Source organism: Ziziphus jujuba, chromosome 2, assembly GCF_031755915.1.
Source record: "Ziziphus jujuba cultivar Dongzao chromosome 2, ASM3175591v1".
Taxonomy (NCBI): domain Eukaryota; kingdom Viridiplantae; phylum Streptophyta; class Magnoliopsida; order Rosales; family Rhamnaceae; genus Ziziphus; species Ziziphus jujuba.
This window is the reverse complement of record NC_083380.1, coordinates 5,027,393-5,311,325: the sequence shown is the minus strand read 5'-3', so window position 1 is coordinate 5,311,325 and position 283,933 is coordinate 5,027,393. Positions and strand designations below refer to the sequence as shown.

At 35.0% G+C, this 283,933-nt stretch overlaps 31 protein-coding genes, 4 long non-coding RNA genes and 1 other non-coding gene across 73 annotated transcripts; 20 read left to right on the top strand and 16 right to left on the bottom strand.

Annotated features, from left to right (window-relative positions):
* Nucleotides 1-6,783: 6,783 nt before the first annotated feature.
* On the bottom strand, nt 6,784-7,814 carry LOC125418638 (uncharacterized). Its single transcript, XM_060814885.1, has 3 exons — nt 7,746-7,814; nt 7,383-7,598; nt 6,784-6,972 (listed from the first exon to the last, which is right to left on the bottom strand). The coding sequence occupies exons 1-3, from the start codon at nt 7,812-7,814 to the stop codon at nt 6,784-6,786; spliced, it is 474 nt and encodes a 157-aa protein (XP_060670868.1).
* A 702-nt stretch (nt 7,815-8,516) lies between these two features.
* Nucleotides 8,517-9,572, bottom strand: LOC132800670 (uncharacterized protein At2g29880-like). The gene is made up of 4 exons (XM_060814884.1): nt 9,312-9,572; nt 8,976-9,170; nt 8,729-8,807; nt 8,517-8,632 (listed from the first exon to the last, which is right to left on the bottom strand). Exons 1-4 carry the CDS (start codon nt 9,570-9,572, stop codon nt 8,517-8,519), a joined length of 651 nt encoding a protein of 216 aa, XP_060670867.1.
* Nucleotides 9,573-16,410: 6,838 nt separating this feature from the next.
* Nucleotides 16,411-25,736, bottom strand: LOC107408671 (putative disease resistance protein At3g14460). Its single transcript, XM_060814883.1, has 3 exons — nt 22,946-25,736; nt 17,042-17,263; nt 16,411-16,691 (listed from the first exon to the last, which is right to left on the bottom strand). Exons 1-3 carry the CDS (start codon nt 25,734-25,736, stop codon nt 16,411-16,413), a joined length of 3,294 nt encoding a protein of 1,097 aa, XP_060670866.1.
* A 31,121-nt stretch (nt 25,737-56,857) lies between these two features.
* LOC132800480 (putative disease resistance RPP13-like protein 1) lies at nt 56,858-60,062 on the bottom strand. The gene is made up of 3 exons (XM_060814240.1): nt 58,277-60,062; nt 57,947-58,005; nt 56,858-57,311 (listed from the first exon to the last, which is right to left on the bottom strand). Exons 1-2 carry the CDS (start codon nt 59,994-59,996, stop codon nt 57,995-57,997), a joined length of 1,731 nt encoding a protein of 576 aa, XP_060670223.1. The 5' UTR covers nt 59,997-60,062; the 3' UTR covers nt 56,858-57,311; nt 57,947-57,994.
* A 6-nt stretch (nt 60,063-60,068) lies between these two features.
* LOC132800669 (putative disease resistance RPP13-like protein 1) lies at nt 60,069-61,810 on the bottom strand (the record flags this gene model as incomplete). Its single annotated transcript, XM_060814882.1, has 1 exon — nt 60,069-61,810. A coding segment is annotated over exon 1 (1,662 nt), but the record flags the coding sequence as incomplete, so codon positions are not given.
* A 20,054-nt stretch (nt 61,811-81,864) lies between these two features.
* On the bottom strand, nt 81,865-83,851 carry LOC132800481 (uncharacterized). The gene is made up of 4 exons (XR_009635600.1): nt 83,656-83,851; nt 82,570-82,644; nt 82,194-82,290; nt 81,865-82,068 (listed from the first exon to the last, which is right to left on the bottom strand). It is a non-coding gene; the product is annotated as an uncharacterized LOC132800481 (long non-coding RNA).
* A 15,012-nt stretch (nt 83,852-98,863) lies between these two features.
* LOC112491719 (style cell-cycle inhibitor 1-B-like) lies at nt 98,864-103,532 on the top strand. 12 transcript variants are annotated; one of them, XR_009635831.1, is made up of 6 exons: nt 98,865-99,615; nt 99,941-100,522; nt 100,882-101,006; nt 101,765-101,806; nt 101,888-101,952; nt 102,408-103,532. XR_009635831.1 is itself a non-coding variant. In XM_060814772.1 (6 exons), exons 2-6 carry the CDS (start codon nt 100,507-100,509, stop codon nt 102,504-102,506), a joined length of 363 nt encoding a protein of 120 aa, XP_060670755.1. In that variant the 5' UTR covers nt 98,881-99,471; nt 99,941-100,506; the 3' UTR covers nt 102,507-102,835. The 12 variants fall into 12 exon arrangements, 2 of the variants coding, with proteins under 2 accessions (XP_060670755.1, XP_060670756.1); XM_060814772.1 differs by having other exon boundaries at nt 98,881-99,471; nt 101,872-101,952; nt 102,408-102,835; XR_009635832.1 differs by lacking the exon at nt 101,888-101,952 and having other exon boundaries at nt 98,864-99,615; nt 101,709-101,806.
* On the bottom strand, nt 102,795-108,577 carry LOC125422509 (putative disease resistance RPP13-like protein 1). 4 transcript variants are annotated; one of them, XM_048474437.2, is made up of 5 exons: nt 104,844-108,576; nt 104,436-104,522; nt 103,678-103,786; nt 103,137-103,297; nt 102,795-103,048 (listed from the first exon to the last, which is right to left on the bottom strand). In XM_048474437.2, exons 1-2 carry the CDS (start codon nt 108,310-108,312, stop codon nt 104,461-104,463), a joined length of 3,531 nt encoding a protein of 1,176 aa, XP_048330394.2. In that variant the 5' UTR covers nt 108,313-108,576; the 3' UTR covers nt 102,795-103,048; nt 103,137-103,297; nt 103,678-103,786; nt 104,436-104,460. The 4 variants fall into 4 exon arrangements, with proteins under 4 accessions (XP_048330394.2, XP_048330396.2, XP_060670753.1 ...); XM_048474439.2 differs by having other exon boundaries at nt 103,169-103,297; XM_060814770.1 differs by having other exon boundaries at nt 102,795-103,297; nt 103,678-103,841; nt 104,844-108,577.
* Nucleotides 108,578-111,547: 2,970 nt separating this feature from the next.
* Nucleotides 111,548-112,468, bottom strand: LOC132800626 (uncharacterized). The gene is made up of 3 exons (XM_060814774.1): nt 112,400-112,468; nt 112,038-112,263; nt 111,548-111,627 (listed from the first exon to the last, which is right to left on the bottom strand). The coding sequence occupies exons 1-3, from the start codon at nt 112,466-112,468 to the stop codon at nt 111,548-111,550; spliced, it is 375 nt and encodes a 124-aa protein (XP_060670757.1).
* A 701-nt stretch (nt 112,469-113,169) lies between these two features.
* Nucleotides 113,170-114,307, bottom strand: LOC107417821 (uncharacterized protein At2g29880-like). The gene is made up of 2 exons (XM_060814881.1): nt 113,969-114,307; nt 113,170-113,823 (listed from the first exon to the last, which is right to left on the bottom strand). Exons 1-2 carry the CDS (start codon nt 114,305-114,307, stop codon nt 113,170-113,172), a joined length of 993 nt encoding a protein of 330 aa, XP_060670864.1.
* A 4,057-nt stretch (nt 114,308-118,364) lies between these two features.
* On the bottom strand, nt 118,365-119,353 carry LOC132800820 (uncharacterized). Its single transcript, XR_009635919.1, has 2 exons — nt 118,951-119,353; nt 118,365-118,819 (listed from the first exon to the last, which is right to left on the bottom strand). It is a non-coding gene; the product is annotated as an uncharacterized LOC132800820 (long non-coding RNA).
* Nucleotides 119,354-124,889: 5,536 nt separating this feature from the next.
* LOC107417859 (pentatricopeptide repeat-containing protein At3g24000, mitochondrial) lies at nt 124,890-128,456 on the top strand. Its single transcript, XM_016026509.4, has one exon. It carries the CDS (start codon nt 125,101-125,103, stop codon nt 128,311-128,313), a length of 3,213 nt encoding a protein of 1,070 aa, XP_015881995.3. The 5' UTR covers nt 124,890-125,100; the 3' UTR covers nt 128,314-128,456.
* A 370-nt stretch (nt 128,457-128,826) lies between these two features.
* LOC107417862 (proteasome subunit alpha type-2-A) lies at nt 128,827-133,185 on the bottom strand. The gene is made up of 12 exons (XM_016026514.4): nt 133,045-133,185; nt 132,458-132,514; nt 132,261-132,337; nt 131,974-132,038; nt 131,835-131,881; nt 131,382-131,457; nt 131,101-131,168; nt 130,471-130,540; nt 130,272-130,357; nt 129,899-129,961; nt 129,422-129,487; nt 128,827-129,119 (listed from the first exon to the last, which is right to left on the bottom strand). Exons 2-12 carry the CDS (start codon nt 132,496-132,498, stop codon nt 129,071-129,073), a joined length of 708 nt encoding a protein of 235 aa, XP_015882000.1. The 5' UTR covers nt 132,499-132,514; nt 133,045-133,185; the 3' UTR covers nt 128,827-129,070.
* An 11,111-nt stretch (nt 133,186-144,296) lies between these two features.
* Nucleotides 144,297-149,401, top strand: LOC107417822 (DEAD-box ATP-dependent RNA helicase 10). 2 transcript variants are annotated; one of them, XM_060814131.1, is made up of 14 exons: nt 144,297-144,456; nt 144,610-144,769; nt 145,053-145,176; nt 145,270-145,339; nt 145,707-145,769; nt 145,859-145,933; nt 146,030-146,149; nt 146,799-146,840; nt 146,927-147,001; nt 147,651-147,797; nt 147,925-148,062; nt 148,322-148,433; nt 148,516-148,604; nt 149,010-149,401. In XM_060814131.1, exons 2-14 carry the CDS (start codon nt 144,625-144,627, stop codon nt 149,127-149,129), a joined length of 1,320 nt encoding a protein of 439 aa, XP_060670114.1. In that variant the 5' UTR covers nt 144,297-144,456; nt 144,610-144,624; the 3' UTR covers nt 149,130-149,401. The 2 variants fall into 2 exon arrangements, with proteins under 2 accessions (XP_060670114.1, XP_060670115.1); XM_060814132.1 differs by having other exon boundaries at nt 144,375-144,391.
* A 645-nt stretch (nt 149,402-150,046) lies between these two features.
* LOC107417840 (DEAD-box ATP-dependent RNA helicase 10) lies at nt 150,047-154,872 on the top strand. Its single transcript, XM_016026491.4, has 14 exons — nt 150,047-150,308; nt 150,478-150,641; nt 150,895-151,018; nt 151,110-151,179; nt 151,586-151,648; nt 151,735-151,809; nt 151,904-152,023; nt 152,532-152,573; nt 152,669-152,743; nt 153,396-153,542; nt 153,642-153,779; nt 154,073-154,184; nt 154,267-154,355; nt 154,453-154,872. The coding sequence occupies exons 2-14, from the start codon at nt 150,497-150,499 to the stop codon at nt 154,573-154,575; spliced, it is 1,323 nt and encodes a 440-aa protein (XP_015881977.1). The 5' UTR covers nt 150,047-150,308; nt 150,478-150,496; the 3' UTR covers nt 154,576-154,872.
* A 1,189-nt stretch (nt 154,873-156,061) lies between these two features.
* LOC107417823 (uncharacterized) lies at nt 156,062-158,583 on the top strand. Of its 3 annotated transcripts, none has more exons than XM_048474237.2 (4): nt 156,062-156,460; nt 156,620-156,736; nt 156,859-158,027; nt 158,351-158,583. In XM_048474237.2, the coding sequence occupies exons 1-3, from the start codon at nt 156,173-156,175 to the stop codon at nt 158,023-158,025; spliced, it is 1,572 nt and encodes a 523-aa protein (XP_048330194.2). In that variant the 5' UTR covers nt 156,062-156,172; the 3' UTR covers nt 158,026-158,027; nt 158,351-158,583. The 3 variants fall into 3 exon arrangements, with proteins under 3 accessions (XP_048330194.2, XP_048330193.2, XP_015881956.3); XM_048474236.2 differs by having other exon boundaries at nt 156,859-158,032; XM_016026470.4 differs by having other exon boundaries at nt 156,859-158,583.
* A 540-nt stretch (nt 158,584-159,123) lies between these two features.
* On the top strand, nt 159,124-163,193 carry LOC107417854 (uncharacterized). Of its 3 annotated transcripts, none has more exons than XM_025073434.3 (4): nt 159,124-159,257; nt 160,293-160,693; nt 160,896-161,012; nt 161,124-163,193. In XM_025073434.3, exons 2-4 carry the CDS (start codon nt 160,406-160,408, stop codon nt 162,930-162,932), a joined length of 2,214 nt encoding a protein of 737 aa, XP_024929202.3. In that variant the 5' UTR covers nt 159,124-159,257; nt 160,293-160,405; the 3' UTR covers nt 162,933-163,193. The 3 variants fall into 3 exon arrangements, with proteins under 3 accessions (XP_024929202.3, XP_060670604.1, XP_024929200.3); XM_060814621.1 differs by lacking the exon at nt 159,124-159,257 and adding an exon at nt 159,264-159,407 and having other exon boundaries at nt 161,127-163,193; XM_025073432.3 differs by lacking the exon at nt 159,124-159,257 and adding an exon at nt 159,264-159,407.
* Nucleotides 163,194-163,520: 327 nt separating this feature from the next.
* Nucleotides 163,521-165,274, top strand: LOC107417838 (transcription termination factor MTERF9, chloroplastic). Its single transcript, XM_016026487.4, has one exon. The coding sequence runs from the start codon at nt 163,839-163,841 to the stop codon at nt 164,985-164,987; it is 1,149 nt and encodes a 382-aa protein (XP_015881973.3). The 5' UTR covers nt 163,521-163,838; the 3' UTR covers nt 164,988-165,274.
* A 154-nt stretch (nt 165,275-165,428) lies between these two features.
* LOC107417839 (SEED MATURATION PROTEIN 1) lies at nt 165,429-165,986 on the bottom strand. The gene has a single exon (XM_016026488.4). It carries the CDS (start codon nt 165,928-165,930, stop codon nt 165,595-165,597), a length of 336 nt encoding a protein of 111 aa, XP_015881974.2. The 5' UTR covers nt 165,931-165,986; the 3' UTR covers nt 165,429-165,594.
* Nucleotides 165,987-167,148: 1,162 nt separating this feature from the next.
* On the top strand, nt 167,149-174,015 carry LOC107417867 (thiosulfate/3-mercaptopyruvate sulfurtransferase 1, mitochondrial). The gene is made up of 12 exons (XM_048474176.2): nt 167,149-167,398; nt 168,608-168,799; nt 169,167-169,226; nt 169,441-169,503; nt 169,790-169,914; nt 170,026-170,191; nt 170,912-170,971; nt 171,238-171,296; nt 172,041-172,122; nt 172,353-172,416; nt 173,132-173,199; nt 173,721-174,015. Exons 1-12 carry the CDS (start codon nt 167,297-167,299, stop codon nt 173,814-173,816), a joined length of 1,137 nt encoding a protein of 378 aa, XP_048330133.1. The 5' UTR covers nt 167,149-167,296; the 3' UTR covers nt 173,817-174,015.
* A 608-nt stretch (nt 174,016-174,623) lies between these two features.
* TRNAR-CCG (transfer RNA arginine (anticodon CCG)) lies at nt 174,624-174,696 on the top strand. The gene has a single exon. It is a non-coding gene; the product is annotated as a tRNA-Arg (tRNA).
* On the top strand, nt 174,657-176,484 carry LOC125422533 (uncharacterized). The gene is made up of 2 exons (XR_007241254.2): nt 174,657-176,162; nt 176,306-176,484. It is a non-coding gene; the product is annotated as an uncharacterized LOC125422533 (long non-coding RNA).
* Nucleotides 176,485-176,522: 38 nt separating this feature from the next.
* Nucleotides 176,523-179,344, bottom strand: LOC107417825 (tRNA (mnm(5)s(2)U34)-methyltransferase, chloroplastic). 2 transcript variants are annotated; one of them, XM_025074087.3, is made up of 6 exons: nt 178,887-179,344; nt 178,446-178,509; nt 177,647-177,839; nt 177,314-177,387; nt 176,933-177,088; nt 176,523-176,666 (listed from the first exon to the last, which is right to left on the bottom strand). In XM_025074087.3, exons 1-6 carry the CDS (start codon nt 179,128-179,130, stop codon nt 176,540-176,542), a joined length of 858 nt encoding a protein of 285 aa, XP_024929855.3. In that variant the 5' UTR covers nt 179,131-179,344; the 3' UTR covers nt 176,523-176,539. The 2 variants fall into 2 exon arrangements, with proteins under 2 accessions (XP_024929855.3, XP_048330507.2); XM_048474550.2 differs by having other exon boundaries at nt 178,446-178,526; nt 178,887-179,024.
* A 163-nt stretch (nt 179,345-179,507) lies between these two features.
* LOC132800634 (putative disease resistance RPP13-like protein 1) lies at nt 179,508-183,752 on the top strand. The gene is made up of 2 exons (XM_060814794.1): nt 179,508-182,944; nt 183,536-183,752. The coding sequence occupies exon 1, from the start codon at nt 179,952-179,954 to the stop codon at nt 182,682-182,684; it is 2,733 nt and encodes a 910-aa protein (XP_060670777.1). The 5' UTR covers nt 179,508-179,951; the 3' UTR covers nt 182,685-182,944; nt 183,536-183,752.
* A 1,530-nt stretch (nt 183,753-185,282) lies between these two features.
* On the top strand, nt 185,283-190,062 carry LOC107417828 (putative disease resistance protein At3g14460). The gene is made up of 2 exons (XM_025073363.3): nt 185,283-188,861; nt 189,244-190,062. Exon 1 carries the CDS (start codon nt 185,334-185,336, stop codon nt 188,835-188,837), a length of 3,504 nt encoding a protein of 1,167 aa, XP_024929131.3. The 5' UTR covers nt 185,283-185,333; the 3' UTR covers nt 188,838-188,861; nt 189,244-190,062.
* Nucleotides 190,063-192,071: 2,009 nt separating this feature from the next.
* LOC107417856 (putative disease resistance protein At3g14460) lies at nt 192,072-197,285 on the top strand. Of its 5 annotated transcripts, none has more exons than XM_048474494.2 (5): nt 192,072-195,859; nt 196,018-196,169; nt 196,366-196,532; nt 196,637-196,716; nt 196,887-197,285. In XM_048474494.2, the coding sequence occupies exon 1, from the start codon at nt 192,256-192,258 to the stop codon at nt 195,802-195,804; it is 3,549 nt and encodes a 1,182-aa protein (XP_048330451.1). In that variant the 5' UTR covers nt 192,072-192,255; the 3' UTR covers nt 195,805-195,859; nt 196,018-196,169; nt 196,366-196,532; nt 196,637-196,716; nt 196,887-197,285. The 5 variants fall into 5 exon arrangements, with proteins under 5 accessions (XP_048330451.1, XP_048330450.1, XP_048330452.1 ...); XM_048474493.2 differs by having other exon boundaries at nt 196,873-197,285; XM_048474495.2 differs by having other exon boundaries at nt 196,371-196,716; nt 196,873-197,285.
* Nucleotides 197,286-197,720: 435 nt separating this feature from the next.
* LOC107417810 (putative disease resistance protein At3g14460) lies at nt 197,721-202,612 on the top strand. Its single transcript, XM_016026462.4, has 2 exons — nt 197,721-201,549; nt 202,281-202,612. Exon 1 carries the CDS (start codon nt 198,018-198,020, stop codon nt 201,513-201,515), a length of 3,498 nt encoding a protein of 1,165 aa, XP_015881948.1. The 5' UTR covers nt 197,721-198,017; the 3' UTR covers nt 201,516-201,549; nt 202,281-202,612.
* A 1,451-nt stretch (nt 202,613-204,063) lies between these two features.
* LOC107417845 (putative disease resistance RPP13-like protein 1) lies at nt 204,064-211,461 on the top strand. Of its 3 annotated transcripts, none has more exons than XM_060814818.1 (2): nt 204,064-207,849; nt 209,223-211,461. In XM_060814818.1, the coding sequence occupies exon 1, from the start codon at nt 204,474-204,476 to the stop codon at nt 207,828-207,830; it is 3,357 nt and encodes a 1,118-aa protein (XP_060670801.1). In that variant the 5' UTR covers nt 204,064-204,473; the 3' UTR covers nt 207,831-207,849; nt 209,223-211,461. The 3 variants fall into 3 exon arrangements, 2 of the variants coding, with proteins under 2 accessions (XP_060670801.1, XP_060670800.1); XM_060814817.1 differs by having other exon boundaries at nt 209,177-211,461; XR_009635855.1 differs by having other exon boundaries at nt 204,067-207,983; nt 209,177-211,461.
* A 468-nt stretch (nt 211,462-211,929) lies between these two features.
* LOC132800668 (putative disease resistance RPP13-like protein 1) lies at nt 211,930-214,021 on the top strand. Its single transcript, XM_060814880.1, has 4 exons — nt 211,930-212,112; nt 212,540-212,599; nt 212,875-212,891; nt 213,277-214,021. Exons 1-4 carry the CDS (start codon nt 211,930-211,932, stop codon nt 214,019-214,021), a joined length of 1,005 nt encoding a protein of 334 aa, XP_060670863.1.
* A 2,646-nt stretch (nt 214,022-216,667) lies between these two features.
* LOC107417831 (putative disease resistance protein At3g14460) lies at nt 216,668-217,909 on the bottom strand. The gene has a single exon (XM_016026480.3). The coding sequence runs from the start codon at nt 217,907-217,909 to the stop codon at nt 216,668-216,670; it is 1,242 nt and encodes a 413-aa protein (XP_015881966.3).
* Nucleotides 217,910-233,750: 15,841 nt separating this feature from the next.
* Nucleotides 233,751-235,984, top strand: LOC125422556 (putative disease resistance RPP13-like protein 1). The gene is made up of 3 exons (XM_048474612.2): nt 233,751-234,071; nt 234,392-235,303; nt 235,550-235,984. Exons 1-3 carry the CDS (start codon nt 233,751-233,753, stop codon nt 235,982-235,984), a joined length of 1,668 nt encoding a protein of 555 aa, XP_048330569.2.
* Nucleotides 235,985-243,877: 7,893 nt separating this feature from the next.
* Nucleotides 243,878-249,896, top strand: LOC107417832 (putative disease resistance RPP13-like protein 1). Of its 7 annotated transcripts, none has more exons than XM_016026481.4 (4): nt 243,878-244,076; nt 244,246-244,313; nt 244,848-248,516; nt 249,351-249,896. In XM_016026481.4, the coding sequence occupies exon 3, from the start codon at nt 244,858-244,860 to the stop codon at nt 248,470-248,472; it is 3,615 nt and encodes a 1,204-aa protein (XP_015881967.3). In that variant the 5' UTR covers nt 243,878-244,076; nt 244,246-244,313; nt 244,848-244,857; the 3' UTR covers nt 248,473-248,516; nt 249,351-249,896. The 7 variants fall into 7 exon arrangements, with proteins under 7 accessions (XP_015881967.3, XP_048329038.2, XP_060670171.1 ...); XM_048473081.2 differs by having other exon boundaries at nt 244,806-248,516; XM_060814188.1 differs by having other exon boundaries at nt 244,214-244,313.
* A 912-nt stretch (nt 249,897-250,808) lies between these two features.
* On the bottom strand, nt 250,809-252,256 carry LOC112491563 (uncharacterized). Its single transcript, XR_009635474.1, has 2 exons — nt 252,117-252,256; nt 250,809-251,267 (listed from the first exon to the last, which is right to left on the bottom strand). It is a non-coding gene; the product is annotated as an uncharacterized LOC112491563 (long non-coding RNA).
* On the top strand, nt 252,165-256,999 carry LOC107417847 (putative disease resistance RPP13-like protein 1). 4 transcript variants are annotated; one of them, XM_060813984.1, is made up of 3 exons: nt 252,165-252,297; nt 252,611-256,221; nt 256,734-256,999. In XM_060813984.1, exon 2 carries the CDS (start codon nt 252,616-252,618, stop codon nt 255,433-255,435), a length of 2,820 nt encoding a protein of 939 aa, XP_060669967.1. In that variant the 5' UTR covers nt 252,165-252,297; nt 252,611-252,615; the 3' UTR covers nt 255,436-256,221; nt 256,734-256,999. The 4 variants fall into 4 exon arrangements, with proteins under 4 accessions (XP_060669967.1, XP_060669966.1, XP_060669965.1 ...); XM_060813985.1 differs by lacking the exon at nt 252,165-252,297 and having other exon boundaries at nt 252,760-252,930; nt 253,011-256,221; XM_060813983.1 differs by lacking the exon at nt 252,165-252,297 and having other exon boundaries at nt 252,604-256,221; nt 256,919-256,999.
* A 1,311-nt stretch (nt 257,000-258,310) lies between these two features.
* On the top strand, nt 258,311-260,509 carry LOC107417833 (putative disease resistance protein At3g14460). Its single transcript, XM_048474611.2, has 6 exons — nt 258,311-258,517; nt 258,630-258,733; nt 258,884-259,137; nt 259,239-259,362; nt 259,663-259,735; nt 259,886-260,509. Exons 1-6 carry the CDS (start codon nt 258,311-258,313, stop codon nt 260,507-260,509), a joined length of 1,386 nt encoding a protein of 461 aa, XP_048330568.2.
* Nucleotides 260,510-274,424: 13,915 nt separating this feature from the next.
* LOC107417842 (actin-related protein 4) lies at nt 274,425-282,841 on the bottom strand. 3 transcript variants are annotated; one of them, XM_048474261.2, is made up of 22 exons: nt 282,709-282,841; nt 282,234-282,321; nt 282,034-282,125; nt 281,037-281,222; nt 280,866-280,939; nt 279,998-280,078; nt 279,863-279,923; nt 279,734-279,783; nt 278,644-278,698; nt 278,173-278,250; nt 278,020-278,073; nt 277,316-277,369; nt 277,183-277,243; nt 276,997-277,048; nt 276,731-276,797; nt 276,522-276,584; nt 276,366-276,428; nt 276,108-276,170; nt 275,452-275,516; nt 275,020-275,088; nt 274,786-274,870; nt 274,425-274,657 (listed from the first exon to the last, which is right to left on the bottom strand). In XM_048474261.2, exons 2-21 carry the CDS (start codon nt 282,244-282,246, stop codon nt 274,825-274,827), a joined length of 1,347 nt encoding a protein of 448 aa, XP_048330218.1. In that variant the 5' UTR covers nt 282,247-282,321; nt 282,709-282,841; the 3' UTR covers nt 274,425-274,657; nt 274,786-274,824. The 3 variants fall into 3 exon arrangements, with proteins under 3 accessions (XP_048330218.1, XP_048330219.1, XP_060670689.1); XM_048474262.2 differs by having other exon boundaries at nt 282,234-282,337; nt 282,709-282,832; XM_060814706.1 differs by lacking the exon at nt 282,709-282,841 and adding an exon at nt 282,465-282,611.
* Nucleotides 282,842-283,933: the final 1,092 nt, after the last annotated feature.

Below are 283,933 nucleotides of genomic sequence, written 5' to 3'. Positions count from 1 at the left end.
GCTTCGTGCCCCTCTCCAACCGATGTGGGATGTTACACTTAAACCCATTTTAGCTTCAATATTGTACAAGTTAAGTTATTTTAAGTGCTTGATATATTATATCCTTATAACTATACTATTGGTTTCTTCTAGGAAGTTATGGAAAAAAATGGATATGGTGTCATGATAAGCTGTCAGATGAATACACAAATGGTGTTAAATCATTTATTGAATTGGCTAAACATCATTTAGATGAAGATAATAGGACTAGATGTCCTTGTCGATATTGTCGGAATGTGTATTTCCAAGATATAAGTGTAGTTGAACGACATTTATGGGTGAAAGGATTTTCACCAGATTATCACAATTGGATTTATCATGGAGAGGCATTGAATTTTCAAGGTATTGAAATGGGTTTTGAGGAAGATGATGAAGCTGTTGAACATGATAGGGAAGAAGATGATAATGACAATATCATGGTAGCATTGCAAGATGCTGCAGGTGACATGGATATTGATGTAGATGCATATGAAGGTCACATTGGAGATCAAGATCATAGAAATAAAGAATTTTCAGGATTATTTGCTGAAGTTGAAAGGGAGTTATATCCAGGGTGTACAAAGTTCTCTGCATTGACTTTTTTGGTCAGGTTAATGCATATAAAAGCTTTAAACCATTGGAGTAACAAGTCATTTAGTATGTTGCTTGAACTTCTAAAGGAAGCACTTCCAGAGGGTACTAAATTGCCAAAGTCTTACTACAAGGCAAAATGTACACTTCATGCACTTGGATTAGGATATGAAACGATTCATGCTTGTAAATGGGATTGTGCATTGTTTTGGAAAGAATCAGCTGAATTGGATAAATGTCCAATATGTGCTGAACCGAGATACAAATTTCAAGGTATTGAGGGGAAAAGGATCCCTCAAAAGGTGCTTCGATATTTTCCTATCATTCCAAGATTGCAAAGATTATTTACATCTCGCCATACTGCTATTGATATGAGATGGCACAAAGAGAAGCGTCCTAACACAAATGGAGTATTGAGGCATCCAGCAGATGGAGAAGCATGGAAGCACTTTGATGAACAATATCCGATATTTGCTATGGATCCTCGTAATGTCCGGCTAGGTGCTGCCACTGATGGATTTAATCCTTTTAGTAACATGAGTACTTCGTATAGCATGTGGCCAGTGATGTTAGTGCCTTATAACCTGCCACCTTGGAAGTGCATGAAAGAGACTTTTTCGATGATGTCACTATTAATACTAGGCCCAACGGTACCTGGAAAAGACATTGATGTGTACTTACGGCCTATGATTGATGAATTGAAAGATCTATGGACAAATGGTGTCACCACTTATAACATCTCTAAAAAGGAGAGGTTTACAATGCATGCAGCAGTGTTGTGGACAATACATGACTTTCCAGCATATGAAACACTTTCTAGATGGAGTACCAAAGGATACAAAGCATGTCCGACTTGTAATGAAGATACTTCTTCCCAAGCTTTAAGAAGTAAGATTTGTTACATGGGACATCATCGATATTTATCCATAAATCATGCACGGAGAAATAATCGACAATATGATGGAAAGCCTGAACGAAGGTTAGCTCCAAGGCAGTTTTCAGGAGCTGAAATATTACAACAATGTGGATAAAAAGAGAAAACGTGCTGCCTGTGAATTAAATTGGACAAGGAAAAGCATATTTTTTGAACTAGAATATTGGTCTAAATTAAAATTTCGGCACAATTTGGATGTGATGCATATTGAGAAAAACATTTGTGATAATATAGTTGGAACAATGTTGGACATCAAAGGTAAATTGAAGGATACTGACAAGGCACGTATGGATTTAAAGGATCTGAATATTCAAAAAGAATTGCATTTACAAGAAACTAGCGGTAAAGTTTTGAAACCTTTGGCATGTTTTTCATTAACAAGGGATGAAAAACATGAGTTTTGTAAGTTTTTGAAGTCTGTCAAATTTCTAGATGGCTATGCTACTAATATTTCAAAGAATGTGAACATTAAGGATGGTAAGATATCAGGTTTGAAAACTCATGATAGTCATGTTCTTTTGCAACAACTTTTTCCCGTGCGTATAAGACCTTACATTAAGAAAGAGGTTTGTGGAACAATTATTGAAATGTGCATGTTCTTCCAAAAACTTTGTGCACGAACTCTATCTGTTTCAGACTTGGATATGTTACAAGAGGGGATAATACTTACATTGTGTAAATTGGAAAGAATATTCCCTCCAGCCTTTTTTGATATCATGGTTCATCTAGTAGTTCACCTACCATATGAGGCAAAAATGGCAGGACCAGTACATACTCGTTGGATGTATCCTTTTGAAAGGTAAAGCCTTTGGTTATTAAAGTTGATCAATCAATTTACATTCTTTTAATTTTTAATTTTTTTTACTTTTTTTTTTATTTTTATGATATTTTTCATTCATTATTAGAGCTTTGGGAACATTGAAAAAATATGTGAGAAATAAAGCTCATCCAGAAGGTTCAATAGCAGAGGGTTATGTTGTCAATGAGGCATTAACTTATTGTTCAATGTACCTTCATGGTATTGAAACTGGATTCAATCGGCCAGAACGTAATAAAGATGGTGAGAATCAGATTGCTTCGACTTTATCAGTATTCACTCAACCTGTGAACTTGTTAGGGAAACCTCAATTTGTTGAACTAAAAGATGATGATTATAAAAAAGCTCATTGATACATCCTTTAAAATTGCTGTGAGTTGCAGCCATATTTTGAGTAAGAACCAAAACTTATATATTATTAGTTGAAGTTCAAAATAAGTAAATTATAAATCCATACTTCTAATTAAATTACATTTTTGCAGTGAGCACACCAAACTATTGCAAAACAGGGGTGTCACAAGTATTCTGTAGGTACAAGAAAAGGAATTTCCACAATGGTTTGAACAAAGGGTATGTATTTTTTAATTATAAAAGGTAAAATTCCAGCTTGATATGTAAGTATTGTTAATTAATTAAAATATTTCAGTAGATGTAAATATCCAATGGTAACTGATGAGTTGTACTCACTAGCATGTGGTCCTGATTATGGAATAAGATCATATAGTGGATGTGTAGTAAATGGAGTTCGATATCGCACAAAAGTTTGTGATGATAGGCGTGTCACTCAAAATTGTGGAATTTGGGTTGGAGGTGATCATGATGGTGAATCTTGTGACTTTTATGGGATAATAGAAGACATTCTTGTGTTAGACTATAGGTCCAAACACTCTGTTGTACTTTTTAGATGTGCATGGTTTGACACAAATGTGAAAAAGAAAAAGATGATCACATAGTTTCAAATCACAAGCATTAATGTCACTTCATATTGGTATAAGAATGACCCTTTTGTCCTTGCCTCACAAGCTAAACAAGTGTTTTACGTGGATGATTACAAGATGGGTCAACATTGGAAAGTGGTTCGAAACGTGCATCACCGTCATCTGTGGGATTTTCCAGACCGATTAGATGAAGGTGATGATCATGGTGATTCATTTGAAGTTTATGAGTTGGATGCTTATCAAGAAAATGATTCAATGGACATTCAAAATTTATTTGAATCAATTGATATTGAACGTCTTAATCGTGAAGATATTGACCCAATAGAAATTAATTTGAAGAGTGCAACAAACTATGAAGATGCAGATAGTGAGGCAGAGAGTGGAGATTTTGAAGATGCAGGTAGTGGTGCAGAGAGTGAAGATTATGAAGATGCAGATAGTGGCACAGAGAATGAAGATAATGGGGAGTACAATGAGGAAACCGACAATGATAGTGAAGATGAGTTGTTAAGTAATGGTGAAACCGGTGAGGATACTGACTCATTTGCATAAATAACTATATATTTTTTTTTTCCTTTTTTCAGTTTCCTATGTAATGATTTCTGTTCATGTTAAAGATGATTATGCTCCATTTCAAACTAATTTACTATAACTATATGTTGCTTTTTTAATATAGCTTACTAGCATATATATATATATATATATATTAAGTCCAGAATGTTCATATTGTCAGCTAATAATTCGTTTTTGTTTTTATTGTCATCACTTTGCATATACTCTTATTCTTTAAAGTTTTATCACAATATGATTATAATGCACCATGTTATCACCTTGGACATATTAGAAAGTTCCTTCACTTTGCATATACTAATTACTTGTACTGGTGTATTTATGTAATGATTTCTCTTCATCATACTGTTGTATTTGTGTAATTATTTATATTCATGTTTATGCTGATCATGCTCCTTTTTAACTATAGGTTAACCTATGCTGTCTTTTGAATGTGGTTTATTTGCATATATTAATTACTTATATTTATATTCTCACTTAATAATTTCTTTATTTTTATGTCATCATCAATTCCAATATGCTTTTATTTTTTAAAACAGGGGTGTCATCATAATAAAATATATTGCACCATCTTATCATCTTGGATAAGCACCTAATGACAAAAAAGAGTACTTTTTCTTTTTTTTTGTTGCAATTGATTACATCTACAGTGCCGAACATGATCCTAATAGGATATTTCTTAAAGTGAATTAGGAGGATTAGATATATAAAAATATAAATATATATATATATATATATACATATGTATATTTGTTTTTATTCCAATTCATGATAATATTTAGAGTAACAGTGATTCTATTTCCTTCAATGTTTTACCTTGTGCAAGTTATTTTTAGATTGAGAATTACTTGTATATTTGTGTAGAGTTTGTTTTGATTGAAAATTAATTATGTATTTTCATTTGTGAATTTATGCTCAATCATGAATGTTATTGGCTTAATAAAAAATGTTTTATTGGTGAAATTATTATTGCATTTTTTAGAGTTTGTCTTTTTTTTCCTAAATTTTATTATTGCCTCTATTTGTCAAATATTCACAAATGCATTTAGTGTTCTTGGAGAATTTCAATGGAATTGAAGGATATTTATTATAGAATACTATTGGAGCTGAATCAGTTATGCACATTTTTTTTCCCCAATATATCAATCAATTAGTAATTTGTTTCTATTTTGTTTCGTTTGTATTTTGTCTTCAATTTTTTTTAATGTTTTTTTATATTTAAGAATGAGATGGTATGATTACAACAAACATGCGTTGATACAGTTTATGGTACGATTACAATAACCATGGATATTGGTGCGTGCTTTTCAAATTACATTGTAGCATCTCACAAGTATAAATTATATTGTTTGCTTTATTTATGTTATCTACAGATGCTTTTTCTTCTTTAATATTTTGTGTTTGCAATGTAAATATAGTGTGATATCAATTTCATGTATGTAATGAAATTTATAATAATATAATCAGTTTTATACTTTTTGGTTAAACATATAATTGAAATTATACAATATTATTAATATTTATTAACATTCATAAGCATAATTCACTACCAATCTATTGGTAATTGATACCAAAATAAAGGTTTATAGAAACCCAATATTGGTAATTGATAATGCCCTTTATTTTGGTATACAGTGAAAAAGGGATATAATGACTAATATTTTTGTCATTAAAATGCATTTCAAATTGCCAATGATTATTATTATTAACCATAACATTCGTTAGTGAAAGGTTTCTCGACGACCAAATAATAGTTACAAAGTAATAAAATTTGCCACCAATTGTAACTAGCCACTATACCAACAATTTTAGTGACTACAAAAATGTGTCACTCAAACACTATTTAAGGACCAAATAATAAGTCGTTGAAACTAAATTCTTCGACCAAATCACATTGCTGCTAAAACCATATTTTTGCAACCAACTACATGGTCGTTTAAAACCTCTTTTGATGACTGGAACATTTTGTTATTGAATACAGTTTTTAGTGACCATAATTTTGGCCATGAATATTTTAATAATTGGTCCCATAACATTTTTTGGTTACGAAGTTATAAGTTTTTATGACTAAAATATATGCTTAAAGTGACCATAAATAGTCACCAACACAGCATTGAGTGACAAAATATTGGTTGCTCATATTTTATAATTGGTCGGTAAAAGCTTAAAATTGGTGTCCTTTTTACTATTCAAGGCGTTTTAAAGACTAATTTATGGTCACAAAATCCTTAAAAACTAGCCACTAAAACCTCAACTGATTTAGCAACCAACATATATTAGTTACTAAATAGAATCTGTTACTACGTTTAAGCGACCACGTGGTGACCACGGTTTTTTGGTCTCTAAAAGCCACTGGCGACCAAAATTGGATGATTTGCAGCCAAATTAATGGTTGTTAAAAGGCATTTTTTTAGTAGTGTAGGAATTTAATGGATTTTAAAAGAGTTAAAATGTTTGATGAAACTCATGGATTTACTTAGAATTCAACAAACTCCACATGGATTTTATCACAATTCTATATGGAATTTAATGGAGTTTATGAGACTTATATTATAGACTTTAATAGATTTTGATGGAATTCTAATGATTTTAAATATTTTTATATAATTTATTTTACTATTTTGGTGAATAATATCATTTATTCTATACCATAAGCATAGTTTTTTTTTTTTTTTAATCATACCATTAGCATTGTTGAACATTTATGATATCAAACAAATTAACAAATATTAACAAATAGGCAAGCAACATATACATGAATATTAAACTTTAATAATATTATCCTTAAAATATTTTAAAAAAAACATTGTCAGAATAAATTAAAATAAAAGTAGATAAATATATCAAATAGTCTTATATCATCTCTATTATTATTTTTATTGTATGCAAAATTTTATTTAAAAAAAAAAAAAAACTCATTGCTCATTAGTTTGATTTCTTGCATTTTGGGCATCCACCCACATATTTGAAGCCATTGTAGTTCTCCATTCATTAGCATTCTCTCGTTGTTGCTCTTGACTTTCAAGCAGCTCTTCAAAATTATTTTCTTCAGTTTCTTGTGTTAATAACGATGATGGAGATTCATCATTTGGCTCTATAGGAAACTCATCAGAGCGACATTCCTTGCGAAGAAAATTGTGCAATCCTGCACAAGCTAAAACTAGCTCTGCTTGTGTTTTAAATGGAAATGGAGGTGCAGACTTAAAAATTATGAATCTAGATTTGAATATACCAAATATCCTCTCAATTACGTTTCTTAAAGAAGAGTGACGGAGATTGAACAATTCAGCTGCAGTTTCGGGATGACGACCTGGACCAAAAAAATCTTGCAAATTGTATCGAACCCCTCTAAATGGAGCTAAAAATTGTCTACGATTTGGAAATCCACAATCCACAAAAAAATATGTACCTAAAAATATAAGATATTAATTATTAATTCATAAATATTATTTTGTAAAAATTAGTACATATTGAAAAATATATATAATAAAAAAATATATATACCTTGTGGCACTTTAAGTCCATTCCTCCTTGATAAAGCATCATGTAGTAATTTTGAATCATGAGCTGAACCCTCCCATCCACTAAGCACGTATATGAACTCCAAATCAAAGTTACAAGCTGCTAATACATTTTGTGAAATTTTTCCATGGCGATTACGATAGCTACTTACATCACGACCCTTTACTATTGCTGGTATATGTGTGCCATCAATAGCTCCAATACAATCCTAAAAGAAATAATAAATTTTATAACTAACATAAAATATAAGGTGTTCTGAATAATAATTACAACACTAATAATAACAAAACTATAACAATAATGACAATAATTATTATTACTAAAAAAATAAATAGGTAAAACATTCATTACTTACCTTGAAGTAAGGGTAAAATCTTGTATGTTCTCTTATTTTACTTGGCACTGTAGATTTTGGTTTAACCATCATATCTGGTGCTATTGTGTTCAAAGCCCTCAAAACATTGTTGAAGTTTTTGTTCATTGTGAAATGTGATCGACTAAATGTTTCACGAGTCATACGATAGCGAGAATTTTGACCTATAATAAGTAAAAATGTTGCAAGCATTTCTTCAATGCAAATGAATCTTGTATCCTGTAAATATGTTTTTTCTCTAATAATTTTACATAACTTCAAAAAACACATTAGGATACATCCTATAGAGTTGCCGAAAATGTTAAGGATCTTCTTTCAATACTTTATGAATATAATTATACCCTTTAGAAGTGATTGGTCATCGAGCCAGTGGACGTTCGATATATTCATCACATATGCTAATCATTAGTGCATCTAATACCTCAAGTATTGCTTGAATTGCCAACAACATTAATTTAATGGTTTCATAAAATTCTTCATCTTCTTATGTATCTCTTTCTCCCAGTTCTTCCCGTTCCATTTTCTCTATTAATCTAAGACATAACATCAAATATTATTAGAAAATATGAAATGTCATAAAAAATAATAATATCAAGAAGGGAAAAAAAAAATCTTTAATGAAAAATTCAATTCAATACAAATTGAACAATAAAGCAAATGAAAAAATTCACTTAAACAAACTAGAGAGAAAAATATATCAAAACAAAAAACCTATTTCATAAAATAGTTATAGCTAAATATATGTTTTAACACTCATTCCATATTAAATGATATCCATTCTGAGCGCTCTTCAGGTAACATCTTCAAGAATGCATCTTTAACTCCCATTTTCTGAATCAATGCAAGTGCTTTATAGCGACCAATGTTATCTAAATTTGGAGTTTCCTAAATAGCATTCCAAATATCATTCTTTTTCTCCTTTTCACTAATTGCCTTTTCCCTTTTCTCCATTAGGTTATACATACCCCGAATTTCAGTGGCAATTTTTCCAATCGAGTCCAAACCATGAGAAAGTTTTTCTAGAAGATCAACTCGAGTGGCATTCTGATCAAATGAACGAGTATTTGCTTCATATTCATTTCTAGTTCGCTTTCTTTGAACAACATTTTCCATGAGAACTTCTAAATTTGGATCGAACTCTAACATTGATGGTTCATTATGTCCAGGTGAAGGTGCTTAGCATGATGGATCGAGTTGAGTTGGAACATATACCTCGTTAATCTCATCATATACATAGTCATCTATCCTACCATGTGTACTTTCATCTTGTCCATAAATTTTTGCATCTGTATCGTCTCCCAATCCAATAGAGTTTTTTCCAATGGCAGTTCCATTTCCAACAGCAATTTTTAAATCCTCAAAGTCAGCAAAAGTGTCTGTTCGAAGGTGTTTCTGGTTTGGATGAGACTGTAAAAAAAAATAAAACAAAATAAAATAAATATAATATTTTGTTAACATATAAAAATACAAAAAAAAATATATCTATATATATATATATATAAGATATAATAATATAAAATACATTCTTATGAAAATTTATAACCTCACCTTAAAGTAATTATCCCATATTTCATCTGTGGCAGTGAATCTTTGTGTGGTTGCATCCCATCCAAAACCAGAGTTGAAACACATGAGTTGAGAAAATGTTTGATAATGCGTTTTAAACCATTTCAAGCGACTCTGATATTGAGAATAATTTTTATTACATCCAAGTGCTTCATTTAGCGTAGGAAGTATCTTACTTTCTACAGTTAGTTTGCTAAATACACTATTATTATCACGCCATCCACGATTAGCAGCATCAACCATCAGTTCCAACAACATATTACTCTCTTGTGAGGTCCATGTGTTATATGCAGTTTTACCTTTTCATTGTGAATCTCCCATTGTAACAATGAATATCTAAATATAAAGCCCATGAATAGTTGAATCACATATATATATATATATATATATATTATAAATTAAACATATAATAAACAAGATCAATATTCACATTCTAACTCATCAAAATATAAAATCAGATTAAAAATATTTAATAAATCATATTAGATTCATAATGCATTTTAAAAGACTATTAACTACAACCAAACAATAATGTATTTTTCTAATTTTTTCTGAAATTATATATATATATATATATATGCATGAACATGTAGTACTATAGCATAGTATATATTTTTTAAGTGCAAGTAGGCAGTAATATTTTCGTAACAAATAATAATAATGATGGAACACTAAACATGGTCAGCCATTCACAGTGAAACAGAAACCAAAACACAACTTTTTGGAGAAGTGTGTTAAATTAGTACAAGAAGTATATATATATATAACAATAATAATGATGGAACACCAAATCAGTCACTCATAGTGGAAACAGTAACCAAAGCACAAATTCTTGGGGAAGTGTGTTTAATTAAGTACAAGAAACTATATATATATATATATATATATATTATAATATAAATTTATTAATTGATAGAAAATTGTGTGGCTAGCTTTTGACGTGAACACTCATTGTGCCTAATCCACCAACTCTTTTTTTTTTTTTTTTCAAAGCTATATAAATTTATTAATTGATGGAAAATTGTGAGGCTAGCTTCTGACATACACATTCATTATGCCTAATCTACCAACCATTTTTTTCCTTTCTTCAGAGATGGTGATCATCACTATCCATCTGTTTCCTTTTTTTATTTTTTATTTTTTATTTTTTATTTTTGGGTACAAAGAAAATACATTGATCAGAGATGATCTTTACCCTCCTAAAAACTAACCCCTCAAAATTTTTATCATCTGGCAGTTGTTTCTATGCTCTTGCTTTCGTCTGTGTGTGTGTTGGGGGGGGGGGGGTGTTGGGGCTTTCGTCTATGTGTTTATGGCTCAAGGAAGAGGGGGGGCTGTGCTGGAAAAGATCGATGGAGATTATGTATAAAGATGGTGGACATGTACTGTTAATAATGCTTCAAAAGAACAAGTTAATTGGCACTAAAGTACGGCTTCACAACCTTCTATTTCTTTTTACACTAGGGCTAAACATATATACAACATATATGAATATATTTACAATAGCAGATAGCAGATAACAGATACGTTCTTTAGAAATTTTCTCACTCTCTTTTTTTTTTTTTTTAACTCAAAACTTCTCACTTGAAATTCAAAACTTTCACAACATTGATTTGGGTTTTTATCAAACAATAGAAGGATAATGCAAAAAAAGCAGAAAAATTGAATCATACCCAAAAAATCAGATCAACCAAGGAAGCACGGGGAGAGAACCCACAAGAAGGATCATTGTTTTGGTTACCGTCAATTCGCCAGTTTTGTTCGACTATTCATCCAGCGGGTTAGGTTTGTCCGTCTGTTCTTCGTTCTTTGTTCTATCTCAAAGCAGGGTCTCACTCAATGTTTTGTGTTTTACAATCCGATGAAATCTTTGGGGTGGAGACTGGATTTGTGAAAGGCTTGAGTATTTATATCTAATGTCTCAAAATCCAATCAAATCCATCAATTTATAAAATCCTTCTAAATTAATAACTTTTTAAATACCAACAGATTTTTATGAACTTTTAAAAAGTCATAATTGAATAACATCAGATTTATATAGATTCTATAAAATTCTGAATTGTGTCTTTGAGCTCATCCAGCCACTGCCTCACATCTGGGTCGGATATTTGCTTCTTCTCAGCATCATTCAGTAGTGCCCTAACAGACAGCAACATGGTCTTGAACTTCTTGAGCATCCCATCATTGAGTTTCTTTCCACTAACAAATTTGAGAATGTCTCCAGAAAGAATCATATTAAAGAACCGCTCAAAAGAAGCGGTGAAAAAGGCTCCAGCAATCAGTTCAGCCATGGATATGGAAAGCAAGCTCTTGAATTGCAAACAGAAAGATGTAAAGCAACTGATCAGCAAGAGTGAGTTTGGGCTGTGTTGTGTTGTATGGAAGTAGAATCAGGAAGAGCTTTATGCTTGTTAAATCTTAAAGTTGTTTCTTTGGTCAATGTTGGCTTTGCTAAGTGCTCTTCCTTTTTATTATTACCTTTATTCCTTAAATTGTGATTAGTGCATAATGAATAAGCACGCGTAATTCAGCAGCAAGAAAAGAAGATGCTTATCTTACTTTTTTTGGTCGTTTTTTCTTTTCCCGTCTCTACTTTTGGGTCCCATTCTCATGAAGTTGGGTTGGCATTCCTAAGATGCCTTAATTTACTAACAGGGGCAAATTTTTTATATATATTTTGCGGAAGCTTTTTCACAATTTATGTAGCATCTTGATAACTCCAAAGCAGTTGTCACACAAACGGATCAACTCAATGAACCAATTTTAAAAAAGCAACTTATACATTATAATATCGAATGTGCGTTCGGTAAGAAAAATGATTAAACGCAATTGTCACACCTGATTTTTTTAATATTAATAATCTAACTCACTATTTTGTCAATTAACTGCAAATTTATTTTTTTTCAGATTAATAACGGCAAACATAATATATAGGTTTTAAAATACGCAATTTAATGGATATAATTTAATATATCATGTTAGACCATTAAATTATATCAAATATATTTTCGGCATCCTATTCAATTGGATCTTTGTATCAAATCTATAAATAAAAGGCTTAATATGGTAGATTTTAAAACAAAAAAACCAAAATCGCAATACCATGAAACTAGAGGGTATCAAGTATAAAGTGTTAAAATTTGAGGGGGCAAAAAACCAAAAAAAAAAAAGGAAGGGGAATTTAACTAATGAAGCCAGCTTGATTTCTGAGTAATGTTGAGTAGCCAGTGGTTGGACATTAGAAAACCCAGACCTAACAACAACAATTACAAAGCTCACTTAGAGCAATGGGTCCACACCGCCATGTGGCAACTCTTGAATGGTACCAGCCCAACCGTGAATTGTGCTAGCTGAGTAACATTTTCCATCGTTATTATTTATTTTTTCTTTCTTCTTGCTTAAAGTGAGATACTGATTTCGTATCGGGAATCCCAACCACCATCAAGCTCGTTGCACTTCAATATTACAAAGAAGATACAGAGCTGGCTAGGCACTGCAAAATAGCTCTGTCTCTGTCTCTGTCTCTCTCTCTCTCTCTTTCTCTCTCTCTCTCCCCCCAAATGCTCTCTTCCAAAACCCACTGCTTGTTTTGAGTTAGCTAGACATGAAACTTGCGCTTCCATGAGAATATCGCCCTGCATAATTATGGAAACCAAGCCTGAACTGAAGCTTTGGCAAATGGCAAGGATTAGAGATGTCAAAGAAGATTCTTTTGCAACGAAACTGTTCTATTTCTTACATCTCAGTTCCATGCAACTTATGATAGATGACTTCATATATTATACTTCAACGGTCATATTTTAGTGCAGAAACATATAAGGTAAATACATACCCTTACTTCAAGGTTAGACATTGCCGTACGAGCAGCATGATCGAGCATCATGTCATCGGTATACCTTTAAAAGTATCAAGTTGAACCGTGAAAACCATCTGAAGCGGGACCATAACAATCGTATAAAGAACTTAGAATGAACAAAATAGAATCAAATATATGACTTTGTTACATAACTACAAGACAATCAAAAAGCAACATATTCAAAATACTTCATTGAAAAACATGTAGACTTAATAAGGAAGTGAAACGAAAATACATAACTTAATCTACCATCTACAACATACTCTTGAGCAATTTACTACGATATCATATACTTTACTCTTAACTCACCTCTTCCCAAGAAATGTCTTTGCATTCGAGACATATTTCCCCATTACTGAAGCTTTCCAGAAAAAGTATGAACCAGGTGGGTCCACCTACAGCAAAATATGAATTGTAGGAGATTCTGGAATTTTTTGTTTTTTTCATATTTTAAAAAAACGCACATGCAACCACAGTATATGCAAATGAGCCACTACATTACAGAAAAGGAGAAATCAGAATCCTGGAAACAGAGGGGGAAAAAAAATAAAAGAATAAAAAAAGAATAACAAAACATTAAAGGAGAGATTATCTGACAGGGGATTGTACTGGCCAAATCAAAGCCCGCATCAGAGATGGGTAAAACTACTAACTAGTGCGGCCAATTCAATTTGACCTACTTATCCAACACACCAAACAAGACACAAGTCACCAAATAGCCTCCAACTCAAATCCTGTCAACTTCGTTTATCTTTTATTATTATTATTTTTTTACACCATTATATTCCTTTTCTACCTTTTTCCTTTTTAATTTGAATAGTATTTCTTTTATAATTTCCCTTTAGAAGATTGACTATATGGGTTGTCGCAGAAACCAAACATAAGCATACTTAGAAAGACTTAGGTCTATAAAAACCCAACATAAAACAGATAAATCTCCTATGCATACAAACAACTGATAGAAATAAGGGAAAACATGAAAGGATCGAAAATTACCCTAACTAAGTAAACTCCTGGATAACAGCAGCAGTTTCCCTCACAAGTTGAGTAACAGGGATTGGTTCCTGCGTAATACAATCATCAAGTCAAATTGCTAGTTCCAATGATCTATTATACAAACATTATTAGTTTACAGACCAACTGAACAAAGTACCAAAAAGTAAACCAGGAAGTTTGTACAAACAATACTTTGTCGAATCCCTTTTGCGTCACAGTTTCTTGGAGTAAATCCATGGCTCAGTCAATGAAAATGACGAGCATAAAGGAAGTTGATTTATACTTTGTACAACCTATATAATGCTCCGCCTGCTTCCTACTCTTTGGGACAAGAACTCGAAAATCAGGATCCATGCCATTGTATGAGAGATGATAGTAAATTTCAAATGTCAAAGAAGTCATAACAATTAAAAATTTAAGTAAAAAGTTAGTGATTAAATTTTAGCTCTCTTCCAAGTGCCATTGTATATTATCAGCTTATGATATCTACCTAAATTTTCGATGCAGAAAAACATGACATAAGTACTAAATCTTAAGCATATGGTAGAGTGCCTTGTTACTTCTTTTCATACACAGTGCAACAATATAGTTATTGCCGTAAACAACTCACTAGCACGGTACCATGACATAACAGAACATTGAATGGCCCTATATTTGCATCAAATATCTAAACCTCAAACAAATCCATACTTGTTTTACAAAACAAATCTGTAAACAACTCCAATGTTTACTTTAATTAGTATACTATCTTTTGGTATCTTCAATTCATAAGAGAAAATCAAAATCTCAGACAATGAAAGATGGTTCTTGACAAGCATATTCAAAGAATTCTTGTCTTACAACTTAATATAAATTTATCAGAGCTTCCAAATGGCAAGAGTGGAAGATCAAGGCAAGGGAAAGTTGGCAACTTCTAGATCAGCTTCACCTTCTTGGCACATGGTAGATATATGAGAATCCATAAGACAGATTGAAAGGAGAAGTCAACGCAGTGGAAGAATCTAGAGAAAAGAAGCAGTTATATATACTGAAGGTTAGAGGTGCCTAGTGTATCTGCAAGAGATCAAAATTTCATTTTGAGTATGTGTAAGCAAAAATTTTCCCTGAATATAATAAATCAAATACAATGCTTTGAATTCTACTTATTTTTCACATTTAAAGAAGTTTGGAGCTATATAAAATATCTATCTTCACATAAAAGGTTTCCAATTTCCAAATGCTTTTTATTTCTACCTGAGACTTTTTGGAGAGGAGAGAATTTCTTCAATAGAGGCTACAATTTCAGGGTCACCAGATTCGCTGGTCTAAATTAACATAAGATATTCTCTGCATCTTTTTCAACTAATTGGGATTTATTTTAGTTTAATTATAGGATCCAAGAGCTACTATGCTAGGCATGAGTGTACTAAAATTATATAAACCATTTTAAACCCTTCATTCAAAAAGAGCATGTTTTGAAGAAAATTTTGAGCTAGAACTGAACATTCAAATGCACGAAGAGCTAGAACTGAATATAAAAACCAAAAAGCTTGGCAGTACTGAATCAGCAGCTATGGTGAATGACAGCACTTATGCTTCCAACATTGTAACTGCTATAGAGAACTTGGAATCCAAGGAAAATAATCATTAGGTTGTGCGAGATGGACAAAATGAAATGCTGTTGAATGGTTTGAATTTTAACCTCATATAAATTCATTAAGGGTCTTTAAATGGCAGAAGGAATTATTATTTATAGAAATTCACATGATCAGATAGAATTCATCTAAAAAGTAGAATTTTGTAAAGAAAAAGAAAAGCTAACAGCAATATGTAAATGATTGTATTAGAAAAGAATAGTAATACCTAAGGAGAGACGTTTTCATTATATCTCGTAGTCCGATTTGGCTGAAAAGCATTAAAATTCAAGGAATCATGCTCGAAAACAAATTGGATGAGACTGTAATTGCGATTGCATTCCATCATGTAAAGAAATAAATTTATTATGTTAATTACACTAATGATACGTATATAACATATAGAATGGCATGAATATTACAGAAAAAGGGGGAAAAAAAATAAAAAATATATTTATCAAACAAGGACAAGTGGAAACAACCAACAACGTACAAAGACTAAAGTGATACATACATGACATATACAGGAATTGGATATGTTTATGTTTGGAACAAACAGAACATAAGTAGTGTACGTATATAAAATCAAATCAGGAAAAAGGAACTAATATTGAAATTACTTACAAGGCCAAATGTTGACGTGAGCGATGTGTGCAATTTCCTCCCCTGTATCTCTCTTGCACCGGTCAGCAACCGAACTATGACACCCTTGCTTATTCAATTCAGAAAGAGAATCTGGCAGCCCTTCTTCTGGCAAGCATTGCACCCCACCGCTAAAATCAATGGTCCTTTGTTGAAGGAAGACAAGGTCTCGCAGAGCCTTTCCATTCAAGGACTTAAGCTTTGGAAGATCATTAAGGTCAAGACAAGTCAGAGTTGTGGGAAGTTGCCCGTCCTCTGTAAATGAATCCATGTCCCCCAAACAGGTTTTGGCAATGGGAAATATGAAGCGATTTTAAATTTGAAGGCCATCCCTGTTTTGCAAGTGACTCCAGTTTACCAGAAAACCTGATATGAAGTGTATATGGATTCTGGAAGGCAATCCAGCTTGTGGTGGAAATGACACCAGCGCTGAACAAAATTGCAGGTGCAATTCACCCAGCCATGGAAGTTGATGACTTCAGAGTGAAGCCACCAGTTGTTGGCATCCCTTCTTGATTATAAGAGTTGTAGAGGTATGCAGTCCTCATTTATCTTCGGACATCCTTTTAAATAAAGGCGTTTGATTTGTGGGAAAGCTCCAGTACCATCTCCTTTTCCAACATCACCTCCCATCATTTTCATTATTGACCACTTCTTCCACTCTCTTAATTCTCTTAAAATACCAAAGTATAAAGATTCCAAGTACTTGAATGGTACAGGTTCTGGTTCATTAATCATAGAAGAAGAACCACTAATAGTGCTGCTGCAGGAACAGTAAAATTCATCACGTATTCTCTCCACCATATCTAATCCACTAATGCAAAGATCTTCCAAGGTTACATAATTACATAGTTATAAACAAATAGAACAATTATATGAATTTCGTATAAACAAATAGAACAATTATATGAATTTCGTATTTTTAACTTTACAGAATTATTGGCAGAGCCAGGATGTGGTAGTTAGGGAGCAAAAAGTTAAAATGGAAAAAAAAAAAAAAATCACAACTTTTTTTTTTTTTAATGTATATGGATGCCACCATTGTTTGTATGTAATTCCAGATTTAATGCTGTTAACCAAGATTTTAATTGATTATTAACCATGTATATATATTTATAACATATGCCTACATATGGGCCTATACATAGCAAAGAAGTGATACGCATGATAAGATGAAATCCTATCCATTATAGATTTCACTTTAGTGTTTTTTTTTTTTTAATTTGAAAAAATTGCATTTTCAATTTTTTAAAATTTAAACAATTCAATTTTAAATTTTTAAATTTTAATACGTTGCATTTTTTCAATTACAATTTTCTTGTAATAGTGATTAATAGTTACCTTATATTAGTTACGTTATATTTAATCAATATGCAATTACAATTTATTGCAACTTAAACCATTTGGTTAGAATTTGTTGCAATTTAAATCTTTTAGTTTTAACAAAATTGCATTTTAATATTTTCAAACTCTTAACCATTGTCAGTTAACAATTAGTTTGATCAAATTGAAATTGGAGGCCTAAGTGGAAAAGTGTAAATTTAAAAACTGAAATTGCAACATTTTCAAATTAGAAAGTATTAAAATGCAATAAACACTCCTTTTAAAATAAATTTAAAAAAAAAAAACAAAAAAAAACAAACAATCATGTTTTGGAGAAGATTTTGAGATGCTATGAAGGTTTCGTTGGACTTAGAACGATTGAGCATGACTGTTTATATCCTAAAATTTTATTTTCATTTTGGCAACATTGTAAATTACTTTCACGAAATTAGTCGTGCACGCCCAAAACGCGCAATAGAAGCTTCATGGATTCTTGGACGAAGACAAATTTCAAAAGCTGTTGAAACGTTTAGAGACACGTGCTGCTATACCCTAAAGAATATTTCAGAGGAGGCCCAGAAAATGAGGCCCAAAATCATGATACAAAGGCTGATCCAATAATATTGAAGCTGCAAGTGAATGCAAAGCCCAAATCAATAACACTGTGACATACCAAACATATCACTTGTTTGTATCGATGGCCATGACCTTAATGAGTCAGCTTGGCCACCAAACCGCTCTTGTAAATGGCAAACCATAAGGTACGCATCGGCATACTAAGATCAAAAACTAGAGTTGAAGATGCCCAACAGGCAACCTGGTTTGGGGTCTTTTTGCAGGTCTTAGTAGAACCACCCCTCGTAGCTAGGCAAGGAGGGAGGACTTTCACTGTTAACACATGCATAAGGCGGCAGGTCTGAAGAAGAGGTGTGATTTTAAAATTTTTGAAAAAATTAGTTTTATGTAATTTTTTAAATACAGTTTTCATTTTTAATTTTAATATATAAATTTATTTAATTATTTATAAATTTTATTTTTTTTATAATTAACTAAATACTTAAAAAAAAAAAACTAAAAAAATTTATTTTAAGGAAATTAAATCCTATGAAATTAATTCTTGAATATTAGTTTTTCTTCAATATTTTCTCTTTTACCAAATAAGCCATCAGATGGGATAAATTTGTAAGTTTTTAAATGGCAGGAGTAAAAGAGAAAGAAATCTTAATTGGTGTTTTTTTTTTTTTTTTTTAATTAGAAAATTTGTGCCTCCTGCAATGACAAGGAAAAGGAGATCAGATTGTATTATATGTCACTTTCAAAAATAAATTCTGAAACTGATTTTTTTTTTTTTTTAAAATACTGCAAAGTGTAAATTGAGGATTTCCCTTAATGACTAAAAGAATACATTGATGAGAATTTGAAAGTGTTTTCTGAGTAGTTTTACCTTAAATATCAAGCCTATGAATACAACAAGAAATAAAAATTGAAAGCACAATAAATTATATCATGCATTCAGAGGAATCTTTTTAGGACAAAAATTATAATTAAAGAGTTTCCTTTAAAAATGCAGAATTAAACTGGATTATACCTTAAATATCTGTTGGGTGTTAATATATTCCAAAAAAAATTATGTTTTCTTTTTCTACGGGAGTTGAGTTGGATTTAGTCACATGAAAGTTTGATTGTCAAAACAAACTCAACAGGAATAAAGTATTACAATTGAGAAGACCAAAAAAGGGGCCAAAAAAAAAAAAAAAAAAGGGGGAAATTTAGCAAATGAAGCCAGCTTGATTTCTAAAGTAACGTTGACTAATATGCTTGGGCCAACCTTTTATGTACATCATAAAAACCCAGAACCAGCAAGAATTACAAAACGAGGTCAGCATAGTGGGTCCCACTGCCATGTGGCGGCAGCACTCGAAATGACTTAAAAAGTTCCAATCTGAAAGTCCAAGTTGCAGTATTCAATATGATTGCTATTTTGTCTCGGAACAAAAGAAGTGCTTCGGCATTGGAAGTGGTCTTGTGGTGGGGATTGCGTGTGGTGGTGTTGTGGGGCTTCGAGATGCATCCATCAATGCCCTTCATGGACTTGGTTGTGTCTAGCTGATGTTTATTGCTCTATGAAGAAGAAGGACAAATCCTTCTACCACCCTCACCGTTGTCTAAGAAAGAATAACTTTATATGCAATATGGAGGGCCGACTTATGGTTTTGATGTTGACTCCTCTGCTGCACAGACTGTTTTCAAGAAACTCATTCATTTCCAGGGAATTGTCTTACCAAAAGTACAGTTGGTTAAAACCCCAATTACATATATATATATATATATAAACCTATGAAATTTCCATTCCCATTCTCATGAAATTCACATACAAATCGTAATGTATAATATTTTAATTAGGAATAGGTTTGAATATCATAGATATTGTTTATAAAGTAAGAATTTTTGTTTGGGTTAAATTAGGATAGTTTAGTCTTATTAAACTCTTTCTATTTGCTTATATAAAATAGTCTAAATAACATAAGAGAGGACGGAAGGTCAGAAACCAAACACAAACCGCTATTTTTTTTATTATTATTTTTTTAATATGTGGATGATACTCCGAATTTTAATATCATATCTTCAATAAACTCAGCCATGGAGCAAAAACCACTGTTTCAGGCTTTGTCAAGGCTTGGAACAATCAAACAGTTGAATCCCGATATTATCAAGGCTTCGTAAGAGATTGAGTGCTCATAACTACAAAGATCAAAGCATGAAAATCAAAATCTCAAACAATGAAATATGCTTCTTGCAGAATCTACTAGAATATTCAAATAGTAACTGAAAAAGAATGGCTCATTTACAGCATACACGGTATAAACTTCTCTGAGCTTCCAAATGGCAAGACGATAAGATCAAGGTGAGGGAAAGTTGGCAACTTCCAACAACAGCTTCACCTTCTTAGCACTAGGTAAATACATGAGAATCCATAAAACAGAGAAAAGAAGCAATTATACATATACTTGAGGATAGGTGCATGGTTCATCTGCAAGAAATCAAAATTTCATTTTGAGTATGTGTAAGCAAAAAATTTCCCTGATTATAAAATCAAATACAACGCTTCTGATTCTACTTTTCACATTCAAAGACATTTTGGAGCTGTATACAGTATCCATCTTCAAATAAAAATTTCTACTTTTCACATGAATTTCTACCTAAGACTTCTAGGAGAGGAGAGAATTTCTTCCATAGAGGCTTCAATTCTGAATTGTTGGCATTCAGTGGAGTTCCTACACACCAACCAATAGTCAAGGTCACCGGTTTTACTGGTCTAAATTGATGCAAGTTGTCCTTTGTATCTTTCAACTTATTGGATTCTATATATTTTAGTTTCTAGGATCCTAGTGCTAAGATTATACTAAACTTATACTAGGCATTTGTGTACTAAGATTTTATAAACTAATTTAACCTTTTCATCAGAAAGAGCATGTTTTCAATAAAAGTTTTTATCTTTAAGACTTTATTTTCATTTTCGCAACATTGTATTACTTTCATGAGATTAGCCTGCATGCCTTAAACTCACAAATGAAACTTATAGATTCGTGGACAAGGATTCAAATCTCAGAAGCAGCATGAGACAGCTAAAGAGAGCATGCATGGTAATATGCATAGGAAGCGGTTACCTGAACATTGAAATGCAGGAAGAGCTAGAATTGAATATGAAAACCAAAAAGCTTGGCAGTATATGAATCAGCAGCCATGGTGAACGACAGCACTTATGCTTCCAACATTGTAACTGCAGTAGAGAGAACTTGGAATCCAAGAAATAAAATCATTAGGTTGTGCCAGAGGGACAAAATGAATGCCCTTGAATGGTATTGAATTATACATCTTATAAATTCACAAGGGTCTTTAAATGGCAGAACGAGTTATTATTTATAGAAATTGACGTGATGAGATAAAATTCATCTAAAAATAACAATTTTCCTTAAAAAAAAAGTTTAAAAGCAATATGTAAATGATTGTAATAAAAATTAATAGTAATAATAATACCTAAAGAGGTACTGTTCATTATATCTCTTCGTCCGATTCGGCTGGAAAGCAATAAAGCCCAAGGAATCATGCCCGAAAACAAATTGGACGAGAAGGTGATTGACATTGCATTCCATCATGCAAAGAAATAAATTTAGTACGAGCAATGTTAATTACATTAATAATATATATGTATACAACATACAGAATGGCATGGGTATGAAATTTAACAAGTAGTATTACAGGTAAAAAAGAAAAAAGGGAAAAAAAAAAAAGATATTTATTAAACAAGGACAAGTAAAAACAACCCACAACATACAAAGATCAACTGGCGGATCCACTGTGTGCCCAGGGGGAGCACTTGCCCCCCTCAATTTTATTTTTTGAAAATTATTTGCTAATTTTCAAATATATTCTTAATTTTTCCCCCCTATATTGAAATGATGCCCCTCCTAAATTATTTATTTTCCCTTTCATTTTTGTTTTCGGTTGAATTTAGCATTTTGATTTCTCCAATTCAATGATCCACATAGTCTCTCTATTAACCTTTCTATTGACATTAATAGCTAAAATAAAATGTAACAGTCCATATTGTATAAAATTAGCATATTATTAATTAAAATTTTAATTATCATACTTTTTAGTTAGGTGTAACATTGTAGCTAACAACAGTCTTAATTTCATACATTTCTAATTGAAATTTTTTATATTCATTTTTAATAATGTGATAATTGTAGTGAAAACTCAAGTGAAGTCATGTGTTCAAGACATTTCACTCCTATTTAAGTATAAAATATTTTAATATGATTACCAAAAAAAAAAAAAAAAAAAAACTATTTTTCAAGTGTTTTAGATTTTTTTTGGTTACTTTTTCTTTTTAGTATTTATTTTACTTTAAAGTAATTAATTATTACTTTTATCCAATTGATTTTAATTAATAATTCACGTAGTACATCACTCATATAGTCAAAAATATATTATTTTTAACTAAAAAGATGAAAATCTAATTGTGTCTCTCTTAAGAAAAATTCCTGGTTCCACCACTATGACTAATATATAGATGACATATATAGGAAGTTGATATGTTTATGTTGGGACCGAATAGGACACAATTAGAGTACGTATATAATTCAAATTGGGGAAAAGGAATTAATATTGAAATGACTTACCAGCCGTGATCTCTATGTGAGGGATGTGTGCAATTTTTGGCCAATCTTCCCCTGTATCTCTCTGGCACCGTTTGATTAGAGAATTACACCATATGATATTCAACTCAGAAAGAGAATCGGGCAGCCCTTCTTCTACCAAGCATTGCACCCCACGGCAATCATCAATAGTCAGTTGTTGAAGGCATACCATGTCTCGAAGAGCCTTTCCATTTAATGTTTTAAGCTTTGGAAGAGATTCAAGCTTAAGACAAGTCAGAGTTGTTGGAAGTTGCCCCTCCTCCGGAAATGAACCCACGTCCATGAATAGGTTTTTGCAATCGCAAATTTCAAGTGACTTTAAATTTGAAGGCCATCCCTTTTTTGCAAGTGACTCCAATTTTTCACAACCCAAAATTTGAATTGTATGGATATTGGAGGGCAATCCACCTTGTGGCGGAAATGACTCCAACTCTGAGCAACGAATTAGCTGCAATTCACCCAGCCATGGAAGTTGATGACTTTGGAGTGAAGCCACCACTTGTTGGCATCCAGAGAAGATTTGAAGAGTTGTGGAGGATGGAAGATTACAAGGTAAGCAGGCCCCATTTATGTTGGGACATTCTCTTAAACTAAGCTTTCTAAGTTGTGGGAAGGCTCCAGTTCCTTCTCTTCCTCCAACATCTCCTCCCATCATTAAAGACCACTCCTTCCATTCTCTTAATTCTCTTAGATCACCAAGGTATAAAATTTCCAAGGACTTGAATGGTACTGGTGTATTAATCATGGAAGAAGAACCAATACTAATGCTGCTGCAGGAATAAAATTCATCACCTATTCTCTCCACCATTTCTAATCCCCAAATATTAAGATCTTTCAAGGAGGGAAGCTGTCCAAGCGACGGAAGCAAGTAACAATTTTTACAATTAAGTAGGTACAGAGATACTATGTGACTAAATGAATGATGCCCTATCCAACTTGGAAACCCTGTACCTTGGTAATTCCAAATTCTTAGGTCTTGGACATTTGTGTGAGGTTGAAGCTTTTCAAGTACCACTCGTGATTTCTCTGAATCATCTGTTTCACCACACCACTCCAATCGAAGACATGTAATATGCCTCTTATCTTTCAATTTGGCTTTCGAAACATCTCCAACATTTATTATATTTTCAATATTTTTTATCCAAAAAGAACCACGCAGATCTTGAAGATTACCCAAGTCTTTAATATTACGTCCGCCATTATGGTCTACAAGAAAGGCAGGTTCTAAATGTTGCAGACGTTTCAATTCACAAATTTGCAGTGGCATCTCTGTCACCTTTGTACTCGAAAAGTCCAGATAGCATAGGTTGACCAATCTTGACATATCAGCTGGTAAACAAGAAAGAGATTGACAGCCCATCAGATTTAGAGTACGCAGATCCTTCAAATCACACAATGTGTTGGGTATCTCTTCAAGTTTACTACAATGAGACAAGTCCAAGAATCTTAGATGTTTCAAATTGCCAATTGAACTGGACAACCTATGAAGATGTTTGCACGTATTTAACAAGAATGTCTGCAAATTGTAGAGAGTATAAATTGTATCAGGTAATTCTTCAATTTCAGTATGAGACAAATCTATATACTTTAAAAGCTTTAAACTGCCAATCAAATCAAAGCCTGTTGTAACACAACTCTGACGTAGAGAAAGCACTCTTAGACATCTCATTGGTTTCAAATACTGTTCAAGATTTGTCAAAAACTGTTTGGGCAACATTCTAGATTGAAACAAAAACGTGCGCAACACCTTATTTTTTGATAAATATTCCTCTAGATTCTTCATATCATGGCTCACATATGTCATGCATGACAAATGACGAGTCTTCCCTGTAAAAACTTTTGAGTAACCATCATCGAACCTTAAACAAAATTCTCTAGAAACAAAGGTAGCCAAATCGTTAACAAGGTCATGCATGGTAAAACAGCCATGTTCATTGTGATGAAAGAATGACCTTGATGTAAGATCATTAAAGTACTCCTCTCCGATTTCTTCTAGAGTCTTATCTTGTTGTGGTTGCAAAAGATCTTCTGCCATCCACAATAAAATTAATTTTTCCTTTTCAAATTTGTAATCTTTAGGAAAAATTGAACAATAAGCAAAGCATTGTCTAAGATGCGAAGGCAAATAGTGATAGCTCAACCAAAGAGCAGGAAGAATGTCACACTGCAACTTCCATATATCACTGTTTAGTATATCTTCCCATTCATCGATACGGTTTTTGGAGCACAAAAGACCACCAAGTGATTTGATAGCTAAAGGAAGGCCATTGCATTTTCTAACAATTCCTCTACCGATTTCTTCAAACTCTCGAAGTGCACTTCGGTCTATTATTTGTTGGAATGCATGTTTTGCAAATAATTGCCAACTATCTTCATCCGATATTATTTGAAGATAATGATTTTGAAAAGTACCCATTGCAGATCCAATGTTTTGATCACGTGTTGTCACAATGATTTTACTCCCTGATGCTCCAAATTTGAATTGACTCTTTAAGTTATCCCAGAGGTTATAATTCTTATTCCAAACATCGTCGAAAACAAAGAGGAACTTCTTCCCTTCTATAACCTTCTTCAATTCATATTGAAGTTGATCTGGGTGCTTGATATTGCAATCCTTTTGACCAGTGATTATTTGATCAAAAATTGTTTTTGTCAATTTGAAAACGTCAAATTCATCTGACACTGTAACCCAAGCTTTGAGGTCAAAGTTTTTTTTGACTTTGACATCATTGTAAACAAGGCGAGCAAGAGTGGTCTTGCCTATACCGCCCATTCCCACAATGGGAATTACAGATATCTTGTTAGCGCCTACCACATGATCATGATCATCATCAGATAACAGCAGATTTATGATGACAGCTTTGTCATATTCTCTGCCATAAATATCAGATTCTTCTTCCACAGGTAGTAGTTGTGGAGAAGATGATGATGACTTGTTATGATGAACACCTTGTGATGTAGTGATCAAACGAAGGAGATGCTTTTGGTTGACAAGGTATTCTAGTGTGTGAATGATCTCCACTATCCTATCTTCTAGATTGTTATCAGTATGGAATATAGATGAGATGGATTCGAATACCTGCTGGAATTTACGTTTTCGAGACTGACCTTTCTCCTTGCATAGCGAAGCTTCGGTCTCCATCTCACAGGCCAAGTCCTCTGCACTGTACAAGGTGTCTTTGAGCAGATCGAGCCACTTCCTCACATTTTCGTCAGTGATTTGCTTCTTCTCAGCATCATTCAGCACTGCTTTAACCGACACTAACAGGATCTCGAACTTCTTGCACAACCCATCGTCGAGTTTTTTTCCTCTGACGAATTTTAGGACCTCCCTAGAAATTATCATATCGAAGAACTTCTCAAAGGAGGCGGAAAGGAAAGCACCAGCAATCAGTTCACCAGCCATGGATATGGAAGGCCTCTTGATTTGCAAACAGATGTAGATCAGCAACTGATCCGCAAAGAGGGAGTTTAACTAGGTTGTATGTTGTAACTTGTAAGGGAGTGGAAGCAATATTAGCTTTTCTGCTTGTTAAATCCTAGAACTTGTGCCCTCTGTCAACGTTGGCTTGCTAATTGCTACTTTTTTCTCTTTATTTTATTTTTATTATTTTGAGTTGAATCTAAGTAACAACAGCTGGAAACTTCTTGTTTTTCTTTTAATTATTGATTTTTGGACTTTATATCATTTTTTAAATATTTTTTGAACTTGATTTACAAGTTTGGGTAACAAGGGCTGACAAATAACGAGGTACGTGTCAGCTTATTTATCCGACGCGTGCTTAACCATTAGCTTGTAAAATAAATCTCCATATAGAAAGAAAGTGACATGTATTTATCTTATTATTTTTATTTTTATTTTATTTTTTTAAGAAAATCTAATCTTTTTTGTGCTTTTATATATTTTATCGTGGTTGACTTTTGACAAAGGAAAACTATTTTATCATGGTTGACTTTTGACGAGGGAAAACTTAAAGTTGCACATGTGACATCAAAATGCAACTTTTTGAAAATTAATCGTAGTAAATTGTAATTTTTATAAGATTTGCCAGGAAATAAAAATCTTTTATTTATTTATTTATTTATTTGAGCTCAAGAAGCTACTTTTCTTATCAAAGTGTTTTGTTTTAAAATAGTTAATGTAACTATTATTCATGTATATATATATTTTTCCAATTTTGTTTTCTAAATATGAAGTATATGGTGTAATATAGGCATGAGAGAGATACTAAATGTCACATTCGAAGTCTAAATACTTGAAATGTTATAAAAGTTGTATTTAAAACACTCGATAAAACTTATATTGCGGAACATAAAAACTCTCCAAATATCAATCATAAATAATATTTAAAATATCTCCAAAGATAAAGAACAAAAATAAACTTTAACATTCAAAAGGTCTTTTAAGCTAACTAGTATAAAAATAAAAACAACTAAACACCATTATCATATGCCAAATCCAGCTACTTTGGAACTATGGGATATCTAAAACCATAACAATAAATAATAAGTATAAAACTCAGCAAGCTACTGGATTTTACATAAATACAAAAAATAAGAAAATATTTAAAATAATAACAAATACATATTAAAAAATAACCTTTGGCAACGTAAACATAATTTTCTTATAAACTCTAATTGTTAACTACATAGTAGAACTTGGCATAACATAATATTATCCATTGGTAATCCATATAAACTCGAGTGCAAGGCGATAACAAGTGGGGAACATAAATTTTAAAAACAAACACTCATATCCGAAGATATAAATCATACCTCTATTGTGATCATCAGTAGGTCCTCTCACATGAAATAATACGTATAAACTCGAAGGTAAAGAACCATAAATCACTAGAGAAATACCATTACATGATTCATCTCAACATCCGAAAACATATCATAACATATCATAACGTATCACATAATGCCTACTAAATACCAACAACTAGAGCAAAAATACATATATCAATAATCCAATAATTTCTTTGTACAATACATATATATTTCATAAAACATAAACTTATAGAAAAGCATAAATAAATCAATGACATAAGTACATATTTGCTATGGTTTCGATTTTTTAAAAAGTCCAGTAACTTACCTTGATCAGCAAAGTCCACAATAGATTAACAACCTATGAATAATACCAATAGTTTCTCATCAATATAAAACAGAACCATCATATACTATAAATATCTTACGTATAAATCCCATAATCAAGCTCTTAAATTCAAATTAAATGAATAAGAGTTGATACCATAAGATCATCATAGTGTAAGCCCCAAATCTTAAAATCATAAGCTTAGAAACAAAATCAAATCACCAAAAGCCAAATAAAAACATATTAATCCATTAACAGTCTCTAAACAAGAATTCAATTTCTTATTCAAACAATATCATCTAAGCCTGAAAAATTATGCGTGTACTAAACACATGCATAAGTGACTATGATTAAAACCATTTCATAAAATAATAATGAAAAACTATTCAAAACTCATTGAAAAGTTAACAAAGAAATACTACAACTATTAGATTTTCAGAAACCTTCAATTAATATTTAATTTGTTTCTCTTTCATGAAATTTTGTATGCATTTGAAATTTTATAGATTAAAACTAGACACTCTTATATACTCATATAAAATTTTAAAAGCCAAACAAAGGTCGAAAACATGGTCAAATTAAATTTAGTAACTAATTGACAGAAACTGTAAATTAGTATTTCACAGGGAGTCTGGTCTACCTAAAAATTCATTAAAAATAAAATACAAATCCAAAAGAAGTAATATATTACAGAGTTTAACTATATATAGTAATAATGCTATATAAAAATTATTAGTCAAATAAAGATCAAAAACTATTTTAAATCGAATTTTATTCTTTACTAAATAGACCAGAAAATAAATTCAGACAGCTGGACATAGGTAACTTAGAAAATCATCATGGCCAAAATATAAAGAATTTGAAGTCAAATTTTTTATACTAATATTAGACATACATAGAATAAAGTATAAAAAATTTCAGATAAAAATAACTTTTTTTGGATGTGTTTTGAAATTTTTTACATACGAATCATATTGTAGTCGCACAGAAAAACCAGATAGAATGCATAAATTCAAAATTTTTTAATAAATTGAAAACTTCCTATGCTCCAAAACTTGTCTAGAATTCAAAAATCTTCAAAGATATTGGATCCTTAACAATCTTAAATGGAAAACCAAAACCCTAAATTAAGATCAAGAGCCCTTAAAAAAGAAGCAAAAGACTTACCTGATACCGTAGCGGCGCAAAGTTGAAAACAACGTAAAAGTAAAGTGTATTTTTTTTCTTCCTTTTTATAAAACCAAAAATAGAGTAAATACCCTTTTTTTTTTTTTTTTCAATTCCCTAATGAAATTGAAATATACTTATAACAAAACCTATTAAGATAAATACTCTATTTTTTTTTCTTTTAAAATAAATAGTTGTAAAACCCTTTTCTTTTAAAATATATATATATTACCTATGATAGGATCCGCCCCGGGAACCTTCCTAGGATCTCCCGGGTGGTCTCGTCTGGTGAAGTACCACCAGACAATCCTTAGAGAATATCCAATGGAACCTTACCTTAAAACGTGGATAATGAACACATGCGATAACAATAATACCTCAATATGTATATATAAAAATAAATCCACAACAACGTAAAATCCATAACCGGCCTACTGTACTACAAGCCATAACTACACACATAAGTACCATGGTCTCTACTGAGTCCTATATTTAAAATCAGAGCATTCTAAGAGTGTCAACGAAGTCTAGGAGTACAAATAGTCCAGAAGATAACAATAGATAAATAAAGGATAAATACGGCTGTTGTAGTGGAAAGAAACAAGCGATAAGCTATGCGCGGGGTAGACTGCTACTAGCTGCCTGGACTTAGGGGAACGAATTTAAAACAAATAAAACATGAGATAAAGAAATCTCAGTGAGTGGCATAATATAATAGAAAAATAATAATTCATTTATGAAAAATCTTTCTTTCAAGACCTCTCATTCCACTCGTTTGAAAAGTTTTCCCATTTAGAAATCATTTCACAAAACCCAAACTTGTACCCCAAATTAATATCATAAAACCGATACCCAAATATAAAATGAACGATCATTGTAATATTATAAAATGTTTCAAATCAAGATATAAATATTTGAGCATAAAATATAATAAATACAGTTCCACCAAATAAATATGAGAATGCAGAAATCACCACAATATTTGTAAATCAACAATATGTTCAAACTTGCACAATGTACCAAACGATGTACCAATCTATAAGCCGTGGGAGACACCCACCTCACAACCCTTAATATACGAAAGGTGTCGTGGAAATATCAATTACCATCGGGACGTACTCAACATCACGGTCCATGGCAATAATAAATCGTTTGATGATACCAACCTTATGGAACTGTGGTAATAATAATAAACCATCAAATAACCGTTGGATGAAACCAACCTCATGGCACCGTGATAAATCCAGCATGCTGTAATATAATATAATATAATACCGATCAAAGATATTGGCATTACATGGTACATCGGTTAAAAATAACCAATACAATATTCTTGAAACAATCTTGTAAAATTATATATATACTTTTGCAAACGATACTGTATCATAAATCATAATTTAACATTTAGACTTCTACTGCTTATTTAAATACTTTAAAAATCTCAAAAAATCATTTCATACGAAAACCAGAAATACCACAGTGAAATATATTCACCATAAACCAATTTTAAACACATAAAATTATAAAATATTTGATCATACTTAAAATCATATGATTTTCAATCTGGTTTTTTAAACCAAATAGTTTCCAAAATGATTTAAAATCTCAATTTAATTACCAAGATATTTAAATACCACAAGTCCATTTATGGACCCATTAAAATTGAAAATCACTTAGAATATTATCAAAAATCATATAAAATGATAACACATATAAGTAAAAGCAGATCCTCATGTATCCATAGAATGAACATTCAAATCAAATGATAGGTATGAGTAAAATACTCAAACCACATATATATATAAATATATTATACTATATATCCAAAATATTTTTAAAACTAATAACTACTCACAGTACTGTAGATGCTTACGCCTGCTTCTTCACAGGATCGCCTTCAGGTTCAACTCGAGTGCGTGTAATAAAATAAAATATTCCTTAGGCTCCAAACAACTAAATTAGAGACACTTATATAATCCAAATGTCTCAAAATAATTTACAGTACTACAAAATTGCATAAATTGGACACCGGACAATCCAATTATACTGTGTGTCCTTAGGACCTAATACCCAAAATTGGGAATTTTCACCCGAAGCCTAATATTTCAAAATTGAACCACCTAATGGGTCCTAATAATATCCAATTTCACTAATTCATTTTCAATTTTAACTAATTTGATCAATTTCGTCCAAATACAGTCCCCAACTTATCTGAAAATTAACTAATTGACTCAAAAATGGACAAATTATCAAACGACCTCAAAAATTCACAAATTTTATATTGACGAAAAGCCCAAGAGACAAGGAACCTATCAGTATGCTCACCTTGGTCCAAAGTTTCCTCCAGTGGTTGGAAAACTTGAGTGAAGCTTCGGCTGAAGTTCCTGTCGTCGGATCTCGCAAATGGTAAGGAATCTGGGCAAAATATCCACAGAAATGAGTTCATAGGGGTTAAAAATAGTAGAAAAGGTTTATGGGTTGGCTTGACACGGCCAAAAAATGAGAAAATCTGGCGACCCACCTCGTCGGCCTCCATGGACTTCACAGGCCCGATCTGGGCGCGTCCGGCCTCTGTTTGTCGTGAAATTTCACGGTTGAGCTCACCTTCAAGTGACCTTCCTACTTGGATGCTGTGTGTAAGTGATGGTTGGCTGGAAATGATTAAAACGGCAGTGACCCAATTCAATGGTAAACGGGTAGAAACAACCCAGTTCGAACCCATGGGTCTGAGGGGAGAATATCTCGGGTTTTGGAGATGAACTATGTATTTTGGGCTTTGGTTCCTATTTAGCACGCTTACCAAGGCTTATATAGAGCCTGAGGTCACTAATAGACAAAAACTGGGGACTGGTTTGAACACTAATATAAAACTTATGCTTAAAATATCTCAGGACCATAACTTTTTATCCGTGACTCGGAATTTGATGTGCCACTAGTCTATGAACTCATATTGATGAGATCTACGCAATGGTATCTCAGTCAAATAAAAAATATTGGCTATCAAAAAAGTCAACTTGGACCCATATATTGTTCACTTGGTCAAACTTGGTCAAACTTAGTCAACTTGGTCAAACTTGGTCAAACTTGTTTAATCATGTATATTTTTTGGTACGGGGTGTCACAACTTGGTCAAACTTGTTTAATCATGTATATTTTTTGGTACGGGGTGTCACAACCTACCCCCTTAAAGAAATTTCATCCATGAAATTCCTACCTTAGTTTTGAAAGAGGTAAGGATACTGACTCCGCATTGGATCCTTTCGCTCCCAAGTTGCCTCCTGGACAAGGTGGTTTCTCCAAAGAACCTTCACCAAAGCTATAGTCTTGTTGTGAAGCCTTTTCTCTTCCCTTCCTAAAATCTGCACTGGCTGCTCCTCATAAGAAAAGTCATCCCTCAATTCAATCTCCTATGTCTCCAACACATGTGACGGGTTTGAGATATACTTGTGGAGCATGGAGATGTGAAAAACATCATGGACTCAAGAAAGCTTCTTCGGAAAGTCAATCCTATAAGCCATTGGACCTATCCTCTCTGCTATCTCATACGGTCTAATGTAGCGAGGACTTAGTTTTCCTTGTTTTCCAAAACGTACTACACCTTTCCAAGGAGATAGCCTTAAAAATACTCAATCGCCAACCTTAAACTCGAGATCCTTCCTACGCACATCTGCATAGCTCTTTTGCCTTTCTTGTGCTGCTCTAAACTTGGCCTGCATAATATTGACCTTGTCCACTGTTGCCTGTACAATCTCAGGGCCTAGAAGTTTCCTTTCACCCATCTCATTCCAACATAATGGAGTCCGAAATTGTCTCCCATACAACGCCTCAAAAGGTGACATCTCAATGCTCGAGTGATAGCTATTGTTGTAGGTGAACTATGCTAAAGGTAGATACTCATTCCAATTCCCCTTGAACTATAGCACACATGATCTCAACATGTCCTCTAAGGTCTGAATAGTCCTCTCAGATTGTCCATCGGTCTGAGAGTGAAAAGCAGTACTCAAATTCAACTTGACACCAAGTTCATTCATTAATCTTCACCAAAATCTCGAAGTGAACCGTGAATCTCTATCAGATATAATCGATTTTGGCACTCCATGCAAGCTTACTATATGATTCATAAAGAGTTCTGCTAACTTTTGAAGAGAAAACTTCTCACGAATGGGTAGGAAATGTGTAGACTTAGTGAGTCGATCCACGATCACCCAAATACCATCATGCCTCTGAACTGTGGGGGGAAGCTTGAATACAAAATCCATCGTGATGCGCTCCCATTTCCATTTTGGGATGGGTAAAGGTTGTAGGAGTCCAAAAGGCTTTTATCTTTCCGTCTTCACTTGCTGGCAAATGAAACACTTGGATACATACTCAGCAATTTCTCTTTTCATCTCTACCCACCAGTAATATTCTTTTAAGGTACGGTACATCTTGGTGCTTCCGAGGTGCATAGCATAGGCAGAACTATGGGTTTCTTCCAGTATTTGCCTTTTCAGCTTTTCATTTGCGGGGACACAGAGCCTAGTACTAATCATCAAGGCTCCATCACCTCTAATAGTGAAGTCTGGTTGTCCCCCTTCTTTAACTTTCTTCCTCATGCTCATCAAGTAAGGGTCTTCCAGCTGAGCCTCGAGAACACGATCCACAAGTATCGATCGTAGTTGGAAGCTAGCAAAAAATCTTCCAGAATTATGCATCCGCAAATCAACACCTAACTCTCTCAACTCAACCATCAAAGGAAGCTGTATTATCTGTATATAAGCTAATGAGCCTGTAGACTTCCTACTTAATGCATCGGCTACTACATTTGCCATGCCTGGGTGATAGTCAATAGTACAATCATAATCCTTGAGCAACTTCATCCATCTCCTTTGCCTTAAATTTAACTCTTTTTGAGTAAACAAATACTTAAGGCTCTTATGGTTAGTAAAGAACTGACAAGTAGCTCCATATAAGTAACACCCCGTCCCAAATCGCACCGGAATCCGTGCACGTTGACAGAGGTTGACCTTTGACCATTGACCGAAGGGGGTCAAAAGTTGACTTTTTGACTCGGTGGGAATTTCGAGTTGATCAGGGTACCGTGGCGAAGAGCACGATGCCACGAGTTCGTAGACAGGTAGCACGTAAAAAACAGAGCTACGGTTTGAAAGTTATGGGCGAAACAAGTTGCGGTCCAAACTGTCCAAGGAGTGCCGGGGTTGACTTTTTATTTTTGGGGAAATGAGCTTTGACTCATGCATGGTTATGAAGTGCTCGTCGATACGAGTTCACAGACTAGCGGCACGCTCAAAACGGACATCCGGTTAAAAAGTTATGGACGTTTGAAGTTTACCAGATACCGTATTATTTTAATGTTTTTGGGTCGGTGAACAGTGAAATGCCATGTGTCAGCTTTTGATTGGTCCACGTGGCATGAACAGTGTCACACAGGGGTTTTTATTTGTTAAAATTCCCGGGGAACAGAGAGAAAGAGAGAGAAAGAGAGAGAGAGAGACCGCCGGCCACCGGAAGTTTTCCACTGTTCCGGCCGAGTTACTGTGCACGCACCGGCCAGTAAGCTTGCCCTCCTCATTTCCGGAAAAACCTCCAAATTTCACGGCGAACGGCCGCCGGACGCGCCCGGATCGGACCTCCGAAGATCGGCGGCGAGTTTTACCCCTCCACCGCCGGCCACCGCAAATCGACCCATTTCCGGCCATTTTCTGGCCACACGCGCCGTACACCCTTGAGCCTCTCCTCAAGTCCGGCCGACCCACCAAAAATCACGGCCATCGGACCACCGACGCACCGGGATCGGAGCGTTTTCCGGCGAGGGGCCGGAAATCTTCAAACGGTGATTTCTCCGCCGTCCGACCTCCGTTTTGCTCACTGCCGGTCCCGTTGGGTTGCTCTCCTCAAGATCTACAAGTCTGAAAAATTTCACGACCAACGGCCACCGCACGCGCCGCCGCCGGCGACGGTTGCCGGTGACCGCGGCGGCTCGCCGGAAAGTACTGTTCCGGCGAGTACTTGAATTTCCGGCCAGCTCTAGTCAACTGTGTTCGACCTCCTGAACCCGAATTCGGCTTCCGTTTCCACCAATTCACGACGGTTTAGGAGAATTGTGAAACCGAAACTCAAAAAGCTTTCCGGCGAGATTCCGACCCCGTCGGGTCCGATCACCGGAAAGTAAGACCGAATCCGTGATCCTCATCACGCGAGCTTCGATTCGGTATATAACTCGTAACCTTTAGATATCGTTTGTCGTTCGCTCCCCGGGTATCCATTTGGGAATTACCCGAATAAAATATTAATATTTTTGGTTTGTGCACTGTGGTTGTTTAGGTGCACGCGCGAGTAGTGGAGTTGATCCCGAGGAGGATCTTAGTTGATTTGCGTGCTCCAGGTGAGTGACCCATCTTCAAAAATTATTTTGGGCAACTAATTATGTTTATTTGGTATTTAAATTGATATTTAAATTATGCTCATGTGGTGTGATTTAATTATGGTTTTATTGTGGTTTAATTTATTTATTATGCATGAGCAAAGCGTATTTCAGTGGTATTTGTACATGGTTTTCAGTATTGATTTTCCGGGCATAATTGGGTTAAATATTTTACGAAAATATTTGGTTATAATTTATAAATTATGCCTGCGGTATTTTCATGGTTGCATCTCGTACTTCGAGAAAATTTATGGTTTGTTGGTTATCAATGTTTCGTACCGGGTTATTAAATAAAAATATGTGGGATGGTGTTTTGTGAAAATTTGGTATACTTCCCACGGTGGTTGTTGAAAAAACGGTACGGTTGGTTACTTATGTTTATTTTTAGACGCACTCATACAGTATTGGTGTTCTGGTGTATGGTGTATGGACACGTGGTAGTGCGCGGTTATTATCTGGTTTAGCGCACGGTTATTACTTCACCCGTGAGTTGCCATTGGACCGTGGGCAGGCAAGGTTATTGTTGCGCACAGCCGCCCCCCTCTTTGGCCGGGTGATGGTTTTTAGCAGCGGTACTGTCGGGACGCCGAAGTGATCGTTGCAGGTTTCTCTCTTTAACCCCCCGCCAGTCGGTGCTCGGGACGCTGGGTATCGGAGGGCATCACCGGTATATAGTGTGGTGCGTCGGTGTAATTTGCAAATAATGTTTTAAACCCCAAAGGTGTTCAAAAGTATTTATTATAATTTATTACATTTTAATTATATATTTGGGGTATTTATTTATTTAATTATTGTTTATCAAATGGTTTAATCCCTTGGTTTTCGGGAGGTATGTACATCGGGTTTTGTGAAAAGGTTTTAAAAAGGGAACATTTCAAACGGAGCGATTGGTGAGATTTTTGAGGGAAATTATTATTTTCCAACCGTTATTATTATTATTTATTTATTAATTGTTGGTATTTGTTTTATTCCTTAATTGTTATTACTATTATTTTTATTATCACAAAAGGTGTTCAGTAGTTCGGGTTACTCACGGAGATGATTAGCATCTCACACTCTTAAATTCCGTTCCCTTAGGTGCAAGTGGTGGTAGACGTTCTTCCGGAGCGAACCAAGTTTTCCGCTGCTGTTGTGTTTCGAGAAGTATCTTTGTACTCTTTCATTTCAGTGTATTATTTCTTTTCAGCCTTGTTGTATTTCTGTTGTTTAGCACTTCTTAAAGCTCTGTATACTATTGGGATACTTCTATTTTTATTTATGCACTGGACTGTTGTTGCTTTTGAGAAGTGCTGAAATTTGTGGAACAATTGTAGTTTGTGGGAGGAATAAGGGGATGTTTATAGAAGTGTGTTTTCAGTGCCGGTAATTTGTGGTAAGTAAATCCCTTAGGGGAGGCTCTGTCGGATTTTCCGTTGCAGGGTTCGGTAGGGTTTCCCTGGGATCAGGGCTGTCTAGGGTTCCGAGGAAGGAATTCTGGACGGGTCCTGACAGTTGGTATCAAAGCTATAGGTTCTTGTAATCCTAAGGGACTGTGCATTGCTGTACAGCCCATCCGTAAATTCCTTCCTTTCGTAATCGTGCTTAAGTGTCCCTGTTTCTAAACTCTTGTTTGTTTCTTCAGAATCTACTACGATGATTCGGCGGGACACACATAGGACTCGGGAACGCTCAGCTGAGAGTTCCGAAAGTCGTTCTAGCCTTAGAAATCTGGTCTCTCAACTAACTAGAGCCTTAGGGGGTTCAAGCTCTAGTAATCGATCCGTGGATCAGGCTCGACGTTTAGGAGCCGTGGAGTTCGATGGAAGCCAAGGCCCAGCTGCAGCCTTGAAGTGGCTATCCAGCATGGAGAAAATCTTGGAAGAGGGGATGCAGTGCCCCGATGAAGATATGGTGAGGATTTCTGGGTTCATGTTAGAAGGAGACGCCCGGAAGTGGTGGCAAATAGAGAAGACCCGCAGAAGGCATACGTGGGATCAGTTCAAGATTGCCTTCTCTACTGAGTTTTATCCTCCTGCGTATCATGAGGCAAGAAGGAGAGAGTTCGAGGAACTGCGACAGAGGAACATGACAGTGACCGAGTACGAGAGGAGATTTCGAGAACTATCAGAATTCTGCATGCACCTGATTCCCGACGATCACACGAAGAAGGTGAGGTTCATAGACGGATTGAAAGAGAGCATCGGCTACACCCTTTCTGGATCAGTACATCCCACCTATCAGTCCGCCAAGGATGCAACGCTCGAGCTAGAGAGACAGGAGGAGATACGCAGACCCTCAAGGCGCAGATCTTTCGAAGGTTCTTATAGCGGAGTACCTCGACAGGGGGCAGCTAAGAAAAGCCATAGTTCAGGCTCAGACAGTGATGGGTTAAGCCCACGAGGCAGGTTCCAGAGGAGAGATAGTTATTGTATGCCCCAGCCAGCTCGCCATTCGATCAGTGTGGATGCAAGCTCGTATAAGCAGTCATGCATTGGTTCTCCACGGATTTGTCCACTTTGTAGGGGGAATCATTCTGGGCAGTGTCAGATGGATTGTTTATGCTTTCGGTGTGGGCAGCCAGGTCACATAAGGAGGGATTGCCCTTATGGTAGTGGCAGTGTGCTAGAAGCAGGTCGACGGACACAGCATACGGGAGTATTTCCAGGACAGAGTTCCCAGGGGAGTCAGCCAGTAGGAGTTTCTTCGGGATCAGTCCAGCCGTCTGCAGGATCAAGTCGAGGTAGAGGAAGGAGACCCCAGCAGACAAGTCAAGGCCGGGTGTTTGCTATGACGCAGCAGGGAGCCAGGACTACGCCCGACGATTTCACAGGTACTTTGAATATTTTTGGTAATGACGCACATGTACTTATAGACCCGGGAGCAACACATTCGTTCATCTCAAGAGAGTCTGTCGTTCGGGTCGGTATGACCCCTACTCCTTTCGAATGTCTGCTAGAAATAGCCACTCCTGCAGGAGAATCCTTGTGGCCTAGCCAGTTAATCAAGGAATGTTTCTTCTGCATCGAAGATCAAGTGATGGAAGCGGACCTGATCCTGTTGGATCTATCCGGACTTGAAGTAGTTTTGGGCATGGATTGGTTGGCAAGGAACCACTTAGTCGAGGAAGCGACGTAGGGGCCCGAAGCGCAGGTGCGTGATCAGAACCCTTGTTTGCTCCAGTGACGCGTGGAAATTTCGAGGATGAAATTTTTGTAAGGGGGGAAGGTTGTAACACCCCGTCCCAAATCGCACCGGAATCCGTGCACGTTGACCGAGGTTGACCTTTGACCGTTGACCGAAGGGGGTCAAAAGTTGACTTTTTGACTCGATGGGAATTTCGAGTTGATCAGGGTACCGTGGCGAAGAGCACGATGCCACGAGTTCGTAGACAGGTAGCACGTCGAAAACAGAGCTACGGTTTGAAAGTTATGGGCGAAACAAGTTGCGGTCCAAACTGTCCAAGGAGTGCCGGGGTTGACTTTTTATTTTTGGGGAAATGAGCTTTGACTCATGTATGGCTGTGAAGTGCTCGTCGATACGAGTTCACAAACTAGCGGTACGCTCAAAACGGACATCCGGTTAAAAAGTTATGGACGTTTGAAGTTTACCGGATACCGTATTATTTTAATGTTTTTGGGTCGGTGAACAGTGAAATGCCATGTGTCAGCTTTTGATTGGTCCACGTGGCATGAACAGTGTCACACAGGGGTTTTTATTTGTTAAAATTCCCAGGGAACAGAGAGAAAGAGAGAGAAAGAGACCGCCGGCCACCGGAATTTTTCCACTGTTCCGGCCGAGTTACTGTGCACGCGCCGGCCAGTAAGCTTGCCCTTCTCATTTCCGGCAAAACCTCCAAATTTCACGGCGAACGGCCGCCGGACGCGCCCGGATCGGACCTCCGAAGATCACGGCCATCGGACCACCGACGCGCTGGGATTGGAGCGTTTTCCGGCGAGGGGCCGGAAATCTTCAAAGGGTGATTTCTCCGCCGTCCGACCTCCGTTTTGCTCACCGCTGGTCCTGTTGGGTTGCTCTCCTCAAGATCTACAAGTCTGAAAAATTTCAAGACCAACGGCCACCGCACGCGCCGCCGCCGGCGACGGTTGCCGGTGACCGCGGCGGCTCGCCGGAAAGTACTGTTCCGGTGAGTACTCAAATTTCTGGCCAGCTCCAGTCAACTGTGTTCGACCTCCTGAACCCGAATCCGGCTTCTGTTTCTGCCAATTCATGACGGTTTGGGAGAATTGCAAAACCGAAACTCGAAAAGCTTTCCGGCGAGATTCCGACCCCGTCGGGTCTGATCACCGGAATGTAAGACCGAATCCGTGATCCTCATCACGCGAGCTTCGATTCGGTATATAACTCGTAACCTTTAGATATCGTTTGGCGTTCGCTCCCCGGGTATCCATATGGGAATTACCCGAATAAAATATTAATATTTTTGGTTTGTGCACTGTGGTTGTTTAGGTGCACGCGCGAGTAGTGGAGTTGATCCCGAGGAGGATCTTAGTTGATTTGCGTGCTCCAGGTGAGTGACCCACCTTCAAAAATTATTTTGGACAACTAATTATGTTTATTTGGTATTTAAATTGATATTTAAATTATGCTCATGTGGTGTGATTTAATTATGGTTTTATTGTGGTTTAATTTATTTATTATGCATGAGCAAAGCGTATTTCAGTGGTATTTGTACATGGTTTTCAGTATTGATTTTCCGGGCATAATTGGGTTAAATATTTTACGAAAATATTTGGTTATAATTTATAAATTATGCCTGCGGTATTTTTATGGTTGCATCTCGTACTTCGAGAAAATTTGTGGTTTGTTGGTTATCAATGTTTCGTACCGGGTTATTAAATAAAAATATGTGGGATGGTGTTTTGTGAAAATTTGGTATACTTCCCACGGTGGTTGTTGAAAAAACGGTACGGTTGGTTACTTATGTTTATTTTTAGATGCACTCATACAGTATTGGTGTTCTGGTGTATGGTGTATGGACACGTGGTAGTGCGCGGTTATTATCTGGTTTAGCGCACGGTTATTACTTCACCCGTGAGTTGCCATTGGACCGTGGGCAGGCAAGGTTATTGTTGCGCACAGCCGCCCCCCTCCTTGGCCGGGTGATGGTTTTTAGCAGCGGTACTGTCGGGACGCCGAAGTGATCGTTGCAGGTTTCTCTCTTTAACCCCCCGCCAGTCGGTGCTCGGGACGCTGGGTATCGGAGGGCATCATCGGTATATGGTGTGGTGCGTCGGTGTAATTTGCAAATAATGTTTTAAACCCCAAAGGTGTTCAAAAGTATTTATTATAATTTATTACATTTTAATTATATATTTGGGGTATTTATTTATTTAATTATTGTTTATCAAATGGTTTAATCCCTTGGTTTTCAGGAGGTATGTACATCGGGTTTTGTGAAAAGGTTTTAAAAAGGGAACATTTCAAACGGAGCGATTGGTGAGATTTTTGAGGGAAATTATTATTTTCCAACCGTTATTATTATTATTTATTTATTAATTGTTGGTATTTGTTTTATTCCTTAATTGTTATTACTATTATTTTTATTATCACAAAAGGTGTTCAGTAGTTCGGGTTACTCACGGAGATGATTAGCATCTCACACTCTTAAATTCCGTTCCCTTAGGTGCAAGTGGTGGTAGATGTTCTTCCGGAGCGAACCAAGTTTTCCGCTGCTGTTGTGTTTCGAGAAGTATCTTTGTACTCTTTCATTTCAGTGTATTATTTCTTTTCAGCCTTGTTGTATTTATGTTGTTTAGCACTTCTTAAAGCTCTGTATACTATTGGGATACTTCTGTTTTTATTTATGCACTGAACTGTTGTTGCTTTTGAGAAGTGCTGAAATTTGTGGAACAATTGTAGTTTGTGGGAGGAATAAGGGGATGTTTATAGAAGTGTGTTTTCAGTGCAGGTAATTTGTGGTAAGTAAATCCCTTAGGGGAGGCTCTGTAGGATTTTCCGTTGGAGGGTCCGGTAGGGTTTCCCTGGGATCAGGGCTGTCTAGGGTTCCGGGGAAGGAATTCTGGACGGGTCCTGACAATATAAGTAGTGTCTCCAAATCTTCAAGGCGAAGATCACCGCAGCAAGCTCTAAGTTGTGGGTTGGATAATTCAGCTCGTGCTTCTTCAACTGCCTAGAAGCGTAGGTGTCAGGATTCGTCCAAAATTCCTCACCGGAACCCTAGACCAGCTCTGATCCCAGGGAAACCCTACCGGACCTTCCAATGGAAAATCCGATAGAACCTCCCCTAAGGGTTGGACTCACTACAATTTTCCTGCACTGAAAACACACTTCTAGAAACATCCCCTTATTCCTCTCACATTACTACAATTTAATCCACAACTTTCAGCACTCCGATAAAATAAACAGGAAATTCATGCAGTATTAATACAATAGGTTCAGTAAATATACGGAGCATCATAAGTTACAGATAAGTGTGAAAGTTATACAACATGAAATAGGAAACAATAATATAATAGAATACAAGGAAGCAGAACTCTTTGAAACTCAACAGCAACAAACGTCAAGCTTGATTCTGATGTCGTCTACCATCCCGAACCTAAGGGAACGGAATTTAAAAACGTAAGATGCTAATCATCTCAGTGAGTGACCCTATCTACTGTACAATTATAATAGTAACGAAAATTATAGTACATTTGAATAATTAACAATAAATGAGTAAATAAATAATAATTAATTGAAATTAATATTTCTCTCAAAACCCTCACGGTTCACTCGGTTGGAAAAGTTCCCTTTTTAAAATATTTCACAAAAACCAGCAATTATATTTCCCCAAAATCAAGGTAGCCAATAAATAATTAATTAAATAATAAATAAATGGAATATCCACATTTAAAATACAAAATCATGCAAATAATAATATAGAGCACCACAATTTATATGAAAATATTTAATCAATAAATACCAATAAAATGCAACAATTTTTGGAATCCAATGCACTCAGAAAAATAATCCGGAATAAAGTAAATTTTTAATAACAATTAATAAATCATATAGAAAAATGCCATAAAAATTATTTATTTGAAATAAACGGTAAAATTTAAATAAATTAACCTTTTTAATTGAATAGTATTTCCAAATAATAAGTTTAAAAAAAAATTCAAATTGAAAATAGCAAGACACACCACACTATATACCAGTGATGCCCTACGGTACTTAGCGTCCCCAGCATCCTCAGGCGGGGGTTAAAGAGAGAACCGACATACGGTCGCTTCGGCATCCCGACAGCGCCGCTACTAAAACCTGTCATCCTGGCCTAGAAGGAGGGCGGTTATGTGTACTATACTAAACCAGCCTGCCCTCAGGTCCATAGCTAACTCACGGGAGACGAAAACTTGCACGCTAATCACAATCTCATGTACAGTACAGAACACCGGTACTGCATAAGTACGTCCAAAATAATTAAAATAAAATAAATACCAATAACCCATTTTTATTATTACCAAAAATTTCCGAAATTTACCGTGGGAGTTATAAAAATTTCCAATCCCACATTCCTTGCATTTCTCACCATAAATCATCAATATAGAAAAGAAATATGGTTTACTCGCATTATAAATGCATAATTACCTTTTCAAAACATACAGTACCATCATACCAATATTTTTCTTCAAATCCTTTAAATCAATTTTTTTTTTTCCAAAATAATGTATAAGGCTCACAAAAATATTTAAATATATTTTCTCTTCATAAGCCCTTGATTGTACATGAAAATTCTCAGTAAAATAATAATAATAATAATCCAGAATTTAAATCATAAATTCTTTGAATTTCTCCAATATTCAATCATGGCATCAAAATATATATATGTATGCATATAACCAAACATCCGAAATTTGACATTATAAAATAAATACCCAATTTTATAAAATTCCAACCACATACATATATTTTCCAAATATTCAAATATCACCAAATAAATATAAATCATCACCCGAAAATAGTTTTTAAGGTGGGTCACTCACCTGGAGCATGCAATTAACCTAAGATCCTCCATGGGATCAATTCCATGACGCACACGTGCTCCTAGAACAACAATTCACACACAGTCAAATAAAATAATATTTTATTCGGGTAAATAATACCCGGTATCCGGGGGGTTAAACACAAACGTTAACCAAAATTGACAAGTAATATACCGAAATGAAGCTTATGGAACGAGGATCGCATTACCGGCCTCCATTGACCCCAATTCCGTCGGTAGTGGTCGGAATTTGCCCGGGAAGTACAGGCCGAATTTCATCTCCTCATAACTCTCGAACCACTTCGAATTTAAACAATTGGAGGCCATATTTGAACTCAGAGGACCCAAAATAGGAGAAAATGGGTGGAAGACCAGACTGGGTTGGCCGGAAACGGCAAGAATCGCCAGAAAAACTTAACCCGCCGCCGTCGACTTCACTGGCCCTATCTGGGCGCGTCCGGCGGCGTCTGGGCTGGAAATTTGGAGGTCGGCATTGCCGGCGAACGGGCTTCTTCCCTGGCTGGCGCGTGTGACCGTTCGGTGGCCGGAATTAGAAAAAAGGGCAAGAACCCGAGAGGGAGAAAGGAAGGGAAAGGAAGAAGAAGGAGGAAGAAGAAGAAGAAAGAAGAAGAGGCCCGTGGCCCTTTTTTCCCACATGGGGGAAAGGAGGAAAAAAAAAGAAAAAAAAGAAAAGAAAAAGAAAGAAAAAGAAAAGAAAATATAATTAAATAATTAAATAATATTAATAATAATATTATTATATAAAATAACAATAATAAAATAATATGGTATTAAGCATGGTTGACATGTGGCATCTCACCATGGTGACACATGGTCACATTTATTAAGTCACACATGGCACATTGTTATACGTTTAAAAATAATATTAAAATAATATACTATTTGAAAAACTCTACAGGTCCATAACTTTCAAACCACATGTCCAAATCGGACGTGCTGCTAGTCTACGGACTTGTATCGACGAGTACTTCACAACCATGCATGAGTCAAAGCTTAACTTTGCATGAATAAAAAGTCAACTTCGGCACCCCTTGGACAGTTTGGACCTCAATTTGTTTTACTCATAACTTTCAAACCATAGCTCCGTTTTCAACGTGCTACTAGTCTACGAACTCGTGCCAACATGTACTTTGTAACGGTACCTCATTCAACCTAGAATTCCATTCGAGTCAAAAAGTCAATTTTTTGACCCATTCGATCAACGGTCAAAGTCAACAGTCAACCTCGGTCAAAGTTGGAAAATTTTCGTTGTACTTTGGGACGGGGTGTTACAGTAGGCAACAACTCTCTTATGCTGCATCAAAACACAACCCAAACCTTGACGTGAAGCATCACTATAAACCTCAAAACCTTCATTGCCCTCTGGTAATGTCAGAATAGGAGCTGAAGTAAACTTTTCCTTCAATTTTTGGAAGCTCTCCTCACACTTGTCAGTCCATTCAAACTTAACTCCATTCCTGATCAAATAGTGAAGTGGTCTTGCTATCTTGGAGAATCTTTTGATGAACCTGCGGTAATACCTTGCTAAACCTAGGAAACTCCGTACTTCTGTCACCGTAGTGGGTTGCTCCCAATTCAACACTGATTCTACCTTCTGAGGATCTACATAAATGCCATCAGTAGAAACTACATGTATAAGAAATCCCACTCGACTTACACAAAACTCACATTTGCTAAACTTGGCATACAATTAGTGTTGCCTTAAGGTTTGCAACACCAAACTCAAATGCATCTCATGCTCTATCTCGCTCCGCGAGTACACCAAAATATCATCAATGAAAACAATAATGAACCGATCTAAATATGGATGGAAAACCCAATTCATTAAGTCCATAAAAACTGCAGGGGCATTGGTGAGTCCAAAAGACATCACCAAAAACTCATAATGCCCGTATCTTGTCCTGAATGCAGTTTTGGGAATGTCTGATTCCCTAATTCTCAACTGATGGTATCCTGATCTCAAGTCAATCTTGGAAAACACTTTAGCACCCTGAAGCTGATAAAAAAGATCATCAATCCGAGGAAAAGGGTATTGGTTACGTATGGTGGCCTTATTCAACTACCTATAATCTACACACAATCTCCAGGTACCATCCTTCTTCTTCACAAATAACACCGATGCGCCCCAAGGTGAAATGCTAGGCCTAATGAATCCTCTTTCTACTAACTCTTGTAGCTGAGCCTTCAACTCTTTCAATTCAGCTGGTACCATCTGATAAGGTGGTAAGGAAATAGGAGCTGTGCCAGGGACTAACTCAATGGGAAAGTCTATCTCCCGCTTAGGAGGTAAACCTGGAAGATCATCAGGAAACACATCTGGGAAATCCTTCACCACTAGTACATCCTTCAACCTCAACTTACTAATTTGAGTATCAACTATGTGAGCTAAATACACCTTACAATCCTTCTAAAGTAAACATCTAGCATAGATAGCAGAAATCAAACCTGAAGGTGTCTGCCTCCGCTCTCCATAGAAGACCACTACTGGTAGACCAGGTCATCTAAATATCACCTCCTTGCAGAAACAATCCACTGAAGCATGATGTGAAGCAAGCCAATCCATGCCGAGAATCACATCCAACCCTTGGAGATCTAACAAGGTCAATCGGCCTCCATAACTTGGCCCTTAATACAAAGTAGGCTACCTCTAAGCATTTGACTAGGCCATAATTACTCTCCTGTGGCTGTGGCAAGCTCCAAGCAACATCCTAAAGGAATGGGAGTTGTCAGGACCCGTCCAGACTTCCTTCCCCGGAACCCTAGACAAGCCCTGATCCCAGGAAAATACCAGCGAACCTTCCAACAGAAAATCCGGCAGCACCTCCCCTAAGGGTAGGACTAACCAAAAATTACCTGCACTGAAAACACACTTCAAAAATTCATTCCCTTATTCCTCCCACAGACTACAAATTGTTCCACAAATTTACAGCACTTCAAAACAAAAACAGCAGCAACCCAATGCATAAATAAAATGTGTCCAATACAGTATGCAGAGCATTAAACAGATAAATATGGAATTTATAAAATGACAGATAAGGAAACAATACAAGATGAAGAGGAAAAAGTGAAGAAAAACTTCTTGAACCTTCGGCAACGAACTGAGACGTCGGGCTCGCCCCGGACAATCAACGTCTCCAACCTGGACCTAGGGGAACGGAATTTAAGAGTGTGAGATGCTAATCATCTCAGTGAGTGACCCTATCTACTATACAATATAATACCACGGTAATAAGTAGATAAATAATAATTATTTGGAAATAATAATTTCTCTCAAAACCCTTACAATTCTCTCAGTTGGAAAAGTTCCCCTTTTAAAACCTTTTTACAAAACCCTTGTTCGTAATCCCCAAAAACCAAGACATCAAATAAATACCAGAAATAGTAATAATTTTAATTTTAATTCCAATACAGTTTCCAAACATTTTATTTTTAAAACACAGTTCTGAAAATCATTTGATGCACCCACTATATACTAGTGGCGCCAACAGTACCCAGCGTCCCAAGGTACCGCCAGACAGGAGGTTATAGAAAGAAACTGGCATACGGTCACGTGGCGTCCCACTGCGCCGCTGCTAACCTGGTGTCCCGGCCATGGGGGGTGGCCTACCCTCATCCGATGGCAACCACAGGACAACCTCATAATATCAACCGCGCGCTACTCACACCCACCTGCGCGCTAATCACAACCGTGTGCACACTAACCATATCACATATAAACAGAACACCAGTACGTGCACGGTGCATCTAAAAATCATAAAATCCACATATTGAATTTATATAACAAAACTCACACTTTTGCATAAACACAGCGGGTATATTCCATCCGCTTGAACCCGAAAAATTCTCCATAATTTCTTTATAATCAATACCATAAATTCCATGATTTTCAAATCCACCAACTCCCAAATCCAGCAATTCAAATATTCACATTTTCCCAATAGCATAAATAATTCTCGAAATATAATAATCAAATCTCATAATATTCCATGGGCATATTTCATAAAAATTGAAATCACCAACATAAGCAAATATTTTCCTTGAAATATTTGAAAATCAAATCATGCCCGATTTAATGTTAAAACCACAAAAATTCCAAAATTCTCAAATCCATAAAATAATTTCACATGGCATAAATTTGTAAAATGCACATTTTCTTAAATTAAATAAATTCACAAATAATTCCACAATAAATCAAATAAATATTTGGCACATAGGAATTAAATTCCAATTATTTAAATCACACATAATATATTTACCAATTAAATTCCCAAAAATTAATTTGAAGGTGGGTCACTCACCTGGAGCACACAATTAACCCACGATCCACTATGGGATCAATTTCACGACTCACCGGTGCTCCTAGAACAAAATTCACAGACAGTCAAATAAATTAATATTTTAATCGGGTAAATAATACCCGGTACTCGGGGGGTCAAATACAAACTTTAACCAAAATGGTCGAATAATATACCGAATCGAAGCTCGTGGAACGAGGATTACCAATCCGGTCTCCATCGACCCCAATTCCGCCGGAGGTGGCCGGAATTTGGTCGGGAAGCTTTGGCCGGTTTTAAACTTGAGGGATCTTTCAAACGGTGGGGATTTTGGGCAATCTAACCCCGGAAATGGACTCAGAGGGGTCGAAAATGGTGGGATAGAGGTATGGGTCGGGCTGGGTTGGTCGGAAACGGCGAGAATCGCTGGAAATACATAACCGGCCGCCGCAGCCTTCACCGGCCCGTTCTGGGCGCGTCCGGCGGCGACAGGCCGGGAAATTTGGGGGTCGAGATCGCGGCGAGGTGGGCTTCCCCGGTGGCCGGCGTGTGTGGCATTCCGACGACTGAAATCCGACCAACCGGTCGGTCAAAGAGAGAGTCAAAGGAGAGAGAAAGAGAGAGAAAAAGCTGTGCATTTTTGTCTTGCCTCTGTCGGGCTCGGGGAAGAAGAAGGGAAGGGAAAAGAAAGGGGGTGTTTTCCCACGTGGGGAAAAAAGAAAAAGAAAAAGAAAAAGAAAAGAAAAAGAAAAAGAAAAAGGAAAATAAAAATAAAAATAATTAAATAATTAAATAACAATATTATTATTTAAAATAATAATAAAATAATTTGATTTTAAACATGGTTGACATGTGGCTTCTCAACATGGTGACACATGGTCACCTTCATTAAGTCACACGTGGCACATCGTTATATGTTCAAAAATAATATTAAAATAATACAGTATTTGAAAAACTCTACAGGTCCATAACTTTCAAACCACATGCCCAAATCGGACGTGCCGCTAGTCTACAGACTCGTATTGACGAGCACTTCACAACCATGCATGAGTCAAAGCTCAACCTTCCATGAATAAAAAGTCAACTCCGGCACCCCTTGGACAGTTTGGACCTCAACTTGTTTTGCTCATAACTTTCCAACCGTAGCTCCGTTTTCAATGTGCTACCAGTCTACGAACTCGTGCCAACGTGTACTTCGTAACGGTACCTCAGTCAACCTAGAATTCCAACCGGAATAAAAAGTCAACTTTTGATCCATTCGGTCAACGGTCAACAGTCAACCTCGGTCAATGTGTAAAAATTCCGACATGGTTCGGGACGGGGTGTTACAGGAGTCATCCTGACTCGTGCAACATACTCACGTAAAATAAAAGAATGTGTAGCCCCTAGGTCAATGAGTACACGTGCATCATTACCAAATATAGATAATGTACTCGTCATAACATCGGGGGTTGCCTGTGCCTCCTGCCTGGTCATAGCATACACCCTGCCTCTAGTAGGTGGTTGTCCCCTCTGACCTCGGCCTCTAGCTGCAGGTGCCGACTGCTGCCCAGTGCTCGTAGAGCCGCCTGAAGTCTGACCCGTGTGAGTATCCTGTCCTCTGTTCCCACTGGTCTGCTGAAACTGAGCACCTGATCTTGAGGCTCTAACCTGGGTCTGACCTCGATAAAGGCAATCTCTCTTGAAATTTCTTGACTATCGGCATTGAAAGTGTAACAGCTCAGACCACCCGCATCAGGATATTGTCCTCTTTGGCCCAGGGTTCACACCCTCTCTCCCCCCTGGCCTCAAGGTTTTGCTCACAAAACGCGTCCTGAAGGGAGAGGTATCCACAGCCTTATAAAGACCGCTTCGTGCCCCTCTCTAACCGATGTGGGATGTTACAATCCTCCCCCCTTGGGGCCCAGCGTCCTCGCTGGCACACCGATCCGGGTACTGGCTCTGATACCACTGTAACAGCCCAGACCACCCGCATCAGGATATTGTCCTCTTTGGCCCAGGGTTCACACCCTCTCTCCCCCTGGCCTCAAGGTTTTGCTCACAAAACGCGTCCTGAAGGGAGAGGTATCCACAGCCTTATAAAGACCGCTTCGTGCCCCTCTCCAACCGATGTGGGATGTTACAATCCTCTCCCCTTGGGGCCCAGCGTCCTCGCTGGCACACCGATCCGGGTACTGGCTCTGATACCACTGTAACAGCCCAGACCACCCGCATCAGGATATTGTCCTCTTTGGCCCAGGGTTCACACCCTCTCTCCCCCCTGGCCTCAAGGTTTTGCTCACAAAACGCGTCCTGAAGGGAGAGGTATCCACAGCCTTATAAAGACCGCTTCGTGCCCCTCTCCAACCGATGTGGGATGTTACAGAAAGCATGATCCATCCCATTGGCATGGTCCATCATGAGACTTGCCACAAGGGCTACATGCAGAACCTAAACCACCTTGGCTTGAGGACCTCTGAAAATGACTACTCCCACTACTCACTGATTGAAATCCAACACCTTGGGTATGTCCACCTCTCTAAAATCTGCTACCACTAGCATCATGCCTACCCCCTCTGGATCCTCTGTTGCCCGAAGATCCTGAACTGAAACTACCCCTCTTCGACGATCCCTAGTTGAGGCTCCCCGAAGATAAACTATCTTATGATCGGTGCTAAGTCTTGCGCATCAGAGCCTATCTCTCTACCTCAAAGGCAGCATCTCTCATCGACTGATATCTGGGGTGAACAACACCTGAGATGCTCAAAGCTATGGGCTCACTCAATCCATCGAGGAACCTCCTCTTCTTGCTAACCTCATTCGCAACTAAATTGGGACAAAACTCCAATAGCTCCCTGAACCTCCGCTCGTACTTAGAAACTATCATGCTACACTGAGTGAGTGTCTCAAGCTCTAGTCTCTTAGTCTTAATAAAACCTGGAGGACAGAACTCAGTATGAAAAGCGATCTTAAACTGTGCTCAAGTGTGGTGTCTCCTAGTCCTCTTTTAAGCCCATCACTTTCTTGCATTACCCCCTAGCATAAAATTAGCTATCCTGACTCTGTCCTCATCCGGACACTGCATACCCTCATCTAAGATTTTCTCCATATCATCTAACCAAGATAGGGCTACAATAGGGTCCGTGAAGCCATCAAAACTCACTGCTCCAAGTCTACGAGCCTGATCAACAGTATATCGAGTAAACTGACTCCTCTCGAGTGATCGAACCAGGCACTCGACAAGATGCTCCTCATAAGTGGGTGCATCTGTACTTTCGGCTGAAGCCTGCTAAGACCTACGTCTACCTCTGTGTGCCATAAGGAAAAATGGAACTATTTCCACGAACAAAAGAAATGAAATCAATTTCAAGAAATAGGTTAGGAAAGTATGCAAAACACAAGATGAGTTGCACAGCAATGCGCAACCCCCAAAAATTTAGAACCTAAAGCTTTGATACCATGCTGACAGGACCCGCCCTTGGAACCCTCCCAAGATTTCCCGGGTGGTCCCGTCTGGTGAAGTACCACCAGACAATCCTTAGAGAATATCCAATGGAACCTCACCTTAAAATGTGGACAACGAACACATGCGATAACAATAATACCTCAATATGTATATATAAAAATAAATCCACAACAGCGTCAAATCCACAACTGGCCTACTATACTACAGGCCATAACTACACACATAAGTACCATGGTCTCTATTGAGTTCCATATTTAAAATCAAAGCATTCTAAGAGTGTCAACGAAGTCTAGGAGTACAAATAAATAATAAATAAGTCCAGAAGATAGCAATAGACAAAGAAAGGATAAATACGGCTACTGTAGTGGAAAGAAACAAGCGATAAACTGTGCGCGGGGTAGACTGCTACTAGCTGCTTGGACCTAGGGGAATGAATTTAAAACAAATAAAACATGAGATAAAGAAATCTCAGTGAGTGGCATAATATAATAGAAAAATAATAATTCATTTATGAAAAATCTTTCCTCAAGACCTCTCGTTCCACTCATTTGAAAAGTTTCCTATTTAAAAATCATTTCACAAAACCCAAATTTGTATCTCAAATTAATATCATAAAACCAATGCTCAAATATAAAATGAACGATCATTGTAATATTATAAAATGTCTCAAATCAAGATATAAATATTTGAGCATAAAATATAATAAATACAGTTCCACCAAATAAATATGAGAATGCAGAAATCACCACAATATTTGTAAATCAACAATATATTCAAACGTGCAAAATGTACTAAACGATGTACCAATCTGTAAACCGTGGGAGACACCCACCTCACGACCCTCAATATATGAAAGGTGTCACGAAAATATCAATTAATCGTTGGGAGTATCCAATGTCACGATCCGTGGCAATAATAAACCGTTGGATGATACTAACCTCATGGCACCATGGTAATAATAAAAAACAGTCGGATAAACCCAACCTGACAGTCCGTGGTAATAATAGATAACCATTGGATGAAATCAACTTCACAGCATCGTGGTAATAATAATAATAAATCGTCGGATAAACCCGACCTCACAGTCCATGGTAATAATAGATAACCGTTGGATGAAACCAACCTCACGGCACCATGGTAAATCTAGTGCGCTGTAATATAATATAATATAATACTGATCCAAGATATTGGCATTACATGGTACATCAGTTTAAAAATAACTAATACAGTATCTTTGAAACAATCTTGTAAGATTATATATATGATTTTCCAAACGATACTGTATCATAAATCATAATTTAACATTTAGACTTCCACTGCTTATTTAAATACTTCAAAAATCTCAAAACATTATTTCATATGAAAACCAGAAATACCACAGTGAAGTATATTCACTATAAACCAATTTTAAGCACATAAAATTATAAAATATTTGATCATGCTCAAAATCATATGATTTTCAATCTGGTTTCTCAAACCAAATAGTTTCCAAAATGATTTAAAATCTCAATTTAATTACCAAGATATTTAAATACCACAAGTCCATTTATAGACCCATTAAAATTGAAAATTACTTAAAATATTATTAAAAGTCATATAAAATGATAACACATATAAGTAACAGCAGATCCTCAAGTATCTATAGAATGAGCATTCAAATCAAACGATAGGTATAAGTAAAATACTCAAACCACATATATATATTATACTATATACCCAAAACATTTTTAAAACTAATAGCCACTCACAGTACTGTAGATGCTCATGTCTGCTCCTCCATAGGATCGTCTTCAGGCTCAACTCGAGTGCACGTAATATGATAAAATATTTCTCAGGCTCCAAACAACTAAACCAAAGACACTTGTATAACTCAAATGTCTCAAAATAATTTACAGTACTACAAAATTGCATAAATTGGATACCGGACAGTCTAATTATACCGTGTGTCCTCAGGACCCAATACCCAAAATTGGGGATTTTCACCAGAAGCTTAATAGTTCAAAATTGAACCACCTAATGGATCCTAATAATATCCAATTTCACTAATTCAACTTCAATTTTAACTAATTTGACCAATTTTGTCCAAACACAGTCCCTAACTTATCCGAAAATTAACTAATTGACCAAAAAATAGAGAAATTATCAAACAACCTCCAAAATTCATAAATTTTATATTGATGGAAAGCCCAAGAGACAAAGAACCTACCAGTATGCTCACCTTGGTCTAAAGTTTCCTCTGGTGGCCGAAAAACTTGGGTGAAGCTTTGGCCGAAGTTTCTGTCGTCGTATCTCCCAAACGGTAAGGAATATGGGAAAAATAACCATGGAAATGAGTTCATAGGGGTCAAAAATAGTGGAAAAGGTGTATGGGATGGCCTAAAACGGCCAAAAAATGAGAAAATTCGGCGATCCACCTCACAGGCTACCGAGGACCTCGCCGGCCCGATCTGGGCGCGTCCGGCCGCCGTTTGTCGTGAAATTTCATGGTTGAGCTCACCTTCAAGTGACCTTTATACTTGGCTACGCGTGCAAGTGGTGGTTGGTTGGAAATGATCAAAACAGCGGTGACCCGGTCTGACGGTAAACGGGTAGAAACGACCCATTTCGAACCAATGGGTCTTAGGGGAGAATATCTCCGATTTTGGAGACGAAGTAGGTATTTTGGGCTTTGGTTCCTATTTGGCATGCTTACCAAGGCTTATATAGAGCCTAAGGTCACTAACAGACAAAAACTAGGGACTAGTTTGGACACTGATATAAAACTTATGCTTAAAACTTCTCAGGACCATAACTTTTTATCTGTGACTCGGAATTTGATGTGCCACTAGTCAATGAACTCATATCGACGAGATCTACGCAATGATATTTCATTCAAATAAAAAATATTGGCTATCAAAAAAGTCAACTTGGACCCACATATTGTTCACTTGGTCAAACTTGGTCAAACTTAGTTAACTTAGTTAAACTTGTTTAATCATGTATATTTTTTGGTATGGGGTGTCACAACCTATATGTTACACTAAAGAAGAAGTTGAAGAAGTGATTCTGTCAAGTTCACTGTGCCTTCCGTTATCAGGCTGTTGGAAGATCTTTGAGTGTGGTAAGCAATGTTGTACAAATCAGAGGAGAAGATTTCTTATCGAGCCACTTACATACGGATGGTTCCCATTTCTGGAAACTCTTGTCCACTTCACCATTCCATATACCAACTTCCCTACAGATGCATTAATTCCAATTCTTCAGAGGACTCGGTGGCTGAAATTCCCAAACTCTGAAAGTCCAAGTGACAATGCTCAATATGATTGCTAATTTGTCCCAGAACAAAAGGAAGTGCTTCGGCATTGGAAGTTGTTCTAAAGAAGGTCAATCGTCTTGTGGTGTGGATTGCTTGTGGTGGCGTTGTGAGGCTTCGAGATGCATCCATCATTGCTCTTCATGGACTTGCTTGTATCGACCCGGATCTTGTTTGGTTTCTTGTTGATGATGTTTATTATTACTCTGTGATGAAGAAAGACAAACCTTGATCACCCACCTCAGATTTATCAGAGATCAGTGAGATTCTACCCCCACCCTTTATGTGCAATATGGAGGGATGAATTATGGTTTTGATGTTTTCTTCTCTTTTGTAGAAACTGTTTTCAAGGAACTGACGCACTTTCCTGAATTTTCTTACCAAAGGTACCGTTAGTTATTACACAATTTATGAATATATATATATATATATATATATGACCTTTGAAATTCTCATTCCTGTTGATTGTGTTCTTGATATCTATAGCATATTGTTTTTACCTTTTTTTTTTTTTGGTCCATTTTTTCCCCTTGCAAATGAGCCTTGTAATTTTGTAAATATAAAATTACGGGCTTCTCTATACACTCTGTTAAAAAAGTCGATTATAACACATCCAAATTGTGGTTCAAGAGTAGGTTCGTATATCATAGATGTTCATGGAAAGAAATACTAAAAAATTTTCGTTTGGATGATTTGATTTGTCAGACAATTTTTCATACAAAATAGGATGCCTTGTTTGGCATAGTAAATGTTTATTTACATGTACTTCTAAAAAGCTAGTCTTTATTAATTTCAATCAGAATGCAAGAAGATGTTTTTGAAAATCAAAAATATTTTTTAAAAGTTATCTGAACACTATTATAAAAATATTTTTTGAAAATATATTTGTACCTTACGAATATGGCAGGGACTGTTGGGGGGAAAAGAGTATTTAAAGTTGGGGAATTGGGGTCGGACACGTAAATATTGTACTCTTAAGATGGTGTTTTCTAAATAAAATAAGTGAGTAGCGAGAAAAGAATTTATTTCAATATTTAAGCCTACTAAATTACATGAAAAAGTTGATTGCTTTGGTTCTGTTTCAAATTATGGGGAGCGATAGGAAATACGAGAAGAAGAATAGGAAGAGAAGCTCTTCTTCAGCCTCCGAAGAAGAAGGTACTTCCAAATATTAGATGAGTGTTCTGGTAAAAAACTGAAGGTTTGGGGGGTGGTGATGGTATTTAACTATGTTGGGTTCTGATGCATGGTATTTTTCATTATTCTTTCAGAATTACAACTTCCACGAGCTGTCCAATGATGACTATTTCTCAGAGCAATGAATTTGCACATGGCTGAAAGAAGATTTTCTGACTTATCGTCAGAGTCTACCCAAGAAATATTTTCAGACTTTGTCAAGGCTTGGAACAACCGAACACTTGAATCCCAATATTATCAAGGCATTGTAAGCGGACCAGGAGTGCTCATAAGTGGAAATTCAAAGCATGAAATGCTGCAGCGTGTAATCACTTTTGATTTGCTTATGTTTTTGTATTTAGTGTACTTTTGATCTATTTAATGTTACTTTCGTTCTAATTAGTGTACTATCTTTTGGTATCTTCAATTCGTAAGAGAAAATCAAAATCTCAAACAATGAAAGATACGTGTTATAGAATCTAGTAATATTAAGTATATTCAGGTAGTGTCTGACATAGATTGGCTGCTTTAAAACATAGTACAAACTTCTATGAGCTTCCAAAATGGCAAGAGGATAAGATCAAGGCAAGGGAAAGTTTGCAACTTCTAAATCAGCTTCACCTTCATAGCGAAAGGTGAAGAGGAGAAATCAACGCAGTGGTTCTTCTAGAGAAAAGTGGTTATATATACTGGAGGATAGAGGTGCATCATGTATCTGCAAGAAATCAAAATTTCATTTTGAGTTGTGTAAGCAAAGATTTTCGCTGAATATAATCAAACACAATGCTTTTGATTCTACTTACTTTTCACATTCAAAGACATTTTGGAGCTGTACACCATTTTCATCTTCACATAAAAAGTTCCAAATTTCCAAATGCTTTCGATTTCTGCCTGAGACTTTCAGGAAAAGCGAGAATTTCTTCCATAGTAGCTCCAATTCTGAATTGTTGGAATTCAATGGAGTTCCTAGACACCACAACAGTCAAGGTCACCGGATTTTCGGATCCAAATGGATGCATGGTATTCTCTTTATCTTTCAAATTATTGGATTTATTAGTTTCTAGGATCCAAGCGCTACTGTACGAGGCATCCGTGTACCAAAATTGTGGAAACTAATTTAACCTTTTATCCAAAAAGAGCATGTTTTGAAGAAAAATTTCGGATGCTATGAAGCTTTTGTACTTATCTTCTAAAATTTCCTTTTCACTTATGCAACATTGTGTCATTTTCATGAGATTAGTCTGCATGCGTTAAAATCACAAATGAAGCTTCATAGATTCATGTATTAAGGATTCAAATCTGAAAAGTAGTTTGAGAGAGTTAAAGAGAGCATGCAAAGTTACCTGAACATTGAAATGCAAGAAGAGCTACAACTGAATAGGAAAACCCAAAAGTTTGGCAGTGCCGAATCCTCTATGGTGAATCACAGCACTTCTGCTTCCGGCATTGTAACTGCAGTAGAGAGAACTTGGAATCCATGAAATATAATCATTAGGTTTTTCCAGAGGTGTGTAAAAACCCATCTCAAACTGAAATTCTTTTGAATTGGCAAATGTAAATTGATGACTTATCTTAATTACTAAAAATGTAAATTGAATGAGAAGCAGAGACAAATCCTTGGAAATTTAATCAAATGAGTTCAGAACGACCCTGATAAGGTACTTTTGTAATCGGACGATCAAACAAGCAATAAAAGATGAAAGCAACATACACATATGTATCCTCGAAAATATTTTAACTCAAAATTAAGATTAAATGGTTTATTTGAAATGTAAAACTAAATTGGATTGGGCTTTAATGCTACACTTCAAACATGCACAAAGTGTATTAGGCACATATGGGAATCGGAATGCAAAATGATGAGTAACAAGTGCTTGTAGAACACTAATGCTATAAGTATCAATTATATTTATACCAATGATATATGGAAAATTGTGTGTCGAATATATTAATGTTTGACAAATTGGCATCGTAACATTATTGTTTAAAATAAGTGAAGAGATGACATAACATTCATCTAAAAGTAAAACTTTTGTAAAAGAAAAAGTTGAAGCAAAATGTCAACAATAATATATATATATATATATATATATGTAAATTACCTAAAGAGGGACATGTTCATTAAAACTACTCTTCATCCGAATCTTGAATCAAGGAAGTTCTGCCAAAAGCATTAGCGATATTAATTTTCCAGATAATATGTATATAACGTATAGAATATAGCATGGGATACGAAATCTACTGGTAATTTTACAGAAAGAAATGAAAAGAAAAAAAAAAATTATTGAACTTGGACAAGTAAAAAAGAAAAAAAATATAAATTATATATATAGGAATTTGATATGTTTATGTTGGGAACAAACAGAACATAAGTAGTGTACGTATATAAAATCAAATCATGAAGAAAGGAATCAAATATTGAAATGACTTACTAACAACTTTGATGCGAGGGATGTGAGCAATTTTTGGCCAATCTTCCCCTGTATCTCTCTTGCACCTGTAGGCTAGCCGACCAATAGAGCTTGTGATGGTCAACCGAGAAAGAGAATCGGGTAGCCTTTCTTCTGGCAAGCGCAGCAGCTGATGGCAATGTTTAATGCTGAGTCGTTCAAGGCAGACCAGGTCTCGAAGAGCCTTTCCATTTAATGATTTAAGCTTTTCAACATATACAAGCTTAAGACGAGTCAGAGTTGTGGGAAGTTGCCCTTCCTCCGGAAATGAATCTACGTCCACCAACAGGTTTTTGCAACTTTCAATACGAAGCGATTTCAAATTTGACGGCCATCCCTGTTTCGCAAGTGACTTCAGTTTGTCACATCCAAAAATTAAAATTGTATGGATATTGGAGGGCAATCCATCTTGTGGTGGAAATGACACCACGTCTGCATTATGTAGCAGCAATTCACCCAGCCGTGGAGGTTGATGACTTTGGAGCGAAGCCACCAGTTGTTGGCATCCCTCCCTGATTAGAAGAGTTGTGGAGGATGGAAAATTAGAAGGTAATCTGTCCTCATTTATCTTCGGACAACCTGATAATTTAAGCGTTTTGAGTAATGGGAAAGCTCTAGTACCTTCTCCTCCTCCAACATCACCTCCCATCATTAATGACCACTCCTTCCATTCTCTTAATTCACTGAAATCCTTGAGGCGTAAAGATTCCAAGGACTTGAATGGTACTAGTACTGGTGCATTAGTCATGGAAGAAGAACCAATACTACCGCTGCTGCAGGAATAATAAAATTCATCACCTATTCTCTCCACCATTTCAAATCCCCGAAGTTCAAGATCTTTCAGGGAAGGTAGCTGTCCAAGTGGCGGCAGCAAATAACAATTACTACATCCAGATAGAGACAGATATACTATTTGACTGAATGAATGATGCCCTATCCAACTCGGAAAGCTTGTACCCTTGTAATTCAAAATTCTTAGGTTTTGGACATTTGTGTTAGGTTGAAGCGCCTCAAGTACCTCTCGTGCTTTCTCTGAATCATCCGTTTCACCACACCACTCTAATTCCACCACTGTAATACGCCTTTTATCTTTCAATTTGGCCTCCCTAACATCTCCAACATTCACTATACTTTCAAGATTTTTTATCCCAAAAAAACCACGCAGATCTTGAAGATTACCCAACTCTCTAATATTACACCCACCATTTTTGTCTACAAGAAAGGCAGGTGATAAATGTTGCAAATGTTTCAATTTGCACATTTGTGGTGGCATCTCTCTCACCCCAGTATTGAAAAAGTACAGATAACGCAGGTTGATCATTCTTGACATATTGGTTGGTAAACGAGAAAGAGAATTGCAATTCCTCAATCCCAGATAATGCAGATTGTGCAAATTACACAATCCATCAGGTATCTCTTTGATGTTACGGCACGCTGACAACTTCAAGTATCTTAGGTGCTTCAAATTGCCGATTGAACTAGACAACCGATAAAGATGTGTGCAATATTCTAACAGGAGAGTCTGCAAATTGTATAGAGTGCAAATCGTATCGGGTAATTCTTTAATATCAGTATTAGATAAGTTTAAATACCTTAAAAGCTTCAAATTGCCAATCAAATCGAGGCTTATCGTAATAGGAACCAAACCAGAGCATGTCATAATATGATTCTCACATAGAGAAAGCATTCTTAGGCATCGCATCCCTTTCAGACATTGTTCGAGATTTGCCAAAAATTGTACGGACAATATTCTAGAATCAAACAATAAAGAGCGCAGCACCTTGCTTTTGGATGAATATTCTTCTAGCTTCTTGATATCATGGCTCTTAGATGTCATGTAAGACAAATGACGAATCTTCCCTGTAGTACCTTTGAAGGAGCCATCACCCATTCTCAAACAAAATTCTCCTGACACAAAGCTAGCTAAATCGTTAACAAGGTCATGCATATGGTAATAAGGGAATACAACGCCTTTAGTATAATGAATGAATGACCTTGATACGAGATCATTAAAGTAGTTCTCCCCAATTTCTTCTAGCGTCATATTTTCTTGGGGCAGTAAAAGATCTTCTGCCATCCATAACAGAATTAATCTTTCCTTGTCAATTTCAAAATCTTTAGGAAAGATTGAACAATAAGCAAAACACCGTTTAAGATGTGGAGGCAAATAGTTGTAGCTCAACCAAAGTGCGGGAAGAATGTTACACTCCTCCATCTTCCATGTGTCACTATTTAGTATATCTTCCCATTCATCGATATGCTTTTTGTAGCACAAAAGACCACCAAGCGATTTAATAGCTAAAGGAAGGCCATTGCATTTTCTGACAATTTTTCTACCGATTTCTTCGAACTCTTGAAGTGCACTTCGATTTATTATTTTTTGGAATGCGTGTTTTGCAAATAATTGCCAACTATCTTCATTTGATATTATTCCAATATAATAAATGGGAACGGTACCCATCATAGATCCTATTTTTTCATTGCGTGTAGTAACAATGATTTTACTTCCTGATGCTCCAAATGTAAATTGACTCCTTAAATTATCCCAAAGGTTATAATTTTCGTTCCAAACATCATCTAGAACGTAAAGAAACTTCTTCCCTTCTATAGCCTTTTTTAATTCACATTGAAGTTGATGTGGATGCTTGATACTGCAATCCTTTTGCCCAGTGATTGTTTCAAAAATTGTTTTTGTCAATGTGAAAACATCAAATTCATCTGATACTGTAACCCAAGCCTTGAGGTCAAACTTTTTCACCACGTTGACATCATTAAAAACAAGATGAGCAAGGGTGGTCTTGCCAATACCGCCCATGCCCACAATGGGAATTACAGATATCTTATTACCACCTACCACATCATCATGATCATCATCAGACAGCAGCAGCTTAACGATGGCAGCTTTGTCATCGTCTCTGCCGTAGATATCAGATTCTTCTTCCACAGGTAGTAGTTGTGGAGAAGATGATGAAGATCTATTCAGATGAACACCTACTGATGGAGTCAAACCAAGGAGATCTTTTTGGTTCACAACGCCTTCAAGTGTGTGAAAGATCTCCACTATCCTATCTTCAAGATTCTTAATATTGAATCTAGATGTGAAATTAAATACCTGGAATATGCGGCTTCCAGACTGACCACCTTCAATCTTGCATCGCAAAGCTTCAGTCTGGATCTCGTAGGCCAAGTCCTCTGCATCGTACATGGTGTCTCTGAGCTCATCCAGCCACTGCCTTACATCTGGGTCGGATATTTGCTTCTTCTCAGCATCATTCAGCAATGCCTTAACAGACAGCAACATGGTCTTGAACTTCTTGAGCATCCTATCATTGAGTTTCTTTGCGCTAACAAATTTGAGAACCTCTCCAGAAAGAATCATATTACAGAACCGCTCAAAAGAAGCGGTGAAAAAGGCTCCAGCAATCAGTTCAGCCATAGATATGGAAAGAAAGCTCTTCACTTGCAAACAGAAAGAATTAGAGCAACTGATCAGCGCAAGAGTGAGTTTGGGTTGGGTTGTGTTGTATTGAAGTAGAGTTAGGAAGAGCTTTATGCTTGTTGAATCTTAAAGTTGTTTATTTGGTCAATGTTGACTTTGCTAACTGCTCTTTCCTTTTACTATTACCTTTATTCCTTAATTTGTGATTAGTGCATGATGAATAAGCACGCGTAATTCAGCAGCAAGAAAATAAAATAAAAGAAAGGATAAGAGCAACAGACAACGCTATCTGAGAAGAGTGCTATCTTATTTATTTATTTCTTTTGGTCGTTTTTTATTTTCCGGTCTCTACATTTGGGTCCCATTCTCATGAAGTTGGGTTGGCATTATTAAGATGCCTTTTCCACAGTTTTCTATACAATGTCCTTGATTTTCTACCAGGGGCAAATTTTTTATATATATTTTGCCCAAGCTTCACAATTTATGTAACCATCTCAACAATTCTAAAGCAGTTGTCACACCCACGGATTATGTCAATGAACCAGTTTTAAAAAAGCAACATATTCATTTTAATATCGAGTGTGTTTTAGGTAAGAAAAATGATTAAACGCAATTATCACACCGATCTTGTCATACTAATAATCTAACTCACATTTTGTTAATTAACTTCAATTTTTTTTTTCAGATTAATAACAGCAAACATAATATATAGGTTTCAAAAAAAAAAACAATTTAATGAATATAATTTAATATTTTGACATTGGACCATCAAATCATGTCAATTATCTTTTCCGATATCATCTCAATTGGATTAATTTGTACCAAAACAAAAATAATAAAAAAAAAAAACTTAATGTGGTAGACTTTAAAATAAAAAATCTAAATTGCAACACCATAAAACTAGAGGGTACCAAGTATATAGTGTTAAAATTTGAGTTAAAAAAAAAAATGAAAGAAATTTAACAAATGAAACCAGCTTGATTTCTGAGTAATGTTGACTAGCCAGTGGTTGGACCTTAGAAAACCCAGACCTAACAACAAAAATTACAAAAAGCTCGGTAAGTGCAGTGGGTCCACACTGCTATGTGGTAACTCTTGAATGGTACCAGCCCAACCGTGAATAGTGCTGGCTGAGTAACGTTTTGCATTCTTTTTTTTTCTTGCTTCTTGCTTAAAATGAGACACTGATTTCTATGCATGCAATTAATGTGCGGGAATAAATTATTTTAATTAATTGCTAATTATTTTCTTTGGTCCATGTACGCTTCCTATTTCCTTTTTTGATTTCTTAATTTTTAATTCGTGGTTGGTGCTCACAAGGTGAAGATAGAGAAATACTAATAAACTTGGCAAAGTGGACCGCCTGGCTCTTTATTTCATTTTCATTTTCATTTTAAATTAATTTTATTTAAATCATTCTACTTTTTCGAGTTGTGATGCGCACCGAAATTTTGTCTTATTTTATTTTATTTTATTTTTAATTAAATTTTGGATTTGATCCACATCACTATTAGAATCACATTTATAAACGATGCATTAAATGCGTTGCATAAAATAAGTAACGACGTCTCGCATAGCATCGTTTAACGTCCTGTTGTTAAATTCATAAGATAACAAGTGACGCAGTATGAGAGTCGCCTATATTTTGATTTTTAGCGACGCGTATTGATTTTTAGCGACGCATTCCATCAATCCACTTATAGTGATGCTTCACAATAATGTCGTTAAAAATATATTAGCAACTGTTTCATATAGCGTCGCTAAATATATTAGTCGCTAATGAATCGCCTGTTTAGCGATGCATTGATTATTTAACAACACATTAATAGAGTCACCTATTTAACGACGCATCGACACTTTTAGCGATGCATTATTTGTTAATGCGTCGCCTCTTTTTTTTTTTTTTTAAATTTTGTGAAAAGTGATTAAAATAGTAAAAATATAAAAATAATTAAAATACAAAGAAATGAAAACTAGCTTCATTCAAAATAATTAGAATACAAAAATTTAAAATAAATATTTTGTCATAACAAATTAATAATCAAATAAATTAAATATCATCTCATTGACATATTTTTACATAATTTGTAAACTATTGTATTTTTCATAACAAATTTAATATTACACCTCATTGAGATGGAAGTTGACGTCCTCTTGTTGACGATATTATACCCTCATACTGCATATGAAAAAAATTAAAAAAGTTAATAACACTTATGCAAAAGAAATAAAATATTAATCATTATTAAATTTGTAATTTAGTAAATGAAAATTTAAAAAATATTACCATTATTCTTAAGATTTGACAAGGCACATTTCTCTCCTCACAGTCATTACAAACATAGTCACTCTCACATTCATCCTCATTATCATTTTCATCGATACTTGGCAACTATATGACAAATGGATTGTGAGCCACCGTAGTATCTTCAAGAACATCTTCTTTAACAAAAGTACGATGTTATGGTGAAGTTAAAACAATAGACCATCTTGAATCAAGTTGATCTTCAATATAAAATACTTGTTGAACTTAGCAAAACAATGTCAAGCAATATCACAAACAAAATTTCTACAAAAGCAAGATTAATAAAACCCAACGAACTAACCTACAGTTAAAATGGGAAAAAAAAAAAAAAGAAACAACCCACCTCATGTCTCCGCCAACCACAAAGAAAAAAGAAACTCACTTAAATGATGGAGACAAAGAAAGAAGAAACCCAGAAAATCACGAGGGCGATACAGAGAAATCCAGTTTCCCGTCCGACGACAATGTAGGCAAATGAAAAATGAAACCAGAAATATCTCACTCTTCAAGTCTCTTTTAGATTGCTTACAAATCTAATGTCTATTAGGTAGTGTACTTGATGTAGTTTTAAAAAAGAAAAAGGGGTTTAAAAGAGCGCGTAAAAATTTTAAAACGCAACCAAAAATTTTCAAAAAATGGAAAAAACACTCCTTTTCTCCCAATTGCATTTTTTTTCTTTGGTTAATTTTTTATTTTTCATCTACAAATAAAAACTTGAAATATTTTTTAAAAATGCGAAGCAAAATATCGACGATTGCTGCTTATTTTTCTATTTTTCAAGTACACCTTTATTCTTTATAAAATTTGCATGTCTTTCAAAATTTTTGTTTTTTTTAATTGAGAGAACAGGCAACGCATTTTCTTTAAAAATGGTCACCTGTTCTTGAATTTTGGGATGAAGCGACGCATTACAGTCGAAAAGCGTCGCCTGTTTTATTTTTTATATTTTCTTTATAATCTTTAAAGAATTTTTTAATTGTTCATCTACAAATATATTCATGTAGCAATCCAATGAACATAAATTCCATTGATCTAAAAATAGAAAGTAGTTTTGTCAATGCTCTTCTCAATTATTCACATATATGTGTATAGACGAGACACAAAATATCTCAAGACCTAATTTGAGATAGGATACCGAATATAGAATTCTAATTCAACAAACATTTATTGACCAAATTATCTACATAAGTACATTAAATGAGCTTAACTTTCATGTGTTTGTGGTCAATGATAGTTTACTTATTTTTAAAAATTGAAAGTCTATTAAATTACATTTTTTTAAAAAAAAATAAAAAATAATTGAAGGAACAAGCGACGCAAATCCATTAAAATGCGTCTCCTATTCCATTTTTTTTTTATCTTTAATTAGTTTTGTTGATTGCTCATCTACAAATTAAAAAAAAAAAGCATATTTGCAAAATTAAAAAATTACTAAAAACAACTTTCAAATTGAAAAAAAGTTAAAAATTGGTTGGGTGAAACGGCGAAGTAGTTGTTGACAAATGCGTTGCCTTTTCGTCTATTTAGCGACTCTTTCTTAAAAGACTGCGTCGCCTAAAACTATATGAACTAGTTCTTGTTGTATTATTACATCCAAGTTATTTGGCCTGGTGGTGTGGTGATTTCTTGAGAGTGTAGAAGGTCCTGGGTTCAATTCTTTTCATGATTCTATTTTGATTTTTTTTTATGGATTTCTAAATGTTTAAACAAAAAAATTAAAAAAGAAAAAAAGAAAAGACGATGCATTTGTTGAAGAATGTGCCGCCTATTCATCTATTTGGCGATGCCATGATTCTATTTTGATTTTTTTTTATGGATTTCTAAATGTTTAAACAAAAAAATTAAAAAAGAAAAAAAGAAAAGACAATGCATTTGTTGAAGAATGTGCCGCCTATTCATCTATTTGGCGACGCATTCTTTAAATAATGCGTCGCCTAACACTATATTAGCTAGTTTTTGTTGTATTAGTACATACAAGTCATTTGGCCTAGTGGTATGGTGATTTCTTGAGAGTGTAAGAGGTTCTAGGTTTAATTCTTGTCATGGTCCTATTTTGATTTTATTTTATTTTATGGGTTTCTAAATGTTTAAACAAAAAAATTGAAAAAAAAAAGAAGAAAAGGCAATGCATTTGTTGAAGAATGGTGCGTCGCCTGTTAATTATATATAATAAATAAAAAAAACTCAGTTTTAGTGCTCTAATATTTTTACTGGTTATTTATTGTTGAAATAAAATTAGATTTATTAAAGGAACTAAAAAAAAAAGTGAGGAGAGAACAGGCGACGCAAATTCTAAATAGTGCGTCGCCTGTTAACTATATATAAAAAAAGAACTAAAAAAAACTTAAAAAGATAACAAGCGACCCACAATCTAAATAGTGCGTCGCCTATTACCTATATTAAAAAAAAAAAACTCAGTTTTAGCACTCTAATATTTTTACTGATTATTTGTTGTTGAAATAAAATTAGATTGATTAAAAAGAATTAAAAAAAAAAGATGAGGAGAGAAAGGGCGACGCATAATCTAAATAGTGCGTCGCATGTTTACTATATGAAACAAAAAATAAATAAATAAGCTCAGTTTTTGCGCTCTAATATTTTTACTGGTTTTTTGTTATTGAAATAAAATTAGATTTATTAAAAGAATTAAAAAAAAAAAGATGAGAAGAGAACAAGCGACGCACAATCTAAGTAATGCGTCGCCTGTTAACTATATAAAAAAAAAAAAAGGCTCAGTTTTGGTGCATTAATATTTTTACTGGTTATTTATTATCGAAGTAAAATTAGATTGATTAAAAGATCTAAAAAAAAAAAGTGAAGAGAGAACAGGCGATGCACAATCTTATTGGTGCGTCGCCTATTAACTATATAAAAATAAAAAAAAGGCTCAATTTTGATGCACTAATATTTTTACTGGTTATTTATTATTGAAATAAAATTATATTGATTAAAAGATCTAAAAAAAAAAAAGTGAAAAGAGAACAGGCAACGCATAATCTTATTGGTGTGTCCCTTGTTACACATATAACAAAAAAAAAAAAAAAAAACCAGATCAGTTATGTTGCTCTAATATTTTTATGGGTTATTTGTTGTTGAATTAAAATTAGATTAATTAAAAGAACTAAAAAAAAAAAGGAGAGGAGAAAATAGGCTACGCACAATCTATATAGTGCGTCGCCTATTAACTATATATATATATAAAAAAAAAAAGCTCGTTTTTATCGGTCTAATATTTTTACTTGTAACATCCCGTCCCAAAGTACATCGGAAATTTCTCAATTTGACCAAGGTTGACTCGGTTTGACCGTCGTTGACCGAGAAGGGGTCAAATGTTAACTTTTTGCTCCTGGTGGAATTTCACATTGACTGATGTACTGTTAAAAAATACACGTTTTCACGAGTTCATAGACTAGTAGTACGTTGAAAACAGAGCTATGGTTTGAAAGTTATGAGCAAAACAAGTTGAGGTCCAAACTGTCCAAGGGGTGCCGGAGTTGACTTTTTGTTCATGTAAAGTTGAGCTTTGACTCATGCATAGTTGTGAAGTACTCATCGATACGAGTTCATAGACCAGCGGTACGTCCAATTTGGACATGTGGTTTGAAAGTTATGGACCTGTAGAGTTTTTCAAAAACAGTATTATTTTAATATTATTTTTAAATATATGAACAATGTGCCACGTGTGATTTAATAAAGGGTGCCATGTGTCACAACGGTGAGATGCCACATGTCAACCATGATTAAATACCATAATATTTTATTATTATTCTATACAATAATATTATTTTAATATTATTTAATTATTTTCTTTTGTTTTCTTTTCTTTTCTTTTTCTTTCTTTTTTCTTTTCTTTTTTTCCTTCCCCCATGTGGGAAAAACACCCCCCAGCCCCCCCGAACCTTTCTTCTTCTTCTTTCTTTTCCTTTCCTTTTTCCTCCTCTCGGTTCCTTGCCGTTTCTCAAATTTCGGTCACCAGACGGCCACACGGGCCGGCCAGAGAAGGAGCCCATTCCCCGGTGACGCCACCCTCCAAATTTCCCAGCCAAACACCGTCGGACGCGCCCAGATCGGGCCGGTGAAGTCGGCAGCGGTGGGTTTGAGTTTTCCTGCGATTCTCGCCGTTTCCGGCCAACTCAGTTCGATCTTCCACTTCTTGCCCCCTATTTTGGGTCCTCTGAGTTCAAATATGGTCTCCAATTGTTTAAATTCGAAGTGGTTCGTGAGTTATGAGGAGATAAAGTTTGGCTGATACTTCCCGGGCAAATTCTAACCACCACGGGCGAAATTGGGGCCAATAGAGGCCGGTAATGCGATCTTCGTTCCATAAGCTTCATTTCGGTATATTACTCGTAAATTTTGGTTAACGTTTGTGTTAGTCCCCCCGGATACCGGGTATTGTTTACCCGAATAAAATATTAATTTATTTGAGTTGTGTAATATTGTTGTTCTAGGAGTACGTGTGAGTCGTGGAATTGATTCCATGGAGGATCTTGGGTTAATTGCGTGCTTGAGGTGAGTGACCCACCTTCTAAATTAATTTTGGGAGTCAAATTAATTATATTGTGATATTTTAATACTTGAATGTTTTTATTTTATGTTAATTGTTAGATAAATTGTGAATTAAATTTTGATGCCCATATTTGAATAAATTGAAATATATGATTTTTGATAAATTATGGAAATCTAGATTTTATGACAATTTGATATTTAAAGGAATTGTAAAAATAATATTATTTGATTTATTACGGAATGTATTTGTGAATTTATTTTGATTAATAAAAAAAATGCATTTATATAAAATTATGCATTGTGGAAATTATTTTATGGTATTGAGGATTTGTGGAATTAAATTATATATGAAATTCATGTGGTTTTAATATTATTTTTGGTATGATTTGATTTTCAATATTTCAAGAAAAATATTGATTTAAGTTATGGTGCTCTCAAAATATATATTTATGCACTTGAAATTTATCTAGTTGATTTTATGATATGAGAAAAATTATATATTATTGATGGATTTATGCTGGTGTTATTAAAGAAAAACGTGGGATGGTGAATTTGAAAAATGGTAAAATTCTCACGGTGAATTTTGGAAAAATTTGGTATTTTAATAATAAACTTGGTTATTTGTTTTAGACGCACTCATACAGTACTGGTGTTCTGTACTATGAGAGTGCAAGTTATAATGTCTCCCGTGAGTTACCATTGGACCGAGGGCAGGCAAGTTTGATATTGGCCATAAGTCGTCCATTTCCATGATCGGGATGACGGTTTAAGCAGCGGCGCTGTCGGGACGCCGAAGCGACCGTATGCAAGTTTCTTTTTTTAACCTCACGCCAGATGGTGCTCGGGATGCTAGGTATCATAGGGCATTACTGGTATATAGTGTGGTGCATCAAGTATTATTTTCTAGATATAAATTTCAAATTTTAAAGTTTTAAAATCGTATTTAAATTAAATGTATTTAATTTGTTTTATCATCTCTTTCCAATTAGTATTTTCTAAAATGTATTTATTCATATTTTATGTCATTTATTTTAAATTAATATTTTTAAAATGCATCTTGCCATAAAAATGTTATATAGGTTGGTTGAATATTTCAAAATGAATATTATAGTATTTTTTTACCACTTATTTTACATGATTATTTGTAATTATTTAAATTATATTTTTGATACTGTTTATTTTGATTTATTAAATCAAATTTTATGAATTATATATTGAATCTTTCCTTTATGTTATATTTCTTTAATGCAAGTATTCTAAATTTATTTTATTATATTTCATTACATTTTATTTGTATTTGAATTATTTAATTATTTATTAAATTAATTATTCCTTGATTTTCGGGGCATAAAATATTGGGTTTTACGAAAATGTTTTAAAAGGGGAACCTTTCCAAAGGAGTGAATGGTGAGGATTTTGAGAGAAAATATTATTTTCAATTAATTATTATTTATTTACTTATTTATTCTTAATTAACCAAATGTACTATAATTATCGTTACTATTATAATTGTACAGTAGATAGGATCACTCACTGAGATGATTAGCATCTCATATTTCTAAATTCCGTTCCCTTAGGTACAAGGATTGGTAGACGTTGATCGTCCGAGGCGAACCCGACGTCTCAGTTCATTGTCGAAAGTCCAAGAAGCATTTCCTCCCTTTTTCCTCTTCATCTTGTATTGCTTCTTTATCTAACATTGTATTAATTTCATATTTATTTGTATAATGCTCTGTATACTGTATTGGACACATTTTATTAAATACTGCATTAATTCCCTGTTATTATTTTGGAGTGCTGTAAATTTGTGGAAACAAATTGTAGTAAGATGGGAGGAATAAGGTGGCGTTTATAGAAGTGTTGTTTCAGTGCAAGAATTTGTGGTAAGTCCAACCCTTAGGGGAGGTTCTGTCGGATTTTCCATTGAAAGGTCCGGTAGGGTTTTCCTGGGATCAGGGCTTGTCTAGGGTTCTGGTGAGGAATTTTGGACGAGTCCTCACATACTGGTTATTTGTTGTTGAATTAAAATTAGATTATTTAAAAAACTAAAAAAAATTAGAAAGTAAAGGGAAGAGAACAGACGACGTACAATCTAATTAGTGCATCGCCTGTAACATATATAATAAAAAATAAATAAAAAAACAGCTCAGTTATGTTACACTAATATTTTTACTACTTATTTGTTGTTGAAATAAAATTAGATTGATTAAAGGAACTAAAAAAAAAAAAGATAAGAGTGAACAGGCGATGCACAATCTAAATAGTTCGTCACCTGTTAACTATATATTAAAAAAAAAAATCTCAGTTTTGTTACTCTAATATTTTTACTGGTTATTTATTGTTGAAATAAAATTAGATTGTTTAAAAGAACTTAAAAAAAATTAAAAAGTAAAAGGAAGGTAGCAGGTGACGCACAATCTAAATAGTACGTCGTCTGTTACCTTTATTGAAAAAACCAAAAAATAAAAAAACCAGCTCAGTTATGTTGCTCTAATATTTTTACTGGTTATTTGTAGTTGAAATAAAAAAAATACTATTTAAGAGATTTGCAAGAATAAGCTATACAAGAAAAATTATATAATTGAACAACAACCTTATATAATTAAATTTTATTATTATGTAAACATAGATTAGTGGTTGGTATTCATTTTTTATGAGTAGCATTTAAACATACAATACAATTAAGATAAAATATACATGCAGTATTAATGGCGCCTCTAGTCAGCACCACATTCAGCAACCCTTAACGGATGTGTCGCGTGTTTTTTGTTTTTAGCGATCTTTTGATGTCGACAGTTTTTGGATACGTCGTATATTTATTGAATTTTTACTGACGCTTTAACCTCAAAATCGCGGTTTTATTTTTTCAAATGCGTTTATTTCGTAGCGTTGCTAAGTGAGTGTCGCTAGATATCAATTTTTGCGTAGTACGTGGTAAGAAATTCTAAACTCTCATCGTTTTGGTAACAAACAAGAGCTGATAACCTTCAGTTGAGCTGGCCCTCAACTCCTTTTTTTTTTTTCAATTACAACTAAACTCAAAAAACATTAAACATCAACAAACAAAAATATCTTAGGTTATTATGGTTCAGTCACCAAAGCCGGATATGTTACTTTGTGTTATGTATTCTAACAATAACAACTCTCCCATTGATAGTTTTAACCAAAATAAATAAATAATAAAATTCTCATATTGATAGTAAAGTATTTGTTTTATAAGCAGTTTAGTTTAAATATGCAGTATTTTTTGTCTTATTTCTTTTTTTTTTTTGAAATTTAATATAAGACGGTATAAATTAAGATAATACCAAACAAAATAGAACAATTTATAAAGAAATTTTAAAAAATTAATGTTACATAGTTATATGTATTTTGTATTTTTAACTTTACAAAATTATTGCAGAGCCAGGATGGGTAGTTAGGGAGCAAAAAGTTACAATAAAAAAAAATAAATAATAAATAAGAACAATTTTTTTTTTCTTTTATGAACGTATATGGAAGCCACCATTCTTTGTATGTAATTCCAAATTTAATTGTGTTATCCAAGATTTTGTATAACCAATGTAGCTCCAATGATCATTGATTATCAACCATGTATACATATTTATAACCTATGCCTACATATGGGCCTATACATAGTAAAGAAGTGATACGCATGATAAGATAAAATCTTTTCGACTATAGACTTCATTTTAGTATTTTGTTTTTCTTAATTTGGAAAAAAAATTCATTTTCAGTCTTCAAAATTTAAAATATTCAATTCTAAATCTTTATATTTTAATTTGTTACATTTTGGTCAAATTGATTTATTTTAAAGGTAGTTAATGGTTGCACCATATTAAATCAATATGAAATTACATATTTTGCAACTCAAGCTTTCTAGTTAAAACTTGTTGCAATTTAAGTCTTTTAATTTCAACAAAATTGCATTTTAATACTCCCAAACTCTTAACCATTGTTAGTTAACAATTCAATTTGGCCAAAATTCAACATATTGAAATTTGAGGGCTTTAATTGGAATATTTTAAATTTAAAAGTCAAAATTACACTTGCTTAAATTAAAATGTACTAAAATCCAATTAACACCCTTTTATAAAAGAAATAAGGAAAAAAAAATGTTTTGGAGAAGATTTTTGGATGCTATGAAGCTATGACTATTCATCTTCTAAAATTTTATTTTCATTTCGGCGAAATTGTAAATTGCTTTCATGAGATTAGTCGTGCATGCCTTAAATTGGCAAAAGAAGTTTCATGGAACCTTGGACGAAGGTTCAAATCTCAGAAGCAGTTGAAACGTTTAGAGAGACCATGCTGTCATGCCCTGAAAAACACAATAGGAGAGGCCCTAAAAATGAGGCCCAAAGGGCTAAATCATGATATTAAAGCTGATCCAATAATATAGAGCTGCAAAGGGGAATTTAGCCCAATGTCCCTTTTAGAAGGGCTATGATGATATATACCCCTTCATCGGTCAACTTTTTTTTTTTGGTCCTTTAATATCCATTACATCCTTAAAAAAATTTTAAAAGACCTGTATGTCCTTTATTTTAGATAATATAAGGAAAAAATTTATGGCTCCTCCGATTTGGCTTCTGGGTTCTCATTACTAAGATTAGAAAGAGGACCAAATCTAAAGACAACAAGTTTGAGTTCGAAGAAAGCAATGCTCAGATCTTCAGGTTAATGCTCGACGATGCCCATCTTCAATCCCACCTTTATTTCTACGAGTATCGGAATGCTTTTACCTTCTCACTTGTGGTTGTTTCTTCTCTACTGCTTCAGAAATACTTGAATGGTGGATCGGAAGAATCTGGGTCTTTAGCAAATGGTGGTTTTGTGGCGGTTCTACTAGGATTTGTGGGTGTTTTTAAGTTTCTAACGTTACTCGCCAAGGTTTCTTTTGAAAAATCAGCGTCAAGGAGGCTGGAGAAGCTGTCAATAGAATCACCAAAAATTCTGAAAACGTTATCAAGTTGGCAAAAAAATTTGATTACTGTAGGGCATTTGGTAATTATCGATGAAACCTACGGTAATCAATTTGTCCTTACTGGAAAAATTACCGTAGGTTTCATCGGTAATTACCGAAACCCCTATGGTAATCACAGTTTACCAATTTTTTTGCCTCCACAAGTCCCTTAATGTGTGTTAAATGCAACAACATACAAAATATACATTCTTCAATGATCCTAAGGAGAAAAAAGTCCAAAAGTTCATAAAAAGTTCTCAAATTGCCAAAAAAAATTTATTACCGTAGGGTCTTCGGTAATTACCAATGCAACCTACGGTAATCGTTTGTTCTTGCTGGAAAAATTACCGTAGGTTTCATCGGTAATTACCGAAACCCTTGTGGTAATCACATTTTACCAATTTTTTAGTGCCCACAAGTCCCCTAATGTGTCTTAAATGCAACAACATGCAAAATATACTTTTTTCAATGATCCTAAAGAGAAAAAACCCCAAAAGTTCTGCAAAAAGTTCTCAAATGAGCACAAAAATTTGATTACCATAGGGCGTTCGGTAATTATCGATGAAACCTATGACAATCAATTTGTAGTTGTTGGAAAAATTACTGTAGGTTTCATCGGTAATTACCGAAACCCCTATGGTTATCACATTTTACCAATTTTTGGCCCCCACAAGTCCCCTAATGTGTGTTAAATGCAACATGCAAAATATACATTCTTTAATGATCCTAAGGAGAAAAAATCCAAAAAATTCTGAAAAAGTTCTCAAATTGCCAAAGAAAATTTATAACCATAGGGTCTTAGGTAATTACCGATGCAACCTACGGTAATCAATTTGTCCTTGCTAGAAAAATTACCGTAGGTTTCATTGGTAATTACCAAAACCCCTGTGGTAATCACATTTTACCAATTTTTTGGCCCCCACAAGTCCTCTAATGTGTGTTAAATGCAACAACATGCAAAATGTACTTTCTTCAATGATCCTACAGAGAAAAAACCCCAAAAGTTCTGAAAAAGTTCTTAAATGGGCACAAAAATTTGATTACCGTAGGGCCTTCGGTAATTACCGATGGAACCTATGATAATCAATTTGTAGTTACTGGAAAAATTACCGTAGGTTTCATCAGTGATTACCGAAACCCCTATGGTTATCACATTTTATGAATTTTTTGGCCCCCACAAGTCCCCTAATGTGTGTTAAATGCAACAACATGCAAAATATACTTTCTTCAATGATCCTAAAGAGAAAAAATCCCAAAAGTTCTAAAAAAGTTCTCAAATTGGCACAACAATTTGATTACCATAGGGCCTTTGGTAATTACCGATGAAACCTACGGTAATCAATTTGTAGTCGCTGGAAAAATTATCGTAGATTTCATCAGTAATTACCGAAACCCTTATGGTAATCATATTTTACCAATTTTTTGGCACCCACAAGTCCCCTAATGTGTGTTAAATGCAACAACATTCAAAATATACATTCTTTAATGATCCTAAAGAGAAAAAATTCCAAAAGTTCTGAAAAAGTTCTCAAATTGGCACAAAAATTTCATTACCGTAGGACCTTCGGTAATTACCGATGAAACCTACGGTAATCAATTTGTAGTTGCTGGAAAAATAACCGTTGGTTTCATCGGTAATTAACGAAACCCCTATGGTAATCACATTTTACCAATTTTTGGCCCCCACAAGTCTCCTAATGTGTGTTAAATGCAACAACATGCAAAATATACATTCTTCAATGATCCTAAAGAGAAAAAACCCCAAAAGTCCTAAAACAGTTCTCAAATTGGCACAAAAATTTGATTACCGTAGCGACTTCAGTAATTACCTATGAAACCTATGGTAATTAATTTGTAGTTGCTGGAAAAATTACCATAGGTTTCATCGATAGTTATCGAAACCCCTATGGTAATCACATTTTACCAATCTTTTGGCCCCCATAAGATCCTTAATGTGTGTTAAATGTAACAACATGCATAATATACATTCTTCAATGATCCTGAAGAGAAAAAATCCTAAAATATACCGATGCACCATCTGTAATCAAATTTATTTGAAAATTTTCCACTTTTTTCCCATTTTTTGTGGATTCTTTTGTTAAGGATCATTACTAAAGTTATATTTAGCATCTATATTATTAATAAAAAATAATCGTGCATATATGTATTTTATATTTTTTTTTATGCTTAAATATAATTATATTAATAATTGTGAATGTACCTTATGAAAATATAACTTATATTTTTAAAATGTTTATACTTTTTGATAAAATATTAACACAAATTTTTTATTAAGATGCAGTTCGACTGACATATGGTCTTGCTCCTCCAACCAACAATGAAAAAAGTAAATTTTCCATTAAGAAACATGAAAAAGAAAAAAAAATTGCAAGTATTTGAATGTTACAAGGGCTATAGATGATTCAAGTAGCTCATATTAGAGTACAATTTCAAAAATGACCTAATCCTTGCTATTGAATTGAAAGCCAGAGTTCATAGATCCATGAAAATCATGTTGCACTGGAACCCTCTTAATCAACCTTTAAATAATTCACCTCATAATCAACAACTTCCACATAGATATAGTTTGAATCGATTGAGGAGAAAGCACGTCTAGTTATCTGCCATACCAATGAAAAAACATGTTATCTCCGTGGCAACATATAAAAGTCAAACAAATGTAAGAGAAAGAATTTTTGTAGCTTGAACGAAATAGTAGGAATTCAGTAACGTTAGCATGCAACCATTCACATTTTGGTATTTCCCTCAAGAATCACACTAATTTTCATTCCATTATAAAATAATTTAAAAGCCATACAGGATACTCAAAGAAGCTTATGTATAAATGCAATTGAGTAGCACAGTAGAAATTAGAGATGATGATATGTTGTACTCTAAAAATGAAGATTATGTTGCACTTTAAATTGTGTACATCTATTTGGTCATTTCCATGAAAATAGGTGAAAGCTCCTTTCTCTCAGAGAGAGAGAGAGAGAGAGGTGAAGCTATTCTTCAGTAATAAGCACCAATAAGTGCAACTATCTGATAAGAGCTTTTCTACTATTTTAGTTGCATTTATTAATATCAACAGAAATAAATATTAGTTTAACGTAAGTAACAAAGAAATGTTTAAATAAGGATTCTAGCAGACTTAAAGTCAAATTACTTGGTACTCTCTTTTATGTGAATATTTAACATAAATGATACCGTTCATAAAGCTATGAGTACATGAGAAAATTCTCAACTCTTTAAACAATTATAAGAAGGATATCCCATAACAACTTTGTGATAATTACCTGATGCTTGATACATCCCCTATCTTTCCAATTTAATCGAAGAGTTCCCAAAAAACTTAACACCTGGCACCAATGGATATGTCCATCGCTGAATTATGTCCTTCCTAACAGTGTCATAACTGCGGAAATTGTCAAGTCTAGCCGCATAGCTTGAATGAATTTCATGTGTGAATATTTTGTAACGCATAATCTGAATGGATATATGGTTACCTTAGAACAATTCCAAAACTAAAATGAATATAAAGGTTGACATGCCCAAGAGGACAAAATGCATATTCACTTGACAAAAGGTACTAAACTACATCTCAACAAAAAATATAAGAAATTTCTACCATGAATAAATCTTTATCCATATGCATTCTTATCCAACATAACTAGACAAGTTTATGGACAGCTAAGCATAGTCATGAAATAATTCTGCTACATTCTAATCAAAGAGAGTTCCGTTACATTTTAAAACATAAAGTTTCAATAATATATGCAGAATTTATGTTGGTAGAGGCACAAGCATCATGTATGTGTATCTGTGCCTCCATTTATGTAATATAATATATAAGTATAAGATGGAAATGTAAATCCAGTTGACAGTTTAAATTTTTTTTTTAACATAATAGATAGTTAATTTGAAATACATACATCATCAACAAGCAATCCCTCGACAAAATGGCGTCGTAGATGTTGGTGATCAAAATTGTCAGTAAAAAGGCTAAGAACCTCTGGGGAGCAAATGTCAATGTAGCAATCCTACAAATGAGAAACTTTGTAAGCATAGATTCAAGATTCAATCAAAATAAGAAATGACAAGCCCATGGAAAAAAATATCCATGTCTATCATGCATACAAAGACCTTAACTCTAAAAGACATTTTGGTACATAAAACCATAGTAAAAGGAAGGAAGTGAACAAAAAAGAAATTTCTATCTTCCAATAACAGCATAGGACCCTCATATGTCCCAACTCAATATAGCTTCCATTATTATATTCCAATGAACCTAATAATATACCTTATAGGTCCACCTATCAAATGGGCTTTAAAGAATAGATGGTAGTTTGTAGAACTATTGCTTATCACAAGGTATAGAAAATTAAAAGTAAAACAGCAGATATGACAAAATAGGAACCAGTATAAGACCGAGGTGCCAAAAACTAAACAGCTTGGTCATGAGTCATGACTACAAGAAAGAAAGTAGTGAAAAGGAAACTGAATAAACAATGAACTTAATATACAATCCAAATTGGTGAAAAAGAAAAATTCCCCATTATTTGCATCATACTATAAGGATAAAGAAATATTGTGTTTATCCGCTTAGAATTTCAACCACAACTTATAAATATAACATAAGCAGCTAAACTGAACAATGTACATCATGTACCAGTACCTTTTTCATTCCACTCATATGTACTTATCAAAAATGGAAGGTGAAAAAATAATAAGAATAATAATAATGGCAAAAAAAATAACTGAAGACTAAAAATTACCACATTTCCATACCATAGTAATAAGCAACCTAAAAACAACCAAATTACTTTTGATGGAGAGATTTGAGGAATTAACCTATTTGTCGTTGTGCAGAGATATCAAAGTATTTTCAACAAGCAACAACTTCTCTAGATATAGATCCTTTTGAATGGTCTGCCTTGTCCTCATAATACAACAGATGCTTCGTATTTGGATCTATTGCCATAAACAGTTCACTAGTGCTAAGTCGAGAGTAAAACATAATCTTAGAAGGCTTTACCGTTTAATCACCATTGTCATTATTGCATTACTATCCCTTTTTCTTCACTCCTTATGTTCTAGGAGGGTTTGTGTAAGTGACATGTTGCTTACAGTATTCCAAAGGGCCTGCATGGTAGCATTGGTTGTTTCCCTAGTATTCTGAAGAGAGAATATAATGAAAACAAAGCATTAACTTGGTTAAGTCATATTTCAAAATCATTAGCATACTAGATATCAAACCAATTTTTTCTGAGATTGAGCTCTATTTACTGATTATTTTTTAAGTCAAATTTCCTGTATTGTTGATCTAACCTAACCCTTGACATACTATCACTGATTTACTATATTAAAAATTACTGTTTCATTGAACTTTAACATTATTAAAGGTATTCACCATCTCAGACTTCCAATAAAACACTGAAATCCCAAAGGCAATCAAGTTGAACAAGCATACCTTAAAACGAACTCATTGGTCTAATCCTCTAGCTTTGCAGGCTGATTAAGATCATAAAAAACAACATTAACAATAAATTTTCCAAAACTAAAACCATGCTTAACCAATCTAACTTTTGTTTAAACACTGAAGAAGATCCCTAGTGAAAAGCCTTGTTTTAGACCAAATTCAATATCATTAACTAAGAAAAATCAATATCTTTCGCTCAAAAATGCAACTTTAATATTTCAAAAAATTAACTTCGCTCCTCCTTTTTCCAAGATTTTCTCAGTGGCCAACAAAATTTGAAAAATCAACAACAACAATTAAAAAAAAAAAGGTGAAAAATTACTCACACTTGGTAGGATTAGGCTCTCTCGAATACTTCACCTAAAAATTTATCATAAAAACATACACAATCAAGAATTCATAAAACTTGATAAAACTGAAATGCTAAAGTTTTGCATTTTTAAAACAAATTTTTACTTTTTTTTTCCCTACCCAAAGTAAGAAAAGCAATAAATTTAAGAAAAAAAGATGAAAAATATAGCATAATTGAATCTAACCATGACTGATTCCTCCTGTTGCGGCTTCCAAAATAAACTTCCACCTGCCAAGTCCCAATGACAAAAGCCAAGCTAGGGTTTTGACTATAGGATTCTAATTGTATTTTTCTATTTTGAAGATTTCTTGAAAAACCCAACAAAAAGTACACCATTAAAAGTAGACCCAGAAGAAGAGGAGGAAGGTTGTAGATCTAGTCATCGACCAGGTAGATGCCAAAGGGGGCGACTCCAAGACTAAATCCTAGAAAAGTATGGCGGAGCTGATCGCTGAGCCTAGGATACTTCCTCCACTCATCTCTCCTCTTGAAGAACTCTTCGGTAGCTGCTTCGCCATTCTCTCCTACTTTCTCTTCCTCTTTTCTTCGTGCTTTTCATGTATATTTTTTCCTTTTGATATTTGAAAAGGGTAGTTTGGGAATATCAAAAAAACAGAGGGTAAAACAAAAAACCTCAAAAGGAAGTGGGTATGTTTCATTAAAGGCTTTCAAACTGGGGTATCGGGGCCAAATTCCCCAGTTGCAAATGAGTGTAAAGCCCAAATCAATAAAGCTGCCAGATACCAGACATATCACCAATGTATGTGTTTCGATGGCCATGCCCCTAATGTGCCAGCTTGGCCACCAAACCACTCTGGTAAATGGCAAACCATGTAGAACAAGGAAAACCAGTTGAACACACAAAGTAAACAGCAAAGCAACCGGAAATCAACAAGGCAGAGTAGTATAAAAGGAGATCCGTATCCACCCATAAGCTATGCATCTGCATACTAAGATCAAAAACTAGAGTTGAAGATGCCCAACAGGCAACCTGGTTTGAGGTCTTTTTGCAGGTGATTCAAGCCCAAATTTCGAACTGAGGAGAACAACCTCTCGTAGCTAGGCAAGGGGGGAGGACTTTCACCGCTAACAGATGCATAAGGTAGTAGGCAGCAGTTACCTGAATACTTCAAAGTTCAAATCCAAGAAGAGCTGAATTTGAAAACCAAAAAGCTTTGGTAGTATACATTGAAGCAGCTATATGGTGAATGACAGCACTTTTGCTTCCAACATTAACGTTCTTAACTGCAATAGATAGAACTTGGAATAAAAGAAATATAACCATTAACCATATGGATTACCCTTAGATGGGATAAATTCGTAAGTCTTTAAATGGCAGGAACAAAAGAGAAAGAAAACTTACAAAGTGTTTGTTTTTTTTTTTTTTTGGGTAATCAGAAAATTTGTGCCACCTACAATGACAAGGAAAAGAGATCAGATTTTATTATATGTCACTTCCAAAAATAAAGTCTGAAACGAATTTTTTTTTTTTTTGTTTTAAATACTTCAAAGTGTAAATTGACCGAAAGAACAGTTTCATAAAATTTGGAGGTGTTCTCTTAGTAGTTGTACTAGAAAGATCAAGCCTATGCATTCGACAAGAAAAAAAAAATAAAAAATTGGAAGCATTATAAATTATATCATGCATTTAAAGGAATATTTTTAGGACAAAAATTATAATTAAAGAGTTTTCTTTAAAAATGCAGAACTAAGTGTCTGTTTGCCAGAACTTTTTTTAAGGTCAAAAGCTTGACTTGAAGATCAAAAGTTTTTTATTAAAAAATAAAAATGTTTGATAAAAATCAACAAGTACTTGTTGACAAAACAAGCTATTTTAGAGAAGCTCAAATTTTTTGCTTCTTTAGAAAAGCTATTCTTTTGAGCTTATATGGAAATTCAATTAGCATTTAATGTGGTTTTTTTTAACTTATATGGAAACTCATTGAGCATTTAATATATTTTTTTTATTTAAAACCAACCATTTATTAACTTTTTAATAAAAATTCTTTTTCAAAAAAATCTATTATATAAAATCCTACAAACTAAAATTCTATTTTTATTAACTATATCAAATAGACCCTAAATTAGATTATATGCCGCAAAACTTATGTACATTATAGAAGCCCATAACCAACCAAAATTACAAAACAAAGTCAGCATAGTGGGTCCCATTGCCATGTGGAGGCAGTACCCAAAATGACTTAAAAACTTCCAACCTGAAAGTCCAAGTTGCAAGTTGCAGTATTGAATATGATTGCTAATTAATTTGTCTCGGAACAAAAGAAGTGCTTCTGCATTGGAAGTCATTATAAAGAGGGTCAGTGGTCTTGTGGTGGGGGTTGGGTGTACTGGTGTTGTGGGGCTTCGGCATGCATCCACCTCAGATTTCCCGAAGATCATAGACATTGTTTATAAAGTAAGAATTTTCGTTTGGGTTAAATTAGATTTTATTAAATTCTTTCTATTTGCTTTATACAAAATAGTCTAAGTAACATAACAGAGGAGGAAAAGTCAGAGACCGAACACAAACCACTATTTTTTTATTTTTTATTTTTTAATATTTGGATGATAATCCTAATTCTAATATCTTCAAGAAACTCAGACAAGGGCAATGATATTGCCATGGAGCAAAAACCTCTGTCTCAGGCTTTGTCAAGGCTTGGAACAACCAATCACTTGAATCCCGATATTATCAAGGCATGATAAGCGGAGGAGTGCTCATAACTGGAAAAGTCAAAGCATGAAAATCAAACTCTCAAACAAAGAAATATGCTTTCTTGCAGAATCTAGTAATATTGGCTAGAGTATTCAAATAGTGACTGAAACAGAATGGTTCATTTACAGCATACATAGTATTAACTTCTCTAAGCTTCCAAATGGCAAGAGGATAAGATCAAGGCTAGGTGAATATTGGCAACTTCCAACAGCAGCTTCACCTTCTTAGCACTAGATAAATACATGAGAATCCATAAAACAGAAGCAAAATCAACACAGTGGAAGAATCTAGAGAAAAGAAGCAGTTATATATATACTTGAGGATAGGTGTATGATGCATCTAAAAGAAATCAAAATTTCATTTTGAGTATGTGTAAGCAAAAGATTTCCCTGAATATGAAATGAGATACAATGCTTTTGATTCTACTTTTCACGTTCAAAGGCACTTAGGAACTGTATACGGTATCCATCTTCAAATAAAAAGTTTCTACTTTTCACATTAATTTCTACCTGAGACTTTTAGGAGAGGAGAGAATTTCTTCCATAGAGGCTCCATTTCTGAATTGTTGGTATTCAACGGAGTTCCTACACAACCACCAATAGTCAAGGTCACCGAAAATGCTGGTCTAAATTGATGCAAGTTACATCCTCTGTGTCTTTTAAACTTATTGGATTCTATTTTAGTTTCTAGGATCCAAGTGCTAAGATTATACTAAACTTATAATAGTCATTTGTGTACTAAGTTTATATAAACTAATTTAACCCTTTTATCAAAAGGAGCATGTTTTCAATAAAAGTTTTTATCTTCAGACTTTCTTTCATTTTCGCAACATTGTATTACTTTCAGAGATTAGCTGGCATGCCTTTGTTGGAACTGTTTTGGTTTACAAGTTAGTACAAAGCTTCAGCAGCAAGCTGTCGACTGAAGAAGATGCAAGTTCAGCTTAACAACTTGTTAGAATGCCAGCTGGCTTAACAGACTTGTAAAATATGCATGTTTCTTCTTTTTGCTTTGCTTTAAAGTTGTTACAGCTGTTACAACAGTTGACATACATGTATAAATATAGTCAGTTAGTTAGCAAGCAATCATTCTTGAATAAAGACAACAGAAATTTTCTCTCAATTTTCTCTCGAGTTTTCCTTCTTCTTTTTTTCTTAGAAAACTTAAGGCTTGTTTGACCATTAGGTTTTAAAATAATTTTCTATTTTATAAAACAAAAAACTGTTTTCAAAACGAAAAATTACCTGTTTGGCCATTAGTTTTAAAAAACATTAAAATGATGTTTTTTGTTTTCTATATTTTAGTTTTGAAAATTGTTTTTAAACATCACTGGCCAAACACTTTTGTTTTCAAAAAGCAAATAAAAATAGTTTTATTTTTTTTAAAATAATATTTTGAAAACTGAAAACAGAAAATATAGTCAAATAGAGCTTTAGGTTTACACAATTCTTTGAAATTTCTTGATTCAAGAATCATCACAGCCTTAAACTCACAAATGAAGCTTATAGATTCGGGGAAAAGGATTCAAATCTCAGAAGCAGTTTGAGACAGCTAAAGAGAGCATGCATGGTAATATATATATAGGAAGCGATTACCTGAACATTGAAATGCGTAAGAAGAGCTAGAACTAAATATGAAAACCAAAAGCTTGGCAGTATTGAATCAGCAGCTATGGTGAATGACAGCACTTATGCTTCCAACATTGTAACTGCAGTAAAAAGAACTTGGAATCCAAGAAATAAAATCATTAGGTTGTGCCGGAGGGACAAAATGGAATGCCTTTGGATGGTATTAAATTATACATCATATAAATTCATAAGGGTCTTTAAATGGCAGAAGGAATTATTATTTATAGAAATTGACGTGATGAGATAGAATTCATCTAAATATAACAATTTTATTTTAAAAAAGAATAAAGTTTAAAAGCAATATGTAAATGAGAAATTTTCCTATACATAATGTGTACCAAATGGAATCCACGTTGGTGTACATGACCAATAAAAAAATACCATACATGCTATCATATCCTAGTCATTTTAAAAAGTCTATATCAACTTCCTTGATATCATAAACGCTGTTTACTCTCAATTATCCTAATTATTTATTTATTTATGTATTTTTTTGCTTTCACTCCACTCTAATTATCTCATTTTTATAATTTTTTTTTTCTCCTCTTCCATTTATGTTTCACTCGTCGCCATTTAACAATTTAAGCTTTGGAAGAGATTGAAGCTTAACATAAGTCAGACGTGTGGGAAGTTGCCCTTCCTCCGGAAATGAACCCACGTCCATGAGTAGGTTTTTGCAATCGCAAATTTCAAGTGACTTTAAATTTGAAGGCCATGCTTGTTTTGCAAATGACTCCAATTTTTCATAACCCAAAATTTGAATTGTATGGATAACGGAGGGCAATCCACCTTGTGGTGGAAATGACTCCAACTTTGAGCAACGAATTAGCTGCAATTCACCAGTTGATGACTTTGGAATGAAGCCACCAGTTGTTGGCATCCCGATAAGATTTGAAGAGTTTGTGGAGCATGGAAGATTACAACGTAAGTAGTCCCCATTTATGTTGGGACATTCTCTTAAACTAAGCCTTCTAAGTTGTGGGAAGGCTCTAGTACCTTCTCGTCCTCCAACATCTCCTCCCATCATTAAAGACCACTCTTTCCATTTTCTCAATTCTCTTAAATCACCAAGGTATAAAATTTCCGAGGACTTGAATGGTACTGGTGTATTAATCATGGAAGAAGAACCAATACTAGTGCTGCTGCAGGAATAAAATTCATCACCTACTCTCTCCACCATTTCTAATCCCCAAATATGAAGATGGTTCAAGGAGGGTAGCTATCCAAGCTACAGTAGCAAATAACAAATTTTTACAATTAAGTAGGTACAGAGATACTATGTGACTAAATGTATGATGCCTTATCCAACTCGAAATTTTGTCCTTTGGTAATTCCAAATTCTTAGGTCTTAGACACTTGCGTGAGATTGAAGCTTTTCAAGTACCACTCGTGCTTTCTCTGAATCATCTGTTTCACCACACCACTCCAATCGGAGACCTGTAATATGCTTCTTATCTTTCAATTTGGCTTCCGAAACATCTCCAACCTTTATTATATTTTCAATAGTTTTTATCCATAAAGAACCACGCAGATCATGAAGATTACCCAATTCTTTAATATTTTGTCTGTCATTTTGGTCTACAAGAAAAGCTGGTTTTAAATATTGAAGATGTTTCATTTCACAAATTTGCAGTGGCATCTCTGTCACCTTTGTATTTGAAAAGTCCAGATAGCATTTGCCCAATCTTGACAACCCATCAAATTTAGAGTACGCAGATCCTTGAAATCACACAATGTGTTGGGTATCTCTTCAATTTTACTACAATAAGACAAGTCCAAGAATCTTAGATGTTTCAAATTGCCAATTGAACTAGACAACCTATGCAGATGCTTACATGTATTTAACAAGAATGCCTGCAAATTGTAGAGAGTATAAATTGTATCGAGTAATTCTTCAATTTCAGTATGAGGCAAATCTATATACTTTAAAAGCTGTAAACTGCCAATCAAATCAAAGCCTGTTTTAATACAACTCTGACATAGAGAAAGCACTCTTAGACATCTCATTGGTTTCAAATATTGTTCAAGATTTGTCAAAAACTGTTGGGCAACATTCTAGATTGAAACAATAACCTGCGCAACACCTTATTTTTTGACAAATATTCCTCTAGATTATTTATATCATGGCTCACATATGTCATGCATGACAAATGACAAGTCTTCCCTGTAAAAACTTTTGAGTAACCATCATCCAACCATAAACAAAATTCTCTAGAAACAAAGGTAGTCAAATCATTAACAAGGTCATGCATGGTAAAACTGTTGAATGGAAACAAAAACCAGAAGCAAAACAAAACAAAACAGAACAGCAAAACAATGAGCAAAACCCGAAGGAAGGAAAGAAAACTGCAGCTGCTGGTTTATTGAATGATTCTCTGCTTTTGTGGCTTACAGCATACCAAAGGAAAAAACATAACACTATTTATACTAATACTTAACCCTACCTACATAAAACATCATAAAATTACCCTAAAAGAAGTTTCTAAAACTTGGACTTTAAGAAAACTTGGACCCTAAGTAACCAAGGCCCACAAAATAATAACCCAAAAAATCAAGTTTATATTTCAACACTCCCCCTTAAACTTGATTAGTTATTCCTATTAGACTTCTCAATTTAACAAAGACTTCATGCTTGAGAGGCTTGGTAAAAATATCGGCTACTTGATCATGAGTCTTCACATACTCTAGCTGTACATCTCCTTTGATAATGCATTCTCTAATATAATGATAACGCGTATCAATATGTTTGCTTCGATCATGAAAAACAGGATTCTTGGCAAGGGCTATTGCTGATTTGTTATCCACGTAAGTCTTGGTTGGTTCTTCTTGTGGACAGCCCAACCTCCTTAACAAGTTTCGAAGCCAAATTGCATGACAAACACAAGAGGTGACAGCTACATACTCCGCTTCACATGTTGAAAGAGTAACAATTTGCTGCTTCTTTGACATCCATGTAAACGCCTTATTTCCCAAATAAAACACAAAGCCACTTGTGTTTTTACGATCATCTATATCTCCACCCCAATCACTATCACTATATCCAACAAGCTTGTAATCGTCGGAAGTTGAATAATACAAACCAAAACTTATTGTACCTTTTAGATAACGAAGAATCCTTCTTGCTGCCTTCAAGTGAGTTGTTGTTGGATTCTCCATGTATAGACTTATAACTCCTACGGCATAAAGAATATCCAGCCTTGTACATGTCAAGTATCTTAAACTTCCAACCAAGCTCTTAAAAAATGTTGGATCCACCTTTTCTCCTTCCTCATGCTTTGATAACTTGACTCCACATTCCATTGGTGTACCAACCGGATTTGCATCATCCATTTTAAACTTCTTAAGTACCTCCTTAGCATACCCTTCTTGAGTAATTAATATGCCTTCACCTCCTTGCTTTACTTCAATGCCGAGATAGTAAGACATGAGCCCAATATCGGTCATCTCAAACTCCCTCATCATCTCCTCCTTAAACTCGGCAAACATACTTGGATTGTTGCCCGTGAAAATTAAGTCATCTACATACAAGCACACAATCAATATATCATCTCTTTTAATTTTAATGTAAAGTGCATGCTCATATGGACACTTGATAAAATTCCTTTCCTGGAGATACTTGTCAATTCTAGCATTCTAAGCTTTTGGTGCTTGCTTCAACCCATAAAGTGCTTTCTTCAACCTTAAGACTTTGTCTTCTTGTTCCTTGATTTCATATCCTTGTGGTTGTTCGATGTAAACTTCTTCTTCGAGAACTCCATTTAAGAACGCAGACTTCACATCCATTTGATGTATTTTCCAATTGTGTTGAACTGCCAATGAGATGATTAACCTTACCGTTTCTAGTCGTGCAATAGGTGCAAAAACTTCATCAGAGTCTATACCAGCCCTTTGACTATAGCCTTTCGCTACCAACCTTGCCTTATACCTTTCAACCTCACCTTTAGCATTCTTCTTGGCTTTATACACCCACTTCACACCAATAGCCTTGGATTTTTGTGGAAGTAAAGCTGGTTCCCAAGTTTTGTTCTTCTTGATTGCTTTTTTCTCCTCATCCATGGCATTCTTCCAATTTTTGTCTTTCATTGCCTCTTGGAAGTTCACGGGTTCACAATCAGCAAATAAACAAAACAAAGTGAGATCATCCTGGTTTTCGGTTACTTCATATATCTCTTGTAAACTCCTAAACCGTGGGGCCATTTCACTTGAATTTTCGCCTTCTTGAAGACTTGCTGTTGGTGAAGCTGGTGGGGTGATAAGCTCCTCTCTTATTAGCTCCATACCTGTCTGTTCCACTTCTTCCTCTTTAAGATATGGGAGAAAATTGTAGCTTTCATCATGTGATTCCCAATTCCACTCTTCTTCTTCATTAAATATAACATCCCAGCTGATTATTGTTTTCCTACTCTTAAGATTGTAGAGTTTGTACCCTTTGGAGTTTATGTCATAGCCAATGAAGACGTACTTCTCACTTTTGTCATCCAATTTGCTTCTTTTCTCATCAGGTACATGGGCATGAGCTATGCTTCCAAACACTTTTAGGTGTGAAATACCGGGCTTCCTTCCACTCCAAGCTTCTTGAGGTGTTTTTCCCCACACACTGCTTGTTGGAGATCGGTTAGATAGGTAGACAGCACATGCAACCGCCTCTGCCCAAAACTCCTTGGGCAATCTCTTGCTTTTAAGCATGCTTCTTGCCATATCTAGGATTGTCCTATTCTTCCTTTCTACCACACCGTTCTGTTGGGGGGATCTTAGTACTGTTAAAAACCTTCAAATTCCATGTTCTTCACAATATTTCTGGAATTCAGTTGATGTGAACTCTCCTCCTCGATCAGATCTCATAGCTTTAACCAAACAGCCACTTTCTTTCTCAACAAGAACCTTAAACTTCTTAAAATTCCCAAATACCTCTGATTTTTCTTTCAAAAAATATACCCACGTCTTTCTTGAAAAACCATCAATGAAAAGAAGGAAATAGTAACTCTTACCAAGTGAACTAGGCTTCATCGGACAGCACACATCAGCATGTATAAGTTCCAGCGGCTTTCGAGCTCTTGAAGTTGTCTCTTTGGGAAAACTTTTTTTAAATTGCTTTCCAAGTAAGCACCCTTCACAAACTTGATCTGAATTACGAATGCAAGGTAATCCTCTCACCATCTCCCTTTTGGACAGCAACTCTAGACCTCCAAAATTTAAATGCCGAAATCTAAGATGCCAAAGCCAAGACCCATCTTTGTAGCATGCCTTGAGACACTTGGCAGCATCATTTTGAATGTTGAACATGAACATTCTATTTCTTGACATCGGTACCTTGGCTATTAAGTTACTTGCATTGTCCCTTATACAAAGATGGTTGTCTCTTAGATGAATATCATAACCTTTCTCCAAATGTTGTCCAAGACTCAAGATGTTGCTCTTCATACTCGGCACATAATATACATTTGATATGAACTGGTGCTTTCCGCTCCTTAACCGAATGAGGATGCTGCCTTTTCCTTTTACTGCTACCTTGGATTCATCCCCAAAAGATACATTGCCTCTCACGGATTCATCAAGCTCCACAAACATGCCTCTCCTTCCGCACATGTGATTGCTTGCACCGGTATCCAAGTACCATGTATGGTCTTCACTTCTTTCATTATCTTTGTAAGCCAATAACAAGGTACCATCTTCTTGACTTCTTTCTTCGACATAGTTGGCCTTCTCTTCAACTTTATTGTAGCCAGGGGTTCTACATTCGGAAGCATAATGACCAAGTTTCCCACATTTGTAACACTTTACATGGAACTTATTATCATACCTTGGTGCTGAGAAACCTCTCCCACGGCCTCTTGTTGATCCTCTTCCTCTTTGAAAGTTGCTGTTATGATCATCACCAAACTTCCAGCCCCATCTAGGTCCTTGCCAGCGGCCACGTCCTCGCACACGGCCTCGTCCTTGTTGGCTTCGATCATTGTGACCGCTACTGGTTTCCTCTTTAGTTGCTTCAATTCGAGTCTTGAACAACTGTTCCACTATTCCTTCCTTCTTCTTTTTCTTTTCTTCATAAGCTTGCAATGAAGCCAAGAGCTGCTCCAATGACATAGCTCCCAAATCTTTTGTTTCTTCGATAATGGCAACAATATGATCAAACTTTGAATCTAATGATCTAAGAATTTTCTCCATGATCTTAACATCATCTAATTTTTCACCATTCCTTTTTAATTGATTGGTCACCATCAAAACTCTAGAAAATAATCAGATATGAGTTCTCCTTCCTTTATATGCAGCGTTTCAAACTCGGCCCTTAAGGTTTGAAGTCGTACCTTCTTGATTGGATCGGCTCCCTTGTAAGAGATTTGAAGCTTCTCCCATGCTTCTTTAGCCAACTTGGCTTCCGAGATCTTCTCAAACGCATCATCATCTAATCCCTGATAGATTAGATAGAGAGCTTTCTTGTCTCTCTTTCTTGAGTCTCTCAAACTATCTCTTTGATTTTGAGATAAACTAACTTCATTCTCTGTTTCGACGCAGCCTTTCTCCACTATCTCCCATACGTCTTGGGCACCAAGGAGAGCCTTGATCTTGATATTCCAGTTGTCATAGTTATTCTTGTTGAGTGTTGGAACTTGGAAAGGGACCATACTAGTATTGGCCTTTTTTTTTTTATCACGGACTATTCACGCAACTGTTTATGCTACTGTTCACGTCGTACTGTTCACGTCGTACTGTTCACGCTACTGTTTACGTCGTTGCTGTTCACGCTACTGTTTACGTTGCTACTGTTCACGAAATTGTTCAACCAAACTCTGATACCACTTTGTTGAATGGAAACAAAAACCAGAAGCAAAACAAAACAAAACAGAACAGCAAAACAAAACAAAACAGAACAGTAAAACAACGAGCAAAACCCGAAGGAAGGAAAGAAAACTGTAGCTGCTGGTTTATTGAATGATTCTCTGCTTTTGTGGCTTACAGCATACCAAAGGAAAAAACATAACACTATTTATACTAATACTTAACCCTACCTACATAAAACATCATAAAATTACCCTAAAAGAAGTTTCTAAAACTTGGACTTTAAGAAAACTTGGACCCTAAGTAACCAAGGCCCACAAAATAATAACCCAAAAAATCAAGTTTATATTTCAACAAAAACAACCATGTTCAGTGTGATGAAAGAATGACCTTGATGTAAGATCATTAAAGTACTCCTCTCTGATTTCTTCTAGAGTCTTATCTTGTCGTGGTTGCAAAAGATCTTCTGCCATCCACAATAAAATTAATTTTTCCTTTTCGAATTTGTAATCTTTAGGAAAAATTGAACAATAGGCAAAGCATTGTTTAAGATGCGAGGGCACATAGTGATAGCTCAACCAAAGAGCAGGAAGAATGTCACACTGCAACTTCCATATATCACTATTTAGTATATCTTCCCATTCATCGATACAGTTTTTGGAGCACAAAAGACCACCAAGTGATTTGATAGCTAAAGGAAGGCCATTGCATTTTCTAACAATTCCTCTACTGAATTCTTCAAACTCTCGAAGTGCACTTCTATCTATTATTTTTTGAAATGCATTTTGCAAATAATTGCCAACTATCTTCATCCGATATTATTTGAAGATAATGATTTTGAAAAGTACCCATTGTAGATCCAATGTTTTAATCACGTGTTGTCACAATGATTTTGCTCCCCAATGCTCCAAATTTGAATTGACTTTTTAAGTTATCCTAGAGGTTATAATTCTTATTCCAAACATCGTCAAAAACAAAGAGGAATTTCTTCCCTTCTATAACCTTTTTCAATTCATATTGAAGTTGATCTGGGTGCTCGATATTGCAATCTTTTCGAATAGTGATTATTTGATCAAAAATTGTTTTTGTCAATTTGAAAACGTCAAATTCATCTGACACTATAACCCAAGCTTCGAGGTCAAAGTTTTTTATGATTTTGACATCATTGTAAACAAGGCGAGCAAGAGTGGTCTTGCCTATACCGCCCATTCCCACAATGGGAATTACAGCTATCTTGTTAGCGCCTACCACGTGATCATGATCATCATCAGATAACAGCAGATTGTTAAAAAAAATAAAATAATAATCATAATAATTTGTGATTTGGCAAAGTCCTTTGAGTGGTGAAGATTCAAGAAATTACATTTGTGTTGCAATTAATGTTGCAATGGATGATAAAAATTAATGAAAGGGAGTCAAAATTGTTTTTGCCACATGTAAGCTAGCTTTATATGTATTGATTAGATACTTGAGAGATTGACATGTGTCCTCATGAGTTGTATTTTTACTTGTATAGAAAAAAAAAACAGCAAAGCATGCATATGGCAGTAGTTACTTTGGAACCGCCTCTTTTAGCTTATATATAGGCTTGTACTCTTGTTTTGTATTAATTTTAGAAAAATAAAGAAATTATAACGTGCATTCCCTCTTTATTTTTTAGCTATTCTCTTCCTTCAATTTTAATTAGTCTCGGCCATCCTCTTTTCTTTTACCAAACAAGTATTTTTTCAATCTCCTCAAATTTAAGCCTTCATTTTAAATACTTTTTCATATAATATCCAACAAATTTGGTATCAAAGCCACATTCTTGGCCCCTTTATAAAATACCCATGGTAGCCAATAACCAATCAACATTTAGTTATGCCCAAAATCTAATTCACATCTTTACCCGTGAGAATTATGGTTTTTGTGCATCCAAATGAAAACCCTTTTTATCTTATAAGATTTGTGGGATATAATTCAAGAAGGCTATGATGAGCCTGCAAGTCCCGAGCAACTACAATCGTGGACGGAAGGAGCAAAGAAGGAGTACAAGCAAAACATCCAAAGAGATGCACAAGCACTACTTTTCATTCAACAAGGGGTAAGTAAAAACATCTTCCCTAGAATATCAAATGCAACAAAATCTAGAGCTGCATGGGAAATTCTAAAACAACAATTTGGAGGCCATGAAAAGGTAATCTCCATTAAACTTTAAACTCTTTGGAGAGAATTCGATAATTTAGTAATGAAAGAAAACGAAAATATCCAAGACTTTTCTTCTAGAGTTTCTAGAATTATTAACCAAATTAGAAGTTATGGAGATACTATTGCTAATCAAAAATTGTAGAAAAAATATTAAGATGTTTGCCAGCAAAATTTGAGCATATTGTTGTAGCTATAGAAGAATCCAAAGATTTAAAAACATACTCTTTGGATCAACTATTTGGCTCTCTCGAAACACATGAAAAAAGAATGAGCAGGTTTTCCAATCAACCTGTGGAGCAAGCATTCAAATCAAATTGCAACATCACAGAAAGGAATTTGGCATCCTCAACAAGCAACTCAACAAGAAGAGGAGGTTCCTTCAGAAGAAGACGTGGTAATCAAGGCCGAGGCAGAGGAGGAAGAAATCATTATGAGCAAAGAAATTTCCTGGGTAATTCTAAACCTTATTGCATTATTTGCAAAAAACCTTGGCATCAGTCAAAAGATTGTCGTTTTAAATGCATAAAGTGTAAAATTTCTAATCATTCACAAAGAGATTGTTGGTATAAAGACATGCAAGAAAGGAATGAAGTTAATTATTCTGAAAAGGTTGAAGATAGTCAAGTTTTTTATTCATGTATGCCTGTTAAACAAGAATCAAAACATACATAGTTTTTGGATAGTGGATGTAGTAGTCATATGACAGGTGATCCACAACTCTTTGTGAAGATGGATAAAAAAATTTTATCTGAAGTAAAGCTTGGAGATGGAAAGTCACATGAAGCCAAAGGAAAAGGAGTAATAGCAGTAAACTCTAAAGGAGGTAACTCTAAACTCATCCATGATGTGCTTTATGTTCCTGGCTTAACATCAAATCTCTTAAGTGTTGGCCAGTTACTTCGAAAAAATTATTCTGTAATTTTTGATGGATAAGAAAGCACAATTATCGATAAAAATAAAAACATCATGGTGGCAAAATAAAAATGAATCAAAATAATGTTTTTCCTCTTATTATGCCACGTGATGAAAAATTAGCTTTTCAAAGTCAAAAATTGGATGAGTCATACTTATAGCATTTAAGATATGGGCATGTAAATTATAATGGCCTAAAATTATTAAAAGAAAAAAATATGGTTTTAGGCCTACCTCCTATTGCCCACATAGATAGAGTCTGTGAAGGATGCATACATGGAAAAATGCATAGATTGCAGTTTCCCAAAAATACCTGAAGAGCAAAGGCACCATTAGAATTGGTACATTCAAATATTTTTGGACCAACTAGAACTCCATCTCTAAATGGAAGAAGATACTTCCTTTTATTTATTGATGATTATACCCGAATGATGTGGGTATATTTTCTAAAAGAAAAGTCAGAAGCTTTTTCGATATTCCAAGAATTCAAAGCGCTTGTAGAAAAGCTAGTCAGAAAGCCACTGAAGACATTTCGAACAAATAATGGAGGAGAATTCATGTTTAAACCATTTATGGAGTACTGCAAGAAAAATGGAGTTCAAAGACAACTCGGTGTTCGACACACCCCCGCAGCAAAATGGTGTAGCTGAGCGAAAAAAATGGAACAATTGTAGAAATGGCCAAAAGTATGCTAAAGGAGAAAGGTCTTCCTAATAATTACTGGGGCAGAAGCCATCAACACTACCATCTACATTTTGAATAGATCTCCAAAAGAGTTGTCTTGAATAAGACTCCATATGAAGCATGACACAAACAAAAGCCCCAGGTACAACTTTTAAAAGTATTTGGATGCGTAGCTTACGCACATGTCCCCTCACAATATAGAAAAAAATTTGATGAAAAATGAGATAAATATATATTCCTTGGATACAGAAGTGAGTCAAAAGGTTACCAGTTGTACAATCTAAAAACAACTAAGTTGATAAGTTCTAGAGATGTTATCTTTGATGAATCTGCAGCATGGAATTGGGAAAGCACTCCTAAAACAAGAGCAAAAATATTTGAAGAAATTCCTATTCAGGATAAGTCAGATTCTCAACCAATTTAAGACCCTGGTCCAAGCACAAGTCGATAAGAATCTCCACGCCCAGTCCAAATAATGGATATATCTTCAGATGATGAATCACCACCAAGAAAGGTATGCTCACTCGTAGATATTTATGAATCTACTAATATGGCATTTTTTGCATGTGAGCCTCAAAATTTTGAAGAAGCAGTAAAAGAAGATATTTGGATTAAAGCAATGGATGAAGAAATTGCAACAATTGAAAAGAATGATACATGGGAACCTTGTGGATCTACCCAAAGGCAAAGATGTTATTGGACTCAAATGGGTCTACAAATCCAAGTACAAATAAGATTGAACAATTCAAAAGTACAAAGCACGGTTAGTCGCAGAAAGCTATTCGCAACAGCCAGGAATCGACTTCAATGAGACATTCGCACTAGTTGCTCGAATGGAAACTATTAGAATAGTTCTCGTATTAGCTACTCACATGGAGGTACCTATTTGTCAACTGGACGTCAAATCAGTATTCCTTAATGGAGAACTAAAAAAGGAAGTATATGTGGAACAACCTTTGGGTTACACCATCAAAGGAAAAGAAAACAAAGTCTTACGATTGAAGAAGGCATTATATGGATTAAAGCAAGCACCATGAGCTTGGAATAGCAAAATTGATTCATACTTCAGACAAAGTGGATTTCAACGGAGTCCAAGTGAGCCCTCTTTATATGTCAAAAAAGAAGGTATGCAAGATATTCTTATTGTCTGGTTATATGTTGATGATTTGATTTATACTGGTACTAATCCAAAAATGGTAGAAGAATTCAAAAGAGCAATGATGAAAGAATATGAGATGATAGATCTCAGCCAAATGAAATATTTTCTTGGCATCCAAGTTCAACAAGCAAAAGGAGAAATATTTATTTCTCGAGAAAAATATTTGAATGCTCTTCTCAAACGGTTTCACATGGATAGCTGTAAACTAGTGTCTACACCAATGGCATTAAATGAGAAGTTGTGTAAGGATGATGGTGCAGAAAAAGCTGATGCAACAAATTACATAAGCTTAGTTGGATGCCTTATTTATCTAACAAATACCAAGCCAGATATTGTCTTTGCTGTTAGTTATGTTTCTAGATTCATGCACGAACCAAGTAAAAATCACCACACTGCAGTGAATCTTTCGCTATCTATAAGGTACCAGAAAGCTTGGAATTAAGTATGCCAAAGAAGCAGTTAACAAGCTCATCGAATATACAGACAATGATTGGGCAGGCTCCGTAGTAGACCTGGCAATTTGGATCATGACACGGCGACACGACTCGAAAACGACACGGAATAAATGGGTTTGGGTTTATTATAAATGGGTTCGGGTCATAATCGGGTCAACCCGTTTAACACGATTATTAATCGTGTCATTTTCGGGTTAACCTATTTAACTCGAAATTGACCCGTTAAGATCCATTTATTAAACGTGTCAGTTTCAACCCGACACGATTATACACCTATTACAACCCATTTAAATTTAATTTTAAATTAATATTTTATCACTAATATAATATTTAATAACTAAAAAATATTATAAATTAAAAATTTTATAAAAATAATTTTCTATTACTAATTTTTTAAAAACAAAAAATACATCTTTAATAAAACAAAAACATAAAAATAAAGAAAAAATAAATAAAATTTTCGGGTTAACAGGTTAATAGGTTAGTTTTCAGGTTAATAGGTCAATTTTAGGTTAACGGGTTAATAGGTCAACATGACCCGTTAAAATAATCGTGTTAAACAGGTCGTGTCGTGTTGACCTGTTTATAAACAGGTCGGGTTAGTGTTTTAGGTACCTGACACGATTAATAAATGGGTCGTGTTCGGGTTAGGCATTTTTGACACGATTATTAAACGGGTTGACACGAACACGACCCACCAATACGAATTGCCAGGTATACTCCGTAGATGACCGCAAAAGCACCTCAGGATATTTATTTTGCTTAGGTACAAAACCAATTTCTTGGTCATCAAATAAGCAAAGGACCGTGGCATTATCTTCGGCAGAAGCAGAATATATATCCGCTACAAATGCAGAAAGTGAAGCAGTATGGCTTTGAAGATTTTTATCAGATATGCAACATAAAGAAACTATTCTAACAATTATCAGATGCGATAATATGTTAGTAATAGCAATGACAAAAAATCCAATGTTCCACAGGAGGACAAAGCACATAGAAATTCGACATCATTTCATCAGATATTTGGCTAAAAAAGTTGAAATTAAACTTGAATTTATCAACACATTTGAGCAACTAGCAGATATTTTTACAAAACCAACAACAACAAAAAAGCTAGAAGACTTTAAGAGCTTTGCCAAAATTACAAATTAAGAGGGGGTGTTAAAAAAATAAAATAATAATAATAATAATTTGTAATTTGGCAAAGTCGGTTGAGTGGTGAAGATTCAAGAAATTACACTTATGTTGCAATTAATGTTGCAATTGATGATAGCAATTAATGAAAGGGAGTCAAAATTGTTTACTAAAGCCATAGCAAGTTGCCACATGTAAGCTAGCTTTATATGTATCGATTAGATAATTGAGAGATTGACATGTGTCCTCATGAGTTGTATTTTCACTTGTAAGAAAAAGAAAACAGCAAAGCATGCATATGGCGGTAGTTACTTTGGAACTGCCTCTTTTAGCTTATATATAGGCTTGTACTCTTGTTTTGTATTAATTTTAGAAAAATAAAGAAATTATAACCTGCATTCCTTCTGTATTTTTTAACTCTTCTCTTCCTTCAATTTTAATTAGTCTAGGCCACCCTCTTTTCTTCTACCAAACAAGTATTTTTTTCAATCTCTTCAAATTTAAGCTTTCATTTTAAACACTTTTTCATATAATATCCAACACAGATTAACGATGACAGCCTTGTCAAGTTTTCGGCAATAAATATCAGATTCTTCTTCCACAGGTAGTAGTTGTGGAGAAGATGATGATGACTTGTTATGATGAACACCTTTTGATGATTTGCTGATCAAACAAAGAGGAACTTCTTCACGTCTATAACCTTCTTCAATTCATATTGAAGTTGATCTGGGTGCTTGATATTGCAATCTTTTTGACCAGTGATTATTTGATCATAAATTGTTTTTGTCAATTTGAAAACCTCAAATTCATCTGACACTATAACCCAAGCTTCGAGGTTCAAAGTTTTTTATGATTTTGACATCATTGTAAACAAGGCGAGCAAGAGTGGTCTTGCCTATACCACCCATTCCCACAATGGGAATTACAGATATCTTGTTAGCGCCTACCACATGATCATCATCATCATCAGATAACAGCAGATTAACGATGCCAGCTTTGTCATGTTCTCTGCAATAAATATCAGATTCATCTTCCACAGGTAGTAGTTGGAGAAGATGATGATGACTTGTTACGATGAACACCTTTTGATGTGCTGATCAAACGAAGGAGATGTTTTTGGTTGACAAGGTATTCTAGTGTGTGAATGATCTCCACTATCCTATCTTCTAGATTGTTATCAGTATGGAATATAGATGAGATGGATTCGAATACCTGCTGGAATTTGCGTTTTCGAGACTGATCTTTCTCCTTGCATAGCGAAGCTTCAGTCTCCATCTCACAGGCCAAGTCCTCTGCATTGTACACGGTGTCTTTGAGCAGATCGAGCCACTTCCTCACATTTTGGTCGGTGATTTGCTTCTTCTCAGCATCATTCAGCACTGATTTTTGGACTTGACATCAGTTTTTTTAACATTTTTTGAACTTGATCTACAAGTTTGGGTAACAAGGGCTGACAAATAACGAGGTACGTGTCCGCTTATTTTTCCGACTCGTGCTTAACCATTAGCTTGTAAAATAAATCTCCATTTAGTAATATAAAGAAAGTGACATTTATTTATCTTATTATTTTTATTTTATTTTAGAAAATCTAATCTTTCTTGTGTTTTTATATATTTTATCATGGTTGAATTTTGACAAAGGAAAACATAACGTTGAAAATGCAACTTTTTGAAAAATTAATGGTAGTAAATTGTAATTTTGCCAAGAAATAAATTTTTTTTTTTTTTTTCATTTGGGCCCATTTCTTATCGAAGTGTTTTGTTTTAAAATAGTTGATGTAACTATTATTCATGTGTATATATATATATATATATATATTTCCAATTTTATTTTCTAAATATGATGCATATGGTGTAATGGCACTTGCAAAAGTGGAAGAGGCATATAGGCATGAGAGAGATACTAAAGAAAGAGTTGAAGAAGTGATTCTGTCAAGTTCACTGTGCCTTCCGTTATCAGGCTGTTGGAAGATCTTTGAGTGTGGTAAGCAATGTTGTACAAATCAGCGGAGAAGATTTCTTATCGAGCCACTTTCATACGGATGGTTCCAATTTCTGGAAACTCTTGTCCGCTTCACCATTCCATATATAGAAAGTTGTCCAATGTAAAAGAAGAAAGAATCCCTCTACCAACTTCCCTACAGATGCATTAATTCCAGTTCTTCAGAGGACTCAGTGGCTGAAACTCCCAAACTCTGAAAGTCCAAGTAGCAGTGCTCAATATGATTGCGGATTTGTCCCGGAACAAAAGGAAGTGCTTCGGCGTTGGAAGTTGTTCTAAAGAAGGTCAGCGGTCTTGTGGTGGGGATTGCTTGTAGTGGGGTTGTGGGGCTTCGAGATGCATCCATCAATGCTCTTCATGGGCTTGCTTGTATCGACCCGGATCTTGTTTGGCTTCTTGTCGATGATGATTATTATTACTCTGTGATGAAGAAAGACAAACCTTGATCACCCACCTCAGATGTACCGGAGATAAGTGAGATTCTACCCCCACCGTTGTCTCCGAAAGAATACCTTTATGTGCAATATGGAGGGAAGAGTTATGGTTTTGATGTTTTCTTCTCTTCTGTAGAAACTGTTTTCAAGAAACTGATGCATTTCCCCGAATTTTCTTACCAATGTACAGTTAGTTAAACCCCCAATTATGGATTTTCCCATTTCTATGCATGTGTTATTCTAATTATAGCATTTTGTTTTTACTAATTTATATTTTAACTATTTTTATTTTTGCAAAGAAACCTTGCGCTTCTGTAAATATAAAATCAGGGGATTTTCTATGTACTATCCATTAAAAAGCTTCAATTATGACACATGCAAATCGCAGTGAATAATATTTTAGTTTCAAATATCATAGATGTTTATTAAGTAAGAGATTGAAAATTTTCCCTTTGGACTGAACCAGGATGGTTTGGTTTTATTAAACTCTTTCTATTTGCTTTCTACAGAGAAGTAAAAATTAGAAACCGAACACATGCCACTAAATTTTTTGTGGACGATAATCAGAATTCTATATCCCAACATAAAAAGAAAGTTGAGTTATTGGCTCTTATTGGTTTTGGTTCTGGATTTTTGAAGGAAATGAATATGGAGAAAATCAGGATCACAGCCAAAAATCGATACTTCATTTTGCTCAACATCTTTGAAGAGTAGAGATTATAGTGACAAAATAAAGAGGGAAACATATTTCCATTAGAACAATCAGTTAGCAATGAAAAGACGAAACTGCCTTTTTCTACTATAGTTTGGGACCTGACAGCTGGGGTAAAAGAGTATTTTAAGTTGGGGAATTGGGGTCGGTCACGCAAATGTTGTAATCTCAAGATGGTGTTTTGTAAATCAAATAAGTGAACAGAGAAAAGCAGACAATTTTTTTTTTTTTTTTTTTTTTTTTTTGGGTGGGTTAGAAAAGGAGAGAATTTGTTTTAGGGTATTCACACCCATAAAATACCTGAAAGTTAAATTGTTTGGGTTCAGTCTCAAATGGGGAGCGATAGAAAATCCAAGAAGAAGAATGGGAAGCGAAGAAGGTACTTCAAATATTTGCTTCAAATTCTCTTCCTTTTTTCGTTTCTGTTTTGTAATTCTTCGAAAGCTCTTCTTTTTATTTATTTATGTATTTATTTATATTTTTGGTGTGGTTGCCCTGGAAATTAAATGAACATCAGAAAAAGAAAAAAAAAAAATCTAATTATATTTATGTTGTTCTAGTTTTGTGTTAAATTTAGCCTAAGTTTTGCAAAACCGAAAATTATTTTTTCCTAAATTATTATACCTTCCTTGTCAACTTTGAATTTGCAGTGTCAGTTAGGTTTTGTGTTGAATGTCTTGTGATTTTTTTATTTTTTTTTTTAATTTTTTCGGGTCCTGGTATTGTGTGGCTGTTCAGATGATAATAGAAACAAGAGGCAGAGAAGGGTAGAAGGCGCGACTAGGAAACACAGGAGTGGTAAGAAAGACAAGTCAAGGGACAAGGAAAGCTGCATAGGCACTCCAAACGCCATTCCCTTAACGGTACAACTTTTATTTGTCCGTCTTGAATATGAATTTATGGATTTTTTTATTTTTTTTTTAATTTTTCTCAGAGTTTCTTGTCTATGTATGAGATTTTTGGGCTTAAAATGAGTACGCATGCTCATATAATTGTTGGTGTTATGAGCTGAAGAGGCATGTGTTCTGAATTCTGAGGACAACCATGGTAGGCATTAGTACTTAGTTTTGGATTCTGATAATTCAATTACGACAATTTCTTGGTTCATTGGTAATAGGGAAGCATAGCTATTTATGTTACGAGCTTTGTAAACATTAATTTATATCTTCCCTTATGATGGTAGTCGATATGCCACCGCAATTAGTGTACTATGTTTGTTGCAGTATGCTTAGTTTTTTATGTCTATTGCCAATTTTGTGATATGGTTTTACCTGCATGGATTTAGGAAAGTGTCTCTTTTAAATTTATGTTTCAATGGTAGAGCTGTTGTCACTGCTAATTAGTCTTATTGAACCTGATTTTGGTCGACTTCTGAGAAGATTGGTTTAAATTAGCCAGGCATGGTAATAAAATAGAGACAGGTAAAAGGTATCTAGTTATCTTTCTATAAACAGTCCAATCAAATGGGAACCGCTATAAACTTTTTGAGAAGTTACATTGTTTTATTGGTTTAAGTTATATGATAAGTTGAGACTTTGGTAGTTACCTGTTTCTTACCATATCAGGTGTGAGCTTCTAGATGCGAAAATTCTTATAATATTGGCTTGTTGTTTTGTCTCAGAGAAGAAATCAAAGGATAAGCAGAAAGATAAACATGACAAAGGTAATCGCCTCTTGGTAATTTTCTTATCTAAATTATGCCTATATGACTTATCCTTCTTTTCTTAGTGGCACTTCTTTCTAGGGGTCATAGATCACCTTCTTGGGACTATGTTGAAGAGTTCTTTCTCTCCCTTCGAGTTCTCTGGGGTAAGGTTCTCTTGAATGGATTACTGGTTCCTTCTTTCCCAATCAATGCTAACACCCTTAGGCAAGTTAAGAGAGAATGCTTAGTAATAGGACAGTAGGAGTCTGGTAGACAGGCCAATAGCATGGATGCCAAGGATAGTTGTCCAACCTCTTTTCCCTCCAGGGGTAATTACAGAAGAGCAAGTTCCCCTGACGGGGATGTTAAGGTACTTTTTCACGAGGTACTTTATCTAGAGATATTCAACAAGGGGCATGCCACAAAAAAAGCTAAAGCTCATTTGTGGTTAACATTTTGATATGATTATTCGTCAAGTTGGCTCACAACCTTAGGATTTTTTGTTTCTGTTTCAATCTTTGCTCAGGTTTTAGTAGAAAACTGAAGGTTTTGGTGGTGGTGGTGGTGGTGTTTGAATTTGTTGGGTTTTGATGGATGGTGTTTTTCATTATTCTTTTAGAAATACAACTTCCTAGAGCTGTCCAACGATGACTATTTCTTAAAGAACAATGAATTTTCTACATGGCTGAAGGAAGAAAAAGATGTGTTTTTTTTCTGACTTATCATTAGAGTCTGCCCGAGAAATGTTTTCACGCTATATCAAGGCTTGGAACAACCAAACACTTGAATCCCAGTATTATGAAGGCATTGTAAACAGACCCAGGAGTGCTCGTAAGTGGAAAATCAAAGCATGAAAGGCTGCAGCCTGTAACCACTTTTGTTTTGCTTATGTTTTTGTATTTAGTGTCTTTTTGGTCTATTTAGTGTTACTTTTGTTCTAATTAGTGTACTATCTTTTGTTATCTTCAATTCGTTAGAGAAAATCAAAATCTCAAACAATGAAAGATACTTATAGAATCTCGTAACATGAACGAGTATATTCAATTAGTGGCTGACACAGAATCGGTACTTTACAACATAGTATAAACTTCTATGAGCTTCCAAAATGGTAACATGATAAGATCCAGGCAAGGGAAAGTTGGCAACTTCTAAATCAGCTTCACCTTCATAGCACAAGGTGAAGGGGAGAAATTGATGCAGTGGTTCTTCTAGAGAAAAGAAGCAGTTATACATAATGGAGGATAGAGATGCATCGTGTATCTGCAAGAAATCAAGTTTTCATTTTGAGCAAGTGTAAGCAAAAATTTTCCCTGAATATAATCAAATAAATGCTTTTGATTCTACTTACTTTTCACATTCAGACATTTTGGAGCCATATACCGTTTCCATCTTCACATAAAAGGTTTCCAATTTGCAAATGCTTTTGATTTCTGCCTGTGACTCCCGGGAGAGGTGAGAATTTCTTCCACAGTAGCTCCATTTCTGAATTGTTGGTACTCAATGGAGTTCCTACGTACCGCAATAGACAAGGTCACTGGATGTGCTGATCTAAATGGATGTATGGTATTCACTTTTATCTTTTCAAATTATTGGATTTTATTTTAGTTTCTAGGATCCAAGTGCTTCTGTACTAGGCATCGTTGTACCAAGATTATATAAACTAATTTAACCTTTTATCCAAAAAGAGCATGTTTTGAAGAAAATTTTCAGATGTAATGAAGCTTTTGTACTTATCTTCTACGACTTTCTTTTCACTTATGCAACATTGTATCATTTTCATAGATTAGTCTGCATGCGTTAAAATCACAAATGAAGCTTCGTAGATTCATATATTAAGGATTCGAATCTGAAAAGTAGTTTGAGGCAGTTAATGAGTATAAAACAGTTACCTGAACATTGAAATGCAAGAAGAGCTAGAACTGAATATGAAAACCAAAAAGCTTGGCAGTATTGAATCAGTTATGGTGAATGACAGCACGTCTGCTTCCAACATTGTAACTGCAGTAGAGAGAACATGGACTCCATGAAATATGATCATTAGGTTTTTCCAGACCTTGGAATCCATGAAATATAATGATTAGGTTTTTCCAAAAGTGTGTAATAACCCATCTCAAACTGAAATTATTTTAAACTGGCTAGTGTAAATTGATGACGTATTTTAATTACTAACAGTGTAAATTGAATGAGAAGCAGAGATAAATCATTGAAAATTTAATTAAATGAGTTAGAGCGAGCCTAATAGAGTACTTTTGTAATAGGTCGGTCAATATTCTCGGTAATATTTCAACACAATAAAGATTAAAAGGTTTATTTGAAATGTAGATCTAAATTGGATTGGACTTTAATGATACATTTAAAACATGCCCGAAGTGTATCTGGCATAAATGGGTATTGGAATGGAGAATGATGAGTAACAATTGTTTGTAGAACAGTAATGCTATAATTATCGGTTATATTTATATCAGCGATTTATATGGAAAACGTTTGTTAAATATATTAATGTTTGACAAATTGATATGGAAGCATTATTATTTATAAAAATAAAGTGATGCGATAACATTCATCTAAAAATAAAAGTTTTGTAAAAAAATAGTTGAAGCAAAATGTCAACTATTGTAATATATATATATATATATATATATATTACCTAAATAGGTACATGTTCAGTAAAACTAGTACTTATCATCGAATGAAAAGTACTCTTCATCCGAATCTATAGATACCCCTCCGCGGCCTGAAAAGCATGAGCAATATTAATTTCCCAAATAATATGTATATAACGTATGGAATAGCATGGGATATGAAATCTACTAGTGATGTTACAGAAAGAAAATATAAGAAAAGAGAAGGGATTAAAAAAAAAAAAAAAAAAAAAAACCACAACAACAACAACATATTTATTAAAATTGGACAAGTAAAAATAATACGAAGATTGAGTAACAGATAAATTACAGATACAGGAATTTGGTATGTTTATGTTGGGAACAAACAGAGCATAAGAAGTGTACGTATATAAATCAAATCAGGAACAGGAATTAATATTGAAATGACTTACCGTTCGAAATGTTGATGCGAGGGATATGTGCAATTTTTGGCCAATCTTCCCCTGTATCTCTCTTGCACCTGTCGGTTAGACAACTTCTACGGGAGCTTGTGATTTTCAACCGAGAAAGAGAATCGGGCAGCCTTTCTTCTGGCAAGCACTGCAGCTGATCGCAATAATTAATGATGAGTCTTTCAAGGCAGACCAGGTCTCGAAGAGCCTTTCCATTTAATGATTTAAGATTTGGAAGCCATTGAAGCTTAAGACCAGTGAGAGTTGCGGGAAGTTGCCCTTCCTCCGGAAATGAATCCACGTCCAAAAACAGGTTTTTACAGTGATTAATACAAAGCAATTTTAAATTTGAAGGCCATCCCTGTTTTGTAAGTGACTCCAGATTAACACATGCAAAAATATGAATTGTATGGATATTGGAGGGCAATCCACCTTGTGGTGGAAATGACACCACGTCCGAACAATTGTCTAGCCGCAAATGACCCAGCCATGGAAGTTGATGACTGGGGAGTGAAGCCATCAGTTGTTGGCATCCGCACCAGATTACAAGAGTTGTGGAGGATGGAAGATTACAATGTAAGCAGTCCCCATTTATCTTCGGACAGTCTTTTAAACTAAGCATTTTGAGTTCTGGGAAAGCTCCAGTACCTTCACCTCCTCCAACGTCACCTCCCATCGTTAATGACCACTCCTTCCATTCTCTTAATTCACTGAAACCAGAAAGGCGTAAAGATTCCAAGGACTTGAATGGTACTAGTACTGGTGCATTAATCATGGAAGAAGAACCGCTACTACTGTTGCTGCCGCAGGAATAATAAAATTCATCACCTATTCTTTCCACCATTTCAAATCCACAAATGTCAAGATTTTTCAGGGAAGGTAGCTGTCCAAGCGGTGGCAGCAAATAACAATTTCTACATCGAGATAGAGACAGAGATACTATGTGACTGAATGACTGATGTCCTACCCAACTCGGAAAGCTTGTACCTTGGTAATTCGTAATCCTTAGCCTTTGGACATTTGTGTGAGGTTGAAGCCCGTCAAGTACCTCTCGTGCTTTCTCTGAATCATCTGTTTCACCACACCACTCTAATTCAACCTTTGTAATATACCTACTATCTTTCAATTTGACCTCCCTAACATCTCCAACATTCACTATATTTTCAAGATTTTTGATCGCAAGAGAACCACGCAGATCTTGAAGATTACCCAACTCTCTAATATTACACCCACCATTTTTGTCTACAAGAAAGGCAGGTGTTAAACATTGCAAATGTTTCAATTTGCACATTTGCGGTGGCATCTCTGTCACCTCTGTATCAGAAAAGTTCAGATAGTGTAGGTTGACCAATCTGGACATATTGGTTGGCAGACTAGAAAGAGAAATACAATGACTCAAATTCAGAGTACGCAGATTGTACAAATCACACAACGCGTCGGGTATCTCTTTAAGGTTACAACACACAAGCAAGTCCAAACGTCTTAGGTGCTTCAACTTACCGATTGAACGAGACAACCTATAAAGATTTTTACATCCCCGTAAAAGGAAAGTCTGCAAATTGTAAAGAGTACAAATTGTATCCGATAATTCTTTAATATCAGTACTAGATAGATTTAAATACCTTAAAAACTTCAAATTGCCAATCAAATCAAGTGCTGTCGTAATAGGAATCAAATTAGAGTCTGCCCTTGTATTAACGACAATAGTTCTAGCAGATAGAGAAAGCACTCTTAGACATCGCATCCCTTTCAAATATTGTTCAAGATTTGCCGAAAATTGTTCGGGCATTAGATATTCAAACAATAAAGTGCGCAACACCTTATTTTTGGATAAATATTCCGTTAGCCTCTTGGTATCATGGCTCTTAAATGTCATGTAAGACAAATGACGAGTCTTCTCTGTTAAAACTTTTGGGCAATCATCATCCAACCTTAAACAAAATTCTCTAGAAACAAAGGTAGCCAAATCGTTCACAAGGTCATGCATGGTAAAATAACCATATTTATGGTGATGAAAGAATGACCTTGATGCAAGATCATTAAAGTACTTCTCTCCAATTTCTTCTAGCGTCATATTTTGTTGGGGTTGTAAAAGATCTTCTGCCATCCATAACAAAATTAATCTTTCCTTTTCAATTTTGAAATCTTTAGGAAAAATCGAACAATAAGCAAAACACCATTTAAGATGTGCAGGCAAGTAGTTGTAGCTCAACCAAAGAGCAGGAAGAATGTTACACTGCTTCAACTTCCATGTGTCGCTGTTTAGTATCTCTTCCCATTCATGGATATGGTTTTTGGAGCACAAAAGACCACCGAGCGATTTAATAGCTAAAGGAAGGCCATTGCATTTTCCAACAATTTTTTTACCGATTTCTTCAAACTCTTGAAGTGCACTTCGATCTATTATTTTTTGGAATGCATATTTTGCAAATAATTGCCAACTATCTTCATCTGATATTGTTCCAAGCTCAAGATTTGGAATGATTCCACCCATCATAGATCCAATGATTTTAGAGCGTGTTGTCACAATGATTCTACTCCCTGATGCTCCAAATGCAAATTGACTCCTTAAGTTATCCCAAAGGTTATAATCTTCATTCCAAACATCGTCTAGAACAAAGAGAAACTTCTTCCCTTGTATGACATTCTTCAATTCATATTGAAGTTGCTCTGGATGCTTGATGCCGCAATCCTTTTGTTTAGTGATCAGTTCGAAAATTGTTTTGGTCAATGTGAAAACATCAAATTCAGTTGACACTGTAACCCAAGCTTTGAGGTTAAACTTTTTAATCACATTGACATCATTATAAACAAGTTGAGCAAGAGTGGTCTTGCCAATACCGCCCATGCCCACAATGGGAATTACAGATATCTTATTATCACCACCTACCACATCATCATGATCATCAGACAGTAGCAGCCTAATGATGACAGCTTTGTCTTGTTCTCTGCCATAAATTTCAGATTCTTCTTCCACAGGTAGTAGTTGTGGAGAAGATGATGAAGATCTATTCTGACGAACAACTTCTGAGGTAATCAAACCAAAGAGATCTTTTTGGTTCACAATGCCTTCTAGTGTGTGAAAGATCTCCACTATCCTATCTTCAAGATTCTTAATATTGAATCTAGATGAGAAGTTAAATACCTGGAATATGCGGCTTCCAGACTGACCACCTTCAATCTTGCATCGCAAAGCTTCAGTCTCGATCTCATAAGCCAAGTCCTCTGCATGGTACATGGTGTCTTTGAGCTCATCCAGCCACTGCCTCACATCTGGGTCGGATATTTGCTTCTTCTCAGCATCATTCAGCAATGCCTTAACAGACAGCAACATGGTCTTGAACTTCTTGAGCATCCCATCATCGAGTTTCCTTCCACTAACAAACTTGAGGACCTCCCCAGAAATAATCATATTAAAGAACCGCTCAAAAGAAGCGGTGAAAAAAGCTCCAGCAATCAATTCAGCCATGGATATGGAAAGCCTAGCTAACTCTTGACTTGCAAACAGAAAGATGTAGAGCAACTGATCAACAAGAGAGAGTTTGTGTTGCTTTGTGTTGTGTTGTATGGAAGTAGAGCTGGGAATAGCTTGATGCTTGTTGAATCTTAAAGTTGTTTCTTTAATCAATGTTGGCTTTGCTAAGTGCTCTTCCTTTTTATTATTGCCTTTATTCCTTAACTTATGATTAGTGCATAATGAAAAGAACGCGTAATTCAGCAGCAAGAAAGAAAAGAAAAGAAATTAAAAAGAAAAAGCGACAGACAAAACTATCTGAGAAGATTGCTATCTTGTTTTCTGTTCTTTTTTTTATTTTTTTTTTTGGCTCGTTTTTTTCTTTTCCATTTTCTACTTTTGGGTCCCATTCTAATGAAGTAGGCTTGACATTATTAAGATGCTTTTTCCAAAGTTTCTATAAAATGTCATTTTCTAGTAGGGGCAAATATTTTATTTATACTTTGCTGAAGATTTTTCACAAGTTATGTATTATCTCAATAATTCTAAAGCATTTGTCACACACACGGATTAATTCAATGAACCAATTTTTAAAAAGCAACATATTCATTTTAATATCGAATGTGTATTAGGTAAGAAAGATGATTAAGCTCAATTGTCACACCGTTTTTTTTTTCATACTAATTATCTAACTAACCATTTTAGTAATTAACTTCAAATTTATTTTTTCATATTAACAATGGCAAAACATAATTTATAGGTTTTAAATTACAATTTAATGAATATAATTTTAATATTTCATATTAGAGCATTAAATCATGTCAAATATGTTTTTGGTTCTCAATTGGATCAATTTGTACCAAATTAAGATTTAAAGATTTAAATTGCAACACCGTGAAACTAAAGGATACTATCTAAGAAAATTCAAGAATTTCCTAATGAATTAAAACCAAGAAAGAATTACTATCGTTTTTAGGACATCTCAATTATGCTAGTAAATTCATAAAAGATGGAGCCCAATTAAAAGAAAAATTGCAAAAGAAATTAAAAAGAAAAGCTGCTAACAAGTGGGATGAAAATGACACTAGAGAATTAAAGAAAATAAAAGAAATTGTGAAGGAATTGCCACGTCTCCCTTTATAAGTGCAACAAACCTTTAAAATAAAAAATAAAAATAAATAAGAATAAGGTGTTATAATTTGAAAAACAAAAAGAAAAGAAATTTAACAAATGAAGCCAGCCGGACTTTAGAAAGCCCAGACCCAACAACAAAAAATAAAGCTCTGTCAAAGTAGTGGGTCCACGCTGCCATGTGGCAGCTCTTGAATGGTACCGGCCCAACTGTGAATTTCACGAGTTGTAGTAGCCGAGTACATTTCTAAGTGGGTTTCTGATTTCTAGTGTGATAATGCATGTAATAAATCTGCTTGTAAGTTTGGTTCAAGTTCATAGCCTTGTTGTTAGAATTGGTTTGTTAAGTGATGTTTTCGTGGGTACTTCTCTGCTAACAGGATCTTGAACTTCTTGCACAACCCATCGTCGAGTTTCTTTCCTCTATCAAATTTGAGGACATCCCTAGAAATGATCATATCGAAGCGCTTCTCAAAGGAAGTGAAAAGGAAAGTACCAGCAATCAGCTCAGCAGCCATGGATATGGAAAGCTAGCCAGCTCTTGAATTGCAAACAGATAGAGGTAGGGCAACTGACCAGCAGGAGAGAGTTTGTGTTGTGTTGTGTTGGGTTGTGGTTGTGTTGTATGGAAGGGAAAGCAATTGCTTTATTGCACTTCTTGTATATCCTAAAATTATTTTCTTTGGTCAATATTGTAGGCGTGCAAATTGCAATTCCTTTTTATTATAATTATTATTATCCTTATTAAAGCCTTCCTCCAAGTCAACAGACAGCACCGCGTGAGAAGATTGCTATTATTTTTTTACTTTAATTTGTTGTCGGTTTCTTTTTCACTTTTTCCATGGTGAAATTTCCGCTTTGGCTTCCATTGCCATGGTGATGGGTCGGAATTATTGAGATTGCAGTACTAGTATTATCTCAATAATTTCCACAATTCTGTTTCACAGTCCTACTTCAATCCATGTAAACTCTTAATGATTCCAAGGCAATTGTCACACAGATCTGTGAATGAAATTAAAAAAAAAAAAGAAAAAAAAAAAAGAGAAATTATTTATTTTATATTCCAGTTTGGAATGTCTCTCGTATATCTGAAGAATAAAGGGTGAAAATCAATTTCACGATGTAGTAAAATAAGGTTTTTCTTTTTTTCTTTTTTCATAAAAAAAAAATGTGTTATTGAGATTTAGTTCAAGGTTTAGAACATCTTCTACAGTGTAAAATAAAAGTTTGGTTAATGTGAATTGGGTTACCAAAGAAGACAAAAAAAAAAAGAGTTGTCAGTATAACTTTGATGGGATACCATTGGATTCCTCAACCAGCCGTTAGGGAACTCAATGGCAAAGAGATTTTGAAAAAAAAATTATTTTTTCAAAATTTTTTTAATTTGTAAAGCCCCCAATGGCCAATCATAGGCCATGTGATAAAAACTTGATTTTTCCAAATTATTTCATAAACGACTAGTAGTTAGTGGAGGCCCAAAGAAAGCGAGTTGGAGGTTTTTGGAAAAACTGGGGATGTATTCAATTAAAAATTTAATGGATTTTAAAAGAGTTAAAATGTTTGATGGAATTTATGGATTTACTTAGAATTTAACAAACTCCGTATGAATTTTATTACAATTCTATATGGAATTTAATGGAGTTTATGAGACTTATATTATAGACTTTAATAGATTTTGATGGAATTCTAATGATTTTAAATATTTTTATATAATTCATTTTACTATTTTGGTGAATAATATCATTTATTCTATACTATAAGCATAGTTTTTTTTTTTTTAATCATACCATTAGCATTGTTGAACATTTATGATATCGAACAAATTAACAAATAGGCAAACAACATATACATGAATATTAAACTTTAATAATACTATCCTTAAAATATTTTTGAAAAAAATATTGTCAAGAAAAATTAAAATAAAATTAGATAAATATATCAAATAGTCTTATATCATCTCTATTATTATTATTATTGTATACAAAATTTTATTTAAAAAAAAAAAAAAAAAAAAAAAAACTCATTGCTCATTACTTTGATTTCTTGCATTTTGGGCATCCACCCACATATTTGAAGCCATTGTAGTTCTCCATTCATTAGCATTCTCTCGTTGTTGCTCTTAACTTTCAACCAGCTCTTCAAAATTATTTTCTTCAGTTTCTTGTGTTAATAACAATGATGGAGATTCATCATTTGACTCTATAGGAAACTCATCAGAGCGACATTCCTTGCGAAGAAAATTGTGCAATCCTGCACAAGCTAAAACTAGCTCTGCTTGTGTTTTAAATGGAAATGGAGGTGGAGACTTAAAAATTGTGAATCTAGATTTGAATATACCAAATATCCTCTCAATTACGTTTCTTAAAGAAGAGTGACGGAGATTGAATAATTCAGCTGCAGTTTCAGGATGACGACCTGGACCAGAAAAATCTTGCAAATGGTATCGAACCCCTCTAAATGGAGCTAAAAATTGTCGACAATTTGGAAATCCACAATCCACAAGAATATATTTACCTAAAAATATAAGATATTAATTATTAATTCATAAATATTATTTTGTAAAAATTAGTACATATTGAAAAATATATATAATAAAAAAATATATATACCTTGTGGCACTTTAAGTCTATTCCTCCTTGATAAAGCATCATGTAGTAATTTTGAATCATGAGTCGAACCCTCCCATCCACTAAGCACGTATATGAACTCCAAATCAAAGTTACAAGCTGCTAATACATTTTGTAAAATTTTTCCATGGCGATTACGATAGCTACTTACATCACGACCCTTTACTGTTGCTGGTATATATGTGCCATCAATAGCTCCAATACAATCCTAAAAGAAATAATAAATTTTATAACTAACATAAAACATAAGGTGTTCTGAATAATAATTACAACACTAATAATAACAATAATGACAATAATTATTATTACTAAAAAAATAAATAGGTAAAACATTCATTACTTACCTTGAAGTAAGGGTAAAATCTTGTATGTTCTCTTATTTTACTTGGCACTGTAGATTTTGGTTTAACCATCATATCTGGTGCTATTATGTTCAAAGCCCTCAAAACTTTGTTGAAGTTTTTGCTCATTGTGAAATGTGATCGACTAAATGTTTCACAAGTCATACGATAGCGAGAATTTTGACATATAATAAGTAAAAATGTTGCAAGCATTTTTTTCAATACAAATGAATCTTGTATCCTGTAAATATGTTTTTTCTCTAATAATTTTACATAACTTCAAAAATACATTAGGATACATCCTATAGAGTTGCCGAAAATGTTGAGGATCTTTTTTCAATACTTTATGAATATAATTATACCCTTTAGGAGTGATTGGTCGTCGAGCTAGTGGATGTTCAATATATTCATCACAAATGCTAATCATTAGTGCATCTAATACCTCAGGTATTGCTTGAATTGCTAACAATATTAATTTAATGGTTTCATAAAATTCTTCATCTTCTTGTGTATCTCTTTCTCCCAGTTCTTCCAGTTCCATTTTCTCTATTAATCTAAGACATAACATCAAATATTATTAGAAAATATGAAATGTCATAAAAAATAATAATATCAGGAAGGGAAAAAAAAATCTTTAATGAAAAATTCAATTCAATACAAATTGAACAATAAAGCAAATGAAAAAATTCACTTAAACAAACTAGAGAGAAAAATATATCAAAACTAAAAACCTATTTCATAAAATAGTTATAGCTAAATATATGTTTTAACACTCATTCCATATTAAATGATATCCATTCTGAGCGCTCTTCAGGTAACATCTTCAAGAATGCATCTTTAACTCCCATTTTCTGAATCAATGCAAGTGCTTTATAGCGACCAATGTTATCTAAATTTGGAGTTTCCTTAATAACATTCCAAATATCATTCTTTTTCTCCTTTTCACTAGTTGCCTTTTCCCTTTTCTCCATTAGATTATACATACCCCAAATTTCAGTGGCAATTTTTCCAATCGAGTCCAAACCATGAGAAAGTTTTTCTAGAAGATAAACTCGAGTGGCATTCTGATCAAATGAACGAGTATTCCCTTCATATTCATTTCTAGTTCGCTTTCTTTGAACAACATTTTCCATGGGAACTTCTAAATTTGGATCGAACTCTGACATTGATGGTTCATTATGTCCGAGTGAAGGTGCTTGGCATGATGGATCGAGTTGAGTTGGAACATATACCTCGTTAATCTCATCATATACATAGTCATCTATCCTACCATGTGTACTTTCATCTTGTCCATAAATTCTTGCATCTGTATCGTCTCCCAATCCAATAGAGTTTTTTCCAATGGCAGTTCCATTTCCAACAGCAATTTTTAAATCCTCAAAGTCAGCAAAAGTGTCTGTTCGAAGGTGTTTCTGGTTTGGATGAGACTGTAAAAAAAATAAAACAAAATAAAATAAATATAATATTTTGTTAACATATAAAAATACAAAAAAAATATATCTATATATATATATAGATATATATAAGATATAATAATATAAAATACATTTTTATGAAAATTTATAACCTCACCTTAAAGTAATTATCCCATATTTCATCTGTGGCAGTGAATCTTTGTGTGGCTGCATCCCATCCAAAACCAAAGTTGAAACGCATGAGTTGAGAAAATGTTTGATAATACGTTTTAAACCATTTCAAGCGACCCTGATATTGAGTATAATTTTTATTACATCCAAGTGCTTCATTTAGCTTAGGAAGTATCTTACTTTCCACAGTTAGTTTGCTAAATACACCATTATTATCACGCCATCCACGATTAGCAGCATCAACCATCAGTTCTAACAACATATTACTCTCTTGTGAGGTCCATATGTTATATGCAGTTTTGCCTTTTCGTTGTGAATCTCCCATTGTAACAATGAATATCTAAATATAAAGCCCATGAATAGTTGAATCACATTTATATATATGTATATATATATATTATAAATTAAACATATAATAAAAAAGATCAAAATATTCACATTCTAACTCATCAAAATATAAAATCAGATTAAAAATATTTAATAAATCATATTAGATTCATAATGCATTTTAAAAGACTATTAACTACAACCAAAAAATAATGTATTTTTCTAATTTTTTCTGAAATCATATATATATATATATATGCATGAACATGTAGTACTATAGCATAGTATATATTTTTTGAGTGCAAGTAGGCAGTAATATTTTCGTAACAAATAATAATAATGATGGAACACTAAACATGGTCAGCCATTGACAGTGAAACAGAAACCAAAACACAACTTTTTGGAGAAGTGTGTTAAATTAGTATAAGAAGTATACATATATAACAATAATAATGATGGAACACCAAATCAGTCACTCATAGTGGAAACAGTAGCCAAAGCACAAATTCTTGTGGAAGTGTTTTTAATTAAGTACAAGAAACTATATATATATATATATATATATTATAATATAAATTTATTAATTGATAGAAAATTGTGTGGCTAGCTTTTGACGTGCACACTCATTGTGCCTAATCTACCAACTCTTTTTTTTTTTTTTTTCTTCAAAGCTATATAAATTTATTAATTGATGGAAAATTGTGAGGCTAGCTTCTGACATTCACATCTATTATGCCTAATCTACCAACCATTTTTTTTCCTTTCTTCAGAGGCGGTGATCATCACTATCCATCTGTTTCCTTTTTTTATTTTTTATTTTTTATTTTTGGGTACAAAGAAAATACATTGATCATTGATCATTGATCTGAGATGATCTTTACCCTCCTGAAAACTAACCCCTCAAAATTTTTGTCATCTGACAGTTGTTTCTATGCTCTTGCTTTCGTCTCTATGTGTGTGTGTGTGTGTGTGTGTGTGTTGGGGGGGGGGGCTTTCGTCTATGTGTTTATGGCTCAAGAAAGAGGGGGGGATGTGCTGGAAAAGATCGATGGAGATTATGTATAAAGATGGTGGACATGTACTGTTAATAATGCTTCAAAAGAACAAGTTAATTGGTACTAAAGTACGGCTGCACAACCTTCTATTTCTTTTTACACTAAGGCTAAACATATATGAATATATTTACAATAGCAGATAGCAGATAACAGATACATTAATAGATACGTTCCTTAGAAACTCAAAATTTCTCACTCTTTTTTTTTTTTTGTTTTTATAACTCAAAACTTCTCACTCGAAATTCAAAACTTTCACAACATTGATTTGGGTTTTTATCAAACAACAGCCGGATAATGCGAAAAAAGCAGAAAAATTGAATCATACCCAAAAAATCAGATCAAGCAAGGAAGCACGGGGAGAGAACCCACAGGAAAGATCGTTGTTTTGGTTACCGTCAATTCGCCAGTTTTGTTCAACTGTTCATCCAGCGGGTTGGGTTTGTCCGTCTATTCTTCGTTCTTTGTTCTGTCTCAAAGCAGGGTCTCACTCAATGTTTTGTGTTTTACAATCCAATGAAATCTTTGGGGTGGAGACTGGATTTGTGAAAGGCTTGAGTATTTATACCTAATGTCTCAAAATCCAATCAAATCCATCAATTTGTAAAATCCTTCTAAATTAATGACTTTTTGAATACCAACAGACTTTTATGGACTTTTAAAAAGTCATAATTGAATAACATCAGATTTATATAGATTCTATAAAATTCTAAATTGAATACCCTAATACTTTAATAGATTCCATAAAAATCTTAATTGAATATCTTTGGACTTTTAAAATCTTTTAAAATCCATTAAATTCCTAATCGAATACACCCCCTAAATATTCATTTTTGATGATAAAAGGAAAAATAAACCTTTTTTTTTTTTCTAGAACTTGAAATTACATTAACTTTAATTTTTACACAAAATACACTCATAATGGATACTAAAATAAAAATTTTACTTTTTTAGTTAAATTTATGGTGTGCTTTGTTTTTGGTCGATTAATCTATAATGTTTGAGAGAGCCAAGTGTAAAATGAAAATGACAATGGAAGGTGGAGATAAAGTGAATCAGTTTGGACGTAGTGTTGATTTTGAAAAGTTGAAGACAACGGTAGGTAATTATTTTTTATTTTTTTCTTTATTTTGTTTGTCAACATTAAGGATAACAAGGGTAGTTTGAGTACCAAATATAAAAGATTGATAAAATTTTAATTATTTGAGCTGGCATTTTTTCAGTAGTTGAGCCTAATAAAGAGAACTAGCCAAAATTTAAAAAAAAAAAAAAAAAATTGTAACAAACATGGAAACTGGAGTAAACCTTCTCTAAAAGTAAGTCTAATCTATTCCAACCCGGTCCCATATTATTTTAGCCTGCCAAGCGGTCTCAAGTAAATATTGGGTATTTATCACTTTCAGAAAAAATATAACTTTGCTTTTGTGCTTGAGACGAGTTTGATTAGTTCACATGAAAATTTGATAGTTAACATAAAACTCAATAAGAACAAAGTTGTATAATTTGAGAAGAAAAATATGAAACTCAGTAAATAAAGCCAGATTGATTTCCGAGGGATGTTGACTAGCTGCTGGACCTTAGAAAACCCAGACACAACAAGAATTACAAAGCCTTCCCAAGTCAATAGATAATACCATCTGAGAATTAGATTACCATATTATATTTATTTATTTTTCTATTTTTGGGTAATATATTTATTTACTTTTTCTTTTTGGTAATTGATTTTGTTTACTTTTTCATTTTCTATATATGTGGCGAAATTTCCTCCAACGCGTTTGGGTCCCACTTTCACGAAATTGGGTTGGCAGTGGCATTATTCATTATTGAGACAGTTCGTACCTAAGTTGAAAAATTTTGCACAATTCTTTTCTTGGTCCTTTTTTTTTTTCCTTTAATTTTCTTTTCATGTACCATCTCAATAATTTCAAGGCAATTGTCACAAGGATTAATTAAATGAATGAAAGACTATTCTCATTCCAAATATCGTCCGGAACAAAGAGGATTCCTTCTTTGTATAAACAGTACTTCAGAATCAAATTATGGGCTTTTGGTTCTAATAGAGAAAAAAAAAAAAAAATCCCTTTACAGTCGAAAATCCCATTCCTGATCAATTGAGGCGTCTATTAGGTACAAAAACAATTTTAGGAGTTATTATCCACGACCGCCGACATATAACATAGAATAAAATCAACCAGATATCATTTATAAAAAATAAAAATAAATAAAAAAAAAGAAGGTGATTGATTTATAAAGAAGAAACTAATAAGCATGAGCTGAAGAAGAAGAAAATGAAAGAGAAGGTCATTGCCATTGCGTTCCATCGTTGAAAAAACTAAATTTAGCATGAGCAATAATAATTTCCATAATGCTAGTATATGATATCAAACATGTAATTAAAAAGATAATAATAGATGGACCCGGTGGCTGATTCTTTGAAAGCTTTAAGACAAGAGATATGATATCTCATTTAAGCAAAAAAGAGATATGGCATCTCAGGTGAGTCCAAATGAGAGAGAAGGGAGATAAAAGGGTCTCCGTAGCTAGAAAAATGAGACCGAACAAGGACAAGAAATTGAGAGGGACGATGCAAATAATATTTTTGAGTCTTCAAAGCCATCTCTCATCGGCCTAGTGGCCTTCCTCTTCTTTGTTTTGGGTCCCATTGTCATGAAGATGGATGGGTTGGCATTATTGAGATAGATCGTAGTACTATACATTCATCTTATCTTCTAGTTGGGTCAATTTCAGCAAAGCTGATGGTTCGGCTGAAAAAGCAATGATGGCTAAACAAGGAATCATGCCCCAAAACAAACTGGATGCATTCGATCATGCAAAGAAATCTACGAATTTAGTATGAGCATTAATATTAATTTCCCTAATAATATAGCAGTATATAACATATAAAATTAGCATCGGATATGAATTCTAGAAAGAAAATAAAAGAAAAGAAAATCAAGAAGATATTTGTTAAACATGGACAAGTAAAAACAACCAACAAGGCACTTAAATACAAAGACCAAGTAACATTTTTGTTTTTTTTTTTGGGTGAATCAAAGATTAAGTACTGTGTACATTACACATATAAGAATTTGATATGTTTATCTCATTCTTGGGAACAAACAGAACAGAACATATGTGCTCTTCGTATATAACTCAACAAAAAGGAATTTAAAATGTTAAACAATGAGAGATGCTTTTTGAAGAATCCTGTAACTTTGACAATAATAGTCAAATAATGGCTGACACAGAATGGCTAAAGTACTTAGCATGAACTTTTCTGAGCTTCCAAATGGCAAGAGAGTACGATCAAGGCAAGGAAAAGTTGGCAACTTTCTATATCAGCTTCACCTTCTTAACACATGGTGGATGTGTGAGAATCCATACAACGGAGTGAGTGGAGAAACCAACGTAGTGGAGAATCTAAAGAAAATATATTGGAGAATTGGTGCATGCTGTATCTGCAATAAATCAATCTTTCATTTTTAGTATTTGTAAGCAAAAATTTTCTTGTATATAAATCAAATACAATGCTTTTGATTCTCATCGCCCAACCAAAAAAAAAAAAAAAATTGATTTTGATTCTACTTACCTTTCGCATTCAAAGACATTTTGGAGAGCTATATACAATATCCATCTTCACTTAAAAAGTTTCCAATTTCCAAATGCTTTTGATTTCTTCCGTGGAGGCTTCAATTCTGAATTGTTGGGATTCAATGAAGTTCCTACAAACTGCCAATAGTCGAGGTCACCAGATTTGCTTGTCTAAATGGATGTAAGGTATCCTCTGTATCTTTCCAACTTACTGGATTTTATTTTAGTGTTAAGTATACAAATGCTACTATACTAGTCCTAAGTGTATTAAGATATATCAGAAGATTTACTTGACTTCAGCCAAGTAATTATCAATTTCCACAGGTGAAAGAACTTTGAATCAAAATAAGCACAGACAATAAACATGAACTATTAAATGATATTTGAAGAAACAAAGCTCTTACCCTATAACTACATTGGACAAAATCAACAATGCACTTTTTGTAACAGTTCAGTCCACCCGCATCAAGATATTGTCCGCTTTGGGCCCGGCCCGCATGGTTTTGCTCTTCCCGACCGTTGTTTTGCTCTTCCCGACCCCAGTACAACGGTGGATCACAGGAAAAGGCCTCTTGAAGGGAAAGGTATCCACACGCTTATAAGCCATGCTTCGTTCCCCTTTTCAACCGATGTGGGATGTTACAATCCACCCTCCTTAGGGCCCAATGTCCTCACTGGCACACCGATGTTACAATCCACCCTCCTTAGGGCCCAGTGTCCTCAACCACCCTCCTTAGGGTCCAGTGTCCTCACTGGCACACCGATCCGGGTCCGGCACACCGATGTTACAATCCACCCTCCTTAGGGCCCAGTGTCCTCAACCACCCTCCTTAGGGTCCAGTGTCCTCACTGGCACACCGATCCGGGTCCGGCTCTGATACCACTATAATAACTCAGTCCACCCGCATCAAGATATTATCCGCTTTGGGCCAGGCCCGCACGATTTTGCTCTTCCCGACCCTAGTACAACGGTGGGTCACAGGAAAAAGGTCTCTTGAAGGGAAATGTATCCACACACTTATAAGCCATGCTTCGTTCCCCTTTCCAACCGATGTGGGATGTTACACTTTTATTTCACAAAGCCAACATCTATCTCGTATATTCTATAGCTTGTTATGTTTGTTTCCTACAGTAATTTACTAGAAAACCTACTGAGGAAATGGAGAAGTATAGTCAAACATCAACTATGTAAGATGCATCCATACCAAGAGTTGTGCAAGGAAATAAAACAGGTCAACTTGCCTGAACTTTTTGTCAATCTCAATGTTTTTGCCAGAGATTTGTCCTTCAAACCTGGAACACACATGGAATAGGTCACAAAGGATTACTTTTGTAACAGATCAAGAGAAAGGCTTGTTTAATGTATTGCACAATCACCGGAATTAGTTAGCCATGAAACTTGCACTTCCATTAGAATATTGCCCTACGTTATTATGGAATATGCTTTTACTGAAGCTTTCATAAGGATTAGACATGTCAAAGAGGAGACAAGACAACTGTTATATGTTACCTTGATCATATATGCGAAAACCCTCTGGAAGGTAAAAGCTTATAGGTGGCTAGCTAAATTGAGTTGAAGAAAATAAAAATAAGATACAAAATTAATTGCTTACATCCCAAGTCATGTGGTATTTCAAAGACATATTCCAGAACTTTTGTTTTTCTAAAATCATATAATCACCGATAGTCAAGATATCGATTCTGAATTGTTGGTATTCAAAGGAGTTCTTACATAACCACCAATAGCAGTATGTCAATGATTGTATTGTATAAATTAAATTATAAAATGAAAAAAAAATGGAAAAGAAATACCTAAAGATGGACATGTTCAAATACTATATTATATCTCTTCGTCTTCTGCCAGTGATGCATATGATGATTAGGCCAAAAAGCAATGGAGCCCAAGGAATCATGCCAGACAAAAGAATGGATTAGAAGGTGATTGCGATTGCATTCCATCATGCAAACAAATAAATTTAGTATGAGCATCGAGCAATATTAATTACCTCGATAATATGGTATATAAGATATAGAGTAGTATGGGATGTCAAATCTACAAATGGTATTAAAGAAACATGGAAAAGTAGAAATAATCAACAACTTCTATACAAATATTAAGTATATATAAGAATTTGATATTTTATCTTGGGAAAAAACAGAAGATAAGTAGTCTGGGTATAAAAATCAAATCAGGAAAAATGAATTAATATTGAAATGACTTACCGGTAATGTTGATGCCAGGGATGTGTGCAATTTTCGGCCAATCTTCCCCTGTATCTCTCTTGCACCGTTTACTTAGAGAATTACACCATATGATATTCAACTCAGAAAGAGAATTGGGCAGCCCTTCGTCTGGCAAGCACTGCAGCTCACTGCACGTTTCAATGCTGTGTTGTTCAAGGCAGATCAGGTCTCGAAGAGCCTTTCCATTGAAGGATTTAAGCTTTTGAAGATATTCAAGCTTAAGACAAGTTAGAGTTGTGGGAAGTTGCCCTTCCCCCGTAAATGAATCCACGTCCACAAACAGGTTTTTGCGATGGTAAATATGAAGCAATTTTAAATTTGAAGGCCATCCATGATTTGCAAGTGACTCCAACATATCACATACCCTGATATGAATTGTATGGATATCGGAGGGCAATCCACCTTGTGGTGAAAATGACACCACCTCTGAACAATAATAGAGCTCCAATTTACCCAGGCATGGAAGTTGATGAGTTCGGAGTGAAGTCACCGGTTGTTGGCATCCTTGAAAGATGATAAGAGTTGTGGACTATGGAAGATGACAAGAAAAGTAGTCCCCATTAATCTTCGGACATTCTCTTAATTGAAGGTTTTTAAGTTGTGAGAAAGCTCCTGCACCTTCTCGTCTAGCCAACTCCCATCAATGACCACTTCTTCCATTCTCTTAATTCACGTAACGTATTAAGAGATAAAGACTGCAAGGACTGAAATGGTGATGGTGTAATCATGGAGAAGAACCAGTACTAGTACTGCTGCTGCAATAGTAAATTTCATCACCTAAACTGCTGCTGCAATAATAAAATTCATCACCTATTCTCTCCACCCTATCTGGTCCACTAATTTCAAGACGTCTCAGGGAGGGTAGTTGTCCTAGCGAAGGCATCCAATAACTATTTCTACAGTTAAGTAGATACAGAGATACTATGTGACTAAATGAATAATGCCCTATCCAACTAGGAAACATTGTACATTGTTAATTCCTAATTGTTAGGTCTTCCACCATGAACTTAAAAAAAACTAATGAGCATGAACTGAAAAGAACAAAATGGATGAGAAGGTGACGGCCATTGCATTCCACAATGCAAAGAAATAAATTTAGTATGAGCAATAATAATTTCCCTAATAATATGAACATAACATATAGAATAGCAAGGGATATGAAATCTACAAGCGTGGTACGTGTAGCCATTGGATTCACAGCCGCCTAAATCCATAACTTTGTCTCACTTCCATTCTAGTAAAAAAGTTGCATATACATTGGCGTCCAGTTCATTATAACTGAAGGTTTGGGTGGTGGTGTTGCTGTTGTTTGAGTTTGTTGGATTCTATTGGAAGGTTTTTTTCATTATTCTTTTGAGAAATACATCTTCCAGGTGCTGTCCAATGAGGACAATATATATATATATATATATATATTCTTTTTTTTTTTTTTTTTTTTTTTTTTTGGGTTCTGACTTATGATCAGAGTCTGTTTCGAGAAATGTTTTCAGGCTTTGTCAAGGCTTGGAGCAACCAAACACTTGAATCCCCATATGATGAAGGCATTGTAACGGGACCATGGAGTGATAAAAATAAGTGGAAAATCAAAGCATGAAAGGCTGCAGAGCATTTTGATCACTTTCATTTTGCTTTTGTTTTTGTATTTAGTGTACTTTGTTCTATTCAGTTTACGATCTTTTATTATCATCAATTCACAAGAGAAAATCAAAATATCAAAGAATGAAAGGTGCTTCTTGAAGAAAATCTAGTAATATTAACAAGTATATTCAAATAGTGGCTGCTTAACAAATTAGTACAAACTTTTCAGAGCTTCCAAATGGCTAGAGGATAAGATCAAGGCTAGAGGATAAGATCAAAGCAAGCGAGAGTTGGCAACTTTCAGAGCAGCTTCACAACTTCTAGATCAGCTTCACCCTCTTAGCACAAGGTAGATCTATGAGAATCCATACAAAACTGAGTGAGAGGATAAATCAACGCCTGCAGTGGAAGAATCTAGAGGAAAGACGCAGTTGTATTGTATGTACAAAAACTGGAGGATAGAAGCATGGTGTATCTGCAAGAAATCAACATTTAATTTTGAGTATGTGTACACAAAAAACTTTCCTTGAATATATAAATCAAATGCAAAAACTTTCACATTCAAAGGCATTTTGGAGCTATATATATACTCTCCATCTTCACATAAAAAAGTTTCCAGTTTCCAAATGCTTTTGACTTTTACCTGAGACTTTGAGGAGAGGAGAGAATTCTTTCGTAGAGGCTCCAATTCTGAATTGTTCGTATTCAATGGAGTTCCTACATATATATAACCACCAATAGTCAAGGTCACTGGATTTTCTGGTCTACATTGATGTGGAGTATCCTCTGTATCTTTTCAACTTATTGTATTTTATTTATTTTATAAGTTTTGGCAACATTGTATTACTTTCTTGAGATTAGTCTGCATCCCTTAAACAAACACACAAATGAAGCTTCATAGATTCATGGACAAGAAGTCATATCTCAGAAGCAGTTTGAGACAGTTAAAAGAGAGCATGCATGGTAATATGAAGCAGTTACCTTAACATTGAAATCGGCTAGAAGAGCTACATGCAACTGAATATGAAAACCAAAAAGCTTGGTAGCATTGAATCAGCTATGGTGACTGACAGCATTTTTGCTTCCAAAATTGTAACTGCAGTAGAGAGAACTTGGAATCGAAGAAATACAATCATTAGGTTGTTATTAAATGAGTACAGAAACAAAAACATTAAATGAGAAGCAGGGACAACAAATCCTTGGAAAATTGATGAAATGGGTTCAGAAACGAGTCCTGGTAGAAACATTTGTAATTAACCGGATGGTCAAACAAGAAACAAAAGTTGAAAGCAACATACTTGTATGTGTTCCAGGAAATATTTTTAGCAAAAGAAATTAAAATCAAACAGTTTGTTTGAAATGCAAAACTAAATTGGATTGGACTTTGATCGGGCTAAACTTTATATAATCCAATGTTGTCCTACATTTCAAACGTGCTCGATCAAAGACAAAGTGTATTTGGCACAAAATGTATATTGGAATGGAAAATGATGAGCAACATATGTTTTCAGAATACTTAATATCATTTATTAAATGGTATGTCAAATAAACTAATGGTTGGCAAGTTGGTACAGTTAGTGTTATTATTTATAGAAAATGAGATTTTGGATAGAATTCATCTAAAAAAAAAAAATTGTAAAAAAGAAAAAAAAAAAAAAAAAGAAGAAAGTTAAAAGCAATATGTCAATTGTTATATAAAAAATAAAATAAAAATTAGCTATATCTAGCGATGCTTTGGTTCAGCTGAAAAGCAATGAAGCACAAGGAATCATGCCCCGAGAACAAATTGGATGAGAAGGTGATTGCGATCGCATCCGGCAATGCAAAGAAATAAAATTTATTAAAATATGGATATAAGATATATATAATAGCATGACATAAAGAAAGTAACAAGTAGTATTATAGAAAGAAAGAAAAGAAAAAAAAAAATATATATATATATATATATATATATTTATATATATATTTTGTTAAAAGATCAAATAATATATAGGATTTTGATAAGTTTATCTTGCGAACAAACAGAACACATAATCAGTACTCTAACAAAGTATATAAATGAGGAAAAAGGAATTAGCACATTGAAATGACTCACACTTGTTAATTTTTAAGCGAGGGATGTGTGCAATTTTTGGCCAATCCTCCTCTGTATTCTTACTAGTGTTTGACCAATGCTTGGACCTTAAGAAAACACAGACAGTGGGACACGACAAGAATTAAAAAACTAAGTCAGAGGAGTGGGTCCACACTGCCATGTGTCATCTGCTGACTGGTGTAGCCGAACCATGCATTTCCCGAAATGGGCTGAGTAACATCTATACACGCCATGCGCGGGAAACCCAACCACAGCCAGTTCAGAAACGAATCCATAAGCTCATTGCACTTCTTCAATATCCAAATCTCCAACAGAGAAGGTGCAGAGCTGGCTACGCACTGCAAACTACTCTCACTCTCCAAATGCTCTCTTCCAAAACCCATTGCTTGTTTTTCCATCTTCTACCGCTTAAACCACCTAAATCCTCAACTTGTCTCTGCTCCATGCCCGGAAAAAGTCGCAGACTTTGGTGTCCGGTTCATTTTAAACCACCCCAACTCCGAAATCTCGAGCTTTCCTCGAAAGGGGTTCTCAGAAATCACCAAAGAAATCAATGGCAGAGCATTACATGGACTATGCGTAAAGGGTATTTTGCCTTTCAGTGTATTTTATTCGAATACTTTAGTAAGTATGTATCCCAGGTTTGACCGTATAGAACAAGCACGGCACGTGTTCGATGATGTGTCCGAAAGAAATGAAGCTTCTTGGAATACGATGATGTCGGGATATGTCCGAGTGGGTATGTACCCTGAAGCAATTGGATTTTTTAGAGAGGTTTGTGGCCATGGCGTCAAGCCAAGTGGGTTTCTGATTTCTAGTATGATAACAGCATGTGATAAGTCTGGTTGTAAGTTTAGTGAAGGAGTTCAAGTTCATGGGTTCGTTGTTAAAATTGGTTTGTTAAGTGATGTTTTCGTGGGTACTTCTTTGTTGCATTTCTATGGCACCTATGGGCATGCCTCTGATGCCCAGAAGCTTTTTGAAGAGATGCCTGACCGGAACGTTGTCACTTGGACATCTTTAATAGTTGGGTATACAGATAATGGAGAATTAGGGAAATCTATCGATACTTATAAGCGTATGAGGTATGAAAATATATTTTGCAATGAGAATACAATTGCTGCAGTTATCAGTGTTTGTGGGATGCTTAGTGACCAATTTTTGGGTCTTCAAGTTCTTGGGCATGTTATAAAGTCTGGATTTGAGACTAATGTTTCTGTGTTAAACTCCCTTATAGCCATGTATGGTAGCTGTGGTAGTGTGGACGAGGCCTGCTATGTATTTGATAACATGGTTGAACGTGACACTATCTCATGGAATTCAATTATTACTGCAAACGCACAGAATGGGCTTTGTGAAAATTCTTTAAGATATTTCTATTGGATGAGGCATGTCCATAAAGAAGTGAATTCTACTACACTTTCAACATTGTTAACGGTGTGCAGTTCTGCAGACAATTTAAACCGGGGAAGAGGAATTCAAGGACTTGTAGTAAAACTGGGTTTGGAATCAAATGTATATGTGGGAAATACTCTCCTGAATATGTATTCAATGGCAGGTAGATGTAGAGATGCAGAGTCCGTTTTCCAGAGAATGGCAGAGAAGGATTTAGTCTCATGGAACTCCATGGTAGCATGCTATGGTCAGAATGAGGAATGCCAAAATGCCTTGGACCTTTTCTCTGAAATGCTTCGGATGAGAAAGTTAATGAACTATGTAACTATCACAAGTGCATTGTCTGCTTGTTCTAGCCCTGAATTTCTCCATGAAGGCAGGATGCTTCATGCTATTTCTATCCTCGCAGGGTTACAGGGCAATTTGGTCGTTGGTAATGCATTAGTCACCATGTATGGAAAGTCTGGTATAATGACTGAAGCGAAGAAGGTATCACAAACGATGCCAAAGCGAGATGAAGTAACTTGGAATGCTCTTATCGGAAGCCATGCTGAGAATGAGCAACCAAATGAGGCAATAAAAGCTTTTAATATGATGAGAGAAGAAGGTATACCAGAAAACTACATCACAATGGTTAATGTTCTTGGTGGTTGCTTGACTCCTGATGGTCTACGGAAACATGGGATGCCCATCCACGGACATATAGTTGTGATGGGATTTGAATTTGATAAGTATGTGCAGAGTTCTCTTATAACAATGTATGCCAATTGTGGTGATTTAAGTTCAGGCAATTCCATCTTTTATGTATTAGCTAACAAAAATTCCATCACATGGAATGCTATCATTGCTGCATATGCTCATAATGGCTATGCTGAAGAAGCTTTAAAAATGATTTTGAAGATGAGAAATACTGGGATAGATTTAGATCAGTTTAGCTTCTCTGTGGCACTTTCGGTGAGTGGTGACTTGGCTGTATTAGAGGAAGGTCAACAATTACATTGTTTGGCAGTTAAACTTGGTTTTGAATCAGACCATTATGTTACAAATGCAGCAATGAGTATGTATGGAAAGTGTGGCGAAATGGATGATGTTTTAAGAATACTTCCCGCACCAATTAACAGGTCAAGATTAACATGGAACATAATGATATCATCTTTTTCTAGACATGGGAGTTTCCAGAAGGCTAGGGAGACATTTCATGAAATGCTAAACTGGGGACAGAAACCTGACCATGTCACCTTTGTCTCACTTCTATCTGCATGTAGTCATGGGGGTCTGGTGGACGAAGGTCTTGAATATTACACTTCAATGACTGCAACTTTTGGTGTTCCACCTGCAACAGAGCATTGTGTGTGCATAATTGATCTTCTTGGACGATCAGGAAGGCTTTCTGAGGCTGAAAAATTTATTAAAGAAATGCCGGTTCCTCCTAGTGATCTTGTCTGGAGGAGCTTGCTAGCATCATGTAAAATCCATTGCAATTTAGAGCTAGGGAGAACAGCTGTAGAAAATCTTGTTAAATTGGACCCTTCAGATGATTCCGCTTATGTTCTTTATTCAAATATCTGTGCAACTACTGGGAGATGGGAAGACGTAGAGAATGTAAGGAGTCAAATGGGATCGAACAACATAAAGAAGCAGCCTGCTTGCAGTTGGGTTAAGTTGAAAGGCCAGATAAGTAAATTTGGGATGGGTGAAAAATCTCATCCTCAGACTCCACAGATTTACAGCAAGTTGGCTGAGCTTATGAAGATGATTCGAGAAGCAGGCTATGTTGCTGATACAAGCTATGCACTGCATGATACAGATGAAGAACAGAAGGAACATAATCTTTGGAACCATAGTGAGAGAATTGCCCTTGCCTTCGGATTGATCAATACTCCACAAGGTTCACCTATTAGGATCTTCAAGAATCTTCGTGTTTGTGGTGATTGCCATTCTGTCTATAAGTTTGTCAGTGGAACAGTTGGGAGGAAGATCATACTGAGGGATCCTTATAGGTTTCACCATTTTAGCGATGGCAAATGTTCTTGTGCTGACTTTTGGTAATGAAGTCATTTTGAGGCACCTTTTTATGTTTAGAGAATAGTTTTGAAATCCCATCATCTATTGGGATAGCCTGTATAGTCTAAGTATGCACAGAAAACCCTTTATTTTGAAATTTTCAAGGTGAGCTTTTTTTCCCTCCACAATAGGAAAGCTTACGTGTAATTTGTAAAGAAAAGTTTTTTCCTGCTTTTTGGAGTTATTTAGACTGTATTTTCTTCATTGTTGGTTGACTCGTAAAAGAACTCCAAGCTTTAAGACAAATAATTCACTGCAATCATTATATCTTATTTTATTCTTGTAGGGAAACATTAATGAACGACAATAAATGGCTAATAGAGAGGGGGAAACAACGTTTATCAAAATTCCTTCCCTTTATTTATTTATTTATTTACTTTTTTATTTTTCCTGTTATCAGGCCTGTCACAGTGAATGAAGAAAAAGTCTCAATACGGGAATTATAGGCATAATGCTACTCATCAAATATAAGCTATTGTCTTTTATCTGAGTCAAGACTAATTGTAAATTGTAATATTTTAAAGAAGAAGAAACGAGTGCTCAGTTTGTAAGGATTAACATGAAAAGTAAAACATCTGCAAGCTGACTCTGCCTATTACACAGAAGAGGGGAGCAGGAAGACGTTTGCAAACTATTATAGCTCTGCCAAAATAGTCTTACAGTCTACGACAGTCTACAAATTGACCCTATTCTGACAATATAGTGAAATATATTCCTGGTTTTCTTCAGTAATTTCAGATGATTACTCAACTTCGCCCAAGTAATCATCAATTTCCGCAGGTGAAAGAACTCTGCAGCAAAATAAGCACAAATAACAAACATGACGGTTGCATGGGATTTAAAGAAATAAAACTTTTCTACAGAGCAACATTGGACAAAATCAATCAAGCCTCTTATATGTGAAAGTAAGCAAAAAGACATTTTAGCTACACCAAGCCAACATCTATCCCATATCACCATAGCCAATATATTTGTTTCCTTCTGCAATTTTACTATTAAATCTACTGAGTTAATGGAGAAACATAGTCAAACAGCAATTCTAAGATGCATCCACACCCAAGGGTGTGCAGGGAAATAAAACAGGTAAACTTGCCTGAACTTTTTGTCAGTGCCGATTATGCCAATCTCAATGTTTTTGCCAGAGATTTGTCCTTCAAACCTGGATCACATGGAATAGATTCTAAAGGATCGCCTTTTGTAACAAAACAAGAAGAGAGTTTTACTTATGCTTTGCACAATGAATGAAATTAACTACCATGAAACTTAAAACTTCTATTAGAGTATTACCTTACATAATTATGGAACAAGCCTAGACTGAAGCTTTCATAAGGATTTGATAAATCAATGAAGAGACAGCTAAACTGTTCTATTTTACATTTATCATATATGGGAAGCCCCTATGGAAGGTAAAAGCTTATAGATGGCTAGCCACGATGACTTGAAGAATATGAAAACATGAAAAATAAATCGCTTATATCCCATTTCCATGCAATTTATGATAGATGATTTCATAGATAAGACTTTAGTGGTTATATTATTTGGTGCAGAAACCTGGAGATCAACTACCTACCCTTCCTTCAGGGTTAATATTGCAGTGTGGACAGCATCATCAAGCTCCATGTCCTCAGTATACCTATAAGAATATCAAGTTGAACCGTTAAAAGCATTAGAAGAGGAAGAAGCATGTTTGTCAATGTTACAAAGAACTCCTTTAGAATGAAAAAGGGAATGGAATAGACGAGTCTCTGTTAACGGACATCAAGTAATCCAATATTCTTTAACCCTAGGCTATAACAAGGCAATCTCTTGTCCTCGATAATTTCTTGAAACAAACATGCCTAGTTAATAAGGAAAGAAAATGAAAATAGTTAATTTACCATAACTACAAACTCTCAAATAATTTACAAAGACATCAGATACACTACTCTACATTAACAACTCACCTCTTTTCAAGAAATGTCTTTGCATTAGAGACATTTTTCCCCATTGCAGAAGCTTTCCACGAAAAGTATGAACCAGATGGGTCCACCTACGGCATCAGCAAGAATGAATTATAGGAGATTCTAGTACTTTGTTTTTTGTATATTTAAGAAAATGCACATGTAACCATAGTAGTGTAAATGGATATAGAATCCCACACACCTGATATAATTGTGGCCCTTTATCATCAAACCCAGCAACCAGCAGTGAAACTCCAAATGGCCTTACACCACTATGTTACAGAAAAGGACAAATCAGAATTTTGAAAAGAGAAAAATAATTTATAAAGAGATTTATTTGACAGTGGATTGTACTGGCCTAATCAAGTCCTGCATCAAAGATACATAAAATTACTAACTAGTGCAGTCAATGCAATTTGATCTACTTATCCAATGTACCAAACAAGACACGATGCAACAAAATACCTCCAACTCAAATTGTAACCGGTCAACAGTTTTAGACTGAAGACGATCACTAAATTGGCATATTTTAGAGTTATTTACAGGGCAATAAAGCATTTACATCCTCCTCAAATGCTGTCAACTTCATTTATCTTTTTTAACCATTATCTTCCTTTTCTATCTTTTCCTTTTTACTTTGAACACTGTTTCCTTTTAATACTTTGCCTTTAGAAGATTAAAGATACATGGACTGGCACAGAAACCGAACATAAGCATAATTAAAAGATTTAGATCCACAAAAATCCAAATATAATAGATTAATATCATATGTATATTAACAAGACTGATGAAAAAAAAAAAAAAATGAAAATAAGAAAGGATAGATGATTACCCTGACTGAGTAAACTCCTGCATAACAGCAGCAGTTTCCCTCACAAGTTGTGTAACAGGGATTGGTTCCTGCACAATACCATCATCAAGTCAGATTGCAAGTTCTATTGATCAATTATACAAACAATAGTAGTTTAAGACCAACTGCATAAAGTACCAAAAAGTAAACCAGGAAGTTGGCAGAAACAATACTTTGTGTAATCCCTTTTAAGTCAGAATTTCTCAGAGTAAACCATAGCTCAGACAATGAAAACAAAAAGCACAAAGGAATTTGATTTATACTTTGTACAACCGATGATATTGCTCTGCCTGCTTCCTACTCTTTCGGACCAAAACTCGAAAATCAGGACCCATGCCACTGCATGAGAGATGATAATAAATTTCAAATGTCAAAGAAGTTATAACAATTTTTTCTTTTTAAAAATATTAATAGTGATAAGGTTTCAGTTATATTCCTAATGCCTTTGTAGATTATCAACTTATGATATCTCCAATTTTGGATGCATCAAAATATGAAAGAGGTTAAAAAAAGTAAATTTTATGCATATGGTACAGAGCCTTAATACTTCATTTCACATACAACCCATAATTGCAAAGGTATAGTTATTGCCATAAACATCTCATTGGCTCAATGCCATGATAGAACAGACTATTGAAGCAGTATAGCACCAATGACACCATATTTGCATCAAACAATTAACCCTAAACAAATAGATACTTGCATACAAAACAAACCTGTAAACAACTCCAATGTTAGGGGTTAATAGCTGAATCTTCCGAACCTGCAATTAAGCAACTTAACATGTGAAACAAAAATTCAATTTTCCAATGGAAAAAGGGAAATGTACTCTATAAAGAGTAATTCTTCACTTACAGATGCTTCATCAACTAAGATAGACGGCAGTTTTTTCTCTGTTGCTATGACAACACCATTAGCAGCTGTTCAAACAGATTAAGATGCAACGGAAATGTTAACAACAAAAAAAATTTGATCATTTTCTCATATACTACAAGTTTAAAGTAACTTGATTAAAGTTTGATCAGATCCATAAGCTGTATCCAAGAAATGAAATATGCGAGGACTCCCACAACAAGTCTAAAGTTCATAAAATCAAGAAATAACACAAAATATTAATTAAACATGGTGATGATATTATATACCTTTAATCCCTAAAGACGTTTGGCCAGACCCAACTGCAGTTAGAGCATGTTCAATCTGAACAAGCTTACCAGAAGGACTGTGCATAACATATCACAAAAAGGGAAACAAAATCATGTTACTTATGGAGCAAAAACCAACAAAAACGAGAAACCTCGTAAGTATTGTTTTGGACCAATAATTAGTTCAGAATTTATACCTGAAAGTGGTAAGAGAGAATGAGTACTGACTGTCCCCCATAATGTGTAGGAAAAGCCTGCAGCCAGAGAATTCCAAAATTAAAAAAAAAAAAAAAATTGAACTTTAATATATGGGAACCAGCAGATCCGAAACAGTAAGAGCACCCATCACACACAGTCACACTCACAGGAAGAAATAAATACATAGACACACACAAACTGAAACGAAGACGCATTGGAAAATTCTCAAGAAATCCCAATTCAGCATTTTTCAAGATCATCAAGATTTCATATTTACATTGCTAAAATCATGTAAATTTTTACAAGTGCCCACTAAAAAGCTGAATATATACATGCATAAATACAACATATATATCGAATTCGTTTTAGAACACCGATTTTTAAAGCTCATGGAGCTAGAAAACACTTAATCATTCCACGACTATCAGGATTCACAAGCAAAAAAATTTCAATCAAAAACACCAAAAAAAAAAAAAAAAAAAGATATCTTTTTGTAATAGAAATAAAACAAATAAAATTTAGTTTTCTGGGCAACCAAACGGAGATTCAACCAGTCGTCGGGATTTTAGTGGCGATTTTCAATTACCTTAAAAAAATGAATGAGACGCGTCCAAGAAACAGTGAGAGACAGAGAGAGACAGAGAAAAGGAGGTTTCTTGCCGAGAATGCTAAAGAAGACAGTCGAGCATAAGCAAAGGCACAAGTTTTTACGACGCCGTTTAGTAGGACATTGAGGGTGATAAACTTTTCGAACCAAAATGTCAAATTAAATTGAATTAAATTAAAATTGCCAAATGAAATTGCCTACAAATTTAATTCCCAAAAAAAAAAAAAATTGCATGCAAATTTAAGAATAAGGAAACTTAAGTTTCAAGTAATGTAATAGAAGAAAATACTCATATTATAAATATTAAATTTATTAAATATTATTAGACAAATGAAAATTGATTATTTATTTTATTAAAATATTAAAAGGGAAAATTCTATTAATATAAAACCACAAAATTGTACATGAAATAAGATTTTAAAATTAAAGAGGCCAATATTTTTAAGATCATTGACTTTGTTAGTTGTAGAATTATATCTATAATTGTATTTTAATTCTTAAACCGTTTTTAGCATTTTATATTTAAAATTAAGCTTTAAATGCATTTTGATCTTTTAATTATTTTTGTCTACTTTTTAACCTTTATTAGATATGCAGGTGTATTTGAAGCAATATATATAGGAGATTTTCTTTTTCTTTTTTTCTTTTTTTACTTCCAAACATAAAAAAGACTTATGATATTTTTTTATTATACATGAAAAATACTATGTATCATAATTGATGAATGATTATGGGATGATAATTCAAATAGTTATCATTAAATAATTTATTTTTATAATTTTAATATACAAATAATAATATTAAATACTTTAATTAAAATTTACTAAACAAATTGTTTATTTTTATTAGTAATAACAAATAACAAAATTTTTTTTGTAATTTTATTGTTCTTTGTCATAGTACAATGTCTCAAATTTGATGAAATTAAACTAAAAAATAATTAAGGATTAAAAAGCACCAAAAAAGTAAAACTAAAGGTCTAAAATGACAGAAAAAAAAATTAAAAACCAAAATGTAGATATCAATAACCCATAGGTTTTTGGAAGAAAAATAATATAAACCTACCAAAACAAAATGGTAAGATATAAAGCAAAAGACATCTTTATATCCATAATTATATTATAATCTTAAACTTTATTTTTAACACTTTAATCTTTAAAATTCAATTTTTAATGCATTTTATGTCAGGACCCGTCCAGAATTCCTTCCCCGGAACCCTAGACAGCCCTGATCCCAGGGAAATACCACCGAACCTTCCAACGGAAAATCCGGCAGCACCTCCCCTAAGGGATTTACTTACCACAAATTTACCTGCACTGAAAACACACTTCAAAAATATCCCCTTATTCCTCCCACAAACTACAAATTGGTTCCACAAATTCCAGCACTTCAAAACAAAAATACAGTAATCCAGTGCAAAATAAATACAACAAGAATGAAAGAAATAGTACAACCGCAATAAAGAAGAACAGGGTACTTCACGAAGTAAAACAGCGAGGAAGATCAAGTCCGATCCGAATGAACACCGACAACCTGGAACCTAGAGGAACGGAATTTAAGAGTGTGAGATGCTAATCATCTCAGTGAGCGACCCTACTACTATACCATATAATATCACAGTAATAAGTATAAATAATAATTATTTGGAAATAATAATTTCTCTCAAAACCCTTACAATTCTCTCAGTTGGAAAGGTTCCCCTTTTAAAACATTTTCACAAAACCCTTTATTCATATTCCCCGAAAACCAAGACATCAAATAATTAAATATCGGAAGCAGTAATAATTAATTTTATTTTTCCAATACAGTTTCCAAACATTTTATTTTTAAAACACAGTTCTGAAAATCATTTGATGCACCCACTATATACCAGTGGCGCCAACAGTACCCAGCGTCCCAAGGTACCGCCAGACAGGAGGTTATAGAAAGAAACCGGCATACGGTCGCGTGGCGTCCCACAGCGCCGCTGCTAACCTGGTGTCCCGGCCAAAGGGGGGTGGCCGCCCTCTCCGATGGCATCCACAGGACACCCTCATAATATCAACCGCGCGCTACTCACACCCACCTGCGCGCTAATCACATCACCTGCGCGCTAATCACACCCACCTGCGCGCTAATCACAACCGTGTGCACACTAACCATATCACATATACCATATCACATAATCAGAACACCAGTACGTGCACGGTGCATCTAAAAATCATAAAATCCATAAATTTAAATCATAAAACAAATTTCACATTTTTCATAAGCATAGCGGGCATAATCCATCCGCTTGAACCGGAAAATTCTCCACAATTTCCTTATAATCCATACCATAAATTCCATGATTTTCAAATCCACCAACTTCCAAATCCATCAATTCAAATATCCACATTTTCCCAATAGCATAAATAATTTCTCGAAATATCATAATCAAATCTCATAATATTCCATGGGCATATTTTATAAAAATTGAAATCACCAATATAACCAAATATTTTCTTTGAAATATTTGAAAATCAAATCATGCCCAATTTACCATTAAAACCACACCAATTTCAAAATCCTCAAAACCATAAAATAATTCCACACGGCATAATTTTGTAGAATTCGCATTTTCTTAAATCCAATAAATTCATAAATAATTCTACAATAAATCCAATAAATATTTGGCACATAGAAATTAAATTCCAAATATTTAATTCACACATAATATATTCATCAATTAAATTCCCCAAAATTAATTTGAAGGTGGGTCACTCACCTGGAGCACGCAATTAACCCATGATCCACTACGGGATCAATTCTACGACTCACCGGTGCTCCTAGAACAAAATTCACAGACAGTCAAATAAATTAATATTTTATTCGGGTAAATAATACCCGGTACCCGGGGGGGTCAAAACACAAACGATATCTAGAATTTACGAGTTATATACCGAATCGAAGCTCGAGTGATGCTAATCACAGATCCGGTCTTAATTTTCGATGATCGTACCCGACGGGGTTTGAATTTTATCGGGAAGCTTTTCGGGTTTCGGCTCTGCAATTCTCCCAAACCGTCGCGAATTGGTGGAAACGGAAGTCGGATTTGGGTTCAGGAGGTCGAACACTACGGACTGGAGCTGGCCGGAATTTTCGGGGTACTCGCCGGAACAGTAATTTCCGGCGGGCCGCCACGTCACCGGCAACCGTCGCCGGAACAGTAATTTCCGACGGTGGCCGTTTGCTGTGAAATTTTGCAGATTTGTAGATCGTGAGGAGAGCAATCCAACGGGACCGACGGTGAGCAAAACGGAGGTCGGACGGCGGAGAAATCACCGTTTGAAGATTTTCGACCCCTCGCCGGAAAACGCTCCGATCCCGGCGCGTCGGTGGTCCGATGGCCGTGATTTTTGGTGGGTAGGCCGGACTTGAGGAGAGGATGCTGGGTGTATGGCGCGTGTACTGTACATCGGCCGGAATAGTGCCGATTCGCGGTGGCCGGCGGTGGAGGGGAAAAATCGCCGCCAAACTTCGGACGTCCGATCCGGGCGCGTCCGGCGGCCGTTCGCCGTGAAATTTGGAGGTTTTGCCGGAAATGAGGTGGGCAATCTGGCTGGCCGGCGCGTGTACAGTAACTAGGCCGGAAAACGTGAAAATGGCCGGCGGCCGGCGGGTCCTCTCTCTCTCTTTCTCTCTCCTCTCTCTCTTTCTCTCTCTTCTCTCTCTTTCTCTCTCTTCCCCGAGAGTTTTTCAAAATTAAAACCCTGTGTGACACTGTTCATGCCACGTGGACCACTCAGAAGCTGACACGTGGCATTTCACTGTTCACGACCCAAAAACATTAAAATAATACGGTATCCGGTAAACTTCAAACGTCCATAACTTTTTAACCACATGTCCGATTTAAGCGTGCCGCTAGTCTATGAACTCGTATCGACGAGTACTTTACAACCATACAAGAGTCAACTCACAATTACATCACAAGAAAAAGTCAACTCCCGGCACCTTTTAGACAGTTTACACTTCAACTTGTTTTGCCCATAACTTTCAAACCGTAGCTCCGTTTTCGACGTGCTACTAGTCTACGCACTCAGGGCGTCATGCACTTCGCCACGGTACCCTAGTCAACTCAAAATTCCCACCGAGTCAAAAAGTCAACTTTTGACCCCTTCGGTCAACGGTCAACAGTCAACCTCGGTCAACGTGCACGGATTCCGGTGCGATTTGGGACGGGGTGTTACAGCCTTCCCCCCTTACAAAAATTTCGTCCTCGAAATTTCCACGCGTCACTGGAACAAACAAGGGTTCTGATCACGCACCTGCGCTTCGGGCTCCCATGTCGCTTCCTCGACTAAGTAGTTCCTTGCCAACCAATCCATGCCCAACACTACTTCAAGTCTGGATAGATCCAACAGGATCAGGTCTGCTTCCATCACTTGATCTGTGAAATCGTCGGGCGTAGTCCTGGCTCCCTGCTGCGTCATAGCAAACACCCGGCCTTGACTTGTCTGCTGGGGTCTCCTTCCTCTACCTCGACTCGATCCTGCAGACGGCTGGACTGATCCCGAAGAAACTCCTACTGGCTGACTCCCCTGGGAACTCTGTCCTGGAAATATCCCCGTATGCTGTGTCCGTCGACCTACTTCTAGCACACTGCCGCTACCATAAGGGCAATCCCTCCTTATGTGACCTGGCTGCCCACACCGAAAGCATAAACCATCCATCTGACACTGCCCAGAATGATTCCCCCTACAAAGTGGACAAATCCGCGGAGAACCAATGCGTGACTGCTGATACGAGCTTGCATCCACACTGATCGAATGGCGAGCTGGCTGGGGCATGCGATAACTATCTCTCCTCTGGAATCTGCCTCGTGGGCTTAACCCATCACTGTCTGAGCCTGAGCTATGGCTCTTCTTAGCTGCCCCTTGTCGAGGTACTCCGCTATACGAACCTTCGAATGATCTGCGCCTCGAGGGTCTGTGTATCTTCTCCTGTCTCTCTAGCTCGAGCGCTGCATCCCTGGCGGACTGATAGGTGGGATGTACTGATCCAGAAAGGGTGTAGCCGATACTCTCTTTCAATCCGTCTATGAACCTCACCTTCTTTGTGTGATCGTCGGGAATTAGGTGCATGTAGAATTCTGATAGTTCTCGGAATCTCCTCTCGTACTTTGTCACCGTCATGTTCCCCTGTCGTAGTTCCTCGAACTCTCTCCTTCTTGCTTCACGGTAGGCAGGAGGACAAAACTCAGTAGAGAAGGCCATCTTGAACTGATCTCACGTATGCCTTGCACGAACAACTGGGCTAACTTCTCGGGTGAAAAATGTTCTCGTACCGGTAGGAAGTGTGCTGACTTGGTGAGACGATCAATGATTACCCAAATGCCGTCGTACCTTCTAGGTGTGGAAGGAAGCTTGAATACGAAGTCCATGTTGAGTTCTTCCCACTTCCACACGGGAATCGGTAAAGGTTGGAGTAGTCCCGAAGGCTTCTGTCTTTCTGCTTTCACTTGTTGACAAATCAAACACTTTGATACGAAGTCTGCCACTTCTCTCTTCATACCAATCCACCAATAATACTTAACAAGCGTCCGGTACATCTTGGTACTCCCAGGATGCATCGCATACATCGAGCTGTGCGCCTCCTCTAAAATCTCCTTCTTGAGTCCTGGGGTATCCGGAACACAAAGTCGTCCTTTATACACGAGGGCTCCATCCCTCCTTATGGAAAATTCCGGATCAAGACCTTCTTGTACCTTGCCCTTAATTGTCCTCAACTTAGGATCTTCCATTTGGGTCTCTACTATACGATCCACCAACACCGGTCGTACCTGGAAGCTAGCCATAAGAACTCCTGAAGGATGCATATGCATTAACACCCCCATCTTCTTCAACTCCACCATGAGAGGTAGTTGGATGACTTGGATGTGAGCAAAAGATCCAGTAGCCTTCTTACTCAAGGCATCTGCCACTACATTCGCCTAATAGTGACTTTAACTTCCCTCTTGTGCAACTTTCCTTCTCATGCCCACTAATTAAGGATATTCAAATTGGTCCACGAGAACACGATCTGCAAGTCTTGGTCATAGTCGAACGCTAACCATAAGGTGCTTCTAAAGCATGCATCCTTAAACCAACAACCAACTCTCGTGACTCGATCAGCACTTTAAAAGGTTAGATTAGAACTTAAGTCTAATTTCCTCAAATACTGGTATCACCAAGTTAAGGTTGAGATTAATTCACTTATCTTCGATTACCCTCCTAGTACTTACAATTATAAAGCCCCTGCTCCTCATTGATTAACCAATAGTCTTAACCTCGACAAACATCAATCTTTCTTTTAACTAAATTCATCAAGGTCATGAATAAAATTCTCAACATCCAAATATCATTCTTGAAAACCCTAAGTTTCCCTTATTTCAAATAAATTCCATGAATCCACACCTCAAGCAATAAGAAATTTAAATCTTAATTCTAGCATCACCACCAATACTATGAACAAATCACTAGATCCTTAACCCAATAAAGTATTCCACACTTCTTAAATTCTAACTCCGTCCCAAAAATCATACTCCTTATCATTGTAAATTATCACCAACAATCTCAACCACCTTGAATCGATAAAGCACCACCAATACGAACCTTAAATCTCCAAGGAAATAAGATATCAAGATCTTAGCTTCTAGAATGAAAATAACCATGCTTAAACATCCAACCATGCCTAAGGAATCATCCTCATCTCATTAACCTCATCAACCACCAAGTAGAACTTTAGTCGCTATCCGGAGCTTGCTTGATTCTCTAAACGCTGTCGTACCTTCTCTTTGTGAACGATAGTTTAAGCACGAAATCCATATTTACATCTCCCTACTTTACTTGTCGGTGACTTAAGTACCTTTATTCGGATCTTGCAACTTCCTTTATCGTGCCAAACCACCATGTCATCCAGTGAGCATTCCATACGTCTTTATACCCTTGGGGGGTATCGCATACTTTGAATCGCGTACTTCCTTTAAGATCTCCTTTTTGAACTCAACGATACCCTTCTTTGGATTCTCGACTGGCAATACTTAACCCTTAAGTCGCTCTTGAAAAAACCATAACATAAAACAAATAATAAAATATATTTTTCAAATATACCTAACTTGCATAGGCAGTTGTTAAAACTCCACATTGAAAATCATATCTTAAAATTCATAGCATAAAATAAAATATGCACGCTTGTAATGGAGGTACGTACGACACCTTCTACATGTTACGTAATCCATGATTCCAACTGTCACCGACACTCTGCTACCAATACAAACCAGGGTGGTTGCCTATATTGGCCGTCCAATTCCCCGGGCTCGTAGGCAACATGATCATGGGGCTAGCTCTACATGGACCACATTGGTTCGCCGCCTCCATATGGTGCAGTATAATATCAACAATATAACATACAGATACATGTACGAGCACAAACCAAAAATACTTGAATAAAACACCTTTAATTTCAAATACCACTTTGAAAAGCATTTAAATTTTGATAATCGATCGGGAAAATATTTTGACGCCTTGAAATCGATCGACACACATCCTTAGGCAATCATCCTTCTTCTCCATGAACGAAACGGATACCATTCACGATGATAAGCTTGACCTTCGAAAAGAAAAGGCATCCTCGACCATCGACTAGGCCATAGGAATTTCCCGTTAGGCTAGATGATCCTAATTGACACCCTCGAAGATTAGAGTTATTCAAACTCGGGCAACGAATTTACTTCGAGACAAACAGAAAGAACGCTTCCACGCGGGTAAAACGAGAGACTAGACATGGATGGGACACACAACAATGCACAGTCCCTTCGGAATACTAGAACCTAGAGCTCTGATACCAACTGTCAGGACCCGTCCAGAATTCCTTCCCCGGAACCCTAGACAGCCCTGATCCCAGGGAAATACCACCGAACCTTCCAACGGAAAATCCGGCAGCACCTCCCCTAAGGGATTTACTTACCACAAATTTACCTGCACTGAAAACACACTTCAAAAATATCCCCTTATTCCTCCCACAAACTACAAATTGGTTCCACAAATTCCAGCACTTCAAAACAAAAATACAGTAATCCAGTGCAAAATAAATACAACAAGAATGAAAGAAATAGTACAACCGCAATAAAGAAGAACAGGGTACTTCACGAAGTAAAACAGCGAGGAAGATCAAGTCCGATCCGAATGAACACCGACAACCTGGAACCTAGAGGAACGGAATTTAAGAGTGTGAGATGCTAATCATCTCAGTGAGCGACCCTACTACTATACCATATAATATCACAGTAATAAGTATAAATAATAATTATTTGGAAATAATAATTTCTCTCAAAACCCTTACAATTCTCTCAGTTGGAAAGGTTCCCCTTTTAAAACATTTTCACAAAACCCTTTATTCATATTCCCCGAAAACCAAGACATCAAATAATTAAATATCGGAAGCAGTAATAATTAATTTTATTTTTCCAATACAGTTTCCAAACATTTTATTTTTAAAACACAGTTCTGAAAATCATTTGATGCACCCACTATATACCAGTGGCGCCAACAGTACCCAGCGTCCCAAGGTACCGCCAGACAGGAGGTTATAGAAAGAAACCGGCATACGGTCGCGTGGCGTCCCACAGCGCCGCTGCTAACCTGGTGTCCCGGCCAAAGGGGGGTGGCCGCCCTCTCCGATGGCATCCACAGGACACCCTCATAATATCAACCGCGCGCTACTCACACCCACCTGCGCGCTAATCACATCACCTGCGCGCTAATCACACCCACCTGCGCGCTAATCACAACCGTGTGCACACTAACCATATCACATATACCATATCACATAATCAGAACACCAGTACGTGCACGGTGCATCTAAAAATCATAAAATCCATAAATTTAAATCATAAAACAAATTTCACATTTTTCATAAGCATAGCGGGCATAATCCATCCGCTTGAACCGGAAAATTCTCCACAATTTCCTTATAATCCATACCATAAATTCCATGATTTTCAAATCCACCAACTTCCAAATCCATCAATTCAAATATCCACATTTTCCCAATAGCATAAATAATTTCTCGAAATATCATAATCAAATCTCATAATATTCCATGGGCATATTTTATAAAAATTGAAATCACCAATATAACCAAATATTTTCTTTGAAATATTTGAAAATCAAATCATGCCCAATTTACCATTAAAACCACACCAATTTCAAAATCCTCAAAACCATAAAATAATTCCACACGGCATAATTTTGTAGAATTCGCATTTTCTTAAATCCAATAAATTCATAAATAATTCTACAATAAATCCAATAAATATTTGGCACATAGAAATTAAATTCCAAATATTTAATTCACACATAATATATTCATCAATTAAATTCCCCAAAATTAATTTGAAGGTGGGTCACTCACCTGGAGCACGCAATTAACCCATGATCCACTACGGGATCAATTCTACGACTCACCGGTGCTCCTAGAACAAAATTCACAGACAGTCAAATAAATTAATATTTTATTCGGGTAAATAATACCCGGTACCCGGGGGGGTCAAAACACAAACGATATCTAGAATTTACGAGTTATATACCGAATCGAAGCTCGAGTGATGCTAATCACAGATCCGGTCTTAATTTTCGATGATCGTACCCGACGGGGTTTGAATTTTATCGGGAAGCTTTTCGGGTTTCGGCTCTGCAATTCTCCCAAACCGTCGCGAATTGGTGGAAACGGAAGTCGGATTTGGGTTCAGGAGGTCGAACACTACGGACTGGAGCTGGCCGGAATTTTCGGGGTACTCGCCGGAACAGTAATTTCCGGCGGGCCGCCACGTCACCGGCAACCGTCGCCGGAACAGTAATTTCCGACGGTGGCCGTTTGCTGTGAAATTTTGCAGATTTGTAGATCGTGAGGAGAGCAATCCAACGGGACCGACGGTGAGCAAAACGGAGGTCGGACGGCGGAGAAATCACCGTTTGAAGATTTTCGACCCCTCGCCGGAAAACGCTCCGATCCCGGCGCGTCGGTGGTCCGATGGCCGTGATTTTTGGTGGGTAGGCCGGACTTGAGGAGAGGATGCTGGGTGTATGGCGCGTGTACTGTACATCGGCCGGAATAGTGCCGATTCGCGGTGGCCGGCGGTGGAGGGGAAAAATCGCCGCCAAACTTCGGACGTCCGATCCGGGCGCGTCCGGCGGCCGTTCGCCGTGAAATTTGGAGGTTTTGCCGGAAATGAGGTGGGCAATCTGGCTGGCCGGCGCGTGTACAGTAACTAGGCCGGAAAACGTGAAAATGGCCGGCGGCCGGCGGGTCCTCTCTCTCTCTTTCTCTCTCCTCTCTCTCTTTCTCTCTCTTCTCTCTCTTTCTCTCTCTTCCCCGAGAGTTTTTCAAAATTAAAACCCTGTGTGACACTGTTCATGCCACGTGGACCACTCAGAAGCTGACACGTGGCATTTCACTGTTCACGACCCAAAAACATTAAAATAATACGGTATCCGGTAAACTTCAAACGTCCATAACTTTTTAACCACATGTCCGATTTAAGCGTGCCGCTAGTCTATGAACTCGTATCGACGAGTACTTTACAACCATACAAGAGTCAACTCACAATTACATCACAAGAAAAAGTCAACTCCCGGCACCTTTTAGACAGTTTACACTTCAACTTGTTTTGCCCATAACTTTCAAACCGTAGCTCCGTTTTCGACGTGCTACTAGTCTACGCACTCAGGGCGTCATGCACTTCGCCACGGTACCCTAGTCAACTCAAAATTCCCACCGAGTCAAAAAGTCAACTTTTGACCCCTTCGGTCAACGGTCAACAGTCAACCTCGGTCAACGTGCACGGATTCCGGTGCGATTTGGGACGGGGTGTTACATTTTAAGTCTTAGATTTTTTTTTTATTACTTTTAATTGTTTTTAAATACGCAAGTGTATTTAAAGCAACATGCCGGAGAGATTTGTCTGATTTACAATCTGCATGTCTCAAAACTAATGAAATTAGACTGAAAAAAGAAAAATTTAAGGATCAAACAGCATTACAAAATAAAATTAAAGGACTAAAGTGCTAAATTAAAGGACTAAAATGCAAATATCAACATAATATTGATAATCCTACCCCCCCCCCCCCCAAAAAAAAAAAAAAAGTTCAAAATATATATTTTTTTAATTTTAAAAAAATGAATAAAAAGGTCAAAATATATAGAGCAAAAGGCATCGTTTTTAGCGCGCCGTAGAAAAAGCAATTAATTTAACCCGCATAACCTACTGTTCCTCTGGTTCATATTTTCACTCCCGCCGGTTCATTCCAGACTACGTCGTCGTTTCAAGGTTTGCTATTAGCAGTCAGTTAAAACCTTCACGGTTCACCTGGTTTCTACATTCACTCTCGCTGGGTATAGCTTGCTTTCTATATAGACCATATAGTATTTTTACTTTTTTTTTTAAATATATAATTCTTAGGCTCCGAGTGACAAACATTGAGCAGAAAAAGCTTAGTAGTAAATTCTAAGGAGTAAAAAATACAGTTTTTTTTTTTTTTTGGGCAGATTAAGGATTTAAAAATGTTGTCGGAAGGAAACGAAAAGGAGGAGGTAAAGACGTTTGAAGGTTTGGGGATATGCAAGGAATTGGTGGTGGCTTGTGATAAATTGGGTTGGAAAAACCCTTCAAAAATTCAGGCCGAAGCTATTCCTTATGCACTTGAAGGTTTTTGCTCTCTCTGTTTTTTGCTTTTTTATTTGTCAAATATAAATGCCCAAGTTTTAAATTTTCATTATTTTATTTGTATGGTATGGTGATGAAAATATCTGTATTAAAAAGATGTCTATATCTGTTTCAGCTATGCTTAACGTTTTGGTGCTTTGGCATTTCAAGTATAAATGCCCGAGTTGTGATGAAAATATTTATCTCTGTAGGATTAAGAAAATTGATGGGTCTATATCGCATGCTCGATGTTCTGGTCCTGAAAGATTCATTTTTGTTGTTGTAGGGAAAGACTTGATTGGACTTGCTCAAACGGGTTCTGGCAAAACTGGTGCTTTTGTTCTACCCATATTGCAAGCCCTTTTAGAAGCTCAACGACCATTTTTTGCTTGCGTATTGTCACCAACAAGGTTAGTTATCTTTTTTCGTAAACTTGATTTTTAATTGGAATTTTGTCTTTTCCCCCAAACATTGAATCATTTAACTGTTTGATCTTGTTCCAGGGAGCTTGCGATTCAAATTTCCGAACAGTTTGAAGCTTTAGGGTCTGAAATCGGTGTTAAATGTGCAGTGGTGAGCAGTTAGTTTAAATTAAGTCTCATAGAATTTTTGCATGTAAGAATGTAGTGATTATCACCTTGAATTTGCTCAATAAATTTTAGCTTTCGGAAAACTGGTTTTGGCTTTATACCTCTACATAACAATCAACAATGTTTGAATTCAGTAATCTTGTGCTAATCAGTGTATTAATCATCTGTTTGTATTATTTGTCCTCCCTTATGGTGAATCAACTCAATAAGAAAATAGAGAATGACTGCACCCTTTTGATGATCAAGAATGTCTTGCTAAGCATTCTGATGTGGTTGGTTGCAAGATTATTCATTTCAGTTCATTGTTGACATTGATTATGTAGTTTACCATTGTTTTGAAATTGTTGTAGCTTGTTGGAGGGATAGACATGGGGCAACAGGCAATTAAACTTGCAAAGCGGCCGCACATTATTGTAAGTGTTTGTTTCTTGGATTGATAGCCTTGCTAGAATCTTTTATTATTTTGTTTTCTGACTTTTTAATTTCATGCCCTCTGTTTTAGGTTGCTACACCTGGACGCCTTGTGGATCATTTAAAAAATACGAAGGGTTTTTCTCTTCGTACACTGAAATTTCTGGTTTTCCCTTCTATCTGACATTATTTTACTTTTTAAATTTTTATTTTTGTTTTATCTTCTCTGATCAGTTTTATGTTGTCCATACATATTGAGCAGGTTTTAGATGAGGCAGACAGATTGCTTAATGTGGACTTTGAGAAATCACTTGATGAAATTCTGAATGTGATCCCCCGTGAGCGAAAAACATATTTATTTTCTGCTACTATGACCAAAAAGGTAACATATTATTGTATCTTGAGTTACTTGTGAAGCAAGTTTTAGATATACTATTTTCAATTTCCAAGGACTGATAAAATTGAGTACTTTATATGCACTGCAACATTTGTTTGTTCCTGAGGTGTTTTTTTTATTTTTTATTTTTTTATTTTTTATATATATATATATATTTAAAAAATTATCATCTCTACATAGCCATATATGGTAAATCCTGCCACATGCTTCCTGAAACATGTGAAACCTTTTAAAAGATTCAGAATGGTCCGCTTAATTTATGTTTCCTTGTAGTGGTGGGTATAGTTTTCTACATCATAACAAGTCAGATTTTGGGAACACTTTCACCATCTTATTTAGAGTTTTTTTTTTTTTTTTTTTTTTTCATGCTTTTAGTTTTCATTTGTCAGCATCATCTACTTCTGGTTTAAAGATTATGGCCCTTTATATAGAGTTCATGGAAATTTTGTTATTGTTGGCACCAAATGGATTTTAGAAGGTTTACCAGGGTTTCATACACTCAAAAAATCATTGCTAGTGTCCCCTAATTTGTGCTTTTGTATTATAATTGAAAAATATTTTAAGGATTTCAATTTGTTTTTTGCCAATTAAAAACAATTCAAATTGTTCACATGCATTTTAATTCTTTATTCAGGTCCGAAAACTTCAAAGGGCTTGTCTAAGGAACCCTGTGAAGGTACGGTAAAATAATTCTGCATGTCACATTGGTTCATTGTTTTTTCTCGAATAGTACTGTGATTATTTGGTGTGTGGTTATTACAGATTGAAGCAGCATCAAAATATTCTACAGTTAACACACTGAAGCAACAGTATTGGTTTATGGCTTCTATGTATAAGGTTATTCCTTACCTTGGTTTTAAACTTCTTTTGGGGATTTCTAGAAATTATTTTATTTCTATTTAAGTATTATGGCTTGTAAGTGGTAATAAACCAATGGGTCTGACACGTGAGTTTATTATTAATGGTTATTGTTTAGTTTTTGTTGGTGAAAATGGGAAAAACATCTCTATTTTAAAGATCTAATTCTTGAGGATGGTGGAAAGGAGTCCGCTAATTGATCTAAAAAATACTTGAGGAATATTTCAATAATTTGAAAATATTTGTCTTCTGGACATAAAAGCTATACAATTTTATAAATTTTGTTTAAGGTTTTAATTAATTACTTAATTCGACGAAGAAGCATATAAGGAATTACCCTTAGTTATATCATCTTCTAGTTTCAGTCAAATATTTCCATAATTCACGTTGTGGATAGCATGAAAGCTGAAGATGTGATTGTGTTGTCAGTTGTGGAGTGGCTTGAAAAGGCATGACTTCTTTAAGATGTAATATTGTCTCCCTTAATCTGTAACTTAGGGGAAAGCTCCTTAATTTGTAGATTGTCGTTTTGAAGTGTTGTATATTTGCAGTATGAATGTGGTTTGATTTTGGCTGGTATATGCACTATTGGAATATAATTTTTTACTTGGATTTATCATCTTTCCAGGATTGTCATCTAGTTTATTTGCTGACTGAAATGATTGGATGTACAACGATGGTTTTCACCTCCACATGTGATAAAACACGCTTTCTGGCTATCACTCTTCGAAAACTAGGCTTTAGGGCGATCCCAATTAATGGTCAAATGAGCCAGGTATATACATTTATTTTCTCCAATATGCATATAATTTTCTCTAATGCTTTGAACCTTATGGTTTTCCCTTTCTGTATGGTTGTTTTCCAAATTTTGTCCAACCTCATTGATGCAATTCCTTTGACAGGCAAAGAGGCTTGGAGCCTTAAATATGTTCAAGGCTGGAGAGTGTAATATACTTATATGCACTGATGTGGCAAGTAGAGGGCTGGATATTCCATCCGTGGATGTGGTTATTAATTATGATATCCCTTTTGAGTCCAAGGTCAGTCTTGTTGTCTTATGTCCTGTACTAGCATTGAATCTGATATATGTAATCGACCAATGAGCTTCTCAATCTTCTGCACATCCTAGTGTGTTTCAATTATTTTTTGGAGTCATGTATGAGACACTTAAATCTTATTTTATTCTGTAATTTTGGCTCTTTTTGTTCAATACCACTTTAAGATGATGAATATACAAAGACTTGTTTCACTAATATTCGTTATCTATACCCGAATATACTAACTTCAAGTGGGTCACAGGATTATATACATCGAGTGGGAAGAACTGCTCGGGCAGGAAGATCCGGGTTTGCAGTCTCCCTATTGGATCAGTATCAGTTGGAGTGGTATTTACTGATTGAGCAGCTTATTGGTAAGGGATGCTTTCGTATTTCTTCCATTAAGCATCCAAGAAAAAGTATTCCAGAGACTTACAAAATGTTTCTACTTTTTAGGCAAGAAGTTAAGTGGATATCCTGCTCAGGAGGAGGAAGTTCTTCTATTACATGAGCGTGTCGAGGAAGCAAAAAGATTGTCCACTATTGTAATAATCCTTTTTATCTTGCTGATTCTGTCTTCATCTGCTTTTTCTATTTATGAATTGCCAGGAGTCGGTGCTTTTGCTGACAACTAATTTGTCCACCATGCCTTACTGTCAAGCCTTCAAAAATCAAGATGAATGATGGCCCCTTGCCCTTGTTTAGACCCTTTGGCATCTCATACACTTGCTACATGATTGAAGTTTCCTCTGAACACCTTGAATGTTATGAATGTGTTGTTCTGATTGGTTTCATTGATAGCATATCTACCGTAGTTTAATTGTTCTTTCTAGTTTGGTTTTCTATACATTTGATAGCCTTGATTTTCATATGTGTAGTTCCACTACCAGGGCATTATCATATTTTGTTTGCAGTCATTGGTTACCGAAACTCGTGTTGAACATCTGTAGGAAATTAAAGAGAAAGGGGGCAGGAAGAGGAGGGCTGATGGAGGAGATGATGATGATGATGATGGAGATATTTACAGTTTCAGGAAGGTAAAGTCGTCCAAGAAGTCAAGGAGAAGATGATATTGGCTGCTCTGATGCAACAATTTTGGAGTTTTGTTATTTTTTAGTTACTATTTATTTATTTATTTATTTTTCTTAGTTTCTTAAGTTGGAATTTGTTGTAAATATCAGTTTGGCTTGCTATGTTAGCTCCCTCGTGAAGCCAAAGAAAAGAGCATATGTTGAACACCACTGGGAAAACACACGAAAATTGACATTTATAAAATCTGTATAGTTGATATTTGACACTATTGAAATGTGCATAGTTTAATAAATGAGCATAGTTTAGTATTCTTTGTTAGAATTTTGTGCGATAAGATCGCTTATAGAAATGTATGATGATTGGCAATGATTAAGCATTCAATTGCTGAAACACTTTTTTTCTAACATCACCTTCAAATGGTGTCAAAATTATACTTGAAAAATATTATTTGGTGCCCATTGTGATGGGTGATGGAACACCTGTAGAATATAGTATGTGATAATTTAATTTGTATCCTAAAAGGGGTTCATTTTCTTTTATTAGATAATAGAATTATTCATTTAACATGAATGGTTTCAATATTATCATTGTTAGTGATAAATAGTAAAATTGTTGTAATAGATAAATCAAATTTTAAAATAGTTTATTCCAATTCAAACCAATTTACTATTCCAAAAAAAAGTTTTTGGGTATTTTTTATTTAATTTTTTAATTTTATATAATACTGGTAACTAAGTTGAGGAAAAAAAAAAATCTAAAACTAATGAAGCTATAGTTTATTTTTCCCATTACTAGTTTATTTTTATGATTTTTCAGAAAGCTAATAACCAGATTGTGATTTATTAATTTTATTGTATATTATTATTAATTATTATTGTTATTATTTTCTGGGCAGACACAAATATTACTTCGACTTAAATAAAAATACATGGAAATACATAAAATATAAATATGAGCGAAGGCATCGTTTTTAAAACTTTTCGACCAAAGAGCGCCGTAGGGGAAGGAGGAGAAGCAGAAGAAGCTATCAGCGTCTAAAACCCTACACTGCACCTCTTGGGTTCAGATTTTTTTTCTCTCTCTTCGCTGGTTCATTCGAGGATACGACGCCGTTTTTTAACGTTAGCTATCACCAGCCAGTTAAAACTTCACGCTTCCCCTGGTTCAGATACTCACTCTCGTCGGTTCATCCTCTTTCTCGTACAGCGTCGTAGAAGGTTCAGCTTGCTTTCTGCGTAGAATATATATATATATATATATAACTTTTTTTTTCTTATAATTATATATTTTTAGCTTGCAAGTTAAACAATTGAGCCAAAGCTGAATCATAGTAAATTTGAAGGAGAAAAAATGCTTTTTTATTTTTATTTTTTTTATTTTTTTAAGGGTAAATTAAGGATTGAAAATGGCGTCTGAGGAAAACGAAAACGAGGAGGTCAAGACGTTTGAGGGTTTGGGAGTATGCGAGCAATTGGTGGCGGCGTGTGATAAATTGGGTTGGAAAAACCCTTCCAGAATTCAGGCCGAAGCCATTCCTCATGCTCTTGAAGGTTTTTGCTCTCTCTCTCTTTTGCTCTTTCTGGTTTTATTTTGTCAAATATAAATGCCCAAGTTGTTCCCTTTTCACTTTATTTGCATAATTTTGTGATAAAAATATTCTCTTTCTAAAGATTAAAAAAAATTATTTTGTTTTATCTTTTTTCCCCTTTCGGAAACCAATTAACCAAATGGGTCTGTATCCGTTTCACCTATACTTATACTTGATGTTATGGTGCTCAAATATGCATTTTTTTGTTATTGTAGGGAAGGACTTGATTGGACTTGCTCAAACGGGTTCAGGTAAAACTGGTGCTTTTGCTCTTCCCATATTGCAAGCTCTTTTAGAAGCTCAACATCCATTTTTTGCTTGCGTATTGTCACCAACTAGGTTAGTTATTGTTTTTCAATAAGTTGATTGTGAAACGGGGAATTTAGAGTTTTTCCTTCTAGCATTGAATTGTTTGATCTTGTTGTTACAGAGAGCTTGCAATTCAGATTTCCGAGCAGTTTGAAGCTTTAGGATCTGAAATTGGCCTTAAATGTGCAGTGGTGAGCAGTTAGTTTAAATTAAATCTCGCAACATTTTTGCATATAAGAACGTTGTGATTATTAGCTTTAGGACAATGGATTTTTAACCTTAAGCTTTTCACAACGATCAACATATATGAATTCTAGTAAAATGATTAGTAATCTTGTGCTAATAAGTGTCTTAAAGTTCTGTCTCTGTTGTTTATTTTCCGTAATGTTGAATTAACTAAATAAGAAAATAAAGAATGACTGCCCTTTTCATGATCAAGAGTCTTGTGCTCACATTCTGATGTTGCTAATGACTCTGCCCTTTTCATGATCAAGAGTCTTGTGCTCACATTCTGATGTTGCTGGTTGGGAGGTTGTTAATTTTTGTTTACTGTTGACATTGACTATGTTGCTTAACATTGTTTTCAAATTGCTGTAGCTTGTTGGAGGGATAGACATGGGGCAACAAGCTATCAACCTTGCAAAGAGGCCGCACATTATTGTAAGTGTTTGTTCCTCTAGATTGGTGGCCTTGCTAGATTCTGTTATTATTTTCTTTTCTAACTTTTTAATTTTATTTCCTCGTAGGTTGCTACACCTGGACGCCTTATGGATCACTTAAAAAACACAAAGGGCTTTTCTCTCCGCACTCTGAAATATCTGGTATGCATCTATATGACATTTATTTTACTTTCTAAAGTTTCACTATATTCTATAATTTTTGATCAGTTGTATGATGTGCATGCACGTTGAGCAGGTTTTAGATGAGGCAGACAGGTTGCTTAATGAGGACTTTGAGAAATCACTTGATGAAATTCTTAATGTGATCCCTCGTGAGCGGAAAACATATTTGTTTTCTGCTACTATGACCAAAAAGGTAATATACTATTGTACCTTGAATTACTTTTGAAAGCATGTGTCAGATATACCATTATCAATTTCCAAGAAACTGGTAGAATTCAATTCCTTATATGCAATGCGGTATTGTCTGTTCCTGCTCTTATGCCACCTGCTTCCCAAAGCAGGTGAAACTTTTTAAAAGACTCACAATGGCCCCCTTAATTTATGTTTCCTGTATTTTGGGAACACTTTTACGATATTATTTAGAGTTGCATTACACACTTTCAGTTTTCTAGTCTGCAACATCCACTTCTTGTGCAAAGATTATGGCCTTTGTATAGAGTTATTACAGCACTTTTGTTATTGCTGATGCCAAGGGTTTTTAGAATGTTTACCAGAGTTTCATCGACTTAAGAAATTAATGCTAGCATCTTCAAATATGGTTTTCTGTTATAAATGTAAAATATTTTAAGATTTTGAATGTGTTTTTTTGCCTGGTAAAAACAATTCTGAATCTTTCACATACATTGTTGTTCTTGATTCAGGTTCGAAAGCTTCAAAGGGCTTGTCTAAGGAACCCTGTGAAGGTACAGTAAAATAATTCCGCATGTTGATTCATAGATTTTTTCTTTTTTTGGGCCCCCCTGAATGCTAGTGATTATCTTGTTTTTGGTAATTACAGATTGAAGCTGCATCAAAATATTCTACTGTTGACACACTGAAGCAACAATATTGCTTTGTGCCTGCTAAATATAAGGTTACTCCTTATCTTGGTATTAGAATTATTTTGTTGATTTCTAGAAATTATGTTATTTCTATCCAAGTATTATGGCTGTTAGGCGGTGATACATACCAATAGCTCTGACGCTTAAGTTTAATTGATTGTTAATGAATATCGGGTAGTTTTGTTGGTAAACTTTCTTATTGGCTAAAATATCCCCTTTTTAATGATGTTATTCTCAAGGATGGTGGAAAGGAGTCCCCTAATTGCTCTAACAAATGCTTGAGCAATATGTCAATCATGTGAAAATATTTAGTCTTCTGGACTTAAAAGCTATACAACTTTATTAAATCTTATTAAGGTGGAGGGATAAATGAATTATCCCTAGTTATAACAACTTCTAGTTTCCATCACATACTTCCAAATTTCATGACATGGGCAGAAATAAGTAGTAAACCTGAAGATGTGATATGTTTTGCAGCGGCTTGAAAATACATGACTAATGTAAGATGTAATATTGTCTTGCTTTGTTTAACCTAGAAGCAAGCTCCTTAATTCGAAAATTGTGCTTATGAAGTATTGTAGTTGGTATGAACAGTAATCTAATTTGCTGTATGACATGTGGTTTGTTTCAGTTGATATATGTGGTTGGAACTTAATATTTTACTTGGATATCTTGTGCTTGCAGGATTGCTATCTAGTTTATATGCTTACTGAAATGACTGGATCTACAACGATGGTTTTCACCCGTACGTGCGATGCAACACGCTTTCTGGCTGTGACTCTTCGAAAACTTGGCTTTAGGGCCATCCCAATTAGTGGTCAAATGAGCCAGGTATATACATTTAATTTTTCATGGTGATTTAAAATGCCTTGCCTCTCCCTCTCTTTTGGTTGTTTTTCAGATGTTGTCCAACCTAATTTCTTTTGATAGCCAAAGAGACTTGGAGCCTTAAATATGTTCAAGGCTGGAGAGTGTAATATACTTATATGCACTGATGTGGCAAGTCGAGGACTGGACATTCCATCTGTGGATGTGGTTATTAATTATGATATCCCTATGAACTCCAAGGTCAGTCTTACTGTCTTCTGTCCTATCCTAGGGTTAAATCTGATATATAATATTCCATGGATCATCCTAGCATATTGAGATGAAATTGACCAATAAGCTTCTCTATTTTCTGCACCTCCTTTTACGTTCCAATTTAGTTCTGGAGTTATGTATAAGACATTTATATCTTTATTCAGTAATATTTGTTCTCTTGTTTAACTATCTCTTTATATGATGAATATTAGAAATAATTAGTTCACTAGTTGTGAACTTGTTATCCATACCCTAATTTACTAACTTCATGTGGGCTGCAGGATTATATACATCGAGTGGGAAGAACTGCTCGGGCAGGAAGATCTGGTGTGGCGGTCTCCCTATTGAGTCAGTATGAGTTGGAGTGGTATCTACAGATTGAGCAGCTAATTGGTAAGGGATGCTTGCTTATTTGTTCCATCAAGCATCGAAGAAAGGTTGTTCGAGAGACTTACGACATGTTTTAATGTTTCAGGGAAGAAGTTAGCTGAATATCCTGCTCAACAAGAGGAAGTTCTTTTACTATATGAACGTGTCAATGAGGCTAAAAGATTATCTGCCATTGTAATTGCCGCTTTTATAAATATGTTTCACTGCACAGAATAACATATTTTATATTTCTAGTCATTGGTTAATGAAACTCTTTGTTGAACATCTGTAGGAACTTAAAGAGAAAGGAGGCAAGAAGAGAAGGGGTGGTGGTGGAGATGATGGTGAAGAAGGTTTTGATAGGTATACTAGCTTCAAGAACGGAAAGTCGTCTAAGAAGTCAAAGAGAAAATGAGATTGGCTGCTCTATGCAACAATTTTGGAAATTTTGTTAATTTTAGTTAGCATTTATTTCTCTCTCTCTTTTTTTTCCCCCACCCCTTAATTTATGAGTTAGGTTTTGAAGTAAAATATCAGATTGGCATGCTGTCTATTATGTTTATTTCCCCTATGAAAAGCAAAAGAAAAAAAAAAAAAAAATACCATATGTTGAACATCATTGGAAATCCAAGTGAACATAGCCATTGGGAAATTGCATAGTAGATATTTGACCTTATAATTATATAGCTTGATAATTTACTGTGTGTGGTAAGATTGAATGCAGAACTGTCAAAGTGATAAAAAACTCAGAAATTTTTTTTTTCTTTAATATAATATTGTAACTTATTTTTCTTATTAATATAATATTTGAAATAAAATTAGGGAATAAAATGGGGAAAAAAGAAAAGAAAAGAAAAGAAAAGAAATGACAAGCTTCAAGGTATAAAATAGGTTAATCAATTAAATCGAACTACGGCAGTATTCTAGGAATTTATACGTAATTTGTTCTTATTTTCATTATTTACTTCCCAAAAAGCAAATAACGGGTCACCATTGCCAAAATAAATAAATAAAATTAAAAACAAGATTAGGATGACATCGATGAATAAAAATAAAAATAGATCCAACAGCTGATAGCCAGAGTTGGTCTTTTTTTTTTCTTTTCACCCCCCTTAAGATTTCGCTTTCTCCCATTTTGTTTAACGGGTATATATATATATATATATACGTATATATATTCTCCCTGCAAAGTGCCAAATTAAAGAATTTTGCTCTCTCTCCCGCTTTCCGTACCTAACCTACCAACTTCCAAAAGGTACGTGAAAAATAAAAAATAATCGGTTTTCTCTTTCTTTGATTTTGTTTATTAGTTTTTCACGCCTTGTTTGGTTGCTGAGAAAATAAGAGGGGAAAAAAAAAATGAAGAAGAGAGTACGATAATGAGTAATTTTCCTTTAAGAAGTTAGACATTTGCATGCGGCTTCTTAACTGTAGTGTGAAACATAGAGAGAATAAGATTGAAATTTGGGTGTTACCAGGTTCCTTTCTTCTTCTTTTTTTTTTTTTTTTTTTTTTGGGGGGTTAAAGTCAAAATAATTAGTTGGATATGACTTATGTCGTATTTGCTCCGAAGCTTAAAATGCCTTTGATTAATGGAGTTGGTTGTGATTCTGGAACTAAATTGATTTTGTATTTCAGACGCTAACTGTTTTAGACTTCTTGATTTTTTATTTATTTATTTTTTTTTTTATGTGAAAAGGATTTTTGAGCTTAGTTTTGACTGTAAACTAGTAGCTGGGCTGAAATACCTTTAATGGTGTTGATTTGCGATTATGGAACTAAATTTATGGTATTTGGACGTAAACTATTTGACTTCTTGATATATATATATATATATATATATTTTTTTTTTTATGTGAATATTGGTTCTGATTTATCTTTCACTGTTGCGTAGCTTGAGCTAGAAGAAAAAGGATTTTTGAGTTTAATTTTGAGGGTAAACGAGTAGTTAGGTTGGATTTTCTCTCCGTTATAATTCTTAGTGGGTTTGGATTCGTCTTTTTGGGACAGCTATGAAATTTCAGGGTTTTAAGAGAAATGACGCATCAGGACGGTTTCCTGAGTATGGTGCAATCTTCATTTCGAATTGCACTACAATGGAAGAATGTTTTGAAAGAAAGATCTTTGGACTTCCCTTTGCACATGCTGATTTTGTCAGAGAAATAAAGGCTGGGATGATTTTGTTTCTCTTTGAATATGGGAATCGAGAACTCTATGGTGTTTTTGAGGCGAGTTCTGATGGAGCAATGAATATTGTTCCTCATGCATATAATTCTTCTGGAATGAAGTTTCCTGCTCAGGTATTGGTCTTTATATTTCTCTGTTCGTGGACTGGTATGAATTTTTACCCTTTTAGCAGATCGGAATAGTTTCCTTTTGTATGAATTTTGGGTATTTCTTTCTCATTTTTTATTTTCCGATTTTTATATAATGCTTGTTGTGCTTTACATTCTATCCAGGTTCGATTTACCACAATTTGGAATTCTAATCGTCTTCATGAAAGCGAGTTCTGTGATTTCATCAAGGACAACTACTTTACTCCTAAAAAATTTAATTTTGGTTTGTCTCGAGAACAGGTTTACTTTTTTCCTATCCATCTTTGACAGTACAATGGTTAATGTGCATAAAGTTTTAACGTATGGAAGTGTATGTTTCCCTATAGAACAATCTATTTAAGATTTGATATGGTTTAAAGCAGGTCAATGGACTTTTAGGATTGTTCAGTTCCAGAAAAGTGGAAGTTGCACTAGTTCAAAATTTAACGTGTAACAAGAAACGCCACAGATTTCATGGTGGAGATGAAGAAAGGGAGAAGAGAAGTCTTAAAACCAGAAGGAGAATTAGTAGTGGAGTGTTGGATCGGATATGCAAGCAACTGAGAAGCACTTCCTCTAATGACACTGAGTGTCATGAGGCCCATTGTATCAGTTGCTCACTGATTTCAGGAACTGGTTGCAGCTCTTTAGGACGTGACTCTGGTTTGAGTAACTTTGGTCAGGGAAGTCAACTCAGCATGAACAGTGAGGAGTCAGAAAACTTGAAAGGGTCTTCCAAAGATCTTAATAATGACCTTGAAAATTTCATACCATTGTCCCCCTTGGACGATACTACCGATCAAAATGGAGCCGGTATGCATACAGAGGAGCCACAAAACTTGAATCAATCTTCTAAAGATCTAAGAACTGACCTTGGAGATTTTATACCTTTGTCCTTCCCTGATGATGTATTAGATTGTGGTGGACCTATAGTGTTTATTGAGGAGCCTGCAAATATGAAACACAATCCCAATGATCTTAAAACTCTTCTTGAAGATTCCATACCTTTGCCCTGCCCTAAGAATGTAGGAGATTGCCATAGAGCTATGAATGGGGATTGTGTGGTGGAGAAGAGAATCAGCGTATTTGCGCGATTGGGTAAGGTTTCAGAACCTGTTAGGAAGGATAATGCAACCTCCACAAGGTTGAGGTGGGGAAATGGAAAGAGGAACAAGAAGGTAAGGAAAGCCAACTACACTGTTCAGGCAAGATACAGTTGTAAAGTGGACATGTCAGTAGAAACATCCTTGGATATATTGCAGGAAGATGACCAGTGGAAGACATCCATAAGAGAACCTGTTGTTTCATTTCAGAATGATGAATGTGAATACAATTTTATGAGTGGTATCCAGACTGATAAATTGCTGAAGAAAAGGGATCCAAATGAGGAAAGAGTCGTTGTTGAAGGTTCAAATAGCAACTCCACGTTGAATGGAAACAATCAACTAGAAACCTTGGCCGAAGAGAAGAGCAACTCCACATTTGAAAGTCGGCCAAGGAGAAAATTGGTTCGACCGTCATTTTACAAGTCCTCAGAAGCTGAAAGCTGATGGTGAGGTGGGATTGTGAGGGGCATTCTCTGTAGCAAAAACCACTGATAGACGGGCTGACTCTTTTTTTGCATCCATTCAACAAATTTTCAGTTTATGATTAGTTTAAATAGTTCTATTCCTAAACCTTATATAATTATTTCTTTAATTGACTGCGTGCTTACAGCTATGTTTTTATATCCTTTTGTTATAATTTTGGGGTGCCTTGAATATTATGCATGTTATGTTCTCATTGGTTTGCTAGATAGTAAATATAATTGCACTTCCATATTAAATATGATTGGTTTGTTATTGATTAATGAAACTTGTGTTTGAATTCTGTAAGGAAAATTAAGGAGAAAGGATGCAAGAAGGGGACGGCTAGTGGAGATGATGATGAGGAAGATATTGACAAGTTTCAAGAATGGGAAGTCATCCAAGATAGAACAAGAAGATGAGATCGTATTCTCTGTGCAACATTTTTTGAATCTTTGTTAGCATTTTTGTTTTATTGACAAAATCAACATCTTTCTTTTCTTCTGTAAATAATGAGCAATAATGAGCGGGGTTTGAAGTAAAGAGCTTGTTAGACACAATTCCTTATTCATAACAGACCTAGCATCACTATCAAAAGGTATCAATTTTTTTTTTTTTTTTTTTTTTGGGCTGAAACTATCAAATTGTATCAATTGCTGAAACCAAATAACATACTAAATATAGAAAATAATTCGGGTAATGTTTGTATATATATGGTAACTTCGATTGGGGAATATAATAAAATAAAATAAAAAAAGAAACCTTGATCAGCTTCCAAGGTAAAGCCAGAAATTTCATCCTTAAGAATTGGTTGTTTTAACCAATAGCAAAAATAAATAAATAAATAAATAAAAAGCTAATAAATAACCAGATGATGATTTATTATGCATTAAATTATTTTAAAAATTTTTTGGGAGAGTTATAAAACTGTAGTCAACGGAGAAGAAGGAAATGCAGTTGACCTAGGAATATAAAATTATTAAAAACAGAAGTAAACCAAGGAATCCAACGGCTAGAAAAATTACCATCCAAAACAGAATGAAAATTGATCCAACGGCTGATAGTTGTCACAGTCACTCTATTTCTCTATCCGATTTTTATTTAATTATTATATTATTTTTGTCGGTTAGTGCTTTTCGGGGCTTGTTTCTTTATGCAGCAAAATTCAGAAATTGGTACTCTCCCGCTCTCTCAATCTAACAGACCCAAGTAAAAAGGTACAGTTTTTGAACATGAAAAAAAGTTGGTTTTTCTCTCTCGCTTTTATTTTCCTGTGTTTCTCTGCCTAAAATGCTGGGAATATGGGAGGAAGAAAATGGAGGGTAGAAGAGAAAGATTCAATATTTTGCTTTAGGAGTTAAAAAGAGGTTTGCAAGTTCAAAACTTTATCAGTAATTTTCTTCTTTCGGAAACCATAATGTACTATTTCTATTCTAAAAACCAAAATTTTTTTCCCCTTTTCTTTGGGTTTTCTTGGCACCCAAATGATGTTGGGATTGGTAAACGTGGAAAGAAATAGAGAGAAGAAGAGAGATTAATGTTGTTTTATATATGTTGGAATGAAAATTTGGGTTTAGTGAGTTTGATTTTTGGGTATAAAATAATAAAAAAATTGATTTTTCGATTATAATACTTGAAGCACTGCACTGATGGTAATAATAGTATAGAAGTTCAAGCTTTTTAGGTTTTTAGTTCGAAAATAATTTTTTTTTCCCTTTTGTTTCAAATATTTTCTAGTCTCTATTTTACACGTCAGAATTTATTTAAGAACTTTAATTCAGAACCTTCTAAATTTTTCATAGGAATAAAAGTACCACATTAAATCTGATTATTTTAGTGCATTATTATTATTTGGTCTTTTAGCGCAGCTCCTGTTGGGGTACCTTAAAAATGTATGTCTTAATCTGTAGACACTTGGATGTTATTTTTTTTGGTTCATTAAGTTTGGTGCAGACACGAACTTATTTTTTCTGGTTCCATTAAGTTTGGCTTGTGTAAAGCTAATGCTATCAGTTAAACTTTGATCATTATATATAAATTTTATGCAATTAGTTGGAAATTTGGATCATGACTTTCCTGTTATTGCATCGAAGTTGTAATGCTTTCATTGGAACTGTTTGTGATTCTGAAACTAACAAGATCATATTGGCCATAAGCTAACAGTCTCCATGATTTTTTATGTGAATTATAATTGTAATTTGCTTCTTCTGACCGACTTGAAACTCTTTCATGTTTTTGCTCTTTTGTCTCAGTTGAGCTAAAATAAAAGGTACTTGGAGCTTATTCTTGAGTATTAGCTAGTAGTTGGGATCTTTCCTCTCTGTCATAATTATTACTGGGTTTGGATCTGTCTTTCTCAAGACAGATGAAATCGAAGGGCTTGCAGAAAAATGAGGTATCTGGTCAGTTTCCAGAGTCTGGTGCAATCTTCATGGCGAGTTGCACTACTTTCGGAGAGTGTTTGGAAAGAAAGATATTTGCACTTTCCCACTCTTATGCTGATTTTGTTAGGGATGTAAAGCCTGGGATGATTTTATTTCTGTTTGAATATGAGAAGCGAGAACTCTATGGTGTTTTTAAGGCAACTTCTAATGGCGAGATGGATATCATTCCTCATGCATTTACTTCATCTGGAAGGCAATTTCCTGCACAGGTAGTGCTCTTTGTATCCAAGATAAATTATTTGCAGTTTCCTTCTCTGTTCTTGCACCAAGATGGGTGTCCATCTTTATTCTTTTATTTTTGTGAGTAGATGGGTTTAGTCACTTTATGTGTCACTTTTCGGCTATTTTATTCCCTTGTTTCTTGACAAAAAGAAAATTTCTTAATGCATATTATGCTTTACATTTAACCAGGTTCGATTTACCACAATTTGGAACTGCCATCCTCTTTGTGAAAATGAGTTCCGAGACCCAATCAAGGAGAATTACTTCACTCATAACAAATTTAATTTGGGTTTGTCTCGAGATCAGGTTTACTTTCTTTCTATGCATCTTGAACAATAATTTTGTAGTTCCGTAATAAGTATGTATGTCTGTGTATTCCTTTAGAATAAAGTGTTTAGTATTTGATATGGTTTAAAGCAGGTCAATATGCTGTTAAGTTTGTTCCATTGTAGAAAGGTGGAAGATGCAAATGTCCAAAATTTAACATGTGACAAGAAACGGCATGTCAAGAAACATCATCACAAGTTTGTTATAGAAGTTGAAGAAATGGAGAAACGAAATCCAAATTCCCGAAGGAAATTATCTTGTGGAAACTTAGATGTGGTAGGAAGTGATTGCAGCACGTTAGGACATGAATCTGCTATGAGTAATTTTGGTCGGGGAAGTCAATCTATTATGCATAGAGAGGAGCCAGAATACTTGCATGCTTCTGAGTATCTCAGAACTGGCCTTGGAAATTCCATACCTTTGTCCCTCCCTAGCCATATATCATATTACAGTGAACCTATTTTGTATAGAGGGGAGCCAGAAAATTTGAAACACTCTTATGAACATCTTAGAAGTGACGTCGGAGATTTGATACCAGCATCCTTCACTGTCAATGAGCCTAGTATCTATAGAGAGGAGTCACAATACTTGAAACACTATTCTGAAGATTGTAGAACCAACCTTGGAGATTTCATTCCAACTTCCTTATCTTTCAATCAGCCAAGTATCTATGGAGAGGAGCCAGGAAACTTAGTACACTTTTCTGAAGATCTTAGAACTAATTTTGGAGATTACCTACCATCGTCCTTTCCAAACAATCTATTAGATTACAATGGAGATAACAGTGAGGTTTCTGTAGTGAAGAGATCTGGTGTGTTTGCTCGCTTGGGTAAGGTTTCAGAGTCTGTTAGGCGGGATAATTCTGTCTTCTCAAGGTTGCAGTGGGTAAATGGTAAGCAGAACAAGAACGCAAGAAAAACCAAACAAACTGTTCCAGTAAAAAATGACAGTTGCATAGTGGACAATTCTATGGAAACATGGTCGGATGTATTGCAGGAAAATGACCTCCGGAAGACATTGATAAGAGAACCTGTAGTTTCAATTCGGAAACATGAATATGAAGAGCAATATAAGAAGGGTATCCAGATGGATAAAATCCCTAAGAGAAGGGATCCAACCAATGAAAGAGACTGTAGAGATGGTTTGACGATGATGAGAAGAGAACCTGTACTTTCAATTTCTAAACATGAATATGAAGAGCAGTTTAAGAAGGGTGTCAAGATGTGTGAAATGCTGAAGAGAAAGGATACAACCGATGAAAGAGACCATAAAGATGGTTCAAAGAAATTGATAACAGAACCTGTAGTTTCAATTTGGAAACATGAATATGAAGAGCATTCTAAGAAGGTTATCCAGAAGGGTGAAATGCTGAAGAGAAGGGATGCAACTGAGCAAAGAGACTTCAGAGATGGTTCAAAGACACTGAAAAGGGAACCTGTAGTTTCAGTTAGGAAACATGAATGCAAAGAGCATTTTAAGAAGGATGTCCAGATGGGTGAAATGCTGAAGAGAGGGAATCTAACTGAGGAAAGAGACTGTAGAGATGGTTCAAAGAGCAATGGCACATTTGAACGTCAACCCCGGAGAAAATTAATCAGGCCATCATTCTATAATTCAACTGATGTTCAAACTTTCGGTCCTACAGGCTGTGTTAACATGCAAATGCCTTCTCAAGAAAGCTCTGCTGGTAAAGAAGACATTGAAAATTGTGAGGAATCCAGCAAAACCAACAGAACTGGTTGTGAAAACAAAATGTCTCCGGCCACTTGGTCTAAAGATGACAACTTGACTTATCATGAGCTGAAGTTGGGAGAGGGTTTTGGTGACAGACTGAACTCAGGTTTTGAGACTGTTACAAAGACATTGAAAACCTATAAACGTCGTTCAAAGAGGTCTTAAAGTCTTTAACTATGGTGATTGGTTCTTTTTGGCTGTTTAGCATAGGAATTGATATATAGATGAGCACAGGAATGGATGTGATAGAAAATACATTCTTTTTTTTTTTTTTTTACCACTTTGGCTGGGCTTCCATAGGAGTTGATCCAGTTGAGCAGGGGTAGATTTGTTTTGTTTTTTGACCACTCGGCCAAGCTTTTGAAAACTGTAACTAGGCCTCGAACGATAGGATATCAAATCAAATCAAATATGATTTTAGGCTGCTTTACATGCCTCACCATATGAAAGTTCTTTGAAGATGTTTTAGAGACAATAGCTATGTACAATTTTGACAGAGAATGGAGCAAAAAAATGGGCTTAGCATCAATGGTCTGGCAAATAAAAATTATACTAATTACAAAATAATTATATTATTATATTGTGAAAACTTATGAGTGAAAAGAAAATTGTAAAGGTAAGAAAGGAAAAAGCCTGGTTTATAATTTGTACTTTTTTTAAGGGCCTAACCGCAAACATAAACATAAAAATGACTCTTTTAGCAACAATAAATAATAATAATAATAATAATAATTAAAAATCTCTCTATTTTTTTCAAAGGGCCTACCCTTCGCCATTTTAAAATCTACATCAGTATACTCGCTTTCTATTCTTTGCCTCTCCTTTCATACAAGGCCAAGCATTTTTACTCGTAGGCTATTCATTGCGCCTCACAGAATAAAAGCTCCGGGCTTTAATGGTTTCGATCAAGTTATTTGCAGCTGCTTTCATTCTATCGCAAAGAACAATTCAAATAAGAGCTTCGTTTTAATCAATTCCCAGTTTTCCGTTTTCCCTGCTTTCGCGCTTTGATGGTTGAAAATCCTTTCTGGGTCAGTGTTAGTGTTTCCTCTGCATTTCTTTACCATTGACATGAAATCCGGAGTTAATGCTCTAATCAAACTCCGCTCTGTTCTTTTCCCAGTTTCGTCGCACTTGTTCTCTTTGCCCAAATACCCAGTTCAGAGAACTTATGCAATTCCCACGTTCACCACCTGTTCGACATATTGTGTAACTGAGGAAGAGAGCCCAAGGGAAGAAGATGGGAATCAACCGAGTGACTCTACAGAGATTCTTAAGAGATGGGGTTGCAATGATAATGATTTGTCGATGATATTCATGCGCAGACCTTCTTTGCGGAATGCTGATTTGAACAGTCTTCAATTTAAGCTCAAGATTCTCAGTGGGTTGGGAATCTCTGCTCCTGACCTTGTGAAGATCATCAACTGTCGTCCTAGATTCCTCAGTTGTCGGATAAACCGTTGTCTTGATGAGCGGCTTCAGTTTTTTATGACGATTTTTGGGTCCAAGGAAGTTCTTGTGAAAGCCCTTGTTAGGAATCCTTCTCTATTCACTTATGACTTCCACAAGACAATCAAGCCCGCCATTGCTTTGTATGAAGAAATGGGTTTGAGCAGAGAGGATTTGATCACAATGCTTCTCTCGCGTCCAACAATGATAGCAAGAACTTCTTTTGGTGATGAAAAGATGGAATATATACGCAAAACCAAGCTTTCCAAGGATTCAAAGATGTACAAGTACGTTGTTACTCTCATTGGTATATCCAGGTCTGAAACAATTGGTCGAAAACTAGCAAATTTTGAGAAATTTGGGTTCTCAGAAGATGAGGTTTTTGGTCTTTTTGGACGTTCTCCATTTGTGCTTACACTTTCTGTGGATAAAGTTCAGAGGAATATGACTTTCATTATTGGAACAATGAAGCTTCCTGCTAAAGTGGTACTTGAACATCCATTTTTGCTGTACACTAATTTGGAGGCTGGGCTTAGACCCAGAATACTTCTTGCAGCAAAGTTGCAGGAAATGGGTCTTGACTTGCAGATTAAAGGACCCGAATTGCTGAAGGCTTTGAGGATGAAGGAGAAGAGGTTTTTGGAAGCGTTTATTACTTGTCATCCAAAGGAAATTGCTGATGAATTGATGGCGTGTTACATGAATGCAAAGAGGGTAAAACGATTGGCAATAGAATCAAAGAAGAACAGCCGTGATGGGTTTCCTTTTTGATTATCTTTTTGTTGGCTTATTAACCGGGAAAACATCTTTGTCTCAATCTTTCATTTCATTTTCTTAATACATTTTCCAGATTCGCCTGAATAATCAGGTTTGGCCCTTGTTGTATCCATTTGTAATGAGTGGTTTAAAATGGTTATTTATGGTCACAAAGGGTAGTAACAACGCAGACTAAAAGGTCAATCATACAGACTTCTTGTGCTCTTGAGATTATCGTGACTCTGTAATATTCATTAATTTGAAGTATAAACTTTGGTAATTTCTAAATCACAATCCTCTTATGTGTTACAGCAAGTTTTATTGTTATGCATATCTAATTACATTCTAGAAAGGGATGTCCATATGGAGAATTCCATGAACCACATAACAAAGTATTTGTTTTTGTAAATAAAAATGCCTACTCTTTTCTCACATGCTCCACAGAGAGACAATACGTGAAAAGGAAAATAGAAACTTATTTTAAACATTGGCAACATGGGCCTTCATTATATCAAAATCTACGCCCCAAACAAGCAGTGGGGAAGAGAAGAAAGACAGGAAAGGCAAAAAGAAAGTAAAGCAAAATTACAACTCTTTAGAGGCATTTAGTACTTGAGTTTCCCTAGACGTATTTAGTGTTAAGAGAAGGTGGGGATTTGTTGGGGAATTTAGCACTTCTCGTATTGGACTCCCTACCTCCTCCTTCTCCTTCATCCATGTGAGGCTCATGATGCTGCTGAGATTGATTAGTAGTGGAAGAATCTGCAGGCTGATCCTGTTGATGAGTACTAGCCTTTGAAATACTGTGAGCACTTGAGAATAAATCAACAGGTTCAGAATCAGCTACTTTCCCTCCTTCAAGAGGAGTTCCATGCTTGTAAGCGACCCTCACTGCTTCATCCTCTGATAGCCTTGCCTGTGCAGTTCCATACTTTATATCATCCTTGCTCTTTGCCATTTTTCTCGAACACAAATTGTTCCCCCCACTATCAGCTTCCCCATATATATATATATATATAGAGAGAGAGAGAGTTCTAAGACCGATCATATGCAATGTTATAGTGAATACGTGACAGATTCTCTCAAGGAGAGGCTGACACGTATACCTTTAAAACTGCCACATGGCTCTTTTTCTACTGAATTATAAGTGTTTTGTCTACCATTTTATTATTTATTTATTTATTTATTTTTTAATTATGTAATTATTAGACGGCAAAAGTTCTAAAGCTGTTGGTATAAAAGAAGCAGAAGGTAGGGTTAGTGAGGCTAAACTTATGAAAATGGTGGTGCTTAGGTTATGGAGGGGTCCTTTTCCGTTATGGAGATGGACTTTACAGGCCATCCAAAAGTAGATATTCTGCTTTTACTGGAAGGACTAGCTTTGTGCTTCTTCCATAAGCCTTTTATAACAGTTTTATAGAACTTCTATAGTGGAATATATACTGAAAATGTGACTGACAACTTTCACTAAAAAACTTTTATGGTTTTTATCAAACAGGTTTAGAGAAATTCTATAGAACTTTCTTTCTTTTATCGAATAACAGATTAGTGTGAATTTTTATGGTAAAAGTTATTGCCAAAAAGAAGTAAAGCATATAATTTTCTTCACAAATTTTTTTTTTCATAATATTTCTTGAGAATTTTTTTATATTAAAATGCAAAGAAGAAAGATTTTCTTGACAAAATTGAGCTCAAGAAAAACAAAAATTTGAATTTAGAAAATAAATCAAATATAAAAAATAACGTTTTATAGGTGCTTTATAGACGGAGCTTTTAAAGAAAAGTGCTTTTCTTTTTTTTTTTTTTTCTTTTTTTCCTGTCTAAAAGACATTGTATTAAACGAGACATTTTTTTTTCAAAAAAAAAATCATTGACTATAATAGATGCCTTATTATTTATCAAAAAAAAGAATGGATGCCTTACCCCATAAACAAAACAATCAAAAATTTATTACATGAAAGAAAAGAAAAAAGAAAAAAGAAAAAAACGTTTTTATTATCTTTAATTCTAAAAACTCCTACACTTAAAAAAAAAAAAAAAAGAAAAAAGAAAAAAAAAGCGCACTTTTATAAAAAATCTTCATCCAAACAGTCCTTGGCAAAACATCCAAGTGGAGGATGGACTCTTTTGTATCCCAGGAGGAAGAGGCCTTGGGCACACCAACAACAGCGGTAAAAAAAGCTATTAACGCGTTTAACTTATTCCTCAGTGGCAGTGACACTCCTCAACCCATTTGTCGTTTTGCTTCTTTTCGCTGACTTGTGACTGAGAGACTCCCAAAGAGCCATTGCCCCATTTTTATGCTTATTTTCCCATCTCAGTGAATGGCTTTAGCTCCTATCACCCGGACCCTTTTCGGTCGTTGCTTGATTCACCCTTCGTCTTCTCTCAGTCAAAAGCCCCGACTTTTCTCTTCCCTTTTTAATGTAATTCCTCCTTTCATTCTTTCTCATCAATCTTCTTCCTTGTTTGCTTATTTTTGTTTTTTTTTTTTTGTTTTTTTTTTTTTTACTGGGTTTTGATTTTTAGCTTCGAATAATAATTCTGTTTGTCTAACTTTCTTTTTACTTGGTTGTTTTGATCAGCTAGGTTGGTAAATTTCTGGGTTTATTGTACTATATGTATCTGGGTTGTTTATTCCTGATGAGTTCTTGTTTACTTGTGCGTTTTGAGTGATTTGTGGTAAATTTGGTTAATTTGGGTGCGAAGAAATTTGGTTACCTCTATGTATATGATCTATGCGCTTGACTATATTCATCTGCCCATAAGGATGTTGCGAAGTTTGAAGCTACTCAGTTTGACTCTTTTGCCCAAGGAAAAAAATTATCTCGGACGAGGGAAAAAAATAATTTTTTGTTTTTTTTCTTTGTTATTATTTTATTTTATTTTTATTAGTGGTCGTTATTGGAGTTAGCTTTACCTATGCAAGTGTAAAGTGCAGTGTTCTTGCTGGTGAGTATAGTATGTGAATTAACGTACCAAATAGTAAAGAATGAAAGGTGATGGCTTGTTTTTGTTGCTTCTGTCTGTGCATGATAATATTCATTGAAGTTATCGACTTTTATGTATTTTTCTTAGCTGCAATGGCTGCTATAAAAAAAATGATGAATAAATCCTTTTTAGTTAAATCATCGTTCTGTCAAGGGTGTTAACTGCAAAGACTGTTGTGCACAGCTTTTATTGATTCTGTCTTTACATGATAATTTATTCAGTGAAGTTATCGACTTTTATGTTTTTTTTTTTTTTTTTTTCTTAGCTGCAATGGCTGCTATAAATATTACAGTGGATGAAGTCTTTTTAGTTAAATGTGTCAAAGGTGTTAACTGAAAAGACTGTTTTGCAAAGCTTTTTCGCAGTTGTACGATCAGACTCAAATTGAGACAGCTTTTCTAACAAACTTATTACCATGATTGTTTGAAATTTATTTGTTCTACGCAGCATATTTACTGATCGATTAGTTTGATAGCTAGACCCTTTACTTGTTTCAAAGTTTTTTAGGGACTTCATGCTATAATCTCTAGTGTCAAAGTTAACCTGATACTTAAGATTATCCCTTTCTTTTTTTTAATGTGTAGTGGATTCAAACTATGATTCTTGTGATCATATATAAAATTATGGTTTTCCTATTACTGCAGAAGAGACCATTTTATTCTCTGGTTGATCCAACCCGTACAACATTTAAAAGAACAATTGGTTGGGTTCCTCGGGCTATGGCTTCTTCATTAGCTGGGGAAAGAGCTGATTTTTCAAAACGATATGTATCTGTGAATGAGCCTGTTGTTCCTGCCGACTGGCTTCATGCTAACCTCAAGGACCCTAATCTTAAGGTATTTTGACAAAATCTGGAAAACTTTGAATTTGTCAATTACTTTTTCTACTGTTTTATCCTTTGTGATGTGGAATGACTATTGTTGATCACTCTCTCTCTCTCTCTCTCTCTCTCTCTCTCTATACACATACACATAGATATGAGGTTGTGTGCGTGTGCATGTGCAAGTGAACATGGATATTTATTATATGGACTTTTGACCCGCTCCTGCAAAAGCAGTGTATATTTTATGCCATTTACTGTCACTATAATAATCCTTTTTGGATATAAGAAATTGTTACCAAATGCATTTTCTTATTACCAAATCCATTTTCCTTACTTGAGATTCTATGTTTTTGTAATTATCCTTTGTTTATGTTATTCAGGTGCTTGATGCATCTTGGTACATGCCTGATGAGCAAAGGAATCCAATTCAAGAGTATCAGGTTCTAACTATGATTATTTTGAATCAAACTGTAAATTGTCATGAAATTTTAAGTCTATTAGTTTAAATCCTGGAAAATTTTGGCTTATGCTATTTTGGAGATATGATCCTTCATCCCTTCCTTTATTGAAGTTCTTCATGTTTTGTTGTAATCTGTATATTGTCAGCTTCGCTCTGATTCCTGTTAGTTGATTAAAATTTGTGTACCTTTGCAGGTTGCTCATATTCCTGGTGCCCTTTTCTTTGACGTTGATGGAATTTCAGATCGAACCTCAAATGTGAGATAACATTTTTTTATTCTCTTTTCTTTGTTCCCTTACTGAGTGGGGAGCATCTTGTATTTTGTACTATATTTATGTTAAGACTTAAGATATTTCATATTAAGTTTGTTTTGTAAATTTATAGTTCAATCCATTGCTAGCTTCACCTCTAATCACTGTAAATTTTGTTTCTTGGATTTGGGTGTGCCTCTAATGCCCTGCTAGAAAAAAATTCTGCTATAGATCCTAGGGTCTTCCTTTGTTTTTCTATTTATTTATGATGTAGAAATTTGGCTTGTATCAGTTACCACACATGTTGCCATCAGAGGAAGCTTTTGCTGCTGCTGTTTCTGCTCTTGGCATCCAGAACAAAGATGATCTGGTAGTGTATGATGGGAAAGGGATTTTTAGTGCAGCTCGTGTTTGGTGGTGAGTTTTGTATTATAATTAAACACTGGACTCTGTGTACTATACACACTTTTTGTATTTGTCCTTTTGGTTGAGTATTTAAACTAATATTTTTGGTTATCCAATGACAAGGATGTTCCGAGTTTTTGGGCATGACAGAATCTGGGTTTTAGATGGAGGCCTGCCAAGATGGCGTGCATCAGGATATGATGTTGAATCCAGTGCTTCCTCTGGTGATGCAATTCTGAAAGCTAGTGCTGCCAGCGAGGCCATAGAGAAAGCGTATCAGGGACAGGCAGTAAGTAAATAATTTACTTATTTGCTCTTAACATTCTATCTTCTTTTTTCTTTTGATTCCTATTTATGAGTATGTATCTGGTATGAATTCAGAATAAACTATATTGTAATTTTCTTTCCTTCTTTGGTTGCTTTTTAATTGAATGTATAGCTGCCTAATGTAGTAAATTTTTATAGTTCATGTTGTACTTTTATCTTTTATTAACCTTTCTTTGTCTGTACGGTTTGCAATAGTTATTTTATTATAAGGATTTGATTGAGTTTCATGAACAAGTTATACAGTGTCTTCAGCTTGAGAGACTCCAGATAGTTTTTTCTGTATTGCAACTGAAAGGCATAGGTGATTGTGTATGCTAATGAAATTTTATAATTCTTCTTTACCTTTTTATTTCCAGAAAATGTATGCATCTCTTTTTATATCTAGAAAGAATAAATGAATATGATAAATTTGTCTTGAGTGGAGACCTAAAGCTGTTCTCTTTTGCGTCGCCTTTTTGGACTGCATATCCTATGTTGTTGTTGTTGTTGTTTTTTTTTTTTTTTTTTTTTTTTTTTTTTTTTTTTTTTTTTTGTATGTGTGTGTGTGTACATTTTCCTCTCTCTCTCTCTCTCTCTCTCTCTCCCCCTCTCTCCCTCTCCCTTTCTAACCTGCGTTCTTTTCAAGTTTTACTTTGTGACATCGATTGCCAGTAGTTTAAGTAAATGTAACTTCGTCATGTAGGTTGGGCCAATTACATTTCAGACAAAGTTTCAGCCACATCTTGTATGGACTCTTGAGCAGGTTGGGATATATCTTCTTTTAGTATTAAAACAGTGAAGCTGCTAGTCTGATTTTTTTTTTTTTTTCTCTCTCCCCAAAATGATTCTTAACATCAGAAATGCTACTGTTAATGTGTTTTCGGGTTGTCTGTCTTTCATACTATCCATGACCATGGACCTCTAATCAATGAATAGTTGAGCTATTTTTAACTTTAGGTGAAAAACATGGTTTATAATAAATACTTTCTCTACTCATATCTATCCACAATGTGATCTTTTACTTTCCAGGTTAAAAAAAACATTGGGGAAGGGACTCACCAACAAATAGATGCTCGATCAAAGGCCAGGTATTCTTTATTCTTTATTCCAAAGCAAAAATCCGCATATAGGGATGATTTTCTTCAATAATACATTGTTTTTTGGCGGTTAAATATATTATGTGCAAGTATCCTATGTTAAAGGGACTTATATTTTTATAAGGTAGTTGATACCTTGCTATACACAGTCACCGTAGCTTAGGATTCCATGCTTTTGATAAAGCTCCTTGGGTCTTCCATTTATTTAAAACAGATTGTATGGGTGCTTTTATCACTTGTGATGTTGTAATATACTTCTTGCGCCTCTGGTTCCCTTTTCACCCGAAAAAAAAAAAAAAAAAAATTATATTTTACTAAATTCTAAAATGTAATGGTTTTAGTAAAAGTAAATTTACTATTATAATATAATGATTTGACAAATATGGATGGGGATTTCAAGAAAGAAGATAGGTTCTGTATAATGTAATACTTCAATAGGAGTTCCAACTCAAAGGGCATGCATTCCTGGCTTATGCTGCCCATATAAGAATTAAACTACTGTTGGCCACTATAAATATCACTTTGCATGGCTGCTTGCTGTAAACCAACCTTCTATGTAGCTTGTCCGTTCAACTCAAAAGCCAATGCCTAATTTTGTTGAGTCCTTGTTAGAATTAGAAGAGCTGATTTAAAAAAACCAATTTTAGATGGAAATGAAAGTTTGATTGCTACTCCTGAAAACCGGAAAACCTATAGCATGACATTCTTGGATTTAATGGAGATTTGATCTTGCAGATTTGATGGAACTGCTACAGAACCTAGGAAAGGGATAAGAAGTGGTCATGTACCTGGCAGCAAGTGCATTCCTTTTGCCCAGGTTTGAAAATTGTGTCATGACTTGAAGAAAGATGCATGCTTTTAGACACCCTGTATGCAGACAATGTCCTGTGTTGACATTGAATGTTTGGATTCTAATTTGAGATTCCAGTTTCTAGATCCAATAATTTTAGTGGACTAAATCAGTCAACAGATTATTTCTTTTCTCTTCAAAGCAAGCATAAATATCCCAATTTTTGTGGTTTATCAAACAAGGGTGTTTTTCTGCAGTTGTTGGATAGTTCACAGACACTCTTACCAGCGGATGAGCTGAAAAAACGATTTGATCAAGAAGGTAAACCTTCTTTTATCAATTGTAAATGGTTTTTCTTAAAGTAATATCTGTAGAGCTTCGTAAATTTTTGTTGTTTACTTCATTTCGGGAGCTACTAATAATAGTTGATAAATCTTGTTACATAATTAATTCTAATCTTCGATTATACATATTCTGGATATAAATTAATTGTATCAACACAATATACAGAAGCAATTTGATAGTCCATGAAGCAATTAAGTTAACATTTAAATATTTGATATACGTATTTTGGATATAAATTCATTTGTACCAACACAATATACAGAAGCAATTTGATGGTCCATGAATCTAATTAGGTTAAAATTTAAATGTTTGATATACAATTTTCTTTTTTCCAATTTAATATAGTGTATGGAACATACATTATCTGCATTATAGATGGGTGAAAGAATAACTTTATTTAGCATAAACTTGTTGTGACAACACGAAATTATGCTAGGTTTCTTCATATTAATTGAGCTTCTTAGATGTTGATGTTACCTGAATAGAGTGATGTATTATATATACCTTACAAGTTTTGAAGGGGAAGTGAGTGTTGAACCAGGTTATAGAATTGGAATGGGGAAAAAATATCTTTAACTTTCTTTTTGAATTTAGTGTTACATGTTTCTTTGGAAAAGAATTAATTAAATTAGGTACGTGCTTTTCAGTAAAATACAATGCAGTTGCTTGATGATCTAATCGTATACTGCAGGCATCTCTTTGGGAAGCCCTGTTGTTACTTCATGCGGTACTGGTGTAACTGCCTGTATTCTTGCTCTGGTAATTGCTCTCTCTCTCTCTCTCTCTATATATATATATATATATTATATATATACTTTTGTTTTATTATTATTATATTTATATATGTGTGTTATTTTAGCCTGGGACACCATTTAGTGTCTTTCATTTCAATGAACAACAAAACAAAGAAGATTGGTCGTTATGTATCCATCACATCCCTTTCTTCTCGTAGTCTTAACTTCCCTATATCCCCCCTTAACAAAATGGATTTACGATTAGCTGTATGTGTGAATTTGAAGACCTATTCATGCAATTCCAGATTGATAGAAGGGAAAATAAATAAAGAAAAAGAATGCTGCAAAGAAGCTTGTAGCATCAATACAGTTCTTAATACTAAAAGCTTGCATTCTTTGTCCTCAACAAGAAATGTTAATTATTCTCTCTGAAGTTTCTTCTTCTTTCTATTTTATTGGAAATCATATTTTTGGTAAGAAATCATGTCATCTTCGTTTGTGCAAACGGTTAAAATTAAAGTCTAATACTTTGTTTTCCTATGTTAGGGTCTTCATCGGCTCGGCAAGTCTGATGTCGCAGTGTATGATGGATCTTGGACTGAATGGGGAGGAAATCCTGATACACCTGTTGAAACTTCATAAAATGTCGATAAAGTATTGTCGTAAACTCAATTGTGACATGAACAGCATAGGGTTTACCCTTAATTTGAATCTCTTTTTTAAGGATGTTGTATAGAGAATAATGGTTGAGTTGGTCCTTTTATAAGCCCTTTTTTTTTTGGTTTAAAAAAATCATTGTTCAATTTTATAATTATGAGTTCGATCATATTATTGGACTTCACCTTTTCTTTTGATTGTCAAAAGTTCATAAGAAAAAAAAAAAAAAAAAAAGCCTTTTGTTTGTATTTTAAAACAAAACTAATCTTCGATGAGGAACGTAAGAAACAAAGCAACACCAATGCCTTGAGGGAAAAGTTACCCACTGTGGATTTAGTCAATGGTTAATGGTTCATCCAAACAAAATCTTAATACTTGATGATTGGCTGTTTGATGTTAATATTATTGATCTTTTTCTTGGCCCTGCTAGCTTACCAAGAAAATGGTAAAAGAAGTGGAGAGGGATTAATTTAGGAATTTTTTTTTTTTTTTTTTTTTTCGACTGTCCCCTAGACCCACCCCACCCAAATGACTCGAGCCCGCGCACCAGAGGCGCAGGCAGCGGCTCTCGACCACGCGAGCTAGCACGCTTCGTCTAAACTAACGGTATTAGATGATAGTTCCCAAGGCAACAAAATAAAGCCAAGTATATATATTTTTTAATATCATTTCAGGTTGACTAACATCAAAGAGGAAGATAATAATGTGGTCGTGGACAAGTGGCATTTATGTTGAAGTTTGCGCCTTGTTATTACGGTAAGTATTTAAAAGCAAGAATAAAGAACAATAAGTGATCGCGTGGCCTAATGGATAAGGCGCTCGCCTCCGGAGCGGGAGATTGTGGGTTCGAGTCCCATCGCGATCGTTTTCTTTCTTAATTAATTTGTTTATTTTATTTTTATTTTTTTAAAGTTAGGATAAAAAGTAATCTGCTTCCTACTACTCTGGTTTCTCTCGAAGTCTACAAATGTTCCATGCGTTAGAGTAAATGGCAAAGAGCTTTGGACACCCATCTTTCTACCATAATATAGTTTGTTTTAAATATACATAAAATTCTAAGTGCTTAGATATATGTTTTATCATATTTCAGGGAGAGTAGTCTTGTATCATACGTTATTATATATTCTCTCTGATCAAAGCCTCAAGTCAGATTCTCCTCTTAAGTAAGAAAGCACTTACTTTTTGTTAATTGCTCGAGCAAGTTTTTCCAAATAAAGTTTGCCTGATACAATATCATAGAAATTATCTAAGAAACAGGTTCTACATCCATCTCTTGTATTCACTAAGCAGCCTTTTTTGATTTGCTCGTTCTTCGACTGTAACGGTGGACTTCTACCTTTCTCTTGCTACTTATAATTTACATGTGGGAAAGGTTTCAGTAGTTGCAAGTTCTCTCAACTTCAGATTAGATGTTAACGCGCGCGCACACACACACACACACACGTACTTCTGGTTTCTTGCAGTCCGCACACACATAACACACACTTACTTCTGGTTTCTTGCAGTCCGCATCCTCCACACACACACACACACAAACACGTACTTCTGGTTTCTTGCGGTCCGCATCCTCCACACACACACACACACAAACACGTTTCTTGCAGTCCGCATCCTCCACACACACGTACCATACACACACACACACACACACACACACACACACACACACACGTACTTCTGGTTTCTTGCAGTCCGCATCCTCCACACACACGTACCACACACGCACACACACACACACACACACACACACACACGTACTTCTGGTTTCTTGCAGTCCGCATCCTCCACACACACACACACACACACACACACACACACTCTTACACTTCTGGTTTCTTGCAGTCCGCATCCTCCACATTATGGATAGTTTTGCAAAATTAAGCATCCACACACACACAATTCTGGTTTCTTGCACACACTTCTGGTTTCTTGCAGTCCGCATCCTCCACATTATGGATAGTTTTGCAAAAGTAAGCATCCACACACACACACACACACACACACACACACACACAATTCTGGTTTCTTGCAGTCCGCATCCTCCACATTATGGATAGTTTTGCAAAAGCGCATCCACCACATTATGGATAGTTTTGCAAAAGTAAGCATCCACACACACACAGTTCTGGTTTCTTGCAGTCCGCATCCTCCACATTATGGATAGTTTTGCAAAAGCGCATCCGCCACATTATGGATAGTTTTGCAAAAGTAAGCATCATAAGTGGAATTTTTTTATTTATTCTGGTAACAGAGAAACACACACACACCTCAATTACATGATTCTGGTATCTTGCAGTCCGCATCCTCCACATTATGGATAGTTTTGCAAAAGTAAGCATCATAAGTGGAATTTTTTTATTTATTCTGGTAACAAAGATGTTTCTCTAATGTTTGATTGTGTGCCAGCCTTGATTTGAAAATAACGTTCATTCTCGTTTTACATGGAATTAAACTTTCTGAACTTACAATTGCAGGTTTCAAGAGTTAGGTCGCTTAATGAGTTTGATTCAAAGTTCTCTGGTTGATCTTCTACCACACGTTTTGCCGGCAAATGTAAAGAGTGTAAATTGACTGGATTGTATAGGATTTATGATGAAACACCGTATTGTTGTATTCTATTTCGGTTGAATTTATTGATGTAAAAAATTAACTATTCCTATGATTTTTAACTAAGAAAGATTCAAAAACCAGTCATCCAATATGTCAATTCAACATTTCTTGAACAAGAAAACAAGTATTGGAGCCAATTGTCTGTTTAACATCTGGATTTTGCAACAGGTCCAATTCTCAACTGGTAATTTCCAACAAAACTCTTCCACAGTCTCCAACTCTTCCCTGGACCCAGAAACAATTAAAACAACAGCAACAAAATAAATCAACATTATTTGGATAATAGAAGCTCTAAAAAAGCTTCTAATTCTAGATGTTCAAACATGCTCGCTTTCTATAGAGGCCGTTTTGATCTATTCATTCTAATAATTAGGGGAGAAAGAAATTTACTCTCAAAAGAAGATGATTAAAGAGTCCATTAAAATCTGGGCCATGAAAAATCAAGCATGAAACGTAAGAGAGATAATAATCTAGTTAGGCAGAAGTGTTACCTTCCACCAGGATGCCCCACATAAACCACTAAGCTGATAAGTCCTCCTGGCATTAAGATTTCCTTTGCAACAGTTAATGCTTCTGCTGTTGTTTGAGACTCTGTTACTACTGATTTGTCACCACCAGGAAGATAGCCTAGGTTGAAAGCAATAAGCCTGAAAATATCCAACCCATCAAATTCGGCAATGGTTTTAGCATTCCTTCAGGAATTAAGGCTCTGAAAATCAGAGTTTCTCAACTATCAAGGTGTGAGTATTTTAACGAATTCATACTAAAAGTTACAATGGCAGAGACAGGAGTAAATTAAAATCTAAAATACTAATTTTCAAAAATAAAAAGACAACATGGGCTCGTGAAGTTTGAATTATAGTGAGTACTACCTCACAGAGGTATCCTCTGGAAGAACTTCAGCCATTTCACTGTGGCATCTATGGAAGAGCTTTACAAGTTCCTTCTGCAAAAGAATATAGATAATTGTAAATTTAAGATTATAAAATCATAGAAACATTGAATTATAAATCAATAGATATTTTCATGTAATCAGACTCCAGGTGCTGTTTTTGTACAATAGATTTAGTTGACTGGAGGTGCAATATGTAATTATTCAAAATTGCAATACAGGATAACCTCCAATGCATAAACTATAACACACATTTTCATCATTTAGACAGAAGTGAAAGTTTCACTAAAGAGAAACTATGAGATAGAGACACCTCATTTGGATTGACTGACACTTCCAGCAACGAAGAAGCATTCTCCAAAGCAACTTTCTGAACATCAAACCCATAAACTCGACCCAGCCCCGATTCATCAGCAACCATTCTGAGCAATGCTAAGGTATCATAACCATTGCCACAGGTGGCATCAATGACCGTATCTCCTTTTCTTACAATACGTTCCCAAATCCTATCAAAATTGGGGGCAATAAAAAAAAAAGAAGAAAAAAAAAAAAGAAAAAAGAAAAAAGAATAGCAGATGTTAAATGTTAAACTCAAACACCAGCACAGGATAAACTAGAAGGCAACATCATTTTTGGAAATGTATCATTTTGCTGGTCCCACATAATGAGCTACACAACACTCATAAACTGCTTTGGCAGAGACTCAGAAATAGCTGGTTAAGCTCATATCTAGTATAAAGCAAAGAAAAAAAATAAAATTTCTAAAAAAAAAAAACTGGTCAGGAAATTTGTAAACATGGTGTGACTGGTGCAAAACCAATAATGGATCCAGAGACAGGAGCAGAATCAGAAATCTCGGCATAAAAAGGAGAGGTGGAATTTAACCACAATCTAAGAATAAACATTCAGATAAAATTAAGAAAAGAAACACATTCAATGTGTAGAAAAAACACTTTTGAAGATTCTTTATCTTCTTCCTTTTTTTTTTTTTTTTTTTGGGGTGGTGGTGGGGGGGTGTGCGGAATTAGCACTTTTGAAGATTCAAATCCATGGCAGATGTAAATAAGTGATACAAATATGTATTTCAGGAGAGGAGACAATAAGGGTCATACAAGTGAGCAACTTCTGTGGCCTTCTTGTTGCCGAAGATATAGCTCAACATAACATCCGCCAATCCTTATCACGGCATTCACCTCATAATTAATAATTTCAAGATAATCATATTTTCACAAGCAACAACAATAATCATTTAGTCCTACTAATATACAAACAACCAAAAACACAGGGAAAAAAAAAGAAAAAAGAAAAAAAAAAAGGAAGCTAAATTTTGAATTTTTAACACGAAACAGTGAGTGAAATAAAAATCAGCCAACCCCAATCCCAGGCCCACCACTCACGACTGTTCTGTTTTGGTTCTTGAGAAGACAAATTAATGGAAGGAAAACGAATGTATTATATTTCTGTCCTTTCCTTCCTGAAAATATAAAAGTTGTTTTCTTTCCCAATGATTTTGGCGGCAGCCAAACAATATATAAGAATGAACAGAAAGATACCCGAGATAGCGGGAACTTCAGGGACGGCAGTGGATGAGAAAGCATCACTAGCTGCTTGAGAAGTGGAAGCAGCCGCCAAGGCCTGGAAAGTGGTGTGCTGAATGGGTTGGAAGCAGCAGCGAAGAGAGGAGAGAGAGCGGGGGCTACTACTTGTGTAGGGAAATTTTCTCATAGAGGAAACCAGGAGCTTGTGGCCTCCTAAACTCGTAACAGCCCACCACCAAACGCATCTTGCTGACAGCATTTCTAGCTCTCTCTCTCTCTCTCTCTCTCTCTCTCTCTCTCTGTTTTCTCTGTCACCTTTAGACCTTAGCAAACCCAATACCAAGAGGGTTTAAGTTTTAGTTTTTGCTAGCTCTATTTGACTGGCCTATCCAATCTCACGTACCGATGTGAGGTGGGTCTCTTTTGATTTTGGGTTTCTTTGATGTTGGGTCTTTCGATAATTCAAGGGTGTCCTGAAGGAACTGGTTGGTCCTTCATAAAACCTAAACGAACTGTATAAACACTCACGTAGCAAATTATATATATATATATATATATATGAAAAAAAAAAAAAAAAGGAACTGTATAGACACTCATGTAGCAAATTATACCTAAAAAAAAAAAAAAAAAAATCCAGTACCCATCTTCTTTTTGTTTGGATTTTTTGCAATTATTGGCACCGAGGGCTCCACAATTCTCTGGTCATGTTTCGTCTTGCAAGTTGCCAGGGTCGGTGAGAGATGTCAATTATTCTTTGGAGTAGGACCCCCCTTCCTACCGTGAGTCTGTGACCCCAAGTCCAATGACAAGAAATGGTTGAATTTTCTAACGTGTGAACCCAGACAACAGAAACCGGAATACGAAAAAGCAGATAAGAAAATGACAAAAGATGTCAGTAGGATGCTTCCCCTATGGCATTGACCGAGTGAGGAAGACTTTGTTAGAACTTAGATCAGATACATAGATGATTCTTTGAGTTTCTTACTGCAGAAATTAAACACTCTTTCAGCAACCAAAGATATAGCTTTTTTTCTCCCTTCAACTTTCAAACTTAAAACACCATTTGTGAGAAACCAAATTATGGATGCAGGAGTGGTGGGTGGAGCTTTCCTCTCTGCTACCCTTCAAGTGCTGTTTGATAGGATGGCTTCAGAGGAGTTCGTTGACTTCGTCCGGGGAAAGAGACTCGATCACAGGCTGCTAGAGAAATTGAAGAGGAAGATGTCATCAGCTAAGGCAGTTCTTAATGATGCAGAGGAGAAGCAAATTGGGAATTCGGATGTGAAGAAGTGGCTTGATGACCTCAATGAAGCAATCTATGAAGCAGAGGACTTGGTGGCACAGATCAACGCTGAAATTTTGCGATACAAATTGAAGGATGAATCTACTGGAAGCAGCTCAAAAAAGGTACTGAACTTCATCACAGCTAAGTTCTCTTCATTCAACAGAAATGTAGAAAAGAAAATAGCGGGGATACTTGAGAAACTAAATGATATTTTAGAACAAAAAGAATCTCTTGGTTTGAGAGAAGCTGCAGGATGTAGACCTTCAGGAAGATTACCTGCAACTTCTTTGGTAGAAGCATCTGGTGTTTTCGGCAGGGATGGCGAAAAAGAAGCCATTGTTAACTCATTGCTGAGGAGTGATGATATTGGCAACAACATATCTGTCATTCCGATAGTAGGCATGGCTGGGATTGGCAAGACCACCCTTGCTCAACTGATTTTCAACGACATAAGGGTGAAGGAACGTTTTGATTTCAGAGAATGGGTTTCTGTATCACATCAATTTGATGTTCTCAGAATGACAAAAGAAATTTTGCTGACAATTTCTGGTCTGGCATATACAAGCGAGGACCTGAATCTACATCAAGTTAAACTGGAGGAGGCTCTGAAGGGTAAAAGGTTTCTGATTGTTCTAGACGATGTCTGGAACGACAATGATTTTCTATGGGATGAGTTCAAGAAACCTTTCATGTCTGGAGCGCATGGAAGTTCAATTATCGTGACAACACGCAGTAATCATGTTGCATCAGTAATGCGTAACGTTTCATCTTATTGTTTGAAAACAATGTCTAAGGAGGATAGTTGGGAATTATTTGTAAAGCATGCCTTCAACAATGCAAATCCATATGACCATCCAAAGCTTGAAGAAATTGGTAGACAAATTGTCCAAAAGTGCAACGGTCTTCCTTTAGCTGTTAAATCGCTTGGAATCCTGTTGAGTCATCAATCAAAACTGGAAGAATGGGAGAACATACTAAACAGCGACATGTGGGAGTTGGAGAATAACAATATTCTTCCAGCTCTATGGTTGAGTTATCATTACCTACCTTCACATCTTAAGCGCTGTTTTGCTTATTGCTCAATATTCCCCAAGGAATATGAAATTAATAAAGAAGATTTAATCAAGTTATGGATGGCAGAAGATCTTTTGCCACACAAAAATAACAAGAGGATAGAAGAAGTTGGAGAAGAGTATGTAAACAACCTTTTATCAAGATCCTTATTTCAGCAGCCAATAAGTTTGGATGATTCAAGTAATTTTACCATGCACGAGCTCATGAATGATTTAGCTACATTCATAACGAGCGAATTTTGTTTGAGGTTGGATGATAGGTTCAACGCAAATAAACTTCCCAGCAAGATTCGTCATGCATCACATGTGAAAGCATGTGCCTACGACTTGGAGAAGCATAATGCTTTGTTAAGATCCTTGCATCTGCGAACCTTCTTGTCATCACAGCATTTTGGCAACATACAATTGCAGAACTTGGTAGTAGCAAACTGGCTGCCAACATTAACATGTCTAAGAGCGCTTTCATTGTCAGGATATTCTATCACAGAGTTGCCTGCCTCCATAGGGAAGTTAAAGCTTCTAAGGTACTTGGATTTATCCAACACTAAAATCAAAGAGTTGCCTACTGCAATCTGTACTCTCTACAATCTGCATACTCTGCTTTTGAAAGAATGTGAAGATCTCAAGTTGTTGCCAACTGACATTGGAAAGCTCATCAACTTGCGTCATCTGGACATTACGTTCACAGGTATAGAAGAGATGCCATCAGAAATTGGTAACTTAAAAGATTTGCAAACATTAACTGACTTTGTTTTGAGCAAAGACAGTGGGTCTACCATCAAATCATTAGGAGGTCTTCAACAATTGCATGGAAGCCTTCGCATTGCAGGACTTAAAAATGTTGTTGACGTTGAGGATGTCTTGGCGGCGAACTTGAAGATTAAGAAGTACCTTACTGAATTACGGTTGCTGTGGGGCTATGATGATGATGCTGATATTGATTGCAACCCCCAAAAGGATACAGAGATTCTCAGTGGACTGCGACCTCATGGAAATATCAAGGCACTACAAATCACATATTATAGAGGTGAGCGATTTCCCGAATGGGTGGCAGATCTTTCATTCTATAATATAGAGAAGATACAGCTATATGGATGTAAGAAATGTCACCACCTTCTGCCATTTGGGCAACTCCCATTTCTCAAACAACTTGAAATTATGGGATTTGATGAACTGGTGAGAGTAGGCGATGAGTTTTATTACAGTGATTGTTCAGTGACTGGTGAGCCATTTAAATGCCTAGAACTCTTAAGTTTTAGGTATTTGCCGGAGTGGCAGGAGTGGTCATTCATCAGAGGGCACGTTAGAGGGACTTTTCCTCAACTGAAGGAGCTTGTTTTGGTAGATTGTCCAAAATTAACTGGACGCATAAGTCTACCCAGTACCATGGAATCTGTCCACATTAGCGGATGTGACAAGTTCGAGTACTTTAGAAATATAAGAGCTGATATATAAATGTATGTGTCCATATATATATTGTACATATATATAGTAGAGTGCAATAATCTGTTTGCAATACATGCTGTAAGTATGGAGCTGGGTTTTGTTGGATTTGATTCTGGAGGAGTGCTTGCCAATCTCTCATTCAATACCACTTGGAATCTCGTCATCATCTTCATTATGCCAATTTGTTACTGCATCCTGTGAGCTCTACTCAAATATTGTAGCATTGGCATGGAATATGTGTCATGTTCTCTTACTTCAATATCCTTCAGGTACGTCCTTACTCTGCCTATTTCCGTGAACTGCTTTTAATTTTTATTAAGAAGAAGAAGAATTTTATCAATTAGGCACACTTTTATATTCACAAAGAAGTATGACACATTTACCGGAAACTTCATATATATTACAGGAAACTAAGAAATTGTATCATAGAGTGGCCAAGAAGTCAGGCAGTGAGGACTAAAATATATTTCCACTTTCTGTTTGTAACTTTTATCTTAAGGAAACAATAAGTAAAACAAAAATATCGGTTGGTTGCATGATAGTGATGCAAACATTTAACTTGTGTTTGGTCATGTACCTGAAATTAGTTTTCTAGTTTTTGAATGAGTAATTTTTGTATTTTTAAAACAAAATGCTGTTTTTGATTAGTATATGCTCAAACAAGTTAATTCTTAGTTTAATTTTAATGGTGGAAATGTGGAACCGTTTTTGGGCAATTTCCAAGTAATTCTCTGATAAATATATGCAAAGACTTTTTGCTATGTGCATGAATTATGTACCTACATGATTGAAAAATGTTGCTTAATTGCTTATTGTAACATTTTTGAAGCAGTAGCATTTTGAACCGCTTAATTTTGCAGGATCTTATGGTTTCCATCAAGACTTTGATACCGGCTCTCTACTTGATCTTTTGCATCGGATCCAGTTCAGTGTGGTTGAAACATCTTGGTTTTCTGTGTGATTTATGAACTTTATAAATATTTTCAATTTACTGGATAACTTTATTATGCCAGACAAATTTCACTTGATGTAAGTTTCTTGGGATGCATATGAATGGATTTTTGTTATTATATTTTATTTTGGTTTCCATCTCTGCAAGTACTCAAATTGACAAGTTTCATCGTGTATAATTTAATGGATCTTTATGTGGATATCCAGGAATACACTTCAGATAGTTGAATATATTTGTAGATTAAGGCTTCCACCCATATCCCTTTTGCTACGAACTAAGTAAAAGCCATTTGTCCATAAATCAGAAAGAGCCAAATCACTGCTAATAATACCAAAAACAACACACTACTATTGAATTAGAAACTGCATTTCTTGTGCCCAAAGTTTTCATTGCAGTTAGGAAAGAAATGCAGCTAAGGCACTTCTAATAGCTTCCTTACAAATGTTGTGATTATTGGATGCCCAGCAAGGGTTCAGAGATTCAAATTAAACATATTTGATGTGTACCAAAAAAAAAAAAAAAAAAAAAAAAAAAAAAAAACAGTTTTTTAACAAATCAAAGAAACATTTCAGGAGATGAGAAATTAAGTTCATCTGATCCTTAACATTATATTTTAAGAATTTAAGAACACAATGATCACAAAAACCACCAAACAACAACAGTAATCGTTTTGTCCTAATCATGCTTAAGCTTCAGTCGTGTTTGTGCTAGACGGTTATGGAAACAAAGGAGCCAGCCCACTCACAACTCACCGCTCACAAGAAGTCAAAAATGCCCTGTTTGTTTCTTGAGGAAATGCACCAAGAAATAAAAGAGAAAATTTATATCAGTTTCTTTTCTGATATAAATTAACTACCTTTTTTATTGTTTTTTTTTTTTTTTTTTTTTTTTTTTTTTTTTTTTGAAAAAAAGTTCACTCTTTTGCCTTCCTTTCTTTCCTGAAACTCAAGTCTTTCCGATTCCCCAATCACTAAACCGGGAAAACCAAACAGAATATATAAGAAAGAAGAGAAAGCTTACCCTAGAAAAGAGTGTTCTTCAATGATGGAAGCAGAAGGGAAAAGCATCAGCAGTTTGACAAGTGGAAGCGGCCGAGGTCCTGCAAAACGGTGTGCTTAACGGGTCCAAAGCAGATTTCTTGGGCCAGTCTAATGCTTCTTGCAGAGAGGACAGCATTAGCTTGTGGTTCACGGCATTTCCTCTGTCTCTCTGTTCTCCACCCTCTTTTAATCTCTCCCTATGCCTGTTGATATCGTCGCTCCAAGCTCTTTGAGTTGGACTTGAAGGGTTGTTTTATATACACCCTCTAAAAGGGATTAATACACCCAAATTTTACTGTTAAGATACCGACCTGTCTTTTTCAGTGCAAATTTTTTATACCAAGCTGTCTTTTTCAGTGCAAAATTTTCATCCATACTTTTGGTTAAGCTTTCCACGTTTCATTCAGGACTTTGCTCTTAAATTGGTTGACTTTTTATTTGTATTTTTGGTCTGTCTTTTAGTGCAAACCATTCCAAACGTGTACTATCTTCTATTTCGTTGTTAAATTTCCGGGATGGAACTTTGTGCCACACATATTCTGCAAGAGATTTCTAATGTGGCTCTGATTAAGTAAAGTGCCTTTTTATCTGGTTTCTACGGTGGCAGTCTAGACTCTAGAAAGACCTCTCAAGCTTCTTCGGTTTCTTTTGTTAAAAGACATAATCATGGCAGGTGAAATGGTGGGTGGAGCTTTTCTTTCTGCTTCACTTCAGGTGTTGTTTGACAGGATGACTTCACTTGAATTGGTTGATTTCATCAGGGGAAAGAAACTCAACATAGGGTTGTTCAAGAAGTTGAAGATTAAATTGTTATCAGCTAATTCTGTGCTGAATGATGCTGAGGAGAAGCAAATATCGAATTCAGCTGTGAGGGAGTGGCTTAATGAACTCCATGAAGCAATCTGTGATGCAGAGGATTTGGTAGATGAGATAAATACTGAAGCTTTGAGATGCAAAATGGAAGCTGAATATGGAAGCAGCTCAAGTCATCAGGTACTTAACCTCTTCTCATCTAGCACTACCACTTCTTTTAATAAACAAGTAGAATATAAGATGGTAGATATACTTGATAGATTAGAATTTATATTGGATCAAAAAGATGCTCTTGGTTTAAAAGAAGGTGTTCAAACAAGACCTTCACGGAGATTACCTGCGACTTCTTCTGTAGAGGAATCTGGTGTTTATGGCAGGAATGATGACAAAGAAGCCGTTATTAAGTTGTTGCTAATAGATAATGGTAGTGGCGATAACATGTCTGTGATTCCCATAGTTGGCATGGGTGGTATTGGTAAGACCACTCTTGCTCAACTTGTATACAATGATGAGAGGGTGAAGAAATGCTTTGACTTCAAGGCTTGGGTTTCTGTATCAGCAGAATTTGATGTATTCAAAATAATAAAAACAATTACTGAGAGAGTGACTTCCCAAACATTTTTTGGCCATGACCTGGATCTTCTGCAAATTAAATTGGAGAAGGCTTTGAGAGAGAGAAAGTTCTTGCTCATTCTCGATGACGTTTGGAACGAGGATTACTTTCTGTGGGAAGAGGTTAAGAAACCTTTTCAATATGGTGCATGTGGAAGCAAAGTTATAGTGACAACACGCAATGAAAGTGTTGCATCTGTGATGCGCAATAATGTTCCATCTTATCAATTACCAATAGTGTCCAATGAGAATTGTTGGAAATTATTTGTAAAGCATGCCTTCAACAATGTAGATCCATGTGCTCATCCAAAATTGGAAGAAATTGGTAAGCAGATTGTTATTAAGTGTAAGGGGCTTCCTTTAGCTGTCAAATCACTTGGTAGTCTTTTACGTTATCAACTAAATCAACAGGAATGGGAGAAGATACTAGAAAGTGAAATGTGGGAGTTGCCTGAAGAGAAAAATTACATTCTTCCAGCACTTTGGTTGAGTTATCAGTATCTACCTTCACATGTTAAACGATGTTTTGCATTCTGCTCGATATTTCCTAAAAACTATCCAATTAACAAAGAAGACTTAATCAAGTTATGGATGGCAGAAGGTCTTTTGAATTGCCAGAAAAGAAAGAGGATGGAAGAAGTTGGAGAAAAGTGCTTTCAATACCTATTAACAAGATCATTGTTTCAGCAGTCAATAAATTGGGATAGATCAATTTGTTACATCATGCATGATCTTGTAAACGATTTAGCTACATTTGCAGCAGGTGAATTTTTCTTGAGTTTGGATGATATTGACTCAATTAATCTACCAAGCAAGATCCGCCATTTGTCACAAGTGAAAGAGAAGAGATATGACTTGAAGAAGTATGAGGTTTTAATTGGAGCTAAGTATCTGCGTACCTGCTTCCTACCATCACGATGTCATGACTACACACAATTGCAGTCAGTAGCAGCAAAGTTGTTGCCAACATTAACAGGCTTAAGAGTGCTATCTTTGCGTGGATGTTTTATCGTGGAGTTGCCTGATTTAATAGGGAAGTTGAAACTCCTAAGGTATTTAGATTTGTCTGAGACTGACATTGTGGAGGTGCCTAATACAATCTGTACTTTGTACAATTTGCAAACACTAATTCTGTCAGATTGTATACAACTCAAGTTGTTGCCTTCCGTCATAGGAAGGCTGATCAACCTGCGCCATCTTGACATCTCATCCACACATCTGGAAAGGATGCCATTAGAAATGGGTAAATTGAAAGATTTGCAAACACTAACTGATTTTGTTGTGGGAAAATACAGTGGATATACCATCAAGTTACTAGGAGATCTTCCACATTTGCGTGGAAAACTTTGTTTTTCAGGATTACAAAATATTGTTAATGTTGAAGATGTGTTGGAGGCCAAATTGAAGGATAAAAAGCACCTTACAGAGTTAGAGTTTTCTTGGGGCTTTGAAGAGTTTGTTTATTATGAAAAGCAGATGGAGGTACTTGATGGACTGGAACCTCATACAAACTTGAAGTCACTCAAAATTAAGTTTTATAGAGGTGGCCAGTTTTCAAAATGGGTGGGAGATGATTCATTTTGTAATTTAGAAGAAATACACCTTGAAAGATGCAGGGAATGCAGCATGTTGCCGCCACTAGGGAAGCTACCATTTCTCAAACAACTTCGTATTATGAATTTCGATGGATTGGTGAAAATAGGTGATGAATTTTATGGCAGTGGATCCTCCATGACTATGCCATTTCAACGCTTAGAATTCTTGTTATTTAGCTCTATGCCTGTTTGGGAGGACTGGTCATTTGTCAGTGGGGATGGAGTTTCGTTCCCACAACTTAAGGAGCTTGTTTTGGAAGATTGTCCAAAATTAACAGGAGGTCTATGCTTACCTGATACGATAGAAGATGTCCAGATTACAGGATGTGAAAAATTAGAGTTCTCAGTACAGCACTGCTATGGATCACTTCGAAGGCTGCTGATACAGCATAGCTGCTATTTTATGAAGTCCATTGCATTAGACTATTTGCCAATGCTTGAAGTGCTTAGTTTAAGATTTTGTATCAATCTGGAGTCTCTTACATTCGCAGAACAACTCTGTCCTGTGGTTCTCTCTCTTACAGCTCTCCATCTAAGAATCTGTCCAAAATTTGTGGCATTTCCACAAGGACTGCATGCCCCAAACATGAAAGTGTTTGAGATCGAAGATTGCAAGAACTTGAGGTCACTGCCCGAACAGATGCACATCCTTCTTCCATCTCTTCAGTCTCTATCTCTAACTGACTGTCCAGAACTGGAGTCATTTCCTGAATGTGGATTGCCATCGAATTTAAATATGCTTAGAATTTATAATTGCAATAAGCTTTTTGCAAGCCGGCTGCAGTGGAATCTGCAAAGACTGACGTCTCTTACAGTCTTACACATTGCCAGCATCGATGAAGTGGTGGAATCATTTCCTGAGGAAGGGCTGCTTCCAACCTCTCTCATTCATCTCAATATCCAATTGGTTCATCACCTTAGATCCTTAAATGGGATGGCCTTTCAGCACCTTGCCTCCCTTGAAAGTCTGTTAATTTCTGGCTGCAATGAGCTCCAACTCTTGCCTGAAGAAGGATTGCCTCCATCTCTTTCTGATTTGTCTATCTCTAAATGTGCTCTCCTAAAACAAAGGTGCCAGAGAGACACAGGGCAAGATTGGCACAAGATTTCTCATATCGCTTGCATAAGGATCGATAATAAGCACATATGATGAGCAATGAATATGCATTAACATGTACGTACTTCTCCTTAGTTCTCCAGTTCTTTCAGGGTATCTTATCTTTTCTGCAATAATATATGAGCCTACTTGTCATTTTCAATTTTATTTTATTATTTACTGCTTAAATAGTTTGAAAAGTGACTAGCAACAACAAAATTTTGTTTTGAAAAGCAGTAGAATCCAAGAGGATCAAAATTCAGAAACTTTTATGAAAAGTAGAATGCATGAAGTACCAACTATTCTGCTACTTACATTCCACTTAACTTTTGTACTTGCAGTTGCTTTTGGTGAGCTCTTATCCGAATATTTTCATTTTCATGATGCTATCAACAAAGAAATTTTGATAATATACATGATCTTTTCTGTTCTCATATTTTGTTATTATTTGTATTTTAAGGCTGCTGATGTCGAGAAAAACATAGAGACAGTTCACGGAGCAGATCTTCTGAGAATCTGGAGTTGCTTACATGTTCCGAACAACCTCACCCTCCTATACTCCCATTTCTGACAAGGTTACAACTGACAGATGGCCCAAAGTTTGTACAATTTCCCCAAGGGTGGACTGCGTGCTCCCAACCTGTAAGATATTCGGATTGAAGATAGTAACAAGTTGAGGTCACTGCCTGAACACATGCACACCCTTCTTCTATCTCTTCGTTGGTTGAGTATATGGAATTGTCTAGAGCTGGAGTCATTTCCAGAATGTGGATTGCCTTCAAAGTCAGAACATCTTGAAAATTTCCAATTGCAATAAGCTCTTTGCCAATCGCATGTAATGGAATATTCAAACACTCACTTGTTTTTCATTCCCTACGAATATCTAACATGGATGAACTTCTGTTAGATTTATTTCTGGAGGAGGGGCTGCTGCCAACCACTCTCACTTGTCTTCTAATAACCTAACTTCCACACCTAAAACCCTTAAATGGAAAGGCCTTTCAACAGCTCTCCTTCCGTAAACGGTGGGGGACTCCTCACCGCCAAGAGCTCCAGTACCTGCAAGAAGAAGGATTTTCTCTTTCTATGTTGACAATCTATGATTGTCCTTTGCCTAAACATCGGTACCAATGAGCTTTTTTATTCAACTTATTGCTGGTGTAATTATGCATTCAGGTGAATGACATAATCTCCACTATTTCCTAGTCTTCAAGTCATTAGGGTGTATATATGTTTTGTACAAATACATTACATGTCTATAAAGCATATGTTACCTTAAGTATATACGGTGCTACCAAATTTATATACACATCATACTGTACATATCCAGAACATGAAAAAGGTTCATAAAGCTCTTAAAATTCAGAAAGGCCCCATCAAATCCTTATTTTGCTTAAAAAAAAATTGGGATTTTTCATTGCAGTGAAATCCGGAGCGGCTGAGAGGTACAAGGACAGCCCACTTGCTATTTCTCATCTGGGCGTTTCGCTAAATCAAATTTGCTAGAGATTGCTCTATTTTCTCATATATGTATGTCATAAGGTTCCAATGGCACTTATCCATACCACAAAGATTACACAACTATTAGACAAGGACAAATAAGTACTTGAGTACTAAATGCAAGGAGCTATTTGGCCCGGGTGCTACAAGCTGTTAATCGGACTCCTCAAGGCATGTAGATGTGGAAATTCTGCGTTCTGTAACCTGAGACTAATACCCATATAAGCCGACAAACATAAATGCTCCATCAAAATTACAAGTGAATTGTGGTAACATGATTGGGACTGGAGCATTTTCTTCAAGAGAAAGGAAATTTATACAAGAACAAAGTAATCAAGCAGTATTAATAATAAATTTTCTACGTTAGGATGTGCCTCTAAAACTTGGGCCATCCTTAGTGCTGTACAATCTGTAGCTAAACACGAAGAAACAAACAGGACTGAAAAGTTCCAAGTGGTGGAAAATCATCCTATTATTTCTGATAAACCGCCTCGAAAACACTAATAATCAGATTTTTTTTTTTTTAAGTGTACAATAAATCTTTTATATATATATATATAGATGTATGTATGTATCTGCTTATTAAAATTTTGTACACAAGTCATACATTGGTGATATGTTTTATCAGTAATATTATAGTCCAAAGACAACGTTAATCCATCTATATTCAAGTTATGAGATTAAATTTGTCTTCTTATTTTTTTTATTATTATTATTTTTTAAATAAAAAGCAGGAAATGTGTCTATAAAATATAGAGCCCTTTACTGGTAGTGGCACAAATAGTCTACTAATAAAGAAAAAGAAAAAAAGACATTCACGCTAAATGCTTCAACTACCTTATTTTCGAAGAAAGGGGTAATTATACCGCATTGACAGTGTCTCTACACGTAACAATCCCACCATTTTCATCATGAAAATAATATATACTCCATATTATTTAAAAGGAAACAGCATATAAATGAAGATTTTATAAAAGCATCGGTAAAGAAAGAGCATCTTTGTCCAATTACATTTCCAGTACATGCAGTGTAGTTTCTTTGTTTCTTTACTTCTTTACTTTTTTATCTACCTAAAAAAAAATTCTTTCTTTATTTTTTTTGGAACAGAGTGCCCTTTTTAAATTATTTTTCCCTTTGTTTTATGTTTTGTATAGTTGGGCATTGTCTTTGTCTGGAGCGGAACTTTCCCATTCACTTTTTTTTATTAAAAACAGAACCTTCTCTCCAAATGGCTGGAGAAAAATAGAAGAAAGTGCAGGCTATAAAATTAACAATTTTTTTCTTCTATCATATAACCTAACTCTTTTTTAATATTGTTTTTGACCCTACTCCCATATATTTCTGATACAATTTACACTTCATGCCTACTTAGTAATAGAAAATAACAATATACATGAACAGCATAAGAGATCATGTCTATATATATATATATATTAGTAGTTGAAAAAATATAAATAATTATTAATTAATCAAATAATTTTATGCTGTTACAACAATATTAATCACTACAACAAGGGTTTTTTTTTTCTTTCTTTCTTTTTCCTTTTTTTTTTTTTTGAAAATTACAACATGCATGCGCAATGTCATATATTATAATATGTAACTTTGTAATTAATATAATATGTAACTGATTCTAATAGATATATACAATTAATTCTTTTATGGAATTTACCAAAAAAAAAAAAATTTAATTCTTTTATGGAAATATTTGTCTGAGGATTTGTTTAGGATTTTCCTCCAAACACTTAAAGACACATAAACACAAAATAAACTTGAGTTTGATTGTTGGTTATCAGTTAATTCCTGACCAATTAGAAAAACAATAGAAAAAATATAATGAATAGATCTAGAAATGGGAAACTTCCCTGATATTGATGGTACTGTATATTGCCAAAGGTTTCAGGAAGTACTTCTGCTCATATCTGAGCTTTCAACTGGTGTTTGAAATAGAGATCTTCCCAAAGACAAAAACATGGCATTGGAACTGGTGGGTGGAGCTTTTCTCTCTGCTTCACTTCAGGTATTGTTCGAGAGGATGGCTTCTCTAGAGATCGTTGACTTCATCAGGGGAAAGAAACTCAATGAAAAGCTGCTGAGGAAGATGAAGATTATGTTGTTGTCAGCTGATTCAGTGCTCAATGATGCTGAGAAGAAGCAGATCAGCAACCCATATGTGAGGGAGTGGCTTGGTCATCTCCAGGAAGCAATCTATGATGCCGAGGACTTGTTGCAAGAGATCAATACCGAAGCTCTGCGATGCAAGATAGAAGAAGGTTTTGATGAACAAGGAAGCAGCTCAGGTGGTCATCAGGTACTGAACCTCATCTCAACTACCTTTACTACTACATTTAATGAGCAAGTAGAACCAAAGATGACAGAGATACTTGATAGATTACAATTTATTTTGAAACAAAAAGATAATCTTGGATTGAGAGGAGGTGATACTGTTAAAAATAGATCTTTAGGAAGACTACCAACAACTTCTTTTGTAGAAGAATCTAGTGTTTATGGCAGAGATGAGGACAAAGAAGCCATCATTAAGTTGCTGCTAGAAAATGATCACTGTAGGGGAAACAACATGTCTGTGATTCCCATAGTAGGCATGGGTGGGATTGGAAAGACCACCCTTGCTCAAATTGTTTATAATGATGAGAGGGTGAAGGAATGTTTTGAATTCAAAGCATGGGTTTCTGTATCAAATGAATTTGATATTTTCAAAATAACAAAAACAGTTGCATATAGAGTGATTGGCCATACATTTAAGGATGACCAGGACTTGGATTTAGTTCAATTGGAATTAAATAAGGCATTGAAAGGAAAAAAGTTTTTCCTTGTTCTTGATGATGTTTGGAATGAGGATTACCAACAGTGGGAAGAGGTCAAGAAGCCTTTTGAATGTGGAGCATTTGGAAGCAAAATTATTGTGACAACACGCAATGAAAGTGTTGCATCTGTGATGCATGATAGCATCCCAGTATATCATTTACGAACAATGTGTGATGAGAACTGCTGGAAGATATTTGTAAAGCATGCATTTAACAGTGTAGATCCTTGTGCCTATCCGGAATTGGAAGAAATTGGTAGACAAATAGTCAAAAAGTGCCAAGGTCTTCCTCTAGCAGTGAAGTCACTTGGTAGTCTTTTGCGTTCTCAACTAAATCCAGAAGAATGGAAGAATATACTGAAAAGTGATATGTGGGAGTTGCCAACAGTGAAAAACAATATTCTTCCAGCTTTATGGTTGAGTTATCATTATCTACCTATGCATCTTAAACGATGTTTTGCTTACTGCTCGGTGTTCCCAAAGAACTATAAAATTGACAAAGAAAATTTAATCAAGTTGTGGATGGCAGAAGATCTGCTGAAACCCCAAAAGAAGAAGAGAATAGAACAAGTTGGAGAAGAGGCCATTAATGAGTTGTTATCAAGATCACTATTTCGACAAGTATTAAGAGAATCTTGGTTCAAAAAATCACCAATTTGCTATACCATGCATGATCTTGTACATGATTTAGCCACATTTGTAGCCAGAGAATTTTGCTTAAGCTTGGATGTTAGCAGCACAAATAAGTTTCTCAACAAAGTTCGTCATCTATCACATGAGAAAGAAGAAAAGTATGACTTGAAGAAATACGAATATTTATCAACGGCTGAGAGTTTGAGAACTTTCTTCTTTCCATCACAATGTTATGGCGTGATACAATTGCATTTGCAAAACCTAGTGGCCAAGTCATTGCCAGCATTAACATGCTTAAGGGTGTTATCTTGGAATGGAAGTTCTATCACAGAGTTGCCTGATTCCATTGGGAATTTAAAGCTTTTAAGGTATTTAAATTTAAGTGGGACTAAAATTAAAGAGATTCCCACTTTCCTTTGTACTCTGTACAATTTGCAAACTCTAATTTTGTCACATTGTAGAGAACTGAAGTTGTTGCCAGCTGACATGGGAAGGCTGATCAACTTGCGCCATCTTGACCTTGTGGACACAAACTTAGAAAGGATGCCTATAGAAATTGGTAATTTGAAAGACTTGCAAACAATGACTAATTTTGTTGTGGGAAAATATTGTGGCTATACCATGGAGTTATTAAGATATCTTCAACATTTGCATGGAAAACTTTGTTTCTCAGAACTAAACAACATATTCAAGGTTGAAGATGTGTTAATGGCCAAATTGACGGACAAGAAGTGCCTTACTGAATTAGAGTTTTCTTGGGGCTTAAATGGTTTTGATAATTACGGAATGCATAAAGCAGTACTTAATGGGCTGGAACCTCACACAAGCTTGAAGTTACTCAAAATTCAAAACTACAGTGGTGAACAGTTTCCAAAATGGTTGGGAGATCCTTCATTTCGTAATTTAGAAGAGATACAACTTGAAGGATGTGGGGAATGTAGCATTTTGCCACCTCTCGGGCAACTACCTTTTCTCAAACATCTAAGTGTTACAGGATTTGATGAATTGGTTAAAATAAGTGATGAGTTTTACTGCAGTGGTTGTTCAATTTCAGCCAGGCCATTTAGATGTCTTGAATTCTTAAAATTTTATGATCTGCGCAAGTGGGAGGAGTGGTCACTTATTGATTCTTTCCTTGATCTTAAGAAGCTTGTTTTGGGATATTGTCCGAAATTAACTGCATGCATATGTTTACCAAATACCATACAACAAGTCCACATAGAAGAATGCAGAAATCTAGTATTGGCAGGAATAATGCAGCACTGTCATGGCAACCTTCAACGGTTGGAAATTAGTAAGAGTTGTGATAATATAAACTCCATTGTTTTGGACTACTTCCCTATGCTTGAAGTGCTTAGTCTGGAATCTTGTGAGAATCTGGAGTCACTTACATGTTCAGAACAACCTCACCCACCTATGCTGCCCTTTCGGACAAGGTTCCAACTAAAAGATTGCCCAAAGTTTGTATCATTTCCCCATGGTGGACTTCATGCTCCCAATCTGGAAGATTTTCGCATTGAAGATTGCAACATGTTAAGGTCACTGCCTGGACACATGAACACCCTTCTTCCATCTCTTTGCTTGTTGAGTATATCGAATTGTCCAGAGCTGGAGTCATTTCCAGAATGTGGATTGCCTTCAAAATTAGAACATCTTGAAATTTCATGTTGCAATAAGCTATTCTCCAACCGCATGCTATGGAATCTTCAAACACTCACTTGTTTTCATTCCATACAAATATCCAACATGGATGAACATGTGTTGGATTCATTTCCAGAGGAGGGGCTGCTGCCAACCTCTCTTAATTGTCTCACAATCAACTCGCTTCCACACCTTAAAGCTTTAAATGGAAATGCCTTTCAACAACTCTCCTCCCTTAAACGGTTGGGAATTTCTCGTTGCCAAGTGCTCCAGTGCTTGCCAGAAGGACTTCCTCCATCTCTTTCTGTTTTGACAATCTATGATTGTCCTTTGCTTAAACAACGGTGCCAGAGATATATTGGAGAAGACTGGCCCAAGATCTCCCACATTGCTCACATAAAGATGGATTATAGTTGCATGTGATGATCATTGAGCATCAAGGCGTCAACTTCTCTTTTGCTTCTCCTACTTTCTCATGGTACCTCTTGTTTTTCTGCACTATTTTATTATTTTTCAGTTTCTATTTTGCTATTATCTTTTTTATGTAATCCAAATTACTTTGACAGACAAATGGCTTACATATCCTCTGTTCACATCTTTATGGAATAATAAAGCTTTCTCAACTTACATTTGCAGGTTCCATATTTATACCACTCCATGAATGTGATGCAAGTTCTCTGGTTGATCTTTTTCCTTAGATTTGATTGTTGGGGGAGCTATCTGTCTTAGATTTGATTGTTGGGGGAGCTATCTGTTCTTCCTAAGATTGTTTTCTGTTACACTTCATGGTATGAACAGTACTTTATTTCACTTGAATTCTATTGTAGCAATGCAGATTAACTGGTTCATGTACTTGTAAGGGATGACGAGGATTTTCTGTTCTAAGCTGGGATTATTGATATTTGCTTGGAATTTTCAATTTTTTTCACTGTGCTGCAGATTGACAGGAATAATGTGCTTAATTATTAGATGTTTGCGTTGCAGGATAGTTTGTTTGGATGGATGGAAAGGGATGTTAAATTAAATGCTTGAATTTCTCTGTTTTCTTCCAATTTCAATCTCGGGACTGTATGAAATGATGCTGGTGGTTTGTTTTGGATGCTTTTTTCTGCCTCCAATATGAAAGAGCTTGACATCATTGGCTGCTAGAGGTTGAGTCTCTGCCTGAACAGATGCACATGCATGCAATTAAACTCTCTCCTCTTACACACTTAAAAATTAGGCCCTTCAATGAAGTTCTGGATTCATTTTGCAGAGGAGGACAGGATGGCCTCAGAACACCTTACCTCACTCGAAAAGTTGTATATATACATGTATACAAAGTATATGTTACCTGTAAGTTAATATGGTACTGCCAAGTTTATATACACAACATACATTTCATAATGAGCTTCCCAATGTATCTCATTTGTCTGATTGTCCAAGTCTATATAGAATCCCTTGCATTTTCAAAACAATCAATGCTTATTTGTATTTATTCAATTTTGCAAGTTTGTATGATGGAGGAGGATTGCCTACCCCAAAACATGAAAAAGGTTTATAAGGCTCTTCAAATGCAGAAACGCCCATCAAATCCTTATTCTCCTCAAAAAATTTTGAGATCTTTCATTGCAGTGAGCTCCAAAGCAGGTGAAAGCTAGAAGAAAGGACAGCCCATTTCTCCTTCTCATTTGGTTGTTTTGCTAAATGATTTGCTAGAGATTGCCTCTATTTTCTCATGTATATTATGAGGCTGAAATAGATTTCTTATCCAAACCATATAGAGCAACAGACTATATATTAGGCAAGGACCAAGATGTATTTAACTATTAAATGCAAGGGGACATTTGGCCCTAATGCCAGCTGTTAATTGGACTACTCAAGGCATTGCAGCGCCATCTGGATCTCTACTTTGCTTTTTCTTTTTCTTTTTCTTTTTTTTCATTATTTAAGTTTTGTTTGTTTGTTTTTTATTTTTTGTTAATTTTATTCTGTATATTTTTACCAAATATATATATATATATATAAATATATATAAGTCGATATCAGAAATAATGTAAATTATATACTGAAACCATTTCTGAATTGAGATTAAAAAATTATGAGTAAAAACAAAAAGGATAACATAAAGATTAGATAAGCTTTTGTACCCAGAAAAATTCTTATAAGATCATAAAAATATATAAAAAATTGTGTTCTAGATTTTGTATTTTTGACAAAATTCAAGCTTCAAAGGAAACAAAATTGCTTTTTGAATCATTTAATGATCATTTAAAAAAAAAATTGCTTTCAAATTACAAACATTATAAAGTTTTCTTTTTTAGAAAGTCAAGTGGTATATTTTCAAAAAAAAAAAAAAAAACAGTGTGGTCAATGAGGTATGGCGCTAGAATCGAGGATAAACATAAAATATACAAAAAGAAAAAAAAAATAAAAAAAAATACAAAAATAACAACACTAGGAAGCTTCAGCATCGTTGCGGAAGACACATACGTAATTTGGTAAAGCAAGTGGTCTGAAAAATAACTCAAACTTCTCTTTCTTTCTTTCTTTGTTTTTTTTGCTTAAACAAACTTCTCTTTCTTTGCTGCTTAATTTGGTAGTTTTATTCATTTTTCTGCTGTTCTGGTGGCACAACAAGATCAAACAAAATATATATGGCAACCGAACTAGTTGTTGGTCCTTTGCTCTCTGCTTCAATTCAAGTATTGTTCGAGAGGATTTCTTCGTGGGAGGTCATTGACTTTTTCAAGCGAAAGAAGCTCAGTGGTCAACTCCTCAACAAGATAAAGATGAAGTTGTCTTCAGCTAACATAGTTCTGAATGATGCTGAAGAGCAGCAGATGAGAAACCCAGAAGTGAAAAAGTGGCTTGATGAACTCAAAGAAGTGATTTATAATGCAGAGTACATGGTTGATAAGATCAACAACAAAGCTATGAGAAGCAAACTTGATGGTCAATCTGCTTCACAAAAGGTACGAAACTTTGTCTCAGCTAAGTTTACTGCTAGAAAAATAGAGCAAAAGATGGGAGAGATTCTTGATAGATTGGAATATATTGTTAGACTGAAAGATGATCTTGGTTTGAAAGAGGGTGTTCAAAATAGGCCTTTTCAGAGATTACCTGCAACTTCTTTGTTAGAAGAATATGGGGTTTACGGTAGGAATTCTGATAAGGAAGCCATTATCAAGTTGTTATTATCGGATGAAATTAGTGGCAACAAGATATCTGTAATTCCAATAGTTGGGATGGGTGGAGTTGGGAAAACTACCCTTGCTCAACTCGTTTATAAGGATATCGATGATAGGGTCATGAATAAACCTTTTGATTTCAAAACGTGGGTTTCTGTTTCAGATGAATTTGATGTTTTCAAAATAACAAAGTTGATTGCAGAAAGAGTTACATCCCAAATAATTGAGGTCAAAGATCTTGATGTGCTTCAAGTTACATTGGAGGAAGCTTTGAAAGGGAAAAAGTTTCTTTTTATTTTAGATGATGTTTGGAATGAGGATTATTTCCTATGGGAGGAGTTGAAGAAGCCTTTTAAATCTGGAGAATATGGAAGCAAAATCATTGTAACGACGCGAAATGAAAGTGTTGCTTCAGTTATGCGTAATGTTCCATCCTATAAGCTGCATACTATGTCGGATGAGAATTGTTGGGAACTATTTGTAAGGCATGCCTTCCACAATGAAGATCCATGTGCCTATCCAAAATTAGATGTAATTGGTAGGCAGATTGTTAAAAAGTGCAAAGGTCTTCCTTTAGCAGTGAAATCACTAGGTAGTCTTTTACGCCATCAACGAAATCCAAAGGAATGGGAGAAGATATTGACTAGTGATACGTGGGAGTTGCCCAAGGAGAAAAACAACATTCTGCCAGCTTTATGGTTGAGCTATCACTATCTACCTTCACATCTTAAGCGGTGTTTTGCTTATTGCTCAATTTTCCCCAAGGATTATGAAATCAATAAAGAAGATCTAATCAAGTTGTGGATGGCTGAAAATCTGTTACAACCTCAAAGAAACAAAAGAATAGAAGAAGTTGGAGAAGAATACTTCGACCATCTATTATCAAGATCATTTTTTCAACAGTCGTTAAGTTTGGATAAGTCGGTTTGTTATGTCATGCATGATCTTGTGATCGATTTAGCTACATTTATAGTTGGAGAATTTTGTTTGAGGTTTGATGATAGCAACTTGGATAAGGTGCTAAGCAAGATTCTTCATGTGTCACATGTGAAAGAAAACATACTTGACATGAACAAGTATGAGTCTTTATGTGGAGCTAAGCGACTGCAGACCTTATTCTTATCATCAAAGTATGCTTCTCCCTATAATTACATAGCATCAAAGAACATGGTGATGTCAAAATTATTGCCAACATTACCATGCTTAAGAGTGTTATCTTTACGTAGATGTCTTATTCAAGAGTTGCCAAAGTCAATTGGGAATTTGAAGTTCCTAAAGTACTTAAATTTATCTGAGACTATAATTGAAGAGATGCCTAATACAGTTTGCACTCTGTATAATTTGCAGACCCTACTTTTGAAGGGATGTGAAAAGCTTAGGCAGCTGCCAACCAACATGGGAAGGCTAATCAATTTGCGTCATCTAGACATTACATCAACAGGCTTAGTAGAGTTGCCACACCAAATTGGTAAATTGAAAGATTTGCAGACATTAACAGATTTCATTTTGGGTAAAGGTAGTACCGGTTCTACCTTGAAGGAGTTAGAAGATCTTCAACTTTTGCATGGAATACTTCGAATTTCAAGGCTTGAAAATGTTGTTGATGTTGCAGACACCTTGATGGGAAATTTGAAGGACAAGAAGTTCTTGACTGAATTGCAGTTCTTTTGGGATTCTAATTCTGAAGAATCCACTGAAAATCACAAAGACGTACTTAATGGGCTGCAACCCCACACAAATATAAAAGTGCTCCAAATCAACTCTTACAGAGGTGAACAATTTCCAAAATGGGTGGGAGATAATTCATTTTGTAACATAGAACAGATCCACTTGGAAGGATGCAAGAAATGTTGTTTCTTGCCACCACTAGGACAGCTACCATTTCTCAAGAAACTCTGTATCATAGAATTTGATGAATTGGTGAAAATAGGAAATGAGTTTTGTCATGCTGGTTCTTCCATGGCTAAGCCTTTTAGAAGCTTAGAATTCTTAAAGTTTCGCCACATGCGGGAATGGCAAGAGTGGTCGTTTATTGGAGAAGACAGAGTTGTTTTCCCTAATCTTAAAGAGCTTTATTTAGAAGGTTGTCCAAAGCTAACTGGAAATCTTTGCTTACTTGATACAATAGAAAGCATCAGACTTAGTGGATGCCATAATTTAGATTTCCCAGGAATTCATTGCTATGCATCCCTTAAAAGGTTGAAAATCTCTGATAGTTGTGATTCTATGAAGTCTATTCTATTGGACTACTTTCCAAAGCTTAATGAGCTTGATCTGGACTACTGTGTGAACCTGGAGTCCTTTGAATTTTCACAATCACCTAGGCCTGCACTTCACTCTTTGAGATGCTTCAAGTTAACAACTTGCCCAAAGTTTGTCTCTTTTCCACAAGGAGGATTGGCTGCTCCCAACATGGATGAGTTTCACATTGAAGATTGCAAAAATTTTAGGTCATTGCCTGAAAACATGAACACCCTTCTTCCATCTCTTCAGTCGATATCTCTAATTAGTTGTCCGGAGCTTGTTTCATTTCCAGAATGTGGATTGCCACCAGGTATAAATAAACTCAAGGTTTACTGGTGCAATAAGCTTTTCACCAACCGCTTTCAGTGGGATTTGCAAAGACTCAATTCTCTTACGTTCTTGGAGATTATTGGCATAGATGAAGAGTTAACTTCATTTCCAGAGGAGGGGTTGTTTCCAATCACTCTGGTCGATCTCCATATCAGATATCTTCCTCACCTTAAATCTCTGAATGGAAAAGCCTTACAACAACTGGATTCCCTCAAGCACTTGTCAATCTCTTGCTGCAATGAGCTTCAGCTGTTGCCTGAAGAAGGGTTGCCAAAATCTCTCTCTGATTTGATAATCTTTCAATGTGCTTGGCTAGAAAGACGTTGCCAGAGAGACACAGGGGAAGATTGGTCTAAGATTGTTCACATCCCTCGTGTGATATTCATTTAAGAGTTCTTCTGTCCTGTTCTTGTTGGTTCTCATGGTACTTTTCTATTTTCTGCACTATATATTGCAACTGCATTTCAGTTTTCAATTTTATTTTCTCATTTTTTTTTTTTTTACTGCTGGAGTATTTTGAGAATTGAACTTTTTAAGAAGTGGAAGCTGAAGGTATGTTAGGAAAATTTATGAAAAGGGTTTGGTTGGTGCAGGAGGAACATAGATTTGTACAGCTACAAAAATTTGTGTATTTTTAATCCAATATATGAAATTGATATGATATCCAGTTAGTCTAAGCATGAGGCTGTTAGCTTTATAGAGGCAAAGGTTTCACATACCCAAACTCAACGATACATTAATCTGGCTCTTCTGCCCAGCACCACTATATCCATGTTCTGTTTCTTCTAAGATGAGCATGCCAATTTTTTACTTTAGAATGGCTGCTTTTACATGCTCCTCTGCTTGGTTCATTTTGCTTTAACTTTGTACTTGTAGTATACCTTTTGGTGAGTTCTTATGCAAACATTTTAAATAATGCTGGTTTTTCTGGAAACATCAAGTAGAAATTATAGATTAACATATATGTAATATTAATGATGCTGGAATTATTATTTTTCAAGATGCTATGGTTTTTTTGTTAATTCCCAAGTTACTTGGACAAACAAATGCTGATAATATACATAATCTATTTTTTCTCATGCTTTTGATAATTGCATGCTTGCAATGTTACCTATTGTTTTTATTAGAATTAAACTCTGTGGACATTCGTTGCAGGTTTGAAGAGTTTGACTGCTTCATGAGTTTGCCACAAGTGCTCTTGTTGTTCTTTTGCCTTGAAAAGTTTATGGATGAGGCATCCTTAAAGCAGAGGATCATTTAGTAACTTGTATATATATGTATTTTTTTTTTTTTTTGTTAGAAATCATGATATATATTCTTGTATTTGAATCTGATATTTTTTTATGTGAGTAGGGTGAATAGTTTTTATCTTTGTAATTGTGCACATTCGGTTTTGTAGTTATGAAATGGATAGTAAGATTCTGTTTTGTGTTCCATGATTTGTGATAATTTATTTCCTTGGATATAAATCTTTCTGTAGTTATGCAGATTGACAGATTTTTCTTTGGTTATTATGAAGGTTTTGGGAACATACTTTTTATGTTGCTGTTGCTGAAGAGCTGTTTGGATGGACAGGAAAGCATATTATATTTAGTACAAGGATTTTGATGTTTTATACACAAACACCGAACAATTACATTCACTTTTCCATTTTTATTATTATTATTATATATATATTTTTATGAATGAACAATATTCACTTGAAAAAAAATCAAAAGCTTTTATTTGTCAAATTGTGAATCTTATTGAAATAAAAAAAAAAAAATTTGGTCTCAAAATAACCAGCACAGCACCTTAATAATTAAGAAAGGTATAAGAAGGGTTAATTATTTTCTTGTTAGTGCATTCAAAGCAAAAAAAAATCAAATAAACAAATGACATTAATCTTGGTGGATGATCCCAAAAGTCAAAAAGATACAGATATAAAGGAGCCAAGCTAAGTTTTAGTTGGTCTAGGAAAATTAGACGCAAACTTAATGGTATAGATGAAACTCATACAAAGTTTTTCTAAAATACTCTATTCTGCAAGGTGCTACAAACTCTTACCAAATCTGTTGACAAAGCAGTGAGTCTTTCACGGCACTAATATCATCAGGGCTTGAAGGCTACAAGCCAGCAAATTTGACTTTGGATGCAAATTGCTGTTTGTATTTATGGGACCCATCCACGTGAAGTTGTCAACTGCTGAGATATTACATGTGGCAAAGGAAAAAAATCTAGTACTCCGAAAGTACTGAGTTTTAATGTACTCTTTCCTACCATCTAATGACATGTGGATATCTTTTTTTCCACGTCAGAAAATTTTCCAAAAAAAAAACTGAAAATTTCCCAAACCCAACCCGTTAGTTCCTCTTCAGTTTACCAAAGTACTGAGCAAGAGCAAACCAGTCGGAGAACAGGGACAAGGGACTTCCGCCGGTCCGTACTTGTTGATGACAGAGGGCTATTTGTGGCTCTTCTTTTCGCCATAGGTTTAGTCTTTCTTCTTTTACCTTAAGGTTTTGGTTTTCAGGCCACGTGTCTACTTCTTCTTTCACTATGATTTGCTGCTTTTGAAAACAACATCTTCTTCACAGCATTATCTTTTTGTTTGTAATGTAATTTTATGCGTATTGCGGGACACAAATGCGAGTTCATGAATCGTACAATATGAATGCTCGAAAACAATCAAAACTTGGTCTTGATTGGAAATGCAAAGAATTTGAATGCAAAAAACAAATGAAACTAGAGAACACAGAAGAGTATTCGTGAATTAGGGAAAATTTTAAGTTTTTTGGATGAATTTCTGACGTGGAAAAAGTATCCACATGTTGTTAGATGATAGGTTGAAGTACCCAAAAACTCAGCACTCTGAGAGTACTGGATTTTTTTTTTTCTCTCTCTCTCTCTCCAGAATGTTCCTGTTTTTGTTGAATTTTTTTCACGGCGTATAGATAATTTGACAAGTCAATGATTTTTTTTTTCGTGGTTCAGAATTAACCAGCATGTTGGCTAATCGGTTAGCCAACATGTTAAGTAATCGATCATGTCACAAGCAGGGTTAGAAGGCTAGAAGTCAGCAAATTTTACTTCAGATGCATTAATTATTTTTGTGTTTAGTGTATTTAGTAAAACACAAATAAAAATAAAATATGGGACCCATCCATGTGACGTTGTCAAACTGCTGAGCTAAGGCATATGATCTGGTAGCTAGTTCTTTTGTTATGTGGAGTAGCTGGTTTCTTCAATCTGTGCCACAAGCTTGAATCTTCAATTCTTTTGCGCTGCTTGGGCTAGTTTTCATTTTCAGTTTTTTCTTTATCCTTCAAACTTAGACAGTGAGAGAGAGTTTTCTTAGCGAGTTTCCCCATGGCAGCAGAAGTGGTGGTTGGAGCTTTGCTCTCTGCTTCCCTTGAAGTGTTGATTAAGAGGATGGCTTCATTCGACGTCCTTGAATTCTTTCAAAGAAAGAGGCTCAATGATAAGCTGCTGAAGAAGATGAAGTTGAAGTTGCTGTCAGCCGATGAAGTGCTGAATGATGCTGAAAATAAGCAAATTGAAAACCCAAATGTGAAAAAGTGGCTTGATGAACTCCAACATGTAATCTATGAAGCACAGGACTTGATGGATAACATCAACACTAGAGATTTGGTGCGCAAAGTGGAAGGTGGATCATCTACATCACTTAAGGTACAGAACTTAATCTCAACTGCGTTTACTGCCAATAAAAAAGTAAGGCAAAAATTAAAGGAGATTCTTGATAGATTAGAAACCATTTTGAAGGAAAAAGATCGACTTGGTTTGCAAAGTGGTGTTCGAAACATAATTTTACCAAGAACAACACCTGCAACTTCTTTGGTAGAAAAATCTGGTGTTTATGGCCGGGATGCTGACAAAGAAGCCATAATGAATTTTTTATTATCAGATGTCGGAACAAGTAGCCAAAAGATATCTGTTATTCCCATTGTAGGCATGGGTGGGATTGGGAAGACTACACTTGCTCAGCTCGTTTACAATGATGACAGGGTGAAAAAATGTTTTGACTACAAAGTATGGGTTCATGTATCAGAAGAATTTGATATTTTTAGAATAACAAAAGTAATTGCAGATAGAGTCACTGGACAGACATACGATGGGCAAGACCTTGATATACTTCAAGTTAGGTTGGAGGAAAAATTGAAAGGAAAATTTTTTTTACTCATTCTTGATGATGTTTGGAATGAGGAGTATACAAGTTGGGATGAATTAAAAAAACCTTTTGAATCTGGAGCCTGTGGAAGTAAAATCATTGTGACGACAAGAAATAAAGGTGTTGCTTCAGTGATGCGCGATGTTCAATCTTATCAGTTAGGAACATTGCATGGTGATGATTGTTGGAAATTGTTTGTAAAACATGCTTTTAACAATGTACATCAACCATCTGCTCATCCAAAATTGGAAGAAATCGGCAGGAAAATTGTCCACAAGTGTCAAGGTCTTCCTTTGGCTATAAAATCGCTTGGTGGTCTCTTACGTCATCAACTAAATCCAGAAGAATGGGTGAAAATACTAAACAGTGACATATGGGAATTGCCCATAGAGAAAAATAGCATTCTTCCAGCTCTATGGTTGAGTTATTATCATCTACCTGCACATCTTAAACAATGTTTTGCTTTCTGCTCAATGTTTCCCAAAAACCACAAAATTGATAAAGATGATTTAATCAAGTTATGGATGGCTGAAGATCTTATACAACCCTCCCAAAGGAAGACAATAGAAGAAGTTGGCGAAGAGTACTCCCATGAATTATTGTCAAGATCATTATTTCAACAATCAAAAGGTTCAGGTCAATCAATTTATTTAAGCATGCATGACCTTGTGAATGATCTTGCTGCATTTATTGGTGGGGAATTCTATCTGAGGTGGAATGATGGAGACTCCAATAAGCCTTTAAGCAAGATTCGCCATTTGTCACATTTCCGAGTAAGAGATGATCATCATCTGTTGAAGTATGAAAATTTAGTTGGAGCTAAGCATTTGCGTACCATGTTCTTGTGTTCATCATATTATTCTGATGATATACAATTGCAGAAATCATTCTTAACATTATCGGGCTTGAGAGTGCTATCTTTATATGGCAATCCTATGTCGAAGTTGCCCGATTCAATTGGGAACTTGAAATCTCTAAGATATTTGGATTTATCATTAACTAAAATCGAAGAGTTGCCGAATACAGTTTGTACTTTGTACAATCTGCAGACAATGCTTTTGAGAAATTGTTCAATGCTAAAGCGGTTGCCAACCAACATTGGAAAGCTAATCAATTTGCGTCACCTTGACCTTAAAGGCACATATCATTTAGAGGATCGCATGCTAATTGGAATGGGCAATTTGAAAGATTTGCAGACATTAAGTTATATTATTTTGGGCAAACATGGTGGTGGGTGTACCATTAAGGAGTTACAAGGTCTACAACTTTTGAGAGGCAGTCTTCGTATTTTAAAGCTAGAAAATATTGTGGATGCTGAAGATGTCGTGGTGGCGAATTTGAAGGATAAGCAGTACCTCAGTGACTTAGAATATGATTGGACTTGGAGCTCTGATTATGATGATAAGTGCCCCCCAAAGCATGAAGAGGTACTTAATGGACTGCAACCTCACACAAACATCAAGTTTCTAAAAATTTCATTTTACAGAGGGGAAAGATTTCCAAATTGGGTTGGTGATTATTCATTTGGTAATTTAGAACAGCTAAGCTTATTTGGATGTAACAAATGTTGTTTGTTGCCGCCGCTTGGCCAGCTTCCATTTCTCAAACAACTGGAGATTGAAGGATTTGATAAACTGGAGAAAATAAGTGATGAGTTTTATTACGGCAGGGGTTGTTCCATGGTCACTAAGCCATTTAGATACTTAGAATCATTGCAAATAGTTAATATGCGGGAGTTACAAGAGTGGTCATTTATTGGAGGGGAAGGAGTCGAGCCTTTCCCTAGTCTTAAGAAGTTATGTCTAAGATATTGTCCAAAACTATCCGGAGGCCTTTGCTTACTTGATACCTTAGAAACTGTCAATCTTAGAGGGTGCAACAAACTAGAGTTCCCGGGTAAGCAATGTTATGCATCCCTTAGAAGGTTGGACATAATGTCAAGTTGTGATTTTATGACGTCCATTCATTTGGACTGCTTACCAATGCTTAATGAGCTCCTTTTGGGGGATCTCCAAAGCCTGGAATCCCTTACTTTCTTGGAACGACCAGCTTCTCCTTCAGAACTCATGTTTCTAAGGTACATGGAATTACACCGCTGCCCTGAGTTTGTATCATTTCCCCAAGGAGGATTGTCTGCTCCCAACATGCAAGAATTATGGATTGTAGGTTGTAACAAGTTAAGGTCTTTGCCTGACCGCATGCACACTCTTCTTCCATCTCTTCAATCTTTGCGAGTAATTTGTTGTCCAGAACTGGAGTCATTTGGGGAAGGTGGATTACCTTCTAGTTTAGATAAGCTTAAACTGCACGGTTGCGATAAGATTTCCACAAGTGATTTTCAGAATTGCAATGTCCACACACTCACCTCTCTTACAGAATTAAAAACCGTTATCAAAGATGAAGCAGCAGATTCATTTCCAAAGGAGGGGATGCTGCCAACAAGTCTCACCCAACCCTCCATCCAATCTTCTCCCCGTCTTAAAGGCCTAAACATCAGGACCTTGTCCTTGAAGAGTGGTCATAACGTACTGCAATGAACTTTGGCTCATGCTGCAGGTGGGGTTGCCAGAATCTCTTATCAATTTGGTCATCAATCAATGTGTTTACATAAAATATCGATGCCTGAGAGACATAGGAAAAGATTGGCATAAGATTTCTCAACATCTGTATACATTTCACCCCTCACTTTTGTATGTATTATATTTATTTAATATATTTTATACACTATTTCCATTTTATGTATACACTTTTCTTTTTCTATAATATTTTATTTTGATGCACTGCTTAAAGCTTAATCAGTTTTAGTTTGAAAAGTAGTGGAAGCCAAAAACATATATTACTACTTTTTAGCAAAGTTGTGCATTTTTACATAGGAAAGCTTTCAAATTTCAAGTATTTGAATGAATAGCGGTTGAAGCAAATAAATCAGCTATAAATTTTATGCTTATCACCAACAGTCACTTTTAATTATTATTTTCATTTTGTGGCTGAGAAATTTGTCACCAGATACAAGATTTGTTGTATTGATGTATATATTTCTCCTTTGCTTCTTTGCGCTTAATGTTTCTACTTGCAAAGTTTACATTTTAACAGATACTACGATACTAAGAAAGTTGAAATGCCTTGGTGAGGTCAGAAGACTTGTATATGCACTCCTTATGTTTGTACTTAAAAAATGTTTTCTGAAAAAAAAGATCAAGCAGAAAATTGTGGGTAAATTTACATTGCAATTGTGGTGGAAATTAACTTTTTATTTTCACGATACCAATAGTTGCTTTGCTTTTCATTTATGCCCAAGTTACTTAGAAAACGAGTTTTCATAATATATATCTAGTGTTCTCAAATGTTTTGCCGTTTCATATATAAGCACATGGTTTGAAAATAATACTGTTCTATCATCTTTCACTGGATTAAACTTTTCCAATGGTAAGATCTCTTAATGATGACTGGGATATAAGCTCTCTGTCTGATCTTTTGCCTTAAATTTGGTGCTGGTTGAAGCATTTTCCCCTGAGTATGTTTCAAGAGTGACTGTTCTTATTGTGACTGAATTTTAGATGTTTATGTGGGCTCATGATGCCTGTGTAGTTGTTGCAATGGATAAGAAGAGGAGGATCCTCTGTTTATTTCTTGATTTGACATATGCGGATTGACAACTTTAATCTGATTAATTGTGGAATTTTATGAGGTTTTGGGAATGAACTTTATGCTGCTATGTGGCTGAATGGTTGTTCTGATGAATGTGAAGGAGATTTTATACCGTATGATTGCTCACATCCCTCAAGTATATATCTGATGTACTAGCACTATGCATTGATATCACATATGTCCTGTTCAATTTCTTCCTCTGGAAATTTTCTTTTTAACACCTTTATTCTTTCAGGTTCCTGCTTTAATTTGAAATATTTATTTATTTCATTATCATTTAGTGGTTTAGTCTGCAGTTCTTTGAATTTCCACAACCTTGGCCTGCACTTCACCATTTGAGATGCTTCGCGTTAACAACTTGCCCCAAGTTTTGTCTATTTTCCACTAGGAGGATTGGCTGCTCCAAATATGGATGAGTGTCGGATCAAAGATTGGAAAATTTTGGGGCCATTGCCTGAGAACATGAACACACTTCTTCCACTCTTTGATTTTATATATCTGATTAGTTGTCCAGAGCTTGTTTCATTTCTGGAATGTGCATTGCCACCATATATGAATAGTCTCAAGGTTTACTGGTGCATTAAGCTTTTCACCAACAGCTTTCAGCAGGATCTGCAAAGAATCAACCCTCTTTGCATTCCTGGAGATCATTGGCGTAGATGAAGAGCTGGATTCATTTCTGGAGGAGGTTTCTTGCTAATCATTGTGCTTGATCTTCATATCGGATATCTTTCTCACCTTAAATCTCTGAATGGCAAGGCCTTAGCTGTACTTGACTCCCCCAAGAGCTTCAGCTGTTGCCTGAAGAAGGGTTGCCAAAATCTCTTTCTGATCTTGGTATCTTTCAATGTGATTGGCTAGAACAACAATATCAGATAGATACAGGTGAAGATTGGCTGACGATTGCTCACACCCTTTATATTATAGTGATTTAAGACATCCTCTGTTCTATTCTGGTTAATTCTCTGGGTAATTCTCTATTTTTCCGCACTATTTCTTGTAACCATTTTAGTTGTTAAACTGTTTACTGCTCGAGTATTTTGAAAAATAGACTTTATAAAGAAGTTGAAGCTAAAGGGATTCTAGAAAAAAAGTTATGAAATGGGTTTGTTTGGGGAACTCTGCTTATTTTACATGCTCCTATGCTTAGTTTATAGGTCATTTTATAGTTTCATATATGCTAGACATTTTTGTGTAAGTTTCATTTGGATTTCTATTTATTTACTTTACCAACGTCTATATATACTTCCTCCTTGCTCTTGAATGTAGTAACTTTTTTTTTTTTTTAATATATTTTATATACTGTATTTTCATTTCATGTACATGCTTTTCATTTCTATAATGTTTTTATTTTGATGCAACCCGCTTAAGCCTTAATCAGTTTTAGTTTTAAAAGTAGTGGAAACCAAGGATATTACTACCATGTAGCTAATATATACTAATTCACTTTTACTTAGGAAAGCTTTCAAATATTTTTTAAATAAATAGTAATGACTAGTACTCTTCTTCCATAAAAAAATAATAATAAATAATAATAATAATAATAATAACAACAACAACAATGAGATTAGTAGTTGAAGCAAACAAATTAGCGATAAATCTTATGGTTGTCGCTAGCAGTAACTTTTAGTTGTGATTTTAATTGTCACTAAGAAATTTATCACTTGATCCTAGATTTGTTGTGTTGATATGTATTTTTCCTTTGCTTCTTTGTGGTTAACGTTTCTACTAGCAGAGTTGCAGTTTTCTTTTGGTTAGAACTCTTACACAAAAATTTACTAGAAATGAAGAGAATGAGAAAGTTTATGAAATGCCTCATGCTTCTGAAAAAATAAGCTTTCAAATTATGGTTAAATTTATACTATGATTGTCTTGAAATATACCCTTTTTTTGCCTTTCCTTTTTTTTGTTTTTTTTTTTGTTTTTTGTTTTTTTGTTTTTTTTTTTGTTTTTTCAAGATACCAAATAGAATTTTGCTTTTCATTAATATCCAAGTTACTTGGAAAACAAGTTTTCATAATATGCATATACTGTTCACAATTTATTTATTTATTTATTTATTTTTTCTGTTTCATGGATACCCACATGGTTTGATATTTTCCACTTTCATCTTTCATGGGATTAAACTTTAAGATCTCTTCACGATTAGTGGATATAAGCTCTCTGTTTTGATCTGTTGGCCTAAATTTTGGTGCTGGTTGAAGCTTTTTATTTATTTTTATTTTATTTGTTTATTTATTTTGTTTCCAGTAGAATATTTCCAGATTGATTGGTTCTTAGTGTAACTGAATTTTAGATGTTTATGTGGGCTCATGGTGCTGGTGTAGCTGTTGCGATGGATGAGAAAAGGAGGATCCCCTGTTCATTTCCTTTGGATTTTCATCTTAATTTGAAACTATGCAGATTGACAATTTTAATGTGTTTAATTTTTGAATTTTTATGAGGTTATGTAAATGAACTTTATGCTGCCATGTGGCTAAATAGTTGTTCTGATGAATGTAAAGGTGATTTCATATGGTCTGCTAGGTTCTTTTCTTTTGTTTCCCGTTTTGTTTTCTTGAAGTTTATTTTTGAAGTTTTATCTCAGTACATTTATTGGATAAGTAGTGGTATGTTTTGATTATATTTTAGTAAGCTAGAAACTTTTTTTTTTTTAAGCTTGAAAAATTTTATTTATAAATGAAACAATGCAAAATCTACAAATCACATGAAACTGATTGTTGCAAGAGAGTTGAAGTCTCTGCATGAACAGATGCACAGCCTTTTTCCTACTGTTCAGTTCATGCATGATAAGTCCTTTGCCTGAACTGGATTCATTTCCAGAAGTGGCCAGGATTGCCTTCAAACTTTTCAATAGGATCTGCAAACACTCTCATCTCCTATATACTTCACAATCAGCCGTGTAGAAGTTCGGGATTCATTTCCAGGGGATGCACGTCTTCCCATGACTATGACTGAACTGACGATCCTTCATTTTCCACATCTAAAATGACTAAATGGTATCGCCTTACAACACCTCACCTCACATCCTCAATGTTTCTAATTGTAGAGTTGCGATTGCCTTGTTGTGAGAACTCTTATGAAAACGTTGTAATGAAAACTGAGAAAATGAAGAAGTTCTATAAATTGCCTCAGTCAGTACGACAGAGGACTTTTATATGCACTCCTCATGTTTGTAAGTGCTTTCTGACAAGGTCTAGGCAGAACATTGTGATTAGATCTACATACATTATGATAATGTTGAAATTTTAATTTTAATATTCATATATCAAATATAATTTTGCTTTTCGTTAATATCCAAGTTACTTGGAAAACAAGTTTTCATTATATAGATATAATGTTCTCAGTATTTTTTATTTCTTTTTTAGCTGTTTCACCCACTTGGTTTGAAAATGATATTCTTCACTATCTATCATCTTCCATTGGATTAAACTTACTTCAGCTCACATTTTCAAGTTACAATAGAAACCTTTCATAATGAGTGGGATTAAGCGCTCTGTTTGATTTTGCCCCAAATGTGGTGCTGGTTGAATATATATATATATATTGTTTCCCTGAGAATGTTTCAAGATTGGTAGGTTCTTATTGTGACTGCTAGATTTTTATGTGGGCTCATGTTGTTGGTGTAGTTGTTGCAATCGATGGGAAGAAGAGAATAGTCTGTTCATTTCTTATGGATTTTCATCTTAATTTGATAATGTGCCGATTGACAATTTTAATTTGTTAGATGTCTTGATTTTTTAAGTGGCTAAGGACACGAACTTTTTTATGTGGCAATGCAGCTAAATAGTTGTTCTGAATCTGATGTATGATGCAAAGGAGATTTTTGTGTTGTCTGCTAGTTTGTTTGTTTGTTCTGTTTTTGTATTTGTTGCCTTTTTTTTTCCTCTCTCTTTCTTATGATGTATATTTTGAAGTTTTATATCAGTACAGTTATTGGATGAGAAGTGGTATGTTTTGATTCTATTATAGAAAGTTAGAAACCTTGTTTAGATTGACAAGTTCTCTTTTGTGAACAAACATTTTTTTTTTTTATATATTAAATAACGGGATTATATTTTGGAAGGGAGAATATATGATTTTACTTGAGAGTTCTAGATAAATTTAGAATTTTCATTTATTCTCCAATATATTCATTTGACTTGTGTCCTGTTCTGGTTAGTTCTCACTAAGAAATTTTCTGTTTTCTGCATTATTTCTTCTTCCTGCTTTTACTTTTCAATTTTATTTTGTCATTATTTACCGCTTGAGTAATTTGAGAATTGAACATTATAAAGAAGTGGAAGCTGAAGGGATTCTAGAAAAAGTTTCAGGAAATGGTTTTGGTTGGAGCAGGAAGAAGACAAAGTTACCTGCAGAAAAAGTTACTGGACAAGACTTTGACAGAGGGAAGAGCCTAAATGTACTTCATAAAACATTCGTGAAAGCATTGAGAATGAAAAAGTTTTTACTGGTTTTGGATTATGTTTCGTTTCAGAATTTTTTGCCGCTTTGGCATACATTCAAGAGTCATTTTCGATGGGCAAAGCATGGAAGTGAAATCATCCTGACAACTCAAAACAACCAGGTTGCAAGAGCGATGGGTAATCTTCTATTTTATCACTTAAGAACCATGTCTCATGAGGATTCTTGCCGATTGTTCCAAAGATATGCCTTCAAAAGATATGCCTTTGACGACGTGAATCTAGGTGTACACCCAGAATTAGAAATAATTGGCAGACAAATTGTTGAAAAGTGCCAAGGTCTTCCATTAGCAGTGAAGTTGCTTGGTTGTTTGCTAAGTAACCATGTAAAGATTTACGAAAAATGTAAATGGGATGAGGTACTTTGTAGTAATGTAGATAAATGGTACCTGTGCATAAAAGAGAATGATATTATTACTGCTCTATGGAGAAGTTACTACTATTTACCTCCCCATCTCAAGCAATGTCTTGCCTACTGCTCGATATTCCCAAAAGGTTATGAATTCGATAAGGAAGACTTGATCAAGTTATGGATGGCTGAAGACCTATTGATACCCCAAAATTACATGAGGATGGAATACATTGGGGAAAAGTATTTTGACAACCTTTTGTCATGATCGTTTTCAACTATCTGTAAAGGGTGATAAATCAAAATGTTTCACAATGAATTACCTTGTGCATGATTTTGCTACTTATGTTGCTGGAAAACTTTATCGTAGATTGGATGATAGCAACTCAATTAAGGATCCAGAGTAGATTCGGCATTTTTCACATATGGAAGTATGCAGCTATGATGACAAGAAGTATAAAGATTTAAAAAGAGCAAAGCATCTACGAACTCTACTCTTACCATCATCGTCACAATTGGATTTTGGTGAAAGAGAATTGGAGTCGAACATTTGGCATTGGCAAAGTTGTTGCCAGCATTTAAATTGTTAAGAACATTCTCTTTGCGCAACTCTTGTATCTGAAAGTTGCCTGATTCGATTGGGGATTTGAGTTCCTAAAGTATTTGAACTTATCTGGAAGTAAAATCGAAGAGATCCCTGAAACAGTTTGCACTCTGTACAGTCTAGAATCATTGCTTTTGAAGGAATGTAGAAGGCTTAGAAAGCTGCCAAGCAAGATGGGAAGGCTAATCAATTTATGTCATCTTGATATTACATCAACAAACATGAAAGAGGAAGAGATGTCTCTATGACAACTTTATGATGGTTTAGTGACAGACTTTATGGTGTGGCTGAATAGGTATCTAGTTGGAAGGTGATTTTATTGTTTTCTGCACATTCTTATGTATTTCATTTGGATTTTTATTTTAGCTTGTATGTTTGGCAATTATTATTAGAATTTTACATGTTTGGACAAAATTTTGTGTTGATTTGGTTTTTCGCAATATGCTCTTCAATTTACCGTAGATAATTGTAGAAAATTATAATATATTTTCATATGGTAAATGTGATTACACAACAAGAAATCGAAGTACCAAAAACTAACAAAAAATAGTCCTAATATTTCTAGACTCTGAACTTTTCATGCAATCACAGCATTCAGACCTTGGATGGTATGGTTTTTTCATATTATATATATATATATATATATATGAAACAAAGATTATATGTATTAGACTGTAAGTCCATTCAACAACAATGAAGGTATTATTTGATTCATGATTTTATAGCTCACAAAAAAACATGTATAAGTCATCTTTGTTTTGCCAAACACCAGTGAGGACCATTATCTTTTGTTAATGATTAACAGCTCTCGCTTACCTAAAAACAAACAATAAGATAAAGGCATTGGAATAGAGTTTGTAGCTTCTGTTGTATTTTGAAAATCAAGGTCTACATTCTGAAATATTCAGATAAATGAACTTGTGAAATAATAATAATAATAATAATAACAGTGATATATGAAATTGCATAAATAAAAATTAATAAATAATCAAAATGCTAAGCATTCAGAGAAAAAAACATACAGCACTCATGCTTTACAGACATACATATACTATAGCTCCAATGCAACATTCAGACTGGAAGTACTCTCTCTCTCTCTCTCTCGCTATATATATATATATATATATAATTATACAGTCCGTCTATGGTGCGGACGGTCCTCATGCGGACTACAGTATTGGTGATGGTTTTTCATAGTATTGGTGACGATTTTCTAAGAAATCGTCGTTAATACTATGAAAAACCGTCACTAATACTGCGGTCCTCATGCGGACCGTCCTCACCATAGAATTTCCGTATAATTATATTGTACTAGCATCCAAGAAAAAACTTACCCAATTGAATAAGTTATCAAGTCAATTATCAATTAAAAACGGGAATTGAATTTCTAGAGGAATTTTATCTGTACAATAAAGTCTCTCTTGACATTAAACTAATCTTAAATTAAAAGTCATTTTAGTCTGTTTGCATGTATGAAGGATTGCATATTTGAGTGCTAATGGACATATACTTTGCAGGGGTCAACTTAGCAATAAAAACACATTTTTACTTATTTGCTTTAAGCATAGAGAACAAATATGAATAAAGTCAAATCATAAAACATAAATGTACATCAATGCAAGTAAAGAAAATTGCATAACACATGCATAATTAACCACCCCACCACAGTATGCAATTTGATCTGCAAACACTCTTATCTCTTATGTACTTCAAAATCTATTGCATAAATGAAGTTCTGGATTCATTTCCACAAGAGGGGTGCTTCCGACAACTCCAACCGAGCACAAATGAAAGTGGGAACCTCTTTACTTTTAGCGAGTTGATTGCAAGACAAGTAAGAGTGGTTGATAGAGGAAAATCAAAATCATTAAGCAGTTAAGCTGTTGGATCCTGCAACAAATGTAAAGTTTAAATCAATGGAACAAAAGACATAAAAGACATAAAAGCACAAGCCAATCAATCTTCATTTGTACAGTTATGAAATTGTTGACTGAAATGAAATGATTACAAATTTGTCACTCCATAATATCCATGCCTATCAATTTACACATCTATCTTTTTAAAAATAGCAGTTTAAAACAAATTAAAATTTTGTCCAAACATGTAATTTTAATAATTGCTAAACATACTATTACACCCGTCCTGAAATTAAAATCCAAATGAAACACCACAGAAAAATGCAAATAAAAATATCCAAATGAATCACACAAAAGTGCGAGATTCAATCTGAATACCAAACCACATTCTAAAGTTAGGTTACCAAACCTTCATGAAGTTGTCATAGAGACATCTCTTTCATCTTTCAAATCTCTATGAAATATCAAGATGACGCAAATTGATTAGCATTCCCATCTTGCTTGGTAGCTTCCTAAGCCTTCTACATTCCTTCAAAAGTAGTGTTTGTAAATTGTACAGAGTGCAAAGTGTTTCAGGGATCTCTTCGATTTTACTTCTTGATAAGTTCAAATATTTTAGGAGCTTCAAATCCCCAATTGAATCAGGCAACTTTGAGATACAAGAGTTGAGCAAAGAGAGTGCTCTTAAACATTTAAATGCTGGCAACAACTTTGCCAATGCCAAATTGTTTGACTTCAATTCTCTTTTGTTAAAATCCAATTGCAATGATGATAATGAGAGAAGAGTTCGTAGATGCTTAGCTCTTTTTAAATCTTTATACTTCTTGTCACCAGAGAAGCATACATCCATGTATGAACAATGTCTAATCTCCTCTGGATCCTTAATTGAGTTGCTATCTTCCAGCCTACAATAAAATTTTCCAGCAATATAAGTAGCAAAATCATGCACAAGGTAATGCATTGTGAGACATTGTGATTTATCACCCTTTATAGATTGTTGAAAGAACGATCTTGACAAAAGGTTGTCAAAATATTCTTTGCTTACTTTTTCCATCCCAATGCTATTTTGGGGTTCCAATAGGTCTTTAGCCATCCATAACTTGATCAAATCATCCTTATTGAACTCGTAACCTTTTGGGAATATCGAGTAGTGAGCAAAACATTGCTTGAGATGGGGAGGTAAATAGTAGTAACTCCTCCATAGAGCTTTAAGAATATCATTCTCCTTTATGTGCAAGTTACATATATCACTAACATTACTATTAAGTAAATGCTTCCACCTGTCGTTAGCACTGTAACTGTTTTGATGATTACTCAGAAAATGGCCGAGCGACTTCACTGCCAGTGGAAGACCTTGGCACTTATCAACAATTTCTCTACCAATTCTTTCCAACTCTGGATCCACATGGTTAAAGCCATATCTTTTGAAGGTATATTTTTGGAACAGTTGCCAAGAATCCTCATGAGACATGGTTCTTAAGTGATAAGATGGAAGACCACTTACCACTTCTGCAACCTCTTCGTTTTGAGTTGTCATGATGATTTTACTTCCATGCTTTGTTGATTCAAAACACTTCTTGAATTTATCCCAAAACTGCAAAGAATTCAAGCCCCAAACATCATCCAAAACCAGTAAAAACTTTTTCGTTCTCAATTTCTTCTCCAATCTAACTTGAAGTAAATCTAGGTCCTCCATTTCTTACCCAAGATTAACCCATAATTTGATGTCAAAATAGGTCTACCCATAACCCTATCGTCAATTTCATTGTGTTAGTGTAATGAGACTTTTGTTGGTATCTTAGTTCCTTTTTTATGTTTAGTTACTTTATATTCAGCTTTTTGGTAAAACACTGTTGTATTAAATAACCAAAGTATGACTTGTCTTTTGGTGGTATGATTACTGCAATAGTAGATGAAAAGTAGGTGATTTACTGTTGTAAGCTTATGTTTATATATTTTTGTCCAGAAATGAATGAAGTAAATTTTTCACACCAATTTACGCTCCTTGTTTTCTTTCCTTTCCTTTTTGTTGTGTTTTTTGTTCCAAAAATCCAACAAATGGTATCAGAGCTCTAATGATCTTAGTGGGGCTATAAGTGAAATAGCAAAAAATACAGAAACCTTCCTTCTACCTTTCCTTCCTTTTTTAATGGCTTCAACTCATTTTTCTACTCCATTACCTCCTATATTTTCTGGAGAAAATTATGCCATGTGGTCTATAAAAATGAAAGCTTATCTTCAAGCTTTTGACTTGTGGGAAGTTGTAGAAACCAATAGAAATCCTCCCCCTTTGACGGCAAATCCCACTATTGTACAAATAAAGCAACATAGTGAGGAGGTTGCAAAAACATTTAAGGCTTTATCTGCTTTACATGCTGGTGTTTCAGATGTGATGTTCACCAGAATTATGGCTTGCACTACATCCAAATAGGTTCGGGACAAGTTGAAAGAAGAGTTCCAGGGAAGTCCAAGAACAAGATAGATGCAGGTATTGAATTTAAGAAGGAAGTTCGAAACTTTAAGAATGAAAGATTCTGAGTTGGTAAAAGACTTCATTGACAGACTAATGAAGGTAGTTAACCAAATCAGAATTCTTGGAGAGGAGCTGAGTGACAGAAGAGTTATGGAGAAAGTACTGGTCAGCTTACCAGAGAAGTTCGAATCAAAGATTTCATCCTTGGAGGAGTCAAGAGACTTGAATCAGATTTCTTTGTCAGAGCTTGTTAATGCTTTACAAGCAACTGAACAAAGAATATCTATAAGACAAGAAGAGGCTTCAGAAAGTGCTTTTCTAGCACTATAAAAAGGCAAGTCTCCAGCAAACAATAACCAAAAGAAGCAGCAAGGTGGAGGAAGTAATGACAAAGGACAAGATGGTGTTGGTACAAACAGAGAGGGTGAAAGAAAGAAGTTTGTGATGTGCTCTCATTGCAAAAAGGACAACCATTCTGAAAAATATTGCTGGTTTAGGCCTAATGTTCAATGTAGAGCATGCAAACAACTTGGACATGTTGAAAAAGTTTGTAAAAACAAAGGAGAGTCAATACAACAAGCATACCAAGTACAAGTTGCTGATGAAGCATGGCAAAGTGAGGAAAGGCTGTTTGTTGCTACATGTTATGCAGAAAACGGTAGTAAAGAAGCTTGGTTGGTGGATAGTGGTTGTACTCAACACATGACACATGATGCTGATCTTTTCAAGTGCTTAGACGGAACCTTTGTTTCCCAAGTCCAAATTGGAAATGGAGACTTTATTCAAGTTCAAGGCAAAGGAGATGTGGCTATGAAAACTTCGACAGGTACTAAACTCATTTCAAATGTATTATATGTACCTGAAATTAATCAAAGTTTGTTGAGTCTGGGACAAATGCTTGAAAATGGATATTCTCTGAATTTTCAAGATAAGTCTTGCACAATATATGATCAACATGGAAGTGAAATTTTAAATGTTGGAATGAAAGATAAAAGCTTTGAAGTAGAATGGAATTGGACAAAGAGTGAAGTTCAAGCCTCAGAAGAGAATTTTATCCAAGAACATGATGAAATTCAGGAGGAGGCTAATTCAGATGATGCATATGACAGAGGCATCCAAAGTACAAGACCCCTGTCCGATGTATATGAGAGAAGCATCCGAGGTAGAAGACCTTTGATCGATGCATCCGAGAGAAGCATCCGAGGTAGAAGACCTTTGACCGATGCATCCGAGAGAAGCATATGAGGTACAAGACTTTTACCCGATGCAATCGAGAGAAGCATCCGAGATACAAGACCTTTATCCAATGTTCGAGGTAAAAGACTCGTGACCGATGTCTGTGATATAAGACGTCTGTCCGATGTCTGAGGTAAAAGACCCTTGATCGATGTTCGAGGTAGAAGACCGTTGACCGATGTCCGAGGTAAAAGACCCGTGATCGATATCTGAGGTATAAGACCCCTAGCCGATGTCCGAGGTAAAAGACCCCTAACTGATGTCCAAGGTATAAGACCTTTGTCCGATGTCCGAGGTAAAAGATCCCTGACCGATGTCCGAGGTAGAAGATCGTTGACCAATGTCCGAGGTAAAAGACCCGTGATCGATGTTTGAGGTACAAGACCCCTGGCCGATGTCCGAGGTAAAAGACCCCTGACCGATGTCCGAGTTAAAAGACCGTTGCCCGATGTCCAAGGTAAAAGATCCGTGATCGATGTCCGAGGTACAAGGCTCCTGGCCAATGTCCGAGTTATAAGACCCTTGACAGATGTATATGAGAGATGCCACCTAGCATTGTGTGATCCAATTACTTTCTATGATGAAAATCAGTTTAAGACACGAAAAGAAGCCATGGAAACTAAAATCAGCATGATAAACAAAAACAAGACCTGGGAGTTGGTGAAAAAATTTCAAGGCAAAAAGGAAATTGAAGTGAAGTGGGTCTTTAGGGCCAAGCTCAATGCTGATGATACAATAAACAAGCATAAAGCAAGATTAGTAGAAAAGAATTATGTGCAGAAATAAGGTATTGATTATGGAGATACATTTGCACCAGTTGCAAGGCATGAGACAATCAAATTTCTACTAGCTCTTGCTATTAAAGAAGGTTGGAAAGTTTACCAATTAGATGTGAAATCCGCATTTCTAAATGGTTACTTGCCAGAAGAAGTGTATGTTAAACAACCTGAAAGCTTTGTTGTTCAAGGAAAGGAAGACAAAGTTTATAAGCTGAAAGAAATGGTGAAGTGAAGCTGGTTCATTGCAAGTCTGAGGTCCAGCTTGCTGATATTTTGACAAAAGCCTTGCCAAGAAAAAGGTTTAAAACATTAAGAAATGATCTTAGTGTTTCCAACAAAAGTGTCAAGGAGGAGTGTTAGTGTAATTACACTTTTGTTGGTGTCTTAGTTCCTTTTTGATGTTTAGTTACTTTACATTCAGTTTTTTGGTAAAACATTGTTGTATTACGTAACCAAAGTATGATTTGTCTTTTGGTGGTATGATTACTGCAACAGTAGATGAAAAGTAGGTGATTTACTATTGTAAGCTTTATGTTTATATATTTTTGTCCAGAAATGAATGAAGTAAGTTTTTCACACCAATTTACGCTCCTTGTTTTCTTTCCTTTCCTTTTTGCTGTGTTTTTTGTTCCAAAAATCCAACACATTGTAAACAGTCTGAGCAAGGGTGGTCTTCCCAATCCCCACCATGCCTACAATAGGAAGAACAGATACCTTCTCTTTATTTGATAACAACAACTCAATGATGGCTTCTTTATCAGCATCCCTGCCAAAAATACCACCACATTCTACAATATCACTCATGGAAGTCACTCTTGATAAAAATATTTTCAACACCATTACCTAAAACTTTCAATCTTAATAAACTTTGTAAATCACCACAAATCTCCTCCATCTCTTTCCTCATTTTCTTAGCGGTGAGCGTAGATGTGATGAAGTTCTTTAATCTGCATGGTAGAGATCCATGTTCCAGTTTGCTTGGCAGAGCTCTAGCGTTGATCTTCCCTATCAAATCCTATGCATCATAGATTGCTCCTCGTAGGCCATCAAGACAATTCATCACAATAAAGCATCTGATAATTTGCCGATGCAAAAATCTATTATACACTTCATTAGCCTCCACCAACAACAACGTTGTAGTGAACTTCATAATTATATCTTCATCTTCTGCCGCCATGTTTTCGTCTCTATGCCAAAAGGAATTGTGCAAGGAAATGAAACGTGTAGAATTAGGAACCTTATTGTGACATATTATATAATTATAGTGCTTTTTTGGAAATTGTTTAACTCCAACATAACTTCTAAACTACTCTTTTGACTAACCAATAGAAATTTATTAAACTTAATCCAATAGAACTTTTAATTCTTATATAACTGACCAATAAAATTTTAACACCATTTATTTCTCAAACTCATAATAAGCTGATTTTAGGTTTAGAATTGAAATTCATGTGAACCATATGAATATATAATTCTTTTTTTCCCTTTTTGGAAATTGAATAAATATAAATATATAATTTTGATCAAGTCAATTATCACGTAGAAATAGGAACAGAATTTCTAGAGGAATCTTATCAGTACAACAAAATGATCTCTTTTCACATAAATCTTAAAAGGAAAGATATTTTAGTCTGTTTGCATTCAAGAAGGATTGCATATTTAGGTATTAACGGACAAATATTTAGCAGGTCAGCTTAGCAATGAGGCATATGTTACTTAATTGCTCTAAGCGTGGAGACCAAACATGAATGAAGTGAATTCAAAATACAAAAATGTGCACCAATACAAAGGTAAGAAAATCGACCAAGCTCACCATTCTTTATTTTTTCTTTTCACACCTAAAATCTAAATCGCATGACCGGCTAGTTATGGACGTATACCCATTTAGATGTAGCAAATTTTGTTTGTTACCGCCTCTTGGCCACCTTCTGTTTCTCAACGAACTTGAGATTAAAGGATTTGATGAACTTGTGAAACTAGGTGATGAGTTCTATTATAGCAGGGGTTGTTCCATGGTCAGTAAGCCAATTAGATACTTAGAATCATTGTGAATCCATGATATGCCAGAATGGCAATGGTGGTCATTATTAGAGGGGACGACAGAGTTGATCATTTCCCTAGTTTTAAGAAGGTGTATCTAAGTAATTGTCCAAAACTATCCGGAGGTCTATGCTTACCTGGGATGTAACAAACTAGAGTTCCCATATAAGCATTCCTATGCATCACTTAGAAGGTTGGAGATATGAAGGAGCTGTCATTTTATGAATTCCATTTGATTGGACTACTTAACAATGCTTAATGAGCTTCATTTGGAGAATCTCCAATGCTTGGAATCCCAACTTTCTTGGAACGACAAGCTTCTCTTTCAGAACTCCTCTTTTTTAATGTACATCCAATTAAATCTTTGCCCCGAGTTTGTATCATTTCCCTAAGGAGGATTTTGTACCCCCAACATGCAAGAGTTTTTGGATCCTAGGTTGTGACAACTTAAGGTCTTTGCCTGAATGCATGCACACCCTTCTTCCGTCTCTTCAATATTTGTGTGCATGTCGTTGTCCAGAACTGGAGTCATTTGGGAAAGGCGGATTACCTTCTAATTTAAATAAGCATGCCCTGTACAATTGCAGTAAGATCATCACAAGTGATGTTCAGTACTGCAATGTCCAAACACTCAACTCTCTTATACAATTAAACATCAGAGATGAAGCATTGGATTCATTTCCGCAAAGGGACTGCTGCCAATGAGTCTCACTGAACTTTCCATTGAATGTCCCCATCTTAAATCCCTGAAAGGCAAGACTTTACTAAGCCTTGTATCCCTTGAAAAGTTGACATTAATGCACTACAATGAACTTTGGTTAATACCACAGAAGTGGTTGCCAGCATCTCTTACAGTTTGATTATCAAAGAATGTGCTTACCTAAAATCCCGATGCCTGAGAGATATAGGAGAATATTGGCACAAGATTGCTCATATCACTTACATATTTATGGATCATAAGCGCAAATGACTAATAGTTAAAGCTTCGTCCAAAATAAATAAACACTAGTAGTTGAAGAAAACAAATTTGCTATAAATCTTAAAGTTGTCACTAATATTCTTTTTAGTTATGGTTTTCATTTTGCCAAGAAACATGTCACTTGATACAAGATTTGTTGTGTTGATACGTATTTCTCCTTTGCTTCCTAGTGCTTAACGTTTCCACTTGTAGAGTTGCAGTTCCCTTTTGGTTACAGTTCATATGAAAACATTCTACTGGAAACTAAGAAACTGAGAAGGTTCTATAATGCCTTAGTCAGTGAGAACAGAGGACTTGTATATGCATTCTTCATTGTTGTACTTAAAAGTGCTTTTTGAAAAAAGATTAAGCAGAAAATTGTTGCTAACTTTTCTTATAATTGTATTGGAAATTTACTTTTTATTTTCTTGATACCAAATATTTGCTTCTCATTGATATCCACTTTACTTGGGAAACAAGTTTTCATAATATGCATATAATGTTTTTAAGGTTTTAATTGTTTCATTTATACCTGCATAGTTTGAAAATGATTTTGTTCACTAATTATCATGTTTCATTGGATTAAACTTTCTAAACTTACATTTTCAGGTCCTAAGAGTAAGATCTTTCATGAGGAGTGGGATTTAAACTATCTATTTGTTCTTTTTCTCAGCTTTGGTGTTGGGTTGAAGCATTTTTACTTTCCCTAAGAACGTTTCAAGGTTGACTGGTCCTTACTTTGACGAGAAGAAGAGGATCCTTTGTTCCTTTCCTTTGGACCTTCATATCATCTTAGTTTGACATTATGCAAATTGACAATTTTATTGTGTTTAATTTGTGGATATTTATGAGGTTATGGGTATGAACTTCATGCTGCTAGGTGGCTAAAGAGTTGTTCTGATGAATGTGAAGGAGATTTCATATTGTCTGCGAGGTTCATTGTTTTCTTAAATGTTGATTTTTGAAGTTTTATCTCATTACATTTGTTGGATGAGTAGCGGCATGTTTTTGATTATATTATAGATCGTTAGAAACTTTGTTTTAGATTGACAAGTTCTTTATATAAACATTTATTTAATACAAATAGTGAAATTATAATTTGGAAAGGGCATTTATACAGGATTTTAGTTAAGAACCTCCATTATGTACAAAGCATTACATTCATTTAGTTCTCAGGGTACTTTTCCATCTTCTGCAGTATTTCTTGTTCCTGCTTTTAATTTTCAATTTAATTTTGCTAATTTTACTGCTTGAGTAGGTTGAGAATTGGACTTAATAAAGAAGTGTAAGCAAAAAGGAGTGTAGAAAAGTTTTATGAAATTGGGTTCGGTTGGAGAAGGAAGAAAATTGTTCCCCCCAGCCCCCAATCTTATCCAATGGGATCTGCAAACACTCTCATCTTTTACATACTTCAATATCAACCGCATAAATGAAGTTTTGGATGTTAGAAAAATAACATGGATATATGTGTACATATGTGGAATAACAATTGTCAATAATCATTATCAAATACAGGAAATAAAAATATAAAATAAAAACCTATATGTCTTTAGTTTTAATCTGCTGGTTGAAAAAATAGTCCGAGGCCTGTGTGATACCACAGTGTCCTTAAGACAATTTCCATCCCACCGGTGCAGATGTTTTCTGACGATTGTCTCCCAGGATACAACGGAATCGAAAACTTTTGGATGTAGCACCACCAAAGTTTTCCCTCGAACCTTTTGTATACCTTTGCTTTACCACTCTCTAAATGCAAACCTTTTAGAAAATCTTTTCACTGTTCAAACAAGAATAAAAAAACAATCATTTTTCCTACTCTCTTCTCCCTCTTTTTTCTCGTACCTCAGAAAAGCCTCTTTCTTTTTCTTCTTTGACTCTTTCCTTTTCCAAAAACCCAAAATGGCAACAAAATAAATTTCATTTAATGCCCACTATTACAAACCGTCCAAATCATTCAAATTCCTTAAAATGTTACAATCCCCCACATGAATGATTTGACTTCTAAGGACTATGTAAGACTCTGGTGGTAAAGCTCTGCAGTTGGAACCTACATAGGATAGGTAGATGTTACTCTTTGAACCTTCCCTTGTGAAACTATATCTTCTTTACTGACTAATGGTAGATGCGATATCTTTGAACCATTTCGTCATTTGTATAAATGACAACATAGTTCACACAGATTCCTTCCTGGTACACTTCAGTTCTCACTGTTGTGTTCATTTTGACCTGGAACACCTGCCTGATTCTATGAGAGTTTTTAAAGAATTGCGCCTTTAACAATTCTCCTTTGAAGCGGCCACTCTTCTCTCTCACATAGGTGATTCCTATTTCCAATGTAATCACCATAACTATACATAGATTACTAAACACACACTTTTAGGAATCATTAAAAGCATACTTCATGCTTAACCTCTATCTATCACTGTTTCATCATAGGGATGGGCAGAGGATTAACCCCCACAGTGATTCATACCAGTCTTTACAATTGCGTTGTCCTATTAAACTTAGATCTTGGGATCTCCAATCAACTAGGTTAGGTTTCCATCGTATCGACTTTACTCACGGGCTTCAATCCCATTCCCCTCGATGACTTCTCAACTAGTTCTCTATTTAACCCTTTGGTTAGAGGATCCGCAATGTTATCCTTTGACTTTACATAGTCTATCAAGATAACTCTAGTTGAGATTAACTGTCTAATAGAATTGTGTCTACGACGAATATGTCTAGACTTTCCATTATACATAATATTCTATGCCCTGTCAATCGCAGATTGACTATCACAATGTATACTTATAGCTGGCACAGGTTTAGGCCACCTTGGAATGTCCTATAAGAATTGGCGTAGCAATTCTGCCTCTTCTCCACATTTATCTCATGTGATGAACTCTAATTCCATCGTGGATCGAGCTATCACTGTTTGTTTTGAGGACTTCCACGTTACAGCTGCACCCGCTAATGTAAATACATAGCCACTAGTGGATTTTGAATCCTTTATATCTGATATCCAGTTAGCATCATTGTATCCTTCTAATACAGTAGGATATCTCGTATAGTGCAGTCCGTATTCACGAGTATATCGTAAGTATCTTAATACTCTAACGATTCCTTTCCAATGTTCATCATTTGGATTACTCGTGTATCTACTTAGTCTACTTATAGCATAGGCTAAGTCTGGTCTTGTATAATTCATTAAGTACATCAAACTTCCAATCACCCTTGTATATCCCACTTAAGCTACACTCTCTCCTTTATTCTTAGATAAGTGTAAACTCACATCAATGGGTGTTCTGGCTATATTAATGTCATCTTTACTAAAATTAGCCAGTATTTTATCTACATAATGCGTTTGACTAAGAATGATACCATTCGAAGTCCTCCTGATTTTCATCCCTAAAATCACATTTGCAAGCCCCATATCTTTCATATCAAATTTGGATTTCAACATCGTTTTTGTAGTTTGGACCATATTGTCGTCACTACCTACTATGAGTATGTCATCTACATACAGACAAAGAATGACATATCCATTCTCTATATCTTTTACATAGATGCACTTGTCACACTCATTTATCTTAAATCCATCACTAAGCATGGCACTATCAAATTTTTGATGCCATTACTTTGGGGCTTGTTTAAGTCCATACAAGGACTTTACCAATCTACAGACTTTGTTTTCTTGTCCTGGTACAGAGAAACCCTTAGGTTGCTCCATGTAGATCTCTTCATCGAGATCTCCGTTAAGAAAGGCTGTTTTCACATCCATTTGATGTACTTCAAGATTCCACAATGCAGCAATCGCCAGTACCATTCTTATGGAATTTATTCTCGTCATCGGAGAATAAGTATCAAAATAGTCAAGGCCTTCTTGTTGCTTGTATCCTTTAATTACAAGCCTTGCCTTGTATTTATCTATTGTTCCATCTGCTTTCATCTTCCTTTTAAATATCCATTTGTAACCTAATGGTTTACAACCTGGAGGAAGATTTACTAATTCCCAGGTATGATTTTGCAATATGGAATCAATCTCACTTTTTATGGCTTCTTTCCATAAATTTCTTTCAGGAGAAATAACAGATTCTTGGAAGCTTTGAGGTTCACTTTCTAGCATATAAGTAAGAAAATTTGGACTGTAGGATTTTTTCGTTCTTACTCTTTTGCTTCGTCTTAATTCAACCTCAGTCTCAACTTCAGTCTCTTGATCTTGATCACTATCATGATTATCATCACTGATAGCATCATAAGTTCGTTTAGATGAACTCGATCCTTCTTCAACTTTATACGGAAAATTATGTTCGAAAAATGATGCATTTCTCGATTCCATTATTGTATTCTTGTGTATATCAGGAATCTCTGACTTATACACGAGAAACCGATATGTACTACTATTTTGTGCATATCCTATGAAGATGCAATCTACTATCTTGGGACCTATCTTTACCTTTTTAGGAGTAGGTACCACAACTTTGGCAAGACACCCCCACACTCGTAAATATTTATAGGTAGGTTGTCTTCCTTTCCAAAGTTCATAAGGTGTTTTCACCTGATCTTTACGGGGCACCTTATTTAAAAAGTTGTTTGCCGACAAAACGGCTTTTCCCCATAAGTTCTGAGGTACTCCAGAACTTAACAGCATTGCATTCATCATTTCTTTCAAAGTTCTATTTTTTCGTTCAGCCACACCATTCGATTGTGGCGAATATGGTGGAGTAACTTCTTGTATTATGCCATGTTGAGCACAATACTCTCCAAATGGAGTTACATACTCTCCACCACAATCACTTCTGATCACTTTAATTTTGCGGGTGAGTTGATTCTCAACTTCCGTTTTATAGAGAATAAATTTCTCTATGGCCTCATCCTTGCTCTTAAGCAGGTACACATAGCAATATTTCATGATATCATCAATAAAGGTGATAAAATATTTATTACCACCTCTAGTCGGTGCAAACTTTAAATCACATACATCATTATGTATTAAATCCAGAGGTTCATTATTTCTTTCAATTGTTTGATATGATAAACTCGTTAATTTCGCTTCTACACAAGTTTTACACTTATGTTTGGTATCAATATCAAACGTGGGAATATGATTCAAGTTAATTAACCTCCGCAGAGTATTAAAATTAACATGACCTAGTCTACCATGCCACAAAATGGAAGACTCAAGCAAGTAAACGGAAGAATTACTAGCTTTATTATTAATAAACTCTGGCTTTACAGTCATTACATTCAATTTGAACATACCATTGACTTCATAGCCTTTTCCCATAAACATCCCATACTTGGACAAGATAACTTTGTCTGACTCAAACACTAATCTAAAACCATGTTTGATTAGCAGCGATCCAGACACCAAATTCTTTCGAATGTCTGGTACACACAATACACTATTTAGAGTCAGATCCTTCTCAGAGGTCATCTTCAGGACAATCTTGTCCTCCCTTTAGATTTTCAATGTGGCAGAGTTACCCATGAACAACTTCTCTCCATTTGCCTTTGGTTCGAAGGAGGTGAACATGCTCCTATCTGCACACACGTGGCGGGTTGCACCTGTATCTATCCACCACTCTCTTGGGTTAGAACCCACTAAGTTCACCTCAGAGACAACAGCACTTAGGGCAATATCATTAACCTCTCTTGTTATGTGCTCTATCATCTGTGCCTCCTTGTTCCTTTTCCTTTTCGGCAATCTACAATCTGCCGCTCTGTGACCCATCTTGTCACAATTGAAGCATTTTCCTTGGAACTTGGCCTTTTTGGAGATGCCTCCTTTAGGCCCCAACTTGGAACTCATTCCAGGTTTCTTCTTTTGACTTTTGGAGCTACTCCTATGCTCCACAACATTGGCCTTCACAGCGGCCTTCATGGATCTCCTGTCAGTTCTCCTATTATCATCTTCTATGTGAAGCTTGCTAACAAGAGCCTCCATATCCATCTCCTTTCTTTTGTGCTTCAGATAATTCCTGAAGTCACTCCAGCTTGGAGGAAGTCTCTCAATCATACAAGCTACTTGAAAGGCTTCATTAATGATCATCCCTTCAGCAAGAAGTTCTTGGATGAGCACTTGCAACTCATGTACCTGACTCATTAGTGGCTTGGTATCCACCATCATATAGTCCAAAAATCTGCCTACCACAAACTTTCAGGATCCAGTATTCTCAGTCTTGTACTTCCGATCCAAAGTTTCCCACAGCTCTTTCGCTGACTTCGCACTACAGTACACTCCGTATAGGGAATCAGATAGGCCACTAAGGACATAATTCCGACATAAATAATCAGAATTCTTCCACACATCCACCGCCATCAGAGTTTCTCTGTCACTCTTTTCACTACTAGGTGGTGCGTCCTTAGTTAGGAACCTTGCAAGGCCCAATGTAGTCAGGTAAAACAACATCTTCTGTTGCCACCTTTTGAAATTCGCTCCACCGAACTTCTCAAGTCTTTCTGCATGACTTGCAGTAAGAGGAGCTTGAACCACAGGAGTCTGTTTTGCCACTTGTGCAACGGGCACATCTCCACTTGCCATTTCTGTAAAATCACAAAAACCAAAAATCAATTAGTTGTTATTCTATCTTAACAAACTAATTCCAACCAATTTCCAATAGGAAAACACAAACAATATGATTTTCTAGGGTTTCTGTATACACCCACAAAATTTATTGTTCACAGGCACTGTTCACATACTGTCACTGACACGTGGCGTCGCCAGAGGCCGACATGTGGCATACCCACAAACCGACACATGGCGTCTTCGGAGGCCAACATGTGGCTCATTCACAACGTGACACATGGCACACTTAAGGCGACGACACGTGGTGCTGTTATATGCTGACACGTGGCACCATGGGAGATCGACACGTGGCACTTGTAATAGGTCACAACGTGTCAACTCAATGATCAGACACGTGGATCTCTCAGAGGATGACATGTGGCGTCGCTGATGGTCGACACGTGGCCTTGCCCATACCAATTGGGCCACTGTTCATGTGGGCTGGGTCTTATCTGGGCTTGGGCCTTGGGTTGAACAGTAGGCTGTTCTAACCTAAGTTGGGTCTTTGAACTGGGCCAGATCCAACAGTACCCAATTTCAGACCCATTAACCCAAAATTCGGCCCATTTACCCATTGTTAACCCTTCTTTAACTTCCAACCGGGTCAAATTCGACCTATTTTACTGGTAAACAGGTTTTCTGACCCATTTCATATTTTTTCACCTCTTTTTCGCTAATCCAGCACCAAAAATTGGCCAAAAATCATCAAAAATCTTAAAATTCATGGGTAATTCAATTTTTGAAAAAAAAAATTTAATTTTAAACAATGATAAGGAATTGCCCAAGAATTTTCAAACCCATAAGAAACAACTTTCTAACAAACCCAACACAACAAATAGATCAAATCATGGACATGTATATTTTACAAAAATATTTATAAACATTTGAATAAGTAAAAACAAAAAATACCACATGTCCATCACACAACCCACTCGGGTTTGAAGCCTTTTTTTTTTTTTTTTAAACAAAATACTTTACACCTGAAAGTTACTAATCAACAACGAGATTGAACAATCCACATATATAAACATATATTCATGCGGAAAATTGTCTTAAGAATGTTAGAAAAATAACATGGATATATGTGGAATAACAATTGTCAATAATCATTATCAAATATAGGAAATAAAAATATAAAATAAAAACCTATATGTCCTTAGTTTTAATCTGCTGGTTGAAAAAATAGTCCGAGGCTTGTGTGATACCACAGTGTCCTTAAGACAATTTTCGTCCCACCGGTGCAGATGTTTTCTGACGTTATCTTCCAGGATATAACGGAATCGAAAATGTTTGGATGCAGCACCACCAAAGCTTTCCCTCGAACCTTTTGTATACCTTTGCTTTACCACTCTCTAAATGCAAACCTTTTAGAAAATCTTTTCACTGTTCAAACAAGAATTAAAAAAACAATCGTTTTTCCTACTCTCTTCTCCCTCTTTTTTCTCGTATCCCAGAAAAGCCTTTTTCTTTTTCTTCTTTGACTCTTTCCTTTTCCAAAAACCCAAAACGGCAACAAAATAAATTTCATTTAATGCCCACTATTACAAACCGTCCAAATCATTCAAATTCCTTAAAACGTTACACTAGATTCATTTCCAAAGGAGGGCGTTGGCAAGGCCTTCAAACACCTCTTCTGGCTTGAAAGTAGTGAACTTATTTCTATGACAAGCTCCAACTCTTGCTTGACCAAGGACTTGCTTACTTATCTTTCTTGTTTTGATACCAATGATTGTGTTTTGCTAAATTTGAGGTGGAGACAGACTTATGAATTGCTAAAAAAAAAAAATAATAAGGCAAAATAAAAAGTTTGGAAATTTATAGATTAAGGCTTTTCAACCATGTCCCTTTTGCTATGAACTATATAAAACCCATTTTCTTTTCCATTGGACCAGAAGGAGCCACAGCACTTCTAATACTATGAAAATCAACCATCTAAATTTGAAACAACATTCCTTTCAAAATATCAATTAAGAATTTCAGATAACAATAATAAAAAAAGGAATAAAAATGATAATAATGGTAATCATTAGGTCTACTTGTGCTTAAATTTGGAAGCACCGAAATCCAAACCAACCACTAACAACTGCTCTGTTTTGTTCTTGAGAAGATGAATTAAGGGGAGGAAAAAAAAAAAAACACAAATTTCAATAAAATTTCAAATTTATATAACTTTCACCTAAGAATCACAAATTAGTACGCATCATTTAGATGAGAAAGCACAGTAGTTTGAGAAGAGGAAGCGGTCGAGACATGGAAAATGGTGCATCACTCTGTTTTCTCTGCATTGCTCTGTTTTCTCTGTTTGCTATGAATATATTAGTTTTAGTATTTTTTCTTTTTTTTCTTTTTTTTTTTAAAAAAAAAGTTGCAAGAGTGGATGAGATGTCAATTTTTTTGTAGGCTAGTGAGGCTAACGTGAAATCCTAAGAAATATGATGAAAATTTCTAAACCGTATGCCTTTTATATTTATTCTTGGGAATAAAATGACAAAGATGTTAGCAGCAGGATGCTTCCCGGGCGTTGACTAAGGAAGAGAAATTAGATGATATACAAAGCCATTTCTCTGAGTTTCGAACACCAGAAACCATTTAAACTATCTTTCAAACTCCTTTTGTGAAAACCAAATTATAGATGCACATCTAGTAGGAGTAGCTTCATTTTTTCTCTGTAACCCTTCAGGTGGTCGGAGGAGCTTATTTTGGCTTTTATATATTCATGGTGCTATATCATTTTCATTAATATATTTTTGGTTGTGTGCTTGATTGAGTACTATATGATTTAAAATGATCAGTGTTGTCTTATTTATTTATTTATTCTTTTTCATTCATAGAATTGAACTTGGATACAAGCTCTCTAGTAGATCTGTTGCTACAGATTTGGCTATGGAGTCTGAAAGCTCTGTCCTCGATCTTTTTGTTACAATTCAAGGTATGAACATAATTCTATTTTAATAAAGTGTGAGATAGAGATATGGCAAAGCTTTGAAAAAACGCATTCGGCAGAAGAGAGAAAAGTCCGATTTCTATTTTAGTTGAATTTTATTGAGTGCATATTGATTGGTTGGTTCAGCACCGTGTCATTTAGCTGACAATCATCCTAATATTCTGTTTGACAGTGATTTTGAAATTTCTAAAATATTTTTTTTCTTTTTTCTTCCCTCACAATATTATTATTACTATGTTATGTAATTTACCTACCCTAACTTTCTCATCATTGCATACTATTCTTATTTATTTATTTTTTTATCAATTTTTTTGAGCAAATTAACAAATAGATGTTAAAATCCTTTGTACTTTTTTAAAGAAAACCCAACATTTTTGATAAACAAATAAATGAACAAACAAATCAAAAACATTAACCTCAGGTAGCATCTCATATGGTATTCTAAAGACTTATGTTATCTAATAAGATTAATACAATCTGGAAACTTTTCCTTCTTTCCTACTAGAGAGTTTCCATCCATTGTATTGCAATTCCCTTTAGCATATAGTCGACAAAACATGGCAGTAGAACTGGTGGTTGGAGCTTTGCTCTCTGGTTCCCTCGATGGATTGCTTAAGAGGATGGCTTCGCAGGAGGTCTTAAGATTCTTCCAAAGAAAGAGCCTTGGTGATCAGCTGCTAGAGAAGATGAAGTTGAAGTTGTTGTCAGCTACTGCGGTGCTGAATGATGCTGAGAAGAAGCAAATCGAAAACCCAGATGTGAAAAAGTGGCTTGATGAACTCCAACAAGTAATCTATGATGCACAAGACTTGATGGATAGGATAAATACTGAAGTTTTGGCTTGGAAAGTGGAAGGTGAATCTGCATTTACGTTTAAGGTACAGAGAATCTTCCTAACTCTAAATAGAGCAAAGGAAAAGATAGAGAAGATCCTTGATTTATTAGAATATATTTTAAATGAAAAAGATCAACTTGGTTTGCAAGGTTGTGTTCAAAACATGCTTTCACAAAGAACGCCTGCAACTTCTTTAGTGGAAGAACCTGGTGTGTATGGTAGGTATTCTTAAAAAGAAGCCATCATTAACTTTTTGCTATCAGATGAAATTACAAGCAGCAACAAGATATCTATAATTCCCATCGTAGGCATGGGTGGGGTTGGAAAGACCACTCTTGCTCAGCTCATTTACAATGATGACAGGGTGAGAAATGTTTTGACAAAATGGCCTGGGTTTATGCATTAGAACAATTTGATATTTTCAGAATAACAAAAGAAATTGCAAAGGAAGTAGTCACTGGACAAACCTATGATGCCCTGAACCTAAATACACTTCAAGTTATATTGAAGAAGGCTTTGGAGGGAAAAAAGTTTTTACTCATTCTAGATGATGTTTGGAACGAGAGGAATACAAGCTGGGATGAGTTAAAAAAACCTTTTGAATCTGTAGCATGTGGAAGTAAAATCATTGTTACCGCACGAAATGATGGTATTGCTTTAGTGATGCGTGATGTTCCATCTTATCACTTAGGAACATTGTCCGGTGATGATTGTTGGAAATTGTTTGTAGAACATGCCTTCAACAATGTAGATCAGCCATCAACCCATCCAAAATTAGAAGAAATCGGCAAAAAAATTGTCCAAAAGTGTCAAGGTCTTCCTTTGGCAATAAAATCGCTTGGTGGTCTCTTACATCATCAACTAAATCCAGAAGAATGGTTGAAAATACTAAACAATGACCTATGGGAATTGCCCAAAGAAAAAAATAGCATTCTTCCTGTTCTATGGATAAGTTATCATTATTTACTCGCACATATTAAACAATATTTTTCTTACTGCTTAATGTTCGCCAAAAACCATGAAATTGATAAAGATCAATTAATCAAGTTATGGATGCCTGAAGATCTCATCCAACCCTCCAAAAAGCAAAGGATAGAAGAAGTTGGCGAAGAGTACTTTCATGAAATATTATCAAGATCATTATTTCAACAATCAAAAGGTAGGGATGGATCAATTCATTTTGGCATGCATGACCTCGTGAATGATCTGGCTACATTTATTAGTGGAGAATTATGTTGGAGATGGGATGAAGGAGACTCCAAGCCTTCAAAAAAGGTTTGACATTTGTCATATTTTGGAGGATGTGGTGCTCGTGGTCTGGAGTAAAAAGGTACACTTAGAGATAACCATAAGCATTTGCGCACCATGTTCTTCTCATCACTTTCTAGAGATAAGCATAAGTATTTTCACACCTTTCTCTACTCATCATTGTCTTGTGACAAACAATTATACATGTCTCAAGTAATCAGACAAGAATTCCCCTTGTCAAGCTTAAGAGTGCTATCTTTATGTGACTTTCAGATTTTGAAGTTGCCTGATTCAATTGGAAACTTGAAATCTCTAAGATATTTGGATTTATCTTCCAGCTTAATTGAAGAGATGCCACATACAGTTTGTACTTTGTACAATCTTCAGACATTACTTTTGAGAAATTGTTCAAGGCTAAAGCGGTTGCCACCTGACATGAGAAAGCTAATTAATTTGCGCTATCTTGAGCTGGAATACAAAGTCGGGTGTAACATACCCGTAGGAATTGGTAATTTGAAAGATTTGCAAATATTACCTTATTTTATGGTGGGCAAACATAGTGGGCCTACAATTAAGGAGTTGCAAAATCTTCAACTTTTGAGAGGCAGTATTCGTATTTTAGAGCTCAAAAATGTTCTGGATGTTGAAGATGTCTCAATGGCCAATTTAAAAGATAAACAGTACCTCAGCCACTTAGAATTTGATTGAAGCTTTACTAATTCTGGTACTTATTGCTCCCCAATGCATGAACAGGTACTGGATAGATTGCAACCTCACACAAACATCAAGTTTATCAAAATTTAATATTACATGAGTGAACAATTTCCAAACTGGATTGGAGATCATTCATTTTGTAATTTAGAACGGATACACCTACTTGGATGTAAAAGATGTTTGCTGTTGCCGACTCTTGGCCAGCTTCCATTCCTAAAAGAACTTGAGATTAGAGGATTTGATGAACTGACAAAAATAGGCGATGAGTTCTATTGCAACATGGGCTGTTCGATGGTAAGTAAGCCATTTAGATGCTTACAATCGTTGTGATTCCAAGATATGCCAGAGTGGAAAGAGTGGTCATTTATTGAAGGGGACGAAGTTGATCATTTCCTTAGTTTTAAGAAGCTTTATCTAAGTAGTTGTCCGAAATTAATTGGAGGCCTATGCTTACTTGAAACTCTAGAAACTGTCCAACTTAGCCAACACAACAAACTAGAGTTCCTAGGTAAGCATTGCTTTCCATCCCTTAAAGAGATGGAAATAAAGTCAAGTTGTAATTTCATGAAGTCCATTCATTTGGATGATCTACAATGCCTAGAGTCTCTTACATTATTGGAACAAGCAAGTGGTGCAGAATTCCAATTCCATTCTCTTATATGCATCAATTAAATAACTGCCGTGAGTTTGTATCTTTCCCTCAAGGAGGCTTGCCTGCTCCCATCATGCAAGAGTTTTCAATCGAATGGTGTGATAAATTGAGGTCATTGCCTGATCACATGAACACCCTTGTTCCCTCTCTTCTATCTTTGGATATTTCTGACTGTCCAGAAATGGAGTCATTTGGGGAAGGCAGATTACCTACTAATTTAAGTAAGCTTTCACTTTACCATTGCTGTAAGAACTTCACAAGTGGCATTGTTAGTATAATGACACCTTTGTTGGTGTCTTAGTTACTTTTTGATGTTTAGTTACTTTATATTTAGCTTTTTGGTAAAATATTGTTGTATTAGGTAGCCAAAGTATGGCTTATCTTTTGGTGGTATGATTACTGCAATAGTAGTTGAAAAGTAGGTGATTTACTATTGTAAGCTTATGTTTATATATTTTTGTCCAGAAATGAATGAAACAAGTTTTCACACCTATTTACGCTCCTTGTTTTCTTTCCTTTCCTTTTGCTGTGTGTTTTTTGTTTAAAAATCCTATAAATGGTATCAGAGCTCTAATGATCTTAGTGGGGCTGTGAGTGAAATAGCAAAAAATACAGAAACCTTCCTTCTACCTTTCCTTGTTTTTTTAAATGGCTTCAACTCATTTTTCTACTCCATCACCTCCTATATTTTATGGAGAAAATTATGCCATGTGGTCTATAAAAATGAAAGCTTACCTTCAAGCTTTTGACTTGTGGGAAGTTGTAGAGACCAATAGAAATCCTCCCCCTTTGACATCAAATGCCATTATCGCTCAAATAAAGCAACATAGTGAGGAGGTTGCAAAAAAGTTTAAGGCTTTATCAGCTTTACATGCTGGTCTTTCAGAAGTAATGTTTACCAGAATTATGACTTGCACTACAGCTAAAGAGGTCCGGGACAAGCTGAAAGAAGAGTTCCAGGGAAGTGCAAGAACAAGACAAATGCAGATATTGAACTTAAGGAGGGAGTTCGAAACTTTAAAAATGAAGGATTCTGAGTTGGTAAAAGACTTCATTGACAGACTAATGAAGGTAGTAAACCAAATCAGAATTCTTGGAGAGGAGCTGAGTGACAGAAGAATGGTGGAGTAAGTGTTAGTTAGCTTACCAGAGAAGTTCGAAGCAAAGATTTCATTCTTGGAGGAGTCAAAAGACTTGAATCAGATTTCTTTGTCAGAGCTTGTTAATGCTTTATAAGCAATTGAACAAAGAAAATCTAAAAGACAAGAAGAGGCTCCAAAAAGTGCTTTTCTAGCACTACAAAAAGGCAAGGCTCCAGCAAACAATAACCAAAGGAAGCAGCAAGGTGGAGGAAGTAATGACAAAGGACGAGATGGTGTTCGTACAAATAGAGAGGGTGAAAGAAAGAAGTTTGTGATGTGCTCTCTGCAAAAAGGACAACCATTCTGAAAAATATTGCTCGTTTAGGCCTAATGTTCAATGTAGAGCATGCAAATAACTTGGACATGTTAAAAAAGGTTGCAAAAACAAAGTAGAACCAATACAACAAGCACACCAGGTACAAGTTGCTGATAAAGCATGGCAAAGTGAGGAAAGGCTGTTTGTTGCTACATGTTATGCAGAAAACGGTAGTAAAGAAGCTTGGTTGGTGGATAGTGGTTGTACTCAACATATGACACATGATGTTGATCTCTTTAAGTGCTTAGATAGAAGCTTTGTTTCCCAAGTCCAAGGCAAAGGAGATGTTGCTGTGGAAACTTCAACAGGTACTAAACTCATTTAAAATGTGTTATATGTACCTAAAATTAATCAAAGCTTGTTGAGTGTGGGATAAATGCTTGAAAATTGATATTCTCTAAATTTTCAAGATAAGTCTTGCACAATATATGATCAACATGGAAGTGAAATTCTAAATGTTGGAATGAAAGATAAAAGCTTTGAAGTAGGATGGAATTGGGAAAAGAGTAAAGTTCAAGCCTCAGAAGAGAATTTTATCCAAGAACATAATGAAATTAAGGAGGAGGCTGATTCAGATGATGAAAATGTCATTGGAATCCGACGTACAAGACCCTTGTCCGATGTATATGATAGAGGCATCCGAAGTACAAGACACCTGTCCGATGTATATGAGAGATGCATCCGAGGTACAAGATACTTGACTGATACATCTGAGATACAAGACCATTGACTGATGCATCCGAGAGAAGCATTCGAGGTACAAGACCTTTACCTGATGCATCTGAGAGAAGCATCCAAGATACAAGAACTCTATTCGATGTCCGAGGTAAAAGACCTCTGACTGATATCTGAGGTATTAGACCTTTGTTCCCTGTCCGAGGTAAAAGACCCCTGACTAATGTCTGAGGTAGAAGACCCCTGGCCGATGTCCGAGGTACAAGATCCCTGGCCAATTGTCCGAGGTACAAAGCCCATGATAGATGTTCGAGGTACAAGATCCCTGGCCGATGTTCGAGATACAAGACCCGTGACAGATGTTCGAGGTACAAGACCCCTAGCCGAGGTCCGAGATATAAGATCCGTGACCGATGTTCGACCCCTGGCCAATGTCCAAGGTACAAGACCCGTTATAGATGTCCGAGGTACAAAACCTCTGGCCGATGTTCGAGATACAAGATCCGTGACCGATGTCCGAGGTACAAGACCCTTGGCCGATGTCCGAGGTATAAGACCCTTGATAGATGTATATGAGAGATGCCACCTAGCATTGTGTGATCCAATTACTTTCTATGATGCAAATCAGTTCGAGACACTGAGAGAAGCCATGGAAACTAAAATCAGCCTGATAAACAAAAACAAGACTTGGGAGTTGGTGAAAAACCCTCAAGGCAAAAAGGCAATTGGAGTGAAGTGGGTCTTTAGGATCAAGCTCAATGCAGATGGTACTATAAACAAGCATAAAGTAAGATTGGTAGAAAAGAGTTACGTGCAGCAATCAGGTATTGATTGTGGAGATACGTTTGCACCAATTGCAAGGCACGAGACAATCAAATTTCTAATAGCTCTTGCTGCTAAAGAAGGTTGGAAAGCTTACCAATTAGATGCGAAATCCGCATTTCTAAATGGTTACTTGCAAGAAGAAGTGTATGTTGAATAACCTGAAAGCTTTGTTGTTCAAGGAAAGGAAGACAAAGTTTATAAGCTGAAAAAAATGATGAAGTGAAGTTGGTTCATTGCAGGTCTAAGGTCCAGCTTGCTGATATTTTGACGAAAGCTTTGCCAAGAAAAAGGTCTGAAACATTGAGAAATGATCTTAGTGTTTCCAGCAAAAGTGTCAAGGAGGAGTGTTAGTGTAATGACACTTTTGTTGGTGTCTTAGTTACTTTTTGATGTTTAGTTACTTTATATTCAGCTTTTTGGTAAAACACTATTGTATTAGGTAGCCAAAGTATGGCTTGTCTTTTGGTGGTATGATTACTGCAATAGCAGGTGAAAAGTAGGTGATTTACTATTGTAAGCTTATGTTTATATATTTTTGTCCAGAAATGAATGAAATAAGTTTTCACACCTATTTACGCTCCTTGTTTTCTTTCATTTCCTTTTGCTGTGTTTTTTTTTTGTTTAAAAATCCTACAGGCATTCAGCACTGGAATCTCCAAACACTCACCTCTCTTACTGAATTAAACATCTCCATCTTAGATAAAGAATTGTATTCATTTCCACAAGAGGGGCTGCTGTCGGCAACTCTCACTAAACTCTCCATCAAACTTCCCCATATTGAAGCCCTAAATGGTAAGGCCTTGTTCGAGCTTGTATCCCTTAAGACATTGTGTATAATATATTGCTATGCACTTGAGCTCATACCACAAGAGGGGTTGCCACCATCTCTCAACAGTTTGGTTATCGAAGGATGTCCTTACCTAAGATCTCAATGCCTGAGAGATGTAGGAGAAGATTGGCACAAGATTGCTCGTATCCTTCCATATCGCTGGATTATAAGGAAACATAAACATCTATCGCTTTTTCTCCTACTGGTATGGTTATTTTCATTTTTATCTTTTTCTTTTTTCTATATTTTCTGCACTATCTTCATTTCATGCACCTGATTTTCATTTCGTGTGATGTTTTAGTGTGAGGCACTGCTAATTCCTTAAGCAGTTGTAGTATGAAAGTATTGGAAGCCAAGGATATAAATACTTCCAGCCTGAATATATACTTATGCATTTTTATGTAGGAAAGCTTTCATATTTTAAGTATTTTCAATGATTAGTAGTGGAAGCAAACAAATTAATTACCTATAAATCTTATAGATGTCACTAACAGTCAGTTTTGGTGACTTGCAGTCTCCTTTTGGTGAGAACTCATTCCCAAACATTTTACTGGAAACCAATAAACTGAGGAAGTTCGACAAAATGCCTTAGTCAATGAAATAGAGACTCGTGTATGCAGTCTCATGTTTGTACTTAAAACTGTTTGCTGAAAAGATTAAGCCCGAATAGTTATTAAATCTACAAACATTATGATTATGTTGGAAATTTACTTTTGATTTTCATGCACCAAATATAATATTTCTTTTCATTAATATCCAAGTTACTTGGAAAACAAGTTTTCATTATATACATATGATGCTCTCATTATTATTATTATTATTATGTTCCATACCCACGTGGTTTGAAAATGATATTGTTCACCATCATATTCCGTTAGATTCAACTTTCTTTAACTTACATTTTCAGGTTCTGGTAGAAACTTTTCATGATGAGTGGTATATATGCTCTCTGTTTGATCTTTTCCCTCAAATTTGATGCTGGTTGAAGATTTCTTTTCCCTGAGAATGTTTCAAGATTGGTTGCTTCTTATCATGACTGAATTTTGGATGTTCATATGGGCTTACGGTGTTGGTGTACTTGCGGCAATGAATGAGAAGAAGAGGATCCTCTGTTCATTTTCTTTGGATTTTCATCTTAATTTGAAATTATGCAGATTGACAATTTTAATTTGTTCAATTTGTGGATTTTTAAGAATCAAATATTATTAGTTACAGAGATGAACTATTCATGCAATCACAATATTCAGACCTTGGATGCTTTTTTCGTATTATATATGAATCAAATATTATATGTAAAGCTAATAGTCTATTTTTAAATTGTTAAGGATGTTATCTGATTTATGACTCTATAGCTCACAAAAGATACACGTATAAGCCATACATGTTTTGCCAAAAACCAGTGAGGACCGTTTCTTATCTTTTTAATTATTAACAGCATCTGCATGCCTAAAAACAAAATAAATAAAGACATCGGAGTAGAATATGTAGCTTTATGTTGTAGTTGGAAAATCAATGTCTACAGTTCAGATGAATGAACATGTGAAAAAAAATAATAAAATTAATAACAATGAAATATGAAGTTCCAAAAATAAATGAATCAATAAACAGCAATCAGAATGCTAAGCATAGACATCAAAACATACACCACACATGCATTGTAGACAAACAAAGACTACAGCAACAATACAACATTCAGACTGGAGATATTCTTATTTTTTGTACTAGCATCCCAAGAAAAGAATTACCCAATTGAACAAGTTATCAAGTCAATTATCAAGTAATTCACCCAAAAAAAAAGTCAATTATCACGTACAAACAAGACCAGAATTTCTAGAGGAATTTTATCAGTACAACAATGTCTCTTTAATGAAAAGACATTTTAGTCTGTTTACATATGAGAACGGATTACATATTTGAGTGTTAATGGACAAATATTTTGCAGTCAGCTTACCAATAAAGCACATGTTTACTTATTTGCCATAAACATAGAGAGCAAACATGACAGAAGTGATACCAAAACACTTAAACGTGCATCAATAAAAGGTAAAAAAAATTGTGTAACATATGCATAACCACCCCCCACACTATGCAAAGGAATCTGCAAACACGCTCATCTCTTGCATACTTCAAAATCAGCCGCGTCAATGAAGTTGCGGATTCATTTCCAAAAGAAGGAGCTGCTTCCCACAACTCTGACCAAGCTCACCATCCTTTATTATTTTACACCTAAAATCACTAAATGGCATGGCCTTACAACACTCACCCCACTAAAAAATGTAGCCGATTTATTTCTATGGTAAGCTCCAACTCTTGCCTGAACAATAGCCTGTCTACTTGTTCTTGTTTTGATATCAGTGATTGTTTTCGCAAAATTTGAGGTGGAGACAGATCATAAACATGCAAGTTAAGAAAAAGAAAAAAAGGAAATTTATAGATTAACCACGTCCCTTTTGCTATCAACTTTATAAAACCCATTTTTTCCGATGAACTAGAAGAAGCCACAGCACTTGTAATAGTTTGAAAAACAACATGTAAATTTGAAACTGCATTCCTTTCAATAATATAAACTAAGACAGATGACAATACTAAATAAACAAACAACAATTATAATTATTAGGTCCTACTTACACTTAAATTTAGAGCCACTAAAAAGCTAAATCAATCTTGAAGACATTTTTTTTTTTTTTTTTTTAACATGAAACAGTGAGTGAAACATAACCTTAGTCACCCAACTTCAAAGTCCACACCCACCACTCACAACTGCTCTGTTTTTTCCTCGAGAACATGTATCATGGGAGAAGAAGAAAAATCAAATTTGTCAATAGAATTTCAAATTTCTATAACTTTCGCTATGAATCACTAAAGCCTGTCTGGACAACACATTTTTCCTGGGTTCTACACATCATTTAAAGCTCACTATCTTTACCTTCCTTTCCTCCCTTAAACCTAAGTTGTTTTTCTCTCCCAGATTATTTTTCTCAGAAACCAAACTATGCATGAAAATTAATGAATAGAAATATATCTGAGATAGCACCACAACAGGAACTTCTGTGACGGCAGCCAATGAAAAAGCATCAGTAGTTTGAGAACTGACAGCAGTGAACATTACTCTGTTTTTCTCTGCGTCACTCTGTTTGCTCCATTTGCTATGAACAAATTAATTTAGTATATATATTTATATCTATATATATATATATATATTTAAAATGAAGTTGCAATAGTAGATGAGATAATTCATTTGTAGAATAGTGATGACGCTGACTTCCAATCATAAGAAATATGATTAAAATTCCTAAACCGTGTGAACCTAAGAAAAGGACAAAAGATGTCTTCTATACATCTTTTTTGTTAATACAACTCCCTTTCGAGGACAAAAGATGTCTTTTATATATGTATATATATATATATATATTTGGTAGTAAAATAACAAAAGATGTTAGGAGGAAGCTTCCTCAATGGCGTTGACTAAGGAAGAGCAATTAGATGAGATACAAAGCCAATTTTCCGAGTTTAATACACCAGAAACCAAACAAATTTTCCGAGTTTCATACACCAAAACAATCTTTCAAACTTCTTTTCTGAAAACCAAATTATGGATGCAGCACAAGCGGTGGGAGGTGCTTAGTTTCCTGTAGATTACCCTACAGGTGGTCAATCAGAGAAGCTAATTATGTATTTTTTTGGTTTTTATGTTCATGGTGCCATCATTTTTCATTAATATATTTTTGGATGTGTGCTCAAATACTATGTGATTTAAAATATTAGTTTTGTTTTATTTTCGTAGAATTGAACTTTTACATACAAGCTTTCTGGCAGATCTTTTGCTACAGATTTGGCTGTGGAGTCTGGAAGATTCCCTGTCGATCATTTTGTTGCAATTCCTGGTATGAATATAATTTTATTTTAGTAGAATTTTCATTGGGTGCTTGTTGACTGATCGGTTCAGCACCATGTCATGTGGATGAAAATCATCCTGATATTCTGTTTGGCAGTGATTTTGAAACATCGGAAAATACCCTTTTGCGCTAATACTGTTTAGATCATAATGTAATGATTTCTATGTTATGCAATTTTCCTATCCTAACATTTTCTTCACTGTATACTATTTTTTATTTTTTGTCAATTTCTTTTTAACAAATTAACAATAAATGTTAAAATCCTTTTAAATTAAACAATTTTCATTTTAACAAATTAACAATAAATGTTAAAATCCTTTTAAATTAAACAATTTTCATAATGGAAAGACAAAAAGCAAAAAGAAATAAAAAAACAAAACAAAAACATTAAAATGAGGTAGCATCGCATATGGTATCCTGAAGACTTATATTCTCTAATAGAGTAATACAATCTGAAATTTTTTCTTTCTTTGCTATTAGAGAGTTTCCTTTGATCGTGTTGCAATTTCCTTTGGCATATAGTCGTCAAAACATGGCAGCAGAAGTGGTGGTTGGAGCTATGCTCGCTTCTTCCCTCGATGGGTTGTTTAAGAGGATGGCTTCGCAGGAGGTCCTTGAATTCTTCCAAAGAAAGAGGCTCAGTGATCAGCTGCTAAAGAAGATGAAGTTGAAGTTGCTGTCAGCCAATGCGGTGCTGAATGATGCTGAGAAGAAGCAAATAGAAAACCCGAATGTGAAAAAGTGGCTTGATGAACTCCAACAAGTAATTTATGATGCACAGGACTTGATGGATAGCATCAACACTGAAGCTTTGGAACGCAAAGTGGAAGGTGAATCTGCATCGTTTAAGTTGAGGAGAATCTTCTCAACTACAAATAGAACAGATCAAAAGGTAGAGGAGATCCTTGATTTATTAGAATATATTTTAAATGAAAAAGATCAACTTGGTTTGCAAGGTGGTGTTCAAAACATGCTTTTACAAAGAACGCCTGCAACTTCTTTGGTGGAAGAATCTGGCATTTATGGTAGGAATTCTGAAAAAGATGCCATCATTAAGTTTTTGTTATCAGATGAAATTACAAGCAACAACAAGATATCTGTAATTCCCATCGTAGGCATGGGTGGGGTTGGGAAGACCACTCTTGCTCAGCTCATTTACAATGATGACAGGGTGGAGAAATGTTTTGACTGCAAAGTATGGGTTCATGTATCAGAAGAATTTGACATTTTGAGGATAACAAAAATAATTGCAGACAAAGTCCACGAACAATTAAAAACAATTGAAAACGGAGTCACCACAAAAAAAGATGATGGCAATGACCTAGATACTCTTCAAGTCAGGTTGAAGGAAGATCTAAAAGGAAAAATGTTTCTGCTCGTTCTCGATGATGTTTGGAATGAGAGGTACGAAAGCTGGGATGAGTTAAAAAAACCTTTTGCATCTGTAGCTTGCGGAAGTAAAATCATTGTGACCACACGAAATGAAGGTGTTGCTTCGGTGATGCGTGATGTTCCATCTTATCAGTTAGGAACGTTGTCTGGTGATGATTGTTGGAAATTGTTTGTAAAACATGCCTTCAACAATGTAGATCAGCCATCTTCCCATCCAAAATTAGAAGAAATTGGCAGAAAAATTGTCCAAAAGTGTCAAGGGCTTCCTTTGGCAATAAAGTCGCTTGGTGGTCTCTTACGTCATCAACTAAATCCAGAAGAATGGATGAAAATACTACACAGTGACCTATGGGAATTGCCCAAAGAGAAAAATAGTATTCTTCCAGTTTTATGGATAAGTTATCATTATTTACCTGCACATCTTAAACGATGTTTTTCTTACTGCTCATTGTTCCCCAAAAACCATACAATTGATAAAGATGAATTAATCAAATTATGGATGGCTGAAGATCTTATCCAACCCTCAGGAAAGAAGATGATAGAAGAAGTTGGCGAAGAGTACTTTCATGAATTATTATCAAGATCATTATTTCAACAATCAAAAGGCAGATATGGATCAATTTATTTTGGCATGCATGACCTCGTGAACGATTTAGCTACATTTATAAGTGAAGAATTATCTTTGAGATGGAATGAAGGAGACTCAATTAAGCCTTCAAGAAAGATTCGTCATTTGTCACATTTCGGATCATGTGGTGATCGTGGTATGGAGAACTATAAAGATTTACTTAGAGATAATCATAAGTATCTGCGCACCGTGTTCTTCTCACCATTTTCTTATGACACACATTTGTACAAGTACAAAGTAATCCAAAAGTTATTCACATTATCAAGCTTGAGAGTGCTATCTTTGGTTAACTTTCGTATTTTGAAGTTGCCTGATTCAATTGGGAACTTGAAATCTCTAAGATATTTGGATTTATCGTCCACTGAAATTGACGAGTTGCCAAATACAGTATGTACTTTGTACAATCTGCAGACATTACTTTTGAGAAATTGTGCATGGCTAAAGCGGTTGCCAGCTGACATGGGAAAGCTAATTAGCTTGTGCCATCTTGATCTTGATAATGAATTATGGCATCCAACGCCGCTAGGAATTGGTACTTTGAATGATTTGCAAACATTACCTTATTTTATTGTGCGTAAACAAAGACATAGTGGGTCTAACATTAAGGATTTGCAAGATCTTCAACTTTTGAGAGGTAGTCTTCGGATTTTAGAGCTTGAAAATGTTATAAATGTTGAAGATGTCTTGATGGCCAATTTGAAGGATAAGCAGTACCTCAGCAACTTAGAATTTGATTGGAGCTTTACTAATTCTGGTAGTTATTGCCCCCCATTGCATGAACAGGTACTGGATAGATTGCAACCTCACACAAACATCAAGTTTATCAAAATTTCATATTACATGAGTGAACAATTTCCAAACTGGATTGGAGATAATTCATTTTGTAATTTAGAACGGATGCACCTACTTGGATGTAAAAGATGTTTTCTGTTGCCACCACTTGGTCAGCTTCCATTTCTAAAAGAACTTGAGATTAGAGGATTTGATGAACTGAAAAAAATAGGTGAGGAGTTCTATTGTAACGTGGGTTGTTCGATGGTAAATAAGCCATTTAGATGCTTAGAATTGTTGCAATTCCAAGATATGCCAGAGTGGAAAGAGTGGTCATTTATTGAAAAGGATGGAGTTGATCATTTCCCTAGTCTTAAGAAGCTTTATCTAAGTAATTGTCCGAAATTAACAGGATGCCTATGCTTACTTGAAACTCTAGAAACTGTCCAACTTAGCCAATGCAACAAACTAGAGTTCCCAGGTAAGCATTGCTATGCATCCCTTAAAGAGATGGAAATAAAGTCAAGTTGTCATTTCATGAAGTCCATTCATTTGGACTACTTACCAATGCTTAATCGGCTTCTTTTGGAGGGCCTCGAAAGCCTGGAATTGGCTTCTTTTGGAGGATTGCCTGCTCCTAATATACAAGACATTCGGATCGCAGATTGTAAGAAGTTGAGGTCGTTGCCTGATCACATGAATACCTTTCTTCCCTTTCTTCGATCTTTGGATATATCTAGCTGTCCAGAACTGGAGTCATTTGGGGAAGGCGGAGGATTGCCAGCTCCTAATATACAAGACATTCGGATTGCAGATTGTAAGAAGTTGAGGTCATTGCCTGATCACATGAATACCTTTCTTCCCTCTCTTCGATCTTTGGATATATCTAGCTGTCCAGAACTGGAGTCATTTGGGGAAGGCGGACTACCTTCTAATTTGAGTAAGCTTTCATTTTACAGTCGCTGTAACACCTTCACAAGTGGCATTCAGCACTGGAATCTCCAATCACTCACCTCTCTTACTGAGTTAAACATCACCATCATGGATAAAGCATTGGATTCATTTCCACAAGAGGGGATGCTGCCCACAACTCTCACTCAACTCTCCATCGAATCTCCACATCTTAAAGCCCTAGACGGCAAGGCCTTGCTACACCTTGTATCCCTCAAAAAGTTGTGCATAGCATTCTGCTATGAACTTCAGCTCATGCCAAAGGAGGGGTTGCCGGCATCACTTACCAATTTGGTTATCAAAGGATGTCCTTACCTAAAATCCCGATGCCTGCGAGACATAGGAGAAGACTGGCATAAGATTGCCCATATCCCTTCCATATCACTGGAGTACAAGGAAATATGAAACTATAAATCTGTGCCAACATCAACCGCTTTCTCTCCTAAGAAGTAAATTTTTCCACCTATATTTTCTGCACTATCTTCATTTCATGTGCATGCTTTAGCCTTAAGCCTTATTTTCATTTAACACTATCTTCATTTTAGTGTGATGCACTGCTTGAGCCTTAGCAGTTTTAGTTTGAAAGTAGTGGAAGCCAAGGATACTAATACTTTGTGGCTAAATGTATACTTATGCATTTTCATGTAGGAAAGCTTTCAAATTTTAAGTATTTTAATGAATTGTAGTTGAAGCAAACAAATTAATTAGCTATAAATCTTATAGTTGTCCCTAATAGTTACTTTTAGTTGCGATTTTCTTTGTGGTTGAGAAATTTGTCACTAGATCCAAGATTCGTTGTATTTATATAGATATATATTAATTCTCTGCTAATTTGTGCTTAGCGTTTCTAACTGCAAACTTGCAGTCTGCTTTTGGTGAGAACTCATATGCAAACATTTTCCTAGAAACTACTAAACTGAGGGAGTTCTATAAAATGCCTAAGTCAGTGAGACGGAGATCATATATGCACTCCTCATGTTTGTACTTAAAAGTGTTTTCTGAAAAGATTAAGCAGAAAATAGTGATTAAATCTACATACATTATTATTATGTTGGAAATTTACTTTCAATTTTCATGATACCAAATATAATGTTTCTTTTCATTCATGTCCAAGTTACTTGGAAAACAAGTTTTCATTATATACATGTGATGTTTTTATTATTATTCTTTATAATTATATTATTATTATTATTATTTTCTGTTTCATAGCCACATGGTTTGAAAATGATACTGTTCACTATCATATTCTGTTGGATTAAACTTTCTTTAGCTTACATTTTCAGGTTCTGATAGAAACTTTTCATAATGAGTGGAATTATGCTCTCTGTTTGATCTTTTGCCTCAAATTTGATGCTGGTTGAAGATTTCTTTTCCGTGGGAATGTTTCAAGGTTGGTTGCTTCTTATCATGACTGAATTTTAGATGTTCATGTGGGCTCATGGTGTTGGGGTAGCTGTTGCAATGGATGGGAAGAAGAGGATCATCTATTCATTCCCTCTGGATTTTCATCTTAATTTTAAATTGTGCAGATTGATAATTTTAATGTATTTAATTTCTGGGTTTTCATGAGGTTCTGAGAACAAACTTTTTATGTGGCTAGTGGCTAAATGGTTGTTCTGAATCTGATGAATGCAAAGGAGATTATATATTTTCTTCTAGGCTTTTTTTCCCCCCCTTGGGATTTATATTTTGAAGTTTTATCTTAGTGCAGCTATTGGACGAGTAGTGGTATGCTTTGATTATATTATAGAAAGTTGAAAGTAAACATTTATATATTTATATCAAATAGTGGGATAATGATTTGGAAAGGGATTTTTATACATGATTTTTAAATAAGAATTTTATATAAGGAATTTCCATTTATACTTGCATAATACTCATTTAAGACTTCCTCTGTCCTGTTCTTGTTAGGTCTCACGTCTCAGGGTACTTTTCTTTTTTCTGCACTTAATTTCTTCATACTTTTAATTTTCAATTTTATTTTGTCATTATTTACTGCTTAAGTATTTTGAGAATTGAACATTATAAAGAAGTGGAAACTAAAGGGATTCAAGAAAAAAGTTTTATGAAATGGTTATGGTTGGAGCAGGAAGAAGACAGATTTATAAAGCTACAAAAATTGTGTATTTTTACTTTTTAAGCCAGCATATGAAAATAATATGATATCCAGTCGGTCTCCGTATGAAGTTGTCTAACTTTATAGAGACATAGATTTGAGATATGCAAAATGCATTGATTTAGCACCACTATATCATCTCTTTACTCTGAGATGTGCATGCCAAGTTGTCTCTTTAGAATTAGATTGTAGTTTAACATGCACTTCTGCTTATTTCATTAGTCTTGCTTATGTATTTGTACTGTACCTTGGGTAAGTTCTAAAACGTAGAAGACAGGAAAATAGGACTTGATATCTATGCACTATTTCTGTTTGTATTTAGTTCTTCAAGGAAATATTACTTAGAAATTGTTGATTATACATAGGTAGTATGGATACTGGAAAGCTTAGTCTTTACTTTCAAAATGCTATCTCTTTCGGTAATATCCAAGTAATTACTTAGTCAGACAAATGCTGATAACGTATCCAAGTAATTACTTAGTCAGACAAATGCTGATAACGTACATAATCTTTTGCTCACGTGTATTTTTGGATAAAACATCCTTTATCTGTTACAGTTCATGATATTGTTGTGTTCTAGTTCAAATGTTGCTGGATAGTTGTTTGGATAGATGGGAAAGTGATGTTGTATCAAATGCAAAGACTTTGATATTTATTCCTTTGAATATAAATCTCAGCTACAATTCCCTGTTCCAAAAAAGAATATAAATCCCAGGACTATCATATAGAAAACCTTGCATGTTGACGAGCTTTTCTTTAGATTTAGACCTGAAGCTCTACATGTAATAACCAAAACTTTGCAACACTGTGAAGCCAAAGATTTTAACATCATTTTCCATGGTTAGAACTTAAGAACTTAAAAGGTAACCTCTCTTGAATAATTTACATACCAAAATTTTTCTACTTAAGACAGAAGAGAAAACTAGAGATAAAATTGTGTATTAAAAATACCTCATTTGGACTGGGCTGACTATTCCTGCAAAGAAGAAGTATTCCCCAAAGCAACCTTTTGAATATGTAACACCGCCACAAGTTGCATCAATGACTTTATCTTCTTTTCAGATTCTCAAACCTTATTAAATAACTGGAGGAAAAAAAAAATAGTAAATGTTCAATGTTATAGAACACCATCATCTTGCAAATACCAAAAAGCTAACATTATAAAATGCAAGAATCTGTTTGCAGCCAGTATATATTTACAGCAGTTAGCACAGAAATTAAACAAATTCAAAGATATGCATAAGATGCACTTTTCAATAATCAAATTCAAGAGACCATCTTAGTTCATACAAGAGACCATCCTCTGTGGCCTTTTGGTTGCCGTAGATGTTCCTTCAATCCTTTCCACAGCACTCACATTACAAACTAAGAATTTCATAAAAAAAGAATAAATAAATAAATAAATAATCCTAAATCACCAGAAAACAACAATGATTATTAGCTCCTATGTATGCTTAAACTTAATCACAAACAAATAAACAATAAAAAAATTAAAAAAAAAAAAAAAAAAAAGAAACATAAACTTTTGCCCTGTTTAAGAGTTTATGGGAAAAATAAAATAAAATAATCACAAACCCGTTTCTTTTGTTTTTAGTTCCAAACCACCAAAAAGCTAGACTTTGAATTTTGTACACGAAACACAAGCCAACCAACTCCAATCAATCACAACAAGTCACAAATGCTCTGTTTGGTTCTTGAAAAAATGCACAAAGAAAAAAAATAAATAAATAGAAAATTTGTATTAGTTTCACACCTAAGAATTTGCCGAAGCCCCTGAAAATAACCACTTTCTTAAATTTTTTTTTTTTTTTTTCAAGTTCAATAATTTACCTTTACTTTCGTTTCCTTGAAATCCAAATCGTTTTCATTCCCCAATCATTTTATCAGCAAAACAAAAAACATAATATGTAAGAATGAAGAGAATGCGTAGTACCCGAGTGACCAAAATGGAAAATCGTGAGCTGAATGGGTTCGGATTTCGAAGCAGAGCAAGAACCAAGAAGGTAGACTGTCCGGGGCTAATGTACGGAATCTCTCTCTCTCTCTTCCTCTGACACGCTTCACGGTGTCCTCTGTATCTTTCTTTGGTTTGAACTTCGAACTTAAAGCAAGAGGTTGGTATAGTTTTATATACACCCTTTAGATATGCTACTGAAATGTCCAGCCGTATCTGACTTTTGGGACTTTCCCCTAAATTGGTTTGACTTTTATTTGTATTTTGGTCATGTCTTTTTTATTACATCATTCGGAACAAGTACAGTTTTCTATTTCTTTGTTTAATTATCTGGGATTGAGCCTTGTTGTGCCACACATATTCTGCAGAGCTTTCCTAAGTAGCGTTGACTTAAAAAAAAAAAAAAAAAAAGTTTCCTTTTTTCTCATTCAGAGCTTTCAGTTTCTTTTGTAAAGAGGTAATAACCATGGCAGGTCAAATGGTGGGTGGAGCTTTTCTCTCTGCTTCCCTTCAGGTGTTGTTTGACAGGATGGCTTCGCTACAAGTCATTGACTTCATCAGGGGAAAGAGACTCAATGAGGGTTTGTTCAAGAAGTTGAAGATCAAGCTGTTATCAGCTCATTTCGTGCTGAATGATGCTGAGCAGAAGCAGATATGGAATTCAGCTGTGAGGGAGTGGCTTGATGAACTCCATGAAGCGATCTATGATGCAGAGGACTTGGTAGATAAGATCAACACTGAAGCTTTAAGATGCAAGATGGAAGCTGAATATGGAAGCAGCTCAACCCATCAGGTATTGAACCTCTTCCCTACCAGAACTAGTACTTCCTTTAATGAACATGTAGAATATAAAATGATGGAGATACTTGATAGATTGGAATTTATATTGGATCAAAAAGATTCCCTTGGTTTGAAAGGTGATGTTCAAACCAAACCTTCAAGAAGATTACCTACAACTTCTTCAGTTGAAGAATCTGGTGTTTATGGAAGGAATAATGATAAAGAAGCCATTATTGAGTTGTTGCTAACAGATAATGGTAGCGGCAATGATAACATGTCTGTGATTCCCATAGTTGGCATGGGCGGGATTGGGAAGACCACCCTTGCTCAACTCGTTTATAATGATGAGAGGGTGAAGAAATGCTTTGAACTCAAAGCATGGGTTTTTGTATCAGAAGAATTTGATGTCTTCAAAATAACAAAAACGATTAAAGAGAGAGTGACTTCCATAATATTTAAAGGCCAAGACTTGGATCTTCTGCAAGTTCAATTGGAGAAGGCTCTGAGAGGTAAAAAGTTTCTGCTTGTTCTCGATGATATTTGGAATGAGGATTACTTTATGTGGGAAGTGGTCAAGAAGCCTTTTGAATGTGGAGCATATGGAAGCAAAATTATTGTAACAACACGCAATGAAAGTGTTGCCTCGGTGATGTGTAATAATGTTCAATCTTATCAACTTGCAACAATCTCCGATGAGAACTGCTGGAAATTATTTGTAAAGCACGCCTTCAACAATGTACATCCATATGTCCATCCAAAATTAGAAGAAATTGGTCGACAGATTGTTATTAAATGTAAAGGTCTACCTCTAGCGGTAAAATCACTTGGTAGTCTCTTACGTAATCAACTAAATCCAGATGAATGGGAAAAGATACTACAAAGTGACATGTGGGAGTTACCCAAAGAGAAAAACAGCATTCTTCCAGCTCTATGGTTGAGCTATCATTATCTACCTTCACATCTCAAACGATGTTTTGCTTACTGCTCAGTGTTCCCAAAAAATCATGAAATTGACAAAGAAGATTTAATCAAGTTGTGGATGGCAGAAGACCTACTTAAAGCCCAAAAAGATAAGAGGATAGAAGAAGTTGGGGAAGAGTCTATTAAGGACCTAGTGTCAAGATCATTATTTCGACAAGTGCTTAGAGAACCTTGGTATGAAAAATCTCCAATTTGCTACACCATGCATGATCTTGTACACGATTTAGCTACATTTGTAGCTGGAGAATTTTGCTTAAGCTTGGATGTTAATAACTCAAATAAGTTTCTAAACAAAGTTTGTCATCTGTCACAAGAGAATGAGAAAGAACATAAATATGACTTTAAGAGATATGAATATTTGTTTAGAGCTAAGTGTCTTCGCACCTTCTTCTTTCCATTGCAATGTTATGGGGGGATACAATTGCAGTTGCAAAACTTAGTGGCAATAAAGTTGTTACCAACATTAACATGCCTAAGAGTGTTATCTTTGAATGGAAGTTCCATCACAGAGTTGCCTGATTCCATTGGGAATTTAAAGCTTCTACGATATTTAAATTTATCGAAGACTAGAATAAAAGAGATGCCCATTTTCCTTTGTGCTCTGTATAATCTGCAAACGCTAATTTTGTCACATTGTGGACAACTTAAGTTGTTGCCAACCGACATCGGAAGGCTGATCAACTTACGTCATCTTGACATTACAGACACAGGATTAGAAAGAATGCCATTAGAAATTGGTAATTTGAAAGATTTGCAAACACTGACTGAATTTATTGTGGGCAAAGATAGTGGTTCTACCTTGAAGTCATTAAGAGATCTTCAACATTTGCGAGGAAAACTCTGTTTCTCAGAACTAAACAACATTGTTAATGTTGAAGATATATTAGTGGCCAATCTGAAGGACAAGAAGTACCTTACTCAATTAGAGTTTTGGTGGGACTACTTTGATGATATTGATAATTACCAAATGCATAGCAGGGTACTTAATGGCCTGGAAACTCACAGAAGCTTGAAGTTACTCAAAATTGAAAATTACAGAGGTCAACAATTTCCAAAATGGGTGGGAGATCCTTCATTTTGCAATTTAGAAAAGATACGGCTTGGAGGATGTGAAGAATGTAGCATTTTGCCACCACTTGGGCAGCTACCTTTTCTAAAACATCTTATGATTGAAGGATTTGACGAATTGGTGACAATAGGTGATGAGTTTTATTGCATTACCGGTGGTTCATTAGCGATGGCTAGGCCATTTGGATGTCTTGAGATTTTGGAATTTTACAATCTGCAGAAGTGGGAAGAATGGTCATTTGTCGATCAAGTGGAAGGAAGAGATGCTTTCCCTAATCTTAAGAAGCTTGTTTTGGGATGTTGTCCGAACTTAACTGCACACATTTGTTTACCCAATACCACACAAGAAGTCAGCATAAGAAAATGCAGAAAACTAGAGTTGTTAGGAATGCAGCAACTTTTTGGTAACCTTGGAAAGTTGCATATAGAAGAGAGTTGTGATACTGTAAATTCCATTGCGATAGACTAACTCCCAGTGCTTGAAGAGCTTACTCTGGAATCTTGTGAGAATCTGGAGTCCCTTACATGTTCAGGACAACCTCAACCTCCTGCACTCCTCTCTCTTACAAGCTTTGAATTAAAAGGTTGCACAAAGTTTGTTTCATTCCACCAAGGTGGGTTGCCTGCCCCCAACCTGAAATATTTTTGCATTGCAGATTGCATTAACTTGAGGTCATTGCCTCAACATATGCATACCCTTCTTCCATCTCTTCAGTCCCTATCTCTAGCTAATTGTCCAGAATTGGAGTCATTTCCTGAATGCGGATTGCCTTTAAATTTAAGTCAGCTTCAAGTTTCAAATTGTGAGAAGCTGTTTGCCAACCGCATGGAATGGAATCTCGAAACACTCACTTCTCTTTGCTCCTTAAGTATCTCCAACATTGATGAAATAGCATTGGATTTATTTCCTGAAGAGGGTCTACTACCTACCACTCTCGTTCATCTCCACATCGATTCGCTTCCACACCTTAAAGCTCTTAATGGAAAGGCTGTTCAACATCTTTCCTTCCTTAAACGGCTGGCAATTTATAGATGCAAAGAGCTCCAGTGCTTGCCAGAAGGACTACCTGCATCTCTTTCTGAGTTGACTATCGTTCACTGTCCTTTGCTAAATCAACGATGCCAGAGAGATACAGGGGAAGACTGGCCCAAAATTTCCCACATTACTTACATATCAATCGATTATTATCGCGTATGATGAGCATTGAGAATCAAGATGTGTCCATTCCTCTTTTTCTTCTCCATTTTTCTCCGGGTACTTTTTACTTTCCTGCAATTCATAATATTTACTTTGATTTTTCATTTTTATTTTGTTATACATGTATTGCTCAAGCATAGAAATGTTTCTAAAAAGTAGTTGGCAGGAAGTAGCTAATTATAATCTTCTAGTTTTACCATGCTAAATACTTGTACTTTTACTTTCAGTTGAGCTCTTATCCAAATATTTTACCTGAAACTAGGAATTTACAATAACATGCCATATGATGCCATAGGAACATGGGACTCATATGCACAAATCGAGTTTACACTTGGTGTCTTCAAGAAAACATTAAGCAATGAATTCTCGAAATGTCATTTCTATTTTCATTTTATTATCATTTTTTGTCTATTTATTCCAAGTTACTTTGACAAAACAAATGCTGACGAGATACATTAATCCTCCATTCTCATATTTATGGTTGCATGCTTGGAAAATTGGAATTTCAGGTACCCAGATCATTTCAATATATAACAAATAACAAAACTTTCTCAACTCGCATTTTACAGGTTCCAATAGTTAACCGACTTTAAGAGTGTGACACAAGTTCTCTGGTTGATCTTTGTCCTTAGATTTGATTTGGGAGGAGAAGCTGTTGGTTCATTAATTCAAAGATTGTTTTTTGTTACTCTATTTCAGTTGAAATTTATTGTTTTTGAGTTCCTCTGAAAATTTCGCCATTATAACAACGCAGATTAACTACCTTTTGTGATGGATGGGAAGAGAATTTCCTGTTCTATGCTGGGATTGTGAATGTTTGCTTGAAATTTTCATCTTTGTAAGTGTGCTGCAAATTGACTGGTTTAATGTGCTCAAGCTTGGATGTTTACGAAAGTTTGGCAACATACTTTTATGTTACTGGACAGTTTGGTTGGGTGCATGGGAAGGAGATGTTATGTCAAATGCTTGGATTTTTATGTTTCCTTTCAATTTTAATCTCAGAACCGTATTAACGGATGCTGTTTTGGATGTGTTGGATTATTAATAATAATAATAATAATAAGTAACCAATATAACATCGAAAAATTAAGAAGTGATCGATTCAATAAACATCTCAATTTCTAATTTTCAAGAAAACGTTTGGGGTGGGGAGTAATTGTCTGATAGGCTTGAGTCAACTTTTTTTTTCCCCCATCAATTAGTTATTTCCTCAAATCATTTGCATTATGATAATTAATAACAATAATTATTATTTTTTATAAAACCATTTATGTATAAACTATCTATATCAACAAAAAAGAGTTTAAAACCATTATAAGTTTACATATAAACTATATGAACAGAAAAAGAGTTTTGTGTGTCACTTGTAAAAAGTGTATACACTATGATATTGGCACAATACATAGGAAAGCTTTCAAATTTTAAGTATTTAGACGGCCTGTAGTTAAATATTACAAGACTACCAAGTGATTTCACTGCTCAAGGAAGACCTTTGCCCTTTTCAACAATCTGTCTAAAAATCTCTTCTAATTTTGGACGGGCACATGGATCTTCAATGTTGAAGACGCGCCTTACAAATAATTCCCAACATTATCATCAGACATTGTATTTAGATCTTGATGTGCTTCAAGTTCTAGATGATGTTTGGAATGTGGATTATTTCCTTTGGGAAGAGTTGAACAAACCTTTTAAATCTGGAGAATATGGAAGCAAAATCATTGTAACGACACAAAATGAAAGTACAAAGGTATGAAGAATCAGCTTTTTATTTTTCCCCATCAATTCAAATTGGTCATGGAATTTTAGAGGTTGGTTAAGATAAATCTAGCTAGTTAATGATCTATGATTCACTAAAAAGTTGTCGTGAACCTTTCAACACTTTTCCGCCTATGAGAGAAATAGAGTAGTGCTTTTATTTGCTCTCGCACTATTAGTCTTGTCATCTGAATCAATTTATGAAAACAATGTTATTGAAATTTGCAATCTTAGAAATTTGTGCATGATCAAATATGGACTTAAGCCCACACGCGTCAAGGTTTCAAATTTATTCTTCTGTTATAAGAGACCCATTATATTTATATATATATATATATATATAAATATATACAAAAATGCTATATGAACGAGGTCCTCAATCAAAGAAGCGATGTGGAAATTGCCCAAGGAGAAAAACAATATTGTGCCAGCTTTGTGGTTGAGCTATCGATATCTACATTCACATCTTAAGCGGTGTTTTGCATATTGCTCAATCTTCCCCAAGGATTATGAAATCAATAAGGAAGAAATCAGGCTGCGGATGGCTGAAAATCTTATACAACCCCAAAGAAACAGGAATACAGAAGAAGTTGGAGAAGTATACTTTGACCACCTGTTAGCCAGATTATTTTTTCAACAGTCGTTAAGTTTGGATAGATCAGTTTGTTTTATCATGCATGATCTTGTGATTGATTTAGCTACATTTATAGTTGGGAGAAATTTGTTTGAGGTTTGATGATATCAACTCAGATAAGGTTCTAAGCAAGATTCTTCATGTGTCACATGTGAAAGAAAACATTCTTGTCATGAACAAGTATGAAACTTTATCTAGAACTACACGATTGCGCACCTTATTCTTATCATCATAACATGCTTCCCCCTATAATTACTCAGCATCCAAGAACTTGGGGATGTTAAAATTGTTGCCAACATTAGCATCCTTAAGAGTGCTATCTTTACACAGGTGTGTTATCGAAGAGTTGCCAAAGCCAATTGGGGATTTGAAGTTCCTAATGTACCTAAATTTATCTGAGACTCTAATTGAAGAGTTGCCTAATACAGTTTGCACTCTGTATAATTTGCAGACACTACTTTTGAAGAGATGTGTAAGGCTTAGGTGGCTCCCAACCAACATGGGAAGGCTAACCAATTTTCGTCATCTAGACATTACATCAACAGGCTTAGAAGAGTTTCCATTAGAAATTGGTAAATTGAAAGGTTTGCTGGCATTAACGGATTTCATTTTGGGAAAGGTAGCACTGGTTCTACCATAAAGGAGTCGAATCTTCAACTTTTGCATGGAATACTTCAAATTTCAGGGCTTGAAAATGTTGTTGATGTTGCAGATACCTTGGTCGGAAATTCGAAAGACAAGAAGTACTTGACCAAATTACAGTTCCTTTGGGATTCTAATCCTGAAGAATCCCCAAAAACCACAAAGATGTACTTAATGGGCTGCAACCGCACACAAATATAAAGGTACTCCAAATAAACTCTTACAGAGGTGAACAATTTCCAAAATGGGTGGGAGATCATTCATTCTGTAACATAGAACAGATCCACTTTGAAGGCGGTAAGAAACGTTGTTTCTTGCGACCACTAGGACACCTATCATTTCTAAAGAAGCTATGTATCATGGAATTTGATGAATTGGTGAAAATTGGTAATGAGTTTTATCATGCTCGTTCTTCCATGGCTAAGCCATTTAGAAGCTTAGAATTATTAAAGTTTTGCCACATGCAGGAATGGCAAGAGTGGTAGTTTGTTGGAGAAGGAGTTGCTTTCCCAAATCTTAAGGAGCTACATTTGGAAGATTGTCCAAAACTAACTGTAAATCCATGCTTACTTGATACCATAGACACGATCCGACTTAATGGATGCCATAGTTTAGACTTCTTGGGAAATCATTGTTATGCATCTCTTAGAAGGTTGAGTTTAGACTTCCTGGGAAATCATTGCTATGCAGTTGAAAATTTATGATAGCTGTGATTCTATGAGATCTATTGTCTTGGACTGCTTGCTAGTGCTTAGCAAGCTTGATCTAGAGTTCTGTGTGAATCTTAAGTCCCTTGAATTTTCACAACAACCTTGGCCTGCACTTTATTCTTTAAGATACTTCAAGTTAACAACTTGCCCCAAGTTTGTCTCTTTTCCACCTGAAGGATTGGCTGCTCCAAACATTGAAGAGTTTCGCATTGAAGATTGCAAAAATTTGAGGTCATTGCCTGAAAACATGAGCACCCATCTTCCATCTTTTCAATCCATATTTCTTATTAGTTGTCCACAGCTTGTTTCATTTCCAGAATGTGGATTGCGACCAAATATAAATAAACTCAAGATTTCCTGGTGCAATAAGCTTTTCCCCAATCGCTTTCAGTGGGATCTGCAAAGATTCAATTCTCTTAAGTTCTTGGAGATCACTAGCATAGATGAAGAGTTGGATTCATTTCCGGAGGAGGGGTTGTTGCCAACCACTCTGGTTGATCTCCATATCATATATCTTCCTCACCTTAAGTCTCTGAATGATAGGGCCTTAAAACAACTTGACTCCCTTAAAAGCATGTCAATCTCTTCCTGCAATGAGCTTTAGCTATTGCCTGAAGAAGGGTTGCCAAAATCTCTTTCTGATTTGATTATCTTTCAATGCTCTTGGCTCGAACAACGATTCCAGAGAGAAACAGGGGAAGATTGGCCCGAGATTGCTCACATCGCTCGCATTCTATTCTTTTAAGTGTTATTATGACCTGTTCTTGTTAGTTCTCATCTACTTTTCTATTTTCTGCATTATTTATTGTATCTACATTTTACTTTTTTACTTTTTACTTCTTGAAATAGTTTGATAATTGAACTTTATATAGAAGTGTAAGAAGTGTAAGCTAAAGGGACTTTAGAAAAGTTTTTGAAATGGAATTGGTTAAACATTCTTCAAAATGCCATATGTAGACCTAGAAGTCAGGAAATTAGGACCTTATAATTGATGTGCATGCTTTACTTTCCGTTTGCATTTAGTTTTGCAGGAACATCAAGTTGTTAAATGCATTCATTTTTTTGTTAATTTCCAAGTTACCTTGGATACACAAATGCTAACAGTATACCTAAATCTTTTGTTCTCATGGGCATCTTTTTTTTTTTTTTTTTTTTTGGGGGGGGGGGGGGGGGGGAGAGTAATTGTATGTATGTTTTTCATAGAATTTAACTATATAGACATTCATTGCAGGTTCGAAGAGTTCGACTGGTTCATGAGTTTAAGCGAGTTCTCCAGTTGTCTTTGCTTGGAAAGTTGTATGGATGAAGCATCATCCTTAAAGCAGAGGATCATTTTGTAACTTTTTTATTTTTTGTTAGAATTCATGGCATTGTTGGATTCTATTTCAATTTTTAGTTGTCCAGATTGACTTGTTTTGCAGTTAAGAAATTGATGGAACGATTCCGTTTTCTATTCTACGATTTGTGGATTTCCTTGGATTTTCATCTCTCTGTAATTATGTGGATTGAGGCAGATTTTAATTCTTCGGATGTTATGAAGGTTTGGTTACATACTTTGTATGTTGATGTTGCTGAATAGCTGTGTGGATGGACAGGAAAGCATATTATATCATCAATATTCAATAGAAGAAAATTCAAAAACTTCTTTATTATTAGTCAAAATGTGAATCTTATTGAAATCAAAAGAAAATATGTGGGTCACAAAATAACCAGTACAGCACCTTAATAATTAAGTTGGCTGTTTGATAATTTGTTGCTCCTTTCTTTCGCTTACTTTGAAGCCTTTTGTCCATGTATCAAGACATTTTCTGATGTCTATGAATTCGTAGCACAATTTTCCGCTGATTGGTAGACTTTTTTATCTTCCCATTTGTCACATTCCTCCTGCTCTCTTATGTCCTAATGTTAAAAATTTATAATGGATAAAAATTATTTCTAAAACTTTATAACTTTTGACAAAAAGTTACAACTTACATCGTTTCATTACTACGTTGTGTCTTTTCCCAATCAGTGAGTTTTCTCTTTTTGAAACAATATGTCTTCTTGAAACAGTGTGTCTTTTCTTAAAACATTATGTCCTCTCTTGAAAAAATATGTCTTCTCTTGAAATAATATATCTGTTTGAATCATCATGTCCCTTCTTAATATCCTTCTGAAGTCTATAAATACCATATGAGACTATTGTTGAAGGATTTTGGAAAATAATTAACAAACATGTGAGTAGAGAGTGTTAGTGTAATGACACTTTTGTTGGTGTCTTAGTTATTTTTTGATGTTTAGTTACTTTATATTCAGTTTTTTGGTAAAACACTGTTGTATTAGGTAGCCAAAGTATGGCTTGTCTTTTTGGTGGTATGATTACTGCAATAATAGGTGAAAAGTAGATGATTTACTGTTGTAAGCTCGTGTTTATATATTTTTGTCCAGAAATGAATGAAGAAAATGACCCACAACAGTTTAAGCTTCTTTCTCTTTCGTTTTTTATGTGTTTTTTGTTCTAAAAATCCTACAAATGGTATCAGAGCTCTAATGATCTTAGTGGGGTTGTGAGTGAAATAGTAAAAAAAAAAATACAGAAAACTTCCTTCTACCTTTCCTCCCCCTTTTTTTTAAAATGGCGTCAACTCATTTTTCTGCTCCATCACCTCCTATATTTTCTGGAGAAAATTATGCCATGTGGTCTATAAAAATGAAAGGTTACCTTCAAGCTTTTGACCTGTGGAAAGTTGTAGAAACCAATAGAAATCCTCCCCCTTTGACAGCAAATCCCACTATCGCTCAAATAAAGCAACATAGTGAGGAGGTTGCCAAAAAGTTTAAGGCTTTATCTGCTTTACATGCTGGTGTTTCAGAAGTAATGTTCACCAGAATTATGGCTTGCATTACAGCTAAAGAGGTCTGAGATAAGCTGAAAGAAGAGTTCCAGGGAAATGCAAGAGCAAGACAAATGCAAGTATTGAACTTGAGGAGGGAGTTCGAAACTTTAAGAATGAAGGATTCTGAGTTGGTAAAAGACTTCATTGATAGACTAATGAAGGTAGTAAATCAAATCAAAATTCTTGGAGAGGAGTTGAGTGACAGAAGAGTGGTGGAGAAAGTGCTGGTCAGCTTACCAGAGAAGTTCAAAGCAAAGATTTCGTCCTTGGAGAAGTCAGGAGACTTGAATCAGATTTCTTTGTCAGAGCTTGTTAATGCTTTACAAACAACTGAACAAAGAAGATCTATAAAACAAGAAGAGGCTTCAAAAAGTGCTTTTCTAGCACTACAAAAAGGCAAAGCTCCAGCAAACAATAACCAAAGGAAGCAGCAAGGTAGAGGAATTAATGACAAAGGACGAGATGGTGTTGGTACAAAAAGAGAGGGTGAAAGAAAAAAGTTTGTGATGTGCTCTCATTGCAAAAAGGACAACCATTCTGAAAAATATTGCTGGTTTAGGCCTAATGTTCAATGTAGAGTGTGCAAACAACTTGGACATGTTAAAAAAGTTTGCAAAAACAAAGGAGAGCCTATACAACAAGCACACCAGGTACAAGTTGCTGATGAAACATGGCAAAGTGAGGAAAGGCTGTTTGTTGCTACATGTTATGCAGAAAACCGTAGCAAAGAAGCTTGGTTGGTGGATAGTGGTTGTACTCAACATATGACACATGATGCTGATCTCTTCAAGTGCTTAGACAGAAACTTTGTTTCCCAAGTCCAAATTGGAAATGGAGATTTTATTCAAGTTCAAGGCAAAGGAGATGTGGCTATGGAAACTTCAACAGGTACTAAACTCATTTCAAATGTGTTATATGTACCTAAAATTAATCAAAGCTTGCTGAGTGTGGGACCAATGCTTGAAAATGGATATTCTCTAAATTTTTCAAGATAAGTCTTGCACAATATATGATCAACATGGAAGTGAAATTCTAAATGTTGGAATGAAAGATAAAAGCTTTGAAATAGAATGAAATTGAAAAAAGAGTGAAGTTCAAGCCTCAGAAGAGAATTTTATCCAAGAACATGATGAAATTAAGGAGGAGGCTAATTCAGATGATGAAAATGTCATTGGAATCCGAGGTACAAGACCCTTGACTGATGCATCCGAGAGAAGCATCCGAGGTACAAGACCTTTACCCGATGCATCCGAGATACAAGAACTCTATCCAATGTCCGAAGTAAAAGACCCCTGACCGACGTCCGACCGATGTCCAAGGTATAAGATCTCTGTCTAATGTCCGAGGTAAAAACCTCCTGACCGATGTCCGAGGTATAAGACCTCTGTCCGATGTCCGAGGTAAAAAACCCCCGATCGATGTCCAAGGTAGAAGACCATTGATCGATGTCCGAGGTACAAGACCCCTGGCCGATGTTCAAGATACAAGACCCGTGACCGATGTCCGAGGTACAAAACCCCTGGCCGATGTCCGAGGTATAAGACCCTTGACAAATGTATATGAGAGATGCCACCTAGCATTGTGTGATCTAATTAATTTCTATGATGCAAATCAGTTCGAGACATGGAGAGAAACCATGGAAACTAAAATCAGCATGATAAACAAAAACAAGACTTGGGAGTTGGTGAAAAAACTTCAAGGCAAAAAGACAATTAGAGTGAAGTGGGTCTTTAGGACCAAGCTCAATGCAGATGGTACTATAAACAAGCATAAAGCAAGATTGGTAGATAAGAGCTATGTTCAGCAATCAGGTATTGATTATGGAGATACGTTTGCACCAGTTGCAAGGCATGAAACAATCAAATTTCTACTAGCTCTTGCTGCTAAAGAAGGTTGGAAAGTTTACCAGTTAGATGTGAAATCCGCATTTCTAAATGGTTACTTGCAAGAAGAAGTGTATGTTAAACAACCTGAAAGCTTTGTTGTTCAAGAAAAGGAAGACAAAATTTATAAGCTGAAAGAAATGGTGAAGTGAAGCTGGTTCATTGTAGGTCTGAGGTCCAGCTTGCTGATATTTTGACAAAAGCTTTGCCAAGAAAAAGGTCTGAAACATTAAGAAATGATCTTAGTGTTTCCAGCAAAAGTGTCAAGGAGGAGTGTTAGTGTAATGACTCTTTTGTTGGTGTCTTAGTTACTTTTTGATGTTTAGTTACTTTATATTTAGCTTTTTGGTAAAACACTGTTGTATTAAGTAGCCAAAGTATGGCTTGTCTTTTGGTGGTATGATTACTGCAATAGTAGGTGAAAAGGAGGTGATTTACTATTGTAAGCTCGTGTTTATATATTTTTGTCCATAAATGAATAAAAAAAAATGACCCACACCAATTTAAGCTTCTTTCTCTTTCGTTTTTGCTGTGTTTTTTGTTCTAAAAATTTTACAGAAAGAATTGAAACTTTGTCTAGTTCATGATTCTTTGAATTTGGAGTGCTACTATTTAAAGAAAAGATTGTTGTATCATGGGAGAAAATTGCTATAAAACTACGAGCACCGTAGGAGAGCGAATACTGTCTTAAGGAAAAAGAGTTCAACTCTTACCTTGATCGTTACATAAAGATCAACTTTATTTGAAATTATAATACAAACACAACACCTGTGAGTTCTTTTTCTTTATCTTACTATAAGTAATTTGTATATTGTTTTATATATTTAATATACATAGAGATATTTATATTTATATTTATTTTGTAGATATGAATATAATATATATATATATATATACACTTTGGTTTTTAGATTTATTAATTTCCTAACACTTAATATAAGAGGTTCCTAGCCAAGAACTCTACCCCTAGCTTCATCTAATACCAAGGTGAGACCTACAAGGAACTCAAGCATCTTGTTTTAGTGAACACTATCATTGACACACTCCCATTCAACATCATAATACTCGTCTAGTTCTCAATATGCTGAAATTTTGCTCACACTTTGGCTCTCCTGTTTCATCTCTCGAATTTGAGTTTCAATCTCAAATTGAGCTAAGTTTCACACATCCGAATAGGTTTCAGCAACAGCATCCCATATCTCCTTTGCCATGGATTAGGGGAAAAAAAAAAGAAAAAAGAAAATGGAGATATGTTTGACTGATATTAGATTGCATTGAGTTAACCAAACACACCATAACCATGGAATTCTCTGCTTCCATGAGTGAAATGCTCTCTCATCCTCATGTTTGGGGCTGCTGGATGAAACCAGAAAGATATCCGAACTTCCCTTTTCCACGAATGAACATCTTCGTGGATTGGGCCTCTGTAAATAATTGTGCTCATTCAACCTGAGTGTTGTTATTTGAAGTGATGGAGTATCATGAACAGCTTGTTGAGTCAACTGTTGAGCCTGTGCAAAATTATATCTAGGTGATTCTCTCCTACTCACTTCCAACATGATTACACAAAGGGTTTTTAAAAGATAGAAAATGTAAAAACAAGTAACAAATACCTAAGATTTAACTAAATGGAAAGAGTTCAATTGTACTAATTCACTTTATAAGTATTCCTGGTACAGAATGTATATAAATATACATAAGTAGGATAGTCACAACAATAGCCTAGTTGAATTTTAAAACTAATTTAAGCAAGAGAGATCATAACTAAATCTCCTGGACAATAGCTTTTCAAATTTAAAATATTTCTAGTAGAGGTGCCAATCCGTGTTCACGTGTCAAGTTCATATCAACTCGTTTAATAATCGTGTTAAAAATGCTTAATTCAAACTCGACTCATTTATTAATCGTATCAGATATCTAAAACATTAACCCAACCTGTTTATAAATAAGTCAACACGACAAGACCCGATTAACACGATTACTTTAACGGGTCATGTTAACATGTTAAATTATTAACTTGAATATTGATCTGTTAACCGGAAAATTAACCTATTTATTGAAAATTAAACTATTAACCCAAAATTAACCTATTTATTGAAAATTAACTTGTTTATTAATATATCTATTCTACTTGGTAATCAAGCTCTTTATTTGAAAATGATTTAAAAATAATTATTAAAAAAACAATATAAAAATAATCTAAGCATTAAAAATTAAGATGACAATTAGGAGTTCTAGTGATCTAATTTTTTTTTTAATGTTTTTATTTTGTTTTATTAAAGATTTTTTTTTTTTGTCTTTAAAAAATTAATAATAGAAAATTACTTTTATAAAGTTTTTTAATTTATAATATCTTTTACTTATTAAATATTATACTATAGATAAAATTATAATTTTAAATTAAATTTAAATGGATTGTAATAAGTATATAATCGTGTCGGGTTGAAACTGACACGTTTAATAAATGGATCATAACGGATCAATTTCGAGTTAAAGAGGTCAATCCGAAAATGACACAATTATTAATCATGTTAAACGGGTTGACCCCATTATAATACGGACCTATTTGTAATAAACTCAAATTCATTTATTCCGTGTCGTTTTCGAATCATGTCGCCATATCATGACCTAAATTGTCATCCCTAATTTCCAGCAAGATGCTAGAATTAAAATATTGGAAAATGGAAATGTAACAAAACGGCAATTAAGGTAGTACATTTTGCTTCAAGTCTCCTTTCTAACAATGGTAAAACATGCAAAATTCCAAAAACATAAATAATTAAATAATTTTCAGTATGGTTACCATCTCCATGTTGATTTTCAACTTCTGATTTTTTGTTTGGATCATATTTTTTTCTAAGAATTTTGGTTTTCACATTTCTTCATGGTATCCTTTTCGCATAAACATAAGTAGAGGATTGTTATAAGAAAAGTGCACAATCTTTTTGTCCCTATTTATTAGTGTCATGGGCTGGAAATAACTATTTATTGGGTAACTAGTCAATGCACATTCTTTATGAGACTCAATAGTGTTGAATGTTCGAATAGGTGGAGTATATTGGCTTCTTCTTGGTTCATTCCCGCAAATGTGGTTCTCTTGTACTTAGCTACACCGAAAATTAAATTTATCAATAACACATGTCATAAGCTTATAAAATCAAACTTAAATTTTGAGGAAATGATTTTTGAAGTTCTCAGATTAACATATGTGAATACACTTACAAGTATGATAAGCATGATGCTTCTTTTATTCAGAGAAAATGCCGTTAAGATGGGCAGTCTTTATGAACGAATGCAAAATAGAAAGGGTTTGTTTCCCTCACCATGGATACCAATATCGATCTTTTGCTCCATGGTTCCTGAGAGCTGTCTTGTATCTTAAATATAACTAGTTTAATTAATTTGTTTATTTATTTATGCCCCTAATTAATGAGCTATGTCAAACTTTCTCAGGCATTAACTCTCCTGACACTCTTATCTAAACTTCACTCGAATATGTGACAGCTTCAAAAAGGCTATAATTAGCGTCTTCAAATGAGAATGGATTGAGATTTGTAGCATTCCATTTCTTAATTTATTTTTGGAATCATAGAGATTTGGTATTTTACTCTGGCATTTTTTTTTCTGGCTGTTTTCTTGGTTGTTTAAATGTCTACTCATTTTTTATTTGGGTGATGCTCATTGTTCGAAACTTCTTCTACATCTTTAGAGAGCTCGAGTAAACGTATGTTTATGCTTACTATCCATTTAGTTGAAAGTAAAGCATGTGGCAATAATAACAATAATAAAATAGATAAGTTGTGTCTATACTTTTTTTTATATAGTAGTTACTCCTTTTGCTTAAATTAAAAAAAAAAATTGTGATAAAAATATTAAAGAAAATTATAATAACACTTGTTTTTATGTTATTATTAACTTTTATTTATCTCTTTTTATATATATATATATATATATATATGTATTATATTTAAAACTAATTAATCCTTATTATTAGTTATTATAAGTACGTTTCATTTTTATTCTCAAATATCACTACAAATAAAAGTAATTTTTTTAAGTAATTATTTTCAAAAGTTAACGAAACCAAATTTTTTCTATATATTTTTTCATTGTTAATCTATTTACGTACCATTACAAATTATCTTCAACTTTTTAATACTAGTCTTTGCTTTTATTTGCTTATAAAATTCAAACTACAGATTATTTTCAATAACATGTAGAACTATTGTTTTTTCAATTTTGTAAGCAAATGTGGATATAACACTACAAAAAAAATATATATATATATATATATATATATATATATATACTTTCTTTGTGATTAAAAAAAAAACATATAATTTAACTTTACCCATTTATGTTTTATGTTTTTTGTTTTTAAAAATTGTTTTCAAATACAATTGACCAAACACTCATTGTTTTTATAAAATAATAGAAAATTATTTTTGTTCTATATTTTAAAAATTAAAAATAGAAAATATGACCAAACAGACCCTTGATAACTTTTTATCCTGAAGTGTCTTTGAGAGTTGAGTACAAGGCAACATTGTTCTAAAAATATAAAAGATTCTAGAAACTTACACATCTCCAGATCAAGCTCACAAATCATCGACTTGTAGTCTAAGCAAATTGACCTCATAGAATAGCAGGTATCATACATTTTTAACCTCCTGATAGATGAAAATAAATTCTTGATCGGAAACGCTAATTCTTGGCATTCTTTCATATAAAAAATTTCCAAGATCTCAGCATTTAAGCCTGGGCCTCCACTTAACTTTGGACATTTGTACAATAAAAGTCCCTTCAGGTTAGGAAAACTCTCTAGCCCAACAAATGACCACTTTTGCCACTTGACCATATTTTCAAAATGTAAAAACTTTAAGCACCCAAATGGCTTAGCGATCTTTGAACATCTCCTGCTACAAATCATTGCTTATTTTCTCCAATTTCTCAAATCCTTCGATCATAAGTTTTTGAGAAATGGAAGCAACACAAGTGGTGGCAATGTTGTACATTGCCTGCACCTTGTTAGTTTTAGATCTTCTAACAAACAAAATGAGCAAGCTCCAACTCATTCTGGAAACTCTTGACTTCCATACCCATAATTCTAAGAATATAGATTTTTGAGTGAGATTACAACCCATAAAGTACCTGTTGACAACCACCATAAGGATCCTTGGACCAAGATAGCCCTAAGTGAGTAAGATGAATCTTGTCCACCAAACCTTCTTTTTCTACATACACAACACTTACAAGCCTCGAAATAAATAGACTTTCACTCAAATTTTTAAGACTTTCTAAATCCTTCATGCTACACCCAGCAACAAAATCTATCAATGTCTACAAATCCTTCAAATTACCCATTCTCACCGGCATCTCTTCCAAGTCCGTGGGTGTTATGTCAATCTGTCAATGTCTACAAATCCTTCAAATTACCCATTCTCATCGGCATCTCTTCCAAGTTCGTGGGTGTTACATCAAGATGGTGCAAATTTATTAGTTTTCCCATGTTGGTTGGCAGTTTTCTAAGCATTCTACAATCACTCAATAGGAGTGTTTGTAAATAATACAGACTGCAAACTGTTTCTGAAATCTCTCTGATTTCAGTTCTAGACCAATTCAGGTACTTCGTTAGCTTCAAATCTCTTACTAATAAAGGCAACTCAAAGATACAACAGTCACATAAAGAGAGCACTCTGAGAACTTTAAACATCTGCAACAATTTTTTCAAAGCCAACTGATTAGGCTCCAATATTATTGTGTCAAAACACAATGGTAATGGTGGTAACAATAAGAGTAGAGTTAATAAGAGTAGAGTGCTCAGATGCTTAGCTTCAATCGAATCCTCATACTTTTGTACATTCAAGGGGCAAAAACGCCGAATGTCCACTAGATCAAAACTCGAGGGGCAATAATTTGGGCTAAGCCAAAATTTCCCAGTAGTAAAAGAGGCCAAATCATGCACAAGGTTATGCATGGTGAAGTACTCATCTACCCTTACAAAGAATGATCTTGATAAGAGGGTGTCAAAACACTCTTCTCCAACAAATTCCATAGTCGTTTTTTTCTTTAAGTTTAAGGAGATCTTAGTTGTTTTTTTCTTTAGGTTTAAGGAGATCTTTAGCCATCCAAAGCTATATTAAATATGCTCTCTCAAATCTAAAACCTTTTGGAAAGATTGCATAGTAAGCAAAATATTGCTTGAAGAGCAATAAGTTACCCATAAAGCTGGAAGAATGTCAATCTTCATCTCCATGGACAAGTTAAATATATTGCTTTTAAGTACCTACTCCCAATTTTGGACGATAGAGGTTTTTAGGATCATGGAAGAGGCAACTGAGGGACCTCACTGCTCCAGGAATGCCTCCGCAATTTTTAACAATATTTCTAGCAATCCTTTCTAATTCAAGGTGGATTGATGAATGTACAATGTCAAAGGCATAACTTTCAAATATGTTCAACAAATCCTCATCAAACATTGATATTGTTGTTAAGTGATAAGATAGTACTCATCTCAAGAGTCTTGCAACTTCCCCATATCTAGTTGTCACAAGGATCTTGCTTTGAAGACTGACTAACCTGAAAAGCTTTCGAAATGACACATAATAGAACACCTAATAGAATATGATAAAAATCATACTTATAACACTTAATAGAACTTATAATGTGAAATATAAAAATTCTCCAAGACATCATTAATAAATAATCTCTAAAAAAATTCCAAAACGTAAATAACATAAACTTCAATGCCCAAAAGGTCCTCCAAAATAACTAATACAAAAAAAAATAAATAAATAATGAATAACAATTAAAACATCATTGTCCTATGCCAAAACCTGCTACCTTGAAATTATGATGTACCTGAAACCATTATAATAAATAATGAGTATGAAATTCAGTAAATTATTGGATTTTTAATAAATACAAATGCAAGAAAATACTTAAAATGATAACAAATAAATATCCAAAGATAATCTTAAATAACATTAACAGAATTTTCATATAAATTGTATGAGATCTATAAAGAGCAATTCTAATTGTTAATTACTTAGTAGGACTTGGCATAACATAATTTTACATGTCCGTAATCTGTATCAACTCACATGTAAGGCATGTAACAAGTAGAGAAATATAAATTTTAATAAAAACAAGCACTCATACCCGAAAGCATGAGTCATACCCCTACTGTGATTATCAATAGGTCCTCCCACATGAAACAATACATCTAATCCCGAAGATAAAAAATTATAAATTACTAGGGAAATACCCTAACATGATTCATCTTAACACCCGAAAACATTTAATAATATATCACATAAATGACCATATTAATATTTCATAAGCATAAAGTTATAGAAAAACATAAATAAATCAATAACATATCATAACTACATATTTGCTATGAAAAAGTCCAATAACTTATCTTGATCAGCAAAGTCCACAATATAAAAATAACTTATGGATAACACTAATAGTTTCTCATAAGTATAAAGCAAAACTATCATATATTACAATTATCTTATATATAAATCCTAAAATCAAGCTCTTAAATTCAAGATAAATGAATAAGAGTTGATACCAAGATAATCATAGCCTAATATCCAAATCCTAAAATCACAAGCCTAGAACATGATCAAATCACAAAAAACTGAACAAAAACCTATTAATCTATAAACTGTCTTTAAATAAGAATTAAATTCTTTATTCCAAAGATAACATCTAAGTCTGAAAAGTTATAAGGGTACTGTACACATGCACAACTAAATATGACTAAAAAAATTTCATAAAAATATAATGAAAAACTATTCAAAACTTATTAAAAAGTTGAGAAAAAAAATATTAAAACTATTCGATTTTTAGAAACTTTTATTTAATATTCAATCTGTTTCTTTTTCATGAAATTTTGTATTTAGTTGAAATTTTACAAATGACTACTAAATACTTATACAAACCCGTATAAAATTTTAAAAGCCAAATAAAGGTAAAAAACATGGTCAAATTAAATTTAGTAACTAATTAACAGAAATTGAAAATCAGTATTTCATAGAGACTCCAGTTTAAATAAAAATTTATTAAAAATAAAATACAAATCCAAAAGAAGTAAAATTTTACAAATTTTCACTATATACAGTAAGAATGCTATATAAAAATTATTAGGTTAAATAAAGAATCGAAAATATTTTAAATTGAATTTTATTGCTTGCTAAGCTGACCAGAAAGTAAATTCAGACAGTTGTGTATAGGTAACTTAGAATATCACCATGTCCAAAATATAAGTAATTAGAAGCTAAATTATATATATATATATATATATATATATGTATAAATAGTAGACATATAGAAGATAACACATAAAAATTTTCAAATCAAAATAATTTCGTTTGAATTTGTTTTGAAATTTAAAAAATGAACCATACTGCAATAGCACAGAAAAACCAGACAAAAAGTATAAATTCAAAATTTCATAATAAATTGAAAACAGATCCAAATCAATCCAAATAAACTTTCACTGATTCATAAACATGTCTATTTTCATCCATAAAAAGTTTAATGCCAAATGAAACTTTTAAGTATTTTAAATAAATTTGAACAATCACTCTATATAGATTCCTATAGAAATTCTAGATTAGGGTTTTAATAAGAATTATTCAATTTAGCCTTAGTCATCACTTCTATAATCCCAAAAAATCTCAAATAATCTCATATAGCATAAAAATATCAGAAAAACCAACCTTGATCACTTCAAAAACTTAGAATCTTCTTTTCTGTGCTCTAAAAATTGTTTAAAAATTTCAAAAATACTGGATCCCTAACAATTTTAAATAGATATTAACACCCTAAATTAAAATCAAAAGGCTTTAATATTAACCCTAATAGCATTTAGGGTTAGGAGAAAAACAAGGAAAAAAAAAAGAGAGAGAAAGACTTATCCCTTGCACTAGCATTATAAAATTGAAAACAAAATTAAAAATAAAATAAACATGTCTTTTTTTTTCTATTTTTATGAAACCAAAAATAGAAAAAATAATTTTTTTCAGTTTCTAAATATAATTGAAATAATCCTTATAAATCAAATCTATTAGAATAAAAAATCTCTTTCTCTTTTTTTAAAAAAAAATATTTATAAAATTTTAAAAAACAATTATATATATACGTATATACACCATATATTACAATTCTTAATAACTTTTGAACAAATATTATTTTTAATATTTATTTTGAAGAAAAAATATTTTAATTTTTTTTAATGATATATTACTTTTAAGAAAATATTTATTCTAATATTTACATAATAAAAAAAAAGTTAAGATGAAATTATTTGGAAAATTCTATAATGGATGTAACAAGAGCATTTTTGTCAAATTAAAATAATTTTTAGCAATTTAATTAGTTTAATGGGCAACTTGTTATATATAATTACAATTGATGAATTTGTTTGCTATTCTAATAGTTTAAAGTGGCTCTTTGTAAGTATCCAAAAAAAAAAAAAAATTTCATGACAGTTTTATCATAAAGAATAGCAAATGAGAAATAATAATTTAAATTCATAACTGGCTTATTGATTTAAAATAAAATAATTTTTTAAACAAAAATTAAACAACTTGAATATAACGTATATACATACTCATCACCCATTTTTTTTTTTTTTTTTTTTTTTTGGATTGGTCATCAAACCCCAAGCCATCATTTTTTTTTTTTTTTCAACTTCCGTGGGTTACAAAATATAGTTTTTTTTTTTTTCTTAAGCTCTCAAAACATCTAGAGTAGAGTATCAGTTTTGAATATTGAGAGTACTCGTTTAATTAACTACACTACAGTGGCGAAAAGTTTGCCAAATTAAGATATTGAATCAGTATAATTTCAAAACAAATAGACAAATGGAATGGTACAAATAAGACCATTCTCATCCGAGTATACTAACTAAACACAGCATTTCAAAGCTTTTACAGGACCCGGGGAAGGTTCAGATATAACAATCTTGAAAGTTCACACCTGAAAATTTGGCACGGCTTGTTAGAGGCTTAAATCAAAAAAACTAGATGTATATATTAGAGATCTAAAACAGCTCGATAGAACTATCAAGCAAAACCAATTTTGTTATCCATGGTAAGGGAAGGAACCTTTTCGACTTTGATAGTTGTTCATAAAGAATGCCCATGTTAAGGGCATTTTCTCTGAATGTAAGAAGCACCGTGCTCTTCATACCTGCAAAGTGCATTCACATATGTTTAAGTTCTCAAAATTCAACTTGACTTTAAAACCATGGCTTATAGCAAAGATTATTGATTAAATATTTTCGGTATTGCTAAAAAAATTTTCCTGAGCCAAAGCAGATGCAAGATAGTAGAACTTACTCAGACTTTGAGAACCACATTTGTTGGAATGAACCAAGAGAAGCCAATATACTCCCACCTATCCAGACACTGCAACAGTGAATGTTATTACTAAAGTCTCAGAAAGAATAAACAATTCAATTAAATAAAAAATAAAAAGTTATCTTAACACATTATGGTAATAAAAAAGGACTCAGAAACACAATATAACCCCACTATTTATATTTTATTATTATTATTATTATTATTATAATATGCAAAAGGCACCAAGAAGAACCAAGCCAAAACAAAAAATACTCATGAAACAATTTCATCTGAACAGAAAATTGAAAGTAAAAAAATCAACACGGTGATGGTGGCCATAGTGCAAGCAAATTTTTTTATTTTTTTATTTTTTGCATTTGTGCGTTGTACTATTGGCGGAGAGGAAACTTGAAGCAAAAGATATCCTACCTGAATCGCCTTTCTGTTGCATTTCCACTTGCCAATACTTTAACTCTAGCAGCTTGAGGAGACTCCTGCATTTGAATATGCCAACTCAAATTTTTTGTGCTAAGAAAATAGTATATATTCTCTTTCATCAAAATGCAACTCAACTGAAGCATTCAAATATCTGATAAGTTTAACTAAATTCAGTTTGCTACAAATTTATGTGCTTGAGAGAGAGAAATATTTGTGACAACGGTATGTGATCAATGCAGTTCAATTAAAACAAAACCATAAAATCATAAAATATACAAGTTAAGACACAAATAAAATAACACCAAGCAAGTTTGTTATGAGATCTGAGAACCATTACTACAGTATGTGATCAATTGCAGTTCGATGAGAACAAAACCATGAAATCATAAAATATACAAGTTAAGACACAAATAAAATAAGACCAAGCAAGCTTGTTACGAGATCTGAGAACAAAGAAGAAGAAAAACAAAACCATGAAATCATAAAATATACAAGTTAAGCCACAAACAAAATAACACCAAGCAAGTTTGTTATGAGATCTGAGAAGAAGAAGAAGAAGAAGAACATAACACCAAGCAAGTTTGTTACGAGACCTGCATACAAAAAAGAAGAAGAAGAAAGTAGGTGGCAGTTCACAAAAGAGATACCTCTAGCAAGTCTTTCTCAAGGCGTTCCTTTAACTGTTGCATCGATGCTGTGCCACCAGCAAGCTGTAGAGGAAGAAACAGCAAACACAAATCAGTTCCCAAAGGGATGACTTAGGAACTTGCATAGATCTGAGGAGTTCAATGCATAATTTTTTGGAAAATTGATGAGGCAGTATGGGATCATATAACCATCAAGACCCAAAAAAATAATCCCAGAGAGAGACAGAAACAGAGACAGAGAAACTTCATGAAATTTACCAGTATACTACTAAAAAGTTCTCTACGAATGTCAACATCGCACTTATTAATACTCTCTATAACCTGGACAACAAACAAGGAAGAATTAAAAACACACATACATATATATATATATATATGCAAGAATGGATAATCATCAATAAAGCAGGAATTTACCATTTGTGGCAATCCACGAACAGAAGAAGCAATCTCTGCAAAACTCTCCGTACCAGGAATTGTCTGGCATTTACATGAAAGAAAAAAACTTTGATCAATAAAAACCTGACAGAAACGGAATTTGGTAATAACCAATGAAAGAAATAAATAACTACACATCCATTCTATTTGAATACAATTCAACAACTAGCATTACATAAGAAATCCACCTGAGCTAGGGGTGGGTTAAACAGAATGTCAGGAATCTTGAATCTGTCAGCTCCGATTTCAATTGTCCTGCAACATTCATAAACAACATAACTCTAAACATTGATGTAAAATTTGAAAAGCAAAGCTAATCAAATAGACAGTCTGCGCAAGTGGTGAAGCTAAACAATGCACCACACAAATACACAAGTAATCAAATAATTCGCATTACAAAACAAAAAAAAAAAAAAAAAAAAAAAAAAACTCTGCTAGATCAGATAAGACTCACTGGCCATCAGGAAGCTCATATGGGGTCATTGGAATATTTGAATATGCACTTTCTGTGACAATAAAAATATTTATCAAAACCTTGGCATAATAAATACTTCTCAAGCCATCAAGGTAAAAATTCCCATATGTTGGCAATCTGAAATACACTAGAACAAAAAGCTGACACAGAAGAAAAAGGGCAAACCATCGTATGGAGTATCCGGCGCCCGGCACACACATTCCTTAATATCATTGGCTATAACCCTCTGTTACAGGGGGAAAATCATCAGAAATAAAAGCAATAACACAACGCATAAGAGATTACAGTCAGTAAAAACCTGTGAATAGAGTTTGTAGCTTTCTGTTGTATTTGGAAAATCAAGGTCTACAGTCTGCAATATACAGAAAAATGAACTTGTGAAAAAGAAAACTTGAAATATGTAGTTACAGAAAAAACAACAATCATAATTCTAAGCATTCAGACACAACAATCAAAATTCTACCTATTCGGGCACAAAATATACACTGCACATGCATTGTAAACAAACACAGGCTACTGCTCACAATTAAGAAATAATAATAATAATAATAAAAGAACAAACGCATGATAGTCAAGGACTAGCAGCGGTACACCATTTCATTCAGACTGGAGGTATCCTTATTTCATTACCTACATTAAGGGCCGTACTAGCATCAAATACAATTTACCAACTGACTGAGTTATCAAGTATAAACAGGACCAGAATTTCTAGAGGAATTTTATCCGTATAACAAAAGTCTCTTTGGCCAGGTGAATATGCTTGAAAAGAAACCATAAAATCTAGGTCAAATGTTGAATTTTTACTTGCTCTTTCAAAAGGCTTGCAGCAACCTTACCCCACAGGCTGTACAATGTTAAGGTTGCATATGTAATGAAAAACAAAAGAGTAGGAATAGACAAGATGTAAGACAAAAATTCTAATACTCATCAATTCATAAAAAGAAAATTGCAATTTAAGAATGAATCACATTATCGACTATCTGCTAATGAAATCGAAATTACCTGAAACTCTCCAGGTCGTATTTCCTTTCTCTTGAAAGAATATCTGGGTTTAATCTACAAAAATGGATAAAATACCAACTTTAAAATCAAGAAAGAAATTAATACAACTTCAAGCTATAATTCCCATTCAAAACAAAAATCAGAGTCACTTACCGTGATACCTTTGCTTTCCAGACTTTTTGTCAAGCAATCAGTGAGAAAGTCTCCTCCAATAGGAGAAGATGCTACAGCCTGTTAAAAGAAAAACAGTACAAAAACAGTTTTCACAAGCTGAGGGAAGAAATTGCTGATATTCACATATGAAAGGCACAGCATAAACCAATCCTATATGTTCACATGTTCACCTATTTGTCATAAAACATAGAAAACAAACATGAGTATAATGATATCAAAGCATCTAAATGTGTCAATCAATGCAAGGTAAGAAAATTAGAGATGGATAAGGTGCAGTTGCCACATATGAGTCACTCATACGGAAATTATATTGCAAACTAGAGATTTACGAGGTGCTGTTACCACATATCAGTAGCTTATAGGGCAATCAATGAAATATTTTAGCTCATAATGTAAGATAAATAATAGTGACCTACGAAATTTTTTCACCAGGCTGAAACAGAGAAATACCTTTTGAAGGACATAGCCATCATGAACTGGAGCAACTGTTGTGGATCCTCCTCCACTATAATTCCATTAAAGGTAAGTAAATTAGAATTACAATCAATATCGACTTAGACAATGTGATATATAATGATTAATATGAAAAGAGAGTGAACGGATATAATAAACATATATCTTTTGGTTCTTTTTTCTCTAACTTATATAAAGAAATCAGAGCTCTCATTTCTAACATTTAATTTAACGTATAAACTTCTTGCCCTCATCTAGAACTTAACATTATTCAGGAAAGAAGTTTCATTCCTCTGTTGTTGTAAGTTATAAAGATATGGAATATACATGACAAAGATATAAAACAGTCCATAAAGCTTACGGGTATCATTATAACTACATTGAAATTGAAATACCAGTTTCAATAAACTATAGAAAGATTCACAATCTCAATATATCACCCTTTTACAAAGATACAATACAATATTTGTCATTATGCACTTGCATCCAACATGCCATCGTATGAAATCAGTAAGCACCGTTTAACTTCTTGCACAAAGGACTGAATATTCTATGCATCAGGTTTATGCCATTTCAGACCACTCGTTTTCACAGTGCTTCATGAATAATGAGGAATGTAGTTCTTTAAAAAGCAGCAATTAAATAACTTGTATCCCATACATCAACTACTTCCTTTTTCATGTGATTCTCAGCCTCATTACATTTATTAGAAATCATGACCATATTTTTTTGACATGATAGATACATGAAATCCAAATTTTAAACACAGGCAACAAAAAGAATAGAAAAGGAGGTAGCCTAGATAATTCTTAGAAAAGAGGGGAGGATGGAAAAGGTGTGAATCTACACCAAACCCATAAGTTTGCACCAGGTCAGAACATTTAAGTTTAAAACAAGCTTATGTCAAGAGATATGCACAAAAATGACACAACATAATCAAATAAATACACCTAGTAATTTCTTTTATTTATTTATTTATTTTTGGGAGAGGAGAAGTTGGGGGGGGGGGGGGGTGGGTGGGGGGTGGCGTTAATGTAAACAAGGGAAACTAATAGTGACAACCAAAATTGACAATTGAATCTTCTACCTATCAACAACCAACGAAGTAGCACGGCCTGAAGCGAAAGAAGTGAGTACCTGGGATCACAAATGTTAGTATCACTGAAAAATAACAAAATGCTATATCTTATGGAAAAAGGATGAAACATGGACATACAGCATTCTTAGCCAAAAATAAGGCAGGAACTTTGTACTTCTCAAACATAAGCTCTGCTGTCCTGTCAAAATCATGAGAAAACTATCTAATTAACACTCCAAAGTGTTGCAAAGAGGTAAACTATAAGTAGGTCACCTTTCTCTTTGTTGCTGAGTGTTAGAAGATGGTTCTGCAAGTAGCATGGGATGCTCCTTCGGATCAATCAACAGGCACTCCCTGAAAGAAATAGCGATCATCTAGAAGATGTAAAAATGATGTAAAAATGTCCTATGCAAATAAATAGTGAATAGAAACAGCTAGAAGTATCTACAACCAGGACAGAAGGCCTTCACATTAATTTAAAATAAAACAATTGCAGACTTCATATAGTAGATTGGAGCAAAAATATAACATTGTTCTATTAAATATAAAGTAAAATTATGTGAGGAAGTAAAATACACTTGAGCTTGAGAAACTTCTATACATATGAAGGTCAAGTAAGAGATCCACACTATAGTAGCCAACCAATTAATACAGGCACACACACAAATCAATGGCAATGAAACACACAGCTAGCCCATAACCCTATTCCTTATTGTGATCACAATAATGGGCCTCCAACATCCTAATTTAGGATAGCAACAACAAAAACAAAGTGGGAATAATTAGACATACAGGCATCTATTTCTCATTACCATTCCAACAAATGGCCTCCAACACCCTGTTTTAGGAGATCAAACAATAGATACAAAGTAGGGGCCTTCAACAAGTAAGCACACAAAGCAACTCCTTTTACACAGCCATACCACTTAAAACAGAACCACAAGGTCCAAAAGACTAGTTAGAGACTAATAACATTTTTGAAGCTGCGTGAGATGCATGAAACTTTCCTACATAAAACTAATTTCAGAAGTATGGTCATAGATGGACAATTAGAACTGGAGTAGAATATAGAAGAACTAGTTAAAAAAGAGAATGATTACAAATGTCAGTAAAAAATACAAATTTAACAATCAGTAATTACCTGAAAGCATGATCCCATATGCTGTCAACAAGATCCCAGTCAGCAACAACTCCATCCTTTAAGGGTGACAGAACCTGAAGTAATAGCAAAAGATAATATCCCATAAATATATATATATATATATATATATATAATTATCTCAACAAAACTTATTACAATAGCCAATCCAACCTCCATATGATCCCGGCGAAATCCTAAGGCTTGAGATCCAACATATAACTTCCTTCTACCCTTGGCTTTGTCAGAATCAAGAGTTTTAGAATTGTTAGAATTGTTTTTTGACTCTCCAGCAGATCCAGAGTTCTTTTCAGCATTTGCAGGGTCATCAACTTCCATTTGATCAATTGATCCAACCACCTTAAAAACCAAATTCGTAGATTTAAATTGATTTTTCACATCATGCATAAGCTAAAAGTTTTAAAAGTAGATCCAAGTTCTCTACAACATATACAAGAAGTGCAAATTGTCTCTAAATACATTCAGCTGCAGTAGCCTATTACCACAAAACATTTAGCAGTCTAAAGAGCAATATTTTGGAACAAGGGAGTAAAAAAGGTTCAACCACTGGTATGGCATGTGGGAATTGTGATCATCACACACGTTTAAAACAAGCATGCCACATTGGAAATTTATCCATTCATCACTTAACCATTGTGCCCCTGAGAAAGCTAAGCCACCATTATGCTCTAAGCTTTGTTACATTCAAAATAGGCTCCAAACTAACAAACATAATTAATAAAATCATACATACTCTATCTAGCTTTAGGCAACCAAACAGATAGCTTTGCAGAGACAAACAAAAACAAGTTATTCTTATAATTCTCAAATGGTTCTACAATATCCTAGTCCACTCTGATATCCAATTGATTAAGAATCATGAAAACTGAAGCCGGTAAAGATGTTTCATAGTCTATAAAAGCAATATAGAAAATTGATAATTATACAGATAATTCGACACTTTTTTCTTTATAAACAATTCAGTAACTACATTGTCCCACCATATAAAATTTCTCTGCAACAAAATTCTGATAGGCTAGAAATCTGAATTTCAGACATAAATTCCAGTAAAAAGCTGAACAAACAAGTCTTCTGTATAAACGAGCTAATATAATGGTTTAAAATATTGCTTCTAACGGTGGAAAGCTAGAAACAGTGGAACAGAACTCACAGATGGAAACACAGCCTTGGGTGCATCTTCACCAGCATAACCGGCTTTGCAAGTGTGCGAGCCCAGATCAATTACTATAGCTGATACCTCATCTGCAAGCCACACAAACCCCAAACAAACAAACAAAAAGGTAATTGTATCGAAGAACTGTGAAAAGAGTAGAAGTTGAAGAAAATTGAACCAGAAAACAATGTATTTACCTCCTCCGTACATAATTGAAGCTTCCTGATATATAGCGCGGGTGTTGAAGAAGCACAGCAAACAGAGACTGATGTGTAGGAGCTGAGACTGAAAGGAAAAACCCCTAAATTTCATTAATAAAACAAAAAAAAAAAATTAAGAAGAAAGAAAACTTATCCAAATTTATAGCAGCACATTACAAATTTCACAAAGGAAACAAAGAAAACCAAACCAAAGGGAGAATTTCTAACCTGTACTTCTAAAAAAAATTGTACAAAAAGAAAAATAAATTGTAAATTTACAACCCCATTAAAAATTTGAATCGAAACCCACGAAAATAGTGGCATTCAAATCCCAAAAAAAAAAAGTCTTTAGAAAAACCCAGATTCGACGCTCTGGTACAGAGTAGCTCAACTAAACCCTAAAAATATTCCAACTTGACGAAGACCCAGAGTCAAAAACTTAAAACAAAACCAAAATAAACCAGAAAATTACCTGCAGTCGTCAAGTTTCGTGGTGGAGAGTTGAAGAAAGAGTGAGGACTCGGAGACAAACAGTGAGAGAGAGAGAGAGAGAAGAGGGTTTTGAGTCTGACCGGTCCAATAGATAAGAGGGGTTTTAAGATAACTTTTTTAGTTACGTTATAATTATATTTATAATTTTTAAGTGTAAAATTTTTTTTTTTTTTTTTTTTTGAAAGGGTGTAAAATTTTGTTAAGAAATTGATAAATGAGTTTTGAATATAATTTTTTATAAATATAGATTTAATTGTAATTAAAATAAAATTGAAGATATTTAGATGAAATTTTTTTTAAAAAAAAGATTTCATTTAACTGTTTCAATTTTACCACAATAATATTAAAAACTACATCTCAGAAAATTCATTATTAACTTCTTTTATTCATCAATTTAAGGGTAAAGTGATTTCAAAAATAATTATTTTAAGATTGAAAAGTGCTTAATAATGATTTTTCCAAAAGCATGAATCTAATAATAATTATGGCATAATTAAGAATCTGAATAAAGTATTTCCAATAACTATAAAACATTTTAAAAATATAATAATAATAGAAAAATTGTTAAATTATTTCGGATCACCATAAATCATAGAGTTATTAACACATAGTGAACAAGAAAAATCATATACTAATTGAAAGAAGATTAAAAAACCACTAAAAACAAAATTACAATAAACTGACCATTAAAATTATACATATTATATATACATGAAATCTGCATATGGCTATGGGCTATGGCTTTTAAAGTTTGATCACTGTTGGCATAAATTTCTTAGTAAAATCTATATGGTTGTGGTAGTATTAAAGTGATGTTGATTTATTGGTATGCTACACACATATATATTTTAGAGATTATGAATTCGAAAAATTAGGAAAATGAAAATTATTATAAATGATAAAAAATATATATATATATATATATATATATGATTGTGGTAATTTTTTTATTTCTCAAAATTCAAGAGAAAAACTTGAGCTAGAAGAAATTGTCTAAATCAATTATTACAGTAATATATGTCATAGGATGGCGTGGATTATTTTACTAATCATTTAGCTAAGATTTTTTTAATTTTTATGAAGTTTATATTGAAGTGTGGAATCCTCTAATTTTATGCATCGGTTTTGAAGTGTGGAATCCTCTAGTTTCTATGCATCGGTTTTCTAATTCTAATAATTACAAAATTTCTTTCTATTAATGTTAC

Excerpts from the sequence above, each read along its gene's own strand:
- LOC112491719 (XM_060814772.1), top strand. Across the intron at positions 101,807-101,871 it reads GAAAGATAAACATGACAAAG|TGGCACTTCTTTCTAGGGGT; the intron begins GTAATCGCCTCT and ends TTCTTTTCTTAG. Across the intron at positions 101,953-102,407 it reads CTCCCTTCGAGTTCTCTGGG|AAATACAACTTCCTAGAGCT; the intron begins GTAAGGTTCTCT and ends TTATTCTTTTAG.
- LOC107417828 (XM_025073363.3), top strand. The coding sequence starts at position 185,334 with ATGGCAGGTGAAATGGTGGGTGGAGCTTTTCTTTCTGCTTCACTTCAG.
- LOC107417825 (XM_025074087.3), bottom strand. The coding sequence starts at position 179,130 with ATGCTGTCAGCAAGATGCGTTTGGTGGTGGGCTGTTACGAGTTTAGGA. Across the intron at positions 177,840-178,445 it reads GCCACAGAAGTTGCTCACTT|GATTTGGGAACGTATTGTAA; the intron begins GTATGACCCTTA and ends CAATTTTGATAG. Across the intron at positions 177,388-177,646 it reads TGTCAGTCAATCCAAATGAG|AAGGAACTTGTAAAGCTCTT; the intron begins GTGTCTCTATCT and ends ATTCTTTTGCAG.
- LOC107417859 (XM_016026509.4), top strand. The coding sequence starts at position 125,101 with ATGCGCGGGAAACCCAACCACAGCCAGTTCAGAAACGAATCCATAAGC.
- LOC125422556 (XM_048474612.2), top strand. The coding sequence starts at position 233,751 with ATGGCAGTAGAACTGGTGGTTGGAGCTTTGCTCTCTGGTTCCCTCGAT. Across the intron at positions 234,072-234,391 it reads AATCTGCATTTACGTTTAAG|GGTGAGAAATGTTTTGACAA; the intron begins GTACAGAGAATC and ends CAATGATGACAG. Across the intron at positions 235,304-235,549 it reads ACTCCAAGCCTTCAAAAAAG|ATTTTGAAGTTGCCTGATTC; the intron begins GTTTGACATTTG and ends TGTGACTTTCAG.
- LOC132800668 (XM_060814880.1), top strand. The coding sequence starts at position 211,930 with ATGACTAAATGGTATCGCCTTACAACACCTCACCTCACATCCTCAATG. Across the intron at positions 212,113-212,539 it reads CTTTTATATGCACTCCTCAT|ATTTTTATGTGGGCTCATGT; the intron begins GTTTGTAAGTGC and ends TGTGACTGCTAG.
- LOC107417840 (XM_016026491.4), top strand. The coding sequence starts at position 150,497 with ATGGCGTCTGAGGAAAACGAAAACGAGGAGGTCAAGACGTTTGAGGGT. Across the intron at positions 152,744-153,395 it reads TTGTGCCTGCTAAATATAAG|GATTGCTATCTAGTTTATAT; the intron begins GTTACTCCTTAT and ends TTGTGCTTGCAG. Across the intron at positions 154,356-154,452 it reads CTAAAAGATTATCTGCCATT|GAACTTAAAGAGAAAGGAGG; the intron begins GTAATTGCCGCT and ends GAACATCTGTAG.
- LOC107417856 (XM_048474495.2), top strand. The coding sequence starts at position 192,256 with ATGGCATTGGAACTGGTGGGTGGAGCTTTTCTCTCTGCTTCACTTCAG.
- LOC107417847 (XM_060813983.1), top strand. The coding sequence starts at position 252,604 with ATGGCAGGTCAAATGGTGGGTGGAGCTTTTCTCTCTGCTTCCCTTCAG.
- LOC107417823 (XM_048474237.2), top strand. The coding sequence starts at position 156,173 with ATGAAATTTCAGGGTTTTAAGAGAAATGACGCATCAGGACGGTTTCCT. Across the intron at positions 156,461-156,619 it reads GAATGAAGTTTCCTGCTCAG|GTTCGATTTACCACAATTTG; the intron begins GTATTGGTCTTT and ends CATTCTATCCAG. Across the intron at positions 156,737-156,858 it reads TTGGTTTGTCTCGAGAACAG|GTCAATGGACTTTTAGGATT; the intron begins GTTTACTTTTTT and ends GGTTTAAAGCAG.
- LOC107417867 (XM_048474176.2), top strand. The coding sequence starts at position 167,297 with ATGGCTTTAGCTCCTATCACCCGGACCCTTTTCGGTCGTTGCTTGATT. Across the intron at positions 169,915-170,025 it reads AGTGCAGCTCGTGTTTGGTG|GATGTTCCGAGTTTTTGGGC; the intron begins GTGAGTTTTGTA and ends TCCAATGACAAG. Across the intron at positions 173,200-173,720 it reads CTGCCTGTATTCTTGCTCTG|GGTCTTCATCGGCTCGGCAA; the intron begins GTAATTGCTCTC and ends TTCCTATGTTAG.
- LOC107417832 (XM_016026481.4), top strand. The coding sequence starts at position 244,858 with ATGGCAGCAGAAGTGGTGGTTGGAGCTATGCTCGCTTCTTCCCTCGAT.
- LOC107408671 (XM_060814883.1), bottom strand. The coding sequence starts at position 25,736 with ATGGGCGGTATAGGCAAGACCACTCTTGCTCGCCTTGTTTACAATGAT. Across the intron at positions 17,264-22,945 it reads TCACATAGAGATCACGGCTG|ATCTTTGCATTAGTGGATTA; the intron begins GTAAGTCATTTC and ends TAACCTTGGAAG. Across the intron at positions 16,692-17,041 it reads TGATGTTGGAAAAGGAGATG|AGGACGGGCAACTTCCCACA; the intron begins GTACTGGAGCTT and ends ATTCATTTACAG.
- LOC107417821 (XM_060814881.1), bottom strand. The coding sequence starts at position 114,307 with ATGGGAGATTCACAACGAAAAGGCAAAACTGCATATAACATATGGACC. Across the intron at positions 113,824-113,968 it reads TATGGGATAATTACTTTAAG|TCTCATCCAAACCAGAAACA; the intron begins GTGAGGTTATAA and ends TTTTTTTTACAG.
- LOC107417862 (XM_016026514.4), bottom strand. The coding sequence starts at position 132,498 with ATGGGGGACAGTCAGTACTCATTCTCTCTTACCACTTTCAG. Across the intron at positions 130,541-131,100 it reads CAGGAGTTTACTCAGTCAGG|TGGTGTAAGGCCATTTGGAG; the intron begins GTAATCATCTAT and ends TCTGTAACATAG. Across the intron at positions 129,120-129,421 it reads GGCACTGACAAAAAGTTCAG|AGTTCTTTCACCTGCGGAAA; the intron begins GCAAGTTTACCT and ends ATTTTGCTGCAG.
- LOC107417845 (XM_060814818.1), top strand. The coding sequence starts at position 204,474 with ATGGCAGCAGAAGTGGTGGTTGGAGCTTTGCTCTCTGCTTCCCTTGAA.
- LOC132800626 (XM_060814774.1), bottom strand. The coding sequence starts at position 112,468 with ATGGTTAAACCAAAATCTACAGTGCCAAGTAAAATAAGAGAACATACA. Across the intron at positions 112,264-112,399 it reads GATTTTACCCTTACTTCAAG|GATTGTATTGGAGCTATTGA; the intron begins GTAAGTAATGAA and ends TATTTCTTTTAG. Across the intron at positions 111,628-112,037 it reads TAGACTTAAAGTGCCACAAG|AGTCAAATGATGAATCTCCA; the intron begins GTATATATATTT and ends AGTTTCCTATAG.
- LOC107417838 (XM_016026487.4), top strand. The coding sequence starts at position 163,839 with ATGAAATCCGGAGTTAATGCTCTAATCAAACTCCGCTCTGTTCTTTTC.
- LOC125422509 (XM_060814770.1), bottom strand. The coding sequence starts at position 108,312 with ATGGCTGAATTGATTGCTGGAGCTTTTTTCACCGCTTCTTTTGAGCGG. Across the intron at positions 104,523-104,843 it reads TCGCATCAACATTTCGAACG|GCCGCGGAGGGGTATCTATA; the intron begins GTAAGTCATTTC and ends CATGCTTTTCAG.
- LOC125418638 (XM_060814885.1), bottom strand. The coding sequence starts at position 7,814 with ATGGTTAAACCAAAATCTACAGTGCCAAGTAAAATAAGAGAACATACA. Across the intron at positions 7,599-7,745 it reads GATTTTACCCTTACTTCAAG|GATTGTATTGGAGCTATTGA; the intron begins GTAAGTAATGAA and ends TATTTCTTTTAG. Across the intron at positions 6,973-7,382 it reads CAAGGAGGAATGGACTTAAA|TTTCCTATAGAGCCAAATGA; the intron begins GTGCCACAAGGT and ends CGCTCTGATGAG.
- LOC107417822 (XM_060814131.1), top strand. The coding sequence starts at position 144,625 with ATGTTGTCGGAAGGAAACGAAAAGGAGGAGGTAAAGACGTTTGAAGGT. Across the intron at positions 145,340-145,706 it reads TCGGTGTTAAATGTGCAGTG|CTTGTTGGAGGGATAGACAT; the intron begins GTGAGCAGTTAG and ends AAATTGTTGTAG. Across the intron at positions 145,934-146,029 it reads TTCGTACACTGAAATTTCTG|GTTTTAGATGAGGCAGACAG; the intron begins GTTTTCCCTTCT and ends CATATTGAGCAG.
- LOC107417810 (XM_016026462.4), top strand. The coding sequence starts at position 198,018 with ATGGCAACCGAACTAGTTGTTGGTCCTTTGCTCTCTGCTTCAATTCAA.
- LOC132800670 (XM_060814884.1), bottom strand. The coding sequence starts at position 9,572 with ATGGTTGATGCTGCTAATCGTGGATGGCGTGATAATAATAGTGTATTT. Across the intron at positions 8,808-8,975 it reads TATATGATGAGATTAACGAG|AATGCCACTCGAGTTGATCT; the intron begins GTATATGTTCCA and ends TCATTTGATCAG. Across the intron at positions 8,633-8,728 it reads AATTGCCACTGAAATTCGGG|ATAACATTGGTCGCTATAAA; the intron begins GTATGTATAACC and ends CTCCAAATTTAG.
- LOC107417842 (XM_060814706.1), bottom strand. The coding sequence starts at position 282,560 with ATGCCACTATTTTCGTGGGTTTCGATTCAAATTTTTAATGGGGTTGTA. Across the intron at positions 282,322-282,464 it reads AATTTTTTTTAGAAGTACAG|TCTCAGCTCCTACACATCAG; the intron begins GTTAGAAATTCT and ends TTTTCCTTTCAG. Across the intron at positions 277,370-278,019 it reads TACGACCTGGAGAGTTTCAG|ACTGTAGACCTTGATTTTCC; the intron begins GTAATTTCGATT and ends TGTATATTGCAG.
- LOC132800480 (XM_060814240.1), bottom strand. The coding sequence starts at position 59,996 with ATGCGATGCCTAAGAATGCTTTCTCTATGTGAGAATCATATTATGACA.
- LOC107417833 (XM_048474611.2), top strand. The coding sequence starts at position 258,311 with ATGTGGAAATTGCCCAAGGAGAAAAACAATATTGTGCCAGCTTTGTGG. Across the intron at positions 258,734-258,883 it reads AACATTCTTGTCATGAACAA|GTGTGTTATCGAAGAGTTGC; the intron begins GTATGAAACTTT and ends ATCTTTACACAG. Across the intron at positions 259,363-259,662 it reads TCCCCAAAAACCACAAAGAT|GAATGGCAAGAGTGGTAGTT; the intron begins GTACTTAATGGG and ends TGCCACATGCAG.
- LOC132800634 (XM_060814794.1), top strand. The coding sequence starts at position 179,952 with ATGGATGCAGGAGTGGTGGGTGGAGCTTTCCTCTCTGCTACCCTTCAA.
- LOC107417854 (XM_025073434.3), top strand. The coding sequence starts at position 160,406 with ATGAAATCGAAGGGCTTGCAGAAAAATGAGGTATCTGGTCAGTTTCCA. Across the intron at positions 160,694-160,895 it reads GAAGGCAATTTCCTGCACAG|GTTCGATTTACCACAATTTG; the intron begins GTAGTGCTCTTT and ends ACATTTAACCAG. Across the intron at positions 161,013-161,123 it reads TGGGTTTGTCTCGAGATCAG|CAGGTCAATATGCTGTTAAG; the intron begins GTTTACTTTCTT and ends TATGGTTTAAAG.
- LOC107417831 (XM_016026480.3), bottom strand. The coding sequence starts at position 217,909 with ATGGAGGACCTAGATTTACTTCAAGTTAGATTGGAGAAGAAATTGAGA.
- LOC107417839 (XM_016026488.4), bottom strand. The coding sequence starts at position 165,930 with ATGGCAAAGAGCAAGGATGATATAAAGTATGGAACTGCACAGGCAAGG.